The 224,854-nt window shown below is 42.6% G+C and overlaps 11 protein-coding genes and 1 long non-coding RNA gene across 25 annotated transcripts; 11 read left to right on the top strand and 1 right to left on the bottom strand.

Annotated features, from left to right (window-relative positions):
- The first annotated feature begins 6,278 nt into the window (after nt 1-6,278).
- soat1 (sterol O-acyltransferase 1) lies at nt 6,279-12,811 on the top strand. Of its 3 annotated transcripts, XM_079157880.1 has the most exons (16): nt 6,279-6,387; nt 6,837-6,982; nt 8,007-8,065; nt 8,492-8,640; nt 8,833-8,892; nt 9,040-9,147; nt 9,281-9,566; nt 9,770-9,848; nt 9,981-10,065; nt 10,150-10,195; nt 10,291-10,420; nt 10,524-10,621; nt 10,714-10,812; nt 10,951-11,086; nt 11,213-11,358; nt 11,466-12,811. In XM_079157880.1, exons 2-16 carry the CDS (start codon nt 6,838-6,840, stop codon nt 11,541-11,543), a joined length of 1,704 nt encoding a protein of 567 aa, XP_079014006.1. In that variant the 5' UTR covers nt 6,279-6,387; nt 6,837; the 3' UTR covers nt 11,544-12,811. The 3 variants fall into 3 exon arrangements, with proteins under 3 accessions (XP_079014006.1, XP_079014005.1, XP_079014004.1); XM_079157879.1 differs by having other exon boundaries at nt 9,770-10,065; XM_079157878.1 differs by having other exon boundaries at nt 8,492-8,892.
- A 1,503-nt stretch (nt 12,812-14,314) lies between these two features.
- On the top strand, nt 14,315-35,159 carry abl2 (c-abl oncogene 2, non-receptor tyrosine kinase; the record flags this gene model as incomplete). Of its 2 annotated transcripts, none has more annotated exons than XM_079157865.1 (11): nt 14,315-14,531; nt 25,289-25,453; nt 27,547-27,842; nt 27,973-28,245; nt 28,449-28,533; nt 28,708-28,885; nt 29,053-29,237; nt 29,329-29,481; nt 29,773-29,862; nt 30,203-30,385; nt 32,146-35,159. In XM_079157865.1, 11 exons carry the CDS (start codon nt 14,315-14,317, stop codon nt 33,969-33,971), a joined length of 3,651 nt encoding a protein of 1,216 aa, XP_079013991.1. In that variant the 3' UTR covers nt 33,972-35,159. The 2 variants fall into 2 exon arrangements, with proteins under 2 accessions (XP_079013991.1, XP_079013992.1); XM_079157866.1 differs by lacking the exon at nt 14,315-14,531 and adding an exon at nt 24,864-25,029.
- A 3,565-nt stretch (nt 35,160-38,724) lies between these two features.
- osbpl9 (oxysterol binding protein-like 9) lies at nt 38,725-67,656 on the top strand. Of its 5 annotated transcripts, XM_079157872.1 has the most exons (24): nt 38,725-38,838; nt 40,623-40,673; nt 42,787-42,865; nt 50,091-50,167; nt 54,107-54,202; nt 54,769-54,816; nt 55,804-55,833; nt 55,928-55,978; nt 56,542-56,580; nt 59,482-59,575; nt 60,785-60,889; nt 61,921-62,080; nt 62,325-62,437; nt 62,616-62,734; nt 62,899-62,984; nt 63,112-63,292; nt 63,633-63,717; nt 64,111-64,221; nt 64,333-64,396; nt 64,473-64,613; nt 64,720-64,798; nt 64,927-65,018; nt 65,133-65,268; nt 65,612-67,656. In XM_079157872.1, the coding sequence occupies exons 1-24, from the start codon at nt 38,728-38,730 to the stop codon at nt 65,684-65,686; spliced, it is 2,223 nt and encodes a 740-aa protein (XP_079013998.1). In that variant the 5' UTR covers nt 38,725-38,727; the 3' UTR covers nt 65,687-67,656. The 5 variants fall into 5 exon arrangements, with proteins under 5 accessions (XP_079013998.1, XP_079013999.1, XP_079014002.1 ...); XM_079157873.1 differs by lacking the exon at nt 56,542-56,580; XM_079157876.1 differs by lacking the exons at nt 38,725-38,838; nt 40,623-40,673; nt 42,787-42,865 and adding an exon at nt 49,038-49,149.
- Nucleotides 67,657-68,291: 635 nt separating this feature from the next.
- On the top strand, nt 68,292-72,846 carry LOC306694847. Its single transcript, XR_013767056.1, has 14 exons — nt 68,292-68,306; nt 68,794-68,837; nt 69,002-69,049; nt 69,231-69,281; nt 69,650-69,690; nt 69,879-69,931; nt 70,128-70,218; nt 70,915-70,954; nt 71,342-71,381; nt 71,765-71,810; nt 71,988-72,040; nt 72,217-72,246; nt 72,470-72,522; nt 72,738-72,846. It is a non-coding gene; the product is annotated as an uncharacterized lncRNA (long non-coding RNA).
- Nucleotides 72,847-73,224: 378 nt separating this feature from the next.
- Nucleotides 73,225-78,197, top strand: tor3a (torsin family 3, member A). Its single transcript, XM_079157885.1, has 6 exons — nt 73,225-73,523; nt 73,694-73,819; nt 74,743-75,008; nt 75,767-75,942; nt 76,505-76,629; nt 76,970-78,197. The coding sequence occupies exons 1-6, from the start codon at nt 73,358-73,360 to the stop codon at nt 77,215-77,217; spliced, it is 1,107 nt and encodes a 368-aa protein (XP_079014011.1). The 5' UTR covers nt 73,225-73,357; the 3' UTR covers nt 77,218-78,197.
- A 589-nt stretch (nt 78,198-78,786) lies between these two features.
- On the top strand, nt 78,787-83,248 carry calr (calreticulin). Its single transcript, XM_079157884.1, has 9 exons — nt 78,787-78,989; nt 79,549-79,650; nt 80,383-80,586; nt 80,826-80,920; nt 81,039-81,248; nt 81,411-81,524; nt 81,862-82,005; nt 82,676-82,768; nt 82,929-83,248. Exons 1-9 carry the CDS (start codon nt 78,896-78,898, stop codon nt 83,163-83,165), a joined length of 1,293 nt encoding a protein of 430 aa, XP_079014010.1. The 5' UTR covers nt 78,787-78,895; the 3' UTR covers nt 83,166-83,248.
- Nucleotides 83,249-85,464: 2,216 nt separating this feature from the next.
- eps15 (epidermal growth factor receptor pathway substrate 15) lies at nt 85,465-107,213 on the top strand. Of its 5 annotated transcripts, none has more exons than XM_079157869.1 (25): nt 85,465-85,508; nt 88,369-88,410; nt 89,051-89,140; nt 89,258-89,305; nt 89,392-89,487; nt 89,561-89,623; nt 90,403-90,528; nt 90,901-90,960; nt 91,317-91,547; nt 91,837-91,982; nt 92,731-92,887; nt 93,686-93,768; nt 96,136-96,208; nt 97,594-97,755; nt 97,882-98,079; nt 98,190-98,600; nt 98,806-98,886; nt 99,083-99,245; nt 99,423-99,467; nt 99,647-100,044; nt 100,505-100,574; nt 100,708-100,778; nt 101,259-101,394; nt 101,495-101,688; nt 104,899-107,213. In XM_079157869.1, exons 1-25 carry the CDS (start codon nt 85,482-85,484, stop codon nt 105,040-105,042), a joined length of 3,315 nt encoding a protein of 1,104 aa, XP_079013995.1. In that variant the 5' UTR covers nt 85,465-85,481; the 3' UTR covers nt 105,043-107,213. The 5 variants fall into 5 exon arrangements, with proteins under 5 accessions (XP_079013995.1, XP_079013997.1, XP_079013996.1 ...); XM_079157871.1 differs by having other exon boundaries at nt 85,470-85,508; nt 104,902-107,213; XM_079157870.1 differs by having other exon boundaries at nt 85,470-85,508; nt 91,317-91,556; nt 104,902-107,213.
- Nucleotides 107,214-108,671: 1,458 nt separating this feature from the next.
- Nucleotides 108,672-130,045, top strand: ttc39a (tetratricopeptide repeat domain 39A). 3 transcript variants are annotated; one of them, XM_079157881.1, is made up of 21 exons: nt 108,672-108,894; nt 109,820-109,870; nt 110,022-110,072; nt 110,403-110,456; nt 116,601-116,705; nt 121,183-121,314; nt 122,018-122,058; nt 122,193-122,260; nt 122,378-122,442; nt 122,586-122,685; nt 123,109-123,174; nt 124,046-124,154; nt 124,234-124,301; nt 124,393-124,452; nt 125,310-125,471; nt 125,839-125,930; nt 126,245-126,365; nt 127,009-127,120; nt 127,365-127,479; nt 127,717-127,833; nt 128,153-130,045. In XM_079157881.1, exons 1-21 carry the CDS (start codon nt 108,851-108,853, stop codon nt 128,265-128,267), a joined length of 1,848 nt encoding a protein of 615 aa, XP_079014007.1. In that variant the 5' UTR covers nt 108,672-108,850; the 3' UTR covers nt 128,268-130,045. The 3 variants fall into 3 exon arrangements, with proteins under 3 accessions (XP_079014007.1, XP_079014008.1, XP_079014009.1); XM_079157882.1 differs by lacking the exon at nt 110,403-110,456; XM_079157883.1 differs by lacking the exons at nt 108,672-108,894; nt 109,820-109,870; nt 110,022-110,072; nt 110,403-110,456 and adding an exon at nt 113,169-113,263.
- A 527-nt stretch (nt 130,046-130,572) lies between these two features.
- Nucleotides 130,573-142,714, top strand: rnf11b (ring finger protein 11b). The gene is made up of 3 exons (XM_079157886.1): nt 130,573-131,122; nt 140,202-140,371; nt 140,771-142,714. The coding sequence occupies exons 1-3, from the start codon at nt 131,009-131,011 to the stop codon at nt 140,940-140,942; spliced, it is 456 nt and encodes a 151-aa protein (XP_079014012.1). The 5' UTR covers nt 130,573-131,008; the 3' UTR covers nt 140,943-142,714.
- A 2,241-nt stretch (nt 142,715-144,955) lies between these two features.
- cdkn2c (cyclin-dependent kinase inhibitor 2C (p18, inhibits CDK4)) lies at nt 144,956-151,198 on the bottom strand. The gene is made up of 3 exons (XM_079157887.1): nt 151,061-151,198; nt 147,940-148,297; nt 144,956-145,177 (listed from the first exon to the last, which is right to left on the bottom strand). The coding sequence occupies exons 2-3, from the start codon at nt 148,202-148,204 to the stop codon at nt 145,164-145,166; spliced, it is 279 nt and encodes a 92-aa protein (XP_079014013.1). The 5' UTR covers nt 148,205-148,297; nt 151,061-151,198; the 3' UTR covers nt 144,956-145,163.
- Nucleotides 151,199-152,611: 1,413 nt separating this feature from the next.
- On the top strand, nt 152,612-210,816 carry faf1 (Fas (TNFRSF6) associated factor 1). Its single transcript, XM_079157877.1, has 19 exons — nt 152,612-152,904; nt 154,699-154,767; nt 157,319-157,365; nt 160,005-160,270; nt 160,398-160,489; nt 160,941-161,032; nt 168,709-168,814; nt 173,934-174,020; nt 181,878-181,973; nt 182,108-182,234; nt 182,339-182,402; nt 182,517-182,598; nt 188,635-188,789; nt 193,612-193,748; nt 193,843-193,931; nt 198,191-198,271; nt 199,001-199,078; nt 202,746-202,961; nt 209,621-210,816. Exons 1-19 carry the CDS (start codon nt 152,845-152,847, stop codon nt 209,702-209,704), a joined length of 2,028 nt encoding a protein of 675 aa, XP_079014003.1. The 5' UTR covers nt 152,612-152,844; the 3' UTR covers nt 209,705-210,816.
- Nucleotides 210,817-221,716: 10,900 nt separating this feature from the next.
- dmrta2 (DMRT-like family A2) lies at nt 221,717-223,559 on the top strand (the record flags this gene model as incomplete). Its single annotated transcript, XM_079158659.1, has 2 exons — nt 221,717-222,170; nt 222,676-223,559. 2 exons carry the CDS (start codon nt 221,717-221,719, stop codon nt 223,557-223,559), a joined length of 1,338 nt encoding a protein of 445 aa, XP_079014785.1.
- Nucleotides 223,560-224,854: the final 1,295 nt, after the last annotated feature.

The following is a 224,854-nucleotide window of genomic DNA, read 5'->3' as shown; positions in this document are numbered from 1 at the left end:
CCTGGACCTGCTGGTCCTCCTGGGCTTCCAGGATTTAAAGGAATTCATGGACCAAAGGTAAAAGAGAGCCATCGCTCATCTCAGATGAAAAAAATAAAACAGAAACAAATTGTCATAAGGAAGGTTGTGTTTTTACAAAGGGAAAAAGAGCTCCGCCTGGAAGGAAAGGAAGCAAAAGAGCTCCTGGAAAAACTGTACGTTTTATTTCAATCTGAAATTTTAAAAAAGTACATATTTTCCATTCACACCATTTTATTCACATTTACTAAGAAATGCATTTCCCGTCACTTAATGTAAACATCCCGGTCACTGTCTTTGATCTCTCTGTTGATCTTTCATTTTGATTAAAGGTAGGATTAAGTTGTACTCCAGGCCTCAGACTTACATTGATCTCATCTAATGAAGTCCGTTTTGTAGGGAGTTGAAGGCCTGCCTGGTAGACCAGGACCTGCTGGACGACGTGGAAAACCTGCAAGTATCCCTTCTGACAGATTAAATACACACATTGCAAACCCCAAAAAGTGATGATAAAGTTGTATTTTAGCACATAAAAAGTTCAAGTGAGAAAAGTGACGATTGGTTTCTCGTCTTGTGATCTTGTTCTCAGGGCTTAAGCGGTTTGGATGGGTTACTAGGGGTTGAGGGTAATGAAGGCGATCCGGTAAGTAAAAATGTTGCATACTGCAATTTAGACTGTTGTTCAACCTTAAACTAAATGATGTCCCTCCCTTGCTCATCCCAAAGGGGGATATAGGTTTCAGAGGAGCTCCTGCATCTCCTGGCAGGCCCGGCAAAATGGTAAGCTCCAAAACAAACATGGATAATGTGCAACCCATGCAAAACCATGGGGATATACACTTATTCATAAATACCTGTTCTAGTTTGGCCTACAGATTTGGGATATTTAATACATTTCAAACATGTATTCTTGTAGGGAAAACCTGGATCTCCTGGGATCAGGGGAAACACTGGAGAACCAGGGTTCAAGGTACATATACTTCATATGTGTACATAATTCATTTATATAGTTCACTGTGCAGCTATTTAACATGTGTCTTACGGATGTCCTGTTGTGCCTCTCAGGGTAAAGCTGGACCAAAAGGAAAACGAGGACCACCTGGACCAATGGGGCCAAAGGTAAACAAGTTTGTTCAGCAGCATAAGATCACTAAAAGACTAAACATAATACCTCTGACCGTAAACATCTGTCATCACCGCTGGTCTTGATGCAGGGTATTCCAGGACTGAGAGGAAAGAAAGGCGAGTCTGCAATTACTGGTCCGAAGGTAAAAGTCACACACACAGTATTGCACCTCTCCTCAGCATTTTAACATTCAGAATATGTTTTTACTTATGTTATATTCATGGCTTCTGCTGTCTTGCAGTTTTTCCTATTGCTTCGTCCTATCATGTTTCTGTACCGTATTCATTCTACTCATCATCTGCTGGTGTTGAAACTGTTTGTAAGTGGTGGAAGGTTGTTGCATGAGCCAGGAAAGACCCCAATACATTTTGGAGCGGATCCGAATCACTGGGCAGATACACAATTATGAATCTTCTGTTGCATAGCTTCAGGACTTTACAATAAGCCAAACCTTTTAGAAATCTGGCAAAATTACAATCACATTGCTCATGAATCATGTAAATGTTGTCTGAGAAGCAGTTTTCAACCCGTTCTCGTCCTTCTTTCCTTCCCCTATAGGGTCTCTCAGGTGACATGGGAATGCTGGGACCAATGGGGCCACCTGGGCATAAGGTTGGTTGAAGTGATTTCAAATATGAAATAATTTAAATTCAAAATAGGCATAATTTAAGTTGGTCTAAGACAACTGTCAATTTTATTTTAGGGGAATCCTGGTTTGCAGGGGCTGAAAGGTCAAAGAAGTCATAAAGGAAAGCCGGTACGTTGTGTTTTTACTTTTCTTTTCACATTGTCTTTGGCAGGTAGCAAGGTTATTAATCAACTGACTGATTTTCACAGGGGGATGCCGGTCCTCGTGGTCCACGTGGGCGGAAAGGCTTCCTTGGACTCACTGTACGTTGTTTTGATATTCTGCTGTATGAAATAGTGACTGAAACATTTTATTGAAGTTATTTCTCTTCTGTCTCTGTTACAGGGCCAGCTCGGAAAGAAGGTGAGAAACTGTTTATCTGTTCACGGCGCTTTTTAATTTCTGTTCAATCGAAAAAGTCAGCAGCCTGACTGTGTTTGGGCCTTTTTTTCAGGGAGTGAAAGGTGTCCAAGGCAGGACAGGAACAAAGGGAGTACAGGGCAAGCGTGGCCCTCCAGTAAGACATTTTTCTCTCACAATATAAGTAAACAAATGAAAAAAAAAAAGGTTTGACATGATCAACATAGTTAACTGTAACATACTGCTAAGTTAAAGATCCATTAGAAGCTTGATGGCTGTGAATACTGCTCATTTGCTATGAGGTTTGTACCATGCTCTTAAAGCAAAGTCATTTGTTTCACAGGGGAAACCAGGTGCACCTGGTGAGCGCAGGCCTACACAAAGACAGGGATCAAAGCCTGAGCCAAAGCCGGGTCAGGACAGTGCCCTAAGGCCCAAAACCAGACCCAGCACAAGATCAAAACTGAAAAATGTGCCACCCAGTCTCCTGAAGCAAGGAGAAGGACCACACAAAGTTTGTACAAGCTTTCTTCTCATACACACTTTATTTACACAATGATCTTGTTGTATGTTATGTTTTATATTCAAGGAGCTGTATTATGATTGAGTTGTTGGGTGGTTGAAAGACTGAATGATGGATTCCTCTGTCGCAGCCCAGGCCGATGTCCAGGAGATGGTCTGAAGCAGATGAGGAAACCTTCAGCCGGCCTCAGGGAACCAAAGAGGACCCTGCCACCACCTGCTACGAGCTGGGACTCATCCACACACATCTGAATGATGGTGAGGGTCTGAAAAGGTTCATATGTAAATCTGCTTTTGTCGATACTCTGTATCCTAAATCAGTGTGACTGATCAGACACTCAATTTGATTATCTTTCAGGTTACTTTTACGTGGATCCCAACCAAGGCTGTCCCTTTGATGCTGTGAAGGTGTTCTGTAACTTCACAGCAGGAGGAACAACCTGCATTGACCCTTTACAGTCTCAGGTACACTCTTTTTCACCGACAAAGGGTTAACACAGGTTTAGGGCTGTGTGAGGAATGGGCTTTCTAGTTCATGCTGGTGGTCAGATGGGATCTCCTCAATTCCCCACAGGAATGATTTCAAATGTCTTAAAAATGTGATGAGATGTTTGCAATTCTAATAGATAATTCAGCACATTTCAAGTGTAGGAATTAGCATACATCAATAAAAATATCTGCTAGAAAAGAAAGCTACTACTAATCAGATTTAATATACAAAGACAGAAAGGCTGGCTTTAAAATATTGCTAATATTCTGTTCTTTAGATTAAATTCAGTCTGGAACCAGAAAAGAAGAAATCGAAAATGTCTGTCCAGTGGTTCAGTCAGCAGCACCGTGGAAACAAGGTAACATTGAGGAACATTGAGTACATCTAACATCAGTGAGCCATTTCCCCAGACTTACAATGAATGATTTCTGTCTCTGATAGTTTGATTACGCTGGCGTGGATGTCGTCCAGCTGAGGTTCCTGCGGTTACACAGCCACACATCTTTCCAGCACATGACTGTCAGCTGTACAGCAAACCAGAGAAGAACTAATTCAGCCAATGGGATCCTTCACATCCTGGGAGACTCTGGCAAAGAAATCATGTCCCACGATAGCACGGTGTCCGGAAAAGGATGTGAGGTAAGATATATAAAACATGTTGTTGTATTCCAAAACACCATTTCTTTCAGCTTTTTCTAGCTGTAAAAAAAACTGATGTTGTATTTTGTGTCAAATCATTTCTTTAAAGAAAATGCCAGATTGCAAATTAGTATAAATCAGTCAAGTGGTACAAGTATGAACAAATCAAACATGGCATCTTCTTCCTGTATTCACACTGAATGTCCCCAGGTAAATCTAAATGTTATATAGAACCAAATAATTTAATTAATCAATACAAGTCTTTACATTGTTTGTAGATGTTCTATGCCATTCTTTCCCAAAGACTGGGTCCCTGAAGGAAAAAGGTTGGGGACCCCTGTTCTCGGCTACAAAAAGGAATCCTTCCTGTGCAACAGGTTAAATTGTTCTCTTCGTGTCTCTTCTGTCTGATCACTTTGCAGGTGGAGGTGGTTGTGACGGTTCGGGGCAGCACGGAGCTCCATCGAGGTGATATGGAGTTACTTCCTGTCAGAGATCTGGGTGTAGAGATGAAGTCGTTATCTCCCCTTGTCTCTGAGATCACTGTTGTTTTGGGACCTCTCTGCTTCTTGTGACCTATGAGTGTGTGTGTTTGTGTGTGTTCCTGCACGATGAACTGTAAATATCTCTTTTATGTAGAAAGCAGGGATAAATGATGTCACGGTATTTTACATGTACTATTTTGTCAGGATTCATTTGGTCTTTGCTGTACTGTTTTTTGTTTATATTTATTGCATTGTTAGATGTTATCATATGAAGCATTATATAAATTGTTTTTAAATGTTTATGTAGCACCTGATTTTATGTGTTTGTATGAAATGTACTTAAAGTGTTTATATCACAACTCAATCTGTGTCTCAATCATCCTCACAGGGGGAAGATATGCAGCACTATCAAAATACAATTATGACTTTGAACATGTGAAATGAAATCGGGATATGTGTTGTATATCTGTTGTATTTTTACGTAGCCTGCCTGTACCATACAGTAGATGGTCAATATAAAATGGATAAATTCTTGAATTTTGCTGTTTCCTCCGTGATCATTAAGCTGTCCCAATACTTTTTTTATGTAACTACAGAATGTGTAGTTTGAGATCTAATGCCAATCAAATTAAAGTGTTCCAGGTATGACACAGAACATGCCAAGCTGTCATGTCATGATGAAAAACACAATTACGCAGAATTCATAACGATAGTTAAATGTTTTTGCTTCATTCATTGTGTTTAGAGGATGAGTTGTATTAAATACTTCCCAAGAGTTCAAGTTCAAGGGTGTTCAAAAGCAAATGTTCCCATAAATATGAGGAACAACATTTAAAGATAATTTCTTATGACTATCTTGATTGTGCACATGTGTCAGAACACATCACAAAGTGGCATTGTTGTGACAGAAAAGGCCTGCAGCCAGGCAGCTGAAATGGCCTGTGTTACAGAGTCTCTTCCACCAGACTATACAGAACTGTCCCATATGACTTCCTTTTACCACACGCATATTAAGACCCCCTAACCCCCTCCCTCACAAAATCACAAAAGATCCTTTTTTTGTCATTTAATCTTGCACAACACAACTGAAAACAAATCGGTGGTTAAGGATTTTTATAAATGCATCCCTGTGTCTTTGCAGTTAGTTGTATTGGCCACACTCAGCTCATAAGACCAGTTCAATTTATGATGTACGACCCATGATGCTTTACTTACTTGCTATTTTTACTGAGTTGATGTTTTCTACTTTTACTCTTGAATATAAAACGTTTTTTTCTGAATTTGAGAAAGTAGCTTCTATATTTTATACACCTCTGAATTTAGGGAGAAAAGAGGCACAGCAGGCGATTGCCACATTGCCTCAGACGTATGGTAATTTGATAAAAGTCAACCTTTTGGGGGAATATGTTCCAGTAACGTACAATATCATGTGATATTATAAGTTCAGTCCTGTCTTGAACAGTATCAAAATGTAGTTTTAAGGCCTTCATTATTTCAGCTGAAAGTGTGCCTACACGGTGCCTATTCCTGAACTCAGTTCCAAATTACAATTCTTTTTTTTTTTGTTGATCAATAGCATCTGACCCTGTTAAATAAACCAATAGAATAAATAAAGTTGTGTTTAACTAAATTACCACACAGCAAACCAGGAGCCATGTCATAGTTCAGCATACAGTGTGAGTCATGTACACAGTGCACAGTCAGTGGGAGTATTCCTATATTATATGTTAATAGTCGTATGTAGAGACTTTTAACTGCTCGGCCAGTGTCTGGTTGATTGTGTGGTTATTAAAAATAGTAATTCTAAAAGCAAATTATTTAAAAAAATGTGATTTTTTCATTTATTTTTTGGTGTGCATGCCAAGTTTTTTGGATTAGTCATCAAGCCCACTGATCAGTTATTGTCTAATGTCAGCGATGGTCAACATTGTGGGCGTTGGTGACGTCAAAAGGAGGAGAGACTTTTCGACCAATCAGCGGCGGCTGTCCTGCTCATCATCTCCTCTGTTTACACAATGGGGAAGGTGAGCAGCAGCCCGGACTGCTGTGATTAAAGGAGTTTCAACTCGGCGTTTTCGGAGGTCGACCCACCAAGAAGAACGCACCCGGTCGGTTTGAAGTGAGTACGTAACCAGGAAGTCGGTGGAGAGCATTTTTAGATTTCCTTCATCGTTTTCTGCAAACCTCTTTCCGCAGCTAACGACCCGGACGTCAACAAGTGAGCTAGTTTGACTAGACCTCAGTGCTAGCAGCCAGGAAGAGGCTCCACTTGAACCAGGTGTTAGTGTGTATTTAGCTCATGAATGAACCGCCGCCTGTCACGCTACTGTCTCTTCGGCTATCAGCTGATTGGGAGCTAACTAAACTGTTAGCCGCTAATCTCCCGCGTGTGTCCCGTGTCATGTGAGAGTGATTTGATTGTCAACTCGGTTCAGTTTGTTTGTCAGTCCGCATACTTTGCATTCTCACCCATACGGTGGTGGCATGCGCTTCCTGTATGTGTGTCCTCGAGACGCGGTACTTTTTTTACTTTGGTAATGTTGCCCCTGATTTTGTTTTTTTCTTTAGAATGGAGAGTGGAGAGGACAGTGTCCTCCGCTGCAGAGCCGTCCCTCAGACGCCCCTCTTCCCTGATGTAGACAGCTCTTTGAATGGGGAATGTAATCGGGGTGAACACCAGCAAGCCAATGGAGGTAACCACGTTACCAGCAATGGTAAGAAAATCTCTATTTGCATTGTGCATGTTGGTTTAACCCCAGTTTTTTTTTAAATTCCAATAATATTTCTCTGGATGTATTAGTCACTGAAGATGCCATGTGATGATGCCTGTCCTTTTAATTAAGCAGCGTGATGTGACCTGTGGTACAGTTAGTTAAGCAGGACAATCAAGAAGTGACGGTTCATTAACTGTGAAACTTTGGAAAACTCTTCTCTGTATTTAGAATAAAAATACTGACCACTTCTTTGGAAGGTGCAAACAGTTGTGACAATGTCATTTATCACGTTCAGTGCCTTTTTTTCCCCCCTCTTTGCTATACTGTAGTCTACGGATGGGTGGAGCGCTTCTGCTGCTTGTCTCTGTTTGTGTGACCGGCATTAAACTCTCCCAACTTGTTTGTCATCAGACAGCTGTCGAGTCTAATAACCTATCATAACCTTAACCCCAGTAGTCAAATAGATGACATAGGTATGTCTCGTTTTGAATTTGGCAACATTGGATCTAAAGACGGTTGTCGTATGACTTCTGCTATTTCCCAGACTGCTACACTTTTACAACTATGACTAAAATGTAAAGTACTCTACTATTGGCAACAAATATTTCCATCGCTTTTCAAAAATGTCAATCTCCAAATAGAAAGTAGTTTGTATTTGGGCTGCACTCGTTACTGAAAACAGATTTTAGTTCTACGTGAGCAGTAAAACCAGAGTGAATGCTTTGTATGCGCTGTCTCCGTTAGAAAACGTTAGACGTGGTGTGAATAGATGTTTACATTTACCAGGTGGAGGCGAGGTAACCTGACAACTCTGTTCGCTCCGTTGTTAATTTGGGTGTGTCCCGAGCACTTGGCTAATTCTTTAATTTTATTTTATCATATGCTCAGACTGTTTTCTCCGGGTTCTCTGGCTTCCTCCCACAGTCCAAAGACATGCAGCCAAAGTTAATTGATGACTATACGCGGTCAAAGATAATGGATGGATGGATGGATATGCTCAGCGTGTTCTCGTTTGCAATTTCAGGAACAATTGAAGTGGAACAGGTGATCAGCAAAAAGCTACAACTGAAAAGAAAAGCAGAGGTCAGTAAGTCCGTAATTTAGGTTAAGAAAAGGCTCAACCTGCATGTTGGAATGGGCCACTTAGAATGTGATCTGAGGTTTCCTCCAATTCATGTTTATTATACAATATTTTAGTTTAGATTGACACACTTCTAGTGCATTCGTACAGTATATTTCAGTCAGTAGTAGTCTTTTAGCACTCACTTTACTTGTTGGGTTTATTTATGATTTAATGGGTTCTTACACTTTGTAGACATTTTTTATTTGACCTATTTAGCTAATGCTTTTATCCAGAGCAACTGCTGATGGGTGTTTCAGTGGGTTCAAGGACACTTGAGAAAACATTTTTTTCTTCTCACCTTTTGACACCAACATATTCCACATTTATCAAGTACTTGCAGACCATGAATGATGACTCTTCCATGCGTCTTTTGCTCTATTGCTCAGTTCCTGAAGAGTGACCTGATGCATCAGCTCGACAGTCAGGTCAATGACTTCATGGACAGTCTTATCGAGGAGTCGGCCATCCTGGAGCCTGCACCGGTTCCTGCTGCCTTCTCGCCGCCGCTGTCTGACAAGGAGAGGAGCAAACTCAGGTGCTGCCTCGCAACTCCTACCAGCCTTTCAGAGCAAAGTTGCACTAAAAACCAGATGTGTGGAGTTTCAGCACAGAGGACACACTTTTCCCATTGCTCTCTTGGTCATATACACACACACACACACACACTGTTTTCTCTCTGGAAAATAGACTTGCTGGTCACCGATGTCTCTCCGTTTTTTTCTTTTAGGTATTTCCGGCCTCCTCATGGCCAGGGCAAGGAGTTTGTCAGTCGCCGGTCCCTCTTAGAGTAAGGGTGACACACTAATCGGAAAGAAATGCAAATATTGTAATGAAACATTTGCACTTCATTTAGATTTCTGCTGCTTCAAGATTGTTTGTCAACATCAGTGTCGCGGTGCAGATCCTAATCGCCTGCTGTCTGTTTTTTCTGCAGTGAGCTGTTTGAGGTGAACCACATCAGGACCATCTACCACATGTTTATTGCCCTGCTCATCATCTTTATCCTCAGTACACTGGTGGTAGATTTCATTGATGAAGGCAGGTAATGTAGAAAACTGCAAATGCCTTATGATTATATTCAGCTTTTGTTGGAAGTAATCAGTCACTTGGTCAGATAATCTGTCTTGAGCAGAGCCTTGAAGTTTCTCCTCTCTACTTTATCTCCTTTGCCTCAGACTGGTGCTGCACTTTGACCTGCTGGTCTACGCGTTTGGACAGTTCCCTCTGGTGGTGTGCACGTGGATCTGCATGTTCCTCTCTGTGTTGCTGGTTCCTTACTCGCTGTTCCACCTGTGGGCGCAGACCCAGTCTGGGTCTTACCCTCACCCCAGGTTGTGCAGTTGGCTGTTTGGCTCTGTATTCCTGCTCTACCAAGCTGTGGGTGTGGGGTTCCTGCCTACATATGTGGTGGTGACCAACAGTTTCCCGCCTGCATCGTGCTTCGTCATCATCCTGGAACAGGTAGAGGACGGCTGCGGTCCACAGTTAGTGTGTTGCGTTAGAATCGGAAACAGTTTATTGCCTATTTCTTGACTTATATAAATCTCTTTCAAATCTCTATGTAACAAATTATGTAATGTAAAGTGCCTTCCCTTCTTAAGTTGACTCTGTGGAAAAAGTTGTAATAGCTCCTGTGTCCCTTTTTGTTATTTGTCTAATTCCAGGTGCGTCTAATGATGAAGGCTCACTCCTTTGTCAGGGAGAATGTACCAAGAGTCCTGACCTGGGCTAAAGAAAAGACCAGTATGTCGCTTCCTTTTTACTTTCTGCATATCAATGTGCAGTTCTTATTTTTGCTGTTTCATAAAATGTCTTTCTTTCTCATAGCTACCGTGTTTCCTTTTGTTGATCAGCAGTCTCTCCTTTCCTCTTTAGGCCCCAGCCCAGTGGTGCCTCAGGTCTCTCAGTATCTCTACTTTCTGTTCGCACCTACACTCGTCTACAGAGACAAGTACCCCAGGTGAACGGTCCTTTTCATTGTTTGGGTCTTTTTCCATGCAGTCGCTCATGTGTTTGGTAAAACCTTGTGTGTCACTTAATGCAGGAACCCAGTGATCAGATGGGGCTACGTAGCCACAAAGTTACTTCAGGTACCAACCTCTTTCACATTTATTTAAAATTGCAAGCACAAGATATATTATCCCATTTTTTTTTTCTGACTATTTCATCCATTCCCACCCCACAGGTGCTCGGCTGTATGTTTTATGCCTATTACGTGTTCGTGCGGCTGTGCATCCCTCAGTTCCGCAGCATCAGTCTGCAGCTGTTTGACCTGAGGGCCATGGTCCTCTGTGTCTTTAACTCCATCTTGCCAGGTAAGATCAGCCATCCTCATTCACAAATGCCCTTTCATTCACCCCTTAGTCTCACTCGGTCTCAAAGTAAAAAAAACATTTGTGCGTCTTTCTTCATTTGCAGGAGCGTTGATTCTCTTCCTGGCGTTCTTTGCCTTCCTCCACTGTTGGCTTAATGCTTTTGGTGAGATGCTCCGATTTGCAGACAGGATGTTTTACAAGGTACTTCATCTGTCGCTGCCGTTCAGAGCAAACTATAAATTAAGTTCCTATGTCGTACTTTACACTTGATTTCATTGATTTTGACATGACAGGATTGGTGGAACTCAACCTCTTTTGCTAATTACTATCGGACTTGGAATGTAGTGGTCCATGACTGGCTGTACTACTATGTGTACTGGGACTTTCTGTGGGTGAGTGGTTTTGCTGTTAATACAATATTTTTTTTTTTTAAGAGAACACCAGCTGCATTCTGCATTAGGTCAGGTTTATAGGGATTTATTAACTATTTTGTAATGACTTGCCCGTTCTCTTCTTTGTTGTCATTCCAGATTTCTCAGAAGCGTTTCAGACCGGTAGCCATGCTGTTTGTGTTCACAGTGTCTGCAGTGGTCCACGAGTACATCCTTGCAGTCTGCTTTGGTTTCTTCTATCCCGTCCTCTTCTGCCTCTTTATGTGCTTTGGAAGTAAGAGACAAGATCGAATACATATTATTATTCTGTTGTGACGCAAACAATAATGTGGTCGAATTATGTCTCTCTTTTTTTTACATTATGCTCTCACCCGCATCTTCATTTCTCACCCTCTCACAGTAATGTTCAACTTCATTCTGCATGACCAAAGGAAAGGTCCCATCTGGAACATAATCATGTGGACGTCCCTCTTCCTGGGCCAGGGAGTCATTATCTGCCTGTACTCCCAGGAGTGGTATGCCCAGCGCTACTGCCCTCTGAAGGAGGTAACCCCCTCAGTAATTCAGCTGAAAGTTAGTTTTTGCTTTGCCAACCTGGAGCATGAACACCGTTTTAGCTTCATGCGTTTTTTCTATTTTTTTTTTTATTTCAGCCTTCATTCCTTGAGTTACTGAAGCCTCGCTCCTGGAGCTGTCAGAGAGGCGTGATGGAGGACTCTGATAGGCTGTGAACTACGTTTGGACTACTACTGAGGATCATCACTCATCAGAATACATCTGACCAGCCTTTGTGTTACTGTCATCATTTCTGATCTTTCTAGTTTGTTTTGTTTCAGTGCCAAAATGTTCTGTACTCGAACAGAAAAGTCACAGTAATGCCGTACATGCTTGTTTTATGTTTTCAAAAACAAACCCTACAAAATTACATGTTCACATAAAATCCCACGTAAACTCTTATATTTTAATTTACTATTTATTGTTCGGATGTACTCCCATTACTTTGCCTCGATCAACTGTGAAACCTTGTGCCAATATGACGCGGCAGCGTAATACAAAGAAATACACTTTACATACATCATTCATTCACGTATGCAGTAATGGTTAATATTTAACAAAGTCTGCAAATACAATTTCAAAATGTTTTGGAAAACCTTTCAATGTTGGTTTTTCTTCACTGCCGAAAAGATTTATTTTGAAACATGGTCAATGTTTGATGTTTTGTGTAAATATATGAGGAACTGTGGCCTCGGTATTATGGCTTCAAGGTTGCAGTTCAGTTCACAGAAAATCAGGGTGGCTTTGGACACATTGATATAGTTGGGAAATTATTTCATAGTGAATCTGAAACTATACAAATAAAAACTCCTGATGCTCAACTTCAGAAAACATGTTTTTACAAAATAGACAGGACAATTATGCTGTATGGAGGTAATATACGTATATGCTGACTGCTGAATGTAATCTTTTGATGGTTTGAGTATTTTTAATTGAACTAGTTTGAACATACATCTAGCGTCGTGGATAGAGAGTTTCCTGTGTGAACCTAAATGATGTTTTAGTTTGGTCATGACCTATGTGAAGGTGAAATCGCTACAGAATAACTTAGCTGGCTGCTTGAATGTTATAAGATTGAAATAGTAATGATACTTGATAAGCAGTTGGGGCAATAGATTGCGATACAGAGTACATGAAATAACAGTGTTTTGTTGTTTGAATCATAAATATTTTTACAGAACAGTAATCTCCAGTTCAAACTAATGGAAGAAGGAATGTATATGCTCAGTGGGCTTTTATTTACTGTGGTTTTGAAACTGTTTACACATTGGTATTATTTTGAGGAAATCACACAGTTATTGTTGCCAATCCTGATGTATTTCAATGCAGGGAGACTATATTTATACTTGTGAATACTTAGATGCACAATATGAGGTAAAAGTCAGCAATTCCCAAAAACTTTATGACCACAAGGTGGCAGTGTATTAAAGGATTTTACTTTTGATTCTTACAGAATCAGCTTTATTTCTCTGCTCAATGTGTCTGTGAATTGTGTTGAGGACCAAGAGAGTCTTCCTCAGAGTCCCTGACAAATTGTATATCAACAAACACAAGTACCAGCAACTTATTTGTTGTACAGATAATATGAAAAATATTGGAATGCCCTGTGGTACTTTCTACTATGTAACCCTTGAGTGTTCCACATTTGACTGCAGCCTTTATTTTGCTTTATGCCTTTAAGATGTTGGTAATAAGGATACTATTTATAGTAGTTAAAAGAGCCAAGCTGCAGGCATCCATTTATTGAAATTAGATACTTATTTTTGGGGAGTGGAGCTTTTGCCTGCGTCTACTGTGATATTTGTGTTCCTTGTGATCTTTTTCTTCTGGCCTTGAATAGATCATTGTCATGTGACAATGTTATGAATGAGTGTGTTCTGCCTCCAGATGTAGGCGAATGTCCCACACATTCTTTAAAGACCAAATTATAAGAATACAAATTAAGTATGTTCCCTTTACCTCTTTTATTCAAGTTCATCTTTTATAAATGGGTTTTATACAATAAATGTTGTATATAATGGACAATCTGCCAATTAATTAGTAATAAGTCTTATTGTAGAGCTGATTTGCACATAATCAGATATAATATGAGTTAAGTACTGTTTAGTACTTCTGTGGCTGTATACAAGTTTATACTGTATAAAAATAGGTGTACAATGTACAAATTGTATTATTTATTAGTATGATTTACACGTATGATTCCAGTTATATTACTGATTGACTAACGTCTGTCTGACATCTGCAGAGTATATTTATTAAAATAATTGCATACCTATACAGGCCATATTGTCTCAGTTACAGTTCTATAGTGCAGATCATTTCAAACAATGTATTGAAGCACTGATTGTTTTATATTAACACTCAGCACTGGTTTGATAAAACAATAGCTGAATAGTGGTTTTCTCAAGGACGGCGGGATCACGTCGGACCCCCTCGCCCCCCGCTGGAGGACTGTTGGGACCCGGTTGGTGTGGGTGCTGGAGAGGTGGAGGATCACGGTGACAGGGGATCGAACCCCCCGCCTTGTGCAACACATCTTCTATTCTGCGGTAAAGATGGCGGCGTCAGAGGGGGCGCGTAGCGGCCGAACAACGGCAAAACCATTCTGAAAAGCTCCAGATTTGACCGAATCTCGCTCGTCAGCTTAACCGTTATTTCCTGTCGCGATACCATCTGGATCACCGGGATATAGACAAACGCTGTCACACGCCGGGGTTGCGATTTTATTGTTTAAAGGTAGAGTGGGTGGGTTTCACCGATAGCTGCTAACGTTAGCTTAACAGGCTAGCCAAGCGAGCTAATACGTGAGCTCGGTGAAGAAGAGCGAGGAGGGGATTGAGGAAGACTATTCGGGCCAGGCCGCTCCAGCTTGGGGGAATGTGAGCCAGGGGTGCGCGCAGGGGGTTTGCTCGCTTCGTCCCAAACGTCCTTACACCAAACTACCGGGATGGGGCAGCAGGTAGGCCGCGTCGGTGAGAGCACATCGACCGGACTCCAGCCACCACAGCCCCACGCGTCCCAACCGCACCAAGGGAAGGGGAACCGGGGGAGCGGCGCCGGGAAGAGACCCCGGGAACCCGGCAGTAGCACCGGTACACCGCCAGGCAGGACGGCTGCAGTCAACGTGCCCGACCCGGGGATCAATGTCTTCACACTGCATTCAGGTAACAAGAGAACCACGTTTATAAAATAGGTGTGGGTGACGATGAAAGAGTTTACTTTGATATGTGTTTGCTGCTGATTAGCGCTTGCTAGCCGAGTCTATGCTAGTTTGACAACGACGCGTTAGCGGAAATAGCCATGCCAACTAACCTTAGCTTGTCTCATCCATTTTACTATGCAAACGTTAATTTGTCAACTGTCTGTGCATATGCACAGGAGGCCGTTTATTCAGAAGATGGAGAACAAACTTGCTGAGATTTGACACGGATATAGCAGCGTGTTGGAGCATTATGTAGCTACGTTATGTGCTGCATGTGACTTGATGTTCCCCAAAGGGCACACAATGTGTTCGAAAAGAGGAAGAGTCTTCTCTGGCTCAGCCTAAAGGGTCGTGACTGGAGGTTAGTTATGTTTTCTCTAAGGCCCCTCTGTCTGATACTTGCTTTGGTAAACACTGATTCTTGCCTCCGGGAGGTTGAGCAGCAATTCCACCCCATTAACTCACAATAGCAGCCTACCATAAGCTCGCGTTACAATACCTAGTGGTTTTCACATGCTCACTTACATCCTCTGTCTGTTAACGTCTACTGTTACAACGCACTCAGCAAGCTGACTGCACAGTTTGATCCAGTGGGAAATGTGCATGTTAATTATTCAGAGTCACCTTCTGTCATTGCATGGTTGTGGCTCATGCAATCATAAACGTTTTAAAGCTATACTCTTGTGTGGTTATACTTTAATATTCAACATCTATCCTCTAGCACGATTAGTACATTTATGAGCTACATGAGTACTGTAAATCGTTCGTAAAGAGACACTCAAGAAAAGAGAAAAAGGTGTGGCAGTACCTCCAGTCACCCATGTTCCTGCCTCAGAGCAGTAGCTATGCGTTGATGTTGTTATCTGCTCTGTTAGTCATGAGAACAGTGCAGATCTGAGACCAAGAGAAAGAGCCCAGCAGTGACTCCACTCGATGATCTGCCTCCGTCCTCCCAGCCGTCTCCCCTTAGGCAGGGTCTCTTAGTGGCCGATCTGTGCTTATAAGTAACGGTGACGATATCATCATAGTAATGCATTTTAGGGCTTTTCATACGGTAATGTTTTACATGTCAATCAAAAAAAAAGCACCTGCACACTGTTAAGCTTGACTTCTCTCTGTGTGTGTGTGTTTGTGACATCCTTTTGATTGTACACTCTTAAGCGTAAACATTTTGGGATGTTTCATGTCCGTCTACCTGCAGTTGGCTTTGTTTCTCACTCTGTGTCCTCCGTTGGATGGTCACTTCACACGTGCCGTGTGCTGCATAGAGGCAAAACTACTGGCATAACTTTCCTTTCCGCTGATGTCCCAGACCCAACGTCCTCACGCCATTGCAGCGAGTAAGGACACATCGAAGGTGCAAGCTTTTGGGAATGGAACACGTATTCAAATCCCCTGGTTGCACATCTCAAACGTAACCTTCCTCCGCTTGAAGTACATGTACAGACAGACCTACTAAGTGCAGCAGACTCGGCACTGGTCTGTTCTCTCCGATGTCGGGGCAGGAGCGGCCTTTTTATAGCAGCCAGGATGCAGTTGCACAGCCACTCTGCAGAGAGACTGCTGCTCTTCAAAGCACACAATAATAGAACAAAGACTCTTTAGCAAGGAAGCTTGGGACTGTGAGCTCTGTCTTCCACCGACTATCAAAGTGCCTTTTTTTTTCTTCTGCTCGTCTATTTATGTGATAATGATGCACATCTTGGTGGGTGAAATTTGGACTTGTTCTGTAAAGGAGGCTATTTTGGTTGATAGAATGTCGGTGTTGATTAGGGCTAAAACCCAAATTGATGTTTCAGTTGCGTATCACTAGAGGCCACAAAACAAGTGTTATTTTTATATAATGTGTAGTATTGTGTGACAAAATACACACGCAAGCAAGCAGCTCTTTGACTTTATTTTCATTCACAGTAATTTCTGGGATAAGTCTCTGAACAGAATCAACCATTTCTTTTGTCTATTGACAGATCTGTTGAGCAATAGCTGTGATGGAATTGATGAGATGGCCAGATTTGATTTCTGTCGCTTTGACAATGGCACCATGTGACCAGGTCTTCTCAAGAGGAAGTTGAGATGAGTTGAGCTTTATTGATCCCATGCAGGGAAGTTGAAGTGCCACAGCAGCAAAAGGAAGTACAAAAACAGACCGTACATTTGTGAGTCAACCAGTCGGACGAAGTGTTGGTTTCACAACAGATCTAATTCAGTGTTAGTGTAATTTTAATATCTAGTAGTGTTTCCATACGAGGAATGGCTTCAAGAGTCTTTCCCTTGATAGATACGAGTGATGTTTGAAGTGGTTTTATTAATCCAGCTTTAAACACTTTATAACGGAGGAGCATACTTCAGAAGCTAAATGATGCCTTCTTGGGATGTAATTGAAAGGTGCCAGTCTATGAGGAATGCATTTTTGTCTGTTGAACTCATGCCTGTGTGTTGCTGCCTGTCTTTCCAGTGGGTGTCACGTGCACATGCTTCCTATAGAGTTTCTATCGCTGTGCTCTAAACCACTGAGTCATTTTAGGGGCAGATAAACACGAGGTTGAAGGCCGTTGGTGTAAATTGGCTGTTAATATGGCCGGCCAAGTGGCCACTTTCCCTTCACGGCTCTCTCCTCAGCGGTAGTGACATTTCTCAACGTCTGTAGTTCCCAGCTTTGGGCTGTCTTTCTCTTTCTCCGCTATAGACGAGGCGAGTCAGCTCCTGTCGTCTGCTCAGGTGTGCAGCAGTTCTAATTGAGCATCCAAGACAACGTTTACCCCACTAGACAGACAATCCAGCTAGAAAATACTGAGGGAAACGAGGAGAAGACTGACTCTGTGCCGACTTAAAGGGAGCCACCGCTGTGAGCATCGGTCAAAGTGCAGTATTGGTGAATCGGAGGATGCAACATATTGATGGTTCCACCCCTTTGGCGTTGTCATGAGTTCAGAGATCGCCATCTCTGCAGTGGGTTTATCTGATGCACACACTGCAGTGAGGAGAGTCCTTTGAACTGACACAGTTGGGCAAGTCTGCGGAAAGATTAGCCTCATTAAGGCAGCACTACAATCAATTTCCTTATCGTATTTCACTTTCACGTGTCTTCTATTTTGTCTTTCTTTAATGAAGCCTACATGTTGCTTGTAAGAACTCTGAATGGGTTGGAGTGATGGATGTATTGACTGTGTGAAGAACCGGCACTTCTGACGTTTCTTTCTATAAATCCACAAAGCGATAGGCTGATCTATTTTTACTCTGAACAGATCATAGAAATTGGGGCAGATGAGCGGACTGGAGTATTTTATATTTTTTTGGCAGTTGTGCTGATAGGGAGTGCAGAGCCGGCTGTACCTAAAGAGCAGCGCTGTTGAAGCTGCCCGGAGGAGGAGAGAAAAGCCTGGATCCAGGATCCAAGGACATAAGCTGATTTGCATCACGGGTGAAATTAGATTAGAGACAAATCCACTTTTCTGTGTACTCCGTGTGCTAGAACCCCCCCCAACAGCCGGGAAACGTCACACAGCAGCCACTGTGATATCATGGGACAGTCGAGTTTCAAACGCTTCAGCAGCTGTAGGTGAGATTTTAATAGACTTTAAAAGATAATATCCTGGAGTAAAATGATTTGTTGCTTAGAAAGCAAACTAGTTAGTCAGTCCTAGTGACTGCTAACAACCACTAGGAGGAGCCATGGCCACACCTTCTCTAGGTAACACTGCCTAGAAATTAGGGCAAAAGTGATCCGAGTGACTGGTTGTCTCAGAAATGGGAATATGTGTTTGAAGAATAGTGTTTCTGTGCAGATCATTTTAACACAATCGGACATGGTTTATGTCGGAAGACTGCGTACCGTCGTGCGCTCTGTAATGGCTGTTTGTTAAATAATTAATGTTTCTCAGTGCCTCCGTCCTCATCCCAAGCCTCTCTGGACCCCCCCACCCCCACCCCCACCCCCGGTCTGAGCCTCTGCCGTTAGCCCTTCAGTTGACCAGCGCTGCCCGTCTACATCTCTAGTCCCAAATCTGTCTAAGAAGAGTTATCGTATTAAAAACAGTAAAATGCCCTTTTCATTTTTAATGCTTCGCAACAGAATGTGCCATAATGTTACCTCACAATTCAGAGATTTATATGATTCTCTTTTAAGAAATTGAAGAGATATTTACTGAAGATTCTAAAAAGTTTAACAGAGCTGAGTTGTTTTTGTGACTGCATGCGTCTGTGCCCAAACTCCCAGTTGTAGCCTTGAGCCTTTGCATCTGCTACCAGTCAACCTCCTGCAGTCCCCACAACCACAGTCCCAGTTTGTGTTCCTTGGCCTCGGCTCTCTGCAGCTCATCTCATTTAAAGAGTGAGGGTTAATCAGAACAGTGAGTGATTTGGCTTTTGCAGATGGTGAAACCACCCCTCGCGTCTGTCATCTTAAAAACACCAAATGTTTTAAACTTATCAGGAGCTCTAGCCAAATTGTTGTAGTGGCTCCTGGATAAATCGCAGTTATAAGCTGCGGGGGGAAAAAAAAAAAATGAGATGTGGGGTAGGAAAGGGGGTCCCGGTGCCAAGTCTGTTAAGCATTGATTCACTTCCAGGATCAGTCCTCGTCTCTTTTGCTGCCATTATCACTGCTGCTTATCTTCTGGGTTGCAGGCTGGAGACTTGGCTAGAAATGCACACTTGCACACACTGTAAACACCCACACATGCAAATACACACACACACACACGTACATACTTTTTCTCTCCATCCTCGTTTGTAAGTAAAGTTATAATGCGGTGCAGCCCTTACTGAGGATTATCCAACACAGACTACTGACCACATAAGGCTGTGTTACAGTTCAATATGTTACAATACTGTAAGCAAGGCGATGTACAGCACATTTTAGGAAAACTGTCAAAAAGAACAGACTGAAATCAGAGTTAAAAAAAGAACAGTGGGCTCTGCATTGGCCATTTATCAGTCTCTGGACCATCCAACATCACAGCACCACTTTTTTTTATACAGTCTGAACCAATATTTGCCAAGACTCATTAAAAATGGAGGGTGTTTTTGCTAATTGATAACAGGTATCCCACAAACACGAGGGTACTGAAAAGTATATTATCTCACACTCCTACTGACAAGTCAGTCAGGATTCCTCAGTGTGCCCCGTGGCGCTGCTGTCCTCAAGTATCCCGACTAATGCACGTAGGTTCTTCATAATGAATGCACTGTCATGTTATTTGTTATCATTACGCATTATTGAATGTGGAGGCTCCACTGGGCTGTTTTTGGCAGGCATCGGTACCTCACCTATCTAAGAGTATAACTTCCCCTTTGACTCTGGCCAGTTCTTTTTAACTGAGTCATTGTTAAGCAGCTTAAACCTACACCCCAGCATGGTTAAACAGATTAGCTGTTCAGACATCGAGATTAGTCCTTGGGTGCTTCTGTAAACCCTCACAGCAAAGATGGAAGGAAAGCACACAGAGTGTGATTTCTAAGGCTTTAGAGAGAGATCTGCTGCGGTGAACGCACCTCTTTACCGGGACGTTTGAGAGCATAAACACACACACGCACACCTCAGCCAGACATTTTATACGGTCCACACATACTATTGCACAATGCATTGGACAAGACCAGGCAGATCTGCAGTGAGGAAATCTACGGCCGTGTCTGCGCTTTTGTGTGTATTTATGGCGTCTGCTGGACAGAAAAGCACGAGGCTAAAATATAAATAATAACAATCCAAAAGCATGTATTATTTGTTGTTTTTTAATTGTACATTGCAAGGACTCTAAATATAATTAGTCTATTGGTATATAGAATTTGCTTTAGCGTGTCAAACTGTATATTTCCCCTGTATGTGAAGCAGACCAGTCTAGTTTTGGCAAGGAGTCTTTGAAGTCATCCTATGCCCTCCAGTCTCTCTGCTGTCACATAAAGGAGCACTTAGCTTAGCACACCTAAAGGGAAGCACTTAGAGCCCATTATTAACCCATAACAAGCCCTGAGAGGGGCAGGGCGAGCTGTGGGTTAGGCCTCCATCAGTCTCCATTCTCCAGGTCCAGACTGGTGCTCCTCCGCTCCCTAATTGATGTATTCCCATGCAGTCAGCCGACCTGGTGGCCGTGTAGAGCAGAGCTGAACGGAGAGCATTGACAGGCGTTTCCCGGTAGCGGCCGGCCTGTGCGTACTTGTATAATTACTCAGAGAGGTTTGCAACACCAGGATGTGTAAAAGGCGAGGGGGGTGCGGGGTGGTCTGATTGAGGAGAAGACATCTGAATCTGGACATGTGTGAACTGAAGGCACAAGGCAAGTGCATACAAGTACATAGTGTATACCGTAGTTCCCCCGCTGATGAGCCGATCGGATGTTTCAGACTGAAGTGTGGTCTTTTTACACAATAAACTTCAAGTCCTCATAAACAAGGGACTCCACACACACTCTTGCGATGTGGCATTTAAGCTATTGTCCTTTGTCCAGTCGACTGACTCTCCGCTCCTCAAACTGTTGATGGATTGCTCATAAATCCTGTTAGTGACATATTTATTTCCTGGTTAAATACCATATACGGCTGCGACTAATGATTACTTGTAATATTTCATTGGCGATTATTTTCTTGATCAATCGGTTAGTGTTGTTTTGTTCTACAAAACATCTGAAAATGAAGAGAAAAGCCCATCACAATAGCCTTGAGCACTAGTTGACGTCTTTAAATGTCTCGACATGTCAACCAATAGTCCAAAACCCCCAAATATTCTGTTCTCCAGCCCGCCATTGTTTTGTAGATATCTTTGACTCTCCCTTATTCCTCACCTTTTCTGTCTCGGAGTCTGCCACTGGATCTGATCGGGCCTGTCCTCCCAGGCTGATGTAATGTCTTGTGTGCGTGGGTCTCATCCGCGGCATTGTCTGAGGGTTTTTGTGAGGTCTTCCTGTGGGCAGCGAGCCATCTATCTCCGCACCACCCTCACTATGTGCTCTGCAGAGTTATTTCTGGATGTCATGCTGCTATGTTTTGTTCTCCAGCGTCTAAAAATACACCTTTTACCTCGCTGGTCGTGGGCTTTGGCCACGACCTCCTATTGTTTTTGATCAGGGTGTGTAAGTGATGTTATTGTGTTGTTTAATACTTTGGCACAAGGCGGTTGGTTGGTGAAGGGAATGCTTTAAAGACACATGGAGGCACGAGCTCTCATACAAACAGCTGCAGGGGAAGCAGCAAGGAGATAGTGTGTGCGTGTGTGTGTGCGTGTGCGTGTGTGCGTGCGTGCGTGCGCGTGTGCTTTAGGACCAGGGTCACCTCTGTCCCAGCTGTCTTAGGGGGTGCAAGCTTGTCGTGCCCCTCAGACTTGCAAATACCCTTTCTGCTTCGCTCAACACAAAGCCGCCGTTTCTTCAGAGCGCACATGTGCTACACTTCACAGCGCACACACACACACGCTGAGGCACCCGGACGGGCACACGACATACCCCACGCAGACCAACTGCTCCCTCAATCAAACGATCCAGCACACGAGGTTCTGAGCTCGGCCAAGTGGAGCAGCATCATGCTTTTTGTCTGGCGTAGGAAGGATTTAAAAGCGATTTTTAAGGAACATGATCAACTTAATGAAACTGGATAATGCTAGGAAAACAATTTGATGTAATTGGGTTATTCGATTTGCACCTCGGAGTGCTTGACTAGTCGGTGATTGAGTGTCTCTTTGAGTCTTGGTGTGTCTCTGGGAATAGAGATTCCTCAAATCAAGACCTTTGACAAACGTGTATAGCGTGATATTACTATTTCATTAAAAACATTCCCGAGAATAGTCGATGTGATATGTAGCTATGTAAGAGGAGCAGCACTGACAGTTGGCTCGGCCTGACTACAGCAGTTGTAGTCATGCACACACACACACACACACACACACACACACACACACACACACACACACACACACACACACACACACACACACACACACACACACACACACACACACACACACACACACACACAGAAGAAAAGTGTGTCCCCAGGGGAATAGGACCAGCCATCTGCTGTTGGCCACAGCACTGGTCCAGGCCTCACACACTCCCACAATGCTCATACACACACACACACACACACACACACGCGCACACACGCACACACGCACACACGCATGTCACATTCAACTCAACTTTCCTCCATACTATACATCCAGCCCTCTGTATATACGTGCCTCCCTCCTCCCTTTTACCACACACTTTTCTTGTTCCCTCTCTCTGCCACGTTTCGCCATCTCTTGAACCGCAGAGAACATCAGTCATGGTTGTCTGTGTTCCCCAGATGGACCTTGGAAATCCTGGCTCCCCCCGGCCACATCAAAGCTAGTAGGGAGTTCCCAGCAGGAGGCTGCTAGTCACTGCTGTAACAGAAGTTTAGGTGGTTTGACTCAAGGACAGCGTGGGTAAATACTTTGTCTGGGGGGTCTCCCGTCTCTCTCCGGTTGCTCCGCGTACAGCATTTGTACTCCGGCATGTGGAGGAAGTAGCTCGTGCTCCAGGAGAATGTACACTTGTGCTTTCCAGTCTACATAGACACGGCGGAGCTTTGAAACAACTGTTGGGAGTCAGCGGAGCGAGAAAGCCGTAGTGTCTCTTCGGGATACTAGGACCGACGATGTACTGGGAGCTGTGGCTGAGCCAGGTCACGGCCAGTGCCGCGCTGCAGTGCATGCTGGTCCAGAACAAAGGTGGGCGAGCGTTGTGCGTAGATGTGGTAAAACTAGATAATATTGAGCTAAACTGTAAACGGCGTAGGAGAAAGACATTGAACAGAACTCTCTCCGCATGCATGGCATGTGCCTGCCACATGGTGTAGACCAACAATGGAAAATGCTTAATTTCTTGACGATGTTCTGCCAACTTTGCAAGATTAGAGCAATAACACTCAGATTTCACTCTGATTGTTCACACGTTAGCTGACATTTTTCACAGGCAGCTATTTTTGTGCTCTTGTTCATCACGATTGTGATTTTACACCAGCTTCCTTTTAGCTTGGTTGCATTGCATTTGTTAGTTTGGTGGGCTGTTCTGTTACTAGACCAACAACATACATCTACCAGGGATGCAACGATACCGACATCAGGCCAATACAGACTCAATAGCTGAATCGGGATACCGATGACATCTTCAATTCTATGTTTCTTTACTATTTACACTATTTCAATTTGAACCTGTGCACCAATGACGAGCATTATGAATAACTATGTAGAAATAGCCAATCGTCTCGCTGATGGTCTGTTGAACTAAAAGTTCCTCACAGTAACTTTAAATGTCGTCTTTTTTTCTGTTCTTAAAGGCTGCATTACAGTTCCATTAGAAAGTTAATTGTAAGTAAGGAATTGTTATGAATCATATAGTTTCCTTGTTAAACTTTTGCCTGTAGCAGCTTTTAGCGACAGCAGATGTTGAAAACAGGAAGATGAACTTGTAGCTGTCCTCATGAGTGGTTTATGTTGTCTCTTTCTGTTCCTCAAATCATAGCCTGGTGATTATTTTCTGGATCTTAGACTTTAACCATTTAGTTGCGTTTTGACTATAATAAAAATCAAGTGTAGAAGATTACACCATTAGACAGAAATAATGGCCAGTCTGTGCTGATGTAGTTCACTGCCGAACCACCTTTTATTTCGGGCTTTATGTGTACAATAAGTCATATATTTTAAAAAGAATGCAGCCAGATCAACTCTGTTTATGGTCTTGGCATTTGTGGCAGTGTGTGTTGCCCACTTGTTTTTTTATATTTTGCTCAGAATGTAAACGCGCCTCCTTTATAATGCAATCCTATACAGTTATACCACAAACTACAGAATGAAACATTTAAACGTTTATGAATGTAGGATTTATTGCAAGGCTCTGGCTAAATTAATCAAAATAAATAAAGTTGAATCACTATGTTAACGCCATTGCTTTCACCTTCTTTTAAGGCAAGAAAAAAAACGTGTCATAGTAATAGCTTTTTCCATTTTCAAGTTGCTTGTATTGAAGAAATAGTTCTCCGTTCTCCGTCCCTGTGATCCGCCACCCTTATCTCCCACTTGCTCAGCAGCTGTCCAGACATGCAGTGACTTTGGCAGCAGCTGTTGCGTTTAGTACGTGTTAGCCACGCATGTCCTTGTTCTTCACGGTGTGTCTGTGTGTGTGGGTGTGTTATGTAGCTATGGTAATCACTGCATTTTGTGCAGAGGGAGATTCTTTCCGACCACTATGTCGTAGCTCCTCCCTCCTTGCTCTCTGTAAATACAACAATTCAAAAAACACTCCCACCTCAGATCTCACCTGTCTCGAGCTGGACACAACGGGCTTCTGTGTGTAGCCGTCGATAACCGGGCTCTTCAGAGAGTGGATTGATTAAAGTGATGCTTTTGAGGTGCCTGCAGGCAAGCAGCAGTTTTGAGGACGAGTGGACGGCTCTGAGCGGCCGCCATCGCCACACAGGGTTCAGGCAGGGGCAACAGACTGGACAGACAGGTAGACAATCAGTGACATGGACACTTGAATCTGTATCATGTGGTTAGAGGACATCTTGCCTCAGCTGCCCTGTTAAGCATGTACATTTTGCCTCAAGATAGTGTTGGAAAAGGACGGCTTGTGATTATTAGACACAAAACAACGTATTGTTATGGGTTTCTGTATGATTGTGGGAACATTTTTTTTCCTCCATTGTCGTTCACCTGTGTAAATGATGTTGTATTCCCAGTCTGACCGTTGCTCCTTCTCTTTCCTCCAGAAGCTCTCCACCGGCCGTTCGGCCTGGACTCCGCAGCGCTGACGGAGGCGGTGCGCTGGAGCTCCAAGGAGAACCTGCTGGGGGCGGCCGAGAGCGACCCCAACCTCTTCGTTGCACTTTATGACTTTGTCGCCAGCGGAGACAACACGCTCAGCATCACCAAAGGTAAACAAGAGCGTCGTACTCTCATTTCTCATCTCTGATTCACTGTAAATGGATTGAAACAACTGTTTATGTTGATGTTATTTGCCTACTAACTGCCTAACGACCAAAAAAAAAAAAAGAGGTTTCGTGATGTTACGTGCGCAAACTTGAAAAACTTGTCGTCCTGTGCATACTTTTCCATGCATCATCACTGAAGGTTGAGGCTACGTGACGTGCCTTCCTAAGCAACGCTGGCATGTAGGAAAGAGTCATTGGTTAAACCCTGGAGGCAATGCCTGTGATTGGCAGCTCAGCAACTCCTAGCTGAAAGGATGTTTGATGAGTAAAAGTGTAGTTTCGGCAGAGGAATGTTGTGTGTCGTCAGTAGAGCTCACCCAACCGTCACTATAACTGCACCCTGTCGTGACATCAGCCCGTATCTGACCCCCGACCTAAAGCTTTCTTTGTCAACCGCCCAAATCCCTCACAGCCCTCTTTCACACTTCACTTCTTTTACCCCACCTGTGAGCCAAATGTTTACTTTATCATCCACTAATCCAGAGGTTGAAAAAATACATAAAATGTTCTCGTTACATGCTCTGATATTAGAGCATGTAACGAGAAATTGTTATGGAAATCTTTACTTCAAGCCAGCAGTTAACCGGTCGACCGTCTCTCCCCAGAGTAATGAGCTGAAAATATCCTCATCATGTTAGAGACAGCCCGGCTCGGGACAGCAAGGCTCATGTCCCCAACCGATCTAAAGCATTTAAACGTGGCGGAGTGTTGATTATCCGTCATTTTTCAGACTTCCACGGCAGCTGCCTGGGATGGAAATGATGTTTAGACCCTGACTCATGGAGTGAATCTGAGATTCCTGCCCACAGGCGAGCACATGTGCACTCCCGGGCTCCGCTGCACTATTCCTATCGGTCCGGCTCTTTGCCCCGTCCCACGGAAACACCCCAGCATGCCTCTAATAGTGTGTGTGTTTCCATATGTTAATGTTAACATGGAATATGTTCAACTGTAATAATGACCGGTGGGTGAGCACAGCAGGCAGGGGCTGATCAGAGAAGAGACTTAACAAGCCCTCGTCTGGGGCGAATCTCTGTCTCTTTTCTGTGCCACTTTGAACCAGGCTAGGCCAGACTGGGGCCCAGCTTCAGGCAGACATGGCTCCCAGTGTGTGAGGCAAGGAGGCAGTCAGTGTTTCCACTCCCACAGAACTTACAGACGCAGAGGAGACTGATGGATTGGTGGGCTGGATGTGGATAACCATCTCTGTTTAAAGTAGTCCTGTGGGTAGCTAGCATAGTGTTTCACTTGCTGCTCTAGTCAGTGGTTACACGTTAGTGGGGTCATGGTTGACTGACTGACTCGACTTACTGTTGTGTAAAGGCATGCGACTGAGTCATGCTTGCTGCATTCAGATCCACTCCAGCCCTGTGTGAAATGCCGGATCAATTTTTCATTTGGATGTTTGCCTGATGACGGATCAAATAGTAGCCGCCGTGATAACTTTCCAGAGTTGTGAGTTTCATTCTAGTTTCATCATTTTGTCGTCTGATGAGCCTTTTTAATGCATTCATTTGTTACCCGACCTGGACTTCCTTGCTTGTTACACTGAAGGCCCCCCCCCCCCCCCCCCCCTCCTGTCTCCAGCACATCAGCCGCTCTGCTCACCCACGTCTTCAGCACTGATGTCGGAGATAAAGACAACAGACCAAGTCACTACATGCCTGGTGTTGCCTAGCCCTCGATGACAGATATGCAGTTCACCCAACCCTATCATTGTTCCATAGCTTTTGATGTAGTTATAATGAGAGGAATGTCGAATACATGACTCCTCTCTCCTGTGTGCGACCTGTTATTTACCAACCCTGGGGCCTGATAAGAAATTCACTTCTTTGTTGTCTCTCTCTAAAGAATTTGAGAGAACCATGAGTGAAATCCTGTCATCAGCTTCAGATATTTAATTATAAAACATAAGAAACCTTTTCTTTAAACTCATGATTAGAGATTTCTATATAACGTGTTAACCACGAGTCCACGCTGCCACTGATACTGTCCCCATGAGATCAAGTCTTACAAGTTGCCCCTCCCGTGTCCAGGTGAGAAGCTGCGCGTGCTGGGCTACAACCAGAATGGAGAGTGGAGTGAAGTGCGCTCTAAGAACGGCCAGGGCTGGGTGCCCTCCAACTACATCACGCCGGTCAACAGTCTGGAGAAGCACAGCTGGTACCACGGGCCCGTGTCGCGCAGCGCCGCCGAGTACCTGCTCTCGTCCCTCATCAACGGCAGTTTCCTGGTCCGGGAAAGCGAGAGCAGCCCCGGACAGCTGTCGATTTCGCTCCGCTATGAGGGGAGAGTCTACCACTACCGGATCAACACATCCTCTGATGGAAAGGTAGAGTTATATTTATGATACTCTTCAGATGTAGATAGCGTTCGGACTTTGACAGCATTTATTAACTCTGTCCCTCTTCTCTCATCCTTTCCCTTTGTCCTCTCCTCCTCCTTCCCCCCCCCTCTCTCAGGTGTATGTGACGTCTGAGAGTCGTTTTGCCACCCTGGCCGAGCTGGTCCACCATCACTCCACTGTAGCCGATGGCCTGGTCACCACCCTGCACTACCCAGCTCCCAAATGTAACAAGCCCACAGTGTACGGCGTGTCGCCCATCCACGACAAGTGGGAGATGGAGCGCACGGATATCACCATGAAGCACAAGCTGGGAGGAGGCCAGTATGGAGAGGTGTACGTGGGAGTGTGGAAGAAGTACAACCTCACGGTGGCTGTCAAGACACTCAAGGTAAGAAGCCCCTCCCCTATCATCATTTGAATGTCACTGAGCTTCATTGTGGGAAGCTGGTTTGTGAAAGTGGTTATAGATCGCCACCTGCAGGCAGACTTTGGTCGTACACATGCTGCGTGTTACTTGTTCCCAGATGCCGTGTCTTTCCAACCCACTGATTCCTCTTTTCTTTTTGCTTCTTTTTTTTTTTTCCATGACAGGAGGATACCATGGAAGTTGAAGAATTTCTGAAAGAAGCAGCAGTTATGAAGGAGGTTAAACACCCAAACCTCGTTCAGCTACTAGGTCAGTAATTATGAGCACTGATTCTATGTTACTGTGCCTCTACAAAACCAAAACCACTTTTCATACTGTATTTATCTCAATACATTCTGGATTACTTATGAGCTGGCTGTGGCAGACACGTTCACTCTTGAGTGGTTGTTGGCATCTGTATCGTAACTGCTGCCTCTCCCTCAGGTGTGTGTACGTTGGAGCCTCCGTTCTACATCGTAACAGAGTACATGCCACACGGCAACCTACTGGACTACTTGAGAGATTGTGACAAGGAGGAGGTGAACGCTGTGGTGCTGCTCTACATGGCCACACAGATCTCCTCTGCCATGGAATACCTGGAGAAGAAGAACTTTATACACCGGTGAGGGGATACTATAGACGCGTGTGTGTGTGTGTGTGTGTGTGTGTGTGTGTGTGTGTATATATATATATATATATATATTCATGCCTCGCCTCATTTGTCAGAGTAATCTAATTTCTCTCTCTTTCTCTCCCTCTCTTCTCCTTGCCTCACTATCCCTCCCTCAGGGATCTCGCAGCGAGGAACTGCCTGGTCGGGGAGAATCACGTTGTGAAGGTTGCAGACTTTGGCCTGAGCAGGTTGATGACTGGCGACACTTACACCGCCCACGCTGGGGCCAAGTTCCCCATCAAATGGACCGCGCCGGAGAGCCTCGCATACAACACCTTCTCAATCAAGTCCGATGTCTGGGGTGAGCAATACATGAGCATACATACATATTAAGTGTTCCTCTCTTGTAGCTCATTTTTCCATGTGCTAATGTGTGATCCGCTTCCTTACAGCATTCGGGGTGCTGCTGTGGGAAATTGCCACCTACGGCATGTCTCCGTACCCTGGAATCGATCTGTCTCAGGTCTACGACCTCCTGGAGAAAGGTTACCGCATGGAGCAGCCCGAGGGATGCCCGCCCAAAGTCTATGAACTCATGAGAGCATGTGAGTAGGAGCTGTCATACCTGCCTTTTTAATTATTCACCACGTGGTGGCACTAAAGTGGGAAGACATGGATAGAGGTCGACAGCTGTGAAAAAGTTTGTTTGGGCTTTAATCTTTCCGAGATGTTTGCTGCATCCCCTTCCAGACTGTCTTAAAACTCAAAATCCTTTTATAAGACAAAAGAAAACAGACAATAGTCTGGAACTACAGGATCTGTGAGAGCCCAGATTGTTTTAAGTCTTATATGTTGTCTTTTAATAACATGCCTTTGTGTCTGTCTCTCTCTACCAGGCTGGCAGTGGAGCCCATTAGATCGGCCTTCGTTTGCAGAGATCCACCAAGCCTTTGAAACAATGTTCCATGACTCCAGCATCTCTGAAGGTAGAGTAACATGTAGCTTATCCTCAGTCTTTTGTGTAGCTCGAAAACCTGCATTCATAAAGCTTCTAAAACCCCGGCTCTGATTGAGCTGAACAGGCAAACTCTCCTTCTCATTCAGAAAGCTGACGTTTACTTGGCTCAGCAGAGCTGCCTGTTCGACTTCTCTGCCTTGAGAGACAGCTAGAAAATCTTATATAAGATGAAACTTAATTAAACGGTGTCATTGGAGCAGCATAATGTATAAAATAGGGTAAAAATTAGAAAGCGTTTATAACTGAAAACATCGTCATGTAAATAAATGCCTTCTAATAGTTTGAATCTTTTTCTTTGGACATTGCAGAGGTAGCAGAGGAGCTCTGTAAGACGGCCTCCGCTGGTCACTGCGGACCACTGCACCCGTTCAGTCACGACATGCCCCTGTTGCCTTCCAAATCTCGCACACTCCACAAGCACACAGAAAACAAGGAAAACATTGAGGGTGGACTGGACGGACGATCCGACCCCGGCACGCACGGTCACTCAGGTACAGCCAGACATGCCTACCTTTCTTCCAACCAGTCAGATGCACCACACTATGATTCTGCAGGTATGCCAGAGAACGCCGATTCACAGAGTACACTGCAGCGCCGCCGAGCCCGCCGCCTGAAAAGAAGGGCCGTCATTTTCCTCCCCGACTGACCACTGGTGCCCGGCATCTGTCTCACATCCGGTCGATCGTCCAGCGCTGTCTCAAGGCAGATCTGCAAACACAGCCTGACGTAGACATACACTGGCCTAGAGTTACAACTGTTTCAGCACCCAGAAGTATTTGATTTCTAATGTTCAAGGTTCTGTTTATTCAGCCGTGAAACTAAAGTGCTCATGTCCGTGTCATCCGACACCAATTAAAAGATGTTAAAGATGCAATAATAGAAATGATAAAATATAAATTTGCACAGCTCCTCTATCATGTGATTCATGGGGTCACTTCAAGTCAACCACACAAACGCATATATTGAGCGATCTATGGAATCTGTTTTTGTTATTTTTGATGGAATGAAGGTCTTGCTCATTATCTGTCTTGTCCTATTTGTTGCATTACTGTTATGCCCACATCCCAATCAATAGTTAGACACGTCATGTATGTATTAATCATATTTGCTAACCCTAAGATTAAATTTCCATATTGTCTGTTGTTTGTCTTGTCTATTTTTATTTATTTATTAATTTATTTGTTTTATATTGAAAATAAAATGTTTCATTTGTGTTTTTTTACTCGATGTGTGAAGAAGACCGTCTGTCCCTGTGTTTGTCTTGGTTTGCCTTTTCTCATCTGCTGCTACCGTTTTGTTCAGCTTGTATGTTTTGGTCCATGAATACATGAGTGAACAAGTATTCACCAATAAAGTGAACAGTAGCTTTCATTAAGTCATAAATCGTTACTGTGATAATGCAGAGCATTTTACAGTGTCATTTAGCGCAAAGCATGACTCATAAAACATAAAACATCACCACGTGTATGTTTGATATTAATGAAACCACAAAGACACAGTTTTGACCTCGTGTTCATGTCTAATGTGTTGTACTAATAATCCTTGTTTGTATGCATTTTATATTTCCATGCAAATGCTATCAATGAAGAGAGAACCATGCCAAGTAAGAAATGCTGAGTGAACTGTTTGTGACTGTTGTAGTTAGAATGAGTTAGATTTAGGTTTTCTCCTCCACGCGTCCTAATTCACAGTCTGGTCAGTGAAGATTGAGCCCCGTGCTGTCGTGATTTAAAGGCCAGCAGAAGTGTGAACGTGTGTTTCTCCTCTTTGACCAAAGTTACACAGCAGCCCTCGTAACGGGTTGGGCAGTTTCTGTATGTGTTATCAAGTTCTCGAAGTGTGTTCGTCAACCCATCTTTTACAAGAGCAGCTTGTTAAATCATTGAATTAGTGTTTGCATGTGCATGACTGGCATGGCCTGAGAACTTTCCATCCCTCAAGCATTTCCTGAAATGCTTTTTCCTGACTCATGAGTCCCAGAGGAGGAAAGAAAAGCTTTTAGAGAGAGAGCGGGAGGGAGAGGATAGTCCATTTTTTTTTTATCACAACAGCACACCGCTGCCTGATGCATTGAGTGACATTAATCTATCGGCAAGCATATTGAGAGACTAAAGGGATTCAGTGCAGTGTTGTTTATTTCCTTGTGTATCGCGAGGTATTAAGTAACCCTTTCACAAAGATGTGGGTTTATGCTGAGTTCAGCCCAGCTTTGTTGCATTGTTTTAATCCAGCCCTCTGTCCTTCTTTCCAGGCTGGGCCTCCACCTTGTTAGGAGGGGACGGCCGATCGGGCAGCTCCCCGGCTCTGCCCAGAAAACAGCAGCCGAGAGATAAATCTCCCGGCAGCCTTTTAGAGGACACGCAGGACATGGGCACGTTTACGCGAGACCGCAAGACTGGCTTCTTTAGCTCCTTCATAAAGAAGAAATCCTCCTCCTCCTCTTCCTCCTCGCCGTCGTCTCAGCTCCAACAGAACCTCCCGACGCCGCCCAAGAGGAGCAGCTCTTTCCGGGAGATGGAAACGCAGCCTCACAAGAAATACGAGCCCACCGCCGACTTCAGCGCTCCTCCCCAACCCCATTCGGACAGTCTTAGTGGCTTCTCTCCCTCTCACTCCCACGGAGAACCCGCCCAGCCTCAGTCACGCTGCTGCGGGGCTGCTTTTGGACAGAAACCCTCTGGTGGGGGGCTTGCTTCACAGGTGACCAGCGGCAGCAGTTGGAGTGGGCTGGCTGGGTTTTTTACCCCTCGACTCATCAAAAGGACCCTGGGGCTACGGACAGGAAAGACCACCTCTTCAGAAGAGGGTGGGAGTATAGCAGGAGGGCCTAAACCCTTTCCCAGGTCCAATTCTACCTCCTCAATGTCATCTGGGCTGCCAGACCTGGAGCGCATGGCTCTGACTTTACCCAGGAACCGCAGTGCTAAACCCCCTCTAGAGAGGACTGCCTCCACTACCTCCCAGCCAGAGAACGGGGCCGCACAGCCCTCGGAAACTCTGCTGCGGAGGATGGACGAGGGGACTGCACAGATCAGGGAAAGGCCCAAAGCCAAGCTATTACCCCGAGGCGCCGCCGTAGGGGTGAGGGCGCCGGGGGTTGGGGGGGAGGTGGGGGAATCGGACAGTCTGTCTCGGGTCAAAGAGGGCAGAGAGGAGGGCGGGGGAGGACTGGACAGGCAGCAGAGTTGGTCATCTCCCTCTAAGACTTCTAGTTCGACGGCTTCGTCGGCCGCAGCAGGTGCGCCAACTCACAACCACAAAGTTCCGGTCCTGATCTCCCCCACGCTGAAGCACAGCCCAGCTGACGTGCACCTGGTCGGACTGGACTCTCAGGGGAACCGCTTCAAACTGCTGTCTGAGCACCAAGCAGACCGGGACAGGCCGCGACTCGTCAAACCCAAGTGTGCTCCTCCTCCCCCTCCCACCCTGCGCAGCCTGCAACACTCGTACAGCGGCGACGGGGAGGAGCAGGCAGGAGGAGCACCGGTGGAAGTAAACGGAGACACATTGAAAGGTCACAGGTCGGGGCGAATGTCGGGTGGAGCGACGACGGGCAGGCCGTCGGTGCCGCCGCCACAAGTGCCTCCCGCATCCTCCTCCTTTTCTCCGTCCTGCCCCGCCACCATCAACACGACTCCCACCAAAATGGCCAACGGGGCCGCCACCACGGCCTCCTCTCCGCGCACGGCGTCATCCGCCGCTTCCAAAGTGGCACTGCGGCGAACCAGGCAGCAGGCGGAGAGGGTGCCCCTGGAGCGAGTTAGTCGCGTGGCCCTGCTGGAGTGCGCCGAGTGCCTGAGCAGCGCACTCCACGCCAGCTCCGAGAGCCCCTCCAGCAGCCAGGTGCTGGACGCCGGTCACCAGCTGCTAGACTACTGCTCAGGTTACGTGGACTGCATCCCTCAGATGAGGAACAAATTTGCCTTCCGCGAGGCGGTGGGGAAGCTGGAGCTCAGCCTGCAGGAACTGAGGGCCTCGTCCTCCGGAGGTGGGGTGCTGAGCGGCGGGGGGCCCACCACTGTACAGGACAACCTGCACAGCTGTATTAAAGAGATTAGTGACGTAGTACAGAGGTAGCCACTGTGACAACACCAACCGTCACCCCCCCCCCCCCCAACAACTACCCAACAGACTGCTAATATTCCTTTTTATGTTCTGGTTCTTTTGACAGCTTTTTGGGGGACGAAATGAGATGAATCTCTTTAAGTACCTCAGAGAAATCACTACAAAATGTATTCTTTTTACTGTTTACAAACAACCGTTTCATAAAATGCCAGTGTGGACACTAGTTTTGCTGACCTGCAAGTATTCAATAACGTTTTTACCAAACTTAACGTGGTTTAAGTCGCACCATGACAATTTCTAGCCCCTCGCCTCCACCTGGCCGCGATAAAGAGGCCTCTTCGCGAAATGAATGTCGAGTGCGTCGGCTGTGTGAAGGCAAAGTGGACGCTCACTCTGCTCGTCTGTCAGTCTGTCACATACCGAGCGAGAGTGATGGTGGCTGTGCTCAGCCTTACTGAGAATACTAGACGACTGTTTTCACTGACAAAGCCCGAACAGTGTTTCACAAATGAGTGAATCATCAGTTGGATGTATTGTGTTTCGCAGTATTCGAGTGTTTTGCTCAGTGTCTGGGGAACTAAGTGATCATAAGCCATTGTTTTTAAAGCCATTATGTTCTAAAGGATTGGAAACAACATCAGGATTCAATATGATTCAAGGTTTTGAGGTCTCAATTTGCAGTTTTATTCTGTGTGCTTATTCTCATGAGAAAATGTGATAAAATATCAAATCTCTCCAAAAGTGCTCATGTTAATAATATCGGACTAAAGCCTTGTTTCTGAGAATAATCTTTTGAGAATAGTCAACGCAGACATTCCCACGAGTCCACACAAGGCGACCGTTGAGAAGAAAAAAAGAGACTGAAGGGATCACTTGCAGCATTGAAGCTCGTGTGCATCGGACAAGCGTGTAAATATGCTCAGATGAAACGTTGCGTGTGCGTTTTCAGTATTACCAAATACAGGCTTATCAAATCTAAAAAGATTTTAAATCTAGGAAAGATTTATTCGATTCCAAAACACACTAAAGAATGTGGGCTGTTTTGTCAAATGCACGGCATTTGCCTTCGCTTCAGTGTCGTGACTCATGTTCACACCGTAACACAGTGCCACATAAATGGGGGGGGGAATCCCCAGTCTCCTAAAGCATTTCAATATTTATGTCCAGTTATCCTTGCACACTGCATTTCTTCTTTGTATGATGGAGCATAAAGGGGGGGGGGGGGGAGCAGAGGGTAGCGCATGAGCAGGTGAATTGGGACAGTATTTCTAAAAGTGTCCTTCTGAGTACGGACAGTGCTGGATTCCCTGGGGCCTTGTCGTGTCCTCAGTGCCTCAAATTCTTCCATGTGTGAACACTGCGGAATGCAGAGACCGACTTCACACGAATCACACACAGTACTGATCTCTCAACGAAAAAACGAAAAAAAAAAACTGCAGTATGTCTTCAGCACATGAGTGATTTGTACATTTATTTGGTTCAAAGAAAAAAAAAAAAAATGCTTTTTAGAATGTCTATGTCTGAACTTGAATTTTAAATTATTCCTGATTTTTTTTTTCTTTTATTAAAAGCACAGACCTATTTTGAGAGAAAAGTTATGTAAATATTTGATTTATTTCATATCCAGGAAACAAAAGATGTATGTGTAGTTCCAGCATTAAGAGCGATGTTTTTGACTGAAGAGATGTATTGCGAGACGTCGGCTCATCCACCCTGATCTGAATATCTGCTTCATGAATGTATTTTTCTTCTGTTCTGAACCCGGTCGAATGTTCATCTGCATGACTCTTCAACCTTTTTAATTTTTTTTTAAATTATTTATTATACTTTTTTTTTTTTTTTTTATTGGCCCATACTTTTCATTTTGGTCACGCTAAATAATAAGTCCAGGAACGGCTGCTCTGTTTTTTTGAGCACAAACAAAACTGTGTACAGCGCGCACACGCAACTTGCTTTGGCTCACGTCATATCGTACACTGGATAAGGCCTCAGACACATTGGTTCGTTGACACATGTTGCATATGAATACTACAAAATCTGTAAACACTGCAGGTCCAGAACACTTTCAAAATGCCTGTTAAATGACACTTGATGGATTTGCCAAGTAAATGTTTTGTCCACTTGTGTTGTGATGCGTTTTTACATCATTTCATGTTGTTGTGTGTCAATATTTATGTCCCATTTTCTTGCCAAACAGGATCCTTTTGAGACAAACTGATGACTCGTGTCTATTCACTGTGAGTTTCAAATAACATGGACGGAAAAAATGCCATCTTTTCTTTCATGATTCTTGGTGCCTTTTTTGTGAACAAATGATTTATGTACAGTACACTATCACTGAGAGAATTCAAAGGTTTGGCAATGTTAAAGTCCATCATTAAAACATCATTCAAATGTGTTTTTCTTTCCTTTGCCATGAGATTGTGATAAAGATATCGCGACAGCATGCATTTCTGTCATTTGGAGGTTAATGGTCAGATGCAAACTTGAAGCCAAAAGGTGCACTTTGTCTTTTGAAGATTATGTATTTAGATACTCTAACAAATGACACATGAGTCTGCTGCACTAAACCCAAGCTGCTGTGTTGTCTCATGATCTGATCACATCAAAGGTGTTGTTGAGAGATGTCTCTTTAGAGTTTTCCGTTGATGTGTGTAGTGCATCTCTGTGGAGCAGGTCCCCCCCCCCCCCCCCAAAAAAAAGCCTTATCAAGAAAAAATGTAACCTCCCAGAATCAACAGGTTTCCAGTCTGGACTGTTTTTAAAGAAATAAAAGATGTAGATTTGTAAACACTATTTACAGAGTCAGTAAATTGATTTGGTACCAATGTTTTTTTCCTCAAATCTGATATCTGGACAGACGCTGTTCAATATTTGAGCGGACCACAAATTTCTGCTTATTCTCAATATCGGTGTTCTCCGTTGTCTTTATTTATGCTGCCTGCATTCATCCGGTATATCTGTTATTTCTTCTCTCCTGTCTCAGTAGTGGAGAAGAGCTCTGGAGATCGTGTGTACTCATCATTATACCAAAGGCCACTTCTTCAGTTGTACGAGTGCAATGCAAACCAACACACACAGTAAAGGAATATGTGAATTTAAACAGGGATAAAAGTGGCAAGAGATGTTAACATTAACTTTTTTATTGTACAAAATATATATTTTGTGTTTTTGTTTTTTTTATTTAAAGCTCACGTTATATTACTGTGAAGTTTTGCTCATCAGTGTTAAGCCTATTGTAAATAATAAAGATATTGATGAATACTGTTTCGTTTTTTTTGGTATGTTCATCTGCCACCAAGCATTTCAATCATTTTTCTTTAAAACAATTAAAATGAATGTTGGTGGCTCAAAAGCACAGACACGTTAGCCTCGATGCTAAGCTGCAGGCAGCGGTCAATGTAAGAAAACTGCAGACTGTGAATGTTAAAGCAGGAGAACTGTGGGATGTAATATGAGCAGAGGCATAATCAAATGGATAAATAATTTAAGATATGCAGCAGCTGTTTTAAAATTACAGAATTACAGTGGGAGGGAAAGTTGACTGTTGCTACATCTAGTCCATTTACTGTACTGAAGTACAATTTTGAGGTACTTGTTCTTCGCTTGAGTACTACTCTCCTATTCAATTCAATTTATTTTATATATCCCAAAATCACAAATTGGCCTCAGAGGGCTTTACAAAATATAACCTTTAATGGGGAGGGGAACCAGAGGAGGAATCCCTCTCCCATAATGGACAGAAGTGCAATAAATGTCATGTGTACAGAATGAACAATAGAGCTACAACACATTCAATGCATATAAATGATTCATACAATGAGAGAAGTAAGCAGAATAATGAAGGAAAAATGACGACTACTAATAGTAACAGAAGCAGTGGATATAATATAATAATAATGATAAAAGCATTAATCAGTAATATAAATTAGTTTATTAATAATAATAGTAGCAGTGGGTGTCAGGCGGGAGGCACGACCACGATGGAACCCTGCAAGTGGAGAAAGCGCAAAGACTCCAGAGAAGAAGCAGTTAATAAAATATGATTAATTATTATAATTTACACAACAGTATATGCAGATAAACTAGCTCCACCTCGGCCAACTACAAGATTGAAGTAATGCTCAAAATGTTTGATAATCCAATAATAAAACACTGACTAAATCTTTTAGTTTTGATACTTCATGTACATTGTGTTACTGATACATTTGCACTTTTACAGACTAAAAATGTATTTATTAGGTTTTTTTGGGGGTCAAAAACAGTAATACAGAACAGCAACATCATGGCCAGATATTACGACATTCACAATATCCAGATAACAGATTCTATACTATGGATAAAGAGCGGTGAGGCTTTATACAACATTTCATAATTTACATTTTCCATGATTGTCAAAGCAGACAGTAAAAGGAAGGTCAATGAGAAAGGCAATCCACCAACGTCCTTCTTTATTCCTGATATATATCATCCATTTTGGAATGTATATGTATATGATTAGTTCATTTTTTAGGTTAATTGGATTTGCAGGAATGCAAGAGTTTTAGTAGAAAATTTGTATTTTAGCTGGCTTTTCCTTATTTTACTCAATTAAAGCATACTTCTTCTATTGTTTAATAAATGTATGGGGTAACTCGAGCACCCCTGGCATGCGGCGCATCATCTTCATCCTCTTCATCAGCAGCATCATCTTCATCAGCATCATCCTGCCTGTAACGTCCTGCCCACACCTTACCCGACTCCTCCCCGATCCTACACTATTGTAAAGATGGCGTCCATCATGGAGGGGCCGCTCAGCAAGTGGACTAACGTCATGAAAGGGTGGCAGTACCGCTGGTTCGTGTTGGACTACAATGCCGGTTTACTGTCATACTACACGGTACGTTCGTTTCCACGGTCCGTAGACGCTGAACCGGTCCGCCCGAGAGGGTTAGATTGTAGAAGTTGTCTCTGGTTGTCAAACCCAAGTGGGTTAAGGGCCTTGTGTTTGTCAGGAGTTGGGAGTATCAGCTGGCTCCGAAAAAAGGCGGTCTCTTTGACGACGGATCCGAACGTTAGCCAATGGCAACGCTCCTCAAAGACCCACTGACCAATCAAATGACAGTATTATTTTTTTTCCCCCAATACACTTCCGCTACTGTAGCTAGCTAGCATAGCTAACAGCTGAAATACACCGACTAGGCGAAACATTATTGTGAATAGTTATCAGCGTTAGGTGATAGAGAAAGAGAGACATGTTTGTGTTTGTCAACGAGAATACATTTGTCTCTGGTAGTTAAATAAGAGTCCCTACACTCGTTGGCTCGTTAGCTGGCTGGCTAACAAGACACAGCGGGAGCAAACTGGTTGCTAGTTCGATTCTTTGTCAATTCCACGTCAATTCATCATTGTACTCTGATTAGTAACGTCGACAGTAAAGCAGACAGGAAACTGCCAGGGGATGTGTTTGTGGGGGGAAAAAGGAAGTTGACAACTAAGAGCTGCCCACTCCTCTCAGCAGGTTGACATTATTTACATGTTAAATAGTCTAGTTTTCAGTTACTCTATCGTCGTGTTAAAGGAAATCCTGAGCCCTGACTAACATGGGTTTGTTGACATAGTATCATTAAAGTCATCACTGTGGTCGAGATATGCTTGCTGTTTTAGATGTGAGAATAAACCTGCAGTTATTGCACGTTTCAGAGCAACTTCCCACTGATACAGAGGAGTGAACAAGTCCAGAGTCAGACTGTAGTCTGGAGAAGAAGCCCTGAATCTTGATGAGTGTAGACCATCAAGTCAAAGCAGAGCTAGAGTCTAGTAGACATCCCGTACAGTGGAAACAATAAGTTGATTGACAGAACATCTGCAGGCATCACATTTGCTGCTTTCAGCTTCTCAAATGTGAGGATTCGCTGCCTTTTCTCGTTGTTTCAGTGTATGATTTTTATTAAAATTATCTTGAGCATTGTTTTGTAATATGATTTATGAAAACTCAGCTCCATTCAAACCCAGAGCCAAGAGAAGAGTCTTCTCTCTCTCTCTCAACTCTCTTATTAATAGCAGAGACTCTTGAGACTATAGGGGGATCAAAATGCTGTTAGGTATTAATAACGTCATGACACGTTTTTGATTGTGGGCCATATACAGAAAAGAATAAGGAGCTATGGACCAAACATCAAGGAATGTGTTGTTTTCAACCAGTGACACTGCCAAAAAAGGTGTTTCTAGAGCAGAAAAACCCATGTGAAAAGTACTTAATTGGCATGTCCACATATTACAAAGTATTACAAGTTGTTTTGTATCTGCTGCTCGCAATTAGTTTGTAGTATAGTGTATTGTTAGTATAGTTTCTCTACTTTTAAACTGTAATACAGGGCACGGCTTCCGTGCCCACTTAAAATATTCTGCCAGAAATGGTAAAATATTGGTTTGTGTGTCAAAAGCTTGAGACAGAGATCATTTCATTAAATGTAGTCGAGTGTTTGAACTAGGATATGTAATGTACCTACAGTGCAGTTTATTAGAAATATGCTCAAACCATATTCTAGATTATTTTAAAAACATTTAAAAACAGCCTTATGGCACACAGGACAACCTGACCTATGTCCTTCATGTACAGTGAACCAGAGCTCTGCATACTGACTGTATCGATCCCTGATTTGTTCTGTTGTTGCTTTCCAGTCAAAGGACAAGATGATGCGGGGATCCAGAAGAGGCTGTGTGCGACTCAGGGTAAGGTTCTGAGGATCAAGGCCGTCCTTTACCTCGCAGACTGTTGTTTTCTGATCAACTCTGTGCATGCTCTGTTTGCTTGGCCGAGTTGTTGCTGCCCTGCTTTACCAGATGTTTGTAAGTGTTTCCACATGTTCACGGCATTGTTGTCCAGGGTGGAGTAACCAAATCCCATTATTGCTTTTGTTTGCTTTGTCAGTGAAATCTCTCTGAAGGCCGGCACACTCTACACAGCCTTGTGCATTTTTGATCAGATGTGTGAATTGCCCAATTTCTTAGCCTTGTTCAACAGTTGTCAATAGTTTCAGCCAAGTCCACCGCTCCACCGCTCCATCGCTCCACTTTCTTTTAGCTCTGCCAGAAGAGGCAGTTGCCCTTCCAATGTATTTTCAGTATTCAGTGATGCCCACTAGATGGCAGCAGCTGCCCCGCTACATTACCTGTGTTGCCACTTACAAGGAGAGAGGGTGAAGTCAGAACACTGAGCCTACCGTCAGTGCTGAGAGAATGAGCTGTACATGTCCTAAAAGAGAAGCCACGAGAGGGCCAGACCTAAAGGCTAGTATTACATATATTGACTTAATTTGACAACTTATAAGCACTTGTTTTGGAACAAAGGGCTTTGCCGAGCACCCTGAACACGTTTCTATTGATCTCACTGAGCGGAGGAACCGCCTCCTGGAACTACCTAAAAAGAGGATCCAGCGTCATTTATGGACACGTAGTTAAAGGTCAGAGGTTTCAATTACGGTTGGATCAGTGTGACACATTTTATTGCGATACAGTAATTTGACGATCGATCTATTTGTCATTGAAATCTGTTCTTTACAATTGCTATTGAAAGTATTGACTTTTTATTGTTTTACAACTTTGAATCGAGATGTCATTTTAGTTTTTGACACTCAAAGTTCTAGACTAACACAATTTGATGTGAAAACATCTACAAATTAAAATACATAAAGATACAGTCTTTAAAAAAAATATATATATCTACACAATGATATATAATGCCTATTTTCAGTATATAAAAAGCTGTTGCATGTATTAAACCCTGATCCCTGAAGCATATTTTGCACCAAATGCTTCTGTGTCGGTTTCAGTTACACAGTAAATTTCCCAGAGGCCTGTTTTTAAATAACTGTGTAGTCGTAACCCTTTTTAATGTGGCGGTAAACTGGTTCCTGTTGGACTATTTTCTAGTGCCACGAGGAAGCTGCGTTTTTAATTGATTCAAATGATTAACTATTTAGACGATGACTTTACAAATCAGATCATGTGGTATACTGCATCCCCATCTTGGTGCACAGCCATGAACAGTGTTTCTGATGAGGGTTTGAAGTCTGCTTCATCATGCAGGTTTCCTTTTTCCTAAAAACAGTTACCACCTGTGAAAGACTGTTCAGTGTTTCCTTTTCATTACGTTCACTCACTCAGTGAGACGTCTCTTCGTACGTCCGATGTAGAAACATTCACAAAGTAGAGTCGAGTAGCGTTAATGGTCTGTTGTGATGCGTGTAATAATACGTTAAAGACATCTTCTCAACTTCACACACACTTTCCTACATATTCATTAAAAAGGTGGTGTTTATGAAGCGCTGTTTATTCGGCACTGCAAACTATTTCACAGCTGTTTCACATTATCTTATCCACCCCATGTAGACGTTGTTGTTTCGGTTAGTTTCAGGTTTGTATGAATCTCTTGAGTCGTCCCACACCCTGTTTCAGTTGCTAGGAGCTGATGTCCCAGCTACCCAGCCGGCTGTTTCTCTGCAGAGGTTTTTTTTTTTTTTTTTTTTGCTGCTAGCTTGCTGGTCCCCGGTGTCTGATTCTCTCCACCCTTCTCTGCCTTTTTCTCCTCCTTCGCTCTCCCAAATCCCACCTCCTCCTCCTCCTCCTCTCCCTTCTTCTCTACCATGTTCCAAAAAACTGCTATCGTGTGTGTGTGTGTGTGTGTGTGTGTGTGCTGAGACGGAGCAACGGGTAATTTCTAACAGGGAGTCGGCTTGCTGGCACATGTGGAGGGCATGAGGATAGAAACGGAAAGTGGAATATGACGTGTTCCGCTGTCTGACTGCCTGCTTCCCCCCCCCCCTCTCTCTCTCTGTTTGCCCAGGGAGCTGTGATCGGCATCGATGACGAGGACGACAGCACATTCACAATCACTGTGGACCAAAAGACTTTTCATTTCCAAGGTGAGATGTCCCGTCCCCCCCCCTTTTTTAATTTTGTTCTCTTTATGCCCCCCTCTTCTCTGTGTTGCCATCACTGGCTTTCTTTCTCTGGTCTCTTTTGCATCCATCCCTGCTGTTCATTTGCACTCTCTCTCTCTCTCTCTCTCTCTCTCTCTCTCTCTCTCTCTCCCTCTCTCTCTCTCTCCTCTCTCCCTCCCCACCTTTTAAAAGACTTGGATTGGTCTGCACTAATGCCAGGAAACACATGCACACAGGCATCCACACAATGTCAAAGCGTGCTGCGTGCATCTGAGCCTCTTCCTCCCTTCCCTGTGGAATCTGTGAAGTTGGACTGACACATACTTCCGTAGATAAACACGATTCGTTCTACTGCGAGCTAGACATATTTCTCTGGAACAGATCGACCAAGTCAGGCTTTTTTTTTTTTTTTTTCTTCTGTCGGGAGGAAGATTGCTGCTTGTGTGTCTCTGCAGTTGAGCCTCTGGGAACGATGAGGGAATACTGCTGAGCTGGAAGCTGAGCTCGGGTCTCTTCTGGTTGCTGTTCGTCCTTCGCTATCTACCAACCAGTCACTCCGTAGGGGACGGGACTGGCTCCCAGCGACAGCATCGCCCCCCATCCCGTGCTGCCAACCCTTCCTTCTTTTTGACAGGGAGCTGTCCAGCCCAGTACACCGCAGACACTCTTTTTTTTCTTCTTTTTTTTTTTACTCTATCACTCCACAAGGTCTTTAACTAATCTTCTCCACCTTTCCTTCATCTCTGTCCTTCCATCTGTCCATTTGTATCCATCTCTCCCCCCCTTGTGAACACCTAACCCCTCACACCAGCACCCCTCCACACCCCCCCCCTTCCTTCACCTCCTTCTTGAGGGTCACCAGCCACAGTCCATGGGCCCCCCGCCCCTCTCACCTCCTCCATGCCCTCTCCCATGTCTGTGTTCCGAAGCTGTATGCTGTGGTTCTACAAACGGAAGGGTAAGGAGAAAAATAACCGTGCACGTCTTCATGGTCCGCATGCATGCCGGTCACCGGGCGGAAACGGATCGAGAGGAGGCGTTTGTTTGTTTGTTTTCCTTCTGGGATGTGCGGTTTTGGGTGGAGCAGTAGCGTTATGTCGCGCTCGGGTGTGTTGGTTTGTTGTCGCGGTTCAAGGACAGTTCAGAGCGGTGTGAATTAGACTGTTTAGTGGCCGTCGGCTGTGAGGAAATTCTTAAGCAGAGAGGAGTGTGTGTGTGCAATGTGTCCTCAATCAGTCAAACGTGTGTTCTGCTCTTCACTGGTTTTGCTGGTTTGGCTAAACAATAGTGTAACGTGATGTGTTTTTCCCGTCATGATAGTAAAAATGTTTGTCAATGAATGATAGCTTATATGTCGCTGTCTTAGCTTCTTGATCCGAGTCTTTGGGATTAGCTGTACTACCTCGGTTAAAGGTGCCTTTGTTTGATTTTTCAATTTTGTGTGTTCAGTTGCTGGTGGATGCTCTCTGAATTACCTGAGCCTGAGAGACTTCTAAATCAAAGAATAGGCGAAAACAGCATGCAATGTATGCATATGATAGTCCAAATTTAAGAGCATTATTAAAAAAACCTTAATTCATTTAGTCAAAGAGGCCAATTGGCAGGCAGTATAGCTCACATGAGAAGGCAACACAGACAACAAAGACAATACAACGTGTAGTAAATATCACGATGCAATACTACAAGATATTGGGGTTAAAGATCATATTACGATTCAGCTAAATCAGCAGTGTGGGAATACGTTGTGTTTGTAAGCAGCAGATCCTTCCACAGGACAGTCTGAATCTTGGCAGCACATTTTGATCCCAACCCATGGTCGGAGGGAAAACAATGAAATGTCACTGAGAGACACATCTGCTCTCCAGACACCACAGGGAGCACGGTAGCATGGTAGCATCTCGCGTATCCCCGGATAGAAAATTCGCTCTAAACATGTTCTGAGCATGAGTCTCTGGATTCATCAGCTGTTAGCTCGGGTATCAAGCGATGCACAGGATGTTGGGCAGGAGGAGATTTCTCTGTTGCTGTAAAACGATCCTGCTCTAAGCACGTTATGCCGTCAGCCTCCCAGGGCAACAGCGTCTGAAATGTGTCCGTCTATACATTACATTACATTATGTACGGGCTGGTGCGCGGCCTGGCTAAGGTATGGGCTGATGGACGGGTAGGGCCTCGCTGCTTAGAATAGGAGAGGCAAAGAAAGGCGCTACAGGCTGATTATTGTGATGCTTCCTCTTACGGGGACAGTCACGTTCGCAGGTTGATCTGTCGTTGTGAGCCGGCCGGCCGCTGTGCTGGCCCGGAATTCGGCTGTGTGCTGTCTTTCTATTTAGAGAAGCATCCATTATTCATCGGCCCATCTCCCCCGGCGGTGCATCAGAGTTGCCTGAGAGCCCTTAAGCTTTTTCCTTTTCCTCTTTCGCCCTCTCTGCTCTCGCTCGCTCCTCACATCTACAGTAGCCATCAATCTCCTCCCTCTTTGTCAGGTCGGCCCGGACGTTCTGTCCAGGATGAGAGACCCCCTCCTGCTCTCTCTCTCTCCCTCTCTCCCCCGTCTCCAGGGTCCTCCCTCACCTCAGTATCATCTGCACTGTCAACTGTTTTTTATTTTTATTTTTCCACCGTGGTCATCATTTTCACCTGTGTTCTTCAGCACTGCGTCTGTACTTGTGTATGTAGTTAGAAATATATTCCCAATTGTGGATCATGCATCACGCAATCGAAAAGCAATACGATGAGTTCGTTTTACATTTTTGTCACACAGTTGGAGATAAAATGGAACAAAGTGCGTTTACTTCACTGACCTCGGAAAGCGAGCATTCTCTTGGCCCCACGTTTTGGGGTAGCTACCACTGTGTCGACAGGTTGAAGTCCTGTGCATCATACCGCATTCTCCCTCTGGAGCATGTCCTGACATATTTCATCAGCTGGTCTGACGGAGGAGAGAGGAGAGAGGAGAGAGGAGGGATGAATAATTCACAGAGGCCTTTTGGAGAAAGGAGGAGCAGCATTATGGGGAGAGGCTGAGCATTGTAAAAAGGGAAATCTTTGTGATTGGAGACCCTCGCCACTGAGATGGGAGATAAATCCTCAATGCTCTTTAGTTTTTATGAATATATATATATATATATATACTGCATGTGTGGTAATTGTACTGCCACACTAATTGTTATAATTGTAATCAGCAGTGTCCATCTTTGCTGTTTTCTGCAGTCGAGGTGACTGACCAGTAGCTTCATTTATGTACATTTAATTGCCCCAAACTCAATCTTTCTAATAGAGTCTGCAACAGGCAAGTTAGAAACAGAAGAGTATCTGGAGGCACACAGAATCAGTGGAGCAGAAGATGGTTGTCTGGTTCATAACCTGCCAAAGAAACCGTTACAGAAGAATTAAGGATGGAGCTCGTCAGGCTGGTCCATGGCAGCGGTACGTTTAGTGTGTGACTAGTTTGGCAGTAGTATGAAGTAACATTCTCTTACAACCATCATCGTTCACAGAGTTGCTTGCTTTGCAGTTGACCCAGTATCAGTATAAAATGATACCTGACATTACTTGACATAAGCCGATGCCAGCAGTATGCCAATATGGTGATGTGTGTAATAACAGTTTTTAATTGCATTTTCTGAACGCAGTTCCAGAATAAAACCGGCAATTTTCTTGGTTCAAGGCCGTTCTGACTCCCGTCGTTTCCATCCAGGTCTTTACTTTAGTTTCCGTAATAAAAGCAAACATGGCAAAGAAAACCTTAAAACGCGAAATCAGTATGAACATCGAGTAAACAGAGATTCTTGTACATGATATCACCGATACGTGGAAGTTGGCCACTTCACCCTTGACTAGCGAACGCACAACTATTCAGCGTCTGCCGGCTGCATTCGCCATCACCAGGGAAAAATGCACTGAGAAGCTAAAGCGCTGTCGGGCCTTTTGACTGCGTGAATAGTTTGAGGAATGATTCAGGCATAACTCTTGCCGTGCCGACGAGTAAAGAGAAGACTGCGATTCGGTGAGACACCAAAACGTGGAAATGGAATTGTGGTTTTAGTGTTAGGTAGGTCATATTTTTGAGGTATCGTCACCTTTCAAATATTCTCTGTATGATGGTTTAGTTTACTCCCACATTGTCAGACCGATAACTTTCGATTCTGATGGCCTTCACGTCATATTGTTTTAAGATATTAGTTAGTTTAGCTCCTTATATCACCCATCGCGCGGTTGTTTTGCCATTTAGTCGTGAGAGGGGTTGCATCATGTGATCAAATGACATCAACGCATACCCTTTATCGGAAATATATTAGTCTGGCTATGAGGTCTATGTGGACATCGGGGTACTGAACCGCAGCCTGAATCAGGTCTGCTGCTCTGTATTGGCTGTATGTGGGAATGCCGTTTCATTTAGCATCCGTATTCAACTATATGTATACTCGCAACTCTCTTTGTATGTCACCCGTGATAGATACTATGATAGACAATATTGATCCAATACCTGCCAGGGTCTGTCTGTAATTAGGAAGGTGTGCGTGGATCGATTGGAGGTTATTGGTGTGAGGTACAGTACTTCCTTCCTGTATGTGCTTCTTCTTCTAATAGTCTTGCTGTGTCTCTCTGCTTCACAGCATCACAGCCTCCTGTAATAGGCTTTAATCAGTGCACCGTCGTCTGTTATGACACTACTTTGCAGCTGGGCTTTGACACTGTGTTATATTCTTACAGGGTTGAAACGGCATCATAAAAGTCAACGTGTGTGTTAATATTGTCAGGTTTTTGCAATCATAGGGAGAAAAAAAAAAAGTGAACTTAGTACCAGTTAGACTTTGGCCCTTTTTTTCCCACTATGGAACTGGCTGTAAAACAGCACATAACAAGTCCTTTACACCCTTATCACTGTAGACTTAAAGGTATTTCACTGGGAACTCTTAAACCTTGAAAATGTCTTAAAATGTCTTATCTCCTGATAGGGGAAATGAATGAATGACACATTCTTGATATCTTTAACCCGGAGCTAAACATTGTCCATTCTTTCTGGGGTCTATTTTCTATGATTACAAGGTTTAGCACCACTTCCTTCTGAGTAGCACTCACCAGGCAGCAGGATAACTTTCTGCTCCGATAGTTGTACAGTTAACCTTAACTTATCTTGTCCATTCCTGCTACTTTGGCTTGTCCTGGGTCCCTTTGTCGGTAAGACTTATCAATATTTTAAGGACAAACAACTTGCTGTTTATTTAGTTTTTGTAACTCTGCAGCATAACAAAGGTGGTTCATATCAGGTGACGGTGACTGTCATGACTTGCAGTATGTCGCCTCATGTGACTGGCCCACTGGCTGACAGGCTATAGAATCGCTGAGTGCTGCTCAAACCTACCTGGGAATACAAGGCATGTTGTACGTGAGAGCTGCAAACTGAGAGGACTCGAGACGCAGTTCATACAGTTAAAGTATTTGTTTTTTGGGTTGAAAGGCCCGGCTACTACCTCTCCTCTGTCATGAATAGAGCTAAACAACATTAGCCGCAGTAATCTGTTCGTCTAGAGAGTCTGTTTGGCTGAGGGGAAAGTGAGAGGCCGGAGAGGCGCTGTCTGAGTGGATTGGCCTGAGCCTCCGCTGCCTTTTAATGTCTTTAAAAGCTTTTTTGCTGTAGCACTGGCCAGCCATTCATCTGCTGTACTGTCTTGTTTCCAGCTCAATAAAAAAAATGACTTTTACACCGGATATAGTTTGCCAGCTAATTCCATGAAATATAAGTCGTACTATAAGTCATATCGTTTTTTGACTGTGCTGCATCATCCACATGCACAAAACTAAAAAGTAAACCTACTTTCCATGCAAAATAAATATGCATGCTGTGAATACATACAACATGCATACCTGCTACAACCTGACTGGAGGGATGAAATCCTGGCCGTGTGTGTTGCTAGAGGACAAAATATTGTATCTCCTCATGCCATTGGCACCAAGAAGTGTGTGTGTGTGTGTGTGTGTGTGTGTGTGTGTGTGTGTGTGTGTGTGTGTGTGTGTGTGTACGTGCCCTCTGCAGTCTGTGTGTGTTTTGCACATGTCAGGCCCAGTATTGGGTCACTGTTTAATGTTACTGGCAGTCTGTTTGTTCTCTGTCTTTGCTCTGAGGGTGCAGCCTGGCCCGGCTCCATTTCACACTCCGACCCCGAAGGCTCTCTGTGGAGAAATAACACACAGCACTGCCTCGCCGCTCTGGAGGAGCTTTTCCTCATTTTACAGTGATCACAGGACAACTGATACTTTAGGTGTTGATACACCCATCAGTATCAAACATAAGGCTCATTATTTAAACTGAATGTATTTGATTAGCTACTGCTTTAAATCATAAATTATTACTATACATATCATATTTGTGTATTGAAGACGACTTCAAACTAGCGATTGAGAACATAAACTAATGTCCACAATGTTTACTGATGTAATAAGTCAAGTGAGAAGTTGGGTCATTTTCTCATAGACTTCTATACACTCGGAATTGTTTTTGCAACCTGAGGAGTCGCCCCCTGCTGGTCAGTAGAGAGAATGCCGGTTTTAAGTTACTTTCGCATCGGCTTATTCGGCAGAAACGGAGGTTGCCGCCTGGGTGTAACCCATAGATATGCCCATAGACTGTTGGTGTAACTGGCAAAAGCCATATTAGAAAGTTAGATAAGAAGATCAATATCACCCTCCTGTCTGAATGGTAAATATGAAGCTACCGTCGGGATTCATAAAGACTAAAATCAGAGGGAAACAGCTAGCCTGGCTCTTTCCAGGTCAAGCGCAGTAACTTAGAATGCAGACCATTTTCTTTTTAAGGACATTTTCAGATATCTTTCTGCATTTGATTTCCTGACGAGAAGTAATAAACTCATCGAGAGTAGTTTATATTTATGGTCCTCTACGTTTTGTTTTTTTAACTGTGTTTACTTCACCTGTAGAGCAGATCGTTTGCCTCTCTCATATATAAAATAACACTTATAGTTATTGTCTTTTATACATATGAAACCGCCCTGAACAGGTTAAGTAGAATCAAGATATTTTTTTTAAATAAAAAAAACCCCCAAACTTATCTCTAGATGAATACACAGCGTCCATCACTGCGTCACTGGTACTCATTTCAGTGTTGTCTTGGTTTCATTAGTGTGTGTAATGGCTGTGTGGAAAATGTGGCTCACTGGGTTTGTCTGTGTGCTCATGTCCTCAGCCCGAGATGCGGATGAGCGGGAGAAGTGGATCCACGCCTTAGAGGGAACTATCCTCCGTCACACCCTGCAGCTCCGAGTACGTAACCATGCACTTGTTTGTCTATATATATCTGTGTGTGTGTGTGTGTGTGTGAGAGAGAGTTTCTATTTGTTTTGTGTGTAATCCTTTCACTACAGTTACAAAAAAAAAAAGTTGCTGTTTGCCTTTTTATGCCAATTCCTGACAGCATCTACGTAGTTTTATATTCACACCACATTTATTTTACGCTACATATTACAAACATTGCAAACATGGCTTTGTAACACCTGAAGAGTATACTTCTGTAGTTATTCAAAAACAGGGGATTGTTGAGCAGAACAATAGGTGAAGATAAATATGTTACCTGGATATCAAAGTGTTCACTGTTTTGATTTGTATTGTATCTCAGATTGCATGTATTTGCATGCTGTGTAAATCATGTAGTGTGCTGCACTGCACCCATATAATGACTTTGAAAGGGACTTTGCATCTCAGGTCTCGTTATCAGCACTTTTTTTCTCTCGCTCACACCCCGTTTGCTTTGCTCAACAGAGCAGTTGAGAGTCGGTGATGTGTCTTGCCCGTATAAATGGAAATAATGGTGACATTCATGTCATCATAAATGGAGGATGTTTTGTCAATAAGTTGCTGCTTTGGACTGGCATCGGGACCAGGCTTCGTTTTGACTGTTTGATTTACTGCTGGCAGCCGGTTTTGTCTCTCTTTATTATGAGTGTTGAGACGAAGTCATCTCAGGCGTCCTGTTGTTTCCAACCTCATTTCCTGCTCTCCTTCCCTAAACCAAACCTTACTCCTTGTTCCCTTCCCATCCTCACCTACGTGCAGCTCTTTCCATCCCTCATGACCAACCTTTTCATTTGCTCTCCCTCCCTCCTTCCTCTTTTTTTTTTTTCTTCTTCTGCCTTCCCTCCCTCTGTGGCAAATCCCTCTGATGTGCTACGTGTGCCTGCTTGTGCTCGCTGCACACACACACACACACACTCCATGCAGTGATAGCGCGCTGCTGTCGTAGCACCATGTGACCCTGCAGTAACCAATACGAGACCCGCTTGCTTGATCAACCAAACATCTGCCTCTGCGGCCTCAGCCAACCAGAGAGCCGCTTAATGCTTGTCCCTGTCAGCACTTGCTGCTGCTTTGTGTGTTTTCTCTTTTGCCTGCGTGAGAGGAAGTGTGCCTTTCCTGCCAGGGGAGGGTCCTGGATTAACTCGGCTCTGCCTTCATACCAAACCGCTCAGCTGATAACCGCTGCCGAAGGATATGCTGTAGCCAGGCTGACTGGAAAGCTAACTGCTGCTGTGGTTTATGTTGGCAGACTGCAGTGGAGAGCGAGAGGAGGAGGTTGTTTTCTGTTTTCTCTGTGGAGGAGGAGGAGGAGGAGGAGGAGGAGGGAAAGAAGGCTAAGAAGGCTAACTTCACCAGAGCTGCTGGTTTGTTGCTGTAGGGAGAGAAGACCAGAATAACGGAGGAAGACAAGGGGAAAAAAAAAAAAGCTAGCTTTTGTCAGGCTAAATAGCCTGATAGGAGGAGATGTACCAGTTTTAACGCAGCATGTCAATTGGAACGAGGCACCCAGTAAGTAAGACACACACACACACACACACACACACACAAGGGCCACTGCACCAGAGCAGGGATAACTTTATCGGCTGCAGTGCGCTGCCAGGGCAGCAGTGTTTTAAAGTGGGTCACACTGCAAACGAGGGGGGGGGGGAGGGTGAAAGGGTGTTGTTTGTTGAGTCTGGGGTGGAAGGGTGGGTTTGTGTGTGTGTGTGTGTGTGTGTGTGTGTGTGTGTGTGTGTGTGTGTGTGTGTGTGTGTGTGTGTGTGTGTGTGTGTGTGTGTGTGTGTGTGTGTGTGTGTGTGTGTGACCTCACAGGCTGCTGTAAATAGCGGACGTGCGGACATTTGTTCAGGAACAGTGAAGACGTGAGCACTATGAGGTGGTGAGACACAACCACCTGCCTCTGAGTTTCTGCAGCCAAACTTATCTGCTCTGTCTATAAAAAGAAAAAAACAGAAACCTTCCCCTTATTTGTGTGTGTTGACAAAACTTGAGAGATTTTGTTCACTGCGATGATAGGGGCTCCGTCTTATTATTTGTTTGTTTTCACCACCTGGCCAGTTGTAATGTATGATGCAACCTTTATGAGTAAACGCAGTCTAATATTCAAGCCCTGTAGTAAATACTACCTGTGTGAGACGCATTGAGGTTTTGATTAGGATCTATGTGTTACATTTGTGTTTGTGGTGTTTTGTAAATACTATTGTGTTGGAGTTAATCCCCACTGTAAACGGAGGAGGAATGGCTAAATGAACTCTTCACTGTGAGATTATAAGATTCTCAAAGGTATAGTCCACTCCCTGTATTTACATAAGAACCTGTAGATGTGTTGGCGTTGATCTGGATCTGGTGTTATTTTGTTAGCAGCTTAAAAGTACATATGATCATATGAGCAAATACCTCATTAACTGGAGGTATTTGCTAATGTAGTGCGAGTAAGCAGACAGGAATTTTCTCACACTGGAATGTGCACATCCGACCACCTGTGTACACACATTGATAAAGTACACAGACACTCACATCTGGATCAGAGTTGTTGATTTTCACTCAGGACCTCATGTGGACAGCTTTGTTTTGCAGTCAGGCAAACCGTGCGAGCACCTTTGATCCTTTGAGGAAGTTAAATGCAGGCTGCTCAACTGCTGAGCTAAGACTTTACTCGCGATAAAGACAGTATGTTTTTACAGTTAATAAAACTTCAGCACGGCCTCGGGCTGCTGGCAGCGTTTGGTCGTTAATGGCTTTTCTTCACTTTCCTGTGAGCTCGTCTTTAGCGGGAAGAAAAGCCGCGACACGAACCGGGACTGTGCGACGCAGCGGACCCAAAGCGGCGGTAGCACCCAACATGGTTTGACAAGAGCCTGATTTACTAACGGCACTCCTGTTTGATTCCAACAGTCGTCATTGGCGCTCTCTCTCTCTCTCTCTCTCTCTCTCTCTCTCTCTCTCTCTCTCTCTCTCTCTCTCTCTCTCTCTCTCTCTCTCTCTCTCTCTCTCTCTCTCTCTCTCTCTCTCTCTGCTTGTTCATACAAGAGGTGCTGCTCTGTCTTTTTTCCTTGTCAGAGTAGCTGCTGTTAGTTCTCTTACTGATTCGTCTGGCTTGGCATAGAGGTGTTATTGTGTTGTCATAGGTGCTGAGTGTGCAGCATTAGATATGGGGTGATTTTATATATTTTTTTGAAGGACGTCTTTGTACGTCTGTGCGTAAATTGATCTGCTCATCTTCCTGTTTTTGTGCCACAGCCAGCTGGGCTGTTGTTGCTCTGGGCGAGCTCAGACCGATAGAGACAGATGCCCGGTCACGTCTGTTCTGCCAATAGTCTAGTAATTACCTTTTAATGGATATTATGTAAGGAAATTGTCGGTGCCTGATTTTCTGTGTGTGTGGGGGGGGGGGGGGAGGTCTGTGTTTCTGATTCTGATGGAGCCATTAAAGCCAGCTAATTAGCAAACAATGAATTTGAGTGCACCTCAACTCATTTACACACATGCTTCTGTGTTGGTAATTAAATTCTCTACAGTCTCGAGGTCCTCGCTTCAGTTTTGTTGAAGCCTGAAATTCGCTCACCGTCAGTCAGGCAGGCAGGCAGACCTGCTGGCCTTTTATACTGGCTGGCCTTTCAACAATAGTATTCATATCTCCCCTGGTACAGTACGGTGCTGGAAGATTCCCCTGAACTGTTGATGTTTCTGTCCATTTCGTGTGACAGTTTTCAAAGCCGACAGACCGGGAGCTGACAGAGACATGTTTTTTTTTATTTTTTTATGAATGGATAATAAGTGAATACGTGGCTTGTATCCTTATTGGTAGCGCCTGTGTGTTTTACTTTCAATATGTAAACACTAGCATGGCTTTTTACATTTGGTTAGGCCTGCGCTAATGCTTTGCTGTGTTTGTTTCTCCATCCTCAGGAGGCAGAGACGGGATTAGTTCCGAGTGTTCAAGACTTCGATAAGAAGCTCGCTGAAGCCGACGCCTACCTACAGATTCTGATCGACCAGTTAAAGGTAGAACTCAATGGAGCAACATCCAAATGTTTCACACTTTCATGTAGATTTTTTAGAAATGTGGGATATCTGCCATTCACTTTGACATATTTGGCTTAACATCGAGAGGTAATGTAGTCCATTTGAGAAAGAAAAATCCACATGGATCAAGGGATTTATTCCAAATTGCAACCTAACATTGACCCTGTGCCTGTGAATTTATCATAGGTTGTTTGCCTTCGAATCTGTGTCATGACCTTCCTCTTATTCTCTCTCCTTGAGAGCATTTCCTTGCTGATCTCACTCTTGACTTTAACAAAGCAGAAGCAATTAAAGATTTGTGGTAGCATAGAGACTAAGCCGAAAATCATGTATTTAAAGAAGCAGCAGCATATTCTCAAAGGCAGAACGTCTGCAAGTGTCCTTCATCGGTGAGAGGAACCTGCTTTCATCATCAAGCAGCAGCATGTGTACAAATTCACCTTCTTATCACTTTAATTCTCATTTGACTGTGTACCCTTCTTAACTTATTATCCTTCGTCCTTTTCTCCCCTTTTCATCTCTCGTTCGCTGTCACTCTCACGCAGCTGTTTGATGACAAGATCAAGGACTGCAAAGAGGATGAATCCCGCAGAGTGAGTACCAGCAGAGCGCCTCTGTCTCCTCGTGTGTCGGCTCTCTGGTTCTCGCCGTCATTAGAGCCGAGGCTAACAGCAGGGGCAGCGGGCTGACACACAGCGCTGATGGCTGTCTGTGTCATGCAAAGCAGACGTTTGATATCAGCCGCTTGTCACTTTTAAGCCGTCAGAATATTTAACAGGTTATTGCCTCGGTTCAGAAGTGACCGTCCGTTATGAGATGGTGATTTTAGGAATTTGCTTTTTTATTTGAAAAGCCAACAGAAGGATTAAAAAAAGCTGCAACTAATGAATAATGATCATTATTGATGAACCGTTTTGTCTATAATATTCCCGTTATAATGTCCCAGAGCTTTAATAGGATCTCTTTAGATGTCTCGTTTGTCTGATCAGCTGGCTAAAATATTTATCAAATGATCAAAGCAGCTTTTTAAAAAGTTGCAGAAAAATTGCATGTCTTGCATGCATTGTCTATTGATTAATCGACTAATAGTTGCAACACACTGACGCAGTAAGAGTAGCACTAAAGCTTAATGTATGTAGTGGCGGTACTATTGTTAGAACCGAAATTTAATAATTACAGATAACAATTGGTTTAGTGTTAGCAATACAGTTCCTTTTTGTCTGGCTTTTTAAGACCATTCAGTCCACAAACTACGTTTTGTATGTAACTTTAAATGTTAGTTTAAAGTAAGTTATCCTTGTTGTTGGAGGAAGCAGTTCAGTTTCAGTGTGTTTGTGGCTTTGTTTGTGTTTTACCAGCAGCTGTGTGATTCACTTCCTCCCTGAGATTAATGTGAACTTTTGGTCACTTGGACTTGTTTGTCACTGTGACTTCACTAGTCTCCTCAGTATGGGTAATAGTTTGGTAGATTTTGCTTTATTTGCTGTCAAACTGGTTCCGTGCGCTTTTAAAACATTTGTGTTTTTAATTACTGTTGGATTTTACAGCCTGTTTTTTTTTTTTCTTTCTTTTTTTTACAGAAAATAGACATTTTGAAGGAGACCACTTGTGTAAGTCAGACCGTAACACATTTTCCTTCCTGTCTTTTGAGTTCACGAGTCAGTTCCTAGTTATTGAACTGCTTTTCTGTCTCTTTTCTTTCAGAGCATGGTAGAGTCCATCAAGCACTGTATTGTACTGCTGCAAATCGCCAAGGTAAACGCATTATCAGCACGTGTGATTCTTCTCTCTGTAGTTTGCTTTTGCTCCTTCACCATAACCATTGTTCTTGTGAGACCGCACCAGTGTGCACTCTGTGTTACCTTTTTCGTGTGTGTCTCTGGGGTAGTTCCCGGCTCACAGTTGCCATGTGGGCCGCTGGTTGATTAGGGTGTAGCCCGGTACTCGTTTCATCACATGTTCCATTCAGCCCTTCCTCCCCAGGAAGTGAAGCAATCACCTCTGCTTCATGTGGTTGTTAGTTGACACTTGTTTAAAAAAAACACTTTTCCCTCATGAATAAGGTTCTAGGGAACATGTAGATTACAGATTGGCGCGGTAGAGCAATCCCGTCGCTGATACGGAAAGAAGTGATGGAGGATTTTACCATGTGATGAAAGGATTACTGCATGCGGCAAGTCGGTGAATATTATGACGCTCCGTGTGACGAGAGCGATGGGTCTCAGCGCTCTCCACACTGCAGATGTTCAGGATGCTTTGTTGAAATGACTCAACCTTCATACACAAGTAGTCTAACATTGTCTTCTCAAAATTTTAAGGACCAAAGTAACGAACAGCAACACGCAAACGGACTTATAGTAAGTTTGACATTCTCCGCCCATGACAACAAATTGTAAATCAAGCAAACTGTTAATTGTTCTTTTCTTGCTTAATTTACTCTCCACTGTAGAAAATCAGATGACTCAGATCTCTCTAGTGCATGCCGTCTAATTTGGAGATAAGCTCGATCTCTAGCTCTTTCCCCTCATGTCTTCCACAACTTTCCTGTTGATTTAGTTGATGATTTCCTGATTTCATCTCAGATTAAAGTTCTTTTAGCATCGGTGGGGAACTATTCTTTTCTTTTTACACAATGTGTGTGTGTGTGTGTGTGTGTGTGTGTGTGTGTGTGTGTGTGTGTCTGTGCGTGCGTGTGCGCAAACCTTTAATCCAGAAGTGTGGCAGCATATGTATGTGTAAGTAGTCTATAGATGTGTGTCTGCATGCCTGTATGTGAGGGAATGTTGCACTTCGCCTGACCAACTATTTAGCCGACTAATTCCCCATTGATTCACCGCGTACACACCGCCTGCTTATTGAACCATCCAGAGAGCACTTTACTGGCTCTGCAGATGTCTTCATGTCAGTCGCCATACCCGGGGAGGTTTGCATGTTTCTTTACTACAAATCACATGTACTTTGAATTGCTGACTATTATTTTCCATTTTATATACGTCTTTTAGATTATTTTCTGTTCTTACAGGGAGCGATTAGTTTCCAGTCTTTTTAGGATGTTGTGAAGAATTACAACATAAACATCTTTATTTTAAATAACAGTCTGACCCCTGTGATTTGAGAACAAACAATACACTTTTAAATTAAGTAACAACAAAACATACATTATCCTCTTGACTTTTCACTTGCGGGGAATGCAGTGCTTTTCAGCCACCAATTGCATTTTTTTCCAAACAGTCCTGGCTCTTATCTCTAAAATGAAAGAAAAGTGAGGACTTAAGGGCAAATGAATCATGTACCGACAGCTTAGGCCACCCTACAATGAACAAAACCCAGTGGGTACCTGCAAGGGGAAACAAAAAAAATCAATATAAAAACTTTCATTATGCTTTTGAAGGTACAGAAGGTAATGTAATGTGAAACCTTTAAAAGGTAATGGACTAACGAAGGGATAATTTCAGAGTGGTCCTCAGAGTAAGAATCACAGAGGGGCCGGTACAGCTTACAGGCCTGCGCTGCTCTTATAGCTGACTTAATCTGCCATTAAGTGCAGTATTAGATCGTATAAATAGCACATCATAAACTCGGTCTATACATCCAACTGCACATGTTTTTTTTTTTATATATGCCATAAGCTTCGTACTAAAGATATCTTTGCCGCTTTAGAACATCTAAACATCTGCCACGTTGCCTGAATGCCTTTAATGTGGAGCAAATACTAAATGAGCTGTAGACCTTTTAGTTTCAATTATTTGAAAAACCAGCAGCATGTTAAGTACGGCACCGCCAGGAATCGTTTAAACCGAGCACACCAGAAGCCTGTAAAAAATAATTTATGTGTATATATACATATATGTATATATATGTGTGGACGAGGCAAGCATTGGGAAGTAGAAAGGAGCGAATAGTGGCAGAAAGCTTGGAGGTAGGAGAGAGAAGTGTGAACAAATGGAAGTGAGCTTCTCTGCTTCACATTTCCTCTGATCATGAGTTGCCTTTTGATGACACGGTAACATACAGTAGAAAAAACAAGGTCAGAGAGCCCATTTCTAAGTTCCTAGAGTATTACAGGGAGGAAAATGTCATCCTCAGAAAAACAGGCATGACTTCACACCACAGCCTTCCTCTGTAGTCAGTATCTTCTATGTCTAACAGTGTTGCATCATGGGATTGTGGAGGCCTGTTGTCTATTTCCTGGTATTCCAGTCTAACGTTGGTACACCAGCTGCTCTGTTTTCACCCTCGCAGTGTGTCAGGTCATGTTCTGACTCACTGTTCCTGTTGATTTCAAATGAATCAGAACTTCCCTGTAAAAGTCACAGATTATAGGACGCGTTTGAGTAATAGGATAACATCACATTGATTAGATCTCATTTCAGTGCCACCAAGAGCCCCGAGGGTAAGTTGTTGGGGAATACGGGTCGATAAGGTTTTGCTTTAACTCGTGCTGTCATCTGTGTTCCTGTCCGTTGGGCCATTGGTGCCGGTGACCCCATTACACCGAGCCAACGGGCCGTGTGCACATCTGTGCCTCTATTCAAATGCATGGGCACATGATGTTAAGGTGGCACTGAACAGAGCAGGCCACCGCAGATAAGAACGTCCTCGCTGGGTTTTTTACCGCAGGGAAATCAAAAGCTAGAGAGTTAAAACAAGTTACAGATTTAGTCTGCGGCCCAGTGCAGTTAATGTATTCCTTTTTAGACGGGAAGGTTGCTCAGCGGTCCAGAGGCGCTGGCGGTTGTTCTGCTGCTGGTGTTTGGATTTCAACCGGTGTCGTCGGTTTCATATTGATCTCGATAATGAAACCTGGAAAACACTCTTTCCTGGAAACAAAGTGGAAGGAAATTGATCTGCCTTGGCTTGGTGTTGTATATTTTATTTCAGTGTTCTTGTTATCGCATACCATTAATAAAGCTGATATATAACCGATACACAAGCTGTGAAGTTGGTGCCCAGTCGAGGGTGAGTGCTTGCATTGACGCCTGGCTTGGATGTAAATGTAAGCGGTGTTTCATTGTGGTGAGCATGTGGGTACATTTGGTTTGAGGCTAGTAAAGAAATAGGTTGTTTTCCTGTGTGACTGTGACCAGTTTAAAAGGTGGGGCCAACCTCTCTTTTGCATTATTGGATTTTAATCTCAAGGGTTATTATGTTGTCTTTTGGACAACATTTTGGATGAGTAAGCAGGCAGTGACGTGGCTTTGCTGCTGTTGCAGCAAGTGTCTGATGTGGTGGTGTTGTTTTGTTTTTTTTCCCTCCAGAGCACCATAAACCCAGTGGATGGGATCTACCAACCCCCTCTGGACACTCCTCTAGTCAACACCACGATGCCAACACAAAACACACTACCCACAGGTACTACACATCTGCATTCTCTCACCATCACTTAGTACACATTTATACACGTGTTGTCGTGTGCTTGATGTTTATGGAGGCTGATGGCGACTTCACAGACCCAACTACTCACAGAGAGGCTGACAACAGCTCCCCCTGTTGTTCATACTTTAATCTCTGGACCTGCTTTGTGTGACACACTTAATGGTGTTACGGAGTTTGCCTGCTGACAAATGCAAATACAATTTTTGGGCAATTTGATCCAAGAGCAAAGACTGTAATGGGTCAATATTCTGTCCCATTTAAAATCCTTATGTTCCCCGGTGGTATTAAAGACGATGTGGGAAGACAATATCGATATTATTCAGGGTTTTGATAAATGTACGTAATGTTCTTTCAGTGTTAGGAAGTTAACTTCTATCAATTAACATTCAGACTGTTGAGGCTCCACTACAGCATGGTCAAGGAGCATGATATTTATTGTGGTTATCACATGTGTTAATGTGATGATATTTCATTTTTCCTACACAATTCTCTCTGAAAATTAATGTATTCATGTTCTGTTTTGAGCAGATTCCTGTCCTTCTGTGTAATTTAATTTTAAGGGATTTTTTTGCAGTTAAATCGCAACAAAATCTGTTTATTTTGGGTTCATGCAGCCGTAGTAAGCAGCCGACGTGTGGCTTGCTAGGCACAGTGAATACACCTCGATAAAATCCACGACGCTCCTCCGGATGATGTTATGAATGCATTTAGTTTCCCGTGATATCTGGGACTTCCACAACAAGTACTAAGCAGAAATAGAGGTTATTTCTTCCATGGTTGATGGAGAAAATTAATGGCTTAGTTGATAACAGCTTCCATGGAGATATGACACTCCTCCTCTCACGAATAACAACAAATGGTCCCGTCAGTAAACTGCTGCTAGTGACATAACGTGAAATGTGGCTTTGCGTTTGGTGTGAACGCACCTTAAGATCTGACTAAAGTTTTGTGGCTATTTCGGTGAAATGTCTGCGACTAGTCTGCTCTGAACGTGAACCATGCAAAGTAGGTCATGCTAATTTCCTTCTCTTAATAGACGTGTAATAATCCCCTCACAGCGGAGGCTTCTGTCTCGGATCATTGTCTGAGCCTCTTGGAATTCAGGCTGCTGCTTTTTTTAATGTGATGTTGCTTCATATTAAGGCTTCGGTGCTAAATCGTCTACTTTCTCTCTTTTTGCTGAAGACGCTTCTCAGGTGTGTAAATCAGACCAACGACCCTCCACGTTGTCCGTTGGTCCCGTCGTCACAGTGATGGGCAGTCTGCAGACCCCAACTCCCAACAGCACAGGTGACAGTTCACTTCACACACTTCAAAGCTTAATTACCACAAGCCAAATGAAATATTAGGAACTGAAGTTATATTCCTGGTTTGGTCCTTTGGTACAGTCCCTAGTGACATATTGATGTAGTCACAACATACTCAATGTTCATTTATTAGCTTTAGTACTTTCAGTGATGACGTTTTCATGGAATTAAAGATGTTCATATTTCCATCTTTTCTTAACACTTCAAGGACTTTTCATCCACGTTGGCTTAAAGTTAACGTTCAAAGTTCATTATTGACCTTAGAAACAGCAACTTTAAAATGAATAAATAAATAAATAAAATACTTTAAGATCCATTAAGTGCCGAAGTAGGTTTGAGGTGACATTGTTGCGTCAATTTCAAACTTCACCTTTTTATTTTATCTTGCCTTCAACATGAAAATCTTCTTACTTGTACTACAATAAATGTGTTCCATTGCTCATATTCTGGTAAACATCAACAGCTTCAACAGGAAGGAGATACGATTGTATCATAATTTGGAGGAAGAACAGTGTGGGTCCTTATCAGAATATCTTTATTTATCGTTAGATCCTCTAATGTACAAGCTAATGTAACAAGAAGTCAACCAAAAGAGCAAATGTAATGATAACATGAATTATTACTGTACTCCAAGCCCTGAGTGCTGTGTCAACGAACATATTAAATTAAAACGCCAAGTAGAAAAGCACAGCAAGGTTCATGTTTGCGTTCTGTGCTGAGGCAGCAGTATTAAAATGCTGCACTGTGCACTAAGGAGGCAGGCTGTGTGCTCGAGAGCACTGTCAATATGCTCTGCAGAGGAAGCCGTCGCTACGTTAAAGACGGTTACTTTCCACAGCCAGCTGGACCCGGGTCAGAAAGGAACGCTTTAATCGGACAGTATTATATTGATTTGACCATGACCTGTACACTGAATGAATAAGGAAGCCTTATTGAGTTGATGCATGAAATGAAAATGCTGCAAGAGAGAGAGCTGACATGACAGACAATTTGTTTTCTTTCCTCCTCTATCAGGGAGTGGCCCGTCAGGCCCCAGCAGCGGCATGGCCTCCCCCTCTCACATTCCCCTCCCCTCGCACTCGGTGCCAGACTTCTCTTATTCCTCCAGCGAGGATGAGTTCTACGATGCTGACGAGTTCTACCAGAGCAGCACTTCCCCCAAACACTGCATAGAGTGAGTATAGCATCACTCCCCCCCTGTAGCCAGCACCACATACAGTGAATCTATTGTTTCCAATAACTTGAAAGCAACACTTTAATGATAGCGTTTAACAGGTCAGGGGTGGGGGGGAATGCTGCCTCGTGCAAATAATCATTAAGTCAAGAGAGGTTTGCGACACGACTTGTCGTGAATTTCCTCTCACTCTTCTGTGTGCTGCTTCCTGTCTCCTTGTCAACTCCCTGTATCTCCTCCTCAGTCCCTCAGGGCCTCAAGCTGCCTCGCTTCTCACCAATGAAGCAACGGCATTGAAACGACCGAACACCACCGAGTCCATGAACTCGTCCATGTCCAACGGCACCACGGATGCAGGTAAAAAGGGAAAGCACGCACGACGGCGCGCACACAAATGTATAACAACAAAAACACTAAGCTGGAGCTGGTATGGTAATACAGTTATTACTATTAATCACATCTGGTTTTGTGAAAAGACCGGGAACGTAATGTTATTACAGCCAAGTGAGACTTGTCCTTCTGCTGTCGTCTGCAGACCAGTTTGACAGCCACGATGACCGCGATGACGACGGAGAGGGCGAGTCTGTGGAGGAGCACAAGAGCGTCATCATGCACCTTCTCTCTCAAGTTCGTTTGGGCATGGACCTCACGAAGGTAAAGACCCCTGACCACCATCACTTAGTTATGAGTCTGTATTTCTCTCGCTGCAGTGCTCCTTTATCCTCTTATTCACCAACATCATCTGCGCAAGCGGCTTTCTATCGAACAACCCACGCAGCAACAGTTGTACAATTGTTCTCCTTCGTTATATTTCACAGGTGGTCCTGCCCACTTTCATCCTAGAGAGGAGATCTTTGTTAGAAATGTACGCAGACTTCTTTGCACATCCAGATGTATTTGTAAGGTAAGGGTCATCTCTCTCTCTCTCTCTCTCACTGGTGCGAGCTCTGGCATCCGCACAGATTTTTAAATTCATTCACAGATGGTAAAATATGAAGTAGTTTAACTTCGTTTTGTGTGACTTCCGCTAGTATCGCCGAGCAGCTGGAGGCCCGGGATCGCATGGTTCATGTGGTGAAGTGGTACCTGTCAGCTTTCCATGCAGGGAGGAAAGGTTCAGTGGCCAAGAAACCTTACAACCCCATCCTGGGGGAAGTCTTCTACTGCCACTGGGATCTGCCCAGCGAAACAGAGGAGCCGTCCCCACACACGGTGAGAGCACATTTTACACCTTAGATTAATGTCGCACGAAACAAAACTTTCACACATCTGTGAAAAAGTTCGTGTTTATGCCGGATTTATTGTGAAGAAGGTACCACTTCATATTGAAAAAACAAGCTGTCACTTAAGCTAAAGTTTTGTTGTTGGCCTGTTAAGCTGATTGAGACTCTGTATTTGGTTATACAAATAACACTAAATTGAACAAACTTTGTTCTTATTCCGTGAAACCGGTTTCCTTTTATGTACATTGCTACACACACAACACCTTTTTCCAGTTTTGCATATTTGTAACCTGGTAAAACTTGTTTATTTTGACTCCTCCACCCTCCAGGAGACGGTATCAGAAGGTCCAGTACCGTGGTCTTCATCCAACAGTGTGTGTTTTGTGGCAGAGCAGGTCTCTCACCACCCACCCAGTAAGTGTGGATCCTGTTTATTTTATGATTTTGTTTTATAGATGCAGTGTATGTAGGACTTTTAGCCATAACTAATTTGCAGACCATGTATCTGGTTAGAAAAAGAAGAAAGTGTCGTAGTGACTCCTTTACTTCTAAGGGATTACAAAGCAAGTCTGCGACAACCCTTTCACATGTAGTGTCGAGAAAAAAGTGACCAGCACCCACTTATATTTTAGATCCTTTCTCATTGCCTTTTAGAGGTCAAAGAATATACATAAAGCAAAGTATATAGGCTGTTGATCACATGTTAAATTAAGATATCTTGATCTTAAAAATGTAAATGAAATTGTTAAAGACTCAAGCTTACTGCATGTTTGCTTCATTTTCTGGACTCTTCTCTCCTTTCTGTAGTTTCTGCATTCTACGCAGAATGTTTAAATCAGAAGATCCAGTTCAACGCTCACATCTGGACGAAGTCTAAGTTCTTAGGCATGTCCATAGGTGTGCACAATATCGGCCAAGGTACTTAAGAGCGCTGCTTCACACACTCCAAAATATGATTATTGTTTTTCTACACCCTCTACTGTCACTACGTCATGTAGTTGTAGTGATTATTTGCTGGTCTTGTTTCAGGTTGCGTGTCGTGTTTGGAGCACGATGAGCATTACATCCTCACCTTCCCTAACGGATACGGCAGGTGCGTGTTGCTATATTCCTGCGTATATTTCTGGTCATTAATATGTGCGTCACTGATCCTGAGCCCGTCTGTCCAGGTCGATTCTGACCGTGCCGTGGGTGGAGCTGGGTGGGGAGTGCAACATCTCCTGCTCCAAGTCGGGCTACAGCGCTACCATCATGTTCCACACCAAACCCTTCTACGGAGGAAAGAAGCACAGGATAACCGCTGAGATTTTGTAAGAGGAAAATGATTGCACATCAGTTTTTAATCACAGTTCAAAGACTGATTATGTATGAAAGAGTCTGACCTTTTTTTTTATTTTTTTTCTATCTCTCTTTCAGTGCACCTAATGATAAGAAGTCCTTCTGCTCCATTGAAGGAGAATGGAACGGAGTGATGTATGCCAAGTCGGCAACTGGAGTGAGTCTTTTCTTTATCTCTTCTTTTTCCCATGCCTACATTTAGTGTTGGAGACACTTGAATGCCTACTAAAGGAAAACGTTTAGCTATGAATAAACACACTAATATATGGATCTGTGTGATTCTAGGAGAACACAGTGTTCATAGACACTAAGAGGTTAGGCACCATTAAGAAGAAAGTGAGAAAGCTGGAAGACCAGCTTGACTACGAGTCCCGAAGGTGAGAAATTAAACTGCTCTTGCATACAATGGCGGACCTGCCTCGGATCAAGGAAAGAAGTCCCTCACTCAGAAACAAAACTCTTTTTTTATTTTCGCCCCTTCCATTCACCAGATTGTGGCGAGATGTGACGTTGAACTTGAAGCGGAGAGACATTGATTCAGCAACCGAATCCAAACACCGGCTGGAGGAGAAACAGAGAGCCGAAGCCAGAGAGAGGAAGGAGAACGAGCAGCAGTGGGAGACCAGGGTGAGACTGTCTGTTCTTCATCTACCAGAAGGAACAAGAACACTGTGTGATGATAGACTACACACTCACTCAATGCTGGGACATTAACCAGCATCTTTTCACCTTTTAAAGCTCCGTATATTCTTGCAACAGCATGGGGTTACATGAGGAAAAGAGAAACATTCAGTTATTTTCAAGTTAACAGATTGTGTCGTTGTCATATAACAGGAAATTGAAGGCATTCAACGCCTTTATTTTCCCTGGTAGACAAAATCAGTGTTAGAAATGTCAGATAATTGTGCAGTTTTATTTTAGGTTCAAATATTTGATTCTAAACGATGTTCTTGCTTGTGTGTTGCTGCAGCTATTCCACGAGGACGGGGAGTGCTGGGTCTACGACGAGCCTCTATTAAAGAGATTAGCCTCTCAGAGGCAGTGAGAGGACGACGCACACTCTGATACACACAGCATACATATATGCATAAAGAAATGCACACACAACAGAGTCTTCATAAGAACTCTTTTGCAAAGCCACTTCTTTCCCAAGCCTTGGAATGACTGATGATTGAATATGTACACAGCTTTGCGTTTGACTGTAAAACAACAATATGGAAATGAATGAAATCAAATGGAAAAAGCATTTAAGATGTAAACGTGAAAAACGAGTTAATGCTCCACTCCTTATTTGGGCAATTTCACTTCCACCGCCACCGATACCCACCACCCAGCCAAGACGGGACTCGGCAGTGCACAGTGAAGACGGGAGGGTTGGCACATCTCAACTCTGTGCGTCAACTTCACGACGGCACCGTCCATCAGCTCCACAGGACGAGCCAGAGCAGCACTCGTTTCCCTACACTTTTGGGGGGAGGGGGGAGGGGGCAAGGGGTGTGTCTGATTGATGGTTGATGGTGTTCAAATCAAATAAACCTTGACAAAGAAATCGGGGCTCTACATCTCAGGGAATCTGGTGACTGAGGAAAGAAAGCTGCTGCCCCCTCTGAGAGTCTGACAGCCTTATAACGGTGGAAGTGATGAATCTTAAAAGGGGCGGGGGAGAAATTCTCCGCTTGCCTGCAACTAGTTGTAACTGTTGTTTATATATAGATATACATATGATGGATATATAAATATATATTCTTTCTTTTTTTCTCTCTTTTTTTTTTTCAATGCTCTTTTTGTTTAATTTTCTTTCTGGCAATAGTGTAAAAAATATTTGAGGATGTGAACTTGATGGCTTTACATTTTTAGGAATCGTTCCATTTACCCTTTTGGTGTTTTGCGTTCCCGTTTCAGGTCAACGTCGTCGCCCATTTGGTCCTTCACACTGTTCACAAGTAAAGCCCGACACAAGCCATAGCATCTGAACTCACTGATTGGGAGAGTTGTGATAGATTTGTGGAATATATGCAATAAAGAGATCATTGACATTGCTTGTTCAAAGGACAAATTTGGGTGTCCATTATGCCAAAAAGATTTAGATAAAAGGCTAAAGGGACTTTCTCTCTGGACAGAACAAACACTCCTCTGACAATGTTTCCATGTTACCTGAAGGCGTTTATGAACAAATGATTGTTTGCATATTTTTGTCTTTCTGGATTGCTGGTTCATGATGACGTAAGACTAGGACTGAGTCTGTAAAAGTCTCCCGGTTTCCTCTCCAAAACCACAGACGTCGGACTGGCTCACCTTGATGGTTCGCGTGTTGTCCCGGGATGAGGAGAGTGAAAACAAGGAACCAGAGTAGACTTTTGAAAGACTGCGGCTTTGAGTCCACACTGTTTTGCCGGTTCTGTTCTCCCGTCAACTTCATTTTCTTTGTCCAATAATTTGTTTAGATCACCACATAGAGGGCCATATTTATCCTACTGTACACCGCTCCTTTCTTAAACATTCACTCTCTTATTTACAGCTACATAGATTGGATATAAATGCAATGATATTTGGATGAAAGTCAGAAATAATAAACAATTTTCACCTGAAGATGCTCAAGAATATCTCTCAGTGCAGCTCACGTCAGAGACGAATCTGGTCGATTTCAATGAATATGAACCAAATATGAATCGAGGGACCTGTTGAAGGACCTATGAAGACAGACATATTCCTGGTGCTGTGTGTATGAAAAACCTGCTGGTGAATTTAATCCTCTTAAGCATACAAAAATGCCTTTAGAAACGAGCCAAATTAAATTCAGTGTCCAAGCTAAATTTGTTAGTTTTGATTTTGTTTTTTCCTCCATGGTATGTCTTTGTAAATTATATTGAATCGAGGCCTTGCCATACATTTCAGTATCACTCAGTATCGCCTGATAGAGAGCAATCAAGATGTATTTTTTATTTTAATTTTGATCATAACCATTGATTGTATCAGATTTTCCTGTTTATTGATGCATAATATTAAATCTCCATGAGTTTATTCCTGCGAGATATTGTCTTGGTTATTTCAAATGAGCTTTGCCTCAAGTCTGATCTTCAGAACATTGTGACAGACGTCAGAGAGGAAAGACTACATGACAGCTGTATTAATGGTCCAGAAACCAACAGTACTATAAGCTACAAAAACACTAACTGGTGTCAATTAAACTACATCAATTAGGTCAAACAAAACTGCATTTATGAACATGGACAATACAATCTTCATATTCTTAAAACTAGATTTTGAAACTGGTTTTCTCTACAATACATAGCCAGACGAAGATAAGCTAAAATTACGGGACCAGCCTTACTTGATGTTGTGCATGAATTCCCTAAAAAATGTGTAGTTAATTCAATTATGAAAAAACAATTGAAACACTTTGAACCTGGGTCTTTTGGGTCCATTATGTGAGTATAAGCTCAGTAACATAAAATCAATACACGGACCGTAAGTGATTATGTATATGTTTAATAATAATAACTATATATATAATAAATACTTTTAAAAACAGTATTATATTATATGACACGATTGGCCAGCAGGGGCACTAGCCACTGAACTATTTTTCCCATCAGCCATTGCGACATGTCCTATAAAAGCGGTCCGCACCCGGAGATAGTCCTCAATCTTCGGCTGCTCAACTGGTAACTATGACCTGAACTTAAAGAGCGCATGTCTTGTCTTACTTTATTGTAGTGACGTTATTTATATTTACCAGTGACACCAGGTGGAGACAAGCTATTTATATGTCCATTATTGTGGTCACGTGCTGTCTATTTTTCGTTCAATGTGTCTTTGAAGGAAGTGATAACTTTAGTAGCAGGCCTCTACCACGTGCCTCACTGCGATGCTAATATGCAAACGAGCTAATCTTCCTCTTATCCAATAAGAGCAACATTGCTGCAGCATTCCCATGACTATATGATGAAATAAATGTTGGTAGGGACATCTGATTAAGCATGATGAATGCCAACATCTCTGACTGTATGGGACAAAGCCTGCTTCTAGTCTGGCTTTAGTTAGCTGCACCGCTAGTGGGCTGTTAGCTGCTGCGTGTACAGTACGTGGCAGGAGAAGATGCATTTTTAAACTACATTATTCAACTCTAAAATGCAATTTATTTTCTTACAGGCCGTCCGATAGAATCACTACAAAATGAAGATGGAGTTAAGATGGTAAGCAAGCAGAAATCTCTTCTATAGCACATTTAATTAGGGTAGTTAACACACTCTTAGGGTTAAGTAACTGCAGTATAATTGACTTTCAGTTTCACTTAATTCATAATTGCAAAAGATAAAAAACTGAGTTCTATGTAACTTAAAGTGCTTCTTTCCTTCAGGTTGAGAAAGAAGTCTGTAAGCTGTGAACGACTCTGCATACTATGCTGGTAAGCTGCTCTTCTTTTTAGAAAAATGAATTCTACTTCAGTTGGAAGTCTGTGATGTTTCAAGAGTAGTGGACAGATGTGATTTCTGAGAATTTTTTTACCCTGAGACTTTCAGTTTAGCTATAAGTTTGTCTCCATATGACCACCATGGTACTAAAGTGTGGTGTGTTTGTGTCAACAGGTGTCTCGAAAGTTGAGCGCCATGCATGAAGCAAAGGCAGAAGCAATTGAGGTGAGGCTCCATTAACTTAAAAATCATAGTTGAGATGGATTTATGCTTCTCTGAGGTGTGTTTATTTTCATAGTTACAATTTGTCATTTTCAACCAGCCACACTTGAGCTTTTGGCCCTCTAAGCATGCAGACTTAAACATTAAGATATCTGCTGTGGCTGTTCCCGCCACATCAACACACCCAGAGAAGCATCGGTCCGCCTCTTATTCTCCTCGTGCTGCTGTGATGACATTATTTGCTACTCTCGACAAGATGGATGACGATACTTTCAACCCACCAGTTGACTTATCTGAGGCACAGAAGACGTGTTGCCTTCAGGTTTCGAGATTATAGCTTTGATTTGCTCATTATTTGTGTTTCCCTGCAGGTGGTTCACCTTGACCGTTCAATGACTCGTCATTGCAGAAGGTAATGCATTAAGTCATTTTACCCAGCATTCCTCTTAAAACAAACTGTCAATGATGCTTTTGTTTAAAAAACAATTGGGAATCTCTCTGAGAAGTGTGAAAGACAACTTTTAACTGAGTCAGTGCTGACTAAGATAAGCCTTCATATTAAAACGGGAGCTCTTTCTAATAACTGGTCTTGACTTGCAGGTGGTCCTCTGTCCTTGGCTGAAGTTTAATTTACTTACTTGGATCAGTAGATGGTGAGTGAGATTCTGTGCTTAAAGTACATTCATAATTAAAATCTCAGCTGATATAATGATGAAAGCATAGTTCAGCAGATTTAACCATGAAGATTATGCGTTTTGTCTTTCGCTCCTATCTGATGTGTCGGCCTCTAAAACCAGTGAGGCCACTTGATTTCTACACAGCTTTTTAAAACTTATTCTCAATTTTCAGGAACAACTATTTTTCCCATCAGCCATTGCAACGTCTCCCATAAAAGCGGGCCACACCCTCCAAGAGTCCTCACTCTTTGGCTGGTCAACTGGTAACTATGACTTTAACTTAAAGAGCGCATGTCTTACTTTATTGTATTGACATTATTTATATTTGCCTGAGACACCAGGTGGTCACGTGCTGTTTTTCTTTTTTTTCTTTTTTTTTTTTTCTTAGCTCAATGCGTCTTTGAAGGAAGTAATAACTTTAGTAGCAGGCCTCCACCACGTACCTCACTGTTATGCTAATATGCAAATGAGCCAATATTCCTCTTACCAAATGAGAGCAGCCTTGCTGCAGCATTCCCATGACTATATGATGAAATAAATGTTGGTAGGGACATCTGATTCAGCATGAAGAATGCCAACATCTCTGACTGTATGGGACAAAGCTTGCTTCTAGTCTGCGTTTAAAAAAATAATTTAGCATCTCTCTGACAAGAGTGAACAAGAACTTTGGACTAAGATAAGCCTTCATATTAAAACGGGACCTCTTTCTGAAGACTTGACTTGCAGGTGGTACTCTGTCTTTGGCTCAAGTTTAACTTACTTGGATCCATGTAGCTTTTGTGCTTAAAGTACATTCATAATTAAAAACTCATCTGATATGATGATGGCATAATGCAACAGTCTAAACCATGAGGATTATGTAGTTGTCTTTCGCTCCTATTTGATGTGTCGACCTCTAAAACCAGTGAGGCCACTTTATTTCTACACAGCTTTTAAAAATGTATATTCTCCATTTTCAGGAACAACGATGTCACCGACTCTCCTAAAGGCCAAGTGAAGGTGAGTTTAAAGCCTCAAGCCGAAGGATTCTTAATGGCACTTTGTACACAGCAGCCATTTTGACATATTCAGTAATGTCAGTGAACACAGATAGTGTTGAAAAAACATTTAGTGTCAGAGCTGCTCCTGTGAGCCAGCATGTGCAATACCAGGGTCCATCTACATGAACAGGGCCACAATAACATGTTAACCCTGCAATGAGGTGTCAAAATGGCTGCTGTGAAAAGGCCTATGATTGACACAATGATGAGAGCATAGTTCAGCAGATTTAACCATGAAGATTATGCGTTTTGTCTTTCGCTCCTATCTGATGTGTCGGCCTCTAAAACCAGTGAGGCTGTTTGATTTCTACACAGCTTTTTAAAAATGTGTGTTCTCCATTTTCAGGAACAACGGTGTCACTGGTGGTCCAAAAGGCAAAGTGAAGGTGAGTTTACAGGCTGAAGTAAAAGGATCCTTAATGGGCACATATTCACAGCAGCCATTTTTACATGTGCAGTAATGTCTGCAGATGGTGTTAAAATAGAAATATTGTCTTTAGTGTTGGTGCCATTCCTGTGAGCCAGGATGTGCTATGCCCTGGCCCATCTAAATGGAACAGGGCCATAATGTTAATGCATGCAAAATGGCTGCTGCGGAAGGGTCCCATGGTGCTTGATACAATGATGAGAGCATAGTTCAACAGACTAAACTATGGTGATTATGATGCATTTGTCTTTCGCTCCTAGCTGATGTATCAAATGCAGTTGTCATTTAGCCCTTTGTGTTGAATACAAAAGATGATAACAAATCTCTTCTCTTCCTATCCAGACATGTAAAACCTTCCTGCTGGAAATCTTGAGACAGCCCTGTGTTGGTAAGCATCATCTCACAGATTGGCTTCCTACAGCTAATGTCATTCAGATGTGATGATTTTGAATCAGGTCTCTGATCCTGTTGAGGATATTATAATTCAATCTGATCTGGATTGTTTATAGGAAAATAACTGAACTTTTTATTCACCTTAATTTACACGAAGCTCTTCTCCTTGCAGGTGAAATCAGATTGTGACAGTCGTGAGGACAACATTTCAGCAGATCTGCTGAGGTGAGAATACTAATCTGCCTGTAGAATAAACTATTGACTTGGGTTCAGTGATGTCTTAACAAATGTCTGACCTGAACTTCTATGTGGAAATTTTGTTACTGAGTAACCCAGTGAATTAAATCTTAATCAACCAGTCATTGATTTGTAATAAGTATTTTTATTTTCCTATTTCCCAGGAAGGAGCTGGATCTGTCAGACTGACCATGGTAAGCTTTTTAAGTCTGTCTTCTGGTCAGAGCTGAAGTTTCTGATAGTTGTGTGGCTGACATAAGCTCACCACTCTACCTGTGATGAAAAGATTCTGCCAAATGATATCTCATGATTATACTCCTACCGTTCCATTTTTTTCTGAGGCTGTGTGGTCCTAAACAGTTTTTGTGTCACTGTTTGCCCCGCTTTATTTTAATGAGAAATCTGTTTCCCCCCCAGAATGAATCTGGACGAAGTCGAAGTTCTTAGGCGTGTCCACGATATCTGCCAAGGTACTTAAGAGCGCTGCTTCACACACTCTAAAATATGATTTTTTTTTTTTGTTAAACTCGCCACTCTACCTGTGATGAAAAGATTCTGCCAAATGATATCTCATGATTATACTCCTACCGTTCCATTTTTTTCTGAGGCTGTGTGGTCCCTATACTGTTTTTGTGTCGCTGTTTGCGCCGCTTTATTTTAAAAAGAAATCTGTTTTCCCCCCCAGAATGAAGCCATGAAGTCCTTGATGACCTGAGGCCCAGTGGAGAACCTGAGGATATAAAGAAAGTTGTTTATGTTACATAATTGTGTCAATAAATGATCAAAACCAATGCTGCCTGTTCTCTTGAGAGTTTAATCTGCACTACTTTGATTATGTCCATATCTCCCAATTACTTGACATAAGTGGTGGCATGTAACTGAACAAGTTTGTTAAGCACACTAACGGAAGTGACTTGTATAGTTGCCGGAAATGATGCACTTAAGGACCGTTGCATATGATAACTATCCATAAATAGTCTCTACCTCAGGCTGTTGGATTAGAAAGACCGCCAGAGCACAAAACTATATTTTACTTTATACTTATGGGTTCTTTCGGCGGCTATTAAAATGTTACGATGCAGTTTTAAAAACCCGGAGCCCGAATGCAGTGATTCCCTCTGAAGACGGGCGGAGCTAGTTGAGCGCATGCGCCGTAGACTAGCTGGGAAAGCCGCCCCTCCTTCGCTACCATTGCAGGGGAGAGGGTTAAATATCCCCCAATAAACAGCCGTGTTAGAATAAACCGGAGAGCGTCAGCGCGTTGCTCTGTCCAGCTTCGACCGCCTCGGACCATCCTCTTCACCGATGTTTGTGCGGTGGTTGCTGCCTGTGCTCCTGGCTCTGTCCGCAGAGGCCGACTTCTTCCAATTCGACAGCATTTCCAATGTTTCTACTTACTATTTTAATTATATTTATTGCAATATATGGGAGGGGGATTGTCAGCCCAACCAGGACGATGCTACACAGCAAGGTAAGAGATGTCGGGAAAGCCTGTCGCAAGCTATGCAGCCTATTGCTTGTCCAATTTACCACAAATGGAAACATATCCGGTATACGCGCTGCATTACATTGTTGGCAATTTCCTCCTTGATTATCCTGACTTACACTATTGATGTATAACAGTCGTTGTCTTGATGTTAGCCGTTCCTACCAGGGACCTTTGGGCAGGTTTTTCTCAGGACTACACCAGCCTGCTACATCAGTGGTACTGTAGTCTGGGCCAGTGCTGTGAATCCGGAGACTGCAGGATAACCAACAACATCTCAGGTATCTCACTCCAGCTCGGTGCACGTGAGGGTCTGAGTGAGCTGCAGTCAGCATTAGTGTTAATCACATTTACTCTTTTATGACTTTTGTTGTTCTTCAGTGTCGTTACAACATGGTTAGTAGCTCAATATGTACCATTTCAGAAAGAGAATTGGACCTGGTGCTTATAACTATACTCTATTCTGTTCTATTATAGAGATGTACAGCTTTCTTTTAAAATGTAACATATGCAGCTTTTGAAGGTTTTTCTAACAATGACATCAGGATTATACAAGTTGCATTAATTGTCTTATTTTTGACTTGACATGGACTAACAATATACTGGGCAGCAAATGTTCTGCTTTCAATGGCAAACATTTAAATTAAAATATATTTTGAGGTAAATACGAGCCATGTCCACATACCAGATTAGGTATTAGACACTAAATAGGTTTAATTCAGTTTGAGAGCTTTTTCCACCCTGATAAGAAAAACGATACTGAAAGAATCTTTTTTTTATCATGGCATTAAAATGCCTTTTTTAGACATTAAGGAACGTGAGTAAAAGTCAAGAGACGGTACTCTAGCCGAAGGGATTCAGAATGCCTTGCTCTTTAGTGGTCCTGTTGTAGTTGCACCCATAAGAGGTCAGCAAGTTTAATTCCATTTATTAGCTGTTCAAATGCATAGTTAAATACTTTAGTTGTGTGCCATCAATGCCCTTTAACGTTGAATATAAGACGTTGAGAATTGTCACCAAATATTGTCTGACAAAGACTTCAGTTGAAAACTTGATGTTTATACAGAGGACACAAAGATACATGAAAACAGTTCTGCACCTTGCAGAACTTCCCAACTTAAAGTGAATAGCACTGTAACACTGCTAGGACTAATTATCTATCTGCTGCTGCCATTGTTACACTCTCTCCTGTGCACACGTGCAGGTCTGGCGAGAGACCTTCAGACGAAGCTCCACGGGCAGCACCTGGTTCAGTCTGTGGTTCTGAAAGCCATCCAGGGTTTCATCAAAAACCCAGAGTCCAACAAGCCGCTGACGCTCTCCTTCCATGGCTGGTCCGGCACCGGGAAGAACTTTGTCGCCCGGGTCATCGCCGATAACCTGTACCGCGACGGGGTGAAGAGCGAGTGTGTCCGACTGTTCATCGCCCCGTTCCACTTCCCGCATGCCAGGCTGGTGGACACATACAAGGTTAGACATGCAGAGCCCTCTTGGCACAGAGTTTATTGTCCTGTGCCAGAAACATGTTGTCAGTGTTCTTGGGACTCCCTGCTTGCTTATTTAGATGTGTAGTTTGTGTGTTGTACTTTTGCGTATCAATGATAACGGTCTGGACATCGAACATTGGTCCTATGCGTACTGAAATGTTTGGCTTTTTGGAACCTGGTGTTCGTCCAACCAGGTCTCAGGAGGTGCCAGCGTGGTCCCATCGACACACATTTTTACACAATCACTGAATTAGATTTCCAAATAATGTCGACACAGTGTTATGAAACAAATGAATCCAGATGTAACGGGGTATGATAACCTTTAAACCCTAATACTATCAAAGTCTGCAGAATCTGCCTACGTGGACATTTCTGCTATGTGACTTGACACGGTCTCCTTTATAAAGTAGATTTAGATGGTTAATGATAGAAATTAATCATAAAACATTTAATTTACCTTCTGTACCGTATGACTAAAGTGCAGTGGACAATGTGTCTTATTGTCCTATTACTTTAAACGATCTTTATAATATATAAAGCATTAATATAGCTAAAAAATATATATATATTTGTTCTGTAAAGATATAATGGAGTAATGTCTTCCTGAGCAGAGAATGAAGTCTCTCCCCCTCTGTAATAGATAGCAGTAGATATGCTCTCTCATATATAAGTGTAAATGATAGTATATATAAAGTCTGAACTGATTTTTAATTGTGGTTTGGTCTTCCTCTCTGTTTCCAGGGCCAGTTGAGAGAGGCGATCCGGGACATGGTGCTACGCTGCCCTCAGACTCTCTTCATCTTCGACGAGGCTGAGAAGCTTCACCCAGGCCTCATTGATGCCATCAAACCCTACATGGATCACTACGACAACGTAGACGGAGTCAGCTACCGCAGAGCCATCTTCCTCTTCCTCAGGTTGGTTTGTATATCGGGCGCGTCCTGTCGGTTGAAGCTGGGTCAAAAACTCTGAATGTATTGCGCCTCTGTCGCTGGTATTCTGGCAGCTCATCTGAAATGAAGGATGTTCCTTCTCTTGTCTCCATTATTCCTCTTTATGGACTTTTCATGTTTTCAATTACTCATGTCCGACTTCTTCTGACGGATTATCTGTTCAGTCTAATATAGAAACGCATTTTTACAATACACGATGTAGGAGAGGCCTGGGATCAAAACATACAATATCACATGTTAAATATTCGTGTAAAATTCTCAAAGCTTACGAAAACTTTCAGGTGATTACACATAAGTGAAAACGTAGTATTATATTCTGCTAATAAATCCCCCTAAATCATACACACTGACCCTTTAAGTATAAAGTTCATGTATGCAAACAAAAAGTTTCATTATTTGCCAATCCTCACCTGTTACACTGATGCAGTGAACCAAACCAGAACCAAACAAAAACTAAATTCTCCATAAACGTCGTCAACCTCACAGATTTCCCGTCATGTTTTCTACGTGCCTCTTGTCTCCACAGTAATATTGGTGGAGCTACGATCAACGATGTAGCGCTGGACTACTGGCACTCCGGTCAAAATCGAGAGGACATTGGTATGGAAGACCTGGAGCATCGTCTACGAGCTGAAACTATGGAGTCTCGTGGTATGCTCTCTCAGCCGGTTTCCAGATGTTCAGCTCTCCTCAGCAGTTGTTTCATTGTAAACTTCAACTCTCTGCCATTTCAACCGAGGCAGGAAGTGAACCATATTTGTGTTACTGTGTGTGAGCTGCAAACCTTTTTCCGTGTGTGGTTTGGGTGGGTAAGAGTTAAAGTTACTCAACTCACCCAAGATAATTTGTTAAAGGCAAGCGTAGAGCTGCAGCCTGGAGTATTGATTCTTGGATCAGTGATAAAAGCAACCCCCTCGCAAGTCTTTTTTAGCTTAATACAAAACAGCTTTAATTGTGTTTGGGGATTTCTAAGCATGGTTCTCTTTCCCAGGTGGGTTCGCTCAAAGCGAGCTGATGTCTGGCCACTTGATCGACTTCTTCGTGCCGTTCCTGCCTCTGGAGTACCGCCATGTCAAGCTCTGTGCGCGGGACGCCTACGCAGCACGAGGCCTGGAGACGGATGAAGCTACGCTGGATGAGGTGGCCAAGGCGATGCTGTATGTCCCCAAAGAGGAGAGACTGTTCTCAGCACAGGGATGTAAATCCATCCCCCAGCGGATCAACTTCTTTCTCCCTTAGTAGGAGAGACAGACCGACAGACAGACAGACAGAGACCTGGAGGAGGTGTGAGATTGCTTTACCAGCCCATCTGCGTACAGAGCCACAGCGGAGATGTGTCCTCTCTGCTCTGCTCTACGTACTCTCCCCCCGACAGATACGACACGTGTCTGTCCAGGTCCCTCAGAGAAGGCCAGACAGCAGGACGGATCCAGTATAAAAGGGGAAAGCAGCTCGACTCATCCTGCGGACATGAGGTGTGCCAGACGGTCATCATGTGCAGTGTGGCTGCTCTTCTTCACCTGCCCGGTTTGATTCCTCACAGTATCACGACGGAGAATTAGACAGTTGTAATGGTTTTGCAGTGTATGTCATGGAGAGTTGCTGATACACTTTTTGTCTCATTATTTATGTCTGTTCACCTTGGCCAACGTCTTAGTTGCACTGTTTTTAAAGTTTACCTTCATACTTCTCGTGTTGCTTTTTGCCTGTAAAAGGTAGTGCTAAAATTAGCACAAATTATTTATTGACCAACCTGAGTTGTGCCATAGTTCAACATCTTACTGTCCCAGATTATTTGTGTGGAGTTGTTTGAATAAACATTTGATGGTAACGTACGGTAAATATTAAATGGCACTGTAGTGTGAACGGAGTGGATGTGTAACAGCTAACGTACGTGGTACTGTGATGCAAATGTTACTTGAAATTGTTACTGAAAATTTGAGTACACGCCTCAAAAGCAATAAATCTATTTGTGTATTTTGTGTAAATATGTTTAATAACCGTGCTTTTATTATATTTTTAATAGTCAGTTTCTATTGTTTCACAAGTCTTGGTGTCGTCGTCATTGCATAATGTGCTGCTGTTAATGTTGGGCATCGTTAACACATTTTTTTTTTCATTCACTGACTTGTTTCACGTACTCTCACACAGGTCTGAGGTTGTCTGCTTTAGTGCTTCCAGTGCCAAAGCTCAGGGTCATGTCACAAGAAGAACATGAAAAGAAATGTCAGAAAGGGTTTTATGAAAATAAACACAGTAAACCAACAGAAGTTTCTTTAATACATTCATTTAAGAGGATTCATTTGTCGAATAAACTTAAGCAATTGTAATGTCTTCGTGGTGCCTACCATCTATCTATTTCTTTAAATTGCAACAACAGCATGCAAGGGTGGTTAAAAAATAAAATAAAACATCCTAAACAAATCCAGAGCTCAACGGTTGTCAACATGAGAGAATGCACATTTGTGTTTCAAGGCAGCAAATGTCAAATTACAACATTTTCTCTATGTTCCAATACATTAAAAAAAAACTGATTTTACGTTGATTTTAACCCGTGACTCCATACATATATGATTCAGCTACGGCGCATCACTCTTCCTTGGGCGTGTATCAAGCAAACGCGTGGTCTGCTCCCATTGGCTACATCACTTATCCGTCCAGATTCCCTCCCCGCTGATTGGCCGAGACGAGTAACGCTTCCTCATTGAGGTTCAACGCCCTCGTCCAATCAGATTCAGACATCTGTTCCGAGCCGAGAGGAGAGCAGCGACAGCCTCTCAACGCTTTCCACTGTAACGTTACTGTATTAGAGACTGGACCGACGAACAACGCCTGCTCCGTCACATAGACAGATTACACAGATTAATTTGTATTTATAGTCGTAATTTCATTTGGCGCGGTGCTTCAGCTCGTCACAATGACATCTCTGTCGCTGCTTTTGTTGGCCGTTTCGGCCGCATCTGTACTGGCCGAGTCCACTGTGTATTTGCGAGAGCAATTTGAAGATGGGGGTGAGGTCCTTTTTCTATTTAATTATACCTAACGCTACATTATGTCATTTTATTTTTGCTGTGATTTGTTGAAACGTGTTAAATATATTAGATATCACAATACAAAATCAGTGCATGAGTTGGTTTGATTTGATTTTATATATGACCGCTCATAATTTGACCATGTATGTGTGTCTTACTGTATGCTTATAGTCCCATTTACATTGGCACCATTCATCTTTTGACCTGTCTCCCCTCCCTTCCTCCTCGTCCTCTCCACCCCCCCAAGCTGTCATCAAACCTTGCCTGTCTCCCCCTCCCCCCTCCTGCACATCTCTCCCGTGGTCATTCCCTGTTACCCTTCTTTACCTTATCTGTCTTGTTCTCGCACCACCGGCCTCACGACAAAAACAAGAGGTGTAGCTAGTGAAAGGTGCCCAGCCAATGCGTTGCATGCCTCTGCAGCGCAACCCATTCCTAGTGCACCTGCACGGGGCCGCATCATCGGTGGTGGATTAGCAGCCCGCGAGTGCGTTAACAGTGACTGCTGTGCAGCTGAAACCTACTCTTGTTTGTGCAGATGCCTGGAAGAGTCGCTGGGTGGAATCCAAGCACAATTCAGACTACGGCGAGTTGGTCCTGAGTGCAGGGAAGTTCTACGGGGATGCAGAGAATGACAAAGGTGAGTGGAAACCTTATTAAGTCGTATGCACCCACTGTGGATCAGTGCAAGGCGGTTAACACCCACGTTGTTTTGGGTGTGTTTTTGTAGATGAAGGGTGTGTATCCTGTTTGTCTGCGGTCTGTCTTTGAGGAGATTTAGGGAGTGATTTGAGCAAGACTAAGGATATAGTGGGATTCATTTAGGTTTTATTGTCGTCTTTAAACTGACCATAAATTCTGCAGTTGTTCATGTGACATTTGATGGTGGCACAATACAGAGAAAATGTAACAGAAGTACGTTTTTAGAAGTAAAATCAAAATCTACACTCCATCTCCCCGACTCCTGAGATTAGAGCTGGGGGTGAGTGACACTTTTTAACGTTGGAGCAGAGTTCAGATGACAGTGAACTAGTGACTGAGCCTGTGTGCTCACACAGTATGTCATTCTTGTTTGGGTTATTCTACCCAAATGAGATTACTCTGAATGTGGGGCGTCAAGCAGTGAATCTGAAATCACCATGGGTGCTGTCAGAGTGTCTCAGAGTCGCTCCATTATTCACTCTCTGTGGAGCAGCTCCACGATTCGACTCCACATGACATCATCGCAACAGGCTGCTGTAAAACCTGTTGAAATTCAGGCATTAAACATAATCTGAACAATTTAACAGAACGCCGGTGACTTAAACATAATGCCGGGGTCTTCCCTTAATGCAGATGCATTGCAGTAAGATTTTCTTTTTTTTCGCCGCAGGCCTGCAGACGAGCCAGGACGCCCGCTTCTACGCGTCGTCACACCGTTTTGATGACTTCAGCAACCAGGGCGAGCCTCTGGTCATCCAGCTCACTGTGAAACATGAGCAGAGCATTGACTGTGGCGGAGGCTACATTAAACTGTTCCCCTCGGGCCTCAACCAGGAGGACATGCACGGAGACTCCGTCTACAACATCATGTTCGGTGAGTGTGGATAGTTTCAACAGTGGAGCAAAGGACTCCGTCGCTTTCCTTTATTATGTCAGTGGACAGTACAAGTCATATGTAAGTCATCTTGACAATTTTGGTGGCACTTTTCTTCGCATTATGTTAAAAAGTGAGTTTAGATATTCCTTATCCCCTACCACCTTGTGTTTGCCTAGTTTCTACTCTTACGGATTGGATTCCACATTTTTTACTTATTTATTTGTTTGCCTGTTCAGGTCCCGACATTTGTGGCCCCGGCACAAAGAAGGTTCATGTCATCTTCAACTACCAAGGCAAGAACCATCTGATTAACAAAGACATCAGATGCAAGGTGAGAGATCAATAAATGGTTCTTTTTTTTTAACATTTACCTCACATTCTAAAGTTTTACATGTAAATCACTCATGAATCTAATGCGATCAGAATAACAATACTGTTCTACCTCACAGGATGACGAGTACACCCACTTGTACACACTGATTGTCAACCCTGACAACACTTACGAGGTCAAGATCGACAATAAGAAGGTTGAGTCCGGCAACCTGGAGGATGACTGGGACTTCCTGCCGCCCAAAAAAGTTAAGGACCCTGAAGCCAAAAAGCCAGAGGACTGGGATGACCGGGAGCAGGTTCCCGACCCCGACGATAACAAACCAGAGGTCAGCAGGCGTTAGCCACCCGAGAAATCGATTCCTTCGTATTTTTCATAATTCTTTTGGGGACATTTTTCTCCTACTGATCCACATTTATATTTTGCAGCAATAACTTAATTTGTGTGAAAGCCGTATGTGTTTTGAATGTCTTTCTTGTGTCTTTGGTAGGGCTGGGACAAGCCAGAGAACATCCCAGATCCCGATGCAAAGAAGCCCGATGACTGGGATGAAGAGATGGACGGAGAGTGGGAGCCACCTATGGTCGCTAACCCTGAGTACAAGGTAACGGCAAACATTTCTAACACTGAATATAAGTTGTTCTGTCAGTAGGTTACACTACTGCTGTGTCCAAAATAACTCTATCATACTCTATATGAACACCTTTTTTATGTGAGTGTCCAATATCTCAATATAACACATGCATACATGCGTCATACAGCGACCTCAACGATTCCCACAGTGTGACAAAAAATGTATTTTCCAGAGCAAGTACACCACTTTATGATATATATCCTACAGTGCAATTTTTCACCGTTCGATAGATATGAAAACTACACTTACCCAATCTACAAGTGGAGCATGAGTAAATAAAGGTGTGTGTGTGTGTGTGTGTTGATAGGGTGAGTGGAAGCCCAGTGAGATCAACAATCCCGCCTACAAGGGCAAGTGGACCCACCCTGAGACTGACAACCCGGAGTACACAGCCGATCCTGAGATCTATAAATACGACAGCATCGGCGTGATTGGACTCGACTTGTGGCAGGTAAGAAACGTACTGTAGCTGACCGTCTCAGTTACAGGCCCGGCACAATTAATCAACATTTTATCTAAAGCACAATTTGGCCTGCTGCTGTTTTTATAATCGCAGGAGGCGCAATATTTGTTCGAGGGTGAATTTGTGTCATAATACCATTTTAGATTAAATGTGGTCCTGCTGCAGAGATTTCCTGGCTGATCATATTCTACAGACTTAATAAAACGTCTGTGTTTGCTGCAGATACTCGCGACAATCGCACCATTAGCCTTTCAATGTGTTTTCAATGAAAATGAGACCTGTTCATTCCCTCTAATATCAAAGTCAAAGAAATTCATTCCACGTTGTTCAGCCCTACTGATTTACTGAATAACAAAGAAGGAATTCGCTAAAATGAACAACAACTATCTAGTATGTGAATTGTACTTTTAATTATAATCATCCAGGAAGAGGAACATTTTACTTGCACAGTAGACTTATGTTTAGTTAAAGACACTGTTAAGTTTTATGTTTTGAGTTTCTGGTTTGTTCACAAAATTGTTTTTATTCTATTTCAAATGTGAGATGCTATCTTAGAAATGAAGATGCTCCGGAGATAGAAGAAACTGTAACTTTTCTTTCGTTGGATTTGTTTGCATGAAGCACCTGACAGTGAAATGTGGACTTCTTTTTGATTTAGGTCAAGTCTGGCACCATCTTTGATAACTTCCTGATCACCAACGACCCAAACCTGGCGGAGGAAGTAGGGAACGACACATGGGGCAAAACTAAGGTCAGCCCAAAACTTTTATCTTAAGCCAGGCGTGTATCCCAATTTCCCCCAATTGAATTGCTTGGTGGGTGTAGCATTAAGTGAGGTTGTCTAGAGACAACCACTGTCACAAAGATCTGATCACGTGTTAATTAGTTGTTTTCATGTGAAACGTCTCCAGGATGCAGAGAAGAAGATGAAGGAAAGCCAAGAAGAGGAGGAGAGAAAGAAACGTGAGGAAGATGACAAGCAGAGGGGAGAGGAGGCAAAGGAGGAAGAAGAGGAGGAAGAGGAGAAAGAAGAGGAGGAGGAGGAGGGAGATGAAGAAGAAGAAGAAGAGGAGGAGGAGGAGGGGGAAGAAGAAGAGGAAGAAGAGGACGATGAAGGCACAGACTCTAAACTCAAGGACGAGTTATAAACTCCATGCAGGAACTAACTGTGTCAATGAGCCATTGGAACGAGGCTGGAGGCCGATGAGAGGATAGACCCTCATGACTGACACCCTGGGGTGGGGTTGGGTGGGATGGGGTTTTCCATTTGTTTGTTTACAAAGCAAGGGAGTAGGTGAAAAAGGGCAATTATTGTTCTGTTTCCTGTTTCCATGTGCTACTACTACTACTACTACTACTACTACTACTACTACTACTACTACTACTACTATTGTTATTATTATTATTAAACGAGGAATAGTGATAGAAAGAAGGAAGATGTCATAACGAATGTCAAGACAGGAAATCGATCAGCTAAATTGTTTTGCCCAACAGAAATGTATATCATTTGTGTTTTTTTTTTTATGAAGTATAATGGTGTGGTGACATGAGAAGCTATATTTGCTTTGTGGCTGATACCATGAAAATGTTCTGTTTACCTCACGTGTTAGTCTTATTAATGTGTCACATGTTTTTGTTCTTGTTGTTGTTGTTTTGTTTATCTTTTGCAATCATGTCACTCTGTCTCATGGCCCCCCCTTTTTAAAAAGCTTCGTCAAATCTCAAAGGATTCGAGAGGGTTAGACACCATTACACATGTTATTTTACCCGCTCTTATTTAAATGTCTTGATTTGAACACGGGGTTCATGGCACGGTGCGTTAGGACTGACACAATATATCTGACTACCCGTTGAACAACGCCGTCGTCCAGAGGATGGTGATCCAGGGTGCTTTAAGGTGAAATCCCTTGCATAGTTTTGTACTGTATAGTTAACACGTTTTTTTCACTTCAATGCATATACTGTAGTCTTGTGTGTCTAAATAAAGTGTGCTCAAACTCAGATGTTCATTGAGAGCACTCCAGTAGCAGGTAAGCTTCCGTTCATTTGGTACGCGTTCACTCATAGTCGGTGTACACAACCGGTTCTCCTCATATGTTGATGCTGATACCTCTGCACTGCTGTACCCCCCACTACACTGTCCCAAACAGTCTGAGAGATGATGCTTTTGTAAAAAGACACATTTTGTACTAATGGTAGTCATTGAAGTGGGAAGATTTCCATGTTGCTGTGTAAAAAAACAAACAAAAGACAATAAAATCAACCGGGAAAATGAGCAGACGTCTTCCTCAAGTTTTGTTTTGGTCGTGGCTTTTTACTTTGAATGCAAACCTTTACATGGGTAGCACAGGCCTGTAGGACGTTTACATTTGTTTCCTGGTCATTTGACGTATCGATAGTTACTTTATAACAGAGGTGGAAAGTAACCAAGTACATTTACAACAACTAGCAGATAATCGTGTCGGTACTTGTTTATTTTCATTCACTCCACGACATTTGAGAGGGAAATGTTTTTACATTTATCTGACTGCTATAGTTATTAGTTACTTTGCAGAATCAGCATTTATACAAAATAGCACATGATAAGATAAAATAAGATAATCCTCGTATTAGTCCCGCAGTGGGGAAATGTACAGGATTACAGCAGCATAGTGGATCGTGCAAACAAGAGACATTAGTATTATAAATAAGTAATAAAACAGTAAAGAATATTAAATAAGTAAAAAAATCCACAGTAACTAAAATATATATACAGACAGAGTAATTGTTGTGTTGCGATATTATATACACAGACGGAGTCATTGTATTGCACAGTGTATTTGTATTGCACAGATTTTGAGTGTTGTGATATTATGAATGGATTAAACTACCCAATACTACACAGTAGTTAACATTAGCTCCACCTAATGGTAGTAATGATAATATAATAGTAAACATGTGAAAAGGGCATTTTAGCATACTTATATAATTTGAACGCAGGACATTTACTTGTCATGGAGTATTTTTACATTTTTGCCAGGGGGATTGTTTTTTTTAAACTTTGGCTTCACTTCCTACATATTTCATATTTCAATTACCAGATAGTGACTTAAAGACTCCCTATTGGATACAAATCTTATTACTTGACGCAAATATAAAAAATAAAAATGATTAAAGAGATTTCTCATATTTCAAAGATTCTTGCTCAGGCCCTGATTGTTGTATTTCTTCTGTGACGTTAGAACTGCCATCTCTGCTTTATAACGTTGTATCATATTTGTTCTCACGCGTATGGTTAGTTTTTTTGCGTATGGTTAGTTTTTTTCGGGCGGGCTATAACACACGATAATGAGGAACGCCTGCAGTCCAGTCATATGCGTTGAAGTGACTCCTGTCGCGGAGGTCCAGCTCCAGGTTTTTCAGCGGCCTCTGTCTGTGTCTGGCAGCAGCGCAGCAGCGTTGAAAGCAGTGGGAACAGAAACACTATGGCTGCCACTCTGTCTCTCACTCAGGTAACACTGTCCTACAACTCAAATCTAACCATAGCAAACGTGTGTTGCGTCCGCTCGTCCGTTCTGCTCGGCGGACATTTCCAACAAGTGTCGGGTGAAACTAGGCGGGCAGAAACGAGAGCTTTACCGCGACCCTCGTCTCTCTTTTTGGAAGTTCAGTGCTGCTGCTGTGACTGGGAAAAGTTTCTGCCTAATCTCTGAGGGGACTGCGTAAGGGCGTAGCTAGCTAGCTAGCCTGCTAGCTAACCGCCAGTTTGAATGCAGTGTCGGGCTGTTTCGGAGCCGCTTTAATCAAACTTCACATGGGCTGTGTAACGTTACTGGGCGTCGGTGTCGGTTGGGAGTGAATGTTATCGTGTTTTGTGCTGCCTCGTTTTTGCTGCAGGCTAGTCGGTCCCCTGGCCAAAGAGACGTTAATAGGAGATAGTGATGTGTGGCTCTGTTGGCTGTCATATCTGTGCTAGTGGAGCCTCTGCTAACACTGTTTTCCGCTAAAAAAAAACAAAAATAAAACCAAAGCAAGTTAAGCTGCACTCATTGTACGTTATAACCGACGTTGTGGATTCCCTTGATGTTGACTTGATGTATGGTTAAACTGAATAACCGACCTGGTTATTGCTATCGTTGGAGGTAAACATGCTTCACTGACCGGGTTACTGTTTTCCTCTATGACCTCTCTGTAGTGAACTGTTAGCCTGTTAGCTGCTAAAGCTGTTTTTTGTGTCCATAATGTCACCAGAAGAACTCCAAATATTGTTAACAGTTGTTTTTGCAACCAGTAAGAGGAAGTGAACCTGAGTAGCCATCAGTCAGCACTGCTGTCACAAAATGTCAGACTGCTGCTAGCTGCAGTTTGTGTAGAAATGTGTTTTTGTTTGCACAGTAAAATAAGTTATTTAGCATTCAGCAGCCAGATCTAATAAGTAGGTTCCAGTCCCAGACTTGTTACCCGAGCCACTGTTGCCTTCAACAACATGACAGGAGCTGTCTGCCACCAGCTGCTTTGACCTCGTTGTCTCGCACAGATGAGTTCAAGAACCAGTGCTTCTATCTCTCATGTGTTGTGAAACTGCACTGGTCTGTCAGGCAAGTGATGCTTGTTTTTAAACGAGCTGTCAGCATCACACCGCCTGATCATCCTCACACTGAAGTACTGTGTACGGTGTTACCAGTGACATTGATGGGTTTTATGTGCCACGGCTGAATTAAGGGGATTTGAATTTCTAGAACAAACTAGAATGAAATGTATCTTGCTATCTGCTACAGTTGTGTGTTGGGCTGGCTGGGGAATGATTGAGGGGTGTGTTTTTTTTCTTCTCAATGCTCAATTAAAGAGTCACCAGTACAATGCCCACAGTGTTACAGTCGCCAACAGTTCCAGGCACAGTGTTGTGTGTCACAGAGAATAAGTTGCATAGACCAGAGAAAGATAAGTGTGTGTGTGTGTGTGTGTGTGTGTGTGTGAGAACACAGTTATCTCGCTTTTAAATTGGCAGTTGGCAAAGCTGACCGATAACCATGCTGATCACAGGCTGTGTTTTCATCTGTGCCCAAGCTATTTGGGCAAGTCTGTAACAAGACTGACAGATCTCTGCCATACTCTGTGTCAATTTGTGTCAATTTGTGTCAATTTGTTTCTCAGTGGAGGACAATTACGACAGCTTTAACCACCGGTTTGAGTGGCCACTCCCCAGTTGATTCCCAGCTCGGACAATTACTGTCCACTCCTCTCCTCCATCGCTGCACCTGTTGATTTTAAAAAAGCACATCAACCAATTGTCAGTTTCAGCTATATCCTGTTCTGCCCAGCAATGCACAATTGTGCTAACACCGGAAAATGGGGGGTGTTTCAGAGAGGATGTGACAGAAGGTAAAATTAGCTTGTTGTCTGTGGAGCGACGCCCTGTTGAAACTGTCCTGCTGACCATCAGTGTTCAGTAGTGTTGGGAAGTGTGGCCTGTATCCTGAAGTCAGTACTCGCTCTGCTTCCCATTCAGCATTAAACCCTCTTCATCAATGAGACTCATAGATGTTCACTGTATGGTGTGTGTGTGTGTGTGTGTGTGTGTGTGTGTGTGACACGTTCTGTATCTCTCTAGAAAATGTGCTCAAAAAAAGACATTTATTGAGCAAACATCCCAAACATTTACTGGATGAATGTATCTGGGTTTCGGAATGTTTTGCAGTGTTGGTCTTGTGATGGACGTTTTTTCTCGAATATGTGGCGTTTCATATATTAAAAGATTTTTCTGTTAATTAAAAAAAAATGTATTGAAAAGGAAAATAATTATTATTTGCAGCCCTAATCTGAGAAGAACACACTTCCAGCCTTGTTTTGTTTAATGGTAAAATACGTCTTATGAGAGCTTTTATTTGGCGTATTAAACAAAATAAACTGTGTATTTCATACCACCAGATGCTTTGGGGCGTTCACAAATAATGCAGCTGTTTTAGTGACGAGGAAAAATACAGCTGAATATAACATATTGCTCGTAGTCTGTGTGTCTGCATCTGCCATCTGTAATGGATCAGCCTCTCTTTTTGTTTTTTCATTTTGACAGCTGCCCTGGATCAGTCAGTAACACACACTGACTGTAGCCAACAAACACTTATCATTTGAGCTTGTAAACTGCAGAATTAAGAAAGGATTTTAAAGTATTAGTTTATTTTCTGACACCCTATTTTAATGGTAGTTTTAGGGATTTGATTAATTTCATGCATGAACCTAAAAGAGGCCTCATGAGCAGACACAGGTGGGGCGGTTACAGTCTTAAAAGGTGCGTTTAAATAAAAGTAAGAGCTGGTTTCATGCTGTAAACTCAGATTTGTGTATTTCATTTATTTCCCCCTTTCTTTACAGCTCTCCAGTGGAAATCCCATGTATGACAAATACTATCGGCAGGTATGCAAACAATATGTTTCCTTTTGACTTTACTGTTTACTGCTCCTACAGTGTAACATCACGTGTTGAGCCCACTACTACTGTTTGATATCGTCATTGTATGATTCATTTACTGTTATTGTTTTGTGCTGTTAAATGATCTGGATAGGAGATGGCTTCAGTACAGAAATAAACGTCTGTGTCCTGGCCCTTTAAATTGTAAACTAGCTTCCGCTGCTTCAATAAGCTGTAGTGTGCTGAAGCAGTGAGCAGTGATCTCTCTTCTCTCTGTTCCGGTTTCTGTGTCCAGTAAAGGAAATATCTCCATGAATTAATAATGCTTCCCTTTGCCTGACATGTCAGGGGAGCTCACTGTGAGCCTCATGAAAGACTACCAACAGATCCAATACCGAGCTCATAGAGTGCTGAGAAAATAGCTTTGGTTCGTCGTCAGTATTGATTTAAGTGATTCAGAGACTCCTATCCCACAGGGCAACTCTCACAGTTTTCATTTCCTCTTTCAATTCAAACACATTTTGTGTTGTGGTCTTAACGCTTTTGGTGAATAAGACATTCAGTGTCTTTCTCAGCAGTGCAGATGTGTGCCTGATGTTTCTGAGATGGGACGAGCTGTAATGGCTGTTTGTGTGTTTGTGTGCAGGTTGATCCAACTGGCAGCGGGCGGGTGGCGGCAGCTGATGCAGCTCTGTTCCTGAAGAGGTCTGGCTTGGCTGACTTGGTCCTGGGGAAGGTGAGCAAAGAGTCTGATCGGTGCAGGATCACGACGTCTCTGTTGTCTTTGCTGTTCATGTTGACGGTAATAAATGTACCAAACTGTGTGTGTGTGTGTCTGTGTGTGTCTCCATAGGTCTGGGATTTGGCAGACTCTGAACGTAAAGGTGCTCTTAACAAGCAGGTATAAATGCACCGCGGAGTCTCATCGTGATGGATTTGTTCGTTTTATGAGCGTCAAGTCTCATAATGCTCCTCTGTTCCCCTCAGCAATTCTTCATAGCTCTGCGGTTGGTGGCCTGTGCTCAGAATGGCCTGGAGGTGGCGCTCAGGAGCCTTCATGTGGCTGTTCCTCCCCCGAAATTTGTAAGTCTGCTGCTGTAAAGAAATAAATTGATTTGAAATAGGTGAAGAATAACTCCTTTTTGTTTTTCTCCAGCACGACACAAGCAGCCCCCAGTTAGCAGGAGGAGTGGCTGTTGACACGTCCTGGGTTGTGAAGGTGAGGCTCTTGCAGGTTTATTATCTTTTTGTCTTAATGTTAGATAGTGATCCATGTTTCATCTTAATGTGCCTTGATATCCTTTTGTTGCTCACAAGAGAACCACAACACAATATAGTGGTTGCAGAACATATAATAGTAGTCAAATATCGAATGCATTCATCACAGAGTCTGATCGTTTCTGTTGTGTTCATGTCAAATAAATCAAGTCTGCTCAATATGACACAGGCATGTACAGCCGTAATAATTGTACATAAACATTAACTTGAAGTGCCTTTGACATTTTCAAGGTATGTTGACACGACCAACAGTTGTGATGATCAGTTCCACAGCTGATAAACCTGAATTCCTCTGTTGCTTGTTCAACCTCCTACAAATATGTTACTGTAGCTTTCATCATTTAGTTCTGTTTTTGTTAAGGTCATTTTAATAAAAGACAAATTAGTGCACGTTATTTGAACAAAACAAATAAACTTTTAAAATGATCAATACAATACATAATGTCATTTACTCACCTGGACCTAAGTGAAGGTTGTGGAATATAAAGAAAAGTCATATGATGGAGAATTTATATGTCATTTAATTGACTGTCAAACAAAACAGTATATCAGTGATTTTACAATTGATTTAACAAAGTGACAGCTGAGCTTCATATATGAAAGAAACACATCCATATCCTTCCTCCTTGATGCAGGCTTTATTAAGAGTTTTCTTTTTTTCTTTTAAGGAACACATCATGTTTGAATTGTCTCTAACTATTTTACATCTGTTTTCCCCAGCCGGAGGAGAAGTTGAAGTTTGACGCCATCTTTGAAAGTCTGGGTCCTGTAGGAGGGATTCTAACAGGAGACAAGGTCAAGCCTGTCCTGCTCAACTCCAAACTGCCAGTGGACATCCTCGGCAGGGTATGATCCCCAAACGGGACACTTTTACTATCGTTTAGTCTATCGCTAAAGAGATTAGAAATAATAATCATGCAAAGTGACGAAACTAAAGAGAGAAATGCTTTTAAAAATGAAGAAGTAAATAATTACCTACAAATGATGGACGGACTGTTACATGAGATTGTGTGTAACACAATGGTTTCCATATGTTACAGCCTAAAATGATAACAAATGAATGAATGTGGAATCAAAAGTTGGGTAGAAAAGGATTTCGGAGAGGAAGTGAGGAATCAGAAGCGACTCGGGGCTCTCTGGGTTATGTGTTATTATGTATCATGCCGTTTTTGAATGATGCACGCTCTACAATGACGTCTGTGTTTGTGTGTGTTGAAGGTGTGGGAGCTCAGTGACATCGACAGAGATGGCATGTTGGACAGAGATGAATTTTCTGTGGTAAGAAACGAGCCGATGTCACAAATAGAAAGAAACCACATAGGTTACAGTTACAGTCCTAGTCCTTACTAGTTTCAGTTTAGGCTGGTATTGAAATGATATACTCTGTTCTGTTCCCTGCATCTAAATCATATCAGGCTTTTCTAGTCTTCACTCTCTGAATGTCTTCGGAATAGTTTTAAAGGTTTCTACACTTTGTATTCACGTGTATGCTTATATTCTACAGTACAATCTCGGAAAATCATTTCTCAATGGAACAAATAACACACGTGGAAGAAGTGCGAGGACGCAATCACCAAAACACCAACTTTATTGGTAATTGTCTGTTATCATTGATTTTTGTTGCCCTTTCCCAGGCCATGTATCTGGTGTACAGAGCCCTGGAGGGGGAGGCTGTTCCCATGTCCCTACCACCTCCCCTGGTTCCACCCTCCAAGAGGAAAAAACCCTCGGTGCCTCCCGTGATGCCCCTGTTACCCTCGCCCCCCTCCGTCAAAGACAGTCGCTCCTCCCACGCTGGCTCTAAGGCCGTGCCCCACCCCCCCAAACCTGCCCCCGCTCCTGTCCCGACGCCAGCAGCTTCCCCCGTGAGTACGGTACGCGTCTCTCCTCTGCATGCAGTGCCTGAAAAGCTTTTGTATGTATTTTTTTTTTTTTTTTTTTATTATCACATAGTTGCAACAACAAACATTTAAAATGATTTCAAACTGGTTAGGTCAGTGTGTTTTTAAAAAAAACAAGACGAGTGGGAGTGTGAAGGTAAGTTCTGAGTTAGTGTTATGTGGTAAGTGTAGGTTGTATTAAGTTCTATTACGAAGCAGCTATGGTGCTAGTTAAAAGTCTTTTATTTTTTTTTATTTTGTATTGCCGGTGCAGTGGGTGGTGTCGCCAGCAGACAAAGCAAAGTATGATGAGCTATTCGTCAAGACTGATGGGGACATGGACGGCCTCGTGTCTGGACCTGAAGTCAGAGACATCTTCCTGAAAACCGGGCTGCCCTCTGCCTCACTGGCGCGTATCTGGTAGGTAGAGACGGGAGAACTCCCTCCGGCAGCATATAAAGCCGACTTCTGTTCAACACACTCGCCTTCTAGAGAGATTTCAGACCTTTTTGCTTGGTCTTTTTTAAATTGATCTTTATTCAAATATGTGTATTCACTTGTCTTGTCAAGTCAATTTATATTTATATTTGCCAAAATTCACAAATCGCAGATTTAGTATTGGATGAGGTGAAAAAGACCTTTTTAAAGGGGGGAAAAAAAGAGGAAGAAAACTCCGGAAACGCAACAGAGTAGGGATCCTTCCTCATGCAAAAGATGTCATTTAAAAAAGAAGAAGAAGAAAACAACAGTAATGTTACACTACAGAGAAACAGAGTGCAAACATACGTGCAGAATATCACAGTTGCCAGAGTACATTTTATTGGCATTAGGCTGTCAAACCACACTTGCTGTTTCCACCGCTGATAAACGTAGAATAGAAAATGTCATTTTAAAAAAATGGATTAGAGTTGAAAACAGTCAATGTTGCCTGTGATTACGAATCTAATGACGGTGAACAAAGAATCCTCGTTGATATTGGTGCAGGAGGATAACAGCGCTGCAGTGCGTGCTGACACGTCACATTATATGGATTTCTATCTGATTTGCTTCTGTCCCGTTCAGACTGTCCCGTGTGTTGTCCTCCATCGGTCAGGCGATCACGAACAGTCGTTGCCTGAGGTGTAAACCGTTACTCTGTTATGTAACCCGCGTCTGTTTGTGTTCTCAGGGAGCTTTGTGACATCGGAGACATCGGGAAACTGACCCGAGAGCAGTTTGCCCTGGCGCTTCATCTAATCAATCTGAGGCTGACTAAAGGCCAGGAACCTCCGCAGAGTCTCTCCCCAGAGATGATCCCTCCGTCTGACAGACAGAACGTCAAACAGGTGAGTCACACTGAGCACTCAGGAAATCTAATCATTTTTGCACTAAAGTTCTTAATTAAATGAGAAAATACTCAGTACTTTTTTAGTTTTTAATCATTTCTTGCAGACATTGTTCTTTCTTTCTCCTGTTTTTGTGTGTTTTTGGATTTTTTTTCTTCTGAACTACATTTTTACACTGCATCCTCTTCACATGTGCAGTGGGATGATGCTGTGTGAGTGTGTGTGTGTGTGTGTGTGTGTGTGTGGTAGTTTACTGACTCAGGGGCATCTCATTACTTGTAACAGGCTGCCTCTCTTTGCCTATCTTTCCGCCTTGTCTCACTCATTTGTGTTTCTGTTACTGAAACCAAACCATATTTCACATCTGTATTACTCCCTGAGTTCATCATCATGTGCATAGATGTTACGCTGAAAAGAGAAGAAGTTGATGTTTTAAGTATTTTGGGATGCAGCGACAGCAACACATCCGGTCTGTAGATGCAAATGAATGTAATGTAATGTAGTATCCTACCAGTAGCATTACTCTTCAGTCAGTCTCCCTCCCATCCCGGCCCTTTTGTGTCTCCATCAGTGGCTTCATGTGTGGTATTTGTAAAGTCATCTGTGCAGCTCTTTAGTTCATTTCCTCTCATGTTCAATTATCCAGGATGTTTCATCAACATAGTCGTAATGTTGCTGTTCTCTGGTGTAACACAATGAGTCCACACCTTCCATATGTGATGAGAAGTAACTCTTGGTGTTTCACCGTCAGTCATGACTTTCATCCTCTCGTATCTTCGCTCCTCCCTTCCTCTTCAGAACAACCTGGCTAACCTGGCGGCTGACTTCTCTGCCATCAAGGAGCTGGACTCTCTCAGCAACGAGATAGTCGAACTACAAAAGTAAGCTTTTGTTCTCATTTTCATCTAAAAGATGGTGAAACGCCATCTCACTGAAGCCGTAATGATGCAGGTTATGTAACCGGACGGAGCCTACAGATGGCCTGTACTTTCTTTGTATTGTATTGTAACCATGGTCCATGTCTAATTGGGATAAAGACCAAAGGACCTTCTGTTCACTCGACTGACCAGCAGGAGGCAGAGCTTCCCACAAACTGAGGGAACTGTGCTGCTCAAATATATTCTATATATCTAGAAACAAGCTAAAGTTGTTATTTGTGAACCACACGGGGTGAAAGAGTTCTACGCTGGTTCAAGTATAGACGATTACGTCGCTCTCACACTCTGACAATATAAGTAAATAGGTAAACATTAGTGCTTTTGCTGCAGGAACACAGCAGATGGCTCTAAAGCTCTGTGATGTAGCTGCTGTTTGACAGTGAGGTGGAAGAAGAAGACTTCACACATGCACTATTTCTTCACTTGTAGCCAAAAAGAAATGTTAAATAATATTACAAGAAAAGGTCAATAATGTTGCCTCATGTTAATTTATGTTATATATGTATATATGAGTGTTTATTATTATTTTTGATCCACATCATGTTTAAAACCAAAATAATTTTCATGTTTTGGTCTGATGGTTTATCAGTTTCAGCTTCCCTTTTGGTGAAAGCTGAGAGTGAGAAGTGAGAAAGTTGGCCTTCCACCCCACCCCCCAGCTTTCAATACATGTGTATATATATACACACACACACACGCACACACTAGAGGACAGCTGTTGTAGGAACGAAGGAGAGGTGAGAAAGATGGATAGAGGTGGAAACTTAGTGAAGATCAGAGCTTCGGACTGACAGCAGATCGAGAGGAACTTGTCAACATGATTCATATTTGTGAATGCTTCAAAATGTGGCAGCAGACTTCTGCTCATGATGAGGAGGAGGATGGTGATGATGAAGATGATGGGTAAGAGGAGAATAGGAATGATACTCGGCTTGAGTTGACGCTAGGTTAGCTGGGAGAGGAATGGACTGTTTTCAAGGGAATTGTGCATTTTGATGTGAGAGGAGAGGGAGAATATAAAAATAGCTGCTGATATATTTAGTCTGTGTTGGAATGAAACAACACAAAGATAAGTGCTTTCTGAGGTCGATGCCTGTTTGTGTTTTTTGTTCAGTCATCTAAATGTGAAACTGAACAAACTGAATAATGAGTGTTGTGTTGCTTTTACACAACAAATGCACACAATGCATATTAAATGTTACCTTTTGCTTCGGACACTACTATTGTTTTCAGAGCTGAAACAATAATACTGGAGCAGCCTCCTTACATAAGTACTTACAGGGAGTAGATCTAGATCTAGTAGAACAGTTAAATCAAAGTCTCGGTCAGGATATATATTTATAACAAGTTTTTTACATTGATTTCTTTTTTTTTATACATTTGTTAAACATAAAACACTTTCAGTGTCGTTGTGTTTATAATGTTCAAGAAGTCTGAGTTGAAAATATTAGATAAGTATGTGAATGAAATCCAACACAATCCTATGTTGGATATCCAAATCTGGTGCAAAATGAACCCACATGTCTATATTAAGGTTTCATTCATATGAATAATTGCAGTTCTCTTCCCGCGTGTTATAATGATTTATATCAGTCATGATCATTAATAAGGTTTAATGACGGCAGAGAGAAATGGGATGAAATGTTGGTGTCTTATACGGTATCGGCATCAAGTACAGTGTTTCACTTCTTATGGTTAGTAAGAGCGGAAAATAAAATGCACATTTATTAATTGCCAGTTATACAGGAGTCATTATGCCTCCCTTCTCCTCTCCCCACCCCGGTCCATTTCCTCTCTGGCTGGCTGGATGTAAAGAGGGAGAGAGGGAGAACACACAGCCCGTGAAAATGATAGATGTTGTAGGTTGGCTCATCATCACTCGTCCCTCCTCCCTTTCTTCTTCCTCCCTCCATCCTCGAGGCAGCCATCTGCCTCTCACTCTTCATCTCCCACACGTTTGACTGAGCAAGCACATTCTCACTTCCTACAACAGCCTCACCACGCATACAGCGGCGTGCACACACACACACACACACACACTCTCTACCTTTCTTCACGTCACACACACACACACACACACCTGCTGTAGCTGCAGACGTTCAGGCGGCTCTCTCTCTGTACGCTGAAGTTGTGATTTCAGGACACCATGGTGGTTCAGGGAGAGGAGGTGGTGGTGGTGGTGGTTCAGGGGCAGGTTAAAGAAGGCTCAGTGGAGAACTGGCTGGGGGGGCTGGGGGGGCTTGGAGTACCGGGTCTTCCCGCGCTGTCCTCGGTGGCTAAATACTCATGTCTGCTGTGCTGGACCCCCAGGGAGAAGAGCACTGTGGAAGAGGAGATCAAGGAGAAGGAGGAGGCCATCAGACAGCGCAGCGACGAAGTGCAGGTAAGGTCTCGCTCTCGCTGTTTGTCTGCGTGTTTGTTTCTGTTCTAACTACAGTGGCCACAAAGAGAAAAAAGGTTTTATGGGCATGACAAGGTTGTGTAGATTTTTATTATTTTTTAAGAGAAGGACTGCTTCTCCGCTCTTGTTTTCCTTTTAATCAGTGCCTCTCAAAGGATTAGATTTGGAACATAGCTGGTGTACGTGTACAAGCATGTTTGTATGTCTGCTGGATAAAAGCCGGTAAGAGCCGGTAGGTGCTAAAGCAGTCTTTTGCTGCGATGTAAATACCGGAGGAGGAGATCAATAATACATTTGGCCCGGCAGACGTAGACGCTTGTTCAGAAACACAGTTAATGTTTCTCAGAGAGGGAGAGGCTGGTGTCCTTGTGTAGGCGTGCGTCTCTGCTCTGAGCCTGAGAGATGGGCTCTATTTTGGGAGCTGATGGCTTAAAGGGCTAGTCTGCTCCACTTGTGGGAATTCAGTTGGAGTGCGAGGGCGGATCTCAAGGGAGTCTCACGGGGAAGTAGCTGAACATCGTAGCTGCACTGTAGGGCTGCCTCGAGTGCTTTTGGCAATTTATACTGTATTGTGTTTTCTAAATATATCCTGGACTTCACATATTGTGTGCTTTTGGTTGTTGTGATCTGTCCTGCTTCCACTGCACAGACTCTATATTAAGACTTCCCCTGCAGTGTCTCTCCAAGGTGAAGAATGTATTTGTGGCGGTCTCACACAGTGGCGGGGATCTCCGACCTCCATCACTTGAATGCCGGTTGCAAAACGGCATTGGTTTCACCCGTAATGAACGAGTGATTCAGACGTGTTCTATAGTTGATAAATCCCTGATTTGAGCCAGAGAACTTTGTTGCATCTTATTCACCCTCCACGCCGTCTCTGTCCCAGTTTTCAGAAGCATCTCTGGAGTGTTTTGTCTTCCATCTGAAGACGCAGATCCACCTGTACTTACACAAATGTGCCAAGTCACACTGACTGCGATGTGGACATGTAATGCAAGTCGTTATGCAACCTTCAAATTAGAAAACAAACAAAACCGGCACGAGAGGGTGTTAACTCTTGTTTCCATCCTGTATACTGACTCACATGTAGCGATGATGTAACCTGTCAAACTGTTTTTCGTTCACATATCAGACTGGTTTGTGTCCGTTTGTCTGGAAGTAAGGTTGTTTTGAGCTGTTTTGGGTGCCTCAGTGTCTGTTGTAATGTAAATAAAACCTTATTTAAAATGTACATGTTTGATGTTCTCTTATCCCTCCGCATTCTGAGGACCCTGTTTTGCCTTTCCATAATTAAAGTATTTTTTTTCCCCCTTGCCTGTGAAAGACTGTACACGTAAACGGTCTCCTCTTTGGCTTGATGTCTGCAGGACTTACAGGTGGAGGTGGCGAAGGAGAGCGGGGAGCTGCAGCTGCTCCAGGCTCAGCGTCAGAAGGTCCAGGACGCCTTGGAGGAGCTGGACCAACAGAAAGGCTCCCTGGAGGAGCAGCTGACTTTTATTCGCCAGCAGACCAACCAAGAAACCCATCTGGTAGGTCTAGAAGAATTTTAAACAAAGCTACGTAACAACCCCTAGCAAAGCACATCAGTTGTATAAATGAATAACTCATCCCAGTCCATGGCTCCAGCTTACTCATAATAGTTTCGTCCGTCACAGATTTCATCGCTGCAGTCGGAGCACGAGGACCAGGAACAGAAGATATGTCAGTTTGAGGAGGAGCTGGTCCAGGCCCGAGAGGAGCTCCTCGCTCTGCAGGAGGAGAGCAGGAAGCTGCAGGAGAAGGTCCAGGCGGCTCAGGAGCAGCTCACACCTCTGCAGGAGTCTGTCCGCGACTCCTTTACACAAGTTGAACAGGTCGGTTTGTGTGAATCTATGAATCCCCTTTTCGCCGCAGAAAATGGGACCTCTGTTTTATTTTTTTCCTCTTTCTCCGTGTTATTCTTTGAACCTCTGTGCTCTCTTAGGTTCAGCAGAAACTGAACAACCTTCAGGTGGAGGAGAGGTCAGTAACTGCCCAGCTTAGCTGGAAAAGAGCCCTGGAGGACAGCTCTCCTGTCATGGTCAACGGATCAACCGGCTTCACTGCGGAGCTGCGCCAGGGGGATCCCTTCCAGCAGGACCTCTTCCAGGAGGACCAGCCTAAAGAGCTGAAGGAGGAGGATCCATCAGCTGCCAATCAGCAGAAAGAACAGTCGGATCAAAAGGAGAAGGATGAAGAGGAAGACGAGGAAGAGAAGGAGGAAGAGAGTCCAAAGACTCCAGAGGAGGAAACGTTTAAATATGATCCCTTGGATGATCTCTATACTAGTCTAGCCTCCTCTGAGATGTACAATAACCGGTCGACCCTCGCCAAGCCACAGGAGAACACGGCGAGGGTAATAAATGCATTTTAGTTATCAGTACTTTCTTATAGATGGAAAGAATCCGGTACAACGCCTACCTATCATTCTTTTCTTTTCTGTTCCACAAAACTAGGACCGTCTCTTCTTTCTTTTCTTTTGCACCCACCAAACATACAAGACCAGCCAACTAACATTCAGTAACACTAGTCATTGCTGTGTTGTCCTCTAATGTCTCCAGGAACACAGTAGCCCTACACCCGATGACTCCCCGGAGCTCATAAATGATGCAGAGGAAGTGCCCAAAGAGAGCTCACTAAAGGTAAGGACCCTGAGTCGCTCAAGTATCCTTCAATCATTTAACCAAGGGAGTTTCCTCACGCCGCAGATCCTCATTTAACGCGTGTATCTCTGGGGTTTTCAGGGATTCATTAATCCTGTGTAGTGTAAACAACAACATTCACATCGATTACTGTGGTGGTCAAGCTTGTCAGCAGAGCCCTGTCGCTGTTCAACAGGTTGCGTCGCCAGAGCCAGAGAGCGAACAGGAGCCGGCAGAGTCCCCGGAAACCCCCACCAACTCGTTACCGCCTCAAGTCGGCCCTCGCTCTATGCCGCCTCAGACCAGCCCGCCCTCTCTGCCCGAGATGGACTTCTTCCATTCGGACCCCTTTACTGACCGTGAGTCCCAACAAACGTCTTAAGTTTAGTTAATAGTGATTTGTTTTCCAGATGTAATTGTATTTATTGTAGATTAGTTTTGGGTACTTGCAGAATGAGGTTAACTATTCTTTTTAAATGATGAAATGTTGTACCAGAGCCTCAATGTACTCAGATTGATTTTTTAACCTTTTATAGACGATCCATTCAAAGATGATCCATTTGGAAAAGCAGATGTTGCAGGTAAGTTCTCTATTTGAAAGTGATTAACAGGCAAACTAATCCATTTCATCAGAATCGGATCAGAACTCAATCACACAAATCCCCAGAAATGCTTCGATTATATATATTTGATGTGTTGAACCAAGCCTACAGTATCAAATGTTCACACTTTGTATCTGTTGCTGTTTCTGTTGAATCAGATCCATTTGGTGGCGATCCGTTCAAAGGGTCCGACCCCTTTGCTGCAGACTCTTTCTTCCAGGCCCCCAGCGCCCCCTTTGCCTCAGACGACCCATTCACTGCCAGCTCAGCGGATCTGTTTGCTACCACTGCCGGTGTCCCAGAACCGGACCTCTTTGCAACCAAGCCGAGTGACGTAGCCGCTGGACCGGCAGCAGGTCCAGATCCCTTCACCTCCAAACCTACCGATCCAACTGTAGCAGCCAAGGATCCATTCAGCACCACGGGGAACAATATGGCCAACGCCGACCCGTTTGGCGGCAGAATGAATGCCCCCGGGGAGGCGGATCCATTTGGTTCCCAGGACGGAGGGGCCGATCCCTTCAGCGGCTCTCTACCCTCCTCTGATCTAGCCGTGGTGAGTAGGCCTGCTGTACTACCGGGTCCCAATGTACTCATGATAACAGGAATAAGACCATTAAATATTTGTTTGAATCAGTAATCTTTGTAAACAAGGCAGTTAACACAAATGTTCATATAGTGTTCTGCTAGTATTGTGGTAGTACACAGTGTGGTTTAATTATTATATCTGGGTTTGTATTGTTTATGCTGCCATGTCTCCCTAATCTAAAGAGTTATCAAAAGGAACTGTTTGAACGTGGTTTTAACAAATGAGTTAGATTTTGTGTAACAAGTCAGTCAAGAAAACAGAAATGATAATTCATGGTAATCAACATCTGGATAAAAGTGATGAGAGATGAGTTGTTTATTTTTGTATGATGTTCATCACTTTATCGTTCTAGTTAATCACGTTTTAAGGATATTCACTTCCACAGCAGAGTTTATTCTACAATAACTACTATACGTTCTGTTTCTAGAAGGACGCTGCAGCATCCAACGACCCGTTTGCTCCGGGTGGTACGACAGTAAACGCCAGCTCAGATCCAGGTATGACTTGTGGTGTAGCGCCACCCTGTGGGGACAGAGAGGCCATTGCAGCTGTTGAAATGATAAAAAGCACTAATAAAATGTGTCTGTATGAGTGTTGTTCAGTGCCTTTTTATGTGCTGGTGTGTTTCAGATCCGTTTGCGGCTGTGTTCGGTAGTGAATCGTTTGGAGGAGGCTTTGCAGATTTCAGTGCTTTGACAAAGGTAATCAAAGGTGTTGTTCATGCCCTGTGCTTAACATACACGGAGCTGGCGTAACACTCGGTAGTGAAACACACTGACTATAATTTAGTTAAGTTGGTGGAAGTAGTAATTGTTGCGACACAGTGAACTCGCTTCTACTGTCAAACTAGAACATCCAGGGAGGCTGTGAGTCAGTTGTTGAGTGTGTTGTGGTTTTTTTGGGAGGAAATAGCTGAACACTTGCTCGTGATTCTTCCCTGTAGAGGAATTGGACACTAAATCATTATTTAGTACGTGCAACAGGCAGTAATATCCAAGAGGCAACCTCAGGGGCTGAAAAATGAAGTGCCAAAAACTGCAGTCGCTCAATTGGCCACTTGAGTCTGAGCCTTAAGTCACTCTGATTTATAGTAGCGACTCCCTGTGTCATCCCTTCTGTTTGTACTGTACCATATACTACATCCTGTATGTATTTGATTTGGTGTGAACCTTATGTTGCAGTCAAATGGTGCAGACCAGTTTGGCATCAACAATAAGAACCTGTTCCAGGAAGACGGCCAGTCTGCCGGCCCTGATGTGCCCCCAGCCCTTCCCCCCAAAACGGGTACGCCAACCAGACCACCTCCTCCCCCTCCAGGTCAGTACTTGCTATGAAAGGGTAACTGTGCTGTGGTGCTCTTATCTGTCTGTTCAACAGGTATTTATTAACACTTTGTGTCCGCCGGTCTGTGCCTCAGGTAAAAGATCGTCCATCTCCAGGACAGAGTCGTCCGACTCCTTCCAGCGACGAGGGCCCTTCCTCCAACAGCCTTCGGGAGAGTTCCCCTCCTCTTCCCTGCCTGCTAAGGATCCTTTAGCCGACCCCTTCGCCCCTTCCTCCCCTCCTCGTCACAACGCACGGGAAGCTGACCGATTTGCCAGCTTTGACAAAGTGAGCACCTCGCCCTCTCCCTCACCTTCACCTGACTCTGACTAGTCGCAGCCCTCTTCTCTTTTTTTTTTTTTTTTTTTTTCTCTCATGCTAATAATTAATAAAGTCACAACCACCAAGCAAATCAGGCCAGCTTATAAATCACTCCATCCACTGCCGTTATAAAGTCCCAAAGAAGTGAACCAATCAACTGTCACATAGTCACACAGGTTCCTGATGCTATTTGATAACCTCGCTTTCTTGAGCTAAGCTAACAAAATAATTAAGTTTATTTTTCTTGCATTCTGTCTGCTGCTGGTGTATATTTGAGCTCTTTTATTATGAATGCAATCATTATTTTTTTGCCATGTGAAGATTCTTTATACTTGTAATTATTTTTTGTTACTGATTAATATTGGGATTGCACTTAATTTATGCCCCATGATTGAAGTCGCACTGTCTTACTTTATGAGGAAATGTACAGAAATGTCGTCATAGCATTTATAGATACACTGATAAATTACCTCTGCAACATGTTTGTTGTAATGGACACAAGTTGCGTTACAAATCAGTTGACTATACACATCTGTCTTTGTGAATCCCTCTTTATGTTGGCAGTGAATGGAGAGATCAGAGGCTGCTTGTATTTGCCATCCCAACGAAGCACACTGACGATACAGCCTGTGCATATGCACATTTCATTCAGAAATAAAAAGTACATTTTACTGTAAAACATTTCATTAAATGCACCTTTTTACACTGAAGTTGTTTTGAGGTACATTTCTAATTGCCATTGGTGCAAAGTGCCTATTTTGAGTCCGACCCAGCGACTGGGCTCAGAGTCCGAGTGTTTCTGAGTCGACAGACACACTTGTGGCATAAAATCATTACATCAAGTGACCGTGACTAACTAGGTGCAGAGTAGTGCCTGCTGCATCTTTAGTGAGATCCCGTTTCAGACAGGCTTAACCTAAAAACTGAGAGGTTCATGAAGTGCTATCGTTGTTACAAACTCATAGATTTCATGCGCTTCGGGACAAATTTGGAGCAGGTTTTTGGGGGAAATAATGCATTTGATAACTTCTTCTCACAAGCAAAGAGCTCAGGTTATTGTAATAATTATATATTGCTTTAACTGAGAAGAAAGTCATTTTATCTGACATTCAAAAAATAAACGTAGCCATGTTATTAAGAAAACAGGAAAAGTCCAAATTGTTCGTTGATCTAAACATTAGTTGGACCCTTGTTAATTTATCAGGAATAAATTGATAACTGTTTTAAAACCCTCTGTACTCTGACGCTGTGGATTTGGGATTGGATGACTTTTATTTAGGGGCTTTATTGACTCGTGCGTCTCCCGTCACATGACTGCACCTGCATGTCCCTGTTGCTGAACACACCTGCACGCTAACTGTGTGTTGGGCTCTCATTCACTCACACTCACTGCCTCTCCCATCCCTCATATAGCGTTTCTTCCCCCCCCCCTACACCTGCCGCTATTTATTTATCCATGCATCTGTCCATCCGACCACCCCTTCCTTCACTTATCAGTTCAATTCACCCCTTGTCTGTTCAGCAGTGTGTTGTGGAGAAACAGATCGCCTGTATTCTCTCTGTCTGTGTGTCTTTGCACCTCTGTCAAGAACGTTGAATAAAGAGTTGAATCAAGGGCACCATCTCTGGCTTCTATGTGCATCCGTGATATTATTATTATCTGCAAATGCCTGAGCTTTTAACGGACCATACCAACATTTTTTGCATATTCAGTTCATTTAGTTGTGTCTATACTCTGACATTTTAACGCTGACATTTCCCAAAGCATGCTTTGAATTTAACTTTATTTAAATGTCCTGCTTTTCAAGCAGCCTACTTTTGTTTGTCAGTTCTGTCGTTGCTGCTTTGTTGGACATGTATGTTTTATTTTACACGATGATGAAGGTAGACGGAGTTATTAATCTTGGTAGTTTTATCTCAAGCATGTTTTATGTCTTTATATTAATATAATTAATATATTTTGATGTTGTAGTGGCCTCATGGAAAGCAGAACAAATATAATACATCCAATAATCTACAGAGTGGCGTGCTTTGGGAAATGTTTGGCAACGATGTAAGATTTAGAAGATTTGTACTGAATGGGATGAAACATGCAAAAGCACCAGTATGGTCCTCACGAGCACTTTGACAGAAATCTCACATCAATACCTGAAAGTCAAGACAAAAGTACTTTATTCACGTCTGATTTCATTTATATTTAAAAGCAGCGGTGGGATGTACCAGCTACAAGTAATAAATGCACGTTCACTACTAAACCCGTTAGCTGTTTCTTAAATGTTCTCATCATGCATGTTCTGCGCCACTCTAAAACATCGTCATCGCTGCCTACTTTCATTCATTTGTCTGTCATTCACTGAGAATGATGAACCTTGTTGGCACAGTGCATGTCTGATCTGTAATGATTAACCAGCGTTCTGTGTATTTAAAAGCTCTCTTCCTTTCGCCTTTTGTCGCTGTGATCCTACACAGTTGATTTTGGTCACATGTCTGGCGTTTATTCATCAGCAGAGATCCCAGCTTTCACACTTTCATCTCATTTCAGTCTCTGTCATCATCACACATGTTGTGGAGGCATGAAATCAAAGACCGTCACTCTGTTCGTAGTCCTCTTCGATCGAGGGAAAGTTCATATTTAAATGATCGTGCTGTGATCTTTGCAGGGATCTGTACCAAACAAAGATGTTTTCTTAAGTTTGTAAAATATGATGTGTAGATCAAGACAACTCTGCAGCACCAATGACCTTTCATTTCAAATGTAACTTTGACTCACATTTACCTTTTTAACAAATATTGCACCTCCTGCGACTTGAGAATTGTAGTAGCCCATAATGCGATTTCGATCAAATGTTGATCAATTGTGCAGCCTCACCGCATTACAGTTGAGGACACCGTTCTCTGTGACCCACTGCATCATCACAATATTATCGGCTGGTTGTGTGTGTGTGTCACAGTGGCCCAGAGGCTGAGATACGTACCATGTAAACTGACACATCACCGGTTCGATTCCAGCCAGGGACCTTTGTATCATATCCATTTACGTAATATTCCTCACAGAAATGCCTCAAATAATACGTGTTTGTCTTTGTTTGTCTCCTCTCCCCCCCCCATATTTCTTTGCATATGTGTGTTTTCTCCTTCCCCCTTGTGTGTGTGTGCACGCTTTCTGTGTTTATGAAGCAGTATCCGACAGAGGAAGACATGATAGAGTGGGCAAAGCGCGAGAGCGAGCGAGAGGAGAAGGAGCGACTTGCCAGGCTCACCCAGCAGGAACAAGAGGACCTGGAGCTGGCCATCGCACTCAGCAAGTCTGAACTCTCCTGAGGACCTTCTCTCTCCCCCCTCCTCCCCTCCCCCTCCCTTCCCCCTCCCCTCATCCACTGACCTGGCTCGGCACGGCACAGCACAGCCTGGCCCAGCCCAGAAAGCACCAAAGCAAAGTGGGGACTGTACAGGACTGATTCAGCAGCACCTGCTGACCCCCATGAAGAGACGTTCTTAGAACAAACCCATCTCTGAATCTTCTACCTTCTCCCCAGACTGTGTTCACCGTTCACTGGCAATGCAGTATTCATTTTTTTGTTTTCCCCATCCCGTTGGTCTTGTTTTGGAGGAGAGGACCAGGATGGAGTGTATGTTCTGAAGAATGGATTGTTGAAAAATGAAATGCAGTGAATGTGGATCTAGAGATTGCTCCGTGGAGTTCAACATCATGCTACAAATGTCACATTAACTCTCCAGAATGTAATTTATTTAATGCACTCAAAACTCGATTGAACTGGCCATGTCAGAAGTCCTGTCTGTACCCACTAACAGTACTCACTACACTTTCTTAAAACTCGGCTCACTCTAGCTTCTGAAGTTGTATTGAGAATTTCACGGGATTTCTTTAATTAGAAATAGTCTTGCTCATTTTGTCGAGCCCAAAAAAAATCCCCCTAATTTTTTTTAACTGAGTATTTTCAAGACCGTAGGGTGAGGAGAAAAAAAACGTGTTTTGAGGCACTAACAATATTAAAGGGCAAGTCAGTCTTTTTTGAATGAAGTGACCATGTACTTATATAGTTATATAGTAGGATAGCAGAAGGCCGATGAGATTTTCCTTAAAGAAGTACTTGTTCAGGACAGGGTTTCAGCATTTCTACTTGTTCAACTGGAAGTTCCCAGTCCTCTGATATGTGAAACGCATGTGTAGATTTATACAAAAACCTAACAAATCCATCACATGCTACCACGGTCAGCTTCTTGATACTGTAATTTCTTTTACATTTCAGTAATGCGTTGCTCTGCGCAGCAGCTCTCTGTCAATTTATGTTTTGGGAGATACTGAAAGGAATGAAACTACAACTATTTCATGTCATGATTTCATATTAATTAGCATTAAAATTCAGGGCACACTACAAGGGATTGCACAAAACGATAACGTGACTGATTTTTTATTTTTTTTGAGAGAGTCCAACACCAAATACTTAGTATCTTTTAATTAGTATGAAACTTTGTATTAATGTCTTATTATTGACACTAACGGACACACTTTAAAATTAGAAACTGGGTTGTCATAGAGCATAAAGCAGATGTAAGCCCACTTTACCTCTCTGTAGTCATACATTAAATGAACAGTGTTAATAGTGTTGTTGAGCCTCACTGATCAAGGGTTCAGTCTCCCTAAAGCAGACACTTCTAATGAAATACGTATGTTGAAAAAGATCAACTTCCTCCAGTCATCCATTTCACACCAGGTTCCATTTTGAAGTGAGTCACTGTCGGTGCTTCTTTTGTTGTCGTTTTTTTTATGACCTTATAATATTTCCAGATGCTTCCTCTCTGAGAGACTAACTGGATTACACGTCGGTCAGTGAAAGTTGATTAGCATCCCTGTGTTTTGGTGGAGCCGTTCGTCTTCCACAACAACACACCAGTAAACACCCACAGACACAGAGCAGTTGGTCGGCCAGGGATTCGTCCTCTTCTTGCTGGGTCATTTAGTGTTTTCTCCCAGAAAATGAGTTTCTTAACACTGAGTGCTAAACTGTGATCGTTTTCTGAACAAGTGAAGGCTCGGTTGTACAGCAGGAGGCTTTCGTTTTCATTTTCTTCGCTGATTTCTGACCAAACTTCTTCCTGCTCCGACTTATTTTGTCTCTTTTTTTTTGTTTTTCTGAGAAAAATGAGCATCGTCATCGTTTCCTCTTCTCATGTTTAACTAGTTTACTGTCCGTGGTTAAAGCTGCACTTCCTACTTACAGTTCACGTTTATTGTAAACTCAATACAGCAGTTGTCTCTCTGTCATACAGTTTAATTCCACCGACACGTTGCTGTCATTTGTACAGACTTGAAGAACCACTCGTGTTTCTCGGCTTACCCATCAAGGCTTTTTAAAACTCAAGCTAATTGTATTTTTATTTTGTATTTTCTAACATGTAGAGAGAGAAAAATCATTGTTTGGCCAGAATATGTAATGCATTTAATTGAAACAGAATAAATATTAAACATGTGTAGTTTTGCAGTTTGTTTGTTCTCACTGGGATCAAGTCAAGTCTCAAACAGCCAGTGGTGGAAGACGTTTTAGTTCATTTACTATGTTAAAAACCTCCATAACAAGAAAAAGTCCTGCATTCAAATGTCTAGTTGAGTGAAAGCAGTGGTGCAAAGTAACTTAAGAACATTGACTTGTACTGTAGATTAACAGATTGCATTATATTTCAGTTATATGCTACTTCATACTTCTACTTCTCTACATTTCAGATGAGAATACTGTACTTTTCACTCTCTAAAACATCTGAAACGCATAGTTTGTTGATCAAATACAATGCACCGTTATAGATTAAACTACCCAACAGTACACAAATTTACAAAAATTAGCTCCACCTTAACCAACAAAATTAAAATGATGCTTATAAGTAGTAATGTATCAGTATTAATCATCCAATAACACGTGATAATGTAACAGTCTCATGTGCCACAGCACATTTTGCTGATAAAACAGGTACTTCTGCTTTTACTTCTTAAGATTCTTGATGCAGTACTTTTACTGGTATTTTACATTGTTTTATTTGTACTTTTACAAAAGTAAAGAATACAGAAATATGATCAACTAACTATACTTGTTAATGTATTATATTTATGAATTATTATGCATTATTATGCATTCGTGTTTTAGTGGTATTCATGTTGCTGGCCTATGTGGAGTCAACCATAACTACTTTACACACACATGCTGCTTCTAAACTCAATCTATTGCAACTCTTCTTGTTTTATACAAGCTGAAGTTAGGAAACTGAGGTTTTTTACGTCTTTATCTGCTACATAATTAGTTTTAGTGGAGTAAAAAGTACAATATTTCCCTCTAAAATGTAGTGGAAACAGAAAGGAAAGTACCTCAAATGTGTACTTCACCACAGCACTTTAGTAAATGTACATATATGCAATTAGAAACACCAGCATGCAATCATATGAATGTGTTCAGAGTTATGTTTTCATGGAAAAGATTGCAGCATTACAAGTTACCACAAATAAAGCCTGTTTCATAATAAAGCACATACTATCATGACCATCCTTTGTTGATCTCTCTATTAAAGTATACTTATTATTTTTACTAAAATAATTCATTCAAAAGCCCTTTATTGACATTGGAAACAGCAAGAAGTCACTGGATCTGTACATGTTAAAATGTAATGACTTATTACCCAGGCTGGCTTGAAAGTTAAAATGTAAATACATTTAAAATACAGTATATAAATATAGTATAAAAAATGAAACCGTCTCGGCTTTATTTATGATAACGTGCGTTCTATATTTAGCTATACGTGTTTGTTTATGAGCATACTTTTAAAAACTCACAGTGCGTAACTGCGCGTGTAATCTGGACGGTTTTAGGACCATGACGCCCGGACCTGCAGCAGCTACATCGCGGTGCACGTTAATAGGAAAGTCATTATTGTGGCGATGACAGCAGTAGCACACCTTTCCACGTCAGGAAGGAGGAAGACGCACCGCAGCTGCCGTCATTTGTGAACTCAGCGTGATCTGCCCCTCTCTTCTCCCCCGTCTGTCTGTCCATCCATGACCGCTGCGTAAACCTGCTCCGTCCCGGGATATCCTGCTCCTTCACCGGACCCTCAGAGCGGTGGGATGAGTTTTATTACCAACTGGAGACGCAGCGTGAAGAAAAATGAGTGAGTAGAAGGGGAAAGCTTCCGAGAACCTGTGCAAGTCCTGACCCTGTCGATACATGTCTGTTTTCAAAGTGCGGAAGAATTTAATCGCACTTACTTTATCTTTCATCAGAGATTGTTGTGTAATACACAACATGTTCAGGGCCCCTCATTGATCCTCTTCAGATCTCACACACACACACACGCACACACACACTTCTGTGATATGATCTGTGAAGTTATGTCCTGTGTTTCTGTACTGTAGGAAAGTAAAAACCTGCCACTGTTCATCATTCAGAAAGAGCAAATTAAAAGTTGCCCAACATCTGATAAATCTGACCACTGCGAGTCAAACGGGGAAATACTGTAGATACTGTACTGTCAAAGTTTGGTATCATGATCCATCAACTGCTGTCATTGAGTCTTTGTTATGTAGGCTGCTGCCAGTCTGCAGCCTGTTCGACAGCATTACATTCATGATGTGGTCATGCAGGCTCAGTAGCAGTGTACCCACAAGTGGTCACACAATTGATTTAATTAAGAGGTCTCAAGGTGAAAATAACTGAAATCCTCAACACCGAGTTAGACAAACTTTTGACTTTTCCTAATCTTTGCATTTCTTTTTTCTTTTTTTTTTTACTGTATAGTTTTGCCTCTTCCAAACTGTGTCTAAACCTTTTATACTTAAAAATGAGAAATACAGAACATAATTTGAGGAATAAACAGCTTCAATACATTTAGTCTAGTGTTACTCTGGACACATGTTGTGTGTTTTTATTCATCACATACCGTGTAGCTTCCTTACATTTAAACTGTCTGTACGAAACTCCTAAGTCCTCCTCAGGTCTTCAGATCGGACTTCCAGTATCCTCGCGCCCCTCCTCTTCTCACCATGATGAGATCCATTCTTACGCTCTCTCTAAATTCACCTCTGACCTCTTCACAGGGATGCCGGTCAGCCACAGGACAGCCACGACGGCCCGGACTCCTCAAACCAGTATGTTCACGTTGTGTGCACGTGTTATCATTTATCATTAGTAACAAAACAACAAACCCCGTGAGCTCACAGTGCTAATAAAACACGTATTAACAGTGTAATGATACATTTGAGTTTTATACACAGACTGACTTGTATTTTTTCCCCCCAGGTTGTCCGTCATAAACAGTCCACAAATGGATCCCGTCATCACAGACTTCAGGTGTGTTGCTTTAAATTGAAAACCAATGAAGGACACAACGACAACAAATCTGTTTTGTAACTGTTTTGCGTCTTTCCATGAAACTTGATGTGTTCCCCAAAGCTTTCCCAGAACCTTCCCACATCAGACCGAACTATTAATATCAACAGAAATGTTCCCAACAAGTAGAAATAAGTAGCCTGGGAGTGTCCACCTATATCCCTGTCCCTGTTTCTATGGCTCTCGCGATCATGTTCCTCAAACAATAGCCGGCCTTTCAGCCGGTTTTCCATCCCATGAGATTTTCCCTCTTTTCTCGAAAACAGACTCGATTTTGTTCCTCCGTTTCAGGTTACAGCTTTCGGACGACAAAGATGCTCTGCAATCAGCAAATCCATCAAATGGGCAAGTGAACTCAGACTTATCATAAAGCAAGATTTAGATAGCAACACAAAGGGGAAACATGCTCTGAGAAACCTGCTGCTGTCCTGCTATTTGCAGAAAAAAATCTTTATCTATTTTTTTTTTTTACTCTTTTGCGATCCTGTATGAGAGCGAGCTGCTGTGAACCAAACGCACGTTGCAGCCGACTCAAAGGACCTCTTGACATGTTAATGACGTGTTCGACATATAAGTAATTCAGACGGAGAGAACCTGAGCATCATCTCTCCGCTCTCTCTCTCACGTTATGACTAGAAGAAGGTGAATTAGTTATTTAATCCTACGTTCTGTCAAGGCACGTGAAGAAGCCTGAGGCGGAGGATAGCTGTGTCTGTTTGGATTCGAGGGAGGGAACTAAAGGAAAAAGAGCATGATCAGCACTATTTTTATTTATATTGAAAAAAATCCAGGTAAAAGGTGCTGAATGTAGCACTTTAACATTACATGTTCATTAGAAAATATTCTTTTGTTATTTAAACCAATAGTTGGGACATTTTGGGGAATTATCTTATTGGCTTTCTTGCTGAGAGTTAGACGTGAAGATACGTCCATTTTAATTTGGAAGGAATTAAAGGTGCTATATTCCATGTTCAGTGCATTAATATAGCAGCAAGCAACTTTTTGCTAATTAATATACAGGACTAAAGTATATCGAAGCCAAGAATGAGGTCACTCTCCCACTGTGTGTGTGTTGTTATCCGAGTTTGTGAGGCAAGAGAAATCAACCTAAAGTTGTATGTATCGTCTTTAATACATGTCTGAATTCATTAGTTGAAGTAGAGACTTTTAATTTAAGATACATTTGACCTCATTGGAAGAAATATGTTATCAATGGTCATTGCAACACTGTTGTACTGATGCAAGTGTTAATAACAACACGTGTTTAGTGTGATTTATTATCATGTGGTGCACAACAGCAGGATGGGTTTGAATATTATTACATTAAGCCCGAAAAAAAAAGCTTTGAAGATTGTTTGAAGCGGCCACATTTCCGGAGTCATAATCCTTGTTTTTTACCATCCAATTCTCCACCATGACGACAGCAGCGATTCGAATCTAATTATCTCCACCTTTAACCCGTGACCGTCTGTGCTCCTCACAGCACACACACACATGAGAGCGATGGAAGTCACAATTAGGCTTCTTTTATCCAGTCTTTAAAGACAGATGCATTTCCATTCATGTTTCTGTGCTTTGCAGTCACATGAGCGTGATCTTGATGCTCTCTTGATGCTAACGGGGTTACTAATACGTGTGCTGTGAAGCCATGCTGCTATACAGCTCATGTTTTCCTCTGAATCCATGGAGAGGAATGATATATTCTATGAATCAGACGAGGATTTCAGGCTTTGGATTTATGTCGTCTTGCAAGTGTCTACCAGTTTAGAACAGAATTAATTAGATGATACATAAATTAGTCAGTTGAGAGAAAATGAATTATCATCAACTTATCATTTATGTCATTTTCCAAGCAAAAACACCAAACATTCCCTTGTTTTAGCTTCTCTAATGTGAGCATTTGCTGCTTTTCTTTGTTTCATGTGAATGTAAACGTGAATATATTTAGTTGTTGGACTGTTCGTTAGACAAAAGAAACAATTTGAAGACATCACCTCTGACTTTGCAGGCATTTATTTGTTTTACTATTTTCTGACATTTTGTAGACCAAAGAAAGGGATTCATTGAGACAATAATAACACTAATGTAGTTACCAGACTGAGGCGAATAAACAAACATTCTCATTAGAAGAGTAAAAGATATGAAAATATATGAGAATAATTGAAAAAGGGCCTATTAGTCAAACGCTCACACACATCTAAAGGTGAGCTGCAGTTTCTGGGGATCAAACACCTTAATAAGTCTTTTTCGCTGTGCCAATTTTTCATTCATGATTTCTCAATAGGTCTTGTGCGTCCACAGTACTGCGTCTATGTCTTCTATTTCTGGACTCTCTGGTCGCTGCAGTGTTTAGTCTCTGCCACTGCAGCAGAGTGGACCGGCTGAGAGTCTCACTACGCACCAGCACTCCCTTCCTCCGTCTTTTAAACCTCACGTTCCCTCTCTTAAAGTTTTGTGTCGGGGATGAATGAATTACTTGTAACTTAAATTCTTCTTTTAGCTGTCACTCCGTCCTTCTTGATTCTTCCTCCTTTTGTCGTTTCACATCTTGTTTAAAAATATTTAGGCCATGAATCAGGGCCTTTAGCCCCGCCTCTGATTTTGCAATAACCAATCAGCAGAGCAGAGCAGAGACTGCAGTGTGTAGCATGAGGGTGATGATCGGAAGAGTAGGGACAGACCTTTTCTATGTTATCATGTGTGTGTGTGTGTGTGTGTGTGTTAGAGGCAGCACAGATACACTGTGTTTTCTACACTCATGTGTATGGTCATCCCAATCTGATTAAGATCTGCTGTTGCTGCTGCGTCCTTCCTCCTCCTCCTCCTCCTCCTCCTCCTCCTCCTCCTCCTCCTCCTCCTCCCTCCCTGCCTCCCTCCTTCATTCTTCCCCCCCCCTCTCTCTCTCTCTCTCTCTCTCTCTCTCTCTCTGTGTCTCTGTCTGTCTCTCTTTCACCCGACTGCGCTTCTGCTGATGCTTCTGCTGTCGCTGCTGCTGCTACAGAAAGAGACGTAGATCATCACACTGCTGGAAAGGCCTCAGGCTCACACTCAGTTTTCCAGCTCTCTCTGTCTATCTTTCATACACACACACACACACACACACACTTTTGCCAGATGAAAATGTCAGAAGAGGAAGAGACTCCGTCAAATGGGTAAGTAATACTTGCTGCCTGCTTGGTTGCCGGCAGTCATTCAGATGCTGTTCTGTGTTCTGTGTGCGTTCTAGCTGTAACACTCAGGCATGTGGACAAACTCGCTGGTGTTGTTGTAGAGGCGGCTCGGCTCTTTTGTGTCGCAGCTCAACATCTTCTACCAGCTGGAAGGTAGTGAAAGCTCTGTGAACCGCAGCTGGTAAACTAATGCTTCGTCACTCTTGGAGGAGTGAGAACGTACGTGTGTGTGCGCGTGTCTGCATTGTAGGTTTCATGAGCACATGAATGGGTGTGTATATTAATAGTAGTTGTGGGCTAAGTGTTTTTATTTGTGTGTGTGTGTGTGTGTGTTTGTGTGTGGCTCGTTGATAATTATCATCATTGTGCAAGTTGTTCTCTCGAGAAATCACCCCAGAATTTCCGCTGGCTTGAAGTTCAGTGAAGTTATTGGGACAATGCTGCTACGCACATCCTCATTGTGCCGGTTGTCATGCCTTTTCTTTCTCTCACATGATTGTCAATTATTCCCTCCATTTAGAGAACATTGTCCTCTGGGCGTACTCTGTCATAATCTTTGTTCACTGATTGAGAACTGGTTTATTTTCCATGTCCTCAGGCCTCAGATCATCTTTAGTCTTGTTTTCCTGAACCAGTTGAGTTAATTCCCAGCTATGAGGAAACGATGCACTGATTGTTCGCCAGCATAGTAACTCCTATTGGAGTTAATTACTGACTTAATTATTAGCCCCTGCATAAGTTAAACAATTTAAAAAAAACAGGGAGGTTGATTTTTTTCTCTAAAGTAGTATATTACAGTAGTATATCGCAGTATATTGAATCGTAACCTCTGTATCATGATACCTATCGTATCGCCAGATTCTTGACAATACACAGCCACCAAACCATCAGGGAGAGGCAGTGTGTGTGTGTGTGACGTGCACTTGTACACATGCTGCTTACAGCCAAACAAGCCAAGTGGCTCTCCAAACTCTCCATAATACCATAATCCCTGAAAAATGATTAACAGGTGATTAGACTGGAGCAAGCGATCAAATCAACGTAAAGAAGTCCGTTGTATAGAAGTCAATGATAAAAGGCCCCTACTTCTCACTTGATTGAGGACAAGCTACCAAGCTAACTAGCCTGCCATCCATCTCCAGAGCTGCGTACGCTCACTGCTGCCTGTAAGGCCTCACTGATCTGTGTTGTCACAATGACAGCTGATCATTTTCTTTTATACTAGTCAAATGACCCTTGGATAACAGTTCAATGTCCGTTCTACTCCTATTCTATTTCTATGAGTGAGGGTGAATATAGTCAATGTGGAGTCAGCACATAAGACAAACCTGATGTTGATCGCTGCGCTTGCTTGCACACATGGCTGACGGTCTTCTAGTTCTTCTGTAGGCTTGTTGTTTGAAGTAGAAGTGACAGTGGGCAGTCACTGCACCCCCAGTCATACGGAGAGAAGACAAGCGTTTCGACACATGTGCAGTATGCTACTTCCCTTTATGAGCCTCTTGGCATTATTAATGTGTGATTTATTGATCCCATTATGTTTTATTGTTTTATTGTTAGTAGGATAACATGACTGAACGTAAATTAAGTGTATTATTACAATGTGTGTTGTGTGTTGTAATCATATTAGTGCTCTTCTTTTAATTATATATAATTTATTTATAACACGATACTGGTTTTCTCAGATAAACTTAGAGAGTAAAACAATGTCCCATTATTTTTCTATTCTTTCTGTTCGTTTTGTGAAATCTTGATTGTGAGAACAACTTGAAGACACAAGCTGAACTTATATTTTTCAGCAGTTGTCATTTTAAATCTCGTGCTGTTATGAGGAAGCTCAGCCTGCTGCTGGTCATATGGTCAACACAGAAGTCACCCGCATGTCATTAGCCAGAGCTGCACCAGTGTGTGTGCTCCTTTATGGTGGTCGTGTGTGTGTGTGTGTGTGTGTGTGTGTGTGTGTGCGTGTCTTTGTGTGATAAGTGTATAGTTCCTCTGTGTTTCTAATGGGCAGGAATTTCAAGTGAATGCTGTCTTTTAGTCGCAGCTGGACGTACACATTAGTCTTACTTTTGTTTGTTCAGTTCCCGCTCTCCTACATTCTTCAGCATCGTTGTTCGCTGCAGACATCTGGAGGTAACACCGACTGGCTGACTAACAGGGAATAATTGTCACGCTCATGTGATCAATACGGTGGCCTGGAAGCTCCAAGCACAAACCCAAACTGCATTTCAAGACGAAACTAAATATAAATCAGGTTCCTATTTCACAAAACAAAAACAAACGTCACTAGCGGAACAAACAAATGAACAACCCAAAAAAAGATGCCACTTTATCAAGAATGTCATGGTCCATATGATACACACGAAAATGTATCTTTCATCAGTGTTTCAGATTTACCATCAACGTCATCCATTCATTAATGTGTTTTTCACAGGCTGCGCGCTGTTCTCACAGTGAAGTGAAGGAATAAAACGGACACTTAAACAGATCCGTTATCAGTACAGCGAGTGAAGTCAAAGAGGAGGGAGCCTTGTGACGAAGGAGTGCATGATCAGCGTGGCTCCATTATACAGTCGTCACGTGAGGACCATGTGCGCTGTGTAATGAACTCTTAATACGCAGCAACATCATCAACAATCATTTAGAGTCGTTCAGACAGCTTACAGCAGTGAGCTGTATTTACTAGAGACAGAAATCATTTAAGGCAGCAGCAACATCCGTTCTTCACATTTACTAAAGAGGATATTGTTCAAAAACTACTCCCTGAGTATGTATTTCTATAAAAGTGGATGTTTTTTGAATAACTGTGATTTAATGTGCAGTTTAATGCAGCGACACTAACAGCAAAGCACTCTATTGAGCCTGTTTGCTTGTCTGGCTCAGCCTGCCTGTGTTTCTGTTTGTCTTGTGATGTAGTAGAGGAGTAGAAAGGGTTCAGTAAAGCATGTAAATAAACAGAGCCTATGAAAGGATCCCAGTCTCTGTTGTAGGTCAGTGCTTGGCCCGTATTTGTTGTGAAAAGGGAGATCAGGGTCACAGCAATAGTGAGAGAGGCAGAGTAGTTTCAATTGAAACTAAATGGTTGCCTATTTCCCCAAGCTGTGAATTTATACTGAACTTGAGTAACTTACTGAGCACTTGTCCGATACAAGAGTATCATTTTTCAATACAACAGATATTTCAAATGTACAGTATTTTTGTGCCACTTGAAATTTGAAGAAATCAGAACTGCTCAAGCCCCCGACTTGGCTCTGGTCAGACCTGTCGCTGGTTTCTGTTCTCATTCAGATGTTGTGTGTTTGTTTTGGTTCTGCAGGTGCTCAAGGTCAGACCTGTCGCTGGCTCTGGAGGACTGCATGGCCGCCCTGGATCTGTTCCTCAGAAACGACTTTGAGGAGGCGCAGGCTCGGCTTAGATCCAGGTACGAGAACGACCTGAACCACGAGCTAATACAGCTGCTGGTCTCAGCTTTCACCCACCTGGTATCAATATAAAAGACAAACAGCTGATGATATGCATGCAAGCAACTGTATTTTTAGGTTTTTTTTTAACCCTCAGGTGTTAGAAGGGGAAGATTTCCAACAGCAAACTGCCTTCACGTGCAACAATGTTTTTTTTACAGGAGACATTTTGACGTATAGCCAAAACACAGGTGTAAATGATAGAACTAATGATGAAGTCCATTTAGCTGCTTCAGGCTCACTGTCACACTGTCATGGCTGACATGGATGAATAGAACAGAGACATTGTAATGTTATTAGTGCTTGTGCTTTTCACACTATGAAAAAGGCCCATCATTTTTGTGCTAATGTAAATGTTAGCATGCTAAACTAATATGGTGAGCATAAACATTATAGCTGCTAAACGTCAGCGTGTTAGCATTGTCATCGTGAACATGTTAGCTCTTAGCTCAAGGCACCTCTGTGGCTATAAAAAACAAACACTTCTGTTGCTTCTGTTTTGATGATGATTCATCAAATGTGGTTGCTATTACTGAATTACCTTTGTTAATTCATTAAAAAGTTCCTCAGCTAATACATTCAATTGTTTGCTAATGGGAGTCTGCGGTCCTAAAAGCAAATAGATCAATTTATTTGCTCAATAAAATGTCCAAAAATTACTTTTTGATGCTTTGAGGTCCAATTTCAAATCAATACACAAGCAATAACCTTAAAATGTAAATACACAGTCCTGGGCACAGAGATACTAGTGCTCACACCAGGGAGGGCTAAAGGAACTAGTGTGTTTGCTGCTGATGCTGCTGATTAGATTATTCCACGGCCGAAAGTTTTACATACTTCGAATGCTGCTTTGTGTTCCATTCACATGCCTCTCTCCGGGTTCACAGCCCGCCTCCAGTTTTGTATTCCAACACTTTGTGTCATCAAGTTACTCCATTGTTCACCGTTCATTCTCCTCTCTAGTATCAGACACTTCATCACATCTTCGATATTATTTTCCACACCGTTTATGTACTCCTGGGACTGCGGACCACTCCTTAGCCCCAGTTTCTTCTTTTCAGAGCCGGCTTACGTGAAGACAGAAGAGCGGCTTCCTGTCAGCCTGCTCTTTTTTTTATGATTTAGTATTATACGGCTAGATTGACGGCCATTGTCAGTTTCGTGTTGTTTTTGTGTGTTTAGCACTTCAAGTTTCTGAAAAGTTTAGAGTGATGTAATTTCTTTGAATTTTCTAAGCTCAGACTCAGTTTTTCGACACTTGCATTGCAGCATTACATAAATACGCTTTTGCCAAGAGACTGACCTGTTGTCATAATCATAATATGTTTTGGTATTAAGATCTGGATTTGTGAAATATTCCAACCTGGAGGGAAAATCTGTTTACATCCAACACCTCTAGCTGCTGCCACCTGAGCATTGGCAGTCCGCCAGCTCAGCGGGCGACCTCATTTCTCTCTCGATAGTCCTCCCACAGATCTCTGAGTGCTGTCTTGTGCTTTCTCTTCCTCTTTCAGTCACTAAAGGTTCACCTGAACAAACAGAAGCTGTAAATATGATCATGTTTGTAGCTGTTTGAGCCCAGATGGTTGGATTTGACACATGCAGGAGGACAGTATCAGAGTCAGAAACCATTGCAGATTGAAATATAAGAGATAAGACACGTCTATCCTATGATAGTCAGGGCCTGCATGGTGATCTGGCCAGGTATTATTGTGTTGTGTTGTTTTACATTTGAATGCAGCACTTGAGGCAGGACTTTATTTTGTTTGGCTTTTTACAAAACCCAATTACACCCAATTTCTTTCCCTGTTTGCTGCACAGAGAAGAGTTTTGTGAGGAGGGCGATGGCTTGAAGCATCAGACTTATGTAATATTATGTAAGGTGTGATGATATCTGCTGCATTGTGAGAGAGATACTCTGAACGACTGGGGGAACATGCAGCCCTGAGGATGTGAAACACCGGCAGAACCTTCCCTCGTCCCCCTCAATGTTTGTCTGTGTTCTACTTTAGTCCATGTGTGCTTTTCAATGTTCTCCTCTTTCAATTTGCTTTCTCCTTCCTCCAGCTGTGAGTCTCCACAGAATGCACACACACACACACACACACACTGAAACTAAAATACTGGAGACACTCTTTCAGAGAGCTTTCATTATCTGCATGTACTTAAATCAATCTGCTTTTACCCTCACATTCCTGTTTATGGTCACTGGCAGCCTATTCCAACATGCTCTGGGAGGAAGACAGGGTTAGCCATTACAGGTTTAATGCACTTAAACTCACACCAAAGGGTTTAAAGTCTCACATTCTGGCTGTTACTGTCGAAGGGAATTGCGACATGCAACCTGCAGTGTTTCTAATAGGAAAATATCTTAGAATTGTTTTTCAGGGAGTCAATTATGGGGACGATTATCATGATCATGATTATCATTCTCAGTGTCTTTGAGCAAGACACTGGTTCACCGAACCAGGAATTGCTCCCACTACCTTATGTGGAGATGTAAGCTGGTGTATTATAAGCTGTCTCACAGAACTATTGAAACATGCCTGTGAAAAGAATCAACCATCGAAAGTGTATTTAAGATGTTGTGTTCTCTTCTGGGATGATTTAAAGTGTTTTAAGTGCAGTGTGTTAAAGTGTATATTTACTTTAATGTGTCTGACCAGAGATTGTGTCGTCTGAGCTATTGTCCATGTATCAGTATCACTGCCAGTGAGCAACTCATACCACACATTACAGTCCTATAAGCGGGGCTCTCTCTTTAAATTGCTACTCTCTGATAGGGTACAGATATTTAAGGCCCAGGCTTTGAGTTTCTCCTCCGCTGAGTCGTAGCCAAGGAGCCACTGCAGACTCAACTTTGTAGAAACATGCCTGCTAGGTAGAAGGTATCCAATAGCAGGCTTAGTTTCATTTGCCAGCTCTCTGTACAAACATGTAAACATTCTTAATCTCCCATCATTCCTACTGGTCTGCCCCATTCCTCACAGCCCTAGCAGGGAGTGGAAGCAGATAACATGCAGCAAAGGCCCCAGGCCAGACTTCATTCAGGGCCACTGCAATAAGGGACTCAGCCGTAGATGTAGACAACATGATGTAGATGCACACCTGTGTTTCTTGTAGGAAGTACAAAACAACTGTTCCCTTGCATCATGGAACGTTATGGTGAAAATATGTGGGAAACCCGGCGTCAGTGCTGTCCGACTGGTTCGGACCTTTGTGTCGCTGAACCTCAGGTGAAGCTGATTGGAAAATATCTGAGTGCTGCTGTGAAATATTTGGAATTCTCAGCCACTTTTAGCACGGCTACAAGCGATTCAATTAACCTCACTGCTCCGTCCTAAAAAGCTTCTCAGCTTGAGTTTGAGCTCTCGTCTTGCATAAGCCGGACGCAATGGAAATGAAAGGCAGGCAAATCTCTCTGCTTCTACCTCCGCCTTCTCTGACTCTCTGCTCTGTGCTTACTTGTTGTAAGTTGATTCTTGTTGGTGACTTGCCTAGAATGAATACTATTGATTCCCTCAGGTGAAGAGTTGAAGCTCAGAACTCTACTCTGTATACTATTAAAACCCTGATTTATCGCTGCAGTTTTACGACCCTGTCAGACTAAAAACTACACACATTATACAACTTTCACATTTGTCTTTTTTTCTCTTTAGCAAATATATGTAAAAGTAAAGTGAAAGAGCAACACGCTCGGTGTGTCTTTGTGCTCTCTTTACATAGGTTTGTGCAAATAAAGTTTCCAGTTAAGAGGACTGGTTGGAGCTCAAAGGGACATCACAGAGGCTGGTCACATGAGTCAGTCTGTGGTGAATAGCAGTGAAATGTTAGTGATGCAGACCGACAGCATTCTTCTCGAACACACCTCTGCCTTTATGTTTTACTTACATTATTCTGCCTCTCCTTTGTGTGTGTTTGTGCGTGTGAGTACTCCTACAATACACAGCTACATACAGAGTGCTATTTAAACCACCCATGTTCGTCCATATGGACCTCTAAAATCAATAGAAAATGAAAGAGCTCCATGTAATTTGTTCCTATACTGGCTTAAAACTGGAACATCAAGCTCTTTTAACTGGAACAACAAGTACATACCGGAAAAATGTGTGAGGCACCCAACACTTTTACTCCTCCTTCATCTCTTTAAACCTGCAAGACGCAGGTTAAACACAGGGTGTGACGTGACTTGTAACAACAACTGCAGGTATAAATAGACAACTAACTGTTTTTCTTTCATCGTGTGTACTGGTGTGGCTTAAGTCATCCATATATTCGATCATATATCTGTCTTGTTCGATCTCTTTAATCAAACAAAAGGTTTTTCTCACCTCTGCGTCATCTCTTTCAGCACACTAGGGCTGACCGTTTGACATCTTTAACTTCCTCTTGCAATATATAAAAACAAAAAAACATTGCGTGTTGTCTTTTCAACAGAACCAAAGACAGCATGTACCACGCTCTGACCTATGCCACCATCCTGGAGATGCAGGCCATGATGACATTTGACCCCCAACACATCCAGACTGCAGGAAACACCATGAAAGAGGCCCAGGCCATCTGTCAGCGGTGAGACTTCCCCACAACACTGGAGTGTAGTAATGCCCCAATGACCAGCGGATAAACTGTGACAGGGCTGTTTTTTTTTTACTTCCTCTCCAGTCAGCTGCAGAAGTGAATTTTGTCTCTTGAAAGCCATTCGGACCAGAGTCAAAGCCAGTTTAGTTACAAACAAAAAAGTTAGAGTTTTGAAGATACATCTCATTCATTTTTAGTAATAAAAACTGATGAGAGTGACGTTGCTCAAGCATTTAGACATTAAGACACTCAACACACTAGCAACATTGTACCAAAACCAGAGAACATGCTGAGATCATCCAGACTCACTGGCTGAAGGAATGTCACAAATGTTTGTCAATTACTCCTGGAGCCGCTATGAGAATCTGTCATGACTCAGTGCTGGACTAATGGTACATCTCAACACCCACTCTTCTTCAGACCAACACTGATCCGAGGTCAGAGCTGCAGTTTTCCTTTTAAATGTTGTGACTGTTTATTGGAGATTGAATGCACGGTCAGCACCTTGTTGTAACTTCACCCGGCAGCAGCTCAGCATCCTGTGATTACTGGAAAGAGGCTGAGTCACTGATTTGCATAGAAATACAAGATAAGGCTTGTGCTGTGCTGCTGAAAAACAATCCCTGAAGATTTCCAGCGGAACAAGCCCACTAAACACTCATGATGGTTTTGTATTGTGTGCTTCCTCAATCAGGCAACGCAAGAAGTCCAGCTTCTCCAAGAACTTCACAGAAGGTCAGTGAAGTCCAGTGCTGACGGGATGAGTCCAATGTGTCACCGGAATTCATTAGAACAGATGGCCCATGTGTTTTTGTGTTTGGCCATTGCTCAGACTCAAGATAACTGTGACGTAATCATTTCCTCCTCAGAGGAGCTTCACGCTGAAGTTTGCTACGCTGAGTGTCTCCTGCAGAGGGCAGCACTCACCTTCCTTCAGGTCAGGATAGCACAGATAGCCTGCCATTGAATCTGACACCTCTGATGCTTTCATGTTTCTTTAAACTCCTTCTCTTGCTTCTTCTCCTTCTCTCACCTCTCCTGCTCTCTTGTTCAGGATGAAAACATGATCAGTTTCATCAAAGGGGGAATCAAAGTCAGGAACAGCTACCAGACATACAAGTGAGAATCTTAAATCCAGCATATCATTTTGTTCTTTTCTCGTCTTGCTGTCCGAGCAGACCTTTTTTCTCTCTCTCCCCCATCACCTTGTAAAGCCCTGCAGTTTCCCTTCTTGATCTGCTTCCTTTATCTTCACCCCACAGAGAGCTTCACACAATCCTCCAGTCTTCTGGATACTCTCACGGTGAGAACCACGGCCATTTTGAGGGTGGCGTTAAACTGGGAGTCGGAGCCTTTAATCTAGTAAGTAGAAGGCTGAATGTTTGCATTTGTTGTCATACATGGGTCAGAGAAAGGTTGATCGCATCATGTGTAGAGTATCAAGCCTGAACTATATGAATTAAACAGAAGCACATAAAGAACAAAATATGAATATATAGCAAGATCAGCTAAAATGTAACAAGCAGACAAGCAGTGTGTTTTGCGTTTAGTGCTCTTCATTTCCACGTGTTCTTGTCGTTGTTCACCTGTTCCACTTATTTGCAGTAGAAGTAGGTTGGAAGACATCTGTAATTACTGTACAACCTGTGGCCCTTTTACCGTATGTTTATGAAAGTCGAGATCATATCTTTGGAGACCACTGGCGTCCTAATGACAAAGAAAGGATGAGGACTCTGTAATCCTGCTGCTGGCCTTTCAATTGCACTGCTTGTCTACTTCCTGCAGATGATTTCCATGTTGCCCACGCGGACGCTCAAGCTGCTGGAGTTTGTCGGTTTCACTGGTAATAAGGTGAGCTCTGCTGACATGCGAGCGCCATTTATGGCTGAAAGAAGGGGCAGCGGGCAGGACTGAGGGTGTAATGGGTCGAGTCAGAGATGTGTCTCAGGAGAGGGATTGTTCAGTGATGTGGGAAGTGCTGGGTCTTTGCTGTTAACAATGAGAAGTGCATGTGGAAGGCGTAAATTGTATCTGTAATTTCAGCTTCACTGGTGCATTGATTCACAGTAAATCCTTCCTGTTATTGGTGGTGAAACGATATGACTAGTACTGAGTTGACAGCGCTGAACCTAACACGCTTAGTGAAACGAAACTTTTACAACTTGAAAGGTGAATGGCTTAGATATCGCTTTGATCGTGGTGACTTATGACTGCACCATTTCTCTGGATCACAACTTCCTTTCATTCATTGTTGCGCTAAAGGAAATGTTTTTATTTTCGGATTCTGTCACCGTTAATTTGTCTTATGTAGCCACCAAAGAAAATAATCTGAAAAGTGATGTTATTCAGCGTTTAGGTCCAAATATCGCTTTAGGTATTATTCTCATAATTTGATTAATTTATCTTCCATGCTTGCATATCCTTTATATATATATATATGTATATTTGCATATTTTGCAGAAAAGCCTATCTGTGGCATATGATCTTGGTTCAGATTGGAGGCCTAAAAGTACTCTGGTAGACAAGCAGCTTCTCCTTATCCTTCAGCACAAACTTAATAAGAAAACTGTACTATGTAGTTCTTGCCTCTGTAATTTTCCTGCACAGAAAAGGTCTTCAAATTGCATGGTGTTTGCAGCTTTCACCAGCAGATCTTCCCGGAAACGATGCAAAATTCAAACAACTCTTGTTTGCATGTCTGTGTGTGTGTTTGTTCACGCAGGAGTTTGGTCTTCAGCAGCTTCTGGAGGGCTCCGCTGAAAACACACTCAGGTCCTTTCTCTGTAACATGCTGCTGCTCTGCTATCACACCTTCATGAGCTTCATACTTGGTGAGACACACATGCGGCTGCAAGCAAACTCAAAAGCAGGCAAAGATCTTAACTGGTTCTGTTATGTTTTGTCTCGCAGGCACTGGAGAAGGAGATGTTGAAGATGCAGAGAAACTGTTGCAGCCATATCTCCAAAAATATCCGAAGGTTTGCCAGAATTAAACGAACAAAACAAAAACTAAATATCTTGCAGAGTTAGAATTGTTGCCAAACATACTGTGGCTGGTGTTCTTCCTAGGGATCCATCTTCTTGTTCTTCGCTGGTCGAATAGAAGAGATCAAAGGCAACTTGGATGCTGTGAGTGCTCGTCATTTCTGCACACAAACAAAACAATACACATTCAGCACTGCACGTCTCCTGTAGACATTTTTAGTTTTTAATACATCATGCATTACAACTGTATTGACGTTTGTTAGCCTCTATTTGAATTCAAGTGCAAGAGTCTGTCAAAGGATGTGGTCATCTTTTTACTTAGAACTGTTCTGATTGTGAATCTGCCTTCCTGGAAGACAGCAAACCCCGCTCTTTTGTGACTGCTGGTGTATTGTCATCTTTTAATCATGATAATTGTCCACACGCATTTCACAAATACTTAACGAATGGTGCATTTGGGTTTATCTTGCGAAGCAGACTTTGTAGGGTCGATCACACACAAAAACGTGTTTGTGTCCTGCTTTGCATTTAAAAATGTCAGTTTAATGTGTAGAAACATTTGCTCCTGCTGCAACGTTTCTACTGGATTACATATGTATATTAAAAGAGTGTCTTATTCCAATGTTTGAGTCGATGAAATCACATCTAGCACCGGATCACATTTTCCCCCTGCTAAACAAATAAGTGCAAGAATAATATAAAATGAAAAGAATCACTTTCCACATATATACTAATACTGTATGGCTATAATTATTTCTAAGATATGGCAGTAGCAACAGGAAAAGGAAGACATATATATCACTTCTTCCAATCTTAACGTCCTTCAACTGATTTTGTCCTCATCGACAGATAAAGGAAACAAAACGTGGCCCTCTGTGTCCTCAACACACAATCATCGACCCATTCAAACATGATTTGTGTCGAGCCGCTCGCCACACACGAGCTTTCACACTGAATATGTCTTAAGAAGGTGAGATCCTGAATGGTTTGTCTTTTTTCAGGCTATCAAGCGCTTTGAGGAGTGCTGCGAGGTCCAGCAGCAGTGGAAGCAGTTCCACCACATGTGTTACTGGGAGCTGATGTGGTGCTTCACATACAAGAGGCACTGGAAGATGGCCTACTTCTACGCCGACCTGCTCAGCAAGGAGAACACTTGGTCCAAGGTGGGCCACCGGGGTGTGGGATTTGACGTCAATCTTATTCTTCGTGTAGCGAAAACTTTGGATTTGTCAAATTATTTAAAGCGGTTTTCATGAACAGAAATGTTGTTGACCTTTTTCTCGGCTTCTCGAGAAACATGTAATCATTCTAAGATAAATATCACCAGCACGTTGAGCGTCCCGGGGGTTATGACCCACACCTTAAAAACAATATGTGATGTATAATAAATGTCTTAAAATCAAACTAAAGACTTGTGCAAGCCTGGTCTGACTCTCTAAACTCTACACAGTCGTAGTTTTTTTCTCTCCTTATCTCATTTATAAGGGAAAGATGGAATTGCAGTAGTAACCTCTTCTTTCCTTCCTTCAGGCTACTTATGCATACATGAAAGCAGCATACCTCAGCATGCTGACTCCGGATGATTGCCTAACCTTCGGGGAGACTGCGTTCACTCTGTTCAGGTGTGAGCTCAGAGCTTAGGCGCTACTAAAAATACTTGCAGCAACCACAGTGAAATAGAGATGATTCACTGTTATATATGTGATACCAGCTCTTCTTCTGGGAAAAGGCTGTCTTTGGTATGAATATGTTCATAAATGTTTTACAAGTGTTTTATTGATGGTTGCCCAGCATCAAAAATGCTCCACCAATTGATCATTTAATTGGATCTCAAGCATTTTTAAGCAGGTATATAAGAACTTGTGGAAAGTTAACTATAAGTCAAATATTTCCTCCATAATACTGATACGTATGTGTATACTTTATTATATTTCAGGCAGGTCCCAGGGCTGAAGCAGAAGATAGCGGGGAAATCTTTACCAACTGAGAAGTTCGCTATCAGGAAAGCCCGTCGCTACCTTGCAGAGAACCCAATTCATCTTCCCGCTCCTCCACTGGTCAGTACTGGACGAGGCTATTTGCCATGTCGCACCGCTTTACTTGTAGCACGGCTGGATGTTTACACAGAAACTACAGTATGGACATTATTTCTTTGAAGTGAGTGGATCAATAAATATCAGTACAATTGTATTAGTTTTGTTTCACAAAGGCTTTGTCCGATAACAAGCTCCGTCAACCTCATGCTGACATTTTGCAGACTGGATGTTTCAATCAGGAGGGACCCACCAGCCCCTTCAGGCTGTATAGTTAAAGAGGAAACAGTGCTCACAGAACCAGGGTTAAGAGGCATAACATTTGTTCTGTTTCACAGAGATTTCAGCCTGTATCAAAGGCTGTGGAAGGTTGACAGAGAACAATGCTCAATGACTGTATGAATGTATGAAATAGATAAACCTAGTAAACCTAACACTATGAGCAAAGGTGGAGACCTCTAACTTTGTTATTCTGGCACTCCTTGAGTTGCTGACATTGTTATTGTAGGCATTTTTCTTTTAAAAGATCCGACTGCGCTCATAGAACTGTTGTTACAAGAATAACCTTTGTTTAAGTCAAATTCATAAAGAGAGCTGAGCTTTGTCACAAAGAAAGTACTTTTTAATGTTTGCCTCTATCAATGACATTCGTATTTGTGTTGTCTAGGAGATGATGTACATCTGGAACGGCTACACGGTCATTGGGAAACACAAAGACCTGACCGAAGGCATGCTGAAAACACTGAGCGAGGCTCAGGCCAAACTCGACAGCACCCCAAGTATGAAAAATGATTTACTAGAACCAAGAGGATCGTTGTAATGAATGATCATTTACTTTGATATACATTTGCTAACATGAATTGCCTTTATATTAGATGCTATACTGATGCTACGTTTACTGTGTGCATGTTAGTGGATTATATAATCTTTAGATATAATCCTTTTGAATGTTTGTCCAGAATTACTGTACCTTTTTTTTTTTTTGGTAATCTGTTTTGTAATCTGTCCCGTTGTGTTTTTCAGGGTCAGAGTTCACCGTAGATGACCAGTGTCTGCTGAGCCTCTTGAAGGGACTGTGTCTCAAACACCTGGGGCATCAAGAGGAAGCCGAACACTACTTTACGCTCGTCCTCTGCAAGTAAGCCTCTATCAGTAATGTGCACAGACATGTACAGTATATGCACGCTCAACCAAACCAGGAAACAGATGCTCTAGTTTCACCAGTTAGTCTGATCATATTCGCTGCGCATCCTCTGATGATAATAGGCGGTTCTGTTTTAAAAAAAACCAAACTGCACAACAGTTGGAGGGGCATCTTATTTCCTACTGGCTTCACCTCCATACTGTGACCACTGTGTTTTGACATTATCCGCAGTGAGTCTCAGATCAAGTACGACCACTACCTGGTTCCTAATGCCCTGCTGGAGCATGGCCTGCTGTGTCTGGAGCAAGGCAAGAAAGCTGAAGCTATCAGACTCCTAGAAACCGCAAAGTAAGTCTGTCAACCAGCAAAACATATTCAAGTCATCTCTGCTCGCAAAGAAGCTTTTTGAATCAAAGATTCTCCACTTTTTCATACAGTGTATACCTACAAGTCATCACTCTGACATTGTTTTTAAAATGAATAATGCCACAACAATTCTTTGTGATTTTCAATAAATCTTACAATGAGTGTTTGAATAAATGACAAGGTTTGCTTTTACCTGATTGTAAACCCTCCTGGTGATTCATAGGTTTCATGTAAAATAAGGAATTAGATTGAGATTCACCCCTGGGGCTATTTTTAAATGATTTTGTTTGCTCTGTTTCAGGCAAAATTACAAGCACTACTCGATGGAATCACGGACACACTTCCGTATTCAGGCTGCTCTGCACAAGGCCAAGGGCGAGGGGGAGAACGGCATCCATGTTCCCTCCAGCCCATAACAGACAGAGGAGGGCACACTAGAGCAGCTTTCTCTGACTGTAGTCCCACAATTTTACACTCAGCCCAACCCAGCCCTACCCATTCGGGCTGGTGATGTGTTTTTATTTTCATCAGAAGGGTAAAAGAAGATGGATGCTTGTTTTCCTCATGTGTGTTGCGCTTTCGGGCGACTGCAACTCTGTGTGGCCCTGACTGGATAAGGCAGGTTTGCTACGTCCTCTTTCAGAGATATATATTATGTTTTGAGAAATGTGACTATATTTATGAAACAGTACTTCTAGCAGGCTTGATTGGCTAGCGCAGTGGCCCCCCATAAAGGGCGCACAAAGGTAGGAAACAAGGTGACATTTGTGTAGTTAAATACTGCAGATTGCCTCCACTAGTACCCCAGGATAAAAATGTGCCCAGTTCAGGGTGGTGTCCCAAATACCCCCCATATAAATTACCGACACTAACTAAACTCTCCCACCTCTTTTAATATAATTTAAAGATTATTGATGAAATGACTTGAGTAGATAGGAGATTATGTGTTTGACATCAGGTACATACCATATCATCAGACTATATGATTGTGGAACAGTTTTTGATCAAAACCAATATGACCTAAATAGATTAACATTATTTATACGTTGGATTCACTTGAACACCCTATAATCTGTGGTTCATTGTGTTTCTCAGAGTGAGTGAACATTTTATTGTTTATTTTATATTTTTTCCTTTCCTTGAAACCTATTGAAATATTTCAAATTTCTTCATCTGGAATATTTTTATTTCAGTCTCCTTCAGAAGAAATAATTAAATCTGCAATCCTGTCGTATTTACAGTCACATGTAATGGCTTTTGCACAGAGCTTTGTAAATCAGCCAGCCGTCAAGAGAACCAGAGTCAAAGAATCAAGAGTTGCAGTGAGAGTTGTTCTTTACATTTATATATTGTAAATGGCACCTTTTACACAAATTGTCCCGTTTTAAGAGGACAGATGAATGTGTCTTTTAGAGAGGCAGACTCCCTCCTTTTCTCCTCCTGGCTTGTGGGACAGGCTCCAACAGTACTTGAGCTTGAACAAATAGGCCATTCATGCCGAGCAGCGAAGGACTGTGTGCTTGTCCGCCTGTTGCATCTTTAGTGAGTGAAGAAGCTCTGAACGGGAACCACCACAGTCTAACTTCTTTATGAATGTCCTCTGCTGCTCCTGTGTCTGCCATGCTTGACTACAACCATCTATCAAGGGACATGGACCTCATAACCACGCTCAAATAATAATCTGTATATGAACAAACACTTGTAATGATTGATGATAAGACAGAAAGGGGTCACCTCTAATCGTGTCGGTGCCATGGTTATTTAAAGGGCTGTGTCTCAGCAACAGTGTCTAAAACCTGAAAACTCAGATGGTGTCTCAAGTGTTGGAATAAGAGCACTGCTGATTTATTCATGATTAGATGAAGGTTTGGGATTCAAGACGATGACTAGAAGTCAGTATACCTTTTTTAATGGTGAAGGAAATGTACTTTCAATATAGTTTTAACAGCTCTCCTGAATATCTAGGTAAACAATTATATTAAATTAACTGATAATTGATTCAACTTATTTTCTTTTTTCAATTTAGTTTTGCAGATATAGCTGAAAGAAACTAACCAAATGTAGTGGCATTGTGATGTTTACAATCAGCGTATTCTATTGGGCACGGCTACTACTGAGCAGAATGACATTCCTGTACATACTGAATGTTTCTATTGTAATTTAAGATGATATGATGATAAGCAACTAAAAAACAAACCCCATTTTGTGTCGTCATTTGTGCACCACAAAAACAGAAGCACAAAATTCAATGTGTACAGTACAAAGTGGTATTATTTACAGGACAAAGAGATACTGCTTGCTTGCAAATCATTGCACTCTTTGTTCTCATACGTGTGATCTAATCCTCTCGATACAGTTAAGTCATGTCTTCTTGTTGATGTGCAAGGCATTGGTAGCCAGGGATAAGAAGACAGTGGGTGTTGGAATAGTATAGACATCATATTAAATCGGAAATAAAGACTTATTCAATTGAGTAGCAACTGACAGAAATATTCCGAGGCCAGTACTGGTAATAGGAAAACCTGGCTTGAAATTGCAATCACAAAGACTCATTTATCGATTTTAGCTCTGTGTTTATGTTTCAGCAAAGGGCAACGTGATCTCGAATCTGATTGGCTACCAACAAGAGGGTGCTGGATGTAGCTGTACGCTCATTGGTTGGTTGGATGAAAGGGTGGGGCTTCGTGTTGCTACATCGCCACCTTTTGTCGTTCTTCAGCAGCTGCAAACTGGAAAGTCCCTGACATACAAGAAGCTTTCAGACAGGAACACTGCAGTGAGGTTTTTGTCGTTTTAAATGAAGGATATTCATATGTTCTTCGTCTCGCTACTACAACATTCTGTGAGGTTGTTTCCGTCGTAAAACGTCAGCAAACCGAGTATAGATGCTCTCGAGGGCTAGCTTTTTGTGCGAGCTAGCTAGTTCTTTGTGTGGCTAACTGCTAGCTGAGGTAATGTTGTTGTTGTTGAACTGAGCAGCCCTCCCGCCGTCTGGGAGAGCGGATTCATCAGCTGTGTATGGAGAAACGCCTTCTCTCGTCTGCTGACATTTATCTGTGACAGTGGCCCGTCGCATCCCGCTGTGTAACGTTCGGAAAAGCGACAGCGAGAGACGGGGAGAGAGAGCGAGAGAGAGTTCCACCGAAGAGCAAAAGAGATGGGAAACTGTCTCAAATCTCCGACCTCGGATGATATTTCTTTGCTCCATGAATCCCAGTCGGACCGGGCCAGCTACGGAGACCCGGACCAGGAGCCACCGCCCCCCTATCAGGTAACTGACCAACTGTTTGGACCACAACACGACCAGCTTGTGTTTTTTTTGGATGAATCAAATCCATGAAATGCCTGAAGTTCTGATGATGTCATCCTGACGTGTCTGGCTCAGCAATGCTCTGCTGCCTGTAGCCGATAGAAGAGGAAGAAGACACCAAGGTGTCTGACAACAATAACTCTCTTGGCCTGAAACGGCTTTGATACTAATCCGCTTTGTTACATCCGAAGGTCTTTGTCTACCATTCCCCTGAAGTCACATTATGATTCACCCTTATGACAGCAGCACGATATCATCATTTGCAACACTTGTCATTCAAACACACTGAACCATGTAGCTGTGGCTCATATTAAATGGAGATGATCTAAGACATCTATTGTGGGCTGTAGTTCACTGAATCATGTATTTCAATTGACTGGAAACGAGTCCCAGCTCTCTATTAAACCGAGTTTTGCTAGCTTTGTAAAATAGTGTCTCTCATAACTTTATCAGCTGCTTCTTTCCCTGGTCCCCTCAGGGGCAGCAGCTTGTTTGTCTGGTGTCCTTATTTCCTGAATTAGATCGTCTGTAAACAGACCTGGCCATGTGTAGCCATGGATATGATTCACGGTGTCACCCTTCTCTTGTGTGTGTTTTGCTATGTTGAGAGGCGGCTGGTACTATGAGTTATGTAAGGCCCTAGCAGAGAGTTCTCCTGTTACTAGGTTAAGCCAAGCCTTATCTGTAGGTTTAAGTGTTTTACAACATGGGGAACTAAAGGTGGTCTCCGGTCACGAGAGCTTTTATTTTAGAAAACTACTTAAATTCTGTAAGTATTTGCAAGAGAGATAAAAAACACGAGGGGGAAACATTTGCACCGCTGTCTCAGACATTTCAAAAAATGTTCCTAATTGTTTAACTGGATTCTAAAATGCTTAACTTTCTATTCATGAATAGGTACTAAGACAAATAGATGTTAAGATGTCAGATGGATATTTAAAATGTCATAAACACAGATTATTCATTTCCCCTTTTGTAGATCTAACCATGACCAGAACATCTCCGGCTGTTGGCTCAATGGTATTTTTTGGTTCCTTATAGATCTCACTTTATCACCTTTATTGGTGAGGTCAGTGTGGTGCTTCATTATTTTCATTATCAACACATTTCTTTAAAATACCCAAACCAATAATGGATATATCTTTTTTTTTCTTTCTTTGTTTATGTATTAAAGTCCGTCTTAAAAGCTGCAATCACATCGACAGGGCATGGAAAATGGCCAACAATCATTTCCAATTACTAGACTTACATGTATGTTATTTACTTGTTTTTATGTAGCACATGGTTATCACACACTACATTGTCATGTCTTACACGAGAGGCACAAACTGAGGTGAGGGCAGTGCTTGCAAACTTAAAACTTCCTGGTAACATTTTAGGTTCCTAACCGTAGTCTTTGTCATTTAGTATCAGTGGAATGTCACCCGACAGAGGCCCTGCATCAGACTCAGTCAAAGATGCTATCTGAACGGGGCCAGGAGTCCTTGGTATGCTTCCATCTCCAGGTTGCTACGAGTATGTCATGTCTGGCACACAACGGTGTGTAATTAGGCCAAAGCAGCCAGCTCTGGTATAATAGGAGTGGTGCTGTAACGAACGGCACAAACATTGCTTGGTTTCTTTGGCAGAGCTCTAACTAAGCTTTCAGTTGTGTTGAGAAAATCTGTGAGTAGTTTGTTTGTATTGACAGTTTCACAAGAGGGTTAACTCGTAAAAACCTACTTATAATGGGCTCTTTCAGGCCTGCCAGCTCTTTTCTCCCCGGTGACCACGGTAATCACCACCTTCGCCATCTGAACCCAGCCTGAGAACACAGCGCACATTTTTCGTGTGCTTGCAGTTCAGATTAACACACTTTGGAAGCGCTGCTTGTGTTAGAAAGGCAACTAAAGGCTCCACTATACTCAATTTGAAATTTAGTTTGGCGTTTTTCTTAAAAGCTGTCAAGTATACGGACCTGTGTGTAAAGGCCAGTGTTCTCACTGTGCTGGTGAACGCGGGGCGAGGTTTTGCTACTCGCGGTGAAAAACACGATGCCAGAAATCCCATCCGTCACATCCAAAACAAAGATGAGCTCTGGCTGGGATTAAGCTGCAGAAAGACAGACAATGACTCAAATCCAAGCCTGTTATTGTTTCTACATCCCCAAAAAACAAGCAAGGGAGATGGGTGGATGCATTATTTTTAATGTTGAGTAACAAATTAGGACATTCATTATGTCATCATGCAACCCATCCCATAAAAAATACAATAAAGTCACAGAATATTTAACACATCACCGTTTATTTCATTTAATATTTGTATTTTTAAGCACTGAATTCTGGGGTGTTCTGACTCGATATGCTGTCGAGATGCCGTGGAAGGAACATACATGGACAGTCTATGATCAAAAACGCTCCAATGAGGCTGAATTGAAGCAATTCTGCGAAGAAGAGTGAGCCGAAATTCCTCTACACAGCGACGTGAAAGACTGATGTCCACTTATCAGATGTGTCGGTTGCAGTCGCTGCTGAAGGTAGCACAGTCGGTCATAAAGATAACGGGGTCGATTGCTTTTTCCCCCCATGAGTGATATAGGTGTTGGATAACTTGTGTCCTGTTCCTGTTGTTGATCCCTGGACATTCAGGGAGTGAGTTTAATTCAAACATGTAGTAAATACTTTTTATACTATTACTGACTATCCTAGAAAATGCTTACAGGTACAAGGACACACACCTTTCTATTCTTTGCCCCCCCCGCCCCATTCTACAGAGGCAATAATGTAACAGGTCTTGCAGTAAAACAGGGTGTGAAAGAGAATATTGCAGTCCATGTAGCTACGGTGTGCATAGAATGGGTGGAAGGGTGACTGTTGAAAGCTAAGACTTAAAGTGGATGAGATCAGCTCTGAGCCAACCACTTAGGCTAGTGGGCCATTTAATGTCTCGTCAAAAATGATTTCAAAGTGAGCGAGTGTGTGTGTGTGTGTGTGAGTGTGTGTGTGTGTGTGAGTCCGGTTCATGTTTGTTGTCGTTATCAACCGGGGAGGCTTCAAAGCAGAGGGAGGTTCTGTTTGTGCTCCTAATACTGTGATGGCTGCGGTTGTGAAGCGTACGCATTGTGTGTCGCTTCGACGCGTTGTGTGTTGAGGGCTGTGATTTGGAAAGCAGCTGGTGAGACGAGTGCTGACTCATCGCTGTGGGACTGGGCTGTGAGAGATAAGGCCCCCCTGTGTGTTGGCATTTTAATGTGTGTGTGTGTGCGTGCGCGCCCCCCTGGTACTGCTTGTAATGGCCCTGTCTCTGTCACAAGTCTCAGAGATGGGAGCAGTGACAGGAGTTTTCATTGATTACATTCAGTTTGGCACAAAGGCCTTTATGCTGCTGTGACATCTAGCGTCACGGCCAAACCTCGTTGGCTGGAACACCTTGCAGACTTTAAAAGATTCACTGTGTGTGTGTGTGTGTGTGTGTGTGTGTGTGTGTGTGTGTGTGTGTGGCTGAACTTGGTCTTTCTCAATACACTTCAGCCTTTTCCCACCGTTTCTCCCACTTTTGTGTGAACATGGAGGCCTAAGAGGGTAAGAAATGATTTAAAACATGTCAAATAAGCGCCTGCTGCTCTGCACAAAAACAGGGCCAGGTCTACTTTCAGATGGTTGAGTAGACCAGGGGGTACACACACACACACACCCCTGACTGTAGTGGATACACACACACACACACACACACACACGCACACACACACACACACACACACACACACACACACACACACACACAAAACTGAAAAGCACAGATTCTGTCAACCACCTGCCTTTGCCATCAAGATGAAAGGGCTTGCAGTCAGCAGTTTGGTTTGAGCTCGGCCAGCTTGGTCATGAAATGGGGAGAAAAAGTTTGCTTGAGAGGTTGTTTATAATTAGCTGTCAAACCTGGAGTGTTGACGTGGGAGAGCGCAGCAGATGGGAAGAACCGGCTGAGACGGTCTGGAAAAGAAGGACGCTTTTCAGCTTCTCAAGCATACTTTTGGCATGAATGCAAAAGTTCAACCGCGATGAAAATCCGTCTTCTGACCGTGAAGGAGCCGATCGGCCATTTGCATGAGTGGCGTATGTATTAATAACGTGGTAACGAGGCTGCTTCCTCTTTATATTACACGGTGTTACTGTTTCTGTTTGTCTTTATTCTTGGCGTGAGGAGGCTATGCAATATCAGCTGATGGTATATTTTGTGGCTGTAGTTTCTGCCGTGTATACCAGCTGCCGAAAATCTATCTTTATCGACCAATATGGAAAATGTGTTTACCCAAACTACACTTGTAGATGAGCTACTTATGACCCATGAAGAAGACAGTTAACAGGTAGCCTAAGGCCTTTTCTGTTCTTTGTAATAATGCTATTCTATTCCCTTTGACCTGTTTAGCATGGCTGGTGTGCAGGTGCCTCCATTTAAACGAGCATTCTTGTATGTTATGCTACAATCAGGGAAGGCAGGAAAATAATGCTGCTCCCTCACTGTGTTCAGGCAGGATTAAGTCAATTCAATCACACATAGTGTTGTTGTTTTTTTAGCCTCGTATGCCAGTGATGCACCCCATCAGAGAGCCCCTTTTGACCGATTACCTACAGTCTCGACCTCATGGTAACAGTACATTGGGGGTGTGAACAAACGAGCCATTGTATTGAAGGTCAGATTCTTGGTCTGTGGGCTTTTGCTGACGCACAGCCACACAGGGGTTGCTGTTCCTGAGCACACACGACGATGACCAACACTCCTTTGTCTCCACACCTCCCTCACATTTGACTTCTCGTCTTCCTTCGAATGACAGTTGGCGGCCCTGGCTCATATGATCGCGTTGGTTTTTGGTCCTTATATGACAGTGGTAGAACTAAGTGAAAGGCTGTTATATAATATCTGATACTTGCTTTGATTGGCGGATGCTCCTCTGGCATGATAAGCTTGTAAATAGTGGTAAAATAAATACAAATATTTTTTTAAGATTGCTGTTTATTATTTCATTTCATAAATACTAGCGTTAATAACTCTTGAAGTAAGGAACACATTATCAATCACAATCACGTTAACACAACTCATCCTGTGATGCTTATGTCCTCCTCCCATTGTTGTCATTGTTGCATGTTTGTGTGATGAACCGAGTGCATGCGCGCCTGTATTGTGTGTGTCTGCAGGTCTGGTTCATAGATTTTGTTACTCTGCAGTCACAAGAACGAGAGCTACGATTTCAAAGCCTGCTAACGCTTCATGTGTCCGGTGTTTCTTCCCTTTAAGTGCATATTGACGCTGCTTAAGTTGCACTAAAGATACTGCAACCATTGACAAGTAGGATACGATTGAGGTTTGGACGATTGGCCGACAAATTTGTTCTAATGTCCTGTCACTAGGCTTTTCTAACACCATGTGTTATAAACAGAAATGTTGCCCAGTCATCACCATGCCGCCTGTCTGCAACCCCCTTTCCCACATCCACCATACATTTCTACTGTAGCAGTCTGCACGCTGCTCAAATGCAATTTTGTAAACGTTGTGTCATGACTTGAGCTGAAATAAAGCGGTAATATTTCCAGAATACAAGAGCGTGTGACAGTTTTTGCCATCAGAGTGACCCCATCCCCGGAAGCACCCGGAAGGAATACAGTTGAAAGCGTTCTTGTGATGCTTTTTGTGAACGGAGCTTGTCTTGTTCTAACCTGATTTCCCATCCTTAACATGGTCTCACACACACACACACACACACACATACATCAATACACACATACGACAGTGGGGGGAATCTGGGCGCTGTGTGTGTTTGTGCTCTTGAAGCTGAAGCTGTGGCCTGTTTCTTTTTCTGTATTTGTGGGCTGAGAGTGCCTCTATCATTCATTTCCCCACTCTTGTTTTTTTCTGAATTTCAATCGGTGAAGGGTGATGGGAGTAGCGAGGGCACATACCTCCCCTTTCCCATCTATCTGTTTTCACTTTCGCTCTTAATTCCTCGGTGTCTACAATCTTCACCTCCTCCCTCGTTCACCGTTAGCCGCCTGGGCCTGGCAGACCTCTCTCTCGCTCTCTCTCTCGCTATGATTGTTGTGTCTATGGTCGACCTGAGGTCACATAATGAGCAGTTGTCACAGCCCAGCTGACACGCCATGTGTGGAGGAAGAGATTGCTGACCGTTGCACAGTTAGCCGCCCTAACGCACACAGAGAGTACAGCTGCTGCCCCCCCCCTCTGAGGCCCCGTCTGGAGCTTTCATTCCTGGCTGCCGTCTCCTTTTGACAAGGGTGAACGGAGTGGCTGTCAGGGGAACAGCTGATAGCCTCGCCTACCGAAGTTATGCCGACTCTTGCCCTAAAATTGCTGTTGTGCTGGCTCGCTTGTTCTATGAAAACCATAAAAAAGATAGCTTGTTAAGAGTTGGATTGAGGCTACAATGCAGTGAAAATTGTCTTTTGAAATACATTCTTGCCCTCTCTCAACCCTGCCATTCGGCTCTGAATGAACTTCTAACCCCCGCCTACTGCCATTCAGCCAGAATGACAGTAGAAAATGGAGAGCGACCGAACACCAAGGGTTAGCACAGCAGTTGCTGTCCCTGCTGTTTTTGCAGGCAGATCAGACACACAATCATGTTTGTTAAAGGGTGCAGATGGGTTTCTCTCCTGCTGAGGCCCGTCTCCTCTCCTCTCCCCCACATAATGGCATTAGACTGGACTTGGATTAGTCCACGTCCAGGCTGTTGCATCATTTCCGGTGGCTGACATGAAGATTTGGCTCGCTGTAAGGGGAGAAGAGAGCGAGCGGGCTGAAGCGCGGGGTCACACAGGGACACGAGGAACTATTGCTTGCACCACAAAAGACTGTAGTGACTGTCAGAATGTTGAGAACAGAGAGACGGAAGGAAGAACCACAGTTATAGACCGCAAAGTGAGTGGGTGGAGTTAATAGAAAGCTGTTGGAGGAAGATACTTAGAAACGTGGGTAGTGCACAAGACGGAAAAACTATATATATGTGGACCTATTCTCCCCTGAATTTATGTAAACCCTACAATATGTTTTAGCCTTCAAAGGATTCTACTTTTTCAAATGCAATGATATAAAACTGTAGATCACTCTCACTTATCTGTCATTTCTTTAAAAGCTTTATTTTTTCACAGATCGTGGATGGCATTCTGTGTTTACAGCTTTAATGGTCCTGCGATTCATAATATAAAAGGGTTTGACAATAAATACGTCTTTGGGGAAACAGCTCTTTATTTAGACAGCAACTATCGATTATTTTCACTATTGCTTGGTTTGCAGGCCAGATCGTTTTCTCTACTAAATGTCAGAAAATGTCCATCAAAGCCCAGAGATCCTCAGTTTACAGTCATATCAGACAGAACAGGTGTTCAAACTTTCACCTCAATGTTTTACTGTTTCAGTTTTATGTCTTTTTTGTGTGCAATTCTTTAAGAACGGTTGGTAACTTTTGGTAATTCTAATAAAAACATTTTTTAAATATTTTTTTATTCTCTTTACATTCCGACGGCAATCGTTAAATCAAATGCTCTGACAAAAAAACAGAAACAATACGGTATCTGTTGCAGGACTGTAATAAGGCCGTCCAATCATTTCATTCGGGCTACCTGCCTGCCTGCCTCTTTACCTGCCTGTCTACCTGCCTGTTTACCTGCCTGCCTGTCTACCTGCGCTCATTGCATTCGACTGGAGTCTTCCGCAAGCTGCTCACTTGACAGCTGTGAGCTCTAACAGTAGCCATGTTCATTGTTAACCTTCATCATGATATTTTTGGGAGATAATCTTATTACTCCTGCTGGTTACTCAAGATTACCAACCAGCTTTAATACTCGAGCTGGACTTGATATTGGCAATAAAGTTTCATCCTCTTTTTAGAAAATACTTAAAGTATAATTCAAATATCTTAACAATATACTGTATATTTACAGTGTAACATACTGTAGGTGTAGGTACTCGCACATCGTTCACTTTTTTTTTCTTTCTATTGACTCATGACAGTCTGATACTGAAAATCTGTCAACTTTGATTTGATGTTACTTTCATTCACACTGTAAACTCTTACTTATGTGGTGTTGGGCACCAATATGTAAAAGATTGCTGACAGACATAAATAAATCTTCACGTTCACTTGACTCAAAGTGTAGCGGGGCTGGGAGGTTCTGGCTGGTTTGAAGTTTTGTGCAGGCCAGCGTCAACTTGGGAGTCTTTGAACAGATATTACCTGCTACATGACTTCACAGATACTTATTAATTATTATTTATTTATATATTTGTGGTTAACTCCCAGGAGAACACTTTACCAGAACTCATCTTTCATTACACTTTATTGTAGACTTCTGTGTCCTCTGATGATTAAATCAAAGTTAATTGAAATTGTTTAATGAATACCTTTTACAGTAATCAGGTCAAGTTAAGTTTATCTTTATTATGTTTCAGGTTGAAAACATTTCTTATCCCCTAAGCAAGTCAGGTGAAAGCAACCATGGAGCTGTCTGCTGCAGCGGCTGTTTGAACAAGGCGTGGGGAAACACTACCATCTACTGCCTGCGATTAGAATCCCACAACAGGACCATGAATATTGTCTGGCTTGTAATGAATCATTACAGGCCTTCTTTTTTCAGAGGGATAATTACATATTAAAACAAGGGCTGTTTGTTGGATTGTGAAACTCTTACAGTCAACTCAGACCTTCATTGTGTAGTCAGCGTGAGGGATTTACATACTAATGCTTTCCGGTATTGTACTGGTAGGTGGTGACATTATTCTGTCTCTCTGTAATAAAATAAACACTCATGTCCCAGTTCATAGTGTGGAGGTAATTTGGAAACAAAGAGTATAAGTCTTGTTGCAGCTTATCTATAATTATATTTCCTGTCAGAAAAAAGAAACAGACCACCAACCAAATGTCTTTGCTCGTAAGGTGTCTGCATGAAGTGGAAAGTAATTGTGACTCTTGGTTTTTCTCTGTAAATCCTCCCCACAAGACATTTTAGTCTGATCTTTTTATGTGGTCGTCTCTCTCTCTCTTTCTCTGCAGGAGCAAATCCATGTGCCCGTCTACCACCCAACACCCAGCCAGGCCCGGCTGGCCACTCAGCTGACGGAGGAGGAGCAGATTCGCATCGCACAGCGAATCGGACTCATCCAGCACCTCCCGAAGGGCGTGTACGACCCAGGACGGGACAGCTCTGAGAAGAAGATCAGAGAGTGAGTAGCCATGCGGAGTGATCTGTGATCTGGGTGTAATCAGGGTGCTTGGGGGGTCTTTTAAAATGATGGTCTAGATTCACTGTCTGAGATCGAGTTAAAATGTAAACAATGCCAAAGTATCTGAAATAGTTCTATTCAAATATTTTCTGTTTTGTTTTAGTAGTCAGAAAATGTAACCGACAAAACCACCCATGCATTTGAACACGTTAAGTTTGCTGTTGTCACAATAATGTCAATATTGGTGTGCACTGCTATAATACCGATGGTTATACATACTCAATGTCTTTCTAATATTCTGGCCTTTTAGATAAATGCACATTTTATTGAACTTATTTTCTGCATTTCTCTGCTGTCCATGCAATCCCTAACTAAATGTACCCGTGTTCACCTGCACAGGTGCGTCATCTGTATGATGGACTTTGTATACAGAGACCCCATCCGCTTCCTGCCCTGCATGCACATCTACCACATGGACTGTATAGACGACTGGCTGATGAGATCCTTCACCTGCCCCTCCTGCATGGAGCCTGTGGACGCCGCGCTGCTTTCCTCCTATGAGACCAACTGACACACACACACACACACACACACACACACACACACACACACACACACACACACACACACACACACACACACACACACACACACCTACCTACACACACTGTATATGCCCATAGGCACCTGTGAACCAGAATGGACACACTCATACAATATGCACACACATGGACATACACACAATGTCCATCTTGTTAACTTGTATCCTGGATTAGTAAGGTGTTGATATATAACAATGTAAAAGATTTAGGATGAATGCCTGTGTGTGTGTGTGTGTGTGTGTGTGTGTGTGTGTGTGTGTGTGTGTGTGTGCGAGAATGCCTGTGTGTATATGTGTGTGCCGCACAAGTTCCTCCGTTGGCCTGCTGGACAGGATTGATGTAAGGAGGACTAAACAGTGTGTTGGTGTGTTGGACAAACTGGAAAGAGCTGGACCGAGCAGACCGATGACAGTGGGAGATGTGGGGACACCAGTGTAAAGGGAAGTCAAGGGGAAAGGATGATGTTTAACTGATTTGATTAAGAAATCCAAGATCTGCTTTTATATGCAGGAATTCAAACACAACCGTGCCCATACGCACACACACTTCCTTTATTTACTTCCCTTCATTGATATGAACGACGCAGAAGGACGGACAGCCGACCACCGTCATCAGGCCGCAGATTGAGCTCGTTGGACTCACGCTGCGGGACAAGAGGAGAGAAACGTCCCGTCTGATCGATGCGTGGACGTGTCTTCACACGGATGCCTGTTGCAGAGTCGTATCTGCTGCAAAAAGGATGCGGATGTGTGATTTTAAGGATGCTAGAGCTGGACATCAGACTTGATACTGCAAACATCAGATATACTGTATATTCTGCAGACACACCACAGGCCTCCACTGGTCCACCGCGCCTGGGCCTGGAGTTGTCTGTCTGTATAGAGAAAAAAAACTAGATTGGTCGATCGTCCCGTGGCTTTGTGAAATCTGTTACGCGTTTGTTTTATTCCGTCAGCATAAGGGCTTTGTCAGACCAGTGTTTACCAACAACACGGATAAGGCAAAAAAGGCAAAACAGTACGTGCTTTAGTCACTAATGTGGTGGATAGCTGGTAGACTGTTGCTGTCTCAATCACAGTGAGCGCTCAGATTATTGGCCAAAGCACAAGTAGACCAGTTCACAAAGCATTGATACCAATCAGTGACATTTGCACTTCTTAATCAGACTTGTGACTAGAGTTGACCATATGCATTCAGTAATTATGTCAAAGTGAGGTATGTGACTTGTTTTTACCCTACATTGCAATGATCTGTCATGAAAGCCACTCTCTGTGCACCGGGAGTGGAAACACACTTTATAACTGATGACATTAACCAAACTACTGAGTTCATTAATTCCAAGTTTGGCGCCCCTGTTATTGTCCAAATCATGTAATTCTAGGGACAAATCAAGAACAGCATTAAAAACAAAAGTTTGGGCTTATTTGAATGAGTTTGCATATATGTCCCGCATCGCTTCATTCAGCATCCTGTTGTACCAGAGGACACATTCACAGGGGAAGCGGTTATCGCTTGCACTATCAGGACACCGGTGATGGTGTGTGTGTGCCTGTGAACACAGTTTAGAACGGTTATATTTCTTATCGAGTTGAGGCCTCAATCTAAATGACCCCCTCGCCCAAGTAACCCTGTTTACTGTTAATTAAAGCACAAAGAAACAATTGTTCAGTTATACTTTCCTTCTCCCTGCTAACATTGGCACGCAGGTAAGTCGGCACAGATCACACACAGTTGGTAAACATGCCTGGGGGGGGGGGGGGGGGGGTTTGGCAGTCAGCACCTTAGTCTTTGCCCAGTACTTTAATCCACGTAACTCTTTATGTTGTGCTCCATCAGTAAGGTGAAGCTTCATGGCCTTTAGTTAAACGTGAGTAAAGGATGGCATCAGCTGCTAAAATGTGGAACAAGACACAATACTGTGTATTGTGGTGCTTGGATTGGATTTCTGTTCCATGACTTAGCTCTTAGTTCCCACATCTTTCACCTGCAGTGGAGCAGACGACAGTTTGGAAGAAGAAAAAAAGCCTTTTTGAAGAGTACGCCATTTTCTTTTTAAATAGTAGGAATCTGGAACTAATGCATGTCATGCAATTTGGGGATAATCAAAACCATGTCATGATAGTATTTGCCATAGTTCCTCAAAATAATCAAGAGACGTCTTTAAAAAGAAGAAAAGAATCCACATGATTTGTGTGAAGACGAGCACTCTCCCAAAGCCACGTGTACATGCATTGTTGTGGAGCTGCTTCATTTGGCTATCTGTCATCCGCTGGCAACTGAAGCAGCTGCCCAAAATGTTTCCTAATCACGAGACAGTTGGAGTGATAAGTGAGTGCTGTTTGGGGGTGGATTTTCTGCTTTTAAGTACATTGAACATGGAGGTTTGCTCGTATGCGAGTGGGGTAAGTGTTGTATGTTTGCGTATGGATGCTTGTTAGACCGTCCCTTGTTTGTAAGCATAAATTTGCATATGCTATGTACTACAAGCAAATAATAAATTGACATTGCATCAGAAAATAACTGCCACTGGGTGTGGTTTATTTCCCGCACACTAGAAAGGGAAGCACAGGGTTTCTTTTTTTATAGTCTCACATACTGACATTGCTTGATTAAACTTCTCGACTCTAAAAAAGTATGCACTTTATCTCTCTTACTTTAGTAAATCCTATCACAATATATATACTCTTCATTTACAAATTAAGTTATTTACATAGGTTTAAAAATTTAAAAAAGTAATACTCTCAGAGTGTTACTCCTCTCATCCATATTGCTCCCTTTTCATTATCATTTTCCTCCTGCTGGACCATAAGCACTGGATTTTTCAAAAATACCAGTTTATAAAATAATACACACCTGTATGTTTGAACAACAAAACCTATCAATCTGGTTTGATATATTTGGAGAATAAATTAAAAGTCACTTCTGTCTGAAATATCATAAGAAGGTCACAGGCAGAGCCCTTAAAACACCGACACACACACTCACTCACTCACACACACACACTGATAAAAAAACCAAACCAAACGGGGATTCATTTCACCCTTGTATTGAGCCCTTAAAACACCGACACACACACTCACTCACTCTCACACACACACACACACACACACACACACACACACACACACACACACACACACACTGATAAAAAAACCAAACCAAACGGGGATTCATTTCACCCTTGTATTGAGCCCTTAAAACACCGACACACACACTCACTCACTCACACACACACACACACACACACACACACACACACACTGATAAAAAAAGCAAACCAAACGGGGATTCATTTCACCCTTGTATTGAGCCCTTAAAACACCGACACACACACTCACTCACTCACACACACACACACACACACACACACACACACACTGATAAAAAAAGCAAACCAAACGGGGATTCATTTCACCCTTGTATTGAGCCCTTAAAACACCGACACACACACTCACTCACTCACACACACACACACACACACACACACACACACACACTGATAAAAAAAGCAAACCAAACGGGGATTCATTTCACCCTTGTATTTTATCATTGTGCTTTAGGCAAATTTTCCCTTTGTACATTCTTGTACCCTCACAGTCTCCCACCATGTCTGGTCTGAATTATGTTATAAGTTACACTTTCTTAAATGTGGTTTAAAACTCTTGCTTGATCTACTTAATACAATTAGTGGACTTTACATGCACATTTATTTTTTACATCCAAAAATGTAAGTATGTTTGTACAAAGACCAGTCTTGCTTTAACCTGATGCATAAAGTTGCCTTCATTTTTTTTTTTACCGTCCTCATGATTTTAATTGGGGTTACCGAATAACAGACCCCTCGGATCCTTACGACCGTCAATATTAGTTGAATTAATCCTTCGCTGACAGTGTCATAGCCTAAACATTATAGACGCAATGAAGACTTATTGTCACGGGGTGTGGTGGAGGAGTCAAATTCAGACCAGACCAGATGTAGAGTGAAGCAGGTATTTAATGAAACATGAAATCAGAATAGGAAGCTTACAGGAACACAACAGGGAATCCACGGACGAGACAAGAGACGAGGGGGGAAATCCAGCAGGACGAGGCAGGGCAGGCAGACGGGGAAACCGGGAACAGGACGCGCCAAACGGGCGGGTAGACATGAAAATGATCTGGCGGAGCTGTGACACTTAGAAGACACATCTTCATCCTCCTCGTCCTTTAGTTTGTGTGAGAGAAAAACAAATTTATCCTTATGCAAACATAAACACTAAGTGCAATAATAAATAACAACAATAAAATAGGCACACTATGAGAAATAAACGTCACAGTGCATATATTGTGCCATGGCACACAGATCCATGGAACTAAAATACAGACTATAAAGGGTCCATTATAGGAAGTAGCGGGTAGCCTATTGCTTCAGACGGACCCGCTCATTCACTCACGTCTTGTCTTGTCCTCACGCTGTCAAAACAATCCGAACTCTAGTCAAACGAAGTCCATGGTTTCATCCTTCCACTTCTTTTTCTTTTTTATAAATTAGCCCGCTCGTGTATGTACATTTTAGCTGTTTTAAACCGGGTTTCAGCTCCGCAGGACACTTTTCAAAAGTCGCTGCGGAGGTTTCTAACCTGTGGCCTACAGAAGAAGAGTTTAGGAGATGGAGAAATATAAGCTAAAGCTCCTGTGGAATTATAACTTATCGTTGCTCATCGTTTTATTTTTCATTCAAGATCAAAATGATCCCAATCACAACTAAAATGTCGAGGCCTTTGTGGACATTTAGAGTAAAACTGATAATTAGGCTGCATCGCGGCCTCCGCAGTAACGGTCCACCCTAAAGGTAACGCTCACTTTATTAATGTGCGTTATGATAACGTTGCGCATTCATATTATGCTGCAGTGCATTAACACTGTGCTGATGTGTGTGTGTGTGTGTGTGTGTGTGTGTGTGTGTGTGTGTGTGTGTGTGTGTGTGTGTGTTCGTTCCTCCCTCTGTGTCTAGTTCAATATGGTCTAGAGTCTGCTCTGTGGGGGACTCACAGCTTAGGCGCTGGGCCAAGTGACAAAAATGAGTGTGTGTGTGTGTGTGTGTGTGTGTGTGTGTGTGTGTGTTCGTTCCTCCCTCTGTGCCTGGCAGTGCTAGTTTAATATGGTCTAGAGTCTGCTCTGTGGGGACTCACAGCTTAGGCGCTGGGCCAAGTGGGGGACGGGGGACGGGGGGGGGGGGGGGGGGGGGGGGGAAATGATGAGGCAGGCAGGCAGACATATGCGCGTATACGAACATGCTCACGAGCTACACATGAGGGAAAAGGCTGTAGATAAAATACTCCACACTAAAATAAATGTATTATCCTTCTGTTTTAGAAATGGCGAGTAGGCCTACACACTGTGGACAGCCGATACAGACATTCAACAATGAGGGAGGCCTAAAGCTGATCCCCAATGTGGCTGGAATATAATGACATGGTTTTAGCTGATCTAAACGTATATTAGATTTAAACAGACCGGTACAAATGTTCTCCCATTATTTTTTTTGGAGAATTACAACTGGTTGTAGCTAAGTAGTTGTATGGAACTCCTATAGGCCAAATCAAGTTGTCAATAATAAAGATCCATAAAACTTGTTTTTATGGATCTTTTTAAATCCTGATGGTTTAACGGTTGATTTAACACATGCCTACAATTAAATAAAAGGCCAAATAAATGTATTCTCAAATCAATAAAGTTTTAAAAACCACTGTAATATCAATTATAACAAATAGGCCTGACATGAAAATCCACTGTCGCAGAGCCCGTATGTGAATGAAAGATAACCTTTCTGCACAATAACAAGATCAGTAGGTATCTGCGCCAAAGGCATCACACACACACACACACACACACACACACACACACACACACACACACACACACACACACACACACACACACACACACACACACACACACTCATTTTTGTCACTTACAGAGAGACATTGACTCACATTCATTCTCTGAGTATTTGCAATAATGTATTGATAACCAAGCCTGAGCTGTCATTACCCACAACCCTCTCGTGTAATGGTTGAACAGCAGCATATTGGGTCTAAACTAACTTTGTAAATCCCCACCAAGCAGCATGAAGAAAACTTTCACTTTCAATTCCGGTAGTCTACCGGTTTTTGAATGGAGCCTTTGTGTGCAGCCTGCACAGCCGCTTCTGCTTTTCGGCATGTCAGGCCTTGTGGCGCAAGCTGAAGCCACGGTGTCACTATGAAGTGATATTTTTCCGTGTTTTGAAACTAGTGTATAGTCAGATCGATAACCTTTATTAAACAAGCATCAAAACATGAAAGCATGCCCATAAGCACACTTTCAAATGTGAGTTGCTAAATGATTCATTGTTTTGAATGTTACCCTTACATCATGAACGTACATGGGGCTGTCAGTGTAATGATTACAGAATTCAAAGTTGGACTGAAACGGTGGTGGCCAACAAGGCGTTAAAAGATCTTCATTAAGTTCACTTTAAAACCAAAAAACTTTATTTATCAGAATAACATTTTCAAGTTTGCTGAAGATATACGACTGTAAATAATACACATACAATATTTTAATACACGTTTGCACTATACCCTCATTCCCACTATAAACAAAGATTTTTATATTAGTGAATATATATATTTCTTTTAATTCAATGTATTTATTTTTATTATATTCTAATGTAAATATTCTTGTATGTGTGTGCAGCGTGAATGGGCTACAACTTACATTGTATTGTGCAAACCTGTGTTGTAAAATGACAAATAAAAGAACTTTATATTTAATACTTGGTACAGCTTACTAAGCTCATATATTAAGCCATAGATGCCATGCAAATTCTGTGTAGGCTACTGTGGCGCTTAAAGATAATATAATAAATAATGTATCTTTCAAAAGAAAGACTTAGATGAGCAGAAAGCTTTCTTGAAAAAACTTAGAATGCAGACCACTCACCTGAGCTCAAATAGAGATCGATTTCTTTGGCAGTTTCCACCCTCTTGTAGATGTGCGCGAGCTGCTGTGCGGTGTCTCCCGCGGCGTTGGGGGCGCGCGGGTTCGCAGTGCGTCCAAGCAGCAGCCGGGTCGCCTCCAGATTGCCCTCCTTGGCGGCAAGGTGAAGCGGAAGATTACCCTCCTTGTCCACGACGTTTGTATCTGCCCCGTAGTCCAGCAGCACGCGCAGAGAATCTTTGTATCCCTCGCGGGCGGCATCGTGCATCACGGTGAGACTGCAGGCCGGGTCCGGTAGGTTGGGGTCTGCCCCTGCCTGCAGAAGAGCCTCGACCACGAGTGCGTTGCCGAAGTTCACCACCTGCACAAATAAAGAACGAGGAGGAACGCAAACAGATGAGGATCTTTTGAGTGTAACAGCTGGTCAAAACTTGTACAAATATATAGTAATAATCAGAATCAGAACCGTTTATTGCCACGTCCACATAAAAGGAATTTGACTTGGTAAATGGTGCATAACAATAAACAGTGCAATAATCAAGAAATCATTTAAAAATAGAAAACATATTAAAAGTTACAATAAAATAGGGTAGACAAACAAAAAAATATGGCTATATGAAGATTGATGCAGTTTTTTTTCAGCATGAGCATACAACATGTGCTTCAATGAGATTTAGTATTATTATGAGGAGACTGAATTACTTCACTGCTGTGATAAAGTTGAAATGAAATTATTATTCGTATTAAACTGATCACTTTGAAGTGGCAATAGTTAGCCTGCTCTAGGCCCATTAAAAAAAATCTAGGCAAGAGATTCAAGCAGGAACAGACATTTTGTGTACAGGCCCTGACTCACGAGCACCATTTTGTCTCTTTTCTAACCCTCTACCCTCAAGTTTAGCACGCATTTCCTTTATTATCACATCACTACAGGCTTATTATATCTGAATCACTTTATTGTCAAGATCAAGTGCTGGAAATATACATTCAATGGCGAAATATAGTGACTAAAGGACCTCTTATTCTTCCATTAATATAACACAGATTTACTCACATTAGTCTATACATTTATGATTATCTGACATTAAACAATTAATTTAGTAAAACTATAAAAACGATTCAAAACGAATTTGATAAACTTTGCTATTTACACTATTTACACAATATGGCTACAAAGTCCAGACTGTCTGCCATCTATCCACACATTTCTTATTTCGAAAACAATGTATCTATTTAGACTATTTCGTGTTAAATAATGCTGAACAAGGTCTACTTGATATTTGAGGATAAACTGATTAGGTATTATACACAACATGCAGCACAGTAAGCTAAGGAAGTCAAACAAGCTGCTAGTCACACCACAGTTTACAAAAATGACCATGACCACATTTTTGAACACATTTTCCAAGTTTAAAACGACAGAAAAATAACTGAAAGGGATTTATACCAACCTGAAGTGCAGTGTATTTGTATTTGTTTAATCCATTAACATCTGCTCCCTTTTCCAGCAAAGACAACACTTGGTCTAGATCTCCTCTCGCAGAGGCACTGCAGAGTAAGTCAGACATTCTTGGAAAAAATATTTTCCCGTCTTTTTTTACTGATCTAAAGCAAGGTTTCTGATGCTGTGCTGTGAGCACATGTTCTGCTATCAAAAATGTAAGTCAGCTCAAATATATTTTATAGGCCCCTCCCTCACCCTTAAGGGGTGTTACTGTCTTGTTTGTTTTTTTCCATTCCCCTTTATGCCCCTTTATATCTTGTTGGCATTTGTCAGTTCTTCATTTGAAATGGTGTTTGGCCAGAAAAAGAGCAGTATTCGTCTTAAACTCTTGGTGTGGAAGGTTGATAGTCTGTTGAGGTCTTCTTGTGTCATTCCCCGGCATTCAGAACCGTACAATAGTGTGGATAAAACACAGCTCTGATACAATTTAAGTTTGGTCTTGATGGTGTACTGCTGTGACCTCCACATATTATTTAGTATCTTTGCCTGCGTTCCTTGCCTTATTAAGACGATTGTTGATGTCTTTATCTGTGCCCCCATCTTGTCTGACAGTGCTGCCCAAATATGTGAACTCGTCAGTTTTAGGGAGATCTTCTCTGTTAACCTGAATTGGTGGGATTTGGAATGTTCAGAGTCATCACTTCTGTTTTCTTTTTGCTGATCTTCAGGCTAATCTTCTGACCAAAATCTAGCCTGTGTTGCTGGTGGAGGCCTGTTTAGCACATTTAGTCTGTTTTATACCCACCATAATTTTCCTTTAAGGAAAAATGGGTTTGGCTTCTTATGGGTTAAAATAAAGTAGCTTCTAATGAAAATAATGTTTGGGGCTCAAATAGTTCAAATAGGTTTGCCCTATATATTAAACATATGTAGGATATGTATAGCTTCTCTTCAATGCTACCAGGCTAAACAACGATGGTAAAGGATTATAATACTTTACTTTTACCCAGCTGCCTCCAAGAATTTGCAGAAATGCATTTTACGCATAACTTGTATACCCTTTCCACTTTCACAGCTTATATTCGACTAATGTCATAATGGTGTTAGTAATCAGTATCCAGATGGGCAATATACCATCTACTCACAGCCCGGACTTATGATCTGATGTTCAGCGGGTGATAACTGGGGTAGTGTGCTGAATTTAATCCAATATAAATATGTCTCATCTCCCCATCATGCCGATAACAGACCCACAGAGATAACAAAGGCTATTATTCTACACACAGAATATCACATACGTGCAGCTATAATAACTTCTGTGATTTTATCGTAAATCTGTAGGATTGGTTATTGGGGAAAGACAGTTTACTTTAAACGAGATTAAAACACAAGCCATTCCGTGTCGGCCACTGAAAATGCAACACAAAAATAACGACAAAACGAACATAAAATGGTTACATCCTCGCATGTTAGAAAAAGATGTGATGTCATTCATAGTCACTTCCTGCTAATTTTCCAGATGATTTTGCCAAAATGTAAAAAGCGCTTTTCTGTATTCGTCTGCTATCATGTTATAAAACCAGCATGCACGGACTGAGATACACCGAGAAGGACGCAAGAGCTGCCCCAAAGACCGCGAAATCACTACCAGATCCCTTTCATTTTCAACGGTAGACCCACCTCATGCTATAATCCTCCATCAACCGGCGTGCCAACGATGTCCGTTTGAACCTCTGTCAAAACGCGCTGTAGACTAATGTCCGAACACAGCAAAGCTCCTAAAATATCACTGCCCTGGTGGTTCATTTGAGGTGCGGATCGAGCTGTGGGAGGCAGGAAGTCTGCCTTTACATGTTCACCAGAGATGCTACATTTTGAATTACCCTCCCAGCTAAAAAATGATGGCGTGATTGGATAGGAGCTAAATGACAGGCGCGACGCTGCCTGTCTGAAAAGAGCGTAATCACGCTGCTGTAACAAAGCGTTGGCCAGACAGATGCCCGCATTCACTGATGCGATACAGAGGATTTATTCCAGAGAACACAGTGGCGTTGTAGCATATCGATATAATGCGTGTCCAAGCTACTTCATCTGTAGTTATACGTTCCAGTGAAAGAGCCAGAGAGGCGTCAGCCTCTGTTATGGGCAACATATATTCGGTTCCCTTTCACAATGCCGCCCTCTAGTGTCCGGTCTCTGAGCCTGGCTGACTACAGAGCTGAGGTCAGCTGTGTTCATACCAGTGATTTACTGTATACTCAGATACAGAATTCATGCGTCACTTTTCAGCCAGTAGAGCGAGCATGGGGACATGCGCACTTTGACACGTACACAGACTGTTATGAACGAGATAGTCCGATATAGGCTACTGTATAGGCTTATAGCACTGCGGGGAGAAAAAGAATAATAAGGACAAATTGGGTCACATGTCGAGCGCTCTCAGGTGTACTCGGCAACAACTTGCAGGCACGCAAAATGATGCGTATTGTGGCGGTGCGCATGGACACAAATGTTGGTATTGCGCTTTGTTTTAGGTGCAGGGATCAATCTGGGCTTTGTTCAGTCAATGGCATGTGTCGCCATACGCATTTATAATTGCGGAAACTGGTATTTCCTCTTGTGTTATTGCCTGTGACTTAAGCGACAGGGCAACTGTTTGTCTGTGCACATTTTAAATCCTCAAGTTGACTTTAATATTTGTCTGAAGATACATAACCAGTGTAAATCGCATTATGCATTTTTTACACTGGTTCATGGCAAATCTATAGACTAGGCTATTGTTTGTGCGGCACCTGATGGGGGCACCATCTTTGGATAGGCCGACACCCACCCATCATGTCCAGACTGTTTACTGGCCAGCTGTGGCTTTGGTCCGTGGCTTTCAAAAGAGGGATGAGAACGACTACAGGCAGAATGACACAAACGTGGAAAACTCAGGCTTTTAGAATATTGCATATGTATTGTAGCCTATAACGGTAGTCTCTGTATTTTGAGTTATCCTATGTACATCATTTGAATGTACCAACTATGCAGGCTCATTTGAATGTTTAAGTACAGAATGAAACGACACCTCTATACATATCGATATGAGTAAAAGGAAACATGGTCTAAGGTCTTTTCCGTGGCGACAGACGGTCATGTTTAAAACTTCACTTCAAGTATCGACCTCACGTCCTCGACTCGAGTTTTTACAGCAGCTGCAGCCACTTTACGTCAGCCGTAAAGCAATGGACTAGATGACAATAATGATAGGAGATAACTGAACACTGTAACGTTACTTTACAGATTTTTCTCCACCCTGAAGCGGTTGAATCCCGATCAAGTTTAATATTTCCAACTTGCCACACTGTCCCTCGTCGCCCCGTCTAAGTGAAGAGCTTTATTACCACTCGGTGTCTCCTCTGTGAGGCGAGGAGAGCGACGGGAGCCAGTGGGAGAAGAATTGCTTTTAGCCAGTCATTGCCATGGCCTCCGAAAGCGGCGAGAGCAACATGGATAGAGAAATGATTCTGGCCGACTTTCAGGTGTGTCTCTTCTGTTGTCCTGTGTATTATATTCGGTAGCTAGTTATGTGTGTTTGGCCGTTGTTGAATTGTCTCGCGCTATACTGTCAACAACCGTACACAACGACCTGACTGGCGTCGTAAACAGCAGACCCGAGCTGAGCCTTTGCTTTCTGTGGCTAGCTCACCGAGCTAACTCACTGACAGCTTGCTAACTGATTCTGAAGGCAATTATTTTAACCTGCGAGCTCGCTAACTAGATGGCGGTGGCCCGGATCCAAACGGTGGATATTTAGTGTTTTTTTATCGCTGTTTTTTAAATGTACTGGCTAAGACGGATGACGACAATCGGTGCTAGCTAAATTGATAACGGTGCTCACGTAGACTGCCAACTTGTTTACACAGAGCCAGTCGTCCTGTCAACGGTTTAAATCTTCGTCAGAGACAAGGGTGTCCCTCCAAGATGTCAGGTTTTTTAGCCTTATTTGCAGGTAGTGTGGTATGTTGTGATGATGAGACAATGCTTCCTCTTTCAAATATAGCATCCTGTTATGTTGGTTTCCATGCTTAATGAGATCAATACTAAAAGGATGTAAACCCATCCTCTAAAACAAACCCTTGGAAAATGAATTATGGGCCTTGTCTTTGGTGGTGTCCCTCTCGTGGGTTTGTTATTGTAGCCTCGTGCTTTGAATCAACAACATTCACTGTAATGATATTTGACAACAAGTCTAACCAATGCAGGTGTTCACGTTCTCCATGCTCCATTCAGATGAGGACAGGCCACAAAAGATATGTTGTGTAGTCACAAGCCAATTCATCGTGCCCCACCGTGCTCCACTCCACTTACAACCTACAGTTATTAATAATAATACAAAAGAAACATGCACTACATAATAGATAGTGAATATCAAACGCACAACAACATAAATGCCAGCTGACACCAACAACTAGATAGCCAGAGACTCACAATCTACAATTCAAACACTTAGCCATTGCATGAATCAAAGTCTGTGTTGGCTATTTTTACATATTTACTCTGTGTTGGCATTCAAATTCTCAGTTTGTTGTCATCAATGGTGCATAAGTACTTGTCAGCTTTGTCTTTCTTTTGATCTTTTCATTGTGGATGGCAGAGGCATGCTACCTTGATGAAATTATCAAATCCTTGGTTTTACTTTTGTTAAGTAATGGTCGTCAAAGAGTTAATAAACTCATCCTTAACAGGTCAGTAGTCCTGTTTCCTGCCCTGAAAGTGAACGTAGAGCATTAGTATGCATACTTCAGGAAGTGCACAGTATTTCCATAAGGTGGGAACCACATAGCAGAAGATGTCAACTGCTCTGCACACCTTTTTTAGCAATTTTTTTGAAAGGTTTATCTGGCTCTGGGCCTTATTTGCACCTGCATGAGGGAGAGCAGCTTTTTAACACGGCTTGTGCCAATTTGTTGTCATTTTATCAGAGAGAATGTGTTTTGGTTCTGTCAGTTAAACCAGCACAAGGATAAAAAAGATAATGCTGCCTTTGTTGCGCTTCAGGAAGAATACAAATACATCTAAGATATCATGACAGCTATAATTTAAATGTGTGCCTCCTGACCAATGTTGCAGTATTATAATAACTGAGGCTGTCGTTCCTGTTACAGGTGGTACCATAGTAGGTCAAATTGATTGTGTCTCGTCTGTTTTATTGTGAATGTTTTTTTTTTTTTTATGTACAGGCATCTGAATGTTTCATAAGACAAACTGCTGCAGAATCTTGTACAATGCTTTTCTCTCATGTAATTCCTCTTCTTTTTCTTTTCCTCTCACAGGCTTGCACTGGAATTGACAACATTGCAGAGGCAATCACTCTGTTAGAGCTTAATAACTGGGATTTAGTGGTAAGTTCATTATCTGCAGGCTTTGTCAGACAGACGTCGACTTCATCTAGAGTACAAGTTCAAGAGGGCAGTTAACATCCAATAAACACACATTCTGTGCAGTTAGGATATGGCCAAATTATTCATGATATTATTAAGCATGTTTTGTGAAGCAGGCAGCATCTTGGCCACCCACAATGTGGTGACTGTGGGAGAGAATTGTGTCCTGAGAGGTAGAGTGAACGTTGAGTTGAGAGACACTCTCTGTGAGAAAGAATGTGTTCTGCCAAGTTTGTATTAACTCACGATGAGTCTGAGTAAAGGAGCCCTTTACCGCTGACCAGTGCATATTGAAGGGGTCAGTCTATATTTAGACCTGGGCTGGCCGGAGTTCAAAGCAGGCAGTAGCGGCAGTGGTAGGACAGACAGTGGGGCCTGCATGGTCACTATGCTACAAAACAGTCATATTACTGCCACAATATGGCTAAATACATTATTTCCATCTCAATCTGTACACACAGGGCACATTAGAGTATAGAGAATAACTCTATCCTAGCGTTTGCTATCGCAACCACCCCACGTCAGTCGTCTTCTTTGGTCTGAATTCTCATTGTAGTTCACTGATGAACTCCCGGCACGCCATCAGAATAACCTCCTGATTACATTTTTGTTTACTTAAATTCATATACCTTCATGTGGTACTGTAAACTTGTATTTATTTAAATTAATGGATTATGAAGGACTACACTCTCTTTTTCTGTAAATAAGCAAACTACAGCCTTCTTACAGGCACTTTTCAAATCTCCAGTGCATGCTTTGATACCCAAAAGATTAAAAAAGAGATCCGACATCTGATCCACAGTGTTGCGAAACTTAAAACAAATGCCGTAGTCAAACTTTAGGTACTTTTATGGAGCCTTTACCCAAACCGGTTTGTACTCCTGAATATCATATTGTGGCTTTTAAAAGCTAGATGCTGTGCTCACACAAGTTTTCTGACTCATCATAGTATGAAAAGTGCACTGACGTGTCACTAATTACAATAACAATAGATCTGTTCTATTCCAGTAAGCTATGACGGTGTTCCAGGGAACCAGCTATACCAGGGTCCTGAAACTGACACAGCTAAATGGAATCCAGCCAATAAACAATAACAGCAATGGAGCAGAAGCCATGATAAAATATTTATTAATAACAGAAAATAAAGAAACAAAGGACTAATGTCAAAGAGTGGAGAAACTCGAGGATATTCTTACCTCAAAACAAAGAAAAAGCTGACTGTGATTGAGTGTCTGCACCATTCATTTAATAAAAGCTTTGAGGTGCCCTGAAGAGTTTTTGACCTCAATTAGCACCATGGAGTTGTTTTTCTGAGCGTCTGCCGGCTTTGTTTAGCTTACCGTGGCGGTAATGCACCAAGATACGCAGCAGTGCGCAAACAAAGGTAGGGAAATAGAAGAAGAAGAAGCAGCATGTAAACGCGGATGTAAACAAGCCAATATGAGGAAGGAAGTGCTTTCACCATGTGTCTTATATAATTCAAGTGAACTGAACGACATCATAACTTAAGTTTGTTTACAAGAAGTCTCCAGCGGGCACCTTCTGGGTTTCTTCAACCATTTGATTTGCATTATCTCTTTGAAGATAACATAAGAGATAAGATTAATTGGTGGAAGATACATCCACCAATACTTTATTAGTTTGTTTTCCAGTGTTCGACCTTCTTGCCGTTCCATATTTCCTTCGTTCAATAGGGGGACGCGATTATGCCAGCACGTAACAACTCACTTCATTTAGCTTGTTTTTGCAGTGAAGAACAGTGAGTGTTCGAGAGAAATCCAATCAATTGTCCATTCAAACAAAGGCTCAGTGCAAAGCGCTTATTGTCATGTTTGTCCTTTGAGCTCTCTTTGTTTTGACCAGACACCCTATTTGAATATCCCGTCGTTCTCTGTCATATTTTGTTCGGTTTAGTCTGAAACTTCTACAGACAGAAGATCTAACAAACGTAATGTTAGAGTGTCAACCAAAATATAGAACATTTTGCCACAAAATCAGTCACCTTTGCAGGTAACCTGTCATCTTTTGTCTTTCTTTTTGACAAAGTGTGTTGCAAATGTAGAACATAAAGTAGTCTTTGTCTTGTTCATACTGTGTTCTGAATGACATGAAGCACCCCCCCCCCCCCCTAAAGAAACACTTGTACATTTCTATGTTACAATTTACAGAGTTGTGTCTTGGCATACACATAAAAATACCAAATGTATTTACTTACTTATTGTTAAGTTTGGAAATGGAGTGCAGCTCTCTTAGCTACTGTCAAGATACCTGTATAGAAACATATGGTGTTTGAAACATCTTTGAAACATGCTCCTGGTGTATTCGCTGTTATTCCATGTTTGTCATCCTGTACTTTACTGATTTAAAGATGGGATGGGTTGATCGTTATGTATCCCAGTGAACAGTCAACTGTTTTCCCTAGAAAAGAGTTGGAAACTGACACAATACAGAAACAAAAACAAGAAAATGGCATTTGAATGTGTTGTCTAATTTACCTCCACTTTCATTACAGGCAGCCATCAATGGAGTGATACCACAGGAGAATGGGATTTTACAAAGGTAATAATAACCATGTTGCCACACATTTATTCTAAATTAGAGGAAATGTATTACTTGACTGTACAACACTGAACAAAGGCTACCCGATCATGCTGATCATTGCACATCATGCACTGTGGTTCCTTCTGTTGTCTCACCAGAATGACAATGCCATGGAAATATGAATGGTTGGTACGGCAGTGGGGGTACACGTCACTGAGGAATACGCGCCTATGGCACTTGGCGTGCATCTACCATGTAGATTAGCACGCAACAAATTTCAAACAATGCAGGAAATGTGAAACCAAAGCCTAAATGCATTAGCAGGAAATTAAATTCCATGTTTCCATGAGCTTGGGTTTAGCCATGATTACAGTGGGTATAGTTTGTACACCACTGATGAGAACACATTTACTGTATCACCACTTCCATGATCAAAACACATCATTCATATCCAGCAAATAACACTAACTTAGATGCTACTGAGTTTGGGCAGAGGAATAATATAAAAGGCTGCAACTGAGAGGAAAGTTCCTGCCAAGAGTGTAGTTGTACACAGTTACTAATATAAAAGGTTTCTTTAAGAGGCTTTAAACTGTTAGTTTACACTCTTGAATGCTCTGGGCTGATCTGAACCCTCTCAGACTGGAGATGTTCGGTTAAACCGCTTCGTTTTTGTGTACACACTTGTGTGCGTGCGCATGCATGCATGCAGTCCGGTGTGGTTCAGGCCCTTGGGCCATGAGAATATTGCCGGTCCGTCTCAAGGGCACACATTGCTGTGAATGGAGGCTGGCTGGCAGTGCGACCAGCAGCCAACACATTTACTAAGTGGCTGGCACTGGTTTCCGTAGCCTGGCGTTGCCCAGTAAACAGACTCTGATGACGTGACCTGAGCTGGAGCCAGTTGGAGGCTACGCCAACGCTCCCATCTAAAATGCATTTCCTTCCTCCCTTGTGTCCTCTTTCGGAAGCAGGTTGGGAATTTATCAGAAGCTTTGCTTTGTTGATCAGTAACCAAAATTCCTCAGGCCACCAAAAGTGATTTCCTGGTAGGATTTGATCAAAACAGCTGAATTCCTCTGTTAAAATGCTTCACTGGTTCACAGTTTGTCCACGGGTGCACGGCTCACCAGCTCTGTCTGCTTTGGCACACCTGCTGGACTACACAGGAGAACAGCGCCATCTCCATCTACCCCCAAACAGCAACAACGGACAATTTACCGGCCTTCAGTGTTACTGTGCCAAGTTTAGGTTTTACTTTTCTTTTTTTTTTCTCCGATGCTTTCAAGAAGTGTAAGAATCCTCTTGGCAAGATCTCTCTTGTTTTTCTTTTTGCTGCATGGAGTAAAATATCAGTCTCACTCGTGTATCATCTGTATCTATTTCCCCACAGTACATATGAGATTCTAGATATGAGATGGTAGTTGTGCAAATACTGCCATATCCATACATATGCCACGTGTTTACATGTACTCATGGTATGACTTCCCTTGTGTATTTTTACAGCCAGTTTCCAGCATTTAGATGGTTTAACATGCTCTCATGTCACAAAGTGGGATGACCTTGTCTTTTCACATCCGTTAATTTGTACACAGGGTTTACATCAGATGAATCCATCCTCCCTTGAAAATATATAAAATCTAAAATGATCTCAGAACAGGTCAATATAGAGTGATTGCAGGATATAGTTAGTAAATACCCGCTTACTTTCTTCGTAAACTAGAAAAGATTTGGATCTTCATATAATTGGTTTGTTACTGAGGTGGCTTGTGGAGGAGTCCGTTATAATGTGCTATCATCTGGCCGGCTTCATGTCCCTATTCTGTAGATGGAGGTTTTGTGGCCGTTGACAGTCAACCTACGCCTCAGGACAGCGGCCTCTCTAATGGTGGTCGGCCAGATAAAATGCAGCCTTTGTTGGAAAGCCCGAGTCTGGCACTCTGTTCTTGGGACACAGTTGCTGCTTACACTTAAGGAACAAAGGGCACACGTTGTTCATGGACGGGCGAGAAAAAGACATTATTTACTGCGTTGGTGTGAAACATGGGTCATACACTGAGCAAGCAGCAAAGAGAGTAAGCAGATATTGTAAGGGAGGATGGGTGCGATAGCTGCTTTCTGAAAGTCTGATTGTGTGTAAGTCTATTAGAAAATGATGCTACTTCTCATTAGATTTATTACTCAGTAAAGATGAGTTTATGGTCTGAATTGCTAATGTCAAGTCTTCTTCAATACAACACGATATTTATTTAGTAAATGATGGTCCCATTTAGAGTAAAATAAACAATAAAGCAGGGTATGCTTTAGAGCAAGGCTAGCTTATGATTGACAGGTCGCTACCACATCATTGTCCGGTCGGGGAGTTGTCTGTGTTTTCATCTTAGGTTGCCTAAAAAATGTCTTATTCAGCGTCTGGTTGTACTACAGCCTTAAACCAAAATCCAAACTCAAGGCTTCTACAGCCTATGTTATAAATGAGGATGAAGATACGTTTGATGTTGCCACAGATGGAGATCTTAATGTCTGATAGCTTCTGGTATGTTTTGGCGGTTTCTTTCGTCCACTTCTTTCCGTCCTGATCTTGCATGAAAGTCCATCGGATATGAATTTAGCGGTCAGTCTTCGTCACCATTACTAACCTTGTCACCTCTGTGCAGTAACTTTTCCAGTGAGGCGAGCCAGTCCACCATGTTCGGACCTCCTAACCAATCAGAAGCAGCTGACGCGGCAGCAGGAGGTGCAGTTCCTCCCCCCTCCTCTTCGTCTTCGTCCTCCTCTCCTGCATCGTCCTCGACTTCAGCTTTTTGCCCCGTCAACCCCGCCTCCCGACACATCGTAGAGCACCAGCCCCGGATGCTCAACTTCAGGGTGGAGTACCGGCAGCGCACTATAGAGCTGGTACTGGAGGAAGGCAGCACAGTCGGTGAGCACCACACACACACACACATACACACACACCAATTTTTAAGTATTGTGTACAATCCTCAACATATCAAACTGCCTCTTTGTGTATAATATACATTTTCCGTGGCATTAATCTAATTTTGCAGGAGAAATCAAACAAATCCTCGAGGCAGATCTTGGGATTCCAGTGTCCAAAATGCAGCTGAAGGGATGGAAGAGTGGAGATGTATCCGATAGTGTGAGTTAACAGACCCTATACATGTTAGTCACAAACCGGCAAGTGAAGAAAACACACAATGAAAATGGGGGGAAAGCACTGGTGATATGAGCTTATCTTTTCTTACTTTTGTTTTAGCAGTTTTACTTTGCGCTCTGTGTCTTGATCTCAACAATTTAATTTCAAATTGTAGTCGCCAGGATTAGAACACAGCATACATGACATTGTTTTAATGCTGTTATCCAAAACATCCTATAAAAGCATGTTCATATGGAGCCTCTGTGGTCGTCACATCCAGCCTGTCAACATTAGTCTTGCAAACAGATATAATCATCAGGAGATGAATGAAGTATACATTCTGATGCAGTGAGCTCAAGTATATTTCATTAAGAAATCATTATCTCCACAGCTATACGTGCTTCCTTGTGAGGGGAACTATTTTGAAGTTGTATCTCTGTATGTGTGTAATCAGACGGTGATGAGAAGTTTACACCTGCCCAAGAACAACAGCCTGTATGTCCTGACTCCAGACATCGCCCCTACTGCCAGCACCAGCAAAAACAGGTATGCAGCTAAGCATTCAGCACTCTCTCTCTCTCTTCTTATCCTCCTCCCATCCTGGTACACTTACACTAGTAACTATGAAATACTCCTGGTGGTGGTACGGGCGTAGTACCCAATAGTGAACACCAGGTGGCGGTCTTTTTCCAGTTATGAAGAAGATGCATCCAGAATCCAGCTAGCAAACACCATTTCCATTGGTATATTATGAGACATTTGACCTGCTGGTGCACATTCATTTTCTCCCGTCCATTGTGACATTTTGAGAGGGACATCTACCTACGCAATCTCTGTTGTGTAAATAACAATTTTCCCTCCCGTCTTTGTTTCTTTCAGCCTGAAATTGTTGCTTGGTTAAGGTTGTTTCCCATCGAACTCTTCGTGGACTGTGTTTATGATATTCACACCTTTTTTTTTTTTTTTAAAACACGCTAGTGTTACTTTAGTGTTGGTACCCAGTGACGAGAGAGATTTGTTTACAAAGCTTCATTAAGCCAGTGTTCTCCGTGTTCATTTCAGTGGATCCGTGGCAGTATAAGCAACCTTTACTTCTGAAATGTCAGGCCACTCAGTGTAAAGCCAAAGCGGTAATACAATCACAGGTGGCAGCCCAACATGTGATTGTCCTTTCATCAGTTTAAGGTTAACATCATCCAAAGAAGTCATATCTCTCCCGTCATTTCACCTGCGTATTATAGGGAGTCCAAGAACTTCTCATTTTTAATTTGAGGATAAGAGCGTGTGGACAGCACAACAAAAAAAAACAACAACTTTGGAATGATAAAATAAGATTATGGCAAAAATACAGGCAAACTCAATAATATTTTGATAAGAGTATATACGGTTCCATAAGAGACGGTTCAGAAGAGCAACCGCCCCCAACAATTCTGGACATAAATAACGGTGAAACGGTGAAAACAAAATAAGAGGTAGTGCTTTAAAAATTGAAGACAGACTTTGCAGATTTATTTTAAGAAAAACATACTTCACCCTGACTTTGATGATGTATTTTTATTTGACGTTGGAGGTGGTCATGGGCCCAAATACATTTCTTAATGGAAACGGTACTAAAGAAGACTTTATAAGGTCTGTAGTCGAAGCAAAACTGAAGAAGGCATCCAAAATAAAAGGTATTACATATGAACCTTTCAAATCTCATCATCTTTTAGAGGTCCTCTTGTATCTTTCCAAGACATAATTTGAAGATGGTCACATTTTGTCAGCATGGCCCATTAATAAAAAATAAAAGAAACAAGCCTGTATCGATCGTGTATATTCAATATCAACTATTATTAGAGCGAGAAATGACAAATTCAAATCCACTTTCTCATGTTTTGTTGACTTTCAAAAGACTTTTGACTGGATTTAAAGAGATTTGCTCGCCTTTAAATTCATGGAAGCGGGGGTGAATGGTAGATTTTCTAAAGCAATCCAGCCCTTGTGTAGTCGCCCGGTTGCTTGTGTTGAGATCAATGATATGATTACTGACTGGTTCAATACATCTTTTGGAGAAAAACAAGGTCATACCCTCTCCTCTCCAACTCTTTTCTCGTCTGTGAATGATTTATCTCTACACATTACGGACGCTAATAGGCATTAAATAGGGTATTTTATAATACACGGATGATATCAGTTTACTGGCTGAGTCTGACCTGCACAAATCAAATAGTTTAGGCTCAGTCCCTTTAGAATATGTTGCATATAAATACTCAATGTCCCTTGATGGATTGATGACTTTTGAGGTTGGTAAAGGGTCCTTTCTTGACTCTGCTTGGAGGGCTCTCGGAGCTTTAGTTGCACAGTTTAGAGCTGGTACGTTATTCCTGGCCATTGATTACATTTTGATAAAACATTTAAGGCCACCTTCTGATGCACCATTCTGTGATTGCCAGTTTTACTGTATCTCTTGGAATTAAGGAAACGGCACATTATCAAAATGTATAATCAGATAGGCTCATAATAAGGAATGTTTCAAAGGGACATTTATTTCTATTAGAGTTGTTTATAATCTCACTTACGACGGCCCTTGTTTGTTTGTTGACGCTGGATTCTAAAATTGAAATTGTACTGTAACACTCCCCACATTTCCTCGTGTTAGCAGCCAAGCAAGCATCCACATGTCACCAGAACACTTGTAAAAGAAGTCATTTGGCAGTTTGCCGCATTGCCTGCTAGTTAGGCTAAGTGGTAGTTATATTGTGTTGGCAGCTAATGGCCCTCATCTCCCCAGTCTTCCCTCCCTCGCCTCCCTCTCCTCGTCTTCTCACTCCCCCACTTACTGCTGTGTCTAGCAGCGCCGTTGCCATTTTTCCAAGTGTTATCGATATCATTTTGGGTGTCAGGAGCTCATTATTCTGTGTCAGCTATTTTGGTGGAGGACAGTTGGGGCTGAATGGAGTGGGTGGGCTCCTGTGTGTGCACGTGTGTGTGCACATGCATTTGTGTATGAATGTGTGTGTGTGTGTGTATGGTGACCATGCTGTCATACTGGGAGAGGATAGGTGACAGATCACAGAGTAAGGGTGGGGGGGTGCAGTCCCCTGTAGCGGGACTAGACAAGCTGTTAGCTTGCAGTAAAAATAAACTGTGGTCACACCGTAAATCCACATGTAGTGCAATTTGTGTGCAGTGTGTGCACATTTGTTGCAGTAGACTGAGCTCAGTGCCAGTAAAGGCTTCAGGATAAAGTTTGCAGTGAGGGAAGCACACATTAGCATCATCGTACCCAACTCAAGGTACTAGTGTGTCACTATCTACCTCTGCAAGATTATTGAAAACTAAATTGTTTAGGAATCAAATTATTGTGCTTTACATTACAAGCCCAATTATTAATCACAGATGTATAACTCTTCCTAATAAACAATGTTATTTCATTGTACTTTAATACGTTTTCCCACTCTCAGTCATGCTCAAAGTCTCTATCTATTGTCTCATTATAAAGTGTTGCAGGAATTAATAATAAAACCCGGAATTGAGTTTGCAATCTCGAAGTCGATGGTTTTTTAAAAATAGTTTTTTGGTGAGATGCATGAAACAAGGTCTGTGGTTAACACAATCTAAAGAGATTTTTACGTACCAACAAGTGGCCAAATAAGTCTCCAAAACACCACGCGGACTAGTCTGCCTTTACAGCCTCCATGTGTAGACTTGTGCTCATGCGACCGTGGTGTAGTTCATTATACAGCGTTCCTACGCAGTATGGAATTAGATATTATATAATTTCCAGGTAATAAGTATGTAAAGAAGAAAAGAGGGTATAGAACAATATTTGTGTTTCCAGACTATTGCCTCGGTTCTGTTTTCCAAAACAGAATTGATACAAGCAGAGTGTTTTTATGTGTTATTAAGTTTAGGCTCTCATTTGAAATTTAGGAAGGGGGCACAACACACACTGAAATACAGCCGGCCTGCATGAAAAAACTGAATTCAGCAGAAACCATAAGAAAGGTTCTTTGTATGGGTTGCAGTGTAAGAGACAGCAATGCACGGCTTGATTATGACTTGATAATTGTGCATAATCTGTGAACAGGTGATACAGAACCTCATTAGTTCTCCTGTGGTTTAGAATCTAGGAGTGAAATGCAATTCTGTGTTATGCAACCAGGATGAATATTTAAAAGCCTAAGAAAATATAGATTTATTGTTATTATTACTCTTAGTAAAAACAATGTTGTGCCTACAAATGCTCTTGTCCAAGAACTTGAACAATATTATTATTGTAGTCAGGTTTAAAAAAAAAACTACCACTGTCTCCCATATAACTTTATTTGCTAGTTTGTAGTTGCAGTTATCTACCCAAATTTAATTTCACAATGTTTATTTGCTTCAAATTGTTGCTGAGTAAAAAAATGCAAATGTCCCATAAATGGTAATATCTCTGGCAATTACTTTGTAGAGCTTGGCTCATGCAGCACACACACACCTAAACCAAGCTGACTGATTAAATAGTGCTCCACTGTCATTATGATCCCGCTGAGTAAACTCCTCTTAGTTGTCTTGTTTGATTAGAAATAAATCTTGAGGCTTTGGGAGATTTCCCTCTGAGCACCAATCCGTCTCAGGTAGTTATTTAGTCAGCGATGTGATGTGAAGTTAGTCCTGCAGTGTCAAATCCCGGTCCCAAGAAGGTTTTTTCTCTGTGGCCGTGTTGATGACTGCCTGTGAATACAGGAGGGTGCTGAGGAGGACCTAATCTCTTGCATAAATGATGACGGCCTGATGAATATTTCAATGGAGCCTGTTTCCTTCCTCGTTTATTCTCCGCTCTGCTCTCGGGAAGCGTGTTTGCCAAGGAAAGGTTATTCTAATTTGAACTCTCAAAGAATTTTGAAATTGCAAAAATGATTCATTAGGTTTTGTGTGTTTTATTGCGGCTTCCTGGCCCCCTCCCCCTCCTCACCCCCCATCTCTCCCTCTGTGTGTCAGCTATCCTGTAGCAGATTCACAGATGCTTTCGGTAAGATAGCTAGCTAGCTAGCTAGCTAGCTAGTTAGCTAGAGCAACCCTGATGGGAAGTGTCTATCAGTGAGCATGCTGATTAACGTTGGAGCAAGATGGCAGACCGAAACAGAGCAGAACCTGAATGGTTTCGCATCCTTCTGCTTTGTTGTGGATGCAAAATATGGAGGAGGTAAGACGACCCTGTGTGTACTTCATGACCTCCTCTGTACCAATTAGAGGGAACAACTCACCTGGTCAGTGTGTTTGTGTGTCTCTAATCAGATGAAACACACGCATGATGGCAGTGAGTGTGTCAGGGGTCGGAGAGAGAGAGAGAGAGAGAGAGAGAGAGAGAGAGAGAGAGAGAGAGAGAGAGAGAGGAGAGAGAGAGAGAGAGAGAGAGAGAGAGAGAGAGAGAGAGAGAGAGAGAGAGAGAGAGAGAGAGAGAGAGAGAGAGAGAGAGAGAGAGAGAGAGAGAGAGAGAGAGAGAGAGAGAGAGAGAGAGAGTGTGTGAGTGTGAGTGTGTGTAGGGGTATTTGTGTTTTGCAGACACATGCCACAATTTTTGTGTGTGTGTGTGTGTGTTCCTCTGTGTCTGGCAGTGCTAGTTTAATAAGGTCTAGAGTCTGCTCTGTGCCATGGGGACTCACAGCTTAGGCGCTGGGCTTACCTCAGAATGAAACCAATCTGTTTAGCCTGCTCTTCTCCCCTGCAAAACGCTCCATTTTCTCTGTCCATAAAGTTAAATGACATTTTCCTCCCGGCACCCTTATGCCATGTCAAGTACCTCCAGAGATGTTGCAGGCCGACCTGGATGTCACAAGTGTGTGTGTTGAGTGAGAAAGAGACCTCTGAAGGCGGAAGCAAACACCGAGACGTCCACATTTCAACCCCGCTACCGCTCGAAGGGCCCGCTTCTTTCAGATGACAGCTGCTTTGAGAACATCCGTGGTGGTAGCAGGCGAGACAAAGGGGATATTGGACTTGAAACATGGGTGCTTTGTTTATATTAACCTGCAAGCCTCTTCAGACAGATGGCACATTTCTCCCCTCTGAATGCATTTGATATTTTGAGTAATTATATTTGTACTATGGAGCACAACGAGTGATCTGATTTTTCAAAGTAAATCTGGAACAGAACTCCACCCACACACTCACCAAATGGCTCGTCGGTCTGCCATGAATGACTGCTAAGATGCTCCTTCTTTGCTTGGAAGGACAGAGTAACACTTCCACTCAGTTTACCCTCTATCTCTGTCTATTTAGGAGTCTAGCTGCCTGCCAGCAGTAGCTCGGGACTGTGTCCAAACATAATCATGATATTAGCTAGATCCTTATTTATGTGTCCCTACCCCTTCCATTTTTCTCACTCTCCCTCCCTCACACACGCATGCACACACATCTCTCTCATCCTTCTGCTCAGCCCTATTACATATGCATCCATCCTTCCCACTCCACACATTTCCAATCTTCCCCAGTTAGCTACAACAAACATTACATTTACATATTGATTTCGTAGTTTTAGTCAATGTAAATATGCTGTCATTACAGTAAATTTGAGCTTCTGTTAACATAAGCTCGTCCAGATCTGTGCAGATTAAGGGTGTGATTGCATAATTAATGTGTGCGCTACATATTAATTCCCCCATCCCTCTCTTTCTCTCAACTCTTCCTCCTCTCCTTGGGTTCTGAGCCCTGATTAAGTGCCTGCTTCGGCCCTTAAGCCTCCCATTGATATTCAGCCGCACAGACCCAGCGTTTGCTCAAAACGCTACTTAACCTCACAGCTTATTGTAAATGAAGCTTCCAAAAGTTGATTCCCCCCACCTCCTCCTCTCTACGTGAAGCACACAAAGTGTCTGCGTTTGCATCGTTCACAGCGTCTCCGTCACAGCTGTAAGCTGCTGAGCGAGCTGCGGTGCCAGTCCAGAAAGTCTGACCCCTCGGGGCCTCTTGAACAGATTGCGTCTTCACTGCCAGGTCTCTGCTCACAATGAAATCAGCATATGACAATCACTGTGAGAGTGTGAACATCTCAGACCAGTGCTTACCTGTCAACAGCATTTATTTTCCCACCAGTGAATGTCGTTTATGCTTTGAGGGGGAAAATATAATTGTTGCGGTTTTTAACACATTATTACAATTGAATAGTTTGATTTATGGATCGATCCTTTAGGTGTCAGAGTATTCATGTAGCTGGACGTGAGATAAAATGTTTTATTAGTTTTTATTAATACTCCTGTAAGTTTCCCTCCACTTTGTCAGTGTTATTATTATTTTACGTCCATATTATAATGCTATGAATTTCAATCAGAATTGAGGAATGTTTCAGCATAAAACTGATGCAGATAGAGATAGTAGCTTAGTTTAAGAACGTTACATATTCATTAATCCTAGAAACATCTTTACGGGTCTGATAAGCTTACATTAGCCTGTAATTGAAATGAACTGATATGCCTTTTAATTTATATGACTATAATCACTATACAGTCATGTTTCAGAAACTAGTCAGGCAGTGAAGTACAGCAGTTATCCAGCAGCATCTGATAAAGAGGTTTGTCTTGATGCACAGTAATAGCTTTTCATTTCATCATTTGCTTCTTTGGCTTGAGAATGAAAACAGTTGCTGGTCCCTTACATTTATAATTGTCTACATTGAAACCAGAAATCTCAGTACCTGGAGCAGCAGTTGTTGAGTTGTTGGTGTTGGTCAACAACCTCACGACACTCTGCTGTGTGGTCACTTTGGGCCGCTGTAAGTGCCTTTTTAAGGCATCTTTTGTTTGTAGTTGGGAAGGTGCTGAAGGCCCTCCTGGGTTTATTTCATACTAGCTGCCAGGTTTATTAGCAATAAGGCAGATTGATGGACTCCATGCTGTTAATGTGCAGGTGGTCATAGCTGTGGTAGCCTGCTGTGCTGAGCGAAGCACCGGCCAGGCTTGTTAAGACACAACCAGCGAAGTGGGCGACTCGCCCCCAGAGGAGGCTCCCACCTCCCTGTGGGCCAGCAGGTTACCACTAGTTGACACGTTCCAGCTTGCCCTTCATGTGACTGAGTGGCTCTTAGTGGTAATGTTGTTGTTTTTTGTGCTCTCATTTTTATGCCTGGCCTTTTTTTTTTTTTTTCCATATTCCTTTTCTGCATCAAATTCGATTCTTTCTTTTTTTTTTTTTTTAATCTCCTTCTGTGTTCGCCCCTATTTCTTACTGTTTTCTTTTTTTTTCTTCTCCTCATTTAGTGATCTCCAAGAGTCGTTAAACCAGAACTTCCTGTTGGTCATCAGCCACCGCGAGGCCCAGAGGGACTACAGTCTCAACTTTCCCGGCACCAGAACCATACAGGAGGTACGACGCCAGCATGCACGCAGACACAGACCCTGCTGGACACCAGCGAGTCACTTTATACGCCCCAGACACTCAAAAGCTCTCAGTAACTCACCCACAGACTCTCACACACATGCATAATATTATTGTACCTGAGTCTAGTTTCCCATAACGCCGCTTTCATTCCATTTGCCAAACATTGCTAGTCTATCTCAGCCATCGATTCATTATTCATCACAAATGATCACATTTCCGAGCACATAATTACTCTCACAGCTGCAGTCTGGTACAACCCCCTCTTTTTCTTCTCCCCGCTCCCCCCCTACACTGCATCTTTCTCCCTGTCTCTCAGCAGTCGGGGAGGCGGTTATAATACTCAACATTGTTTGATCTGGGCATGCGGGAGCAATGGAAGGAGACAGAGTACCTTTCATTTTCCTCATCTGAAACTAAACAGTAGATCCGGCAGCCTATGAAATATTTATAGTAACTCATACTGGACCCAGTGTGAAGGCAGTACACCTCGTTGTCCATCGGTTATTACTATCGCAGCTGCAAATGGATTTGAAGAGCATGGAAAATATATCTGTGTGCTTGCCTATGTAGATGAGTAAGTGTGTGCGTGTCTGTGTCAATGTTTGGCCCCTAGCGAGTTCAGATCAGCACTCCCCTGCAGATGCACACAGACACACAGACACAGACACACACACACACACACACACACACATTACTGCCCTGTACTAACCCTCCTAGGAAGACCTGAGCAGGCATTTGTTATTCACTGTGGGTAGCTTGCTGCCACAGGTGAGGGGAAATAAGCTCCCCAAAGAATGATCAGGTAAGATAGAGAAATCTCTCTATTGATTTTACCTCACATGTTAAGTAATCATTATTTGCACAAAAAGTTATATGGGGTAGGGAATGTCAGTCGGTAGCTGTTTTCATTCATGTGGCAGCTTTACGTCATTTTTTTTATGTTGTGTGTTTTCATTTTGGTTTTCTCTTTATTGTCTCTTTATTTTACAAGCCGCTAATTATTTACTTTCAAGCTGCAATGAAAGGTGTTTCTCCCGAGTTTTTTTTTTTTTTTTTTGCTCACTGCAACCAATGAAGCTCGGGCCTGGCTCCTCGGTGCGGGTGAAGATTACACTAATAATAATCAGGCTACTTGCAGGGCTTGTAATGGTGCTAATTGAACAGATTAGTGCAACCAACATATGAACTGGATGAGGCCGCTTGCCTCCCTGGTTTCCTCCCTCTCCTCCTTCGCTCTTTCCCTTTTCTCCTCCCTCCGTCATCTCTCTCCTTCTCTTCTCACCCTCTTCTCAGGCAGATGGTTTTGATGAGCACCCACTGTGAACCTTAAGTGTTTCTGCTGGGATTACAAACACTGGGGAGGGGTCCCTGCGGTGTGGGAGGGGGGAACCATGGACACAGAAAGGAGGCAAAGGACTGTTGGCTTGGTGGGGGTGCTGTTAGAGGCCATAGGGGATGGAGAAGGGACAATGTGGGCTTAAACAGGCCTCCATGTCGTGGTCTTTTCCTTACGCATGCTTGTCTTTAGGCATCTCAAGGCCCCCTGCAGTGAAAATGAGGCCCAGAACTTTAACCTGCATAGATCTGGACTCTGTTTGCCCCATGTTGACCATGCTCTTTATATATTTACTCTTTAGCCAGGGAACGGGCGTCTTTCCTTCTTGTAATACCGCAATGTCCACGTGCTAATAAATAATATGTCATTAAACCATGTGTGCACACTATGTAGGGACTGATTTCAAAAGGTTCAGTGGCCAGTGTGGAGAGCTACAGGTGCAAAGGCAGTTAGATAGTAGTTGTGGATGACCTCAGTGAAGTTGCTTTGGAGAGGTTTGTGGTGCTCATAATAAAGACGAGGAGGTAGTTTGCGTTCGTTTTTTTAAAGATAAAAACAATCATAAGAGACACAAACAAGAGTGAGAGTGTATTTCAGTCATCATAAGAAGAATGCAACAAAGAAGTAACACCATATTCAGCCAGCCTGACTCCCCTTTCTGCTCATACTGTGTCCACTCGCAGACACATATAGACTCCACCACAGAGCACCTTTCTCTCCCCATTCTTCCTTTTGTCTTAGCTGAAGACTAGCCGATGGTCCCTGCTTGTGCATATCAATAGGGATAGACTCCTATCTTCTTGTTTGTCTTTGCCAAAGGCTCTTGCTTTGCCTTGTGGCTCTCAGGGAATGGCCCTTGCCCCTCCCTTTCTATTCCTTCTTTCTCCATCTCTCTCTCTCTCTCTCTCTCTCTCTCTCTCTCTCTCTCTCTCTCTCTCTCTCCCAGTGTCCCTTCTCTACCTTCTTTTTTTTTTTTTCTTCTCTATCTCTCTGGAGCGCAGGGCTGTGTAGACTCTGATTGGCATTACCAGACAAGGGTGTGGGGGTAAGTTGCTGGCTAGCTTCTGAGCTAAGCTGGAGAGCAAATGTTTGCCAGGGAAGTAGAGGGTAGAATAGGGATGGCTGCTGGTTTCGAGTTGTCCGTGACCAGACCAGTTGTCCTGGGGATTTCCCTCCTCTACTGCCCCCCGGGGCTGGGCCTGGGCCCCCATCTCTGCTCCGCAGCTGGGCGACATATAGGAACCAAATGCAGACGGGGCTACTGAGCTGAGAAAAGGAAGGTTGGATCGAAAAAAGAATGAAAGAAAGGCATCTGGTGCCTAGGGGAGACGAAGAAAGAGAGCGAGAGAGAGCTTGTGACTGTTTAACGGAAACCTTTCCTTCTCTTTGATTTGCTTCCAGCCAGGGATTACAGGCAATTGGCATTTACAATGATTGGATCATTAATTTTGCCTTGAGGCATATTGCCCAGCAGCTCAGCGCCACAGCCAGTCTAATGTTGTGTACAACTTGCTCATACACCCCTGCTTCATCTCTACATGAACACACAAATCAGCAGCGCTGTGTTTATCAGTACGACTTTGATTTAAATCCTGTTCTGCTCTGTTAAAGACATTTCCTTTACATTTTAGCTCCTGTATTTCCAAATCAGGTTGATGGAGACTTTTCTTCATTGGTGCCATGTTCTGCTTCACACAGCCCAGTGTCATATACTGGCATTCCAGCATCACTCCTTTCTTTTAGGTCAAACACATGGGAATAGTAAGTCACATTTGCTGTGTAAAATTAGCTACTCGGAGTCAGATGGAAATATAATTGTCTGAATTTGTTGCAGTCTTAACTTCTCAGTGAGATGTCTGTTTCGGCAGACAGGGGGCAGCATTAGACAGTATTGCTCCTTGTGTGCTGGCTGCTGTGGCCAGCACAGGCAACGATTTGTAACTGAGGGCTGCTCTCAAAACTTCAGCTACCTGGAGAAGGCATTGTGTCTCCCTGTTGTTCCGTTGCCACGGTCCAAAGGACTTTTGTTGTCTTTGATATGGTTGCATCTGGATTTCATAATAGCGCCGTACTTTTCAAATGGTCAGAGAAGACCTGCGTGAGTGCCTGCAGATTGTGGTGGTGGTGTAGATTCAGGTGGGCCAGCCTGGTGTGTAGCTCTGTTGTCTTTCTGTGTTGAGATCAGGTTGTCCTCTGCCAGGTGCCTTCCACTGTCTGTCTCCCCTCCTCCTCCTCCTCCTCCTCCTCCACCTCTCACCTTCATTCTCTCTGTGGTGGGTGTTAGTTTGTTGTTTCTCTGATGCTGCTTTAACCTCTGACTGCAGCCTCTTCATTACTAGTGTTTATGCCTCTCCTTTCCTCCCTCTTCCCCTCTATTCATCGGCTGGCCAGCCGGTCAGTCAAATCCCTGTAGTCCGGCTGGTCAAACATAGATATTACACTCTGTAATAACACTGGCCACCCGCTCTGACCCCAGTCTGCTATCCTGGCCAAAGCTTCTCTTCATAAGGATGGGCCCCGAGCAGTGTGGTGTGGGATTTACGAGAGAAAGACAAAGGATGGACTGTGCCACTCAATTATTATTGTTCTTTTATTTGTTTCTTAGCTTGTTTGTACTGCAGATTGCTTTGCCATGCCAGGTCCAGCACACATACAATATAATTTCTTTGAGAGATGTATGCCATCAAAAGAACATTTACTGTTGCCTTGATAAAGGGATGAAATCCGATTTAAATGTAGTAATTTCTTCAAGCAGCCCATAGTGTATTAGTGCTTTTAGACCCCCACACAAGTGCATATACAGATGCAAAGTGGTAATATTAGAGTATTGAGGTGAAAGTCTGCCCCCGCAGTCTTCTGAGCTCAGTGTTGTGCAGCTGCTTTCCTGCTTTGCCTGACATTGGCTTTGACTTTGTGTTTGTAGCGTATTTAAGTTTCCACCTCTATGACCAGCAGCCTTGCATATGCCCAAGGATCCATCTCTCTGCAGTGCTTTTTACAAAGACAGGATTTGACCCGTGTGTAGAGGGATCTTTGCTCCACAATTGACAGTTTTCTCAGCATCAGTGTCCAGCCCCGCAGGCCCGAAGGGCAGAATTCTGCTGAACAAATGCACCAGAATCCACGGCCGCCAGCGCTCAGACGCCGACAGGGCTTTGATCACCTTCGGCTGGCGCACATCAGGCTGGCGTCGGGGCTTTAAACCAACAACCCACTGGACGGTGTGATGCGGCGCTCGGTGGGACAGGCGCTGCTGGCTGCTAACTGTTTAAAAGCACGGAATGTTATTAAGTGATGCAGATACAGCGTCTGCGCATGAATGGGAAAAGAGAAATACTGTTCATTTCAGAGCGTGGGGCTGTTGTTGCTGGGCATTAGCTGTGGCATCTAAGGAATGCTGATAACACTGGCTGTTTTTTTTTTGTTTTTTTCCTCCTCTCTCTTTTTGACTCATCTCTTTCTTCATTCTCTGCCTCCATCCTACTTTTTTCGTCTTGCTGCTGAATAGAGGATACTTTGATGTACCCTTGTCTATAATTTATAATATATGTTTACCGTTAAATTAGAGTGGAAATAATTTCCACCTCCCCAGTTTTAATATTACTTAATAACGAGAGCATGGTAAAGAGTAAATATAAAAATCCTTAGTGGACATTAATAGCTGTTTGTAATGTTTTTGTATTTTATCTTTTTGCATCATTAGCATTGTGGGTTTTTTTGTGCTTTGAATATACATTATTAATTGTATCTTCCCTTTGTGTTTTGCAGGTGAAGAGGAACATTTCTGACTTGACCAACATCCCAGTCCGACATCAACAGTGGGACGGGTGGCCCGCGTCAGCGTCTGATGACTCTGTAAGAAGCACAGGCACACAAAAACACATCCAAAATGTAACGATTGTTACTCAGACTTACTTTGACAGATCGATACGAAATCTCCATGTTGCCCTCACTGACTCTTCGACCCAAAGACGGCTTTCTCAACTATATTAAAGCCCATGGTTGACAGATGATTGATTTACATTATTTTGATAGTAATAGTGGAAACTGTTCCACGCTCCGTATGCAATAACGAAACCATCTGTCAGAAGCATGAGAGTAAGATGTTGAAGCTAATTAAGACGTCAAAGACGGTTCCCGTCCTGTGTTCTCTATATGTGGACATTAAAGCTCACATCATTGAGTCCCACTGACCTCTGCTGTCCCAGGGTCGCTCTTCCCAGCCATTCACCCTGCTCACAGTCAAGCTGATCAGAAGCAGCCCTCATACAGAACCTTGAGGAACCTCTGACCCCTTTTGTCTCACCCCTTCTTTGACAGCCTATGTGTTCCCATGCTAATTGTATGGCATGGTTTATCATGCTACATTGAGGAGCTGTTGTGCACACATTCTTGTGTTAACCCCTAGCTAACGTTTTCCTTTTAGATCTATATGATTATTGGAGTGTTATCATATGTGTCGTATGCCAGAACTGGCTCTACTGTAGCAACCTAACTACAGATGTTCGATTCATTTCTGGTAGTGCACTTGAACGATAACGGCAGCTGTTTTTTTAAGCTTTTAAGATTAACAGTAAAAGCAAATACATTACACGGCGACTGTGACTAAAAGGGCAAAGGACAAAAATGTTATGGATCCTTTCACTACAGGAAATTGTTTGCTTTATTTCATTCTGTTACAGCTAAGAGCAGGATAGCCGGTAACCACCAAACAAACCGCTGTGATGCAGATTTATTGTTGTTGGCATCATCTTTGTAGACATCCAGCGATGTGATCAGTAAGCCTGGGATTGCAACAGAAGTACACATTTTGGTTCAAATCTGAAAGCACATTGTGGTCATGTGGCGCAATGACTGACCTCAGAGCTGCGTTTATGTTTTATGGCACCAAATGACTGTACCACAACATGCAGCTTGTGCTTTATGAATTTCCTGTTCACAGTGAGGAAGAGAGCTAGCAGCAGTAGCTTTAACTACGAATTTGTGATGTGAAAATGGACAGGAATGGGAACAATTCTTGTTTTCGCTGAAACATGTTTTCAGCGATTAATTACTTTTTGGAATAAAAAAGTTTTTTCCCTTACCTGAATACCTTTTGGACTTATTTCTATCCTATTCTTTAGGATGGGGATTAATGGAAACATTATTACATCAATAACATAATTTGCAACTGTGAGGAATTAGTATTTGAATAGTTAGATACATGAATTGAATAAAAATAAAATAAATATTTCCACTAACTGTGAGGAATCACTATTTAAAAAAAACTATTGTTTTGCCAAGGAAAAACATGTTTTTGGATATTCATTAAATAAATATTGTTCATTTTTAAGTGGAATTAAAGCATTTGTGTGTATTTAATTTTGAAAAAATATGTGACCCAATCATTAAAACCAGCAATGCACGCAAGATTGTGAATTTCATCCCTGTGTAAGCCCTACCAATCTCAATGTAATCTTCAAATAAGTCGGGATAAAGTAGAATAATTCTATTTTTTACCTTTGGTATTTTTGTGATCTGGGATCTTGTTATCAGTGAACCTCTGCTCGGGCCCCTAGGTAGCCGTGGATATGATTGCCAGGGATCATGAATAGATTGCAGCTCATTGTGGCATCACAGGCCCGGTTGGCACCTGGCTAACACACATCTGCAGCGTCTGTTTCTTGGACGTGGAGATATTAAAAAGCACAGAGAAAGAAGTGCAATAATGGCCTCTGCTCTAGCCACAGCCCTCTTATTGAAACCTCAGAAGGTATTAACGGAGAAAGCCCAGGGCTTGGCTGGGCGGGTAGGGAGCCAGTGTTAGTGTCTAGCTCATTAGCCCAGTCTCATCTCCCGGGGTTTAGGCCAATAAATATGGCAGCCAGAGGCCCCAGATTACGTTTAGCGCTTCACATTAGCCCACTTTCAGCAGAATCGATTACTACTTAACTATGCTTTACCTTTTAAGTCCGTGAAACAACTGTCCCTGCTTACATTTACGTTTTTGTGTGTGCATATTTGCATTTGTGTGTTTGCTAATGTGCCTGTTTTAGTAGACGCACTGCGTCTTTGGCTGGGTGTCAAACCTCAATACCTTTTAGAAACCAACTAAACTGTGTCTGTAGCATCAACATTTGAAAAGGTCAGGTGAAAATAGCCATTGAATGTTTTCCTTTCCTTACTGCAGTTTTTATATTGTACAGTATTTTATTAAGTAAAGTTCATGATCGCAAGCATTGGTGCCGTGTTTAAGAATTTGCTGACTTTAGGTTTCAATATTTATTTATTTATTTTTTGCAGACAATTTGTGTTTTAGAGACTTTTAGATTAAAAGTATATCAAAACATTGTTCTAAAATGATACCCAGTGCTAAATGTGACAAGATAAGATAAGATAATCCTTTATTAGTCCCGCAGTGGGGAAATTCACAGGATCACAGCAGCAAAGTGGACAGTGCACACAAGATACGGAGTAAAAATACCAGTGTAGTTGCCTCTAGCATGGATGCTGTAGCAGTTGAGTTTTCAGTTGATTTCTGCAGTTGCTGCATTAAATAGTCATAAGTGAAGAGAAGCAGGCACAGGAAGCATAAACATGTTCTTTATTATAATTCATCTGATTGATCAACTTGTCCAGAGTATCTCTTTCTCAGTTCTTGTGTACTAAGTAAGAGATATTTGAGTGGTGTCATTGTTTGTTTTGAATGTATTGTTGAAGCGTAAGAAATTCACACCTTTCAGGGAAACTAGTGGTGTGTTACGTCACCCTCCCTGATACCGTCCACTCAATGTGTTTCATTGTTTATTGTGCTCTGAATCATTATGGAGGGATGAAATTGGATCTGGATGGATAATGCTCAGGTAGCGCTGGACAACAGATCAGTTCATTCAGTGCACTGTGTTATTGTATGTCGTGTTAGACCACGGAAGTTGAACGTCAAAGGAAGTGGCACAAAGTGTTGTTGAAGCAGTAGCAACGTGAGTGACGCTCATTACTAGCAGGCAGATTGTGTTGACCTATAAGTCACATCCTGGTTTAATATATTTGTATATAAACAACACATCAACATTAACTGCAGCGATACTTTTGATTTGCTTCATCAACTCCTACATTGTAACCCTGAAAAGTGGCTGCTAATGTGAAAACCTTCCTCCCGTTGAGCTATCATCAATCATTGTTCCAATTTCAGGTGTGACAAAGCCAAAGCACACCTGACACATTGACCGGCCTCAGTCAGCAAGTTCCATTTTTCTTGAATTGACTTTTTAGGTTGCCATGATTCCACTGTTCCTCATAGATTCATTACAAGACAGTTTGTAGTATTTGCCATAGTAACCAAGTAGAGGATCACACTGTCAGTCTCTTTTGTGTGTGTTTGTTTGAGCATTTCTTTTAATTGTCATCGGGTTTACTGCATCACAACAGTGTTGACAGTACTAGAAAAGCCCTCCGTTAGAAGAAAAACTAAAAAAAACGTTGCTGTATTTCAAACTTTATGGAATTAATTTGACTCCAAGTAGATTAAAACAAACACATTATTTGCGAATACCATGATCGAGCTCAAATATCCTCACGATTCTCGTGGCTTTCGCAAAGTTGTTCTGAAAATGACGACGACAGAGGTTTTGGCAACAGTCGATGTTGAGAGGCCAACAGGACGTTGACTTCCTGTGTAGTTTGAAATGCGTTGATTGAGCCTCTTCCCCTGCTTCCTCCGTCTCCTTCTCTTCTTCTATTTCTTCGCCAAAACAATATAGCTCGGAGAGTTTCCAGACGGGCCTCCTCTCATTGGAGCTGTTTTGATTGGCAGTCTTTCCTCCACTCCTGTTGGAGTGATTGACAGCCAGTGGGACATCCTTATTACATCCCCTCATCTCTTCAACCTCCACCACCACCCACCCTTCCTTCCAGCCAGTAATTGCTGACATTTATGCAGTGTTTCATGGTGTTTGCTAATGTATTAATGCTGCGGAGCCTCGGCGGTACCTGGCCTTGTAGGCCAGCACCTCCCTCCATTTCCCAGCTGGCATTAATGGAATCCTCCTCTACCTGATAGGGGCCTATTAAACTGGGGATTTATTGAGGGGGGGCCTCATGGTTTCCATAGCAACTGGGCTCAGCAGTAAGCTCAGGCAGAGCCCCCCCCTCCCTCCCTCCCTCCCTCCCTTGTGCGATTGGCTGCCTTCAGGTGACATTCACCACCAAGTTAGTCTGTCAGTCTTATTGTCTATATCTTCTAACTGTTCGTGTGCGTTCAGTGAAGCTCACGTTTCCCAGAAAATCATTTATTTATGCCTACCTTAGCCTCTGGCTCTGTATTTGCATTTGTCTGCGTGTGGACATACATTACGCACACTGAGGCATATCTTCAGCTCGCTCAATGGAGCCCGGAACAAGGAAACCAATGGGTGTTAAGGGTGAGGCACACCTGGCCTGTCTTCTTTTTTTCTTGGCTATCAATGTTCTTGTATTATTTTTCCCCTCATGTTCTCAGTACTTCCTCCTCTGTCCGTCTCCTTTGCCTTTACTGCCTCCTCTCCCTCACTTTTGTTGCTGTTCTTCCCTCGGCCCATCAAAGAGAAAGTCGGGTAAGGTGGTACTGTGGTTGTGGTCGCCGTCAGTGCAGCTGTCAGTAGTAATTATCTCACACTCACAGCCAGACACCTAATCCAAACACTGCCTACACTAGAAAAGAAAAAAAAAATGAAACACAGAGAGAATGAAGGGAGAGAAAGAAGGGAAGAAAGGGTTGGAAGGGAAGAGGGAAAGGAGGGAGGGGGTAAGGGAGAGAAAATTCTTTCCCTGTATCGGCCCCTGAATGCTTAGAGCCTCAGTGCAAGTGTTAATTAAAAGAATCCAAAAAAGAGGAGCCCGTTCCTTTGTGTGGAGATGTGGGAGAGGGTCATTTGGGGGGGTTAACCTCATCCCCCCAACCCCCGTGCCCTGCGGCGCTTCAGCCTTGTTTCCACGTTTTACCACTGAGCCGCCAAGCTGCACTTGTGTACCTCAACATCAGGAGAAGCCATGGGGTCAAAGCGAGGAAGAGGATTGAGAGGCACTCAACTCATTTTTTTTTCCCTTTTCACCTCCCCTCCTTGCATCCATGTCAGCCCAAACCCTCCAGGCTGTCTTTGACGGGGGAAGTGATCAACTTTATTTATACACTTATTAGGCCCTCAGACGAAAGCCTCTCATTGTGAGTAGTGGGGGTAAAGGGTTTACGGGGATCCTCTCGGCAGCCGCTGTTAAGATTCTCACGTTTGATTGCCACTCGATTGGAGAACGGGCAGAATAGACTTGGGGCCATGCCTTCACATCCTTAAGGCCCGTATATCTTTGTCCAGCTCAATACCTACAACTCTCTCTCTCAGTGCAAATTCAACCCTCAGGCCTGAGACCTATCATGTCTCAAATAGCCATAGCTTCTCTTTAAGTCGGCGTCGTTTTTTTTTTTGTTCAACAAAATAATTGTTGAGTTACTTTACTTTTACTGTTGGGGTAATGATGTTTTTGTTCCATTACTTTGTGAAGTTCTCTGGAAAAATATGAATAACACGGTGATCTAATAAACGGGACCGGGCTACTAAATTAGTTAGAGTTAAGTTACATGAGCAAAGACGGGGCAATTCAGTTAAGTGTTCTTCGTAGGTGTTCCAGGGATACTCAGCTGTCCTCGCTGTGTCAAGAGTACACTCGCTACTAATTGGTAATACACAAGAAATACAATCTTCTACTCTCTGTGTACACCTTTTGTTAATCTTTCTGGGCTGACTGACTATGTGAAGCCTCATAGGAACGGTTTTAATTCACTGAGAAACGACATGTTTTTCATATTTGTTATGAATTTCACTGTTGGCTTTTCCCTTTAGCAGTGATGTCATTCTTTGTTTGTGTAGTTTCAACATTGCATGGCAGTCCAGCCACTGCTTTTTTTGAGCACTTTTCTTTGCTTAAGACAACATGGTGGCGGAACACTCATCAGGATATTATTCATTCTCGAACTGTCAGGGGAGAGACTGTGTTTCTCATTTCTTCTCCTTGGTTACTGAGCTGCTGGGAATTACCGACACAGTGGTTAATATTATAATCCGTATATCCCTAGTTCACTTTTTTATGGCTGCAACAAATTGTAAAATGGTTCTTCCTCTCCTTGGGATTAGGGAAGGGTTCATTATCTTAGTTCAGAAAAAAAAAATCTTAATGTAAACAATTAATATGATTTAAAAAACAATGTGTATGAACAACCACATCATAAGGGCCAAAGAACATGGACGCAACCCGGGGGAGGGCATTATTAAGAACACCCTCCGTCATTTTATATGTCATTTTATATCGCACAATAACAATCTAAATCGTGATAGTGAAGTATATATATTTTTTAAATAGTTTAAGAAACCGTTTATGGATACAAAAATCTGACCGGGATGTCTGTTTATAATTAAACCAGTGAACACTTGACAAATCAAGGGGCTTCGTCAATATGACTGAGAGTTATGAAGGGCATAGATTCTGTGATATAAGTGTTGCCTCCTTGTCACGCATGTAGCTCAGCCACAACTGTCCAAATGTCTTTTGTGCAAATATTTTGGTCTCTTGGCTACGGCTAACTTACTCTCTAACATTCAAAAAGATAACATAGTGTGCAAAGATGGAAAATAATCGACTGGGTGGCACTTTGTCAAATATGTTTGTTCTTATCAGTGCCAGGTACACAGCAGTAGTCACTAGTAAGTCCATGTTGCTGACAAGGTCCAGTGGTTACACTGTTCTCTCCTGCTATAGAAGCTGAGGCCAGCATGAGGAACTGCTCTATTTTAAAGAGAGACGGACTGAGAGAGAGAGAGAGAGACACTCCCTGCGGTCTTGTGTAGCCCTTTTCAGACTCAATTGGCGTTGCATGTAATCGTCTCCTGATTCAACCATGTCCAGCTGCTCTTTGTGTGTCTTAGCACCCGACAATGGAGCAGATCACAGGACCTCTGCAGGGGACGAGCAGCTTCTCTGCCTCTTATCACACCCAGCCCTGTTGTGTTGAAGATCACTCTCCCAGAAAAGTATTTGCATCTGGGCTTTCTGCTCCAAACAATTAGTACGTCAGTGAATATATTGTTGCATTATTGTGACAAGTTTCACCACATTCATTCTATTAGTCACGGTTCGATTGTTACCTGTCCTCCTCCTCAGTGGCCACTTGTTTGAAGTTGTATTTTGGTTCCACGTCGTTAAATGATGGGAGTTACTCTTAAAAACGGGCACACAACTTTTTACGAGCGAGTATCTTTAGTTTTTTGCACTTTGTCCTGCAACAGCCTTGCCTGTATTGTTGATGTCCCCTGGGGTCTTATCCAGGAATAACCAGCTGTAATGAGTCCCTGCTGAACGCTGACATTTACCGTCCTGGCTTTGGATTTGGGAGCTCATTAGTCAGGTGTTCTCTTCCTACAAACCACCATCGCACTAACCGCTACTGCAGGTGTGCAGAAACCTCATCAAGCATCTCCCCTTATTAGGAAGATCTCATGATATTTGAGATGGTAGTACTGTGATGTACAACTTGAGAGTCAGTTGTGAGTTTATTTTTTGCTTTTCTGTTTTTGGTAAGGAGTAGAAATGACCATCACTCACTCCCCCTGATGAACACACAGCACTCAACTCAACTTGTAATCACATCTGGTCTAAGATCGGGCCTTGCTTTGTTAATCACTCTTTCATTATGTTCCCTCTCTTCAGATGACGCTAGCTGTCTCTGGCATCAGCTATCCTTGCCATCACCTCAGTGTTTGCCGAAGGTCCTCACCAGCCAATTCCCAGGAACCCACAGAAGAGGTACAAACACACACTCTTTCCTGTGGATTGCTTTCTCCTCTTGGCACAACGCATAAAACGTGGTATCAAAATGCTTCCGTCTATCACTTCTGTGGAAATGAGTCCATAAATTCACAAATTGTTTGTGTTTACAGTGTGCAGATGTCCATATGGTCAGCGACAGCGAGGGGGATGATTTTGAGGATGCATCAGAGTTTGGAGTGGACGATTCAGAGATGTTTGGAATGGGTTCTTCTACCGCCTGTCGGAAATCACCTATGAGTAAGTACAGTGGAGCAGCTTGATTTCAGCTCCAGGTTTTGTATTAAATGCCAGCGACGTGCATCTCAAAGCTTGACCATAAAATCATTTTTGTCCCCTCACAGTGCCAGAGAATAGTGAGAACGAAGCTGATGCCTTACAGCACTTTACTGCCGAATTTTCTTCAAGGTGAGCTAAGTGTCAGGTGCTTCTCCTTTTTGATTAGAAGGAATTTGAATTCAAAGAAGGCTGGCATGTAACAATGTGTTTGTGTATGGTTTGTCTGTTCTGCGTGTCCTCTAGGTATGGAGAGACCCACCCAATGTTCTTCGTTGGGACTTTGGAGGCGGCGTCTCAAGAGGCCTTCTATGGCAAAGCCAGAGATGTAAGTAAGCTGATTGTTTGGTGCCTCATAGGAGGGTTTTTTTATCTATCAAAAAACTATAATGGTTAACAGAATTCTATTGTTCTTCTCCGATTTAATATTTCAAACTCTTTTTATTTTTACTTTGTAAGATACGAGGCACTGATGTTACAGATGTTGGCTTGTCCTTTTAGCGCTGATGTCATCCCTTCTTGGTGTAGACCGCCCCTGCTTTATTTTTATATTTTTTTAAAGTGTTAAGACAACACAGAGGAGGACTGAGCAGGGTATTATTCATTCATTCATCTGTCAAGGGAGATCCTACATCACTGAGCTGGTGGGAATTTAAGACACAGTGGCCAGTGTTATGACCAATTTCAGTATATGCCTAGTCTGCAGTCCAGGTTTCAGTAAATTGTAGATGAATCTTTCTTAGTGTGTAGAGTATATTAGTTATGCTAGGTAAACACACAAACAATGTAAAGATGGAATATGATGGAGAATGGGGTCCGTTGTCAGGGACGTTGGTTCTTATCAGCACTCACCGGTCAGTCTATGTTGCTGACGAGGTCTGGTGGTGGTTACACCAGAAACATACTGCAGTGCAGTGGTCAGTCAAACACATTAATAACAATAATACCCTGTTGCATTGTAGCGATGTGCTACCTGGATTGTTAAACATTGAGATGGAGGGGAAAAATGTATTCAACTTTTTGATCTGGAAATATTGCATTGTGGTAAACGTTTAGCCAGGATGAAACTCTTTTGGTCATATTCGGCGCAATGCCAATTAGTGGTATTTCTAAAAGAGGTAATGAGTCATTGATTGCATGACTCACAGAACTCATAGAGCGAGTGAAAGAGTCTGAAAAGAAATGATATCAGCGTATGCCAACCACAAACTGAACGGAAAAAGAGGAACAAGACAAATTTAACCAACAGGCATATCATTGACATTAACTTCAAAACTGCTACTTTTCATGCAGCCTTAAATTACCTTCATTTGCCGTGTGTTGGCATTAATACTGTATTTTTAATTACTGTTATTTGTCTACCCCCTGTGTCATGCTGTGTGGGGAAGGCATTATAGCCACATTGATATCATTTCGTCAAAACTTTCACCCTGACAGCTGAGGCTTTATTTTTAGCTGTCCACTTTCCCCGCTTGTTTTTTTGGCTTTTGTCCTTTTAAGGATGCTTGTATCAACTGACAGCTTGTGTGGATTACAGCCTTATTAGACTGTGAGGACACAGCAAGATGTTAGGGGGGGTTCAGATCACCAGGCACACGGAGAGGGAGGGAGGGTGGAATAGATGATAGCCGGGGCCACAAAACGGAGAACGTGGTCTGAAGGGAGAGGATGGTACCAACGGTGAAAGTCAGAGGAACAAAGAGAGGAATAAAGACATGAGAGATTGCAGGATACGGGTAGGTGATGGAGAGTGTGAAACACACAGAGAAATAAAAAGCCTAAAGAGAAGCTTGGCTTCCTGCCTGCTTCCCAGCTGATCTCCTCTCCTAAGCCAGCACAATATGGCCGATGTCTCCCCGGTGCTCACACACTCTGTAAAGTACCACTGTGCTCTACACAGCGCATGGGGCGAAATAGTATTCATTTTCACTGTATTTTGTTTTATTCTGGGTGAGCTTGACTTAGTCTGCCAACTGTGCTGTGGTTAGAATGGCTTTAGGAAAGCTGGATATGTGCAAAGAATTTAGCATGAAAACAGAAGCTATTTGATCTGTTCTGTGTTTGTCCTGTTTTGTCACAAGCGTCCTAGACAACAGGCCAAAACATGCTGCTTTTGACGGTTTCATTACACAGTAGCATATGTGCGCGACTACACCGCCCTTTCTTCCATCTACCCAGCCGTCCCATCCTTTGCTCTTCGCTTCCATTTGAAAAGGAATCTAGTTTTTTTGTGTCCTCCATCGAAGGGGGAAAAAAAGCCTTCTTCATTAAGGGGATATTGGAATGGGGCAGATTTGACTGAAGGGGGACTGTTCAGTGGGTTTATAAACAGAGGAATCAGTCTCACTCTCTCAAAGCCTGGGAGAGGCTAATCACTAAGCAAAACACTACATTTGATGAAGTGTTTCTGAAGGTGTGTGTTGGGGGACTGTTGAGATAGACTCAATCCATCCTTAATGAAAATGCTTTGGGCTGCAGAGCTGAGCTGAGCTGAGCTGAACCCTCTTGGGGATCAGTGGTTAGTCAGAGCGCACAGAGAGATGGGCCACCCATCACTAACCAAGATCCGCACTAAATCCCCATCAACGCAGTGGTTAATCACTCTAACCCCGCTCCGCTCCGCTCTCCTGTCTGCCACACACAAAGACATCAAAATTCATAGCCTCGCCGGAGAGGGGAGTTCATGGATTTATCACCACCGAGTATCGGCTTAAAAACCCAGCAATAGCCTTGCATAGTCAAGAGGAGAGAGCGCTGGTAAATCAGAGTGGCACAGAGGTGCACGTATATCTATCAGATCTAGGACTGTAAATCCCAAGCTCAGTCGTGGTTTATTGTTTGCACCTGAAATGATTACTCTCAACGCATAAATAGATGGATTATGGGTTAAATCAATGTAGAGTGTGCTGGAAACTAAAGTATTAATATATACTGTCTGCGGTTAGTTTAGTCACAGTTCGGTTCAGAAATCGGTGCCGTTTCTGTCATAACAGCGTAATGTGTTTTCAGCAGGGTGTGGAGAGCCGCCTGTGTGGTTGGTCATCGATCTGAATGTGTTTTCCCGCTGTGTGTTCAGGGTCATTAGATCAGTCATTTGAGCTATTCATTTTGAAGTGTTTGCTTTTCCAGACGGCCATCTGTAGGACAATCACTATCTGGACTTCTCCGTCCTTCCGTCCCTCCATACCTTTCTGTTTATGTCTGTATCTCACTCACTGGTCTCCTCTGAACCCGGCTAAACGTGTAGTACCTGTGATTGAAAGCCTCTTTTTGATGCGATACAAATATCCACAGTAGACGGGCCTTTTGATTGAACCATAAGCTCTCGGTAAGGAAAAACGTGAGCACTATAGTTCCCACGAAGAGGCTTCCAATATAATAATAATTTGAAAGTGTATGACACGTACAGTGTAGTATGGAGAGCGATATGAGACAAGCTATCATCTGGGGTTTTAGTTATATTAATATTAGCTTTACCTTAAACTCAGCGTGCTCTCCACAGCTGGCACACAGCTAGAATGACAGTGGGGGGGGGGGATTAGTTTGGTTGCATTGTGTGTTGTTTTTTTTTGCAATAAGTAGTATTGTGCTATAGGAGCTGTTTCTTTCGCTTGACGCTCAAATAAAAAGCCAAAAGTAAATAACGTGGATGATTTCAGACGCAGCCTATAATACAGCAAGCCTACATGTAAAAATGCTAATCTTAATTTAGCATCAGAAGGCCCTGTTGTTTAGTTTGCATCATTTGATCAGCAGTGGACAGAAAGGATATTTTGGGAAGTGTTGTAGAAAGATGAATCTATTATTCCTTTGTGGCTGTGGAGAATACCTGATTATGATTGGTTCTAGGGGAGTGTCATCACAGTTCAAAGTTAATACTGAAAGGTTATGACTTCTCCTAATTGTTTAAAATCATTTCTAAATATAATTCACTATAATACAACTACTTTAACTGTTTAACTATAATTAACTTTATTCTAATGTGGAACAATTTAGGGCAGGGACTTTCCCAAAATGTTGTTATTACTAATCATATATACATTGATGTCTGGCAGGTGAGCATGTCTGTGTTATAATTGAGTCTGAACAGTGCAGTTAACAGTGTAGGTGGCCTCTATGTCCTGCTGTCTTTGTAAAGTTAATGTATGGATAATCATGGATTATCCATTAAAACATATCGGAGCGTCATTCTAACGTGTGTGTGTGTGTTATCTGTTTAAGTTGCTATTTTAATTCACACTCAAAGTGTTAGAACTCTGGATGTTATTAATGATTTTAGCTTTTTAGTTCAAATATTGCACAACACTGTTGTTATAAGTGTTTAAGTAAGTTCCATCCAATTCATTATTCATTAGAATTAAGTGTTGTGATGCTTGGTCACTTAAATCAAAGAACAGGAATAATTTGAAGCAAAAAGATATCAATGTTTCTGACTAATAGCAACTCTTTGAACTGTTAAGGAAGCCAACTCAATGCACTTTACGGTTGGCTCTGTACTGTCCCTCTCGGCTTCCCTGTGGTGATAAATTCACGGGGATGAAGCCAAAACCCAGGGTGGTAGCTACAGTACCGTGCAGTAAATAGTATATTCCTCTCTCCAGAGGCCTCATTTAGAGGGACCTCCATAATACAACACAAAATATTCCGTTCCATCAAATGAGGTTTTGTTTTGCGAGAAAATAAATCCTACATCTGGATGAAAAATGTTGTATTTTCTTTTAAATGTGGCAATGGCTGAAACTCAACTACCAATCTACCTTCAGCGGTAGGGGAACATTGATTATGAAGTCAGAGGCTCAAGCTGACTCAATGCGAACACTGTTTATGGCGTGGCATCTTTAGTCTCCGTCTCACACACACACACACACACACACACACACACACACACACACACACACACACACACACACACACACACACACACACACACACACACACACACACACACACACACACACACACACAAAGCAAGCTGAGATTTAGGTGAGCAGGTGTGAGGAAGGGCTATGGGGTCACTATCTAGCTCAGGTTGGACCCAGTAATTTAGCTGAACGGAGGGATTTGCTCCTCCCTGCTCAGACAGGCAATACAAAAGATCTGACTTGAAAGCGGAGAGGGAACAGAGGGGTATGGACAGTTTAACTAAGATGAAGGAGTTCAGTTGGCGAAAATGCCCACTTTGATTAGTCTTTACACTTGCTCTAATTGAGCATGCATGTGTGTGAGTGTGAGTCCTTCACCACACAGTAAGGTTTGTGCATCTGCGCATGTGTGTTAGGACGTCTGTGTTTGAGCGTGTATCTGGGTTTTTTTTTCATGTTGTAAGACTCTCCCTCCCCTCGCACTCATTCCTCTCTCAAGACTGAATTTGCTTGTCTTCTCAGCATGAGTGTTTAATCTTTTCAGGCCGTTGAATCGGCCCAATGAATGAGTCCCCAGCTCCTTCTCTCTAGGAGCCCTGGAGATTATTCTAAAGCACTAATCGTTGAGCAAACACAGCAGTGCTCTCCCATTCCTATTCTACACAGGCCACAGTATAGCACAACTTCTCCTTTCACTTCCCTTCACGTTTTTACGCCCTGTGTAGATTTTTTTTTTTTTGCTTTTTGGCGTACGTAGCCTAGATTACTGCTCCTGAGAAACAGACCTTTTGACTCCCCCTCCGCAGCCATGGTTAAAAATGAACTCAGCGGAGACTGAGAGAGTTTTTCTTATTTGTTCGTATATAGCAAGAGAAGTGACATGTAATTTAGAGAGCATTATTTCCAACATTGTCCCCTGGAACCTTTTATGTTTGTGGGTGTGTTTGTTTTTTAATTAGATTGTCAGTAGGGAGAATCTGCCAGGCTTATATGATGGTGTCAATATCCTTGGATTTGGAGCTTCGTCAATATTGTCTGGCCCTGACGCTACTAACCTGAACAGGCTGCTGGCATTTGGTGTAAAATAAATAGAGTGATTTGTCTGTTTTGTTTTCTCCATATCTTCTTTCGAGAGTTTTATTTACACCGCTCTCCATTTGATTTTGTGTGGTATTTGCTGTTTTGCCAGTTGTGGCCTTGCTGTGGTCTGCAGAAGTCATGCTGGCTCTGCACCCGGTGCTCCCTCGTGTCACTTCATGGTCATGTAATGTGGAAATGTCTCGGCAGTGATGAGGCACCCACTTGTGGCTGTCAGATCTCACACTGCAGAGCAGCACAGATCTGCGAGCCATAGATTTCTTTCAGAATTTATCATTTCAAATCTGTTTCACTTCAGCAAAAAAATTGTCCGGAGAGAATCAGTTGTGCATTTTTGCTCGCATCTTTTCTTTTCTTACCTCAAACTCTTATTTTCCTCTGTTCTGTTCTTCCCCTCTCCACAGAGAAAGCTGCTGGCCATCTACCTCCACAATGATGACAGTGTCCTCAGCAACGTCTTCTGCTCCCAAATGATGTGCGCTGACTCCATTGTCTCCTACCTGAGCCAGAACTTCATCACATGGGCCTGGGATGTCACTAAAGAAGCTAACAAAGCCAGGTATCACAGTTTGATTATTTTCTTGCTAGGCATAGAGCTGCAGGATTTATCGGTTACGCATGTTGTTTTGTTCCCTTATCTCTTGTGTATCTCGCTGGCTTTACGCAGTTTTTCAGTTGTGATATGAATAAAGACACAAGTTCAATTCATTCTTTTGTTTACTACATGTATATGACTTCTTAAAAAAGAATTATTTCTCACCCTAAACACGTTAAACCATATTGCTTAGAATTTCTTACATTTCGACCAAAATGAAAATACACTATTCATTTTATTTGGGACACCTACATGGGGTGGACACAAAAGTAGGAATACCCTGTAAAATAAACTATAAGTAAGTACAATAGTTTGGCCTTAAAATACTATTTTTGTGACACTTATTAGCTTTAACTTTTGTTGCCAGACAAGTGAAATGGATTCATTTTTACGAATATTTTACAGCTGCAATTTGTTGTGCTGTAGTATTGGATTGCATGGTAGTGTCACATATTCCTGTTATTGTGTCAGCCCCTGTTGCTAAGTCTCTTGAACCAGATAGTTTTAAGAGTTTAAAGGCCTTTACACACCCGGGGGTGTTTCTTGTAGTGCGATTAATTCGCACATTAATATATTTTTTTTGGCATGAGTACTTTCACATAAAACACGAATATCACGCTGCACCACAGCGCCGTCATTTTTTTCCGGGAACAAAGTCGATTTTCTGAGCTAAATGATTGCCCATACCTCAAATTGCAATATCACACGGATTCTGTTTTAAAGCCAGTGGTATTTATTCTACTCTATTCCCTGGTGTCTGAGTCTCATCCTGAATCTATAGTGAGAAAACTGTTTTGAATGAATCGAAATGATGACCAAAAACTGTAAGACCCAGGTTGTTTAAAGAATTGAATTGCCCTTTAACTATTTAATTCTCTGGACCCCTCCGAGATCCTGGCGCCTATCGGAACCATGTTTAGTATTGCAATCTCCAACTGTAAAGTTAAAGAAGAGCAATGATGGAGCCTCTAAGCCCCGACTGCATGTTTAATCCTTATGTTTTATTTATGTGTGACTTACTGTCTGGAGGACAGGACTGTTTGCATACTGAGTTGTAGCTAATAAAGAGGGATATTGAATGCATTTGAGTAGGAGAGGAGCTTGATTGTGTGGAGAAAGCTCTGCAAACTGCCAGAATACCCTGTTAAGGAAGCTGTAACTATCTTGTTCTAGTACCATTGTTTTTAGATACTTCTATCAGAGGAGGTTAATGTAGTTTTAATTAGTGCCCTGCCCCACCCCGTCACTTACAGTTATGTATTTATCAACATGTTAAGCCTACAAAAGACTGAAGATGAGATCTGTGTTTTGTCATGTCGGTGTGAACAGCGGGCTTTTAGAAAATGATCTAAAATGTCAGTGTGGATGGAACCTCATTTGACACATAAACAGCGTTTTCAAATCGATTCACGTTTGTGTGGACCTCTCCTTAATTGCTGGCATTCAACTCTCACTCCATTGCTCACACCCTGCATCTCCGTCCTCTCATTCTCTCCTCTGCCTCATTCTGTTTTTGAAGCTCGGAGATTGCATGCTAACAAAAGGCGTTGTGTTTGCATGGTGAGGCCCCTGATTGGGCAATCTTTACTAAGCTGTCTGAATAGAGGGTCAGTGGGAGACGAAGGACTCCCTCGGAGTCCAAACATCTCTATCTCTCCTTTTTACGTCCACATTTTGGTGCAGCTTCAGCAATGTGTGTGTGTGTGTGTGTGTGTGTGTGTGTGTGTGTGTTGTGTAACTGGCAGGTCTGTGCGACACCTGTTTATTACCCTGCTACTATTTTTATCTGGATGGTAAATTTAATAGAAATTTGATAATGAATTTAGTCTGCGACGTGTGATAGACAATCAGATCCCCTGTTGGTTCAAGTGTTGAGCTGTGGAGAGCTGGAGGTAAAGGTGGACCTGCTGAGGGTATGATTGGTTTTGCTCATTACCGTTGTGCTCAGGGTTCTCTCCTACTTACCCTCGTGTTTCTGCTACATCTTTCCCTTCCTGATCCTTCCATCTCTCTTTATTTCCCTTCTCTTTATCCCGCTACCTCGACCCTCTCCCGCTCCCCAGAACCTCCAGAGTTAAGCCTGCCCTCTGGTAGCAGCCATTTAAAAAAAAAAACACTCGCCCTGACCTCACCCCTCCATTATTTCTTTTAAGGAAATGTCCCTCCTTCCTTCATTCCACTCTCCTTTCTCTCCCATTGGCCGCCTTTGCTTTTTGCCCCAGCTGAGCCTTTTTATTGCACATTAAAAGGCAGGCAACATCTGGAGCTTTTCATCACACACAGCTAGTCACAGCTTTGCTGCTAACGCATGCATGCACATGTGCTCACACCCACACACACTCGCACACACTTCCCCGTATTCTCACGCTCTCTGGTTGATCCAAAGTGACTGGTGATTGGCATCAATCACACAGGCTGTTAGAAAGGTATCCCGATTGTGTGCGAGTGTGAGTTGAACCTGCTGATATTGGAATGTGCCCGTTGCTGCGCTCCCTCTATTCTCACAGGCCTCCCAGTTAAATGATTAATTATGCATAAATGCAGTTCTGCTGATTGGAGGCCAGTGTAATTGTCACCCATGGGAAATTAATCTGATATATCGTAGCTGTATTGTCATTGCACATGGCAAATATTGAAACTATAAGTAGATAAACACACTTAAAGTAGATCTTTTTTTTTATCCGTGTGGGTCATGTGTCCTCAAATCTATTACACATTTAACTTAATGCTCACATATCTGTCTAAGGCGCAGCTCTAAATTGGAAACTGAAATGACTTTATTGTCTTGCTATTTCTTTTGTAGAGATTGGGACAGTCAACCCACATACAAGGGCCTGCCACAATAATATGACAGTGTACAATGACTCAAAAACCCAGCTGTTCTTGTTATTGTTAATGACCTTTGTGTGTAAGTTGGTGTCTTAACCGCTAAGAGCACAAACCAGCATGCAAGACCTGTTGTGTACACTTGACTTCTCCTCTTGAAATCCTCCTTCCTGAAGACATAACTGGTTCGAGAGGGAGAACAAAATGTCATTTTCAAATCAAAACTTGTCCACGTTTGCTCTGAAACAAAGTGTGATTGACACAGTGAGCAATCAGAGCATCCGGTTCCCAGACATTCTCCCGTACAGGTGGCTGGCAAAAACATTCCCTGCAGTGCTACTGTACTGGCCTGACTCATCAGCTGCTCAGCGGAGCGAATGTCAGGTCTAACCAGTCCACTCGCATCTTCACGCACCACTTTGATGAGAAGAAATGCGATGTGACAGTCCAGGGAAACATTAACTATTTTAGCTGTCCGGGTGAGAGATGGAGATTGGATTGGTGACAAATTTAGAAGCTGTCAATCACATTAAGCATCGGAGCAGTTCGTTGCATGTCCCGTGCAGGTGTTTCCTCTACATTTAGTTACCCCTGAAGGATTTTAAAGGCCGCATTCTTTGCCATGTTATGTTATGGCTGGATGAGGCCGTGCTGAACTGTTCACCTCGGTTTCTGCAGTAGCTTGACTTCCTCCAGCCCTCTGTGTTGTGTCCATACTTGTTCTATAGGTGGATTCATAAGTGCTTCATATCTTGGTTATAGCATTTCTGTCATTATTCCAGTGGATACATGTACAGGTTTGTGTTTACAGGCCGAGTAGTTTTTATGTTGTGGTGATGATTTTTCTTTTTTTGTGTGGTGGACTGACTTCCTTATTTTTGAGATAGAAACCAAAGCAGGTTGGCTTGTGTTTGATGGGAGATTTAAGATTGGGTTACCCTTCAAGTTAGCGTCCATTGTTCCCTGGCCTTTCATTACAGGTTAGAGTTTCTTTCTCGGCTATTGTTATGGTCGGCCCGGGTCGAGGTCTGAACAGGGACAAGTGTCAGGACAAAATGATCAGTAGGATTTAGGGTCCCCAACTTTTTCATTGCAAGACGTGGGTCACTCAAAGTTCAACATTTTAAAAAAAGTGTTTGAGTCATATTCCTAAAATATCTGCTTTGAGCTCTGTGGTTGTATCTTTTCACTGGTCTTCCATTTTTCTATCATCCATATTTTCAGCCCGTATTTGTACGATTATTACTTTCAAAAGCACCACAATGAACCCAAGTACTATATTTCACAGTTTGAGAAGTCTGCAAGTAGCTCCCTCCGCTTTGGCTTCATATTTTAATGAGTTCCCCCCCCCCCCCCCTCAGACAGCATACCTCGCATCTATCTTCTTCCTCTGACCCGCTGTCCCTCCATCCATTCCATTACTTCTCTATTTTACCAACCAGTTATTAAAGTAGATCTTATTAAAAGGCGGGAGAAAAAGCTAATCTATATTTGCATTCAGTCTATAGCCATTCATTAATATTATGACATTTACAGGGAGCTTGGCGGCGCCCCGGCTGCCTGCTACCCTTTTCCCTCTCTGAAATGTTAATTTAAAAAGTTCTGTCTTTGTAATGGAATAAGAAATCCTCTCTTGCCCTATCAATTCTGGGTGTCTGGTGAGGAATACTAATTCATCTACGGTTCCAATTGAGATAGCATGTCAGTCTGATGGAATAAGAAAATGCAGAATTGGCTTTAAAGTTCCTTCATGCCACGAGTTGTGTGTATGCTCTTCCTTTTCCATACGTTGTAAAAATGTTTGTTTGGACATGCATGTGTATTTTAAGTGTCTGATTTATGGTCTATGTATTTTCCTTTAAATTACAGGTTCTGAAATATGTGTTCAATTCCATGAAAAATGAATTTAATCGAATAAAAGGATTCATTTGAACTGGATTATTATTTCTTTGTGTTCCAGACTACTCACCATGTGTACGAGGCACTTTGGCAGCGTGGTGACACAGACTATACGGACATACAAGACAGACCAGTTCCCTCTGCTCCTTATAGTCATGGGCAAACGCACATCCAATGAAGTTCTAAATGTTATTCAAGGTGATTACAACTCTATTCATATTTTGATATCATCTACTGTCTGTAATTTATGTGAGAACACAAAGATTAAGTTACACACCGTTTTTATTTTCAGGCAATACGACAGTGGACGAGCTGATGATGAGGTTAATGGGAGCAATGGAGATCTTCACAGCACAACAACAAGAGGACATCAAAGATGAGGTACGGTTTGAGGGCAACAAGGGTGCCTGTGACAGTGAAACACAAATGTCAGGCTCCGAATGTTAAGTAGTAGTAGTTACCTGAAGAAAAAACACTGATTAATTTACTATTTATTTATTTTATATAAAGAAAATAGACAAAGCACACGAGGAAATGTGTCTCTGCTGCATCTTTGCCTGTCTCCTTCAAAACGTCTGACAGAGAGCCTCTGCCCCCCCTGACAGTGTGTGGTACTTTAAAGTAGGACCCGCCGTAACAAACATTTTATTCATCTATTCTATTTTACCTCGTAGCTGCAATTAGTAGCAGGTTTTGACTGATAGAATAAAGCACCTGTAAGATATGACAGGAAGTATACCTGTGGGGTGTGCTTGGACCCCAGCTGGTAGGATGAGGGTTAAATGATCTTCAGGGCGGCTGTGGCTCAGTGAGCCGAGCGGGTCGTTCTTTAACCAGAAGGGAGGCGTTCCGATCCCCGGCTCCTACTGGACGCATATCCAAGTGTCCTTGAGCGAGACACTGAACCCTGAATGCTTAACAGCAACCCTCTGCTCCTAAAATGCTTAGGATGAGTTTAATGAAGAGGTCTAATTTCATGTTTCTACCCGTATGTATATGAAGACTTTAATAAAGACTTCAGGGTCTCTGCTGTGTATTTGTATTCCAGTTACAAATCAAACCTTTTTTTACCTTAATTTGCTTAAATTTAGCCTATGACTATAGCCACATTCAAAGGCCCCGGTGGCCACATTTGAGTCTTTTTAAATTCTTCTGAAGAGATAAACCACAACATGATGAAACAAATCAGTCGGCATTGTTAAACTGTGGCATTCTTGTAATGACAAGCAGAGAATACTTAACCTTTTCACCTCAGTCCCCTTTAGTTCTAGCTTAATGTACCAACTACAGTCTTTGAATAGGGACGGGGACCCAGACTCACTGTGCTGCTTTGCGTCTGTCGACTGCCACTTTTACTCCAATAGAAAGTGTTCAAACACCATTGAGGGATACACTCCATACAGACAAGTGAGGGAACAGTGGTGGGAGTCTTTTCATGTCACAAACAGGAATCTGGGACAGTATGACAAGGAGGTCACCTCATTGTCAAATACTTTCACCTGACCCTCTTCACCATTTACTGATGTGTTTACTCAGTGACATCAAACAAGAGAATGAATGACACTCTGTGCGTGTTTGTCCAGACAGGTTTTCAGTCAACGGACTTCCAGAGTAATCCTCTCAAGCTCTATTTTTGCTCTTTCATTTTTAATAACTTATTGTCCGAGTTTTAGAAATTAGCAACAAAACGGAATATACAGGATCATTGTAGAGTAACAAGTGTTTTAAATTAAGATGTACAGAAATTCATGTAGTTAAGATGTGTGATCCTTTAATAAGAGCCTGTTCTTCTATCTACAGGTCACACATGTTTTGCTCTGTGTATTGTGTCTTTCTTCTTCCCACACTCTCACTAACGTTGTTGTGCCTCTTTTTTAACTACTGTATCTACGTATATGACAGATGTCACACCATATTAACAGTTGAACAGTCAATCAACTAAACAGCCTCTCCAACAATGCTAATGTGATAGTCATAGCATTTCAGTTATGGGAACAGTGGCTGTTGCACGCAAACACACACACACACACACCCCTGAGGGTTAGACTTATTTTTCTTATTGCTACAATACTCTGGCCTCATTTGGATTGTCACACATCAAAATTTCAACAATGACAAGAAGAGACAAGAGGTATTCAGAGTATGTCCATGTGTCAGATCAGACGGTGAATCATGATGCGTACTGTTGCTTCACTCTTTGTATCGTTTGATATTTTTCAGTATTAGCAACTTAGAGTACTGATACTAAAAGGATGCTTTTGTCAATACTATAATAATACTATAATTAACATAAACTAATGTTCTATAATGGTAAATGTTGTCTAAACTCAAGCTGTCAGACAAGAACTTTGCAGAAATTAAACAGTCCAACTTACATTTAAATGAGGACCTGGCTGATGAATTTAAGCCGACTGTCCATGAAATCTTTCACTACTGATTTGGTTGACTAGCTTACATTGTATGTTGACCTCATTAAGTAATGGTTAGGAATATTGAAACTATATTTTGTATTTGTTTTAATATAATAGCACACATGCTCGTTATGTCATCTAATGATGCCCTCCATATTTGACCACAGGATGATTTTGAAAATGATTGTGCAAGTTTCTATTTCTTACGAACTGATTTTTCTCTTTTTTTTTTATGGCATCTGCGCAAAGTAATTACTGTGCTGTCATCACTTCTTTATATAATAATTGCAACAACTGGCTTGGCCATTGTACAAGAGTTTAGTAAAGCTGTTCTGAAAGGTATTATAGTGTGATAATTACCCAGGTGTGGCCTGTCAGAAGGAAACGGCTTGTGAAAATGTCAAAAAGACAGCGTAGAGAGTATAATTGATGATGAAAGCATAATGTTCCAGTGTGATTAGTACCAATAACCACAGGATTTTAGTATATCCTGTATCTGACAGGACCTATCCCATCTCCAAGGTGAAGTCAGCCTTGACTCTGGACTAATCCCAGCTTCACTGTAGCAGCTCTGAGGCATTGTCGAATTTCCCCCTCTCCCTTCCTTCTTTCTTCTTTCAGTTTTCCTCCTTTTTTTTTTTCCCACCTCACCTTTCCAAAGACAAACTCAGACACGAACACAGACATCCACCCAACCCAGACATTCCACTTTGACAGTGACTTTTGTGTCGGTCTGGAAATGGAGCAGCTGGACAGCCACATTGTGCCTTCAACCAACCTTTCTGACTTGCCAGTCATTCCTATGGTTGTCTGTGTTTTAGCTTAGTAGTTAGTAACAGATGTCTCACTGCAGGTTTTGTGGTCGGCGTCACAGGCTATTTTCGGCTCAGGTCACTTCACATGCATTTCATGTGATGAGCAGCCAAAACTAACCAATGTTCAGCAATGGTCAAGAGCACCGAACATGCATATCTTTTGGTATTAGAGGAAACTGAAGCACCCGGGGGAAATATAACTCAACATCAGAGGAGCACGCAAGGTCCACAGAAAAGACCTAAGCTGAGGTTTATTCTTGGCCGTCTTGCTGTGAATTGTCAGTGAGCCACAGAGTCACAGTGCTGTCCAAAAACAAATTACATAAACAATTTGCCCCAATTAAAGTAGCTCTAAGCGACACAGGCAACAGCAGATAAGTGTTAAATTAAATTTCTTATGTGAGCAAACATTACATGTGTGACAGCTTGCATTTCTGACTTCTGGCCACTGAAATAGGAGTTTATTAGCACCGTGTGTAGCCAACTTGACGAGTAGCCAATATATATATATATATAGATGTAGAAAAGCCTCCAACGATAAGATCTTTACATCACATTGTTTTTGAGCAGATACATGGTAGGTTAATGTTTCACGTCACGCTTCTCATGCGCATTAGGTCATTTTAGGCAGATGGTGCATTTGAAAACACATTACAACAGTACAAGATGGGTATCAAACGTGATCTATTGTGTGCCATGTTTGCGTGACTCGGGGCCAGTCTATTGAAGGTGGCCACTTTTGATGCTTTTGTCCCTCTCTGCCATTCTTTTACAGTTTCCTTTCAATGTCCATCTATTATGCGGGCCAAAAGCACAAATGTATCCTTTGCATTTTCTGTTTGAATGCAACAATACACACTGTCCTTTTGCTTAGCCACTGCTTAGCTGCACAGTAGCCCTCTGACCATCACAATAAGCTTCCTTTGCCATATCCGGGCTGGCACACAGCATGGGCCTTCAGAAAATGGAAAACTAATGGCCGTGCACTGTTAACACAATGGACGCTCGTATTTAGTCCCGGTCTTTATAAAACACTTTGTAGCCACAGCAGGTAGAAAGAGAAGGGCCGCCTGTCCCCTTCCCTCTGTACAAACAGGAAGAGAGAGGCAAAGTGAATGAAAGAGAAAGGGACGGTGAAACTGAGATGAGGAAACATAAAAGAGACTCGGGGTCTGGTAAATGACAGCACGGTCACAATGACTCCCCTCTGGTGCTACTCTTTCATACCTGGTGTTTGTACGTTACCACATTTGACATGCTGCATTTTCTTTTGCTTGGCTCTCTCTCTCTCTCTCTCTCTCTCTCTGGCTCCCACACCCCTGCGCCTCCGCTTAGATGTTTTGTCCTTGTGTGTCCTTTTATTATGTTGTTAGTTAATGGAAAAAACACTTTCTTTCTCCCCGTCTCTGCCCAGGACGAGCGTGAGGCAAGAGAAACGGTGAAGAGAGAACAGGACGAGGCCTACCGTGTGTCTTTAGAGGCTGACCGTAAAAAGGTATTTTGAAAAATGAAACAAATTAGCTACTTGAATGAATGCGCTCCGAGTTAGTTGTGGTATTCTAGCCCGCACGTGTACATCATGTACGTCATGTTTTGTGATTATGAGCTGGCATGTATAGAATATTGTGTTGTAGTGGGACCCGGGAATAAAAGCTGCTGCTCCCCAACTAACGGGGAAATAATAATACATTTAATGTACAGGTTAAATAAGCACCACTTCTACGCCGATTTTACATTGTTTCTTAAAAAGGCACCACCTCCTTTTTCTTATTGTACAATTTTAAATAATTTGTGTTGCTAACAAAAGTTAAAGACCTTGGTGGTGCTGCTGTTGTTTTCAGGGTTTAATGCTCTATAGCACAAAAGGTATATTAATGAAATGCAATGAGCTAGCGCTGAAACTGTTACTCGTTTCATAGATGAATCACTTGATGCAAAATTATAGGGCAAAGTTCAGGATAATTAAATAATCATTAAAATCCTATCTCAAGGAAATTAACACTCATTCCAGCTTTACAAATGCCTGGATTTTCCTACTTTTCTCAGATTTTGTGTCATATCATTAGCTTTTACTAGATTTAGATAATTGAGTGTCTAAAAAACTAATATTGATATCTACATAGATATCTGTAACAATTATTCAGAGGAAACTTGACATCCAGTGGGAAACATAGTACCTGTCGTTGGGGCCCATTTAATCAATTCATTCTTTTTCTTTGTTCAGAGAGAAGCCCAAGAGAAGGAAGAGGCCGAGCAGGTTCGCCAGGAACGGATGAAAAAGGAGCAGGAGGATGAGAAGGAGGTGAGAAGAACAGCCATACGCACATCATACTCTCATTATGCAAATTACCGAAATTAATAACCCAACTTGATCAGTGCAAGGCTGAACAAGGATATGTTTTGCCAGCACGCAGTGATTAAGCCATTGTGCCGTTGTGTTTTCTCGCTCTCACTTCACAATAATGAGTCAATTAGATTGTGGTTTTGGGTGAAGCCTGCCAGTCAGTGAAGCGTGTGTAGTGTGGGCGAACAGGCATACAGCCATTTCAGAAGAATCAAATATTCTAATTACAGCGAGGCACGTCCCTGTTAATGTCACCTTACATGCACACAGTTATTGTTCTGTTTGACTGCTTTACATTGGTGTAGCACACAGCCTCATATTGAAACCCAAGTGAACAAAAGACTGAGGCAATTCATGTACACAGGCTTGTGCACAAACACAACCTAAGCAAACACGCATATTCACTTGAAAACAATTATTGTATGTGAAGAGGGGGCAAACACACACACAGAGGCAGACACGCACACTGTGTCACGCATGCAGGAAGAACAATAATTGTCTGTGAGGATGGCACCAATGTTGTAATACAGTCTATAGTCATACAGTGTAGTCCCGCTAAATGTTGTTTACTCAACAGCAGAGCAGAGAGCCTCGGGGCACTGAGAGGTATTGGGTGACCCAGCTCGCTCGGGTTATTTGTCACTTAAGGCAAACAAGCAAGAACAAAAGAGCCCCGGGTCGGGTCTTCTTAATTATATCACTGTAGTCCACTAACCAAACTGTGTGCGCACGCTTGTGTATTTTTAAACAACAATAGCCATTTTTGGCCTTGTGTTGCCTACTTATATCAATTCTCCCTTTCCCAGGCTCAATGGTTTCCATGGGGTCTCCAGTGTTTACATACTGGTGTTGTGTTTGTGCTACAGTCTAGATATTCATAAATATGAGCGCTACCAACAGCTGCTGGACCCGGACAACGGCAACTTCAGTTTCTTAAACTGTTAAGCAGGAGCTAAAATTCATCTGAAATGGTACCTGGGTGCCCTTTTGTTTTTTTCACAACATAATACTGCATTTTGTGTTGGGTACTTCTATTTCTGACTACTTTAAGTAAAAAGAATACAAAAATACATTTTTATCTTAAAAAGATTTTCCATTAACATAAGACATAGGAAACCACAAAAGTTTAAATACCAGTAATGTAAGAAGTTAACAATAATTCATTAGCAGCTTAAATCAGACATTATTTTTTCTACCATTGATATAGTTGAAGAAATGTATATTTAATAAAACAATTGTCGTCATTTGCATATACCTTTTCAAGTAAACAAGTTATAATTTGTTTTAAGCATTTAGATTACAAATGATGCTCTTCATCTTAACAGGCACCTCCTGCTTACTACGTTGTCACTTACCGTGAACAGACTTATAATATCCTTAACTAAAAGTCATCATATCTGAATACTGTGCCAAGATTCATTGTTTTACCATAATGTTAATACATATTTTCATATGATACTGCAATGTTGTTGCTCTTTACAACTCTGAGAAATTCAAAAGTACACTGTGTAAACAGTTTTTTATCTCTTGTTGTTTACAGTTTTCGGTCTTATGAGCAATCTAGTCGTGTATATGACAGAAACTTCAGACACAACAAAAACATCAGTTGCCCCAGAGAGCGGGCAATGCTAGTGGGAGTGCTTTCTGTGAGATTCTGTGCCTTTTGTGCAAAGAAGAGTGAGATGAAAGTAGGAGCTGGTGAATTGAGGTGGGGTGTATGTGCATGCACCTGTGTAGGTTGACTTTATTATTTACCTCCTTCAGGGATCTTAGCATACAGTTGTGCGGCTGTCAGGTGCACCTCTCTCCCCCACCCGTCGTCTGTTTGCTTTCTGCGGTTAGCCGAGCGGAGCTGGAGAGGCAGATAAATGGACGGATAGATGCTCCTGATTATTTGTGTGGAGCAGCCTGGGCCCGAGGCTTCGACCAGACGTGTGTCCTGTGGTTTCTTGAGGGACGCTACCTCTTACCTGTGTGGGTGTTTGCGCTTGTGTCTGTGGTTGACTGCCTGTCTGCATGTGTATGTCCCCCACCACACACACACACGCCTGTCTATTGTGTGTGTGTGTGTATATGTGTGTGCACGTCTGTCCCCGTGGGGCCCCTTTGACTCAGTCAGCATCAGCTCTTATACCTGAGGGAGCTGATGGTGGAGCGGCACGCGTGCTACCCTGCCCACCCAACACCAGAAGCTGCTAATGAGCTACTGTTGTACACTCTTATGAAATATAATTGCATTATGGTTGGTAAATAAAGCCGGGGCGTGTTGTCACAGCATATGCTCCCCGGCTGGCCAAACAGGAACAACAAGGCGGGGGGAGGAGGGAGGCGACGGGAAGGAGCAGAGAGGAGAGAGAGGCTCCAGGGAGCGGCTGAAGCGCGGTTTTTGAAGCACAGGAGAGCTGATTGCCTCTGATGTGGAGGACGACAGTTGATGGATGTCTTTGCGCTGTGAGACACTCTCACTCTGGTGTATACTGTATTACCAAATGTAGTGTCTTTTAAAATCGGCTCTTATGAAACATGACTTTCTGTGGTAGACACTGCTGTATTCAACAAGCAGAATCTCAGGTTCCCCTAAAAGACTGAGCAACGGCAAGAAAGCACGAAGCACCAGGAAAACACTTGGTTGTTTTAAAAAAAAATGCCGAAATGCTACTTGGCAACCTTCTGGGCCTCACCAGGCTGTAGGGAACAGGGTGATGCACAGGGCAACTAATTCAATAACATTCTCAGGACAAGAGGATCCTTTAATTAATGTGAGGCAACAGTTCTGCAATCCGACTCTGGGAGCAACTTCTTGGCTTGTCTTTCACACTTGTTTGGATAGTGTGTCGTCATCTTCATAACTGCCAGCGTTACTGTTGAGGTTCTGGTTTAATTTGACTATAAACAGAGAGCAGAGAGCCAGGGGTCGTTTTTGAAGTGACACTTTATTGAATCTCAGATTTTTTTTTTGGGGATTCTATTCCAGAGGACTTTGTATCAGCTTCCTTCCTCTCCTGCAATTATTCAATTCATTTGATGAATATGTGTCTTTTACCTTGGTGTTTTTAATGTGCATTCAAATAAACCAGTTAAATTAGAAGATGTTTTAATCAGGAAAGCGTTCATCCTCCCTTTTCGTAAATTTCGATCATCACTGTATTAACCGAGTAGCTTTTTACTCCTGCTCACTTTCTGTCAACAGACTGTAAACCGATCTAATATAGAGACTTTATTATGCTAATAGGCTTGAAAGAAGAAGGATTGCAGCACCAGTAATGACAGCTGCACCTCACCAGCACCTGTATGTAAACCGCTCTGCCTTCACTCAACACAGTGAATCACTATTTTATCTAGAATCTTTGTTTTTTTTTACTCCTTTCATTTTCATGTATTTTAGTATTCACAGACTAGAGTGAAGTTTTTCCTCACTTCACAGAATGATGCATAGAGTCTGGAGGAGGCTGGTGTTTGCATCGCCTTTGCCTTTTTGATGTTACCTCTGTTCTCTTCAAACAAGGAAGTCCACCTTTAATCAATTAGGCCATTTGCCTGATAGAAATCTGGCCTTTTCTCTCGTTATTATGAGGTATTTGACAGTTGTCAATGTGCTGTACTGACCAAAGTAAAATTCTTTCAGGCAATCCGCTTGTCATTGGAGCATGCCCTACCGCCGGAGCCCGACGAGGATTCAGCAGAGCAAATCAGCAAACTGCGAATCCGCACACCAAGTGGCGAGTTTCTGGAAAGGCGTTTCCTGGGCAGCTGTAAGCTTCAGGTCCTCTTCGACTTTGTGGCCTCCAAGGGCTACCCCTTCGAAGAGTTCAAGCTCCTCACCACCTTCCCTCGTAAAAATGTGAGTGTTACACCTTCCTCTCTTACTTAGAAACGTCAGCACGTCAGCGAAATAATGAACGCCTTCTGCCAGTATATGTCCAGCAAAGGGGCTTTAAAAGACCAACACCAAATGTACGCTGTTCAGTTCACAAGTGGAGAGGGAAAGACGTCATAGTTATCAGAGCTCTGTCTTTGTGCGGTCTTTCATAACGTGCTAAATTTGTCCTCGCTGCAGAAGAGTAGCAGCAGGTTATGAAGTGTCCTCGGCCACGGCTAACATCTCTGCTGGAGAGATCCACGGCTGTAATTGGCTTTTCCGTTCTAGGCCGGGGCTGAACCTCAGCCGACGGCTGTGCGTGGAGAGCAGCGGGGACAATAGTTAAGGCAATCTGTTGTTGCTGATGGATCATTATTTTCTTGCTTTTTTTGTCACCGTTGTTTTCCCAGTGTGTGTGTGTCGCTGCTTTTGTTTACTCGTACCTGTGACGGAGCGAGCTAAGCCCGCTGTTTATCCACCCACCTGCGCACACGTATTATTCTGTGAATATTAATTACTATCAGTCCATTGTGAATACAGTACACGATGATTGTGTTAGGATACAGTTGTCAGCACTAACAGCAGTATTCTCTATGGCTCTTTTGCTGACGCCCGGCAGCACTCAGCCATCTACAGCCAGTCATTAGCAGGCCTAGCCGCCGCGCTCTGTGGCAGAGAGCTAATGAGCTCTGTTTTAACCACCAGTTTAATTAGCCATGCTGCTGGAAACAAAAATGGGATTTCCATTAATCAAGAGAGGAGTGCATGTGGAGGGGTGGGTGGTGTTGGTTGTATAGAGGTGTGTGTGTGTGTGTGTGTGTGTGTGTGTAGGCTTGCCCAGGCAGTGTGCCATCGTAGTCTGTAGAGACCGCCAGGGCACAAACACCTCAAACTAACACACACATTAACGCGTAGCTCACACTCTTCATTTCGTCACAATCACACACTTCAACACATGCACAAATATTTTCAAGCAAACACATGCCCCGCTCACAACTTTGTCACTTAAAGGATTCACAGTTGTCTCTTTATAATCAAGAGTAAACATGTGTTTGAGACAGAGATAAAGATGTGTCTGCATCGCAGATGAAATTCCGGCAAAAACAGGATGGGAGGATTAGAGAGGGGTAGAGAAGCGAGGAGAGGCTGGTGACTGCAGAACTAGTCGAAAAAAGAGAACAGAGAAGACAAAAGCTTAAACAAAGAAAAGATTTAATCAGAGAAACTGTCTGAAAGAGGAAAGGATAGAGAAGACAAGTGGGGAAGTTATTAAAAAGAAGACGATGGGAGATAATTCCAGAAAAAGGAAAGGCGAGAGATTTGGGGAAAGAGAGGAGAGAAGCAGCTCAGTGGTAGTGCCAGTATGAGGCTGTGAACACAGGCCCCTGTCTAATCCTGCAGCTCTGTGTTGTAATTAAATGAGAGGGAGCATAGAAAGCCTCCATCCCGTCCAGACGCTCTCACTGTTGCTCTGCCAGGATCAGAGGATAGAGGATAGACCACTATTGCATTTGTAATACGGCACAAGTGTTGAAACCTTCTTTCCCTTTCCTAGTTTTCAGCAGCTTTGTGCAGTGTCACTCTTTCTTTTGCTATTCCCCTCCTCGCAAGCCTGCTTTGTTCCATACATTCAGCCGTAACACAAATTAGTGGATTTGCTCGAGTTGTGTTGAGTACGTTTGGCTGAAACTACAACGTTATCGACCAGGAAAACGGGCTGTATTGCGATCATCTGGTCACGCGGGTGCATTCACATTTTGTAAATCATCTTTTGACAATTTAAGGTAAAACATCCGAGTCGAATGACGTCTTTGATTCGCGGGTGGGTTTTTTCCGCCGATAAGTGTCTATTAGTCTCCAATTTTTGGACTCAGTCTGTTCCCCAACATTTGGTATCAGTGGCTTATCTCTTCAGCACTACAGCAGGCCTTACACTGGCATCATTTGTACTAGGCTTAGCCGTGCTCAGGGAGCTAACCCTTTCTCCGTTTCTATGACTGTCAGCGAGTTTGAGGAAGGAGGGGGAGAGACTTTTAGTGTTTCAGTTTTCAGCTCTCCATTCAAGAATTTCCTCCTTTTTTTTTCTTTGATACTTGTTGAGCACAAACCACCGTTGAAAGGCCCGAGGTCTTCTTCCTCCAGCTCGCGGTGAACATGTTTAGACTGCCGGTATAATAATTGGCTGTCGGCCCTTCCTGCCTGGCTGCTCGCACAGACACCCAAACACTGTCATAGCGGCGTATTCTCTTTCTCACTGTGATACTGTACTCCATTTCACCTTCTCTTAATCCGTCTTCCAGCTCTGTCAGTGAATTTGCCCGAATGATTCTTAGACAAAACCTGAGATGCAGGACAAATAAACAGTGGCACAGAAGAGGGTTGTACTGAAATAGATTTGACATCTGTTGTACTGGTATGTTTTCGTTTTTTCTTGTCCTGCTATCATGAAGGAATCGTATTCACAGGAAGAACTACGGCGGTTTATTTTATAAGTTTCACTCAAAGTTTCGTCCGCACAAAGCCACAGCTTCATGGTGCTGCTCGGCACTCTGCTTCATCTCTTGAGCGTGGATGTGAAACGTGGCTCTATACACAAAAACTACAGGCCCTCCAGGATCTCGGCTCAAAAACACGCTTTGCTTGTTGTTACTTGTCTTGGAGACCCAATTTTTGCATATTTATAGATTCTGACATTTCGAAGGAGGGCAAAGGAGTAGATTTTGAGAATTTAAAAAAAAGTTAATTCAACTTTTTTTTGTGTAAAGCCCACACCAGGAACAATTTATTATTCAAAACACACGTTACATTAACATTTGCAATGTTAAAGTCTTGAGTTTATCTCAACCCTTTCATCACTTTCAAACCTCTGCTGCTCCTCTGCCTCCCAGCTTTCCCTCCCTCTGACTCCCTTTTCCCTCCTCTTTCCTTCTCCCCCTGCCTCTCTACCTCCCTGCTCAATTATACTTTTGTTTTCCTCTCCAGCCTTTGTATCCTCCATATGCCTTCTCACTCCCCCCCCCCCTAAATCCCTTTCTTTTTTACCCTTTAAATATATTTTTAAAGCATAAACTATTTAATCGTATTTCTGTATTTTCTCTCCTTTGGCTTGTTCCCTCCTTTTCTCTTCTTCCCCAATCCCAGTCCCCCCCCCCCCCCCCCCGGGCTGTGCGGTGCATTTCTGCCTTTGAAGTGCCGCATTCTGGTCTGTTCTTTTCTGTTCACGCCCCGGCGCTACGTGCTGTCAACGCTCCTGGCAGCAGATAATGATCTCCCACTGCTTTTGTAATTGGCCAAATAAACACTTGACAACACTAGTTTAAAACAGACAAGTTATTTGGTTTTAATTAACATAGTAGGGCCTGTAATGGCTTCATTAAAAATGCGTTATTTCAGCTGCACGTTTGATTATGTTGGAAACGGACATCTTGAGGGCCTGTGTTTATTTTCCCTTTCTTTTCTTTCACGGCTCAGCATTGCTTAGTGTCGCCTCCTCTGTTATCAGTGTGTTTTATTCATTTTAATCAAGTGCCTTACAGTTATGGTATTTATTTTAAACTGCACGTTAAGTGCTAATTATGTGGTTTTGACCGTCGAATATCTGCTATTTGAACATGCCAAATACACGGGGTTGATATTAGCTGATTATTTTATGTCATGCAATTCTTCACAGGAAAGTAAAGACAAAATATCAAAGATTGCCGAGAGGCGCCATCTGTGTTTTTAATTAGTTCCCGTTTTAAAATTAGCCTTTTTAATGCTGAGCCTCTAGATATTGTATAACCTCTTTGGATTTTGCTTTTGTTCAATTGAGTATTTATTCTGTTCATTTGTGTATTTTTAATTAACTTCTGGAAAACCTTTTTTTTTCTTCTTCTCACAAATGCTATTTAGACGGATGAAAATCTTTTGTAAATTAATCTCATCTTTTTAAAATAGTCAGTCCCTAATTTAGCTGATTGATTTGATCTAAATTGGCAGATGAAAATTATATTGACTCAAGGTTAAAAACAAATTGCAAAGCAGAGAGCTAGATTGTGTCTGTCTTATGTACGTATGTATGTATGTATGTATGTATGCATGCATGCATGGCTGTGTAGGCACAGGAGGAGAGAAAATGGCTTAGGCAGAGCAGAGGAAAAACAACAGCTTTGTTTGTTGACAGATGCCTCCATGCTTATGGTCTGTTAATTGGATAACAATGTAAACAATCACCGATGGCGCCCGTCTCCTGTGTCAGTGTGGCATCTTGTTTCCCTACTTTCTTTTTGAGAGTCAGATGCTGCTCTCCCCCCATCGTTTCTCCCTGGTGAACTATACGAGCACAAACTCTCTTCCCGAATTCACTAAGAGCGCACACACACACATAGGCTTATATGTAGACCACAGACACACTTCTGCACACACACACACACACACCTGCTCCACCCCAAAGCCTCATTTACTCCTACCTGATGCTGTGGTGTCATAACAGCCTGTCGGGTTCATTAGCATGGCAGCCATTTGCAACGCGCTGCTCCTGAGGTGGGAAAAAGAACGCAGCAGACCCTGTTGGTCGTTCTCCCCACTGTCGGGATGGAATATGCTTACACACACTCATAAAGAGACACACACACACACACCATTTTACCTCTCTTCACGGCATGTCGCTCCCCGCTGGGCTGCGAGGCGGCTGGCTAGGTGAGGGGCATGAGGTTGTCGTGGCAGCCCCTCCCTGCCACCGCCGGGCTTCCAGGGACCCCGCTGAAAAGTCAAGAGTCTAAATGACACGTTGAAATGAGGACAAGGGGATGAAAGACATGGAGTCAAAGACTGCCGACATTTCCAAACACCCATGGGAGATGGATAGGTTGTCTGATGCTGATATGTCCTCTTCACCTTCCCTTGCCTCCTTTTTCCTCTTCTCTCCGAATCCTCGTACACCTTCTAGTTTGACAGATTTTATGTTTACTTATATCAATGCTTTCAGCCTCAAATAAAAGCAGGAGACTCACTGTTTATCACCATTGTTTGAGATGGTTTGACGTATCTTAAATTCTTCTTGGGAGCTCAAAAATCAAGTTAGATTATTGTTGTATTTATGTAAAGAGTTTAAAATACTGGACTGTGAGGCCACTTGTCACATAGTCTGCAGGAGGCGATTGTAGGTGAGGTTTTGGTTCAGTTCACGGTCAGAGTTCACATTTCCTCCCCGACAATAGTCTGTCTCAGACCTATCACTCTGCTTGTTGTGAGGTCGACCTTTACCACGCTAGCTTGCCCCCCCCCCCCCCCAACCAACCTTTCTAAAGCAGGTACAGGGAGCTGGTTAATTATCCCACTGCGAGGTTAGAATAGGAGCCCTAATCAGAGGGGCTGACGTAGCAGTCATCAGATAAGCCCTGGACACATCTCCGTGTCACACCACCTCGCCCATTCAGCCCAGGTGTTAGATTGGCCCGATGTAACACAACCCCTCCAGTGATTAGCTCACATAAGCTAAGAGAAAAACATAGGTCAGACCCCCTTCATGTCAGCTAACTCCATCACCTCCGCTGTGGGTGGTACTGCATTATTCCTCCGCTTTTAGACAATAGCTGTCGTGCAGAGCATTGAACGCACATAAATGTTTCTCTCCTCTACGTTTCTCTTTGACCTTTGTCACAGCTGAAATAAGGCATTATTAGCCTTTAAAAACACACAGTTGTCCTCTGAATCACCACTACTCTTGCTCTCACACACACACACACACACACACACACTAACCAACCAGATACAACACACACTTTCTCCCGTCCTGTAACGTTCATCAGTTTGTTCTGGATTGGAGCCTTTTTAAGAAAACAAACCTGATGGCCCTCTTAGGGAAACGAAGCTCTAGCTGCTCAGATTACTGCCTTGACTTTCTTTTAAAACATGAAGTTAGAATAATACACACTCTCTTACTTACTTACACACACACACATTCAATGAACTCAGCAGTAAAGCTACACTGTTCTCCTGTCTGGATTGCAGGGCATATATAGTGAGATATACGGTAAAGGATTTCAGTAGTGCAGAATGACTGAGGTCTCGTCCACACAAGTATGGATAAATCTGAGAACGACATTTAAGAAGTTAATATTTTAGGGTTAACCCGGAGACTTAAAAACCTGCTTGTGTGTCTTAGGCCTGTAGACTATAAAGGTTTGTCGTACAGTATTTATCCACTTTGGTTAAAATCTCCTCTTCACAAATAGCAGCTGAGTGTGGAGGCTGAAACAGAAGAAAAATAAAAGGCGTTTAGCAGTGAGGAAACAGTAAGTCAATTGATGGATTAGTCCGTTGGCAGAAACATTTTTGCAAACAACTTTGATGTTTTTTTTCTTTTTTTCTCTCTTTTATATAAAAACTAAACATTTGCTGGTTCTGCTTCCTCCTGTGAGGATTTGCTGCTTTTCTGTTTTATACCATTTGTACATTTAATATTTTTGGTTTATGGGCTGTTGGTCGTGATGGGCATTTTTCACTACTTTCTGATGTTTATTGACTGAATGAATGATTCATCAATGAAGTGAGAGAAATACGTGTCTGATGATATTGAAACTAATCATTAGTTACAGCCCCAGTATTAAGAAGTTTGATTGCCGGTGGTCTGATATATTCCCTGTATTGTCTCTTCTCAGATCACCCAGATGGATTCAGGGTCGACTCTGCTGGAGACCAAGCTGTTTCCGCAGGAGACGCTCTTCCTGGAGGCTAAAGAATAGGAACTGGCCCTCTGGTACCTGAGAGGACCGACTGACTGATAAACTGGCTGGACACACACTAGTCACCGAGCATGGGCCCCACCAGTCCGGGCCTACACCACACACACACACACACACACACACCAACACACACACACATAACCAATCCTCTCAGACGTACATAAACACACTGGCATGCACGTCCAGTGACACACAAGTGCAAGTAAGCTTCTCTGCCCTCGGCCTGGTCGTGGCACATGAATGCCTAGTGTACACGTGTTGCACAGAGGAGCAAAGACAGTATCACAAGCACACAGCCAAACATTCACCTCCCCCAAACCTCCCTCTCTCTCTCTCTCTCTCTCCTTCTCTCTCTCTCCTTCTCTCTTTCTCTCTTTCTCTCTCTGTCTCTCTTTCTCTCTCTCTCTCTCTCTCTCTCTCTCTCTCTCTCTCTCTCTCTCTCTCTCTCTCTCTCTCTCTCTCTCTCTCTCTCTCTCTCTCTCTCCTTCTCTCTCTCTGTCTCTCTCCTTCGCTCCTACTCTCTCTCGTTCCACAACTTCACGTTCCCGACAACACAACACAGTACGATAACAGAATGGAGAGACTGAGAAGACAAATCTTTGTCACAGGAAAATAATAAAAAAAACAAAAAACATGGACTTGTTCCCCTTGTGTCCACATTCAACACACCAAGGCTGCTTTTTTAGAACATGTTTTTTTGTGTGTTTGAAATCGAAAAATGCTAAAAAAAAAAAAAAAAATGGAAATAAAATAAAAAGCAAGAAGAGATGTTGCCCGGCAGAAGTCAGGGCGGTTTCATCTACACCTGTATTTCCTCCCTTAACCTTCCCAAACTCCACTTTCTGTCCCCCCCCCCCCTCCATCTTCCACCCCTGCATCCCTCCGTCTGCTGTCAGCCGCGGGGGTGAGACGTGATGGGAACGCCTGCAGCATCTGCACATGAGAAGCCCCCTCAGTCTCCGCTCCCCCTGGTTTTAACACCCACTGCTCCACAAGCCAGCGGATTGCTCAGTTTTCAGTTGTTTTTTATTTTTTTTTCTCTTGATCCTTTTTAAGTTTGATGCTGTATTAGTTTTAGTTTGATATACATTATATAAAATATATGAATATGAACATCAATTCGTCTTGCCCGGAAATCTGTTGAAACACGTCCTGACACACACACACACACACACACACACACACACACACACACACACACACACACACACACACACAAAATATTGAAACGTGATTTTTTCTTTTTTTACTTCTTAATTCTCTCAAGTTATGCAAAGATTTGTGATGGAGGGCCTATAAATATTCAGAGTAAATGGAAAATCATCGGTTTTTATATTAAACTTTGCAAATCAATCAATTTCTGCATCGTGGGGGGTATTATAACATAATAATTATTTAATAATTTATTATTGGATGATTATTAATGAATTTAACAAAGCTGTTTCTTTAAACAAATCTCAGTTAGAGATTTCAGATGTCTTTGGGAGCTTTAAAATCTGTCACCACAAACGTTGTGGCTGCTTTAAACTGGTGAGACACCAGGAGCCAAAGCCGGAGTCAAAAGGAAGTAAATCACAAAGGTCCTTGTGTTAAACAGGCTGCTAGATATCTTAATGTGCGGCGTTCATGTTCAACTTCTTAATCATGTTTGAGCTGTTTTATGCAAGTTTGATTATAATCAAGAAAACCGGAACACGCTGCCCAGGTTGTCCAGAGTCCGTTTTTACAGATGCCAAAATTTTAGATCTGCATCCTCACATCTCTGTTGCCGCCGAGAGACCTTTTGCAATGTTTTAATATTCTCAGTCACGCGCCACCTGGTAATATCAGTCACACTGCAGCTAATTTCCTGCCTTCAGCGAGGAGAGATCACACAGGCTTAGCCCTCCATCTGTATCAGGGCTCCTCTGTCAGCTAAAGGCAAAGTTTGAGAACCCCAGCAGAGAGCGAGCGTCACGAACAAGCTGCTTCAGGAAAAAAAGAATATGTAATTAATGCAGATCAAGAGTTGTCAGACTGGGGAGGGATTGCTAGAGTGTAGTATATTCATTCGTGCTGTGATACGGGAAAGGTCAAGCAGAAACACTCATTACAAAACAAAGTTGGTGTCGGTCTTTTAAATTGATATTGAAATGTTGCATAACGAGGAGCTATTAGTCGTGAAATGAATCGATGGGCCTTTCCTAAATCATTGTACAACTATAATCTCTTACACAAGTCAAAGTCAGACTTTAGTGGATGTAAACTCTGGCTTCTTTAGAACAGACTTTACCTGACTGCAATACTGAACTCTGTCTCTTTGGGGGAACGATGTAAGACCCTGTTTGGTCCCAGAGTAGTTTAAATCTTCTTAAGACGATAACTGGAGAGCAAACCAAGTCTGTTCAAGCTGTTTTGAGTTTGTCTTCTTCCAAACGGGAGTTCTGTGAGCTTCGCCTTAATCGTGCGGGTGCAACAGACAATTATCTCGTCAACCTCTCTGTGAATAATGCCATCAAATCCTATGGTGTTCATTGTGGGAAAATATGACTCTCAAATTGTTTTAAAAGGTCTAACTTAGCCATGTAGTTGTCTTTGGTAATGCAAGTTATGAATCACTGGGGCTACTTGTGTAATACACACAGCGCCATGGGTTCGTCTGGTTTCTCACGCGAGGAATGAGTCGACCTGATGTGCTCAGCCAGCCAAACTTCCCTGGGTTTGACCAGACAAGACTCGTTGCTTCAGGCACTGACAGAGAGAGTGAGACAGAAACACTGCAGGACAAATTCTGTCTCTCTTTCTCTTAATTAAAAAAGATTTAGCAAGTTGTGTTCAACCGTTGTTGTGAGACAAGGTGTGAGAAAAATATATATATAACAATATATTTTCAACTATTGATATTTGTTCAAGGAAATTAAAACACTTTTTGTTGTTAAGACTTAGGTTTGCCTCGGTAATGCCCTTAAAACTTGAAAGCAAGTCCCTAAAAGTTTTGAAAGAAGAACTGTAAGAAGAACTGTAAGAATAATACAGATATTTAATTTTCTTTAGCATTGACTTTGTCCATGAGATCTATGCATTGTGGCAAATTTCGCAGCCTTATCAGAGATTCCCCGTGAGAGCCACAGATGACTCTGGCTGTGCTGTAGGAATGATGGAGGGATGAACAGCGTTCACTGCAACAGCAGCAAGAAGACACAACAGGTAACAGTTCAAATATCCCTCAGTGGTCGTTCAGCTACAATGACAGACAATCAAACGGTGGGTCGCAAATGTTTGTCCATCACAACTTTGTCTACATCCATCCTGAAGAAAAGCCCGAGATAGAAACATGTATTCTAACTGAGCTTTAAAAGTGAAAAATGACTTTGACTTTCCTCCCTAAATATGACATATGTAAAGTGCCTCAATTCTATCAAACAGGTCGGTGAGGAGAACTTTGAGTTTGATGCGTGAGAGCTGGAGTATTAACGTTTTGCTGAAGCTCTAAGGGCAAAATGTCCGTGGATGACATTTGTATTGGCGCAGTGTGCGTGCGTGCGCGCGCGTGTCACCGACACAGGTGCAGCTCGGGGCGAGGGCGAGGTCGGAGCAGGGCGGGGAGCTCAGTGAGCGTGAAGCCCGGTGCGTTTCTGCAGGAGACAGACAGGTGCACCTCTGCTCGTCTGTCAGAGTGTGTCTTTCTTCCTCGGGGAACAGTGTAGCCTGCATAGTGCAGCTCCTCTCAAGTGTGAGATTACAGTTTCTATCACGCAGCCTTTTGAGCGTGATGTGCACAGGCACGTCCCTCTGTGCCGCTGCAGCTGATGATGGTGATACGGTCGGAGTTGCCAATGAGACATAATGATATTCCTCTGATTCCTGACCAAACTTGTCACGAGTTGTTTTTGTTTCACTGGGGGAAAGTCATCGGCTTTTTAACTGTTAGGGAAGGAATTATGTCGTTTATGACAGTTGTTTGTCAACTTGTTAGATAAATACTTTTTTGCGGGGGGGGGGGTTTCAAAGTTTGAATACAGCACTGATTTATAATTTAATTATTCGTAATATATAATAAAACATGTAATAATTTCCCGTCACACATGAGATCAGTTTGTGGGCCTCCAGTAGCACTATTACAAGTAAATTAATCATAAAAAAATTACCATACATATTCAGTGTCATCATGACAAATAAACAGATTTTGAATGCCATGGACTCTCTTCTTCATGTCAAGTTTTCCGTTTTTTTAAAAAGATGATGAAGCATCCTTTAAAAATCTTCTCACATTTTAAACCAATTTGCTTTTAAGCCTTTGCTTTTTCTTCATTCATTTTTGACTTTGATAATTTAGTTCCTTTTTCTTTTATAAAGTAGAAGGCACAACATTTTTTTTCCTGACATATTAGTCAAACTTGGGCAGGATGTCTTAATCAGCGCCTTCCAAGCAGCACCCCTTAAATGTGACACAGGGGGATGAGAAAGTGTCTGTGTGGTAATGAGCTTACTCTGCCGGCTCCCCTGACACAGATTCAGTGGTGGCAACATCAGGTTGCTGTCTTGATTCTCCGATGACAAAAGAGGAAAGCGTCCATGATGTTTAACCAGCTCCGCCGGGGTCAAGAATGCAGCCCACTGGCGAGGGAACAAAATTCCTGACACAAGTGATCTCTCCTCCCTCCTTTTGAAGTGGGTACAACTGAGATCTCCGAGCACGGCGGCTCCTTGAATCACAGAATCCCCGCCTGTATCCCAGACTGGCCTAACCTGGAGGGTCACCCCAAGTTTACTTTCTCAGAGACGCCGGCCCTGCCCAAAGAAACAGAATCTATGCAGCTTAAACTGTTGGGTGGGCACAAAGGGAGGGTCATCTCTGCCTCTCTGTCTCTCTCCGTTCACAGTACTGTTTGTTAATGACACAATAGACATGGAGAGACTTCGGCTTTTTATCTTGGAAAAACAAAACACGTTTTCCTTGCAGCCATGTAACCAATCTGATTAAAAAAAAAATCTGGCCTGGAAATGGGTCGGGATTTCTTTAAAGGCGTAAAGGTGCGGGCCCGGATCCTTTTTGTAATGCTTTATTAACCATGCACACTCATTGTAAGAGAGCAACCCCCCCCCCCCCCCCCCAATAAACAAAATACAGGCCGTAATCAATCAATCAACAAATAAATAGCCAGAAAAAATACTTACAACAAACGCCATTTAACAGGTATAGGCAAACAAATAATTGATTTAATTATTGTAACTGTTAAAACTTGTTCTTCTTTCCTCTTAATATATAACCGGAGTAATACACACAGTGCAGTTTGAGCAGCAAACTGTCCACCTTGTGTCTCTCTGCTGTCTGATGGCTCTGGAGGTCAACACAGTTTTATTGGGTTAACATCTTTTAATGATTACTTACTTTAAGATTGTATCGGTCATGCAGACCTGTGGATTCTCCGTCGTGCTGTCGGTATTCTTTCTCATTCAAAAACAAACCGGCAAATTAATCAGGATTTATTTTGATGCGAAGCCATATTATCCTGAATCCAGGATTTCACTTCTTTCTTTTCAACGAAAACAAGTTTTCATATTTAAATGCTATCAAGGAATATGTCCTCACACACTTTGTGCGTGTGTGTGTGTGTGTGTTTAAGGTTATCCTAAATTGCCGTCATGAGGGTCAACTGACCAATTAAATCTCTCCTTTTCATTTTTTCTTTGCAGACAGACCAAAGAATATGACATTTTATAAGTAAGAATTTCAGTCTGCAGTGGAGAATTTATGTGGGGGAAAAAAATCAGAAATAATTTTAGGGTGCTGTCTGTGCTGACGATATAATAGTTTAATGATTCGTTTGGACTTTAAAATGCATCTTCAATCAGCACCGTTCATATGTGATGAAATGAAACATTGTTCAGAGAGAAAATGTATTGTATGTATTCAGTAGGACTTCTAAAATAACGACAATGTGAATTTAATGTGACCGCATACATGCTGCTGGTTGTGCTGGTTGTGTTGGTGCGGACTGTGGGCTACCAGGGGGCGCTGATGTGGAGAGAGCGCATCTCTGCTGTGGCACCTGGTCTCAGTAAATACTTTTAAATGTTGTGTGAACGGTAGAGGAGCTGTAGAAAAAGGTTTCAGATACAAAAAATGAAAACAAAATGAAAGACAATTTAGTAAAGCAAATTTTGCATTTAGTGATATTTCTAAAACAAAATAATAATCTAAATGTATGTATTCATTTCATTTTTCACGTCTGAAAGTGAAAAAGGTGAATGCTGATTTTGTTAATAAATATAATTTCATATAAATAAGGTATTCGATAAAGGCTTATAATTAATTTACAAGGTTAATAGATGATTACACCAACTATACCCGAACTGTGAGCCGTTAGGTCCATTAGCCTACTAAATCTAAATATGAATGCACTAATAAATCCGAAACTATTAAAAAGTTAAAACCATGAAACGGTCGTAATATATTATCTAATCGGTATTTAACTTTTCTTTTGCCTATAATGTTATCACTGCAGCCCTCGACCTCTGTCAACTTGTTGCTTTACACACATATATATACATATACATATACATATATACGTATATATATATACGTATATATATGTTCCTCGCGCACACATCCAGATCCGTCTCCTCACCGCGCGGCAGAGGTTTTATAAAAACCTGTGGCATTCGGATTATCAGCCACATGGGATAAAGTAATAAATGGGCCAGTGGGGTCCTGAATGGGTGCAGTGGCGTGAAGGGGAGTAATTACAGCTTCATATTAATTGTGTTTTTTTTTCTTTTTCTGAGCGCACATAGTCACAAACACACACACACACACACACACTCTGAAGCGAAGCGGTCGTGACATCTAGGAGGGCCAAGTCTTTGTGCTGAACACTTCAAGTTTCAAAAACAAGGCCAATTGAAGCGGCGGAGCTCAAAGCCGGCACCATTGTAGGCGAACACATTGAGTTTTGATTGGGGACAATGGTGTTTCTCAAATTTCTAGCAAAAAGAAAGCCATACTCCATCTGTGATCTCAATGAGCGCCTATTCATGAGCTTCCTTCTTTTCTGCGCCATTCGTTGGTGGAGAAAAGGAGGCAGATGTGGAGGGATAGAGCAGGGGAGAGTGCATTTTAATTGGCTGCAGTGTGTAGGTCTGTCTCTGTCTTTTTCTCTCTCTCTCTCTAACACACACACACACATACACACACACACACACACACACACACACACACACACACACACACACACACACACACACACACACACACACACACACACCAGAGTTATATGCCACTATGGCTTGCAGAAGGGAGAGCGAGTGAGCCCAATAATCTCGGCTTGTTGATGAACACTTGTAGCCCATTCATTAAACAAAGATAATCCATGCCAACCTACCTTGGGGGCACAAAAACGGTATTTTTTTCTGTGTGTGTGTGTGCGTGCGTGTGAGAGTGTGTGTGTGTGTGTGTGTGAGAGAGAGAGAGAGAGAGAGAGAGAGAGAGAGGAGCAGGAGGAGGGGGGGGGGGGGGGGGGCCTGAGTGCTGGCCAACAGCTTTGGCAGAGAGCGACCCTTCAAATCTTTGAAATATTCATACGCCATGGCGGGGTTATCCCCCATTTACAAATAAGTGTTATTCTAGCGGGTGAAGAGTGATGCTTGAGAGACCTCTCTCTGCCTCTTCAGCTCGAATGTTTGCAGCACATGGCCTCAGCCAATCCTGCTGTAATTTAGCTTATATGGCTGTTTGTCTTTGTGACTTCTGCACGGCTGAGAGCCATAAAAACACTCTGGAGAATCTTTTGAGGTTTTTTTCCTCCAGTGGTGGGATGTGAATAAGTAAATGTACTCAATTACTGGGCTCAAGTGCACATCGTTTACTCAATACTTCCATGTTATGCTACTTGTTTTTACTCCACTATGGCAGGTGTTTTTACGTTGCTGAGTTTATAAAACATGATGGACTGTTGCAGATCACACCAAGTAGTCAAAATCTCAGCTCCATCTCATCCCAGAAACAATGAATAGTGTTCAAATAGTAATATAATATTGAATAATATAATCTCAAAATGTATATGCAGAATACACACTCTTGATGTTTTGCTGATATTGCTTTTGTAATTACTTACATTTTGATTACAGGACCTGCAGGCTGCTGGAGAATGTTAATTTGCTGGTACTCAAATAGGATCCTGAATACATCTCCCAGAATTCGTTTAAATATTGACAATGAATTTCAGACCTCATTGAAAATAATACTATGCGGGTCATCATACCCCAATATAAAAATCAGCACTATTGTAAAGCTTTAAGTTATGTCACTGTTGTATGACAGCGTGGAAAGAGAGTTATAACCCCCCCCCCCCACACACACACCCCCCCCCCCCCCCCCCACACACACACACCCCCAACAATGTGTTTTATATGTGTCCACTGCTCCCCTGACTCTGCCCTCACAGGAATGCATTTAGCTTGATCCACTTCCCCGGCGCAGTGGAGCTGGTGTGAAGTGGCAGGTTAACAGCCTCTTGTCTGTAAGCCCGGGCCTTCACCGTGTGTGCCCGTCAAGCGTGTAAATACTTCTGTGGAAAAACCCCGTGCGTTTCTTTTCTCCGCGGCCCCTTGTCTAACTGCTACTCTAACCTCTGCCTCTGTGTGACAGAGGACGGAGCCGGCTGCTGCAGCGGGAGAGCGCGGGAGGGGATCCGGGCCCAGCCGGGCTGCAGGCGGGGCAGCGGTAGTGGGAGAGGCCGCTAGAAAGCCGCACCGGGGTGCAGGGGCAGCGGAAACATGCTGCTACATATGTTGGGTCAAGCATGGCCTTTGTTGTGATCTTAACAGGGTGTTAAAAACCCACTCGTCTGTAGCCTTCCTGAAAGAAATGAAGGCATCGCACGGTTTTTTTTTATGCATAGGCCTAATGAAGTGGTTAAAAGAATGTTGGATTTTCTAAGTGCTCACAGTCACTTTTAATTGCGCGGGGGGCATTTTTAATTGGGCCAGGAGGAATAATAGCGAACATAATCCCTATCATAATGCATATTTCTCCAAAATGAACTTTCCGTTATGCTGCAGCCAAACTAGAACGATTAACAGGCCGAAAGCAGCAACGTTTGTACGCTTTTGGATGAAATCAGTGATTTGTCTCCAGACTTCAGGATGAATTCACTTGTGATCATATTCAACACTGAGCACTGATGGTGCTCTACGGACACATATGGCTCAATTAACACCTGTTCGAACCAAGCAGCCTAATTGTCACTTCAAATCCACTCTTATTAACAATAAAATGTGATGGTAAGAGCTGATAAATCTCAAGTTTCAGGAACTTCCAGTCAGTCGTCTTTAACTGTTCTCTTTAGTTCTTTCTCGGCCTGTAACACCCTGAGCAGTCGGACTAATGAGAAAAGCAGGCTGCTATATTTTTTTTATATTATTCGTTTTAAGCCTATAAGCTGTTATCTCTCCAATGAGCGCCAGGCCTTCTCTGCAGTTCGCTACTATCACTGTACCACGCAGGACAGGCGAGTGAGATGCAGATAATTACTTTGAATGTCAAAAAGATGTAGTTTTAATATCGTCTCTATTAGCCTGGTGGCTAGGTAATTAAGGTGCAGATGACAGCGGCGAGGGAAACAGATGGCATTTGCTTACAGTGATTCAGAAAGTAAACAATGAGCCTGGGAGGGGAGAGAGGCAGGGCTGCACACACTCGATGCTGCTGCTGCTGCTGCTGCTGCTCATCGCCGAGCAGCCATTTCTTTCTTCATCCGCTTTCAAGTTGTTGTTCTCCACTAAGACTGTTGTTATCATCCTCAAAGGGACTGACAATTATTGATTTAAAAAAAAAAAAAGAAGGAAAACAACATCTATAACTTTTTAATCTGAATTCAAATACCTGCATGCGTTTTCTCCTGAGTGAACAGGTGAGGAAGCAGGTGGTTTCCGCAGAGTTGCCCTTTTGTAGCTCTGCGCGTCGCGGACTTCTCAAATCTCCGGAAGCATTACAGTATTATCGTCCGTCACTTAGTGGGGAAGCGATGGGGGCACGACACACCAGCCCGTGAAAAACGCTAATTCTATCGAGTTTCATGAAGTCAGAGGGAAATTATTTTCAAATCCAGTTATTTTTTTAATAATAAAAAGAGGGAGTAGGATACTTTAACAAAAAAAAAAATGTATTATGTCAAAGTAGAGTAATTCATGATTACCTATAGACTTTCGTATTTTTGTTGTCAATAATGATGACAACATAAAACTACTATTAATAATAATAATAACAACAATATTATTATTATTACAATAATATATTTCAATTCCTAATTTGGATTGTTGTATGGGCTGTGTGATGTTGCTTTATGTTTAGCTGAGAATAAATAAGGATCAAAGTTAAGCTTAGAAAATATATATATAATATAATCTTTCTAAAATAACAACCAATTATTTCGAGGAATCTGCCTGTAAATTAAATGCAATTTTTAATTTTTTTTATTTCTGTAATTAATTAAATAATAGCACGTGTACACTCACGCGCAAAATCGGAGCAAACACATTTGATAAAAGCAAGTGTTTTATTGTGGGACACGGCCCACGGCAGACTGATTAGAGAGAAATCGAAAAATTTGACAAAATAATTTTTTTGTTTGTAAAATTTCTTATCGATGCGCATACTCGTTATTATGGATTAGTTTCATTTGAGACATTGTCACGTTACATTTGGGAAACGAAATAACGACACACCTGTGGTTTGATGCTCCTTTCATCAATGACTCCATACAAAGGAAAAGGTTTTTGATTTATATCTCCAAATAATATGTCCAAATATTATAGAGCCCGATAGGCTACATCCAAAATGATATGTCAAACGAAGCAGATTTAGTTTGTCTTCATCAATAAACTTCATGAAACAAATATTATATCAATTACAATGTCAAATTGATTTAATTAAATGAAGGCTAGTGTAGCGACCACGAGACGAGGTTATAATTTGGACAGGGTCAAACACTCTTTTCACACTTTTCCTGCAGCCGAGTGAACCGTGCAAGTTAACCGATAACTTCACTGTCTGCAGTCAATAACCCTCTTCAAATATAGACTTTTTGTAACATATCAAATTTCGCTTCCTCGTGAATCAATAAAATAAATGATACTTACCTTCCAGGTTGATGAGATTACGCATCATCTCTATTTTGAGGACTATCATTCCTGTCTGTAATAATTGTAATAACACTCGAGATTTCTCTAACAACCATGTCGTCAAATGATACAGAATATTTCTTGAGAAATAAACAGAAAGTGGTTGGAAGGGATGAGCATTTCCCCTCATTTCAGGGCTATGATTTATGTTTGTAGTGTCCTGTTTGGCAGCATATCGGCCCATTATAAAGCTGAATAAATGAAATAATAGAGGCTATTGTTTTGAATCTATAAAAATCTTTTTTGGAAATACACAGCAACGATTTTAGCTTTCCGGGAACTCCCTTCAGATTCTTAACACTTGATATTTGGAATAAGAACTCAGGTGGACACAGTTGAAAAAAAGAGGCAAGCCAATCAGATTGCGCCTTCCTCCTTTGGCCAATGACAGACGCCACATTGTTGTCAAATTTGTCTAATGAAAACGTAGGAGCAACAATAGAGAGGGGAGAGAGGGATCTGTATCCACTGACGATCTCTGGAGGAAGTTAGTGTCTCAGGCTGCGGTGAGTAGCAACCTCAGCTCCTCCTGGACAGTTTAAACTTTCTACCGGGAAGGAATGGTCGCTCCTCTCGGCTCCTGCAACTTTTCGGATTTAAACTCGACAGTATCTTAGTATTTTTGCTTCTTCTGCAGACTCCATGCACAGTTTACATTAGAGTTTCGATCCTAGCTTTTTTTTTGCACGATAGTATCCTCAATAGAGCGACATCGTTGACTTTACCATTTGCCCAGAGATGACCCGCTGAGCAGATGTGAACGGCTCACAACTAGTACAACTAAAACAGATCGTTCAGAAGAAAGCCGTTTTCTTGTTATTTCAGTTACATCAGTGAGGAACAAAGGGCATGGATCTGAGACAGGAGCTCCCCACAGTCTCCTCTGCCTCTCAAATCCACTCGGCTGCAGCCGCAGCGATAGCCTCCATCCCGATGTCCATGGCCGGGACCCTTATGCGCGGCCCTCCGCTCATCCTGCGCGCCACGGACAAGTACCCGCGCACCCCGAAGTGTGCCCGCTGCAGGAACCACGGCGTGGTGTCCGCGCTGAAGGGCCACAAGCGCTACTGCCGCTGGAAGGACTGTATGTGCGCCAAGTGCACTCTGATCGCCGAGAGGCAGCGGGTGATGGCGGCGCAAGTGGCGCTGCGGCGGCAGCAGGCGCAAGAGGAGAACGAGGCGCGAGAGCTGCAGCTGCTCTACGGCACGGCGGAGGGACTCGCACTGGCCGCCGCCAACGGCATCATCCCACCGCGTCCAAGCTACGAGGTGTTTACCTGTGTCAACAGCGACATGAACTCAGGTGAGTGGAGCAGCCGCGGAAGCATTAAGAATAAGAAGCGCAGGTCTTCGTTGTTATTATTTTTCTTTGAGCAGGAGAAGTGTAAAAAAACTACAGGCGTCAGTTATGCCACTGGCAAAAGAAAAGGGGAAATAAGTGAAGTGTAAATTGGCTATCTCAAGTAACACAAACGCCTCAATATTGTTGATTATTCCGTCCATTTATATGAAACTGTTATAGTCTTATTTTATTGAGCTTGCTATATGGATGCCAAGAGACACCTGATGAGAAGATAGTGATTTTTTGTTTGGCATATTCAAATGTGTGTTTTATGTTGAGACTGACCCGGTGATGTTTGTACTGAAGCCTAATGTTTAATAGGTGTTTTAAGTGTTTATTTCCCGACTTGTTCTGTTGCTGATTCATTCACAGGATTTGACTCTCTATCGAGTTAACTCGGCCTACTGTAATGTTCACATGTTGCCCCCCCATCTTACCCACTGTGATGTTCTGAATGTGTCAACAGATTCAAGTATCCAGAAGTACGAGCTGTTTCCAAAGAGCCAGCTGTCCGTATCCGCCACTTCTCAGCAGAACGTGGGGAAACCCGCGTCCACCGAAAGTGACTCGGCCCCGGGCATCTCTTCCCCGGACGGTCGACATGGGGGCTCGGGTTCTGAGAACGGAGACAGCGAGTCTTTCATAAGCTCACCGGTGTCTAAGCCTTTAAAAGACGGAGGGGAAACTCCTCGGTCCGTCAGCTCCCTCGGCTCTGATTCTGGCTCTGAGACCGACAAGGATGAGCAGGAGCCGTCCCCGTCCTCTGCGGCCTCCCGGCACATGAACGCCATCGACATCCTGACCCGAGTGTTCCCGAGCCACAAGCGCAGCGTCCTGGAGCTCGTCCTGCAGGGCTGCGGTAAGGACGTGGTGCAGGCCATTGAGCAGATACTCAACAACAGCGGCGCGCAGGGCTCCAACAAGGCCGGGACAGGTGAGACATGGACGGCCGAGAGGGTGCTCCAAAACGCGCAGCAGCCTCCCCCGTCCTCCGCATCCACGACCGCCCCGACGAGGCCCATGTTGCCCGGAGCCATGACGCTCAGCAACCGCTCTGCGTTCTCTCCCCTCCAGCCAAACTCCCCGCACTTCGCCGACCCCAGCACCTATCCTCTGGGCACCCACCTGGGACTGAACCCGCTGCGGCTGGCCTACTCTGCGCACAGCCGGGGACTGGCCTTCATGACGCCTTACTCCACCACCGGGTTGATGCCCACCCTGGGCTTCAGACCCCCGATGGACTATGCCTTTAGCGACCTGATAAGGGACAGGACAATGTTACACAAGGAGCAAGGCTATTCCAGCGGCCTGTACGGGCCTTTGGTCAACAACACGCCGGAAAAACCGTGAGGCTGCTGGACTGACCAAACAGACATATTGCATTGTATTTGTAGCCACAAGTGTTGAATGTTTTGGCGAAAATCTGTGATGTGTTTTGGCTGCAGGCTGCTGTAAATAATAGGATTGTCTGGCTTGTAGTTAAAAGGTCCGAGAGGTAAAAAATTAAAAAAAATAAAAAATAATAAACTCACTTATGTGTAATTTTCAAAAAATAATTTTATATGTTTGTCTAAGAAAGATTGGATGACATTCATGAACCTGATCAATAAAATAACCGGAAGCTGAAAATATATTTATAGATTCCAAAATACATCCACAATAAAGCTGGGAAAGTTAAAAAAGTAAACCCAGTTGCACAAAAGGCTAGAATATATACACATGCTTTTATTACTGATTGTTATCTCAATTCTGCAGGATATAAAATAAAATGAAGACACAATGACATGATTTATCAGTTTTCTATCATTTTTTTCAGCTGGTTGGTGAAACTTAAGTGCACATGAGATTCAAGATAAAACTTAAAATAAGCATTTCTCTCACACACTTATGAAATATTAAATGAAGCAAAATTAAGTTAAATATAACATGTAGATTATACAGATATTAACCCCATTTCCTGATGTACAAGTTTAACTAATGATGTGTAAATGCCATCCCTTTTTATTCTCATGTATCATTTCACTTATCTCACATATTTCTTTAGCTCATTTCCGACTGCCTGTATTATATATTGCATTTGGTAATATGGAACGCTCTGCTACGTTTGACTTTTCCTTTATCCTTTAGTCGGCTCTAATATTTTGTGACAAAGTGCTGGATCAAGTCAGTTCATCTTCAAATGTTACAAGCTGTGCTGTCACATTGTATGAATATGCTGGAAATAAATGTTATTTTAAAGAAAGTGGAAAAGTATCATCATTTTGTGTTGAGATCATCCACGTGTTACACATTTTCATTTGTGAAGGGAGCATGAAGAACAAGGCGTGTTGTTACGGCCTCGATGCACAAACTGAAAACCTTCCAAATGTGTCAGTGTTTTGGCCTCTGGTGGGTAAAACTTGTTTGTGCAACCAAACATCAAAACATTAGAATATTTTTAGACAGTAAATCCACAAAGGTCTGCCGGCAGGTGTGTATAAATCATGGGAATAAAAGGTAGCCTGCGTTTCAGATAATAAAACAATTTTGAGAAAGACAGAATATATCTTTTCACCAAAATTACGCATGCATTCCTTTTTACTGACTGGAGTATTGTCTGTTCTTGCTAAATAAATACAATAGAAACAATCTGCATTCTACAGAAT

The sequence above is a fragment of the Pholis gunnellus genome, assembly GCF_910591455.1.
Source record: "Pholis gunnellus genome assembly, chromosome: 4".
In the NCBI taxonomy this organism is placed as follows: Eukaryota; Metazoa; Chordata; class Actinopteri; order Perciformes; family Pholidae; genus Pholis; species Pholis gunnellus.
Note: the sequence above shows the minus strand (reverse complement) of the source record. Positions and strands in the feature narration are given on the sequence as shown.

Excerpts from the sequence above, each read along its gene's own strand:
- soat1 (XM_079157878.1), top strand. The coding sequence starts at position 6,838 with ATGGAGAGTGGAGAGGACAGTGTCCTCCGCTGCAGAGCCGTCCCTCAG. Across the intron at positions 8,893-9,039 it reads AGTCGCCGGTCCCTCTTAGA|TGAGCTGTTTGAGGTGAACC; the intron begins GTAAGGGTGACA and ends TTTTTTCTGCAG. Across the intron at positions 10,622-10,713 it reads CAGACAGGATGTTTTACAAG|GATTGGTGGAACTCAACCTC; the intron begins GTACTTCATCTG and ends TTGACATGACAG.
- osbpl9 (XM_079157872.1), top strand. The coding sequence starts at position 38,728 with ATGGCGTCCATCATGGAGGGGCCGCTCAGCAAGTGGACTAACGTCATG. Across the intron at positions 50,168-54,106 it reads GTCACACCCTGCAGCTCCGA|GAGGCAGAGACGGGATTAGT; the intron begins GTACGTAACCAT and ends CTCCATCCTCAG. Across the intron at positions 64,397-64,472 it reads TTCCCTAACGGATACGGCAG|GTCGATTCTGACCGTGCCGT; the intron begins GTGCGTGTTGCT and ends CCGTCTGTCCAG.
- tor3a (XM_079157885.1), top strand. The coding sequence starts at position 73,358 with ATGTTTGTGCGGTGGTTGCTGCCTGTGCTCCTGGCTCTGTCCGCAGAG. Across the intron at positions 73,524-73,693 it reads GGACGATGCTACACAGCAAG|CCGTTCCTACCAGGGACCTT; the intron begins GTAAGAGATGTC and ends TCTTGATGTTAG. Across the intron at positions 75,009-75,766 it reads GGCTGGTGGACACATACAAG|GGCCAGTTGAGAGAGGCGAT; the intron begins GTTAGACATGCA and ends CTCTGTTTCCAG.
- calr (XM_079157884.1), top strand. The coding sequence starts at position 78,896 with ATGACATCTCTGTCGCTGCTTTTGTTGGCCGTTTCGGCCGCATCTGTA. Across the intron at positions 81,249-81,410 it reads CCGACGATAACAAACCAGAG|GGCTGGGACAAGCCAGAGAA; the intron begins GTCAGCAGGCGT and ends TGTCTTTGGTAG. Across the intron at positions 81,525-81,861 it reads TCGCTAACCCTGAGTACAAG|GGTGAGTGGAAGCCCAGTGA; the intron begins GTAACGGCAAAC and ends GTGTGTTGATAG.
- eps15 (XM_079157868.1), top strand. The coding sequence starts at position 85,482 with ATGGCTGCCACTCTGTCTCTCACTCAG. Across the intron at positions 85,509-88,368 it reads CCACTCTGTCTCTCACTCAG|CTCTCCAGTGGAAATCCCAT; the intron begins GTAACACTGTCC and ends CTTTCTTTACAG. Across the intron at positions 90,529-90,900 it reads CAGTGGACATCCTCGGCAGG|GTGTGGGAGCTCAGTGACAT; the intron begins GTATGATCCCCA and ends TGTGTGTTGAAG.
- ttc39a (XM_079157881.1), top strand. The coding sequence starts at position 108,851 with ATGAGTTTTATTACCAACTGGAGACGCAGCGTGAAGAAAAATGA. Across the intron at positions 108,895-109,819 it reads CGCAGCGTGAAGAAAAATGA|GGATGCCGGTCAGCCACAGG; the intron begins GTGAGTAGAAGG and ends ACCTCTTCACAG. Across the intron at positions 110,457-116,600 it reads TCAGCAAATCCATCAAATGG|GTGCTCAAGGTCAGACCTGT; the intron begins GCAAGTGAACTC and ends TTGGTTCTGCAG.
- rnf11b (XM_079157886.1), top strand. The coding sequence starts at position 131,009 with ATGGGAAACTGTCTCAAATCTCCGACCTCGGATGATATTTCTTTGCTC. Across the intron at positions 131,123-140,201 it reads AGCCACCGCCCCCCTATCAG|GAGCAAATCCATGTGCCCGT; the intron begins GTAACTGACCAA and ends CTTTCTCTGCAG. Across the intron at positions 140,372-140,770 it reads TCTGAGAAGAAGATCAGAGA|GTGCGTCATCTGTATGATGG; the intron begins GTGAGTAGCCAT and ends TCACCTGCACAG.
- cdkn2c (XM_079157887.1), bottom strand. The coding sequence starts at position 148,204 with ATGCACGATGCCGCCCGCGAGGGATACAAAGATTCTCTGCGCGTGCTG.
- faf1 (XM_079157877.1), top strand. The coding sequence starts at position 152,845 with ATGGCCTCCGAAAGCGGCGAGAGCAACATGGATAGAGAAATGATTCTG. Across the intron at positions 181,974-182,107 it reads CCCAGGAACCCACAGAAGAG|TGTGCAGATGTCCATATGGT; the intron begins GTACAAACACAC and ends TTGTGTTTACAG. Across the intron at positions 182,235-182,338 it reads CTGTCGGAAATCACCTATGA|TGCCAGAGAATAGTGAGAAC; the intron begins GTAAGTACAGTG and ends GTCCCCTCACAG.